Source organism: Microtus oregoni, unplaced genomic scaffold, assembly GCF_018167655.1.
Source record: "Microtus oregoni isolate MIOR12 unplaced genomic scaffold, Mior012 000014F_ref0000157, whole genome shotgun sequence".
Classification (NCBI taxonomy): Eukaryota; Metazoa; Chordata; class Mammalia; order Rodentia; family Cricetidae; genus Microtus; species Microtus oregoni.
The window spans coordinates 37,554,254-37,820,154 of NW_024543073.1; the positions used below are offsets into that span (position 1 = coordinate 37,554,254).

A 265,901-nucleotide genomic window follows, 5' to 3' on the forward strand; every position below is an offset into this window, starting at 1 on the left:
CCTGGGGTCTCCAAGGCAATCCAGGCCTCAACTTCACAGTTTCACACAATAGCCTCTCTAGGCCTCCATTCAGAGTCACCCCTAACACATGTCTAGCCTCAGTGACTTCCCTTAGTTGCAGAGGGAGAAACCTTAATTTTTTTCCCTTTAGAGAACCATGGTCCAATCAAATGTGCACCTCACCATATAACCTCACTCAATCCTAATTCTCTCATGAAGACTATCTCCAAATGTCATCAACTTGGGGATTAGAGCTTCAACATGAGAATTTGGAGCAGAGAAAAGTATAATTCAAGCCATAGCAAAGAGTAGATTCCAAACAGCAGAAGAAAAGAACTCAAAGAACTATTAGCAACAGTTTCAGGGTTTTCCTGAGAAAGAAGAAATTGAGTGGTAGCTGGAAAGTGACAGAATCGAGAGAAGGTTATTTGCTTCAAAATGAGCAGGAAGCATTAAAGATGTATTTATTTCCATGCAAATAATATAGTAAAGAGAGTGGAGATGTCCCTGGCGAGATGTTCTCTAATGTATGAAATGGTATGGCCAGTACAGACAGCTGATTGTCTTTGCTGTGATCACAGATGTCTTAGCTACAGAAGCAGCAGGGAAGGCAGACAGGCACAGACAAAGGTCACTCATGTAGTAGAGGTAGTGGGGAGGGGAGCCTGACAAAATTTCTTTCTAATTGCTTCTGTTTTCCTGATGAGACAAACAGCGAACCTATCATTTCAGAGAGAAAGAGATGGCAGTTAGAGGCCAAAGAAAAGGGGACAGAAACCCTCCAGCAGATCAGGAGTCTTTCCTACAAAGAAAAGAGGACAGAAACCCTCCAGCAGATCAGGAGTCTTTCCTACAAAGAAAAGAGGACAGAAACCCTCCAGCAGATCAGGAGTCTTTCCTACAAAGAAAAGAGGACAGAAACCCTCCAGCAGATCAGGAGTCTTTCCTACAAAGGAACTGAACTTTTTTTTTTTGTCACAGTTGGCTTCTTTTCTTTTCCCATTCCTTTATTTCTAGTGACTGCAGAACAATTATTGCCTTAAATACAAAGTATTCAGAATCCTAAACAGAGGATTCCAAAAGTACAGAAAGCTCTCAGAATGCTGACGTTCTTGGTAGCAGTCTGTGTATAAATGATGGGACAGACCCTCTTATTCTGGAAACGCCTAGGGCATTTATGAGATGAAGCATACAGAAGAGAATTTCTCACATAGCATCTCTCCAATTCTTAATGGCCTAAACACAAATTCTTTCATTCATTCAATCAACATATATTGAGGCCCTGAATAAGAAACTACACCTGGAAAAATGTGTATAATTGGCAAAATTGGACCTAAGATGACATGAACATTTTATTGAGTACTGTGTTCAATGAACTATTTCCTAGAACTTAATATATCTGATTATTATATGAAAATTTCAATACTGTGCTATTATCTGATTTTGTAAGTACAATGGAAAATTACACAATTTACTCAGATTGTCCACTGTGGACATACTGCAGGACAATAAATGCAGTAAATATCCTACCTCCAGCATTTTGCTAAGCAGAAAAAACTCAAAGCATTTCCCCTAATGACAGAAGCAAAACAAGGTTTTCCACCTTCCCTGTTCCTGTTCAATGTAGCCCTTGAAGTCTTAGCTACAACAATAAGACAAATGAGAGAGATAAGGATATATGAAGAGGAAATGAAGTATCCATATTTGATGATGATATGTTTGGATACATAAAAGACACTAAAGACTCCTTCAGAAAACTCCTATAGTTTATAAACACATTTAGCAAAATAGCAGTATATAAAATTAACATCAAAAACTAGTAGCATTCATATATACACAGAACAAACATACAAAGAACAAAATCAGGGGACCAATACTCTCATACATGATAGCCTCAAATATATATTCATAGATATGTATGTATATCTATATATACATATATATCTATATGTGTGTTTGTGTAGGTATATATATATATGTATATATATATAATATTGGAGTAAATATAACTAGGGAAGTGAAAGACTGTTGAAGGAGCTGCGGGCCGTGTTACTGCCACCTGGCTCCTGGCCACCAGCTAGCTTATGCCCCGAAATAATTACATGGAAACTGTATTCTTTTAAACACTGCCTGGCCCATTAGTTCCAGCCTTTTATTGGCTAGCTCTTTTTTTATTATTTCTTATTTTTTATTTTTTTTTTATTTTTTAAATTTATTTATTTATTAAGGATTTCTGCCTCGTCCCCACAACCGCTTCCCATTTCCCTCCCCCTCCCCCGATCAAGTCCCCCTCCCTCATCTGCTCGAAGAGCAATCAGGGTTCCCTGACCTGTGGGAAGCCCAAGGACTGCCCACCTCTATCCAGGTCTCCTAAGGTGAGCATTCAAACTGCCTAGGCTCCCACAAAGCCAGTACGTGCAGTAGGATCAAAAACCCACTGCAATTGTTCTTGAATTCTCAGTATTCCTCATTGTCCGCTATGTTCAGCTAGTCCGGATTTATCCCATGCTTTTTCAGCCCGAGGCCAGCTGGCCTTGGTGAGATCCCAATAGAACATCCCCATTGTCTTAGTGTGTGGGTGCACACTGAACCTGATAGAAGAGAAAGTGGGAAGTACTCTACAGCACATGGGCACAGGAAACCACTTCCTATGTATAACCCCAGCAGCACAGACACTAAGGGCATCATTGAATAAATGGGACTTCCTGAGGCTGAGAAGCTTCTGTAAAGCAAAGGACACTGTCACTAAGACAAAAAGACAACCCACTGACTGGGAGAAGATCTTCACCAACCCTGCAACTGACAAAGGTTTGATCTCCAAAATATATAAAGAACTCAAGAAACTAGACCGTAAAAGGCTAATCAACCCAATTATAAAATGGGGCACTGATCTGAACAGAGACTTCTCAACAGAAGAACTTCAAATGGCCAAAAGACACTTAAGGTCATGCTCAACTTCCTTAGCGATCAGGGAAATGCAAATCAAGACAACTTTAAGATACCACCTTACACCTGTCAGAATGGCTAAAATAAAAAACACCAATGATAGCCTTTGCTGGCTAGCTCTTACATATTGATCTAACCCATTTCTAATAATCTGTGTAGCCCATGAGGTGGCTTACCAGGGAAGATCTTAACCTGCGTCTGTGTCGGGTGGGAGAATCATGGCAACTGCCTGACTCCGCTTCTTTCTCTCAGCATTCTGTTCTGTCTACTCCACCCACCTAAAGGTTGACCTAGCAAATGGGCCAAGACAGTTTCTTTATTAATTAACCAATGAAAGCAACAGATTAGAAAGAAATCACTCCCACATCAAAAGACTTGTGTAATAAAAATATTAAGTCATTTAAGAAAGAAACTGGAGCCCAGGGAAGGCAGAAGGCCCCCCAGAGGAGCCAGGGCCCCTCAGGCCCATTGACGGATGAGTGCCACTATGATAAACAAGTCTGTGATTGAGAAAGACAGAAAAAATGAGAGGTAGAACTGGAGACCGGGACAGGATGGCATTGGCAGCTGGAGTCAGGATAGCAGTGGCAGCTGGAGACAGACAGGATAGCAGTGACAGCTGGAGACAGACAGGATAGCACTGGCAGCTGGAGACAGACAGGATAGCACTGGCAGCTGGAGACAGGATAGCAGTGACAGCTGGAGACAGGATGGCAGTGACAGCTAGAGACAGAATGGCATTGGCAGCTGGAGTCAGGATAGCAGTGACAGCTGGAGACAGGATAGCAGGGACAGCTAGAGATAGGATGGCAGTGACAGCTGGAGATAGGATAGCAGTGACAGCTGGAGACAGGATTGCAGTGACAGCTGGAGACAGACAGGTTGGCAGTGACAGCTGGAGACAGGATAGCAGTGACACCTGGAGACAGGATGGCAGTGGCAGGTGAAAAAGAGGGCTGAGGTCGGCATGTTGTCATTGAATAGGAAAACAGTATCTAGAATATGCAAAGAAAAAACTTGCATATCAAGAAAACAGCATAAAAAATGGGGCATGGAACTAAACAGAGAATTCTCCAAAAAGGAGATACAAGATGCAAATTCAAACTGCGTTGAGATTTTATCTTACCCCAAATAGCACAGCAAAGATTTTTTTTTAATTTATTTATTTATTAAAGATTTCTGTCTCATCCCCGCCACCTCCTCCCATTTCCCACCCCCTCCCCCCACTCCTCTCCCCCTACCTCTCCAGCCCAAAGAGCAATCAGGGTTCCCTGCCCTGTGGAAAGTCCAAGGAACCCCCACCTCCATCCAGGTCTAGTAAGGTGAGCATCCAAACTGCCTAGGCTCCCACAAAGCCAGTACGTGCAGTAGGATCAAAACCCATTGCCATTGTTCTTGAGTTCTCAGTAGTCCTCATTGTCTGCTATGTTAAGTGAGTCCGGTTTTATCCCAGGCTTTTTCAGACCCAGGCCAGCTGGCCTTGCTGAGTTCCCGATAGAACATCCCCATTCTCTCACTGTGTGAGTGCACCCCTCGCTGTCCTGAGTTCCTTGCTCCTGCTCTCTCTCCTTCTGCTCCTGATTTGGACCTTGAGATTTCTGTCCTGTGCTCCAGTGTGGGTCTCTGTCTCTGTCTCCTTTCATCGCCTGATGAAGGTTAATATTCAGGAGGATGCCTATATGTTTTCTTTAGGTTTTCCTTATTTAGGTTCTCTAGGATCACTAATTATAGGCTCAATGTCCTTTGTTTATGGGTAGAAACCAAATATGAGTGAGTACATCCCATGCTCCTCTTTTTGGGTTTGGCTTACCTCACTCAGGATAGTGTTTTCTATTTCCATTCATTTGCATGCAAAATTCAAGAAGTCCTTGTTTTTTACTGCTGACTAGTACTCTAATATGTATATATTCCATACTTTCTTCATCCATTCTTCCATTGAAGGGCATCTAGGTTGTTTCCAGGTTCTGGCTATTACAAACAATGCTGCTATGAACATAGTAGAGCATATACTTTTGTTGTATGATAAGGCCTCTCTTGGGTATATTCCCAAGAGTGGTATTGCTGGGTCCAGGGGTAGGTTGATCCCAAATGTCCTGAGAAACCACCATACTGCTTTCCAAAGTGGTTGCACAAGTTTGCATTCCACCAGCAATGAATGAGTGTACCCCTTTCTCCACAACCTCTCCAGCAAAGGCTATCATTGGTGTTTTTTATTTTAGCCATTCTGACAGGTATAAGATGGTATCTTAAAGTTGTCTTGATTTGCATTTCCCTGATCGCTAAGGAAGTTGAGCATGACCTTAAGTGTCTTTTGGCCATTTGAACTTCTTCTGTTGAGAATTCTCTGTTCAGCTCAGTGCCCCATTTTATAATTGGGTTGATTAGCCTTTTACGGTCTAGTTTCTTGAGTTCTTTATATATTTTGGAGATCAGACCTTTGTCAGTTGCGGGGTTGGTGAAGATCTTCTCCCAGTCAGTGGGTTGCCTTTGTGTCTTAGCGACAGTGTCCTTTGCTTTACAGAAGCTTCTCAGTCTCAGGAGGTCGCATTTATTCAATAGGGCTCTTAATGTCTGTGCTGCTGGGGTTATACGTAGGAAGTGGTCTCCTGTGCCCATGTGCTGTAGAGTACTTCCCACTTTCTCTTCTATCAGGTTCAGTGTGTTCGGACTGATATTGTGGTCTTTAATCCATTTGGACTTAGTTTTGTGCATGGTGATAGATATGGATCTATTTTCATTCTTCTACAGATTGACATCCAGTTTTGCCAGCACAATTTGTTGAAGATGCTCTCTTTCTTCCATTGTATACTTTTAGCTCCTTTATCAAAAATCAGGTGTTCATAGGATTGTGGGTTAATGTTAGGGTCTTCTATCCGATTCCATTGGTCGACTTCTCTGTTTTTATGCCAATACCAAGCTGTTTTCAATACTGTAGCTCTGTAGTAGAGTTTGAAGTCAGGGATGGTAATGCCTCCAGACGATCCTTTATTGTATAAGATTGTTTTGGCTATCCTGGGTTTTTTCTTTTTTCATATAAAGTTGATTATTGTCTTCTCCACATCTGTGAAGAATTTTGATGGGATTTTGATGGAAATTGCATATAATCTATAGATTGCTTTTGGTAGAATTGCCATTTTTACTATGTTGATCCTCCCAATCCAAGAGCAAGGGAGATCCTTCCATTTTCTGGTGTCCTCTTCAATTTCTCTCTTCAAAGACTTAAAGTTCTTGTCAAATAGATCTTTCACTTCCTTGGTCAGAGTTACCCCAAGATATTTTATGCTATTTGTGGCTATCGTGAAAGGTGATGCTTCTCTGATTTCCCTCTCTGTTTCCTTATCCTTAGTGTATAGGAAGGCCACTGATTTTTTGGAGTTGATCTTGTATCCTGCCACATTACTAAAGCTGTTTATCAGCTGTAGGAGTTCTTTGGTAGAGTTTTTGGGGTCGCTTATGTATACTATCATATCATCTGCAAATAAAGAGAGCTTAACTTCTTCTTTTCTGATACAAATCCCCTTGATCCCCTTATGTTGTCTTATTGCTATTGCTAGAACTTTAAGCACTATATTGAAGAGGTATGGAGATAGTGGACATCCTTGTCGTGTTCCTGATTATAGTGGGATGGCTTTGAGTTTTTCTCCGTTTAATTTAATGTTAGCTGTCGGCTTGCTGTAAATAGCTTTTATTATATTTAGGTATGACCCTTGTATCCCTAATCTCTCCAAGACCTTTATCATAAAGGGGTGTTGAATTTTGTCGAATGCTTTTTCAGCATCTAATGAAATGATCATATGTTTTTTTTTTCTTTCAGATTATTTATATGGTGGATTACATTGATAGATTTGCGAATGTTGAACCAGCCCTGCATCTCTGGGATGAAGTCTACTTGATCATAATGGATAATTTTTCTAATGTGTTCTTGGATTCGATTTGCCAGTATTTTATTGAGAATTTTTGCGTCGCTATTCATGAGTGAGATAGGCCTGTAATTCTCCTTCTTGGTTGGGTCTTTGTGTGGTTTTGGTATCAGGGTGACTGTAGCTTCATAAAAGGAATTTGGCAATGACTCTTCTGTTTCTATATTGAGAAATACATTAAGGAGTATAGGTATTAGCTCTTCTTGGAGGTTCTGGTAGAATTCTGCATTGAAGCCATCTGGTCCTAGGTTTTTTTTAGAAGGGAGATTTTTGATAACAGTTTCTAGTTCTTTGCAACTAACAGGTCTATTTAGATCATTCACCTGGTCTTGGTTTAGCTTTGGTATATGGTACTTATCTAAAAAAAATGTCCATTTCTTTTGCATTTTCCAGTTTTGTGGCATACAGGCTTTTGTAGTAAGATCTAATGAGTCTCTGAATTTCCTCTGTGTCTGTGGTTATGTCCCCCTTTTCATTTCTGATCTTATTTATTTGCATGTTCTCTCTCTGTCGTTTAATTAGTTTGGATAGGGGTTTGTTGATCTTGTTGATTTTCTCCAAGAACCAACTTTTTGTTTCATTGATTCTTCGGACTGTTTTCTGTATTTCTATTTTGTTGATTTCTGCCCTCAGTTTGATTATTTCCAGTCTTCTACTCCTCCTGGGAGCGTCTGCTTCTTTTTTTTCTAAAGCTTTCAGGTGTGCTGTTAAGTCCCCGATGTATGTTTTCTCCGTTTAAAGATTTTTTTTTTTAAAGGGAGAACAAATAATGACAGATATTGAGAAAAGGAAACACTTATCCACTGCTGGTGGGAGTGAAACCTGAGGCAGATACTACTGAAATCAGCATGGGTGATCAAAATGCTAGAAATGTATCTACTGTATACTACTATTGGACACAGACCCAAGAGGTGATATCCTACTGCAAAGGCACTTGTTCATCCTTGTTCACTGTGCTCTGTTCCCAATAGCCAGGAAAGGAAAGTAGCCTACATGTCCATCAACTGATGGGTGGATAGTGGAAATATGATGCACTTACACAGTAGAATATTAAAGGTAAGTAGTTGGAACTGGAAAACTAATTCATCCTGAATTAGTGTGGTGGTCTGAATGAGATGTCTCCCATAGTCTACATCATTTAAATACTTGGTCCCCAGTTGGTGGCATTGTTTGGGGAGGTATAGGAGGTGTGGTCTTGCTGGAGGTAGTATGCCACTGGGGGCAAGCTTTGAAATTTAAAAGCCTTGTGCAGTTTCCAGTGTGCTTTCTCAGCTTTCTGCTTCTGGTTCAAGATGTAAGCTCGCAGATGCTCCTGCTTGCATTTCTACCTGTAGCCATTCTTCCCACCCCAATGGCGATAGACTCTTGTCCCTCTGGAACTCTGGAAGCCCAAATAAACACTTCCTTCTTGCCATAAGCTATCGTGGTCATTGTGTTTTTCAGCAATAGAAAAGTAGCAAAGTTCAGTAACCCAAATCCAGAAAGACAAACAATTCAAATGTTTGTGACATGTGGATGCTATCTTTGAGTCTTCAAACATGTGTGTTTCATTTCCTTTGAGGTTAGGAAATTAGGAATGGGTCATGAGAGGGGGAGAAAATTTGTAAAGCAGGGGCAATAGAATACAATGACATAAAGAGGAAAGGGGAAATATGGGAACAGGAAATACTAAAAGGGGACAGGAATGAGAGGGCAATGTAGAAAAAGGAATATGGGAAGGGATAGCAAATGCTAAAGACCTTTTTTAAAAGCCATATAGAAACCTACTTCTGTAGAAATTTCCTAAAATATGTACATATACATACACAAAGAGTCTGAGTAGCCCTATAATAGGAGTATAAGACCCCAACTAGACACGACACACTATCCTAATACAAGGAATATGTTGCCTCTGTTGTTGAGTTGCTGGCCAGTGAGATTCAATAAACCCCAAAATATAACAGGGTACTGCTATTTCTCTTAGTTACCCTCTAGAACTTGCCAGTAAGATCCTACTGCTAAAGATACCATATACTTGAGTCATAGACCATGGAGAAATCAAGGTTGTACTGTCCTAGAATGTCCATTGATGTTGATTAGCTTTCCTAGCGCTGGAAGGCGCTACACATAGCACCAGAAAAGTGATGCAACCATTAACCTCACCTAGCTGCAAACTCAACGAGCTATAACAGTAACTCTCCTGGAAAAACGTGTCCACAGGTGCAATAATGACATGAACATCTTGAAAGTAACCAACTACTTTCCAGTTAAATTAAGACCTGCTCCATGAAATGATATCAACACCTGGTACCATTACTGCAGGCAAGAACGTGTGACTAGATAGTCATAGGTCTGAGGAAAGAACTGACTATTCTTATTCTGCTAAAAGGACACAGTATTAAAAATGACTCCTGGTGACTGATTGCTATATACATAGGTCAGTGAATTTCTCAACTCTCATTAGAGAAACTTCTTTTTGTAGTAGATGGCAATTAAAAACAGAGATTCACAAGTAGTAACAAGTAGAGAAAAAGAAACTGTGGAGTACTCATCCCTAATCGGGACATAAAAATCATGTCCTTCCCCACAAGGCTCCTGGGTGTTTGTCGGAGAAGGGGACAAAAAGATCGTAAGAGTCCAGAAATAGTGGATAACCAGAGGAAAAGTGTTTTCTGGACATGCTCTGGCAGTTGAATATGTGAACTCATAAATGATTGTGACAGTATGCACACCTGTGCAAGTTCAAGTTAAATAAAATTCCAACATATGGGGGTGACTGGGCACAAAGTCCTACCCAAGCTAAAGGTCTGTTGGCATTTGGTGGCTTCAGGGAGTAAAGGAGTCAGTTTTCTTTAAGGGTGTGATCCTGGGTAGGGCAACCACAATTTAGGACAGGCCTGACACCCTAGAGTATTTGCACAATAGAAATTGGACTTGGGGGACAGATATCAGAGGAGTTGAAAATTGGAGTGAATATGATCTAAACACATTGTGTGAAATTCTTAAAGGATTAATAAAAATAGTTTTTAAAAAGATTAGCCTGTGATGAGTACCCAAAAAGGGAGCCGAATGTGCTCATTCACCAAAAACTCTGCTAGGTGATCCATATGTTCTGAAACTAGAGAGGTCATTTCATTTCAGACATGTTATGGAATGAAACACAAGACTAAGATTTAGAAACAAGAGTTAGTTGGCTTCATCATGAACTCACATGAGTCATGTAACATCTCTGAACTACTTTGTATTTTTACTTGTAGTGTTTGGATAGTCATAATTTCACTGCCTTCCTTATCAAATGAATCATCAAGTAGGCCATGAGGAATAATTTAGGAATACTAAATGGCCAACGCAGGTAAAATCAGAATAGCATAGAAAAGATGTAAAACCCAGAGAAATACTCTAGATTCAAATGAGTCTCTCCAGGCATGGTGGCCTGGTAGTGCTGAGACAACTGGAGGAGGCAAAAGGGAAAATGTAGGGGGAAAAAAAGGAAGTTGAAGACTTTGCCAAAGAATAGTTGCCTGCTTAGGCCTAGGTTAGAGGCTTGTTCAGCTGAGGGCATAGAACCTGGCAGATAACCCAGATCTGCCACTGACCACATACACTCCTTAAGTGAGTTAAAAATAGTTGTCTCTTTCCCAAGACTCGTTGATTCTACCCATCAGAAGATTTACTTTGTTAAACTATTCCCCGGGATGTACCTGAGAAATCATAATAAATACAAAAGATCTGCAGACTGGCAAATCCTAGGGTGAGACGTACACTATGGTTTTGTCTTGGAATACCCTAAATATTGATTACTCCAACTCAGGAGTATTTATGTGCTTATTGATGAACAGCATACAGTCATTTTAAAACATTTTTATGTTGAGATTGAGCATTTTAGAATTTTGTACTTTAGGTTATATTTTACTAACTCTAAATAAACAAGAATAATAGATCATTGATGTCCAGGAAGGACTTCATATGCATAGGTCAAAGTCAATAGTATGCATGTGTGTTTGTGTGTGTGTGTGTGTGTGTGTGTGTGAGTATACACACTCATTATTCTGTAAAAAAATCAGTTATTCATAGCTAGAGTCCAAAGCAATTAAATTATCCATCTCAGCCAAACACCATGGATTAAACAGTAGGTTTTACTACGCATAGTTGTATTTCCAGCATTATGGAGGCTGAGACAGAAGGATCATGAGTTGAAGGCCAGCCTGAGCTACATAGCAAATAGAGCCTATCTCAGAAAAAAAAAATGAACTTAAGAAGGGAAATTATCCCAAAGGTTTGGTGAGCAAGATCAGATTCAGTTGTTTGTCCAAGACAGACCTTGCTTGAATGCATTTCTTAGGTAATTGTTGCCTTCTGAAATAACTAGTAATGGTTACGTTTTAGTAGCTTGCTACTTGGATGAGAGATGTAAGTATATAACTGAATTTCATATATGTTGCATTTAGTCAGCCATCTGGTAGAATCATTATTAGTTCCTTTTATAGGAGAGAAAGCTAAAGCCTGAAGAAGTGATGCAATTTAACCCACAGTGCTTAAAGAGTTGGTGTTTCCAGCCACTCTCTTGGAATCTGAACCAACTAATTTCACTCAGTAACTGATTTCAGCGTCAGTTGTCCTGGATACGGGGGTAACTGATTGGGCTGGGAGTCATAGTCTGCTTGTAAGCCAGACAAGACTTTAGTCTGAAGCTCTAAAGCTTAGCTTAGCATTGCAGGACACAATATTGGAGCCAAATTCATGGGCCATCTTTATTTCTGGGTTGAAGTTTATCACTTACCACCGTGAACACCTAAGTTTTTGGAGCAGGCAAATCCAGAACCATAATTTGAGTAGTAGTCTAGCCAATAACTTCATTTCTACATATGAAAGCCAAGTGAATAATAACATATGCAAATTCTAATTTTAAAACTGAGAAAAAACATTTTAAAATTAAAATAATTCACTTCATTTTGCAATAATTGAATAAACTTTCTTCTAAGTAAAACCCTAGCATTTCAGTCCTGACCCGCACCCTCTGCCATGGCTACTAATCTCTCCATTGTCCGTGACTGAACGCTCCAGGATCCTCTAAAGGAAAACAGCGAGCTTCCTCAACCAGTATACATGGACAAAGATTAAGGACTAAAATGACTTTTTTCTTTTCTCTGTTTGTAATTTGATGAAAATTGTACTCTCATCAAACTCATGAATTAACTCTAGAGTAGGGTTTGAAGTCCTTCTCCCTCGTTTAGACAAAGTGAATGAGCAATTAGAATCAAGGAAACCACTATAGACTCATAAATCCTAGAGACATAAGGACTGGAGGTGGGAGAGGGACCCCGCTGACATCACAGATCTCTCCTAGGTCACAATGCTCTTGAACTACCCTTGGAAAGATGCTTCAGGAGTGTGAGGAATGCAGTTTGGATGCAGTCAGGATGCCTTAGAATTTTGGCTTTTTAAGAAGGAACGCATATGTCTGTTCCCTTTGAAAGATAAAAAGCAAGTCAACAAAAATCCTAATAATATAGCGGGAAATCAGCTTTATGACTTCAGGTATTTACCATGGACAATGCCTCAAAAATTTACATTTCTCATATTTCCCTTACATTCCTTACTTTATATAAACAAAGTAAAAAAAAATTCAAAGACCCTCAGCTCTTCTCTTTGGGCACAATAGGATGTATCTCCAATATTTTAGGACATTTGACCTCAGTGACATTCCTGGATGCTTTTTAGAAGCACCTGTGGGGATATGTTCTGCTCACCAGCGGCAGATGTGGATCTGGCAGGGGCAGGACTTAGGGGGGAAGGGAAGAGGCACGTGTCAAGCACTTTGGAAGCTTCTCTAGACGTTTTGCCACCTTTACAGAAACTAGTTTCAATTTTTAAAATGCCATCAATGCAAAAATTTACTTGCCGTAGTTCCTGATTGGATTCTACATTCTGGTTGCTTAGATACAGATGTAAACAAAAGTGCCTCCTTGCCTGCAGAAGAACAGCCAGAGCCACCTGATGGCCCCCTTCCTGGCTCCGCCAGAGACCAAGAGAAGAAAGCAAGTACTTTGAAACATTTGTACTAAGAATGGGGTAGTTGGTTCCGCTCCTCTGAAGCTCGGGGTTGTGCACAGTTTGGAGGAATCCCAGAAGCATAGCTTTCCTTTGTGTTTGCTTGATTCTCGTTTGCTCTGTCTTGATAAAGTGGCTGAGCACAGCAAGGCTGCCTTGAAAACAGATGATCTCAGCTTGTAAATATATTAATGGGATTGATTTTAATATGGGGCTAAATTTTTAAATTTAATGATCATTGATTTTGATAAAGATTCTTTAAGAAAAAGAATAGTTATATACAAGGTTCCTTTTTCAGTACTTCTCATATTTTCCATTAATGACAGAGGCCATACAGAGCAAGTTGTGCTTTTGGATTTGGTGGTTCTAAAAACATCTGAGCAGTGTATACAGTCTCTTCTTAGAAAACAGGTACCAGAAAGTCAAAATGACCTCAAGCACTGGCTTTGAGTTTCTCTTTAGTTTGGTGATTGTTTAACCTCAATTTCCTCTTATATAACATAAGCCTAGTTCGACCTTCTTTTTGCCATGGGGTTCTGATGAACTACTTAAATAAAGCATTAGCAAGCAAAACAAACTTAGTGTGTAATGCAGTTATTATCACATGACCCATTACTTCTCAATCCTCAAGTTCTTTATATAAAATGAGTCATCTTAAATTAGTCATTTAAAGGAACTTTTGTCATATATGATGAAGAAACAATGATACTAATCTAATAGAGATATTAGAAAAATGAAATTATAATATATATGAATATATATTCTATAGTATAAGAATTATCATATTTTAAAATGTTTGTGTGAGCAGATGAAAACTGACACATGTGAAAAATCCCATAATAATAATTTGTGAAGTAATTTTTACATATAATCCCATCTTAGCTTCTAAGTATATCCCCAAGGTAGAAGGGGTGAGAATACCCTAGTAATTCATTCTCTGTGGACACATTCATTCCACAAATGTTTGCACAGCATGAATAGTTGACAAATGCATAAGGTAAATACCAGCCAGTTGATAAGGAAGTACTAAGCCCAGACGTTCGATGAAGAGGTGAAAAGACACTATCTGGCCTGAAGTATTAAGTTCAGGACCCACAGCTTTTGCAGTAGGAAAGCATAGTGAGAAGCGGTGTTAGGCCAACAACTGTTCAGGTCCTCTGGGGATAGAAGATGGTATCCAGAACACAAACACATGAGTATCCAGTGAGGCTTCTCTCGGGCAGCGGTTCTCAGCCTTCCCAACGCTGCGACCTCTTAACACGGTTCCCCATGTTGTAGGGATCCCCAGTCATAAAATTATTTCATTACTACTTCATAACTGTAATTTTGCTACTGTTATGAATTGTAATACAAATACCTAACATGCAGGATATCTGATAAGGAACCCGAAGGATTTGAGACCCACAAGTTGAGAACCAATGCTGAAGGGTAAGCCTAGGTATATCCAACCTTTTGCCGACTCTACTCCACAATATGCCCAGGGCCAATGCACTCTCCCAAAAGTTCACTGCCCTCATCCTGACCAGTTGGGAGCCTGTTTTGACAGCCTCTTGCCAGCTAAACTGGGTCAAGCCAGCATGGCCAGTGTCAACTTCCTGGATAATAGAGTTGCTTGGTTTTCAAATTTTGTTCAGAGGAGATGTAGTTGCAGGTGAGTGTCTTGGCCCTTAGAATTTTAATGGAATCAACTATTTCTTGGTTGATTCCATTAAAACTTCTTTAAAAACTAATTTCTGAACAAAAATTTTAGTGTTTAATCCCATTGTTTTAATTGGGGTTTCCACTGCTGTGAAGAGGCATCACAGTCACAGTAACTCTGACAAAGGCAATCATTTGATTGGGTCTAGCTTAGAGTTGCAGAGCTTTAGCCCATTATCAACAAGGTGGGACATGGCGGCAGGCAGACACAGTATTGGAGAAAGAGCTGGTTGCTCTACATCTTAATCCACAGGCAGCAGGAGTCTGTGTCCACACTGGCTGTATCTTGAGCATGAGACCTCAAATCCCTCCCCTACAGTGACACACTTCCTCCAAAAAGGCCACACCTGCTAATAGTGCCTGTCTCTAAGGAAGCCATTTTCTTTCAAACCGCCACACCCATCACTCTACTATGCAGTGATATAACCCCCCGCAAAAAAATCCTACAAATATATCTTGTTCAATGTGTTAACTTGGAATAAAAGTTACATTCCCTCCCTTGAATCCAATTCAGAGATTGGCTATGAAAATTAGAATAAAACTTGCTTTGTTTTTAAGCTTTTAAAAAGACTTTGGTTGTCTTCAGTATATGGAAATAGTGAATGTATTTCGCACCTTTTGTCTCATAGGAATGTTACCAAATTATCAACCTTTATGGAAAAAGCACCTTCTAGAAGTAGCAAAATAGTGAATTTAAGTGTTCATACAGCTAACTTGTTGCATGCTACTAAATTAACATACAGCTGTTCTGTGCTTTTATTTCTCATCTGTAATCTGACATCTAGGGTTTTTTAGAATATAAAAGTACTTGGATTGGCTAGCTTTCTAGTTTGGGGCTGTTTTGAAAATAGCTGGTTCCCCTAGGAAATGACTCTGTCAGGAATTAATCGCTGTCACTGGACTTCATTCAAAACTCAGCCAATAATCATTGGGGTTTCCATTTAGAAGCTTTCATCTTGGACTGATGTATGGCTCTAACTTCTAAAAAGCTTCTCCTGATGTGTTACTAAACCCATGAAACAAGGTCTTTAGGAGTGTCCCAGGGCTTAACTTCAGTCTTAGTCACCAACAACATAAACGGCATACGTACGGTGCTATATATTTTGTTTAAAATAAAAGCATTGATTTAAGTACAAGGTGGATAAAGAGTAGGCCACCTAAGCGTCACATGATGCATTTTGAATCTCTCACTTCTGTTTTAGGTGAGATTATCTCCAGCCAGAATGTCAACCAAGAACTCTACAGATCTAGTGGAATATGTTGACAAGTAAGTATAAAAACTAATGGTTCTAACGTTTTACTGCATTCTACGGCTCAGTAGCGATTAGAGTGGCTGAATGAATAGTTCTCTGTTTCCACCTCAAGCCTCATTTTCTCTAGATAGATGTTACTGCCTTCTCTTTAGGCAACTTCAATAAATTCCTGTAGATTTGTGGTGAAAATAATACAACTGGGGCAAGAGTTAACACATAATACAACATAATATATAGATAACTATAACTTTAAAATTAAACCAAGTAGGTCTGTTGACATTATCATAAAAACCCAGGGAAACTTGAGACACATTAATAATCAGAAAAAAATTTGACTTTGTGAAAAACCAAATTCCTCTACATTTCTACACTTACAGTGCTGTATTTGGAGTCCATTCGGGGTGGTCCACAGGTATGGGATTTTGGTATCACAGCTCTGGTAATTAGAGCACAGTATTGGTAGATTTATATTGCACAAAGATCCCAGAACTCTAGTTTTTAAGGGTGGGTTTGGGATGTGATGCATATGTTTGGAGCTGTCTTCTGCTCAGCACACAAAAGGGATGTTATCTGCACTCCTATTAATAACTTCAAAGCAGTTGGGATTTGGTCTTAGTCCTTCCTGTTGCTGTCAAACCTGCATTTGGGGAATTTAGTTCTTTCTTTTCAATTGCAAAACAAGAAGGTTAGACTAGAAGTTCCTGGTGTCTTCTACAGCTTTAAAAATCATTCTGATTCTATAATACACATCCTAACCACAGAAAATATGCAACCAAACAAATGAGTCAATGTGAAGAAAAACCATAAAGAGTAGGCTCATTTTGAAAGTAATCTTTGACAATGAAAATGATGACATTTTAAATTCTGCCTTTTATTGCAATAGTTATAGCTAAGAATTTCCCTGTCCTCAGCCAAATGAATTTGTTATGTCAGCAATCACTTCTTCTCGTGCTTTCCTTCTACAATTGCTTACATGGGTTTGGATTACAATTTACAGGAGCAGGGGAGGATCAAATCATGAGAAATGATTTTTCATTTAAAACTACCATTTACTGACTGAGCTGTTTAGCCCAGTTGGGCAGCAGTGGCGCACGCCTTTAATCCCAGCACTCAGGAGGCAGAGACAGGTGGATTTCTATGAGTTCTAAGCCAGCCTAGTCTAAAAAGTCAGTTCCAGGACAGGCTCCAAAGATTCAGAGAAACCCTGTCTCAAGAAACTAAATAAATAAATTGAAAATAAAAATGTACTACTTAGAGAAATAATTTTTCCTGAGTTAGGAACAATGAATGTAGACTGCCCAATACTGATGATGAAGGACATATTAATTAACTTTAAGCATCTTAGGAGAAGGGAGAAATGTTTCCACCTGTCTGCACAGGACAAATAGAAATTAGAAATCATTTCTCTGACCTATTAAAAAAATTCCAGTTTGGAGCCAGAATGATCTACATTCCAGAGGACAAAAGAATAAATTCCTAAAGAAAGATAATGAACCTTAAAGTTTAGAACACTACCTTGGATTTCAGCCCAATAAAAAGTGAGCTACATTGTTTATGTATTATTTTATACGCATATGTGTGTGGACATGTGTGCACACCTGAGGACAACCCTTGGGAGCTGGTTCTGCCCTTGCCTGTGTGAGTCAGGCCGTCAGGCTTGACAGCAAGCACTTTGTTTGCTCAGCTATCTCATGCAGTTGGATTTCAGCACAACGAAGTGAAGACAAAGATTGACAGGCTCCAGGATCCATTTCTCCCTCAGTTACACCCAAATTCCATCTCCCAAGGCCTAAGCATAGTGTCATTTTATTCACCGTTCAAGATGCTTAGATATACTGTGCTATTCACTTTGGTTCTCTCAGGTTGCAGCCCCAAAATGCAGGAGCTCTGTGCTAAGTATTTTCTTTCTTGGCCAACAAACCTCTCCGCAGACACAAAAATCCCAATCAAACCAAATCAAAAGATGCCCATGTTTAATAGATGACAATACTTCTGGGTGGACCTAGGAAAACATGGAGAGCAGAAGAGAGAGAAGGAAAGATCATGGGTAACCTGGAGAGCACGTGTTCATTCTCTCTCTGAGGGGCAGTTTAAATACCCTGTAGGAGTGGTCTTGACCTTCCCTGGGGAGGGCTCACCATTTGGCAGGCTTTCTTGAACTCCTGAGGAGGGTCAACATTTGGTGGGCTTTCTTGGAGATGGAGTTTGGACTGAGGCAACTTCCAGGGGAGGGAGCTTATGCCAGGAGCTAGGTGAAGCCCCCAGCTAAATATTCCAGATTTTTTTTTATCAAGGGATGCCAGGGAGCTGAGGTGTTGCTTCCAACCAAACATTCCCAACTTTCTTTGGATAAGGAGCACCATCTCAAGTCTGGCTACTTTCTGCAGGCATGGGGAGAAGTAAGAGAGGGGAGAGCTGGGAGTTGGTTGCTCATGCTCAGTGAGTGGTGTGGCTGGAGCAGCATCTGGTTTACTGTCATCCTGGTGTCCTCTGGCAGCTGTTTCTTAAGAGAGATGAGACGGCAGATGACTAAGAGAAAAAATTATTGTTATTATTGGACCTATGAATGGGGCTAGCCATGGGAAGCCACTAACTGCTAGAAAGAATGGGACAGAGAAGTGCCCTGGTTGTACAGATGAGGCTCGGGTGTATAAGTGGAACACAATAGCAGATACAACTAGATTTTAGTTGGTAGGTGTCCTTCATCCAGGAGAGTTGGTACCAATGGTGAAGTGCCAGGAGCTGGTGCAGGTGTAGGTGTTGTCTGGAGAGAACTTTGTAAGTTGTCCTCCCAGACAGCAGGGGTGCCCTGTAAATTAGGCTTGAAAATGGGTGGAGTTAAATAGGCTCTGGAGACTGTTAGTTTTTACCAGACCTGATTTTTGATACAGCAGCAGAACTTTTTCCCAGGAATCTATAGGTATCTGTAAGACAACTGGAACAGATTTACATCTTGGTGTCATAGCAAAGGGCTATTGCTTTAGGTTAAAAGGTATGAACATTTTAGAAAACAATTAAAGGGAACTGGGAACTCTGGATCTTTTAAGAAACATCTGAAACCTGTTAGTCCTGGACTATGAAGCCTGTTAAAGAGGCACACCCACCTGTATTTTAGCAGAAAACTTAAGTACCTTAAGTCATCAAATGCCATTAGACAGATCTATGGGGGATAAATGAGCAGAAATAAGACAGCTTGTTTAACTACACAGGCAATCCCACGTCTCTCCGTAATCTTTGGTGAACACCAGACTTAGAAAGCAATGCTTGCCATTATCTACTGAGTACAAGAGGCCCAAAGATTTTTCTGTGTGTGTGGAGGGGGGAGATTTAGTCTACTTGTCTTGGCAGGGTGAGAAGATCGATTCCCTAGGTGTAGCATCCAGGAAGCTGAAGAGGTGGAAGGCCGCTTTTTGCTGTGTGGGTGGCTTTGCCATACCCAAAGGCAAGGCTCGAGACAGAAGGTCTTTTGTAACCATGCATCTTCTTGGAGGAGCTATAGGATGCTGCAGGAGCTGGAGTGTCTCAGTGTTAGAAGCTCTTTTGTTAAATGCCATACTCTCAGACCTGTGAAGGCACTTGAGAATTGGGTACCATTAAGTGTTATATTTAAACTAGACATAGAAGTTAAATTTAGACATCTGTTTTATCCAATTAGTTACAGCTTACCAATGCTAGTAAGTGTAAGAAGATTAAAAGACATATTTTAATAAGTCAAGGAATGCAAGCGCAGCACACATGGGTACTCTTGCGCAAAATGGTGGTGAGGTCAAAATGGAGGTTACCCACGTTTGTATTTTTCCAGAGCTGTTGTAATCTGGAGTTATAAGTTTTACAGATCTCAAAACATGCACACATACACACAGACATAAAACAAGCAGACTGTAGCCACATTATTTTAACAGACAGACAAATAAAACCCTTTTAGGGACCTGTGTCAGCTGACCAACTTAAAACTCCTAGTGTAGGCAGGCAGCAGAAGCCAGAGAAGCACAGAGGTGGACCCATCAAGGGCCGGATTAGCAGATGCTGAGAGGGAACAGAAACAAAGGACAGAATAGCTATGCAGTTTTAGAGTGGAGGGACGGGGGGGGGGGGGGGGGGGGGGGGAACGATCCAGATCCATTGTAGAGAATGAACAGCTAGAAAAAGCCGGGAGGGGAGTGGGAAATGGAAGTGGGGGCGGGAGCACACATCTAGAAACCATGGGCTTTTGGAGCCTTGTTTGTTTTTATGTGAGATGTTAGCCCCAATTTAAAAGGATTTTTGTAAAAGGCAGCCAAAGGACATTTGGAGATCTGGCTTTGAATCACAAGAGCCCATTTAGAAGTCTATGCCAAATCTTGGGACTCAAGCCTGTCACAATGTGTCTACTGGGATAGGGCTCTTGAGTCAGAAACGGGGTGTGAGAGATGAATGGAAGATGTCTCTACCCACTCAGTCCCACCTCAACCAGACCTGCCTCACCGCTTGTGTTGGACACCTGGCAAAACCGTAACTCCAACAGGACAGCCAAAGATTGACAAACATAAACAAATACAAATGGGCCCCTGGGCCCTAGCGGCATGTACTAAAGAAAGGAAACTCACAGAGATGAAGCCACTCTTAGCCCTTAGGCAGAGAGCACATGTGAGAAGGACATTTTTCCAACACATGGCCCTGGGACAATGGAATAAGAAGGCCCTCGCCCTGCCATGGGACCTCCAAATGTTAAATATTTTCTTTCTTGGTCAACAAACCTTTCAGCCAATGCAAATAATCCTAATCAAACCAAATTAAAAGACTCCCATGTTTAATAGATGACAACTCCTGGGTGGCCCAGGAAAACATGGGAGACAAGAATAACCTGGAGACCCTGGGTTCATTGTCTGGGGGGGGCAGTTTAAATAGCCTGTGGGAGTGGTCTTGACCTTCCATGGGAAGGGGTTACCACTAGGCAGGCTTTCTTGACCCTCCCTGGGGAGGGGTCACCATTTGGCAGACTTTCCCGGAGGTGGAGTTTGGACTGGGGCAACTCCCAGGGGAGGGAGCTTATGCCAGGAGCTGGGTGAAGGCCCCAGATAAATACTCTGCAGCTGTGCTTTTTAGTAACCCAGCAGTAGTCAAGCATGCTCTATTGAACAACAACTTTTGATGAACTGTAGCTGACAGTTATAATGGAGAATAAGGCAGGTTGACGGGGGACTGACTTGTGTGAGCTGTACTTTCAGAAGGGCTTATGGGGTGCTGACTAGCAGAAAAACAACATGACATCCAGACATTGCCACTATTACTGCAGAAATTTCAGTTGACATATTTAATAAAAAGATGAACATTTTTTTCTTTAAATAACTAAATCACCAATTGGCAACAGTGTACTGGAAGGCAAAGGAGGCACTTAGGCAAGAGAAGTTTGTTAAACACTCGTTAAACCACCTGAGTAGACATTACTCAGCTTCAAGGATTCATCCTCACAAGCATATATCAATATTTCCAAGGGTAATATTCAGAAAAAGTAATACTAAGACCCTAAAGCAAACCTGAGTAACAAAAGAGATCATGCTATCCTACAGATGAGTTTAGCTTAGAGATATGCATACTGAAGAGGTTGGGACTGACTGTGTTCACGGAACCTTTGCTGGCCTTTCGCTTTGGAATAAGACACACACATTATCAATATTTATTAAATGTTAGGTCATAGTAAATGATCCATAAGCAAGGCAGCATAACTATTGCTAGTTTCTATAGAACAATGGAGTCCTGGAATTCCATCGTGAACTCTCGAGTCCACAGCAGGCTGTGACTGAGGAAGAAAGCCCCTCTTCACTTCTCTGGTTAAGTTCTGCCTTCTGTAAGAAGGTGGGGCTTCATATGATCAGCGATGAGTTCCTGAGGCTTCTCAATTCTGCCCATGATTTTTCGTCCACATCTTCTGATGTAATAGAGTGGGTGGTTAAGGTTTTAGAGCACTCACTGTCCTCTCGCAGGATTTAATTGTGAATGGAAAACAAATTGTACTGGTGAATCTCTTATGTTTATTTAACTGGCTTTTCTGAAAGGGGAGAATGTTTTTCTGACCTTGGAATCAAATAGCTTCCCCAGGTCCCTTCTAATCCTTTTGAAGTGGTTATCACTCACTCATGAATTTATGGAGCACCCAGTACGTACGAGCACTGGGCTAGGCACTGCAAAGTCACCAGTGAAAAAATAAGACAAAGATTTTCACCTCAGCTACCTTCCATTCCAGAGAAGGGAGAGGTGCAAAATATCTTAGTAAGCCTGTCAGAATAATTCTCACTACCAGGTTGTAGCATGGACAAAGTTTGTCCATCAGGAATTCAGAGGACATGGACCTGTGCAAAGACAAAGCTTGTCCATCAGGAATTCAGAGGGCATGAGGACAGTTGGAGAAAGAAGAAGTATAAGCAAATTTCTAAGACATCAGATAGATTGAATCTCTAGTCTGTCTTGCCTAAGGGGAAAACTCTAAGTTTCCTGAATTAAAAGGGGGCCTAAGAGGCCAAGTTGTTTCACACCGAGCAATAGCCAGGCCAGCTTGCAGTCACTGCACATCTCAGCATCCTTCGTGGGTACATTTTGGGCAGACAGGTCTCACTGCTAGTCAAATGGAACATAAGACTGAGATAGATAAAACTTTCAGTGTATCAAATGGATGAGACAACAAAGGATTATGAAAGTCTTCTTGTGAAAATGTGGCATTCAGGGTCTGAGAATAGCCATTGCCAGGTCTTAGATCAGTGACAGGCGTTCTTTTATGGCGTGCTTCACTATTGGCTACTGAGTGATGGAGACATATCCCACATCAAGACACATAAGAATGGAAGGTGAGGCTCTGCAGCTAAGCTCTGGATGAGGCAGTTCAGACTGGGCTGTCACCAACCACAAAAGTCTTTGGTTTTTTGTTAATCTGCCCACATTACCTTTGCCCATTGTGGGAAAGCTGCTGGGGATGAGTTGGCACCTTGTGCTACTCACAAAAACCCCAAAATCAACCAGAGCACAGATGCCCAGGAGAAACACAGTCATCTCTACCTCAGAAGGGTCTAAGAAATGACTAATGAAAGACCCGCTGGAACATGGGCACAGTCAGACTCAGTTCTCTGGAGGGAGATAGTGGGGCTTCAGCAAGAAGAGAACCAAGCAGAAAAACTGAGCTAAACTCCACAGTGTAGGAAGCGAGTTACACACTCGTGAGCAAGAGGGTAAACATGCCTGCCTCTCTGAGGTAGGTGTAGCAGCATCAGGAACATTTTTCTCCCTCCCACAGTGAGGGAGGAAAAGGCGGGAAGCAGGCCAAGCTCCTCAGATGAGACACTGGAAACTTCCGAGTCTCTGTCTCCTGAGTTGGGAAAAATTGGTGACAAGTCATTGTGGAGATGAAACAAAATGAAAATTCGGCCCTATAGTGATATGATAGCTCTAAGGACTACATAGAAATAAGAGGACATTAATTAAACTGTGCTAGGACCTCCCCTCCAACAACTTACCACCTATGCTAATTCCCAGGACGGCCGTGATCACCACCCTTCTGTTGTTGCTGAACAGAAGTGTATATCTCACAATCTTGGGAGATACAAGTCCAAACACAGAGACTGCAGATTCAGTGCCTCTACGGGCTTGAGGCAGAGCTGGCCCTTGGGGGTGGGCACTCAGGGCAGAACTGTTGCCTGGCTTTCCATAGGCTTCTGGTAATAGCTGGCTGCCCTTGGCACTTCCTGGCTTACAGATGTTTCACTTCAACCTCTCCTCATTTTGCTTGGGCCCTTCACAAGGCCATCTTTATGTAAGGACACTAGCCATAGTGGCTTAAGGCCACTGATACTCCAATGTGACCCCATCTTAGCGATATTCATGATGAACTAACTTCCAAATAAGGTCACCTTCTGATATGACGGATATTAAGACATCAACATATCTTTGTGTTGGCCGCAATTCAGTTCATTGTACCAGTCAAAAATTTTAAGAATTTGAGTTCAAGTCTTGCAATTCCACATACGATTTTTTTTTAACTGAAGTCACATAGACATATGTTATTTACACATACACACATGGAGAGACAGACAGAGGGGAAGAAGGGGGAAAAGGAGAGGGAGGGGAGGGGGAGAGAGAGCATGTTTTCATGGAAAATGTCTTGATGGGGCCACCAAATATCCTCGACCACTTGCATCTTGGGGCACACATTTATTTGTATGTGCAACCAGATGCCCATCCTGTTCCATCCACACCAGGGTTTTCCTAAGGAGCTTTACCCCTTCTAACATCTCCACAAGGAAGAAGCCAGGCATGGCATTCATTTCGCAATTCTCTTAAAACCTCACTGACCATGAGGCCTTCATGCCTTAGAGTCCACAGCTCTTCCTGAAGACACACAACTGTCTCTCTAGCCTCTTCTTAGATGTGCCACTGTGTGGAGCTGTCACTATTGGAATGGTCCCCATGCAGGCTCCGTGCTAGCAACCCCTCAATCCTGGTCATCTTTCTGGACTCTTTGCCCCAAACATGAATTGCCTCTGTCCCCCTCAGAGAATTCAGACTTACGTCAACCTCAGCAACACAGGCTTGCTTCCACAACCAGCAAAGTCCATCTGCCAGGTCAGTTATAGACAAGCAATGGAGAAACTATTAAATATAGCTCTTTCTAATTCATCATCCCCACACGCTCACAGAATCATTCTTGTGAACCACCAGAATACTTGCTACAGTTTACTTTATATTTCCTTACAGGACTGTGTGCACTCAGAATGTAGCTAGGCCTTAACGTTGATCATGTGAAACCGTAGAGAATCTTCTCGGTATGGCCTCTTATGTTCGGAAGAGGGCTGAAGTTTTCCCGTTTTTGTCTCTGGCTTTTACAGGTTTCCAAAATGGTTATCAGAAGCTCCTAAGTAAATTTAGTGCTGTCTTCACAGGAACAGACTAGGCAGCAAAGCGAGAGGCTCATGTACCAGCGGCTTTGCCAGGCACAGCACAGCTGGTGTAAGTCACACCAGCTGAGAGAGGCAGAACTCAGGCTGGGGAAAATCTGTTGGGATTCAGCTACAGTCAGTCAGCAATGTCAGTCCATGTGCAAAGATGCCTGTGGTGGCCTGGGGGGGAGCTTTCTCCTGGGGCTAGCGACTCCATCCAGATCTGATTATAAAATCAGGGTAGCCACAGCCTGCTAGGGAAAGGTCTTGGGTTACATTCCCTTTGATTTGACTAATAGTACTCAATAATAGAAATAACTCGATGATTTGAAGAATATTACAGTCAGGAATTTACATTACACAGATTCATAGGTTTGTTCTTCCAGTTACTGCTGAAGAGAAACAAGTGAGGAAAGAATCTTCCTTACAGCAATGGGCAATTGGCAGGGGAAGGAAGGCCTTTGTTGTCAGAGAGTCCTGTGAGAACTAACGAAGCATTGGGTGTGGCTTCGGGGAGCATCATTAGCAAGCATGATAATTATGCTCTAGTAACAGAAAGCTGTAGGCAAGGCAAGCTTTGCAGATACCTCTCTGGATGGAAAATGACTTTAAAATAAGCCTTAAAGTCCACAGGATAACACTCTAGGCCAGCACGTGTACAAGTCCTAGGTGTCTCCGCAGTGTAAGCAAATGCATTTGCATGGTGGTATGTGCTGCCTCAGCAGAGGTTTCGCTCATGTGCCGTATGGAATAGAAACACGGGGCTGAAGAGATGGCTCAGCGGGTGGTTAAGAGCACTGGAGGTCCTGAGTTCAACTCCCAGCAACCACATGGTGTCTCACAACCATCTATAGTGGGATCAAATGCCCTCTTCTGGCATAAAGTTACACATGCAAATAGAGCTCTTCAATGTATAAAATAAATTTAAAAAAAAAAAAAGACTAGAAATACAACTGAGCCAGCTATGACACCAGCGCTGCTCCACTAGTCCCTGCTGGGACAGATCTGCTTCTGTATTCCCATTCTAAGAACGGTCTCAACCTTAGCTTAGAGCATCCCAGGGCGGGACACACACACACACACACACACACACACACACACACACAATACAATGGGTCCCTTGGAGCAATGACTGCAGCGTGACTGCATGGTATTGGTTGGTCTACAGACATTCTTCTCGCTCTAACCAAACAGCCAAGCAGGCCTGAAGGCCCTGTTTGAAAAGCCGGCAACTGCAGCCCTTGGTCTCGAAGTGCTGGCTGTTGCTTTCTTACTCGCCGAGATGCTTCTGAGTGTCTGCAGAGCTTGAGAGGTCAAGTTTCACACTTCAGCAATTTACTGTATACCCTGCCTTCCCTCATTCATGGGCCACACTACCAGTCTCAAACAAAACTCTGGTGTTTGGTCTTCAGAGTGTATTTGAATCACGTAAGTGCTTTCCTTACTCTCCTGACCCATTCCAAGATTATGATTTAATAGGTCTACAGTAAAGCCAACAAATCTGAATTTAATTGATGGAGGAAGGTCATTGGTTAATTAATAAAGAAACTGCTTGGCCCTGATGGGTTAGAACATAGGTGGGTGGAGTAAACAGAACAGAATGCTGGGAAGAAGAAGAAGTGAGGTAAGACGCCTCAGACAGATGCCATTTCCTCTCCTTTCTGGATGAAGCTCTGACCCAGGATGGACATAGGCTAGAATCTTCCCGGTAAGCGCACCTTAATACACATAAATAGAAATGGTAATCAAGATGTAAAAATTAGCCAATAAGAAGCTAGAGCTAATGGGCCAGGCAGTGTTTAAATTAATACAATTTGTGTGCTGTTATTTTGGGGCATAAGCTAGCCAGGTAGCCAGGAGCCGGGCTGTGGGAAGAGCTCCTTCAACATTTAATAACTTCCCTGTCCTCCCATATCACTAATTCAAATGCCTTTATGAGAAATACTGAATTACACTTAGTCACAAAGCAGGCAATTTAGAAAATACTGAATAACTGCTATATATTTATTGGTAAATCTTTAAATATAGGGGCTTACAAGGCAGTTTGGCAGGCAAAAGAACCTACCAGCAATCCTGAGCACCTTAACTGGATCCCAGGATCTACTCCTGTGCCGCAGCTGCTATGCACCCACCACCCCCACACACTAAATTAATCATAATGTCATGTCATTTTTCTTTCTTTCTTTTTTTTCTTGGTTTTTCGAGACAGGGTTTCTCTGTAGCTTTGGAGCCTGTCCTGGAACTCCCTTTGTAGACCAGGCTGGCCTCGAACTCACAGAGATCTGCCTGCCTCTGCCTCCCAACTGCTGGGATTACAGGCATGCGCCACCACCGCCCGGCTTCATAATGTCATTTTTAAGCCACTAAATATGACACATTGTTTTTACCTGCACATAATAGAAACCCCCAAGCAAAGGTGACTTAAATATAAAGATACTGATTAGCATAGATAACAACAATAATGAAAAAATCTAGAGTTTGGTTAATTTAGTGGCTTAACAAATTTGTCTTGCAGCCAGAATTTTATGTCCTTTTTTTGCATTCCTTTTGTTTCATGTTCACAAGATCAATTCAACAGTTCCCTGAACCACATAGCATGACAACATCCAGCAGAGAAGGATGCCCTCCTCTTTTTTCAAGGCTGAGATACCTAAGCTAGTCTCCTCTTGCATCTCCTTCTCTGGAGTTGCTTCACATGTTTCTATCTAAAGCACGTACATCTCGGGCTAAAACCATGAGACCAGCATAGAGGATGCAAGGGACAGGAAAGTGAGCCAAATCAGGCAGAAGTTTGCCATGGCCATTAGGAATATATGAATGTAATCAACACTGTCTGCCACAATGAAAACACACAAGAAAACATCTTAAAATGGGGGAGGGATAGTATCTGTCTAAAACCAAAAACTAGAGGTCCCCTTTATTGGCAGTCTAGACTATAGACCACAAAGAAACATTAGCTCAGAGAAACTAATGGGCAAATTTACAAATCTCATCACCATCAGCAGGGCCTGGAAGCCTCTTCTACTCAGCCTCTGAGTCACACACCTAATTGAGATATATATATATATATATATATATATATATATATATATATATATATATTCCACTTGGCAATGTTCCAGGAGAACACTTGGAGTCAAACGAGCAGTAGGCTCTCTGCCTAATCAAAGCCCTGAGCACAGCACCGTTGTCATCATCCTTTTCCTTTTCCTCTTCCTCCTCTTCTTTCTTGCATTACAAAATGCACAGAGGAAGGAGTAGCTCTGACTGGTCTGAGGCTGTTTCATTTTGCCCTGGAAAGCAAACTTAAGTCCTGAGGTTGCAATGACCTGCAACTTTATAGTCATTTTTTACTCAGCCTAAACAGAACAGAGAAATTAGTCAACTATAATCACTTGACCTCCTACTATGTGCTATGCACTCTTCTGGGTGCTAAGGATACTGTGGGAAAGAAAAGGTCTTACTGTAGGGACGGAGGACAGAAAAGGAAATGAAGTGTCTAGAGAGACAACTTGTGCTTGCAGAGGACCTCCGCTCCATTCTGAGCACCTATGACGGCCCTACATACACATGGGGCACAGACACACACGCAGGAAAATAAAAATAAACAATTCTTTGTTTTAAAAGAAAGAAAGTCAGTCCAAAGAAGTAAGTAAGAACAAGTTTATGTACTCAAAAGTCTGTGGAAAAGATGATCTGGGTGTTATGATAGTAACTGAGCCAGAGGGGAAACGTGTTAAGACTGGGTGATGGCCAGGAGGCAGCTGTGAAATAACTGTAGGAAGAACAAATGCAGCAGGAGAATCTGCAAGTGTCAAGGTTCCCAGCAAAAGAGCTGCTTGGTGTCAGAGACGCAGGCAGGAAAATCCAGTGGGAAATGAGCTAGGATCTTTTCTCAGCTCAGATAAGACACAAGAGAGAGGGGGGATGTCGGTAAGTGCTGTCGTTCTAGGGCTTGGGAAGATGGATTGCAAGAACCAGAGTTCAGATTTCCAGCACCCATGCAATGTGAAAGCCAGTGCTGGTGGCTGCAACCCCAGAGTGGGGACACACAGCTCCAGGGCGTTGACTAGAAGAAGTACAGTCGATGGGACTGGATGAGATCCCCAGGCTCTCATGTCTCAGCACACGGACAGGACATCATGATTAGAAATAGAGACAGTTTATTAAGAAAAAGAAAATGACATCCCCAGCTGTAGAAGGTAAAAGACAGAAGTGCCTGGTAAATTCTGATCCTTTGCGGGTTGTTTCTATGCCATCTGCCTTCTCTGTGTGTCACAGACATGCTGTTTGTTACAGAGAGTCCTGGAGGGGAAGTGTTTCCAGATGTTTCATCCAGTTATCTTAAGTCTCTCCCACACCGTGAGCCCAGAGGCGCCAAGATGTGGACAGAGCACCAAGCTCCAGAAAAACACAGGCAGCCTCTGCCAGGCCTACAAACGACCTTCCTTCAGTTCTTTATGCTGCTTGTGGAGAAGTAAAGTTAAAGGGCAGTGGGGCCGGCAGCCGTTTGCAGCGGGAGTCTGTGGAGGACACTGGTCTGAGGCAGTCGCTCCTCCTGTTTCTTGTTTGTGACTCAGCACCTCATAGAAGCCCTCAGCTCCCCCTTCTCAAACTCCCGCGGGAGAGTCTGAAGTCTCCTGTGCCTAGTTTGTTCCAGAACCCCTCAGCTCCTCCTCCTCAAACTCCCGCGGGAAAGTCTGAGTTTGTTCCAGGGCAGTAGGGAAGCCTACTTCCTCCCTGCTCTCCCCCACCTCCAGGCTGGGCTGTCTCTTACCTCAGGCAGAAGTGGTTACCTGACTCAGGTTGCAGTTCTGAAGAAAGGGAGCCTGTGAAAGCTATGCTGACTTGGAGCAAAGCCAAGCCTTCACGCCCGCTCATACACTGCCTGCAAACTGCCCCACTGGATAGGACCTTGACAAGGTGACTCCACCTAAGCAAGTCCCAGAGCCTTGCTGAGCCACCTGCTGAAATTTGCCTGCTGGCAGCCCTTCCTTCCTGAGAGCACAGGTGTCAGGCACATCACATCACAACACACACACTCTCTCACTCTCTCTCTCTCTCTCTCTCTCTCTCTCTCTCTCTCTCTCACACACACACACACACACACACACACACACACACACACACGGCCCCAGAGTTTCTCAGAGGATACATGCTTTCAAGTCTTCCAAGTTCTCATAAGAATTCTCTCAAGTTGGGAAGAGGGTAATTGTACTAATTCAGCATTTTTGTCAAAACTATCAGCAATCAAGAAAGTTACCCAAAAGGTTTGTTCAAAGGAGCAGGACCTTTCACCCTGAGCCTTATCTCAGACGACTCGTGTTTTTTCAAGGTGTACATCAGCTGGTGTGGTTGTTAGTGAGAAGGCAGTAAGGAAACCACCGAAAGGTTCTCTCACAGAGATGGAGCATCTACAAGGGTCCAGAGCAGAGGAGAAAAGCAGCAGACTGGGTGCGGCCAGGAATAGAGAAGTGGGTAGTGGAAAAATCATGTGGAAGGAAGTAGCTCAGGGAAGGGAAGCCTGTGAGCTGGAACCGCCTAGGAGTTTAGGGTAAAAGAGGAGGTGAGGAGGGCCAGGATGCTAGTGAAACAGGTAAGGTACATATGAACAAGGACTGAAGAAGTCTAGAGGCTAGCATGGCCTTTGAAGTGGCCCTTTGTGGCGGGCAGCTACCCAATTCACTAGTTCCTGAGATTTGCTGCTTGTATACTAAAGCTTGAGCTGAGCCTGAGCAAAGACTGTCATGATGGGGTTATCCACTACCTTCAGGGGAATTGGGGCTCTGTTTTAGACCTGACAAAGGTCACACTAGATTGCAAGCTTCAGACTACTTTAAAGTTTCAATTATTTTTCAAGGTGGCTAAAGCTGTATGTGGCTCCGAGTCCCATCTAGAGCTAAGTATAAAATTCTGTGTTCTCAGAGCAGCCTCAGCAGAGATTCTAGAGTCACCAGGACACCTGGGCTGAGCGGAAGGCAATATGTTCCCTTGACCCAAAGACTGCTCGAGGAGTTGGATAGATCTCTTTTACCATATTGCAGGCCCTGGTCCTCCAGTCAGTGGTGAGCAGCACCTAGGATTCGGTAGAGTCAAGCTTGACAAAGGGATAGGATCAAGGCCAAGGTAGACAGTAAGCTAAGGTAGGGCCAAGGTAGTCAACAGGATCGGATAGAGACCCAGGTAGACAGTAACACAGTATAGGGCCAAGGTAGACAATGGGATAGGATTGAGACCCAGGTAGACAGTAATGTAGGGTAGGGCCAAGGTGAACAATTCAGTTCTTTTCTAAGTGAAGCTGGTGAGGATGTAATGTTAGCATCTAACCTCTGCAACAGCTGCATCACCCAATTTCAGACACCTACTGACACACTATACATCTCTAGCTGACAGGCAATCCCAGCAGAGTGGCTATAAGTGCCTGGCATCCATAGGATTGTGGGGAAATGTGGTGTGGTTAACACCTAGCTTAAACTAAACTGCTGAAACTGCCTTCTCCCTGTGACACATATGCATGCCCACATAGATACATAGTGAAAGACCCCCGGTGTAGGGAGACTGTCACTCAAGTCTCAGGATAACACAACCCCCCCAGTAACTCATGAGAGACCGTCCTTGCTGCAATCACACAAGGTTTATTCGACAAGACAAGAACCAGTGCACCGGGGCCAAGATTCATAACCCACGCAGGGGAGGAGTTCGACCGCGAGTAACTGGGAGAAGGGGTTTTTAAGGGAAGAAACCACAGCCCAGTAATCCGAAGTGGGTAGGGAGGGCATCATAGAAAATTCTGAAAATCCAGTGATGATCACAAGGGGGCAACTCCCTGTTTCTCAAGATTATTCTCAAGATTACAATCTAACTTTATCTTCAGCTAATTCCTGAAACAGTCACTAAACTGGCTAATCCTAGATTTCTGATTCTTCTCTTTCTGCTTAGGTTTTTGGCTCTATTTTTTCCTCCTGGGGGGGGGTCTGAATTTATCCAGGTCTTTCAGTATCAAATCATCCAGTCTCATTGTCCTCATCCAAATCGTGAGCTGTCTCTTAATTTCTAGAAAACACCCAAATCTCTCTATATAGATACATTTCAGGCTATCCAATAGGCAACTTTGTATAAACACAAAAAGCTCATTTATTTCCTTCTTGTACATCTAGTGTTTTTAATTGCAATTTTAATAAAATCCAAATCAGAACCGGCAGAATATCTGCCTTTCCCAAGCTCATTTCCAATCTCTCTTAACTTCTGGGTCCTTAATCTCTATCATGCCTGTGCTCCCCTTGTGTCCAGAATCAACATCTTAGTCTCAGGCCATTCCATATTTCAGATAAACCACTGTTTTTGATAAAACACCAAATATTTTCCTACAGTGTCTGTGGATTGGGAGTCCAGAGTGGTTCACTAGGTTATTCGGGCTCAGTTGCCTCACAAGGTTGTAGTGAGTTAGCACCCAGAGGCTGGGGCTGCTCTTGCAATGCCTGAGCTCGCTAGCACATGACCAAGAGACCCCTCAGTTCCAGGCTGTCTGATGCACCAGTCTTTCCATAGCCACACAGACTGTGTATAAGTCGAGAATAGGTCCACATGCCATGGTTTCAATGAAATAGGTAGAAGTGCCAAGATAAGTCCTCCAGAATTTCTCATGTTAAAGAAGGAAGGCTGGACAAGCTCAGTTGGTAAACATCTTATTCTTCACCTTGTTTTTCTGTTTAAAATACAAACATGGCATGACAAGGTGGTATGAGTACCTTCAGGCTGCAAGGAAAGGTGTGCTCTGTGTGGTTATGACCCACTTGAGGTCATTTTAGTCTACCACACCGCTGCTGGGCCAGCTCGCTTAAGGCTTCTGATTACATGACCACAGATCTCTATTTTCTTATGTTATTCTTCTGTAGTACCTATTATACACACCCGTGTAGAACACTAGCCAGCACTTGAAGTCTTCGAAACACCCTTTATAATGAGCACTCTTGCAGAAGCTCAGTGTGTTAAACAAAAGCTCCAACGAGAAAAACCCTTTTACTGGACCACAGTATAATGGAAGTCCCCCAGAAAATTCAATATCATTGCAGACTAGTTTAAAATTAATATAATTCTATCCAAATCTAATGAAATTGTAGCCTTTTAAGAGGTCAAAAATCTGCACTCAAGCATTGGAAGGGATCTGGAATGACCTCAGACCAGTTTTTTACCTATTCTACATAATCTATTTTCCTTTCTTGTGAAATTAATATAATACTGTTAAAGACTGATAGAATGTAATAGAGTGTAAGTCACCAAGAGAAAGATACTGTATACAATGTTTTCCAGCTTTGTACGGCTGTAGAAAGCTTTTGCAGTGGCCAATTTTACTTACTGTTCCAAGACAGAAGCTCATAGAAACTCTCCCAAGTCACTTTGCACATTCACATAGTGTGTGTGTGTGTGTGTGTGTGTGTGTGTGTGTGTGTGTGTGTGTGTGTTGGCTAGAGGTTAACATAAAGTATCTTTCTTAACCATCCTCCACATTATATTTTGAGACAAGAGTCTTGTAGTAGGAGGCCACTCATTCATTCCTGACTGCTCAGTCCCTAAATAACCACTCTTAAAGGAGCCCCAGCATTAAGCTATGGTTAACTCTGTTCTTTTGTATCTAGAATTCCTTTCTAAACTTTCTTAGGTTTTATGTGGATTTAGCTAGAACATGTTGGGTGCCAGTTTGTAGCAGGAGGTTACTCATTCATTCCTGGCTGCTCAGCCCCGAAATAACCAAACAAAAACTTTATTATTTGCAATACTGTTTGACCAATAACTTAAGCATATTTCTGGCTAACTCGTATCTTAAACTCATTTCTATTTATCTGTGTATAGCCACATGGCTGTGGCTTACCAGGTAAAGTTCCAGTGTGTCTGCTCCTGGCAGTGGCTCCATGGCATCTCACTGACTCTGTCTTCTTTCTCCCAGCATTCAGTTTAGTTTTCCTCGCCTACCTCTGTTCTGCCCTACTACAGGCTCAAGCCAGCTTTCTTTACTCATTAATGGTAATCACATCATACTGAGGGGAATCCCACATCAGGGTCTCTCACTGATCATGGAACTCACTGATCTGTCTAAACTGGCTGACCAATAAGTTCCTGGAATCTCCCTCCCTCTGTCCCCCTTGGCAGAAGTCACAGGCATACACCACTGTGCCTGATTTTGTGTGGGGGTTCTGGTAATATGAACTCAGGTCCTCATGCTTACACATCAGCCATTTTACCTATTGATCTCTCCAGGTCCCCCATTTGGCATTTTTAAAGTTATATATAAGAACTTGTATTTTTTTTTCAGATTAAAATAAAATTTGTGTACAAGGGTATATAAATATATAAGTCATTGAAGAAGGCTTCTATCATCTTCCCTTAGGTCTACTATAAATTTCTTCGCAACTATTACCATTTGCGCTTTAAAATTTGTCATCATTGAATATGAAATAACTCTAGCTTGGGAAAAGTGTTTAAATATCTCACAGGAGAGAAAATGAAAAAAGTAGCAGTGAGAAAATGAGTTCAGGCTCCCAGCCCCTTGGTTTGGATGAAAATGACTCCCATGGGCCCATACATACATGCTTATTCCCCGGGTGATGAACTGCTTAGAAAGAATTAGCAGTTTTCAACTTGTGTGCTGTGAACCTTTTGGCATTGCATATCAGATATTTTATATTATAATTCATAAGAGTAGCAAAATTACAGTTATTATGTAGCAACGAAAATAATTTTATGGTTGAGGGTCACTACAACATGAGGAACTATATCAAAGGGTCGTAGCATTACGAAGTTTGTAAACTACTGGATTAGGAGGTGTGGCTTTGAGGTTCCTTCTGTCCACTGCTTGTTAGTTGTTAGTCAGGATATAAAGCTCTCAGCTACTTTGTACTTGAATGCCTCCACACTTCTTAATGTGATGATAATGGACTAAACCTCTGAAACTGTAAGTGAGTCTCTAATTCAATGCTTTCTTTTATAAGAGTTGTCTCTTCATAGCAATAGAACAGAGACTAAGAGAGCCCTCCTACTCATTCTTGTAACCCTGCTGTGTTTCTTTTGACCAGGGGTTCCCCCTTTCTTCCTGTCATTCCAAACAACCAGACATGTCCTCTGGAAGACAGATTGAATAACCAGGAACGCACCATAGCTTTCCTTCTTGAGCAAGCCTTCCGCATCAAAGAGGACATCTCCACTTGCCTCCAGGGGGCCCAGGGCTTTCGAAAAGAAGAATCTCTTGCCAGGAAGTTACTAGAAAGTCACATCCAGACCATCACTAGCATCGTCAAGAAACTCAACCAGAACATTGAGGTAGGTCTGTTTCCACGTGTTGACATCACTGCTGAAAAAGGGTTATCAACCACCAGAGTCATTTTCAATTATGGAAATGTGTTGCTACTGCTCCAGAAAAAGAGTTAAACTTTTTGACTATAAGTTATGATGAAAAATAAAACAAAAACCTTCCCTTAGAAAGTACTAAACAGCTATTTTCTGACAGTAAAGAAAATGCTTTAATATGTCAAACATTGTACTAAAAGACTTTATTAGTCTAAATCCATAAGACTATGATAATTCGAGTAGAGCTTTATATGCATCAACACACTGAACCCAACGACCCTCTTCCCAGTTCTCTCTTCTGCCAGCCTCTCAGTTGTGCACTGCTGTGCTCTAGTTAGACCATTGCTGGGGTCCAGCCCCAACATAAATTATTTCTCGGACCAGTGTAGAGGTGTGGAAATAATTGAGGCACAGTTCATACAGCGATATGGGGGGGGGGGGGTCCCAGGGTTCATTCAAATCCTGAAGATCACCTGAGTTTATTATCCAAACAGCTTTTATATCAAAGGGTAAACTGAAGGGGAAGTTCATTAGCATTCTGTTTCCGGGGTAGCAGGACTTAAGTCATGTCCGCAACTATGGCAGCTCTGTAACAAACCGTAGCATGAATTAACACCTCTTCCCAGGCGATGTCCATAATTATAAAGAAGGAGCAAAGCAACATTAGCATATCCTGACCCTTTGTTAGGGATGGCGATACTTTGGAAAGACTAGGTGACCTCCTCCTGTGAGGCCAAGTGCAAACTACGGCCTGAGAGTGTGACTGCCATACAATGCAGAGACATGGGCCTGTATGATGCATAGCCCTACAGACCATCTTCCTGTAGCTGTCCCTACGAATGCTCCTTATTTTCTTCACATTCCTACTCAAGTGCTACCCTACATGATAGCACTTAGTCCCCTCCGGCCTCAACAGTGTCTGCCTCCCTTCTATTCCCCCTTTATACAAAGTTCTCACCACCCTAGAGCGATCACTGTCATCTGTCTGTCTGTCTGCTTTCCTCTTCCTAAATACAATCTCCAGGAGGCAAAGATTTTGTTTAGTTCACTTCACATACCAGACCACTCAAAAAAGATTTTTAAGATGTTAAAGGAAACAAAGTTGATCAAGCAAGATCCCTCCAGTAAACAATGGGGAGCAAATGCTCAGTACAAGCCTTTGGTTAGACTTCTGTCAGTGTGTGCCCATGGTGAGTCTGGGCAGACAGCTTCCAGAGACAGCTCAAACCCCTGTAGAACCATCAAAATTGACAGTGTCCTGCACTAGACTTGCCCCTGGCTAGTAACAGTGAAACTTCAGGGCTGATTCTTTTTTAGTAGGAAGAAAATGAGACACCATCCATGGAGTTAACTCAGCATAACTGGCTCCTGAACTCATGTAATGACTGAAGGTATTTATAAACTGGATGTTTGTGTGTACGCCTAGTAGAATTCATCGTGTAGCTGAGAGAATAGAGGAAGTTAAAAACTCAGCATAAAGTTACAAAACTGAATGTGATTACGGTGCTTATGCACCCGGGCATGCTGACATGTGCCTGTAATCTCAGGAGTTCGAGGCAAAACAAGGGAATCACAAGTTCTAGGCCAATTTGAACTACACTGTGAAACCTTGTCTTGCAAAATCAAAAGTTGAAGGTAAACTCAGTGGAGACCACTTGCCTGGCTTGTATAAGTCCTGAGACTGATCCCCAGGGCCACAAAAAAAGCACCCAAGATGTTAAGATAATTTAACTAACTATGGCTAACATTAGTAAATAACTCAGCTAATGAACATTATATAGGAAAATGGAAGCTATTCCAATATTTTAAAGAAAACTATACACATCAACTCAGTTCATTTGCACATTGGTCCTAAAAATAGATTCAAATATGAAATAAAACTTAACTCAAGTCCTTGAAAGAAATGGGGAGGGTTATTTTTACCACCATTGCGGCAGTTAAGTGGCTTTCCCGTTTTAAAAGTCAAATGGATTTTTGAGACATGCTGGCCTTGAACATGCCTTTTCATTCCCAATGCTAGGGTACAGGCATGCACTTACAGTTAGAAAAAAATAAATTTAACCAGGAATTTACTGGGAGCTCACCAAAGCCAGCTGGACTGGGACTGAAAGAGCACGAGATCAAACTGGACCCTCTGAATGTGGCTGACAATTGGGGCAGACTGAAGGGCCAATGATAATGGCACTGGGATTTGTCTCTACTGCATGTACTGGCTTTTTGGGATCCTAGTCTATTTGGATGCACACCTTCCTAAGCCTGGATGGAGTGGGGAGGGCCTTGGACTTCCCACAGAGCAGGGTACCCTGCCCTCTCTAAGAACTGGAGGAGGAGGGAGGGAGGGTTAGTGGGGGAGTGGGAAGGAAATGGGAGGAGGGGAGGAAGTGGAAATTTTGAATGGTATTATTTATAAAGCAATGAAAAATAAATAAATAAAAAGAATCAAAAGAAAATCACTGCAGCTTCCAGCTGGGACCCAGAGAGTTCAGGCTTCTGAAATTATGGAATGGGGGCGGACTCTGGCATCCTTTTTATAGAAGGAGTAAGCATTAGGCATGGACAAAGAAATTTTACAGTTTTGAAGAGAAGCATTTTAAGATTTAAGATTTCTGATAATACGGTTTTAGCTAAAGTTTTACCCAAACTTACAGATCATCTTCATAGTTAACAGTTTCTACAAGGATCCTCCAACTCTTTCAAGCACAACCGGTTTCACAAAGAGGGAGGTATACTAAGCAAAAACAGCAGGAAGGCTTTTGGTTAAAGTTTATAGGACGGGATGGTTGTCTACTGAGGACCAGCCTTCCTATGTTCCAGGTTAGGAGCGTGAAGATTAGAATTACTAAGCAAAAGAAATAGGGATATAAGAGAAATGAGAGGCAGGAACACAGAACAGCCCAGGAGGGAAATTCAGTGAATACTGACCCCAGGCATGTTGATTCCCTCCAACAAGAGATGCAATAGACTTCATTAACATGATAGAAGGAATAGCCTTGAATTTTGTGAGCCTCGGTCCAGGTGCTCCAGCTGCACATCCGTACTCAAAACACTAATTAACCGCACCCTAGGTCGGATCTCTTTGTAGCCACACTTGTCGGCTCACATCTGAGGACCCACACACAACATTCCATTAAAAGTAAACTTTGGTTCAAGGCAATTGTCAATTACAAGTGAAAGGCAGGTTGTTGTAAAAACTATCGCTAGCTATAGAGAGCTATAGTAAAAGAAACTAGCCTTTGGTTGCAGCCAGAGCTGCTGGCGAAAGCAAGGAAGACCCCTGGGAGGCTAAGAAAACTCATAGCATGACAGGCTGCTCCTGATTTCCTAGGCTACAACTGAACACACTCACTTTTATTCTTGGATTCTTCAGGATTACCCCACAACATATATTCTTGGAAGTGGACTTACTAGGGTGTAGACATGCTAAAATTATACATGTTGCTAAATTGGCTCCACGAGTAAATTGCACTAATTTACACCTCACTAAGGTTCTGTGCAATGCTTCACACTGGGCTTATGCCAATTTCTAGATTTATTGTTTCAATCCTTGCTATGTACAGAAATTAGGTTTTGGATTTTTTTTTCCTTAAAGATGTTGAGTTCACTTGTTAATCTGACTCTGATAATGTTGTAGTAAGGAGGCTAGCCAGTGGTACACTGTTAAAGACTTAACAGTGAGCAACCACTATTTTCCTGAAGAAAATCCCTACTCTGTCGTCTGACTCCTTTGATGGTATATATTTCCACTATGATTTTAATCAACCCTCTGTGTAGCACACAGAGATAGCAAGAGATTGTACAGTAAAGACTCACATTGAGGCCCTTGCTGGCTGGCTGACATCAGCAAGCCCTTGGTGAGAACATTTGTTTGGGGAGATTTGTCATTGTTGTTACATTGTTTTAGTTTTATTTCACTTTTTTATGGACTCATTGGGAGTTTTATATAATGCATCCCAATTCTGCTCACCTCCCAGTCCCCCCATATCCTCTGCCATACACTTTTCACAAAAAGAAACATATCAAGTATAAGCAAGTGTTGAATCTGGCATCACAAATGATGGGGGGACAGACCACCAAAGTCTATCAGAAGCAAGCTTTATTCCAGAAAAAGAAAAAAAAAAATCACCTTGGGGCACACAAAGCTTATCAGCTATAGCTGTGACCACAGCCAGAGACCAGCTTCTGTAGCTGTAGCAATGGGACTGCTTTTCAGCCTCCTCTTATAGTATGGTATGGGTCAAAAAGCTTTTACAACCTTGGGGTCAGGCTTAAAGTCACAATACATTGTAAGTTTTACAACTTTGGTTATAGGGTGTTAATTTAGGATGTTTGTAAAAGCCTATGGCTGGTCCAGACACTTTTTACTGTCCCTGAAAGAATGCAAGACAAAGTGTAGAGTCACATAGCAGACAGTTAAGAATTAAAGGAATATAAGCAGAGGGTCCCATAGAGGCAATGTCTGCAGTACCTGCCTAGCTGGGAAGCCGGAAGACAGAAGACAAATGTTAAAAGTTTACATATGGGCCGGGCGGTGGTGGCGCACGCCTTTAATTCCCCAGCCCTGGGGAGGCAGAGGCAGACAGATCTCTGTGAGTTCGAGGCCAGCCTGGTCTACAAGAGCTAGTTCCAGGTGAGGCTTCAAAGCTACAAAGAAACCCTGTGGGCGGGGGAGGGGGGTTACCTCTCTACACAGTGGCTGCCAGGATTCTCTTAAGGCAGAAAGTGTTTGTTAAAGGTTAACAGTGGCTGCCAGCTTTCTTTCTTTATTTTTCTCCCAAAATGTGTTTGGGCTTACAACTTTACATTTCAACATTCCTAGACTGGACCTTTTATTTCTATATTATATTCCTGGACTCTTCAGCAAGCAAACAAACAAAAGCAAAAACAACAACAGAAAACCTAAAAACAAAACAAAAAAAAGACAACAAAAAAAATTTCTTTGCTCCTGCATCTTTCCTACCTCTCCAACACCTCGTCATTCATCCTGGTGGCAATGGAGGATTGTATGATAAACAATACAAGGCATATAGTACACCTCTTTTTCCATCAGTTTTACTGGCAGATGTTCACTGCAATGACTCACTGGTCTGGTTTAAGGCGTCTGGATGCTCACTGGACTCCTGGGATATCCTGTGACTGCTATGAGTCTTGGAGATCTGGCGGTTTTCATTCCACCAGACCAGTTCCTTTACTGGCTCCAGTAGTTCCTAGATGGACCAGGAGCTAGGGAGGGTCAACCCAAGGCCTGGATGAGTTGTAGCCAAGCTGGTCAGTCCCAGGCTCCTGCAGCTAACCACCTCGGGCCAGGGGTGGCCTCAGCTCCCCTGTCAGTCCACCCTGGCTTGTGGTGATGGGTGGGGACCATCTCTCCAATGCGCAGGGGCCAGCTGTTGTGCTTTAGTCTCCAGGGAGAGTCAAGGCTTTCCCAGGGCCGGCAAAGGGAGGGGCAGCTCAGCATGGCCCTCTGATTTCATCTTGCATGGTTCCTAAGGCCTCCTGAGGTGACACAGGTCACAGACATCCACACTGACCCCAGCTGTAACTGGACCGTGGACTCAGACATGGCTGTCAGCAGCAGCTTAGGCCTGGACAACATCCTGGCTCTGGGTGGAAGGAATGACCACTCAGGTGAGAATGGTTCTGGTTGATAGACACCATCAACACCTTAGGTTGTGGCCCTAACCCTGAGTCTCTATGTTACCTTTGGTGGCAAAATGCAGGATCTGGACTTCAGCACAGGCCCCAGCCCTGGTAGGACCATGGACCCTGATGTGGTCCTTGGCAGCATCTGGGTCTGGATGTCACCACTGCCCCAGCAGCTATATGGCCCTGAGACACTGACATGGCTCTGGAACTCAGGTGTCTGTACAGCCTTGGGAGGTAACAGGAGTTTCAGACATCAGCAAGGACCCTGACTTGACTTTCAGCTGCAGGTCTGGTCCAGACACTACCATGACCTTGTGTAGCAATATAGGCCACTCAGATCTGGATGTGACCCCGCCCTTGGACACTAACCTGGATTCAGGTGGCTGATCTGACCCTGGGCATCCTAAAGGCACTCAGGGGCAATAGGAGTCACATAGATCAATCTGGACCCTGGCTGCTATAGGGCCACCAATGCAGACATGTCCTCAGGCTGTAACTTGGTCGGTCAATATCCTATCTCCAAGTGTTAGCCCCAGCCACTCAGATCAGATAGCTCTGGTATCAGCATGGCCCCTGGACAAGCAACAAGGAAACAGGCTGCCACTCAGAACCCAGGCTTCCTTTGGCCTTTGGTGGCACCATGGGACTTGAGCATCAACATAGACCTCAGCTACTGTAGGACCATAGACTCAGACATGGTTCTCGGAAGCAGGCTAGGCCTGGTTGTCATCATGGTCCCAGGTGGCTGCAAAGGCCTTCCAGATCAGTAAGTCTCCAGTGGCAGTGTGGATCAGGGACCCAAACACGGACCCAAGAGGTGGCCTAGCTTACTGGAATCAGCGTGGAACTCAACGGCAACAGGAGCCGTGGATATCAACACGGACCCTGGATACTATAGGACCAGGGACCCTGCCATGGCCCTTGGCAGCAGCCCAGCCTGGAAAGACGTCCCCCTGTCCCCTCCTCACTGCCCCTCACCACGGCCCCAGGCGGCAAGCAGCCCACCCACATCTGTCAACTCCTCACTGTCTTCATTTCTTCCTTTCCGAGTCTTTCCGCAAAACAATTCCACTTCTCTCTCTCCATTTCTCCACTACACATTGCCTTACTGTAATAAGGCCCACATGCCTGGGGCCACATGGCACCAGGCAGGGTCCTAGCTAGCAGAGCCTTGAGGATCCCAGCTGGCTAGACCCGGTCTAGGCAATTAAATTTGTAATGGCTTCCTGTGTGGTTTTTTAATTTTTTATTGTTTTTATTGTTATGTATTTTCTCTCCCTCCTCTTCTGCCCTATCCAATGATCCCCATGCTCCCAATTTACCCAGGAGATCTTGTCTTTTTCTACTTTCCATGTAGATCAGATCCTGTGCATTTTTATCTTGTTTTTAAAGTCCATTTAAATGTTTCATATAAAGTTAAACATTCAAATATTCTGCTTTGCAACTACAAGGTAACCAAAATTACTGATACTTTTTGTCATGGTATGTAAGGTCTTTTTCATTCCTATCGTTCAATTTTTAAAAACTCCTTTTGCCTGGTAAAATTTATCAAGTTTAAACACAGTTCAGGCATTTTTTTTCTCACCTTTGTGTGCTATGACACCATAGGGTTGATGGAAATCATAATGGAAATATTAGTACCACAAGTAGAGTTGTAGCAGGCTTTCTCTGACCACCACTCCCCAAATCATGACACGGAGACTTATTATTAATTATGAATGCTCAGGCTAATCTTATGCTTGTCCTGCTAGCTCTTATAAATTATATTAACCTGTTTCTCTTCATCTGTATTTTGCCTCTGGGCTTTTAACCTTTCTTTCATTCTATATGTCCTACTCCGTGTCTGCTTGGCTGGCTCACCCTAGACATCTACCTCTCTTCCTCCCTTGTTCTCTTCCCCTCATCTCTCTCTAGCCTCAATTCCTCCTCCTACTACTACTTATCCTCTCTGCCTACCAGCCCTACCTATCCCTCTCCTGTCTAGCTATTAGCCATTCAGCTTTTTATTAGACCAGTCAGACCGTAGTGGGCAAGGTAAAACAGGTACACATTTACATAATTGAACAAATGCAGAATAAGCAAATGCAACACATCTTTACATTCAGTGAAATTCTGCAATATAAACAAATGTAACACATCTTTACATAGTTAAAGTAATATTCCACAGCAAGGAGTCAAACACCACAGAGCAGGGATTTTCTCTCAGAAAAAATACTGATTATTTATTGCTAAATGTCTTATTAAATTCAACCATTTCCAGAAATCACAAGTTATTTGTTTTCTCCAAAGTACTATGCTCTTTTTCTCAACTAAATGTTTGTCAGTCTACACTGAAGTTGTCAACTAAAATATTATTTTTAATGGACATGTATTTTTTCATTTTTAAGTTAATAGTTACAAATTGTAATAAAATATTTTAAAACTGCTATTCTCAGCACTGCCAACTTGGTACTACAGGAAAAATGCCAGAACACATTTGAGATATGACTAACAGGGATATAATCTGAACACACATAAGAACTCTTTCACAATCTCTAAGGAATGAATGTGCAGTAGACCCTTTTCAAAATGATGTCTAGTTTGGATTTTGTCTCCTCCATTGTCTGGTGACTCCTTTTAAATTTCTTTCATATCTGTTTATAGATAGACAGAGAGATAGATAGATAGATAGATAGATAGATAGATAGATAGATGATACACAGATATTGTAAGAAGCCTCTTCTCTAGTAGGTTTCCAAATGATCAAATGGCCCTTATTGTTAGCTGTTGGCTGGTCCTCCCATGTTACGGGAGGTCCTCCCACTCCTCCAGCCTATCGCTGCTGAGATACCAGCCCATTGGGGCGTGGTCTCTCTCCCTTTAAAAATGCGGCCATTTCCCTCTCCTCTCTCTCTTCACTTCCTGCTCCGCCGGCGACTAGACTCCCTTCCTGGTTGCGCAGAGGGCTGATGGTGATCTTTAAGTTTTTTCCCCCTTAAATAAATACCACCCTATTAATCATAATTCCAAACTGGTGTGGCATTGTTTATGACTTACGCCTTCAGTTGGCACCCAACGTTTGGTTTTAGAACCCCTCCTTTCCCCTCTCGGCTGCCGGCCACGAGTTCGGCCTGGCGTGAGCCCTCCCTTCCTCAGGCACCACCTGGGCCTTGCAGCGGCGGCCTTGGCCTCCCCATGTGGATTTAAACTCCACAAGCCTGCGTAGTCTCTGCCGCGTGGTTTGTTCTTTCCTGAGTCGTTTTTAAATCTCCCTTGCAAGCATAGCTCTTAAGTGGCACGAACCAGAGCACACGGTTGCTGAAAGCTGCAACCCCTCAGGGTGACTCTGTCACGTGGAGGCATGAGCGGCTTCCAGGTTGCTCTTCTCTACCCCTGGATTCTGGGTTTCTGGTTCCGTCTCTGGAATTGATTTAATTACATTTACTTTGTTGAGCAACTTACAATTTCCAGTTTTTAACAAATACTAGGCGGACTCTGAAACAGGACTCTGTTTTCGTCGAGACTTGGCAACAGCGCCACCTGCTGGATAATAGGTACCATGGCAGTTTTCGTTTCCAACGCGAATTTTACTGTTCTGGTTACCAATACAATGGGTTATATCATGCAAGGTTTATATGACTATGGGGATAACTTAATTTACTGGTTACTAGGTTTCAGTATTCTTTTGCATATTCTATCATTTAGGAAGATCATGGCACTCCTAAGAACCATACAATCTTTACTAGAAACTCATGCAGGTCAGGAGATACAGGATTCAAAAGAGACAATAATAAAGACAATAATAAAAAGACTTGAAATGATTGAAGAAATGATTGGAGCTGGTAAAAAAAGAAATAAGGCACAAGGACAGGATACAATGCCAACACCAGCTATTAGAACTGGCTTACCCAAGGTTTTAGCGGCATACCCTATACTTAATTCTGACAAAGCGTCAACTTCTAAAGGCTCAAAGGGAGTCAGAGAAGCTAGATGGACGCCAATAGCAATGAATGATCTAAAAGAAATTAAGCAAGCTATTGTTAATTTTGGCTTGCACTCTGCATATGTAAAGGAAATGATAAGGACTTGGGCTTCTAATGCTAGAGCTACACCCCATGATTTCCATCAGTTAGTGTCTGCAGTTTTAGATAATGGACCTTCCTTGATGTTTGGAATTTATTTCAGAGAAGAATCCAAACATATGGAACAGCAAGGAAGAGCAAAAGGTGTCGAGGTTTCCCAAGATCAAATTCTTGGTGCAGGAGAATATGCTGATCCACAGGTCCAAGCTCTTTATGATGATGTACTGTGTCTATGTCACCAAGCAGCTTTAAATGCTTGGAATAGGATACAAGATCCAGCAAAAAAAAAAAGGTGAATCATATACTAGAATTAGGCAGGGACCGAGAGAATCCTTTATTGACTTTTTGCAAAGATTAATTAAGGCTCTGGACATAGGGGTAACAGACCCAGAAGCTAGACGAATACTTCTTGAATCTCTAGCTTTTGAGAATGCAAACATAGAATGCAAAAAGATAATTGGGCTTTTAAAGTCTAGATCAGCACCTATGGATGAATGGATTCAGCATACGATGAATGTTGAGACGTTTAGCTATAACAACGAACCTTGGGTAGGAGAAGCGATTTCCACAGCAATGAGGAGACATCAAACTGCCCGGTGTTTTAATTGTGGTAAATTAGGACATCTGAAAAGGGATTGCAGGCACAGAATTTCTAGGAATATTATCTCCTCTGGGAATGACAAAAATAGGAGACCTAGGCCTTCAGGTATATGTAGGAGATGCAGTAAAGGCCGACATTGGTCCAATGAATGCAGGTCAACAACAGACAAACAAGGCAACCCGATACCATCGGGAAACTCCTTGAGGGGCCTCTCGCAGGCCCCCAAGCCAACAGTGGCCCAGTCATTCCCAGTCACAGTGGAGAACATGCCTCACCAAGAAAATTAAAAGCTCCAATTTCTGCTGTAAAAAGTAATACTGGTCTAAATGATAACGTACATGTGGAGGATGAGTCAAAAAAACCCAGTAGGACAGAGTAAACGTATATTTTAGCAGACTTCTATTAATGATCAAAGACCAAAGCTAAGAGTCTGTATAAATGGCACTTTTATTGAAGGCTTATTAGACACAGGTGCGGATGTAAGTATCATTACCCCAGAATCTTGGCATCCAAATTGGCCTCTTCAAGAGGAAGATGTTCAGTTCCTGGGAATTGGAACCCTATCTCATGTAAAACAAAGCACAAGATGGGTTGAATGCATAGGGCCCGAAGGGCAAATAGGAAGACCAAGGCCATATATAGCCAATATTGCCATAAATTTATGGGGCCGTGACCTGCTACAGCAATGGAATACCCAGATTAACATTCCTGTAGTTCCAGGAACTCATAATTCTGGGAAGGATATGATGAGGTATTATGGAAAAAGGTCACCAGCCATTCAGGCTGTACAAGAACATACAGCAAATACCAAACCTTTAGAGGTACCAACAGCCCTACCTTTAAAATGGCTAACTGAGAAGCCAATATGGATCAAACAGTGGCCTCTAGCTGAAGATAAACTACAGGCATTTGAACAGCTGGTGCAAGAGCACCTAGATGCTCACCATATTGAAGAATCAACCAGCCCTTGGAATTCTCCTGTGTTTGTTGTAAAAAAGAAATCTGGTAAATGGAGAATGGTGACAGATCTAAGAGCTGTCAACAAAGTAATTGAACCTATGGGCCCACTACAATCTGGAATTCCTTTGCCTTCTCTGTTACCAAAAGGATGGCCTCTTATAGTTATTGATTTGAAAGATTGTTTTTTCACTATACCATTACAAGAAAAGGATAGAGAAAAATTTGCCTTCACAGTGCCTACTTATAATAATTCTCAGCCTAATAGGAGATATCAATGGGCTATCCTCCCACAGGGTATGCTCAATAGTCCTACATTGTGCCAATATTTTGTAAGTAAGCCATTGGAAATAATTCGTAAACAATTCCCCAAGTCCATAATTTATCATTACATGGATGACATCTTATTATCTGATTCAAATAAAGATACTTTAGAAAGGATGTTTGAAGAAGTAAAGAAAATCTTACCTAGGTGGGGATTACAAATTGCCCCTGAAAAGATTCACAGAGGAAATTCTATTAATTACCTAGGTTACAGAATAGGGTTGAGAAAATTAAAACGCAAAAGACACAAATTAGGAGAGACCGGTTAAAGACTCTTAATGACTTCCAAAGATTGTTAGGAGACATTTCCAGTCTATGACCAGCTGTTGGGATAACACCTGATCTAATAGTTCATTTAAACAAAACCTTAGATGGTGATAAAGATTTGAATAGTCCAAGAAAACTGACAGCTGAAGCAGAAAAGGAACTGACAATGATTAAGGAAAAATTACAGGAGGCACATGTGGATAGGGTGAACCCAAATCTTAGCTGCATCCTAGTCATATTGCCTTCCAGAATTTCTTCTACAGGTATTCTAATGCAGAGGGAAGATACTATTTTAGAGTGGATATTTATACCTAATAAACCAAGTAAAAAATTAAAAACTTATGTGGAAAAAGTCTCTGAATTAATTATAAAAGGTAAGCTGAGACTTCGTCAACTAGCAGGTATAGACCCAGCAGAAATTATAGTGCCTTTTACTACTGAAGAAATAAAAAAGTTATGGGAAGACAATGAACTGTGGCAAAGAGCGTGTGCTAATTTTTTGGGAGAAATTAATAGCAACTATCCCAAAAGTGGCAGACTTAACCTCATAAAATGAACTTCTTGGATTCTTCCTAGAATTGTATGTGATGCTCCAATAACTGGAGGCCGTACGTTCTATACTGATGCAAATAAATCAGGGAAAGCAGGTTACAAGTCAGATGAATTGAGTAAGGTGGAACAAAGCCCTTATAATTCTGTCCAGAAGGCAGAATTATATGCCATTCTTATGGTGCTAAGGGATTTTAAAGAACCTCTTAATATAGTTACAGATTTACAATATGCAGAAAGAGTTATCTTGCATATTGAAACCACTGAATTTATACCAGATGGCACAGAGTTGACTTCATTGTTTATCCAGGTACAAGACATAATCAGGAACAGGCTTTGTCCGATGTACATAACACACATCCGGTCCCATACAGGTCTGCCTGGTCCTCTAGCCCAAGGCAACGCTGAGATTGATAAATTATTGATTGGAAGCGTGTTGCAGGCCTCAGAATTTCATAAGAAGCATCATGTCAATAGTAAAGGCCTAAAGAAAGAATTTTCCATTACTTGGCAACAAGCTAAGGACATTATAAAGAGATGTCCTACTTGTTCTTTCTATAATCAAACACCGTTGCCTGCAGGGAGTAACCCAACGGGTACTAAGAGAAATGAAATCTGGCAGATGGATGTGTTCCACTTTATTGAATTTGGTAAATTAAAATATGTACACCACACCATAGACACGTATTCAGGTTTTCAATGGGCTACTGCCCTGAGCTCAGAAAAGGCTGATTCAGTAATCACACATTTATTGGAAGTTATGGCCATCATGGGTATACCTGCACAAATAAAGACAGATAATGGTCCAGCATATGTATCTAAGAAAATGAAACGCTTTTTTGATTATTATAATATAAAACACATTACAGGTATACCAAATAATCCTACAGGACAGGCAGTTATAGGAAGATCAAATCGTACTATAAAGGATATGCTGAACAAACAGAAAGGGACCGAAAATACCCCCAGAAATAGATTACATAATGCTTTATTAACCTTGAATTTTCTTAACACTAATGAGAAAGGAACGACAGCAGCAGAAAGACATTGGATAATAGAAAAGTCTGCTGAACTAAATCAACCGATTTATTTCAAAGATGTGCTGACCTCTCAGTGGAAGCCAGGAGATGTGCTACGTTGGGGAAGGGGTTTTGCTCTTGTTTCCACAGGAGAAGAAAAATTGTGGATACCATCAAAATTAATAAAGTTTTGATTTGAAGAGGAGAAACCTCTTGGAAAGGAGAAATGACAACTCATCCACAATGATGATATTCATACAGGTGGTAAGAAAAACATATAGAATGGGGGCAGGGTTCTGTTCTTATCTCCACAGGAAAACACTCATCTTTGAGAAATTCAAGGGACCCTGGATGTTTGGATACTGACAGATGGAAAAATACCTGCCCAATAGGAAATATCAAGAAAACTGAATGGGTTGTGTAAGTAAAATTAAACCATATTTCTAAATTTATAAAGCTGGTTTTGAAGTTGGACTCTGGCTCAGTCCCTCTCCAATTCCAAGCCTGTTAGTAAGAGAAAAACCCAGAGTTTCTAGAGTTTCTGTCTCATGTCAAGAGCCATGATATGGGACAGAAAGAAATATGAGTTTAGAAAACATCTTTGCTTTTCTTCATATCTATCATACTTTTCACTGAATATATCTATCATGTCTTTCATTGAATATATATATATATATATATGTCTATATGATTAATGTTTAAGTTTTTCATAATGAACAATGAGTTTTTCCTGAAGTGACATTTGAAGTTTCCAGGAAGAAGATGGGGCCCCATAACAACAACTCCACCTGGTTGATATGATGTCATGATACTGATAGCGCTACTACAAGACCTGCTTTGGGTACCAGCTGCATAAGACAGTTCCAAGTTGATTAGCTGAAATGGTGCACATCTTATACAACATTTTGGCCAGACCTGCACAAAATACTCAGAGACTATTGGCAATTTTAAAAGACATTGATCTTGAAATTTAACCATCATTTTACTTTCACAGGATCCCCCAGAAAGAACGTCGCCCCCATGACAGCTGGAAGTAATTCTAGAGGACGACGTCCCCTCTCCCAGTAAAGTTTGCCCTTGGGTTTAGGGACATCATTTAGGGGTTGATTATAATTAGTATACGATTGAGGGTTGGGGGAGGAATTTTATAAGCTCAGGGATCATTTTGAAAAAAAAAAAGAGGGATGATGGGATAATAGATTTGTAATTGTGAGTTACTGTTTTTAGACAAATATATTGGTATAGATTCTTGTATATTGATATAAAGTTAAATTATATTGACTATTGTATGAATGCATGTTTCTACCTCTGTTTAAAACATTTTTATGTATTGACATATATTGTATTGATATATATATATAGCATATATTTACCATATTGCAGTGTACATTTCTACCTCTGATTAAGATACTTATATAATGTTTGTGTATTGATATATATTTACCTACTGCAATGTATATTTGTACATTGTTTATATTTGGAGGTCATTGTCCTCATTTGTTTCACAGTCATTTATTGTCTTAGTCTTTAAGTTAGATAGATATTGAGAATTATATAGACTAATAGTCATCTAAGTTTGTCATTTATAATTAGACTAATCAGGTTCTTTAGATATATAGAGATTATACTCAGTATAGATAGATAATCTTCAACTTCTTCAAAGAGCTGTAGAAAATGACCTTTAATCTAACTCAGAGTTTTGCGGTAGTGAGACACAATTGCTCCTGGCAACACCACTCTATTCCCGAGAGAATGTTGAGCACCAAAAACACTCCACCTGGAGTCTTTCTTTTTGGCAGAACTGGCCTTGGGGCAAAGAATTGCCCATACCTCAACCACTGACAAAGATACAGAGCGTGCATCAATGGATAAAACAGGGCTGTCATATCCTGCCAAGACAGGGTAAGATAGTTTTGAAAAGTTGCTTGCCTTTGAAAATGGTATGTCAGTTATGTTAGGCCTTAGCCAATGTTGGTTGCTTCAACGCTGCTAATGTGACTTTGGGTGATTGCCTAGGTAGCTAGTTGTCTCTGTGATTTGTTGCATGTTTTGGAAGTTGTTTTACTGAACTTCCTAATTACCCAGGTAACACTATTTCCCTTCTCAGATCTTCGATGGGGTTGAAGACTATATAAATGTAGTTACTTTCTCTCATGACTTGGCCAAGTTATTTATTATACAAGACCTAAGCTAGTTAGAATAGGATATTTGTACTTATTGTATATAATTTCATAGTAGGTTTAGAGCTCTCTTATTTAAACAAAAGGGGGAGGTGTTACGGGAGGTCCTCCCACTCCTCCAGCCTATCGCTGCTGAGATACCAGCCCATTGGGGCGTGGTCTCTCTCCCTTTAAAAAAGCGGCCACTTCCCTCTCCTCTCTCTCTTCACTTCCTGCTCCACCGGTGACTAGACTCCCTTCCTGGTTTCGCAGAGGGCTGATGGTGATCTGTAAGTTGTTTCCCCTTTAAATAAATACCACCCTATTAATCATAATTCCAAACTGGTGTGGCATTGTTTATGACTTATGCCTTCACTCCCATGTTCCCTCTCTTTCTCCTTTCCTCCTTATTCCTCCTGCTCTAATCTACACTATGTCTCTTCATAACCATGTATTTTAGTTTCCCTTCCTTGAGAGATCATTCTCTCCCCCCTAGACCCTTACACCATCCCTAACCTCTGTGCTTATATAGATGTAGCATGCCTGTTGAATATTTAAAATAAAATAAAAGCTATCATCCACATATAAGGAATATATACCACATTGGTCTTTGGGGGGGCATTTCCCCATTGAAGATAATTTTTTCTAGCTCCATATATTTACCTGAGAATTTCATGATTTTATTTTTTAACAACTGAATAATATTCTATTGTGTAGAGTTATGGCATCTTCATTACCCATTCATCTGCTGATGAACATCTTGGCTGTCTCCAGTCTCTGGCTATTAAGAAGAGAGCAGCAATGACACGGGGGCAAGTGTCTCTGTCGCAGGATGAGAATCCTTTGTGAATGTGCCCAAGAGTGGTGCAGCTGGATCTTGAAGAGGATCTGTTCCAGCTTCTTAAGGAACAGCCAAACTGATTTTCATAGTAGATGCCAATGTGTTTTGATTGAGAGATTTGACATAAAACCTTGCTTTCTGGCTAGCGTTCAGAAATTATAACGACTTCATTAGCCCCTGGCAGCACTTCATCAGCCTCCCTTAATTAATGCAACTTTCTCTCTCTTTCCCTTTCTCTCTCTCTCCCTCTCTCTCTCTCTCTCTCTCTCTCTCTCTCTCTCTCTCTCTCTCCTTCCTCTCTCCCTCCCTCCCTCCCCCCTCCCCTCTCCCTTTCCCTTTCCCCCATCTGCTTAACCACAATTTACATTTTAGTGATGTTCTCTTACCATGAGTATTGTGAAGCTAATGATGGTCTTAACTAAAAATTACAGATCCTAGAAGACCAAATAAGAATTCGAGACCAGGTGGCCACAGGAACTAACTTTGCCGTGCAGGATCTGAACATCAAACACCTACAAGGAGTCGGAGACCTTCGCGGAAGAGTAGCCAGGTGAGAAGTGTGTTTCCCGTCTAACAGCCCCAGCTGCCCACAGAATTCCTCGCAGCAGAGTTTCCCATTTTAAAAGGTGAGCTAAGTGGATGACCTGTAGTTGAGAAACTGCCTCATACAACTTTGAAAGTCTGATTCTTGCTTTCAGTTCCATGAATGCTTCTAGAGTATATACAGTTTGGGGCTACTGGAAGTAACCAAGGTCTTGTCTTTACAGTCTTCAACTGCCCAGATGTTAACAGTTATACTCGGAACACCAACATAATACAAAATCCCCACATGCATTGTATTAAGAGAAATAATGGATTTAAAGTATGCAATGATTACATACAAATCAGCCAAACAGATGAGTTCTGAGTAACATCTTTTATATGAGACATTTAAATCAAGAGTTGATAATAGTGTATGAAACAGGAAAAAAACAGTCTAGATAATGCCAATGGTAGAAAAACTGACAGACATACCAGAACTTAGGTGTTGACAATGTCTGGACTGGCCTGACAGACACATGAGAAATTATTTGAGAGGCCATTAGCATGGGTATCTTCCACCTTTACATATTCTGTCAGATCTATTTCTTCGTTCTTTGAATTTTCCAACTTCATCTTATTCTTTCCAAAATGTAAATTACCATGAGACTCAGATGAGTGACACTCAAGTCAAACTTCCCTTAGTCTGCTTATGCAGCTCTCACGGGATACCTGAAACTAGGTATTTATAAGAACAAAAACTCAAGGTCTCACAATTGCAGAGGCTGGGATGGGACAGCAAGTGCCATTGCCTTGTGAGGGCTGCATCTTCCAGGGAGAATAAACAGTGTTCTTGTGTGGCAGAAACCTGAAGATGCCCTTGAGGGCCTTCATTTGGTTCACCATGGGAAGCACTCCAGTGATCTAACACCTGTCAGTTGCCTCAGCTGATGCTATCGCACTGAAAACACTTAGATTTGGGAGGATACAGAGTTAAATCAGAGAATCCTAGGGTATCTAGTCTGTCAATTAAATAAAAATCCATTCATACTGAGAACTCTGGAGGGAGAAGCAGGAGGAGCTGTGAGCTCAAGGACAGCCTATTCGTACTGAGAACTCTGGAGGGAGAAGCAGGTGGAGCTGTGAGCTCAAGGACAGCCTTGTCTACACAGGGAGCATCATGGCTTCCAGAGTACCAGTCTCAACACAACCAAAGACAAAATCCACAACACATCCAACTCCTTCATCAGTTACCATACGCCAAGCTAAGACCAGCAGCACAGCCCCTCAGTAGCTCTTTCCTGTGCACCTGGCAGAACCACCTCTGTCAACAGCTTGCCCCCAATGAGGATAACACCATCCTGAATGCCTGGTATGCCACAGCCATGTTGAAACCACACTGGGCAGAAGAGGCTGCTCCAAGGATCCAATACTAAGGATGAGTTTTGGAAGACCTGCAATAATGAACTAAGAAAGATGGGAAAGACATTTCACACAGGAAGGAAAATGTGTGGAAAAGAAGAAAGGGAGGCCTGCTGAGGCATATTCCTGCCTGCCCAGGAGGAGAGTATTCTGGTTATGAGACTCTGGAGTATGCATCTAAGAAAAGATGGGAGATAATGCTAACGAAACAACCAAAGTTGATAAACAAGGGACTCCATGTGGAAGGTTGTAAACAAAAATCGAGGATTTTTGGAACGGGGATGGTATATGTTGTGGCGTTCTAATAATACCTGAATTGGTGGAGCATACAGCAAGAGGGTGCAGGATCTGTTCAGCAATGCAGGGTAGAGGTGGTAGGGCCTGAACTCAGTCACTAGCCTTGAATATCCCGCGCAGAGGACAGACACAGGAAAACAAACTCTGTGGGATGACTACATGAATCAACATTAATAAGGACAGAGAAATACATGTGAAAATTTTTAGGAAAATAACCAATTTTTATGTCTGAGGTTTGATTGAATACCTGTTCCCCGTTATTCAGCAGAGGCAGTTGGGACAAAGAAGCAGAAGGTCTCAAACATTATCACAGCTGGGAAGTCTGTGGGATCTTAACCAGGACGCACAGGCACTCCAAAGGGCAGTGGAAGGGTAGGGATAGGTGCGGAGCCCCGGACATTTGCTGTCCTCCAGCACAGATAAGTGTGTGGCACTAGCAGAGACTCTGCAGTTCGGAAGTGTCACTGAAAATTCTGTAATGTCCTGGAAATAAGACTCTGGTTAGAAAGTCATCAAAGAAAAATTAACTGACAACCCAGGGATGCAGATATTGTATACTATATATAAGTAAAGGAATACACTATTTACATTTCCTTCTATATTAGACAACATCTGATATGAAAGAACTTTTAGATTTGGATGAGTTATACATGGAATTAATAAGATAATCACCAGTGAACTTAAGGCCCTACTTAAATATTTTTTTTGAAAAACATAATTCAAATTTTTCCCTTTGAATAAAATATGACTTGGTTCAGTTTTGTGTTGAAATGATAACACCAGATAAAAGTCTGTTATTTTGTTCTTATAAATTCTGGTTTGCATATAAGTCAAAGAACAAATGGATTCAAAGCAACCAAGGGCTAAGAGATGATTCAATGGGTACAGGTGTCTGCAGTGAAAGCCTAGAGACCTGAGTTCAAGTGCTAAAACCCGGAGTGCAAAGGGAGAACTGACTTCTAAATCTCCACATGCGCACACACACGCATGCACATACATGAACACACGCACGCACACGCATGCACACACATGCATGCACACACGTGAATACACGTACACACACGCACACACACATGCACACAAGCACACACACGCACGCATGCACACACACACACACACACACACGGAATTGTTAAAAAGTAACAGAGCCCAGTGGAATAACATCAGGAATATATGACATTCTTTTTCCTTTGTTCCAAATTAATTTTAAATTTATTTATTTATTTATTTATTTATTTATTTATTTATTTATTTTGGTCCAGGGGATCAAACCCCAGGGATTTCCCACAGGCTCAACACATGCTCTCCTACCGACCTGCTTCCTTTCTTTCTGCCCCCACACTTCTCTCTCCCTAGACAGAGTCTTGCGTGTGTCCCATGCTGGCTGAAACCACTGATCCCTTACCTCCCCCTCTCAAGGACCTGCATATACAGGTATTACCAACCAAACCTATTGTTGCCAACATTTTCTGAAACTTCCATCCTCAATCTTTAGTAACTTCAGGGCAAGGTCGTATTTTTTCTTGAATGTCTAATTTCTATGGAAAATTTCTGAAATCTATTTGGTTATCTGAGAAAAACTCTGGCTAGAAGCCATCAGACATAAATTTACTCTCCCTCTCCTGCTTTCTGTGTTTTTGCCAGAAGCATGACTAATGATGAGCTAGATCATCTTGATTATTGTCTTTCCATAAGCACTGATTTTAATTCCAATTAGTATTTTGGCATAGGCAAAGTTGTTAATTATTTTAACATAATTCTTAGCAAACACTTTACTATTTCATAAATCAGCCTTAATATTTAATTTTAATATTTGATACTTAATTACCATTCCAATCCCTTAAATTTTCCCTTCTCCACCACAGTGTATTTGTAGTTTAAAAGTTCAATGCTTCTGTTTCTGTTGTATAGCCTCCTCTGATGTTCTCTTCCCTGATAAATTAATCTTGAGAGCAAAACAGAGAAGGGTGAGTGTGCACAGGGCTCACAGAGAAGGGTGAGTGTGCACAGGGCTCACAGAGAAGGGTGAGTGTGCACAGGGCTCACAGAGAAGGGTGAGTGTGCACAGGGCTCACGGAGAAGGGTGAGTGTGCACAGGGCTCACGGAGAATGGTGAGTGTGCACAGGGCTCACGGAGAAGGGTGAGTGTGCACAGGGCTCACAGAGAAGGGTGAGTGTGCACAGGGCTCACGGAGAAGGGTGAGTGTGCACAGAGCTCACAGAGAAGGGTGAGTGTGCACAGGGCTCACGGAGAAGGGTGAGTGTGCACAGGGCTCACAGAGAAGAGTGAGTGTGCACAGGGCTCACAGAGAAGGGTGAGTGTTCACAGGGCTCACAGAGAAGGGTGAGTGTGCACAGGGCTCACAGAGAAGGGTGAGTGTGCACAGAGCTCATAGAGAAGGGTGAGTGTGCACAGGGCTCACGGAGAAGGGTGAGTGTGCACAGGGCTCACGGAGAAGGGTGAGTGTGCACAGGGCTCACGGAGAAGGGTGAGTGTGCACAGGGCTCACGGAGAAGGGTGAGTGTGCACAGGGCTCACGGAGAAGGGTGAGTGTGCACAGGGCTCACGGAGAAGGGTGAGTGTGCACAGGGCTCAGAGCAGGGTGAGTGTGCACAGGACTTACGACCTGTAGCAGCACCTGTGGGTAGTCATGTTCGGCTCTTTAGAACTACAGGGGAACTTGGATTTTAAAAAATGATAAATCATATTGATTGGTGATTAAAAGCAATAATCACATATTTTGAGAATGAAAGTTGAGAGAAGACAGATTAAGGAAATTTTGCTCATGTCTCCATTAATATCTCAGTGCTAATGGAAAATTTAAAAGGAAAACAACATTTCCACTGAAGAAGGACTCTTAAAAGAAATCCCACACTAGCTCAGAATTGAGAATAATAGATGGTTATCTATTTAGGGGTAGACTCACAAATCAATATCCTCTGCTAGAACGAAGAAGAGCAACCAAATCACACAGCCAGAAAAGAGGTTGGACACATGTTTTACATCAGCATAAATAGTATAAGATGCCACGCCCCAGTGGGTAGGTAACTTAAGGGCAACTAAGGGTTTCCTACAGCACCTCCCCTTTTTGTTTAAATAAGAAAGTTCTAAGCTTAATACAAAATTATATACAATAAGAATAAATATATTCAATAATTATCCTACCCTAATGAGTTTAAGTCTTATATAATAAATAACTTGACCAAGTCATGAAAGGAAAGTAACTACAACTCTCTAGTCTTCAACCCCATCGAAGATCTAAGAAGGGAAATAATATTACTTGAGTAAGCAGGAAGTGCAACCAAGCAACTTCTAAAACTCTAGAATTGACAGAGACATCTCACTTCCTGCATAGTCACACAGAGTTCTTTTGTATCATTGGGGCATTCATCTTTAGCCTACAGGCCCATAATATCCAGCAGACTTTTCCATGAAGCAGGAAATTTCAAAGACAGTTCTGCCTATATTAACAGTTTGTCAGTCACTTTCTTCTGAATCCTGCAGAATGTCTCGCAGACTCTTTCATGAAGCTGGAACCCCTAAGGATCATCTCACGTTTAGTCAAGTTCAGCAGTCATTTCTCTGCAGGTCCTGCATGTCCAGTTAAGCAGTCCAGGCAGGAGCAGTTTCTTGCCCAAATAACTAACCAACTCCATAAGGAGCCTCTTCAATGCCCATCTTCCTCTTGAAGTAGCTTTGTGCTGCAGATGTGTCTCACTGTCAGGAAAAGTACTAAGTTCTTAAACATTTTAAATACCATATTCTGAAGGTCTCTGAAAAATTTGAAGAATAGCCTATCTAACTGAAATATATCTCTAAACATCTAGAAAATCTAACTAACATGACTACAAGCTTGACTATTATAGATGATTATCTATTAACCTATATTTTAATTTACATTACATTTTTAAATGAACTACACAATCATAATACCTTAATCAAGAGCAGAAATATGCATACAACAAAATTGACCTTAAATTTGTAAGCAAGATCCATATAAAACAAATTATTCATTTCTATTGCATATCCCCCTTTAAATGTAAAACATTTGTAGACAATATTTGGGAATATGGGTGTAGTTTTTTTCTCTCCAAACTTCTTCCTTCTGTTTATTGGGTGAAATAATTTTTTAAGGATATTTTTGGGGTATTCACAGATTCACAGCGATCTTTCAGGGGTCATATTGGTCTGGAAGCAATCTACAGATTCTCATATTCTGTAGAAACAAAAGAACCTCTTTTCCAAAGCAACATATTCTTAGACTCAAATTTGGAAGTCATAATGCTTTTAGAACATATATGCTGGTTTAGTTTAATGGCTAAATGAAATGTCTCTCTGTACTTAGCTCCTTCACAGTCAAAAATTTAAAGAAAACACAATAATATACATAATCCATACTCTCTGTGAATTTTCCATTTTTACTGGCTGATTTTTTTACTCCTTTTAATCTATGACTATCTGTAATCTGTCTCTTTACCCTTTCTTAAAACCATTTACTTCTTTTGATAACTCTTTATACTCTTTTTCTTCTCTGTCCCAAGCTTACATACATTTATCCAACACTGTGAACCATTTTGAGTTCTTTTATGTCTGAATCTGTCCTTGCTGTGTTATCTGTAATTCTCTACTGTCTTGAAGAACTTTTAAAATGGTAAGCAGCTTGGCTACAGCTGCTCTGGATGCTGGATCCACCTCTCTCCACTTTTTAATATGGTGAAAGCACCACTACTGCTATCTTTGGGTAATAGCTAAATCTGCCATGCAGCACACTGTGCGGCCTGGAAATACCTCTGTGCATGGCGGCAGGAATCTGCCATGCTTTCCTGCTTGTGCACACCTAGTAAATCTGATCCCACTGCCTGCCCAGGCAGGGAGAACTGAGCTGTGGGCATGGTCTCAGCTACTTTTCTCCTGACCCCAAGTGGGCACACAAACACCTGAGCCCACAAATGCCATTCAAATTCTCCAGAGCCAGAGTTCACATTGGCAACATGCCCAGGAAGCCACATTTTAAAACCATGTGGCTTTTTTTAATGGCTGAATCAGGAAAATTTTTCTTAATGGAGCTATGACAAGCCACCAGCTGAAAAGAAATTGGCTAAACTTTGATTTTTGTGTCTAGAATTCCTTTTTAAGCTCTCTCAGGTTTTACATGGATTTAGTCTACCATGTTGGTGCCAATCTGTAGGAGGGAGGCTGCTTGTTCATCCCAGTTGCTCAGAATCAAAATAAATACACAGAAACTGTAATAATTAAATCATTGCTTGGCCCATTAGCTCTACCTTCTTACTGGGTAACTCTTATATATTAGTTTAACCCATATATAAAAATATGAACAAAGAAAAACACTCAGTTTTAGTCAGGCATTTTGGTGCATGTCTTTAATTCCAGCACTGGGAAGAGAAAACAGCTGTATCTCTCTGATCAGGACCAGCTTGGTCTACAAAGCAAGTTCCAAGCCATCCAGAGGTACACAGTGAGACCTTGTCTTAAAAAAAAAAAAGAAAGAAAGAAAGAAAGAAAAAGAAAAGCCCCTACAGTTAAAATGTAACATGTCCTCCACTCACTGGAGCGCTCCCCCAGCACCTCAATGTGTGATCACACTAGCTTCTCAGTCTCCGCATGCTCCACATCTGCCAGCATGGGGAAATGTGGGTGACATGTGAGTGCACAGACCCTGCTTACAGTTTACGATCACGTGAGCTTGCTGATCTCACACAGATATCCATCTTGGCACTAGATGTGATTCAAGCATTGTGAAGCTTTCCGGAGACATCCAGTTGATCAGGCACGAGTGCCGACAAGTTGAGAAATCATTCCAAGACCTCTTTTCTGCCCTAGAAACGCTTTCCAAGAACTTGGATGTGAAGGTAATGGAAAGAGGTGGGCTTTGTAGGTGACTACTTTATAAGGTGACTACTTTGTAACTACTGTTTCTACTAGCAATAAGTTGACAGAGAGGTCATCAAAGGGTCTGGTCAGAAAAGATAACCCTTTACTTCCAGTGAATTTAATCTGAAGCTCATTCATATACATTATGAGTTCAACCAGTCAAACCAACAAATAAGTGCCCCTGTGTCTCAGGAAAGGCTACCACTGTGAGGATGAGCTGTTTCCATCATGACTGCATTTCCTCACTTCCTGGCTGCCTTCAACTCCTGCCTGCAAAGGAGTTCCCATGAAAACTATTCTTTTTTAAAATTGTTTTTATTGAACCATATATTTTTCTCTGCTCCATTCCCTTTCTTCTCACTCCCCATCTACCCTCTCCAATGATCTCCATGCTCCAAATTTACTCAGGAGATTTTTTTTTCTTTTTCTTTTTCTTTCTTTCTTTATTTATTAAAGATTTCTGTCTCTTCCCCACCACCACCTCCCATTTCCCTCCCCCTCCCCCAATCAAGTCCCCCTCCCTCGTCAGCCCAAAGAGCAATCAGGGTTCCCTGCCCTGTGGGAAGTCCAAGGACCACCCACCTCCATCCAGGTCTAGTAAGGTGAGCATCCAAACTGCCTAGGCTCCCACAAAGCCAGTATGTGCAGTAGGATCAAACACCCATTGCCATTGTTCTTGAGTTCTCAGTAGTCCTCATTGTCCACTATGTTCAGCAAGTCGGGTTTTATCCCAGTCTTTTTCAGACCCAGGCCAGCTGGCCTTGGGAACTCACTACTTCACATGTAGATTAGATCCATGTGTATCTCTCTTAGAGTCTTCTTTGTTGTTTAGGTTCTCTGGGATTGTGAATTGTAGGCTGGCTTTTCTTTGCTTTATGTCTAAAAGTCACTTATAAATGACTACATATTATATTTGTCTTTCCGAGCCTGGGTTACCTCATTCAATAGGATATTTTATAGGTTCATCTATTTGCCCACAAATTTCAAGATGTCATTATTTTTTTCTGCTGTGTAGTACTCCATTGTGTAAATGTACACATTTTCCTTATCCATTTGTCAGTCGAGGGGCATTCGGGTTGTTTTCAGGTTCTGGCTATGACAAATAATGCTGCTATGAACATAGTTGAGCATATGTCCTTGTGGTATGATTGAGCATCCTTTGGGTATATTCCCAAAAGTGATATTTCTGGGTCTTGAAATAGGTTGTTTTCTAATTTTCTGAGAAATTCTGCTCTCTCCAAGACCTTTATCATGAAGGGATGTTGTATTTTGTTGAGAATGTTTTCAGTGTCTAATGAGATGATTATGTGAGGTGTTTTTTTTTTCAGTTTGTTTATATGTTGGGTTACATTGACAGATTTTCATATGTTGAAACATCCCAGTAACTCTGGGATGAAATCTACTTGGTCATGGTGGATGATTTTTCTGATGTATTCTTGAATTTGGTTTGCCAGTATTTTATTGAGTGCTTTTCCATCAATGTACATGAGAGAGATTGGTCAGTAGTCCTCTTTCTTAGTAATATCTTTGCATGGTTTGGGTATCAGGGAAATTGTAGTCTCGTAAAAAGAGTTTCCTTCTTTTTCTATTGTGTAGAACAATTCGAGGGGTATTGGTATTAATTTTTTTTTTTTAAATCTTGTGTGCTTTAAATTTCTGTGCTGAAATCATCTGGTCCTGGGATTTTTTTGTTTGGAAAACTTTTGATGACCGTTTCTTTTTCTTTAGCAGCTATAGGTCTGTTTAATTTGCTTATCTGGTCTTGATTTAATTTTGGTAAGTGATATTTATCCAGAAAATTGTCCATTTCCTTTAAGTTTTCCATTTTTGTAGAGTACAGGTCTTTAAAGTGTGACCTGATGGTTCTCTGGATTTCCTCCGTATCTGTTGTTATGTCCCTATTTTCATTTATGATTTTGTCAATTTGGAAATTCTCTCTCTGCATTTTGATTAGTTTGGATAAAGGTTTGTTTATTTTGTTGCTTTTTCTCAAAGAACTAACTCTTTGTCTCACTGATTCTTTGTATTGTTTTCTTTGTTTCTATTTTGTTGATTTTAGATCTCTAATCCTCCTGGGTGAGTTTGATTTTTTTGTTGTTGTTGTTCTAGAGTTTTAAAATGTTCTGTTAACTCACTAGTGTGGGTTTTTTTTTTCAGTTTCTTTATGTAAGCATTTAGTGCTATGAACTCTCCTCTCAACGGTGCTTTCATTTTGTTCTATAAATTTGGGTATGTTGTATGGTCATTTTCATTAAATTTTAGGACATTTTAATTTCTTCTTTTATATCTTTCTTGGTTCATTGATGCTTCAGTTGAGCATTGTTTAATTTCCATGTGTTTGTGGGCTTTCTGGAATTAGTGTTGCTGTTAAATTCTAATTTTAAGACATAGCAATCTGATAAGATACATGGAGTTATTCCCTTTTTTTGGTATGTGTTGAGGTTTGTTTTGTTACCTAGTATGTGGTCAATTTTTGAGAAGGTTCCATGAGGTGCTGAGAAGAAGGTATATTCTTTTATGTTTGAATGGAATGTTCTACATATGTCTGTTAAGTCCATTTGAATCATAACATCTGATAGTTTCCTTATTTCTCTGTTAAATTTCTGTCTGGCAGACATGTCCAGTGGTGAGAGAGGGTCATTGAGGTCTCCCACTGTTAGTGTGTGGGGTTTAAAGAGTGATTTAAACTTTAGCAGTATTTTCTTTTACATATGAAGGTGCCCTTGTATTTGGGGCATAGATGTTCAGTATTGAGATTTCCTCTTGATGTGTTGATAGAAGTTTCTCTCCTGCCTGGTCCCATAGCTATTCAGTCCCAAAGAAACATACAGAGGTCTACATTAATTATAAAATGGTTGGCCTATTATCTTAGCCTTCTTATTAACTCTTGCATCTTAAATTAATCCATAATTCTTGTCTGTGAGTCATGTGGCTTAATACCTTTTATCGGTGGGGCATTCTCATCTTGCATCATCTGCATCTGTGTGACGATTGCAGACTGAGCCTTTCCTCTTTCCAGAATTCTCCTGTTCTGGTCACCACACATACTTCCTGCCTGGCTGCTGGCCAATCAGCATTTTATTGAACTAATACAGTGACAAAGCTTTACAGGGTACAAGACCATTGTCCTACAGTACTTTTTTTTTTTTTTTCAAAACAAGAACTCTGAATCTTATCTCTTTTGTTTAGCTTTTTTCCCTGGCCATTATCCTTAACAACTTGCAACTAACACTCTAAACAAAGACAAACATCCACAATCCATTTTTTTGGGAATGTGGGCACAGTTTTCTAGGATACTTAATACTGATTGGAGGCAACAGCAATCTTAGGAGAACCTAAAGAAAATTTAGAATTATGGTCAAGTCCTGACTAGAATATTCTGTGAGCCTTGATCATCTCAGCCAGCAGTCTTGAGATTGTTCTTGATGTAGAAACTCCAACTGAGGTCCTCTGAAATATTGGATCATGTGGGCCATCTACTCCTATCAGAGATTTTTCAGTGGGTCTTCCTTCATCAAACCTGATCTTTCTTAACCCAGAATGAATCCACAGCCTTTCATTTCCTGTAGAAACAAAAAGCAAAACCTCTTCTTCAATGCAACGTATCTTTTGGCTTAAATTTTGAAGTCAAGGCATTTTCAAAATACATATGTTGGATTAATCCAGAAGCATATAGGTATAGTAGTCTGTGCTGGCATCTGTGGTCTCTTGATTTCTGCATAACACTTGACCAGGACCTTCTGACTTTCATTGTTTCCACTGAGAAGTCAAATGTAATTCTGATAGTCTGCCTTTATATGTTTGTTACTTGGCCTTTTTCCTTTACAGCTCTTAATATTCTTTCTTTATTCTATATGTTTAGTGTTTTAATTATTATGTGGCAGGGGGACTTTTTTTCACTTACACTTCATTTTATTTTTTTAATTTATTAGATTTTTTTTAAAAAAAATACCAATCCAGCAGGGCGATAGTGGCACATGACTTTAATCCCAGCACTCAGGAGGCAGAGGCAGGTGGATCTTTGTGAGTTCAAGGCCAGCCTGGTCTACAAGAGCTAGTTCCAGGACAGGCTCCAAAGCTACAGAGAAACCCTGTCTTGAAAAAAAAAATCCAAGTTCCCATTCCCTCCCCTCCTCCCATCCCCCTCCACACACCCTCACACCCCACCTGCAGCTAATCCTCAGAATAAGGCACATTGCTTTGTGGAAGGTCAAGGTCCTCCTCACTATATCTAGGCTGAGCAAAGTATACATCCAAAAAGACAGGATACTAAAAAGCCAGTACAAGCAGTAGGGATAAATCCTGGTGCCATTCCAGTGCCAGCATGTAAGGGCATAAATGACTGTAGACAGATTGTAAAAATATATACAGCTTTAATGGGGAAATAGACTTACAGAAACACCATTCTGTGGAGACCAGGAAAGCAGAAGCAAGCGCTGGGAGCAAGCTGGCCAGATTTATAGGTAAACATTAGCCTGAGGCGAGCACGCCCCCTAAGGGGTGGGAGTTATTCCTACACCAGCAGCTTCTCAGCCTGCCCCAGTCATGTAACTGTCAACCACATTCAGAGGAAATAGTTTGGCACTATGCTTGTTTCTTCCCAGTCCGGCTGGAGTTGGTGAGCTCATGACTACTCAGCTAACAATTCGACCAAATGTAACTTAGTCCACCACTGGAAGCCTTGTCTGATTACAAAAGATGGCCAGTTCACACTCCACATCTTCTATTACTAGGAGTCCTCTCTAGGGTCACGTTTATAGATTCCAGGAAGTTTACATTGTAATAGGTAATGTCCCCTAATTCTAGCTGTCTCTCCCTACACTCTAACCCTCCGTCCCTCCCTACCTGATCCCTCCTTCTCCCATTCCCAGCTGCCCCCAGTTGAACCAAGAATCTTCCCAGAGAGATCCATACCCCCCATACCTCTCCTCTTTTTCTAACCTCTCTGGGTTTGATTGTAGTTTGACTATTAGTTCCTTAACAGATAAAATGCACATAGAAGTGAATACATACGATAATTGTCTTACTAAGTCTGGGTTACCTCACCCAGAATGCCTGCAAATTTCTTGATGTCATTTTTAACATCTGAGTAGTACTCCATTGTGTAAATGTACCATATTTTTAAATGACACCTAGGTAGTTTCCAGTTTCTGGTTATTATTAATAGCGTAGTGGTGAACATGGTTGAGCAAGTGTACTTGTGGTAGGATGGAGTGTCACAAGAGTCGCATAGCTGGGTCTTGACATAGATCAGTTGCCAATTTTCTAAGAACTACCACATTGATTTTCATAGTGGCTGTACAAGTTTGCACCAAGAATGGAGGATGTTTCCTGTTGTTCCACACCTTTGCCAGCATGAGCTGTCATTTGTGTTTTTAATCTTAGCCATTTTGACAAGTGTAAGATGGAATCTCAAATAAATTTTGCTTTGAATTTCCCTAATAACTAAGTGTTGGGTGGAGGTTGCGCATTTGTTTCCAGCTACATTTGTTGGTGGAGGCTGCTTGTTCATTCCCAGCTGCCCAGACCTGAAATAATTACTCAGAAACCATATTATTTGCAATATTGTTTGGGCAGTAACTTAAGTGTATTTCTGGCTTACTCTTATATCTTAAATTAACCCAATTCTATTATTTTATATTTTATCATGAGGTTCATGGCCTACCATCAAGTTCCAGTGGCTGGCATCTTCCTTCGCTGGAGGCTCCATGGCTTCTACCTAATTCTGCCTCCTTTCTCTCTCTATATATATCTCTTTCAGCTTGGCTTTACTCTTTTAAGCCATTGTCCAAAAGCAGTTTCTTTATTAACCAATGGCAATAAAACATATTCACAGGATACAGCACCTCCCATACCAACTAAGGATGTTGAACATGCCATTAAGTGTTTCTCAGCATTTGAGCTTCTTCTACTGAGAATTCTGTATTTATATCTCTACTACACTTTAATTGGATTATTTGATTTTTTTTCATATCTAGCTTCTAGAGCTCTTTATATATTTTGAATATTTGCTCTCTATCAGATGTAGAGTTGGTTAAAAAAAAAGAAATCTTTTCCCATTCTGTAGGTTGTTGTTTTGTCTGTTTGACAGTGTTCTTTGTTTTACAGAAGATTTTCAGTTTCATGAGGTCCCATTTATTAATTTTTGATCTTAGCACTTGTGCTAACAGTGATTCTATTCAGAAAATCTTCTCCTGTGCCTATGAGTTCAAGTTTATTCCCCACTTTCTCCTCTATCCAGTGCAGTGTATCTGGTTTTATGTTGAGGTCTTTGATCCATCTTGGCTCTAGTCACATTCTTCTACACACAGACATCCAGTTTAATCAGCACCATTTATTGAAGATGCTGTCTTTTTCCAGTGTATATTTCTGGCTTCTTTATATATATTTAAAAAATCAGGTACCCATAGATGTGTAAATTTATGGCAGGGTCTTCAACTGGGTTGCATTGATCAACATATCTGTTTTTATGATGTGGTTTTTAGTACTATAGCTCTGTAGTAGAGCTTGAAATAAGGGATGGTAATATCTCTGAAAGTTCTTTTATTATTTAAGATTGTCTTAACTATCCTGGGTTTTTTGTGTTTCCATATGAAGTTGAGAATTGTGTTTTCAAGGTCTATAAAGAACTGTGTTGGAATTTTGATGGGGACTGCATTGAATCTGTAGATATTGCTTTTGGTCAGATGGGCCCTATGTTAATTCTTATTAACATTGGAGATCTTTCTTTCTTCAAAGACTTGAAGTTTTTGTCATACAAGTCTTTAATTTCTTTGGCTGGCGTTACCCCAAGATATACTATTTGAGGCTATTGTGAAGGGTGTTGTTATTCTGATTTCTTTTTGAGTCCCATGGGCTACTGATTTTACAAGTTAATCTTGTATCCCGCCACTTCACTGAAGGTGTTTATCAGCTGTAGACATTCCCTGGTATAATTTTTGGGTATACTTATGTATATGTATGTATATATACTATCATGTCATCTGGAAATAACGATACTTTGACTTCTTTCCAATTTGTATCCCTTTGAACATCAGTTGTCTCATTGCTCTAGCTAAAACTTCAAGTACAATATTGAAAAGATATGGAGAGAATGGGCAACCTTGTCTTAAAAACCATCTAGCCCTAAGCCTTTTTGGATTGGAAGATTTTTAATGACTGCTTCTGTTTCACTAGGGATTGTAGGTCTATTTAAATTGTTTATGTGATCTGGATTTACCTTTGGTAAGTGATGCCTAATGAGAAAATTATTCATTTCTTTTGAATTTCCAATTTGTTGAAATGCAGGTTTTTAAAGTATGTCCTTATGATTCCCTAGATTTCCTTGGGGTCTGTTGCTATAACCCTCTTTTCATTTCTGATTTTATTAATTTGAATATTATCTTTGTGTCTTCCAGTTAATTTTGATAAGCGTTGTCTATGTTGTTGATTTTCCCAAAGAACCAACTCTTTGTTTCATTGATTCTTTGTACTGTTATCTCTGTTTCTATTTTATTGACTTCAGTTCTCAATTTGATAATTGTATTCCATTCAGTACTCTTGGGTGTGTTATTTCTTTTTATTTTAGAGTTTTCAGGTCTGCTGTTGAGTTGCTAGACTGAGCTCTTCAATTTTCTTATGTAGGCACTTAGTGCTAAGAACTTCTCTCTTAGCAAGGCTTTCATTATACCCCATAAGTTTGGGTATGTTTTCTATTCATTTTCATTGAATTCTGAAAAATCTTTAATTTCTTTATTTCTGTCTTGACCCATTTATCATTCAGTAGTGAGTTGTCCAGTTTCTATGAATTTGCAAGTTTTCTGTTCTTGATGATATCCAGCTTTAATCCATGTAGTCTGAAGGCTGCAGGGTGTTATTTCAGCTTTCTTGTGTTTATTGAGACTTTCTTTGAATGTGGTCGATTTGGGAGGTAAGTTCTGTGCTAAGAAGAATGTATGTTCTTTTGTATTTGAATGAAATATTCTGTAAATATCTGTTAGGTTCATTTGGTTCACAACATGTGTTAGATCCTACATTTCTCTGGTTAGTTTTTGTCTGGAAAACCTGTTCATTGGTGAGAGTAGGGGAATTAAAGTCCGCCACTGCCAGTGTGTTTCCTTTACAAACATGGCTTTGTATTTGGGCATAGATGTTGAGAGTTAAAATGGATGTTTTATTTGATAAATATGTATTGTCATTCCCCATATATTATGATTAATTTTGGTTTGAAGTCTATTTTGTTTTGTATACCAACTTCCTTCTCAGGTCCATTTGCCTGGAATATATCCTTTCCAATCCTTTAACCTAAGTTAATAATGTTTATTTTTGATATTGAGGTGTGTTTCTTGAATGCAGCAAATGGATGGGTCCTGTTTTCAAATCCATTTTGTTAATCTTTGTAGTGAGGGGAAATGAGGCCATTGATATTGTGTGATATCGATGAACAATGATTGATGATTCCTGTTATTTTGCTGTTGTTGTCAGTGATGGTGGTGGTGGTTGTGTTTGTGTGTGTGTTCCTTCTTTTAGTTTTGTTGATGTGAAATTACCTATTGCTTGTGTTTTTGTGTCTGTAGTTATTCTCCTTGGTCTGGATTTTTCCTTATAGCATATTCTGTAGGACTGGACTTATAAATAGATATTGTTTAAATTTGACTTTATTATGGAATATCTTATTTTCTCCATTTATAGTGATTGAAAGTTTTGTTGGGTATCGTAGTCTAGGTGGCCATATGTGGTCTCTCGAGTCTACAGCGTAAGGACCCAAGCCCTTCTGGATTTTAGAGTCTACATTGAAAAGCCAGATGTAATTCTAATAGATCTGCCTTTATATATACTTAGTCTTTTTCCTTTGAAGCTTTTAATATTCTTTCTTTGTTCTGTCTGTTTAGTGTTTTGATTATTATGTAGCAACAAGACTTTCTTTTCTACTCCTATTTGGTATTGTGTAGGATGGCCCACTTGTTCTTCTGACAGGAGGCTCATTTTCTAATGCGATGCGCTCTGGCTTCTTTAGAAAAAAACAGTGTGTATGTGTGTCAATGTCTTTGTTCTCACACATAAATATCCTGTACTTCCCTTAGGTAATGCAGCTCTTAGGAAAGATAGAGGCATCCTCTTCTGAGCACACCTCAAACTTAAAGATCGTCCAGGGAGATTATCGGCATGAAATGAACCTCTTGGAATTCAAGTAAGTAAATGGATGGTTTTTAATTCTGTTCAGTGAATTTCAAAGGGTTTTGCATAATGAAAGAACTGGCAATAAATAAAGCCTTTTCCAGGAATTTGAGTCTAGACAAAAAACAAAGTAGCAAATCAACTCAGTAGACACTCCATACTAAGGTAATTTATACAATGTTCATAAGAGAATAAATGTGAATTTTAACATAATTTAAATTATTTAAAGTTTATACCATTGCATTTATTTATTTATTTATTTATTTATTTATAGAGGTGTGCATGGCTGTAATACTGATTCTCTCCTTCCATCATGTGGGACTTGGGGTCAGCTCAGGTCAGCCGACTTTGTGCGAGCTCCTTTCCCACTGCGGCATCTCAGCAGCCCAGGGTTGTGGATTGGATGTTTGCTTTGCACACTGGCTGTTCTGTAAAACTCACTCTAACACTTCCTATAGCACAATTTTAATTTTTTAACCAATTTTGTATTATAATATATCAATGTAAAGTTCTACTGAACACAAATTGATTACCAAAGAGTATCTGATGCCTTAGGACAATCTTGGCTTGTTTACACTTGGTCTGTGGCTGTGAAACTGCTGCTTTATATTGCCCTTTCAGAAACTGAATTTCCCTTACTTGAAAAAGAAAGTAATAAAGAGGATTAAACAAATGTTTCGATGACTGTCGTCCTGTTTAAATGACCATTGTGTCCCAAGAATACAACATAAAGAAAAATTGTTACTTGGTTACTGGGTACTATGATCTTACCATTCTTTGTACCTTGTTCTTTTCTCTCTCAAAAGCACCTGGAAAATACCATGCTTTCTCTATTCTCCACATCTCTTCTGTATCCTCACTGACCATATGCAACACCATAGTATTTTGTACTTCAGAATCACGAAGCCAACAAACTATAGTATGCCATAATGTGAACACACTTTACATGATAGTATGCCATCATGTTAAAATGGAAAATGTATGTACCCTAAAAATTATGATAGATAAGTTATTGCCAACACCTGGAGACAGATTTCTCAAGTAAAGGGAAAATATCAATTTCTTCATATTTATAACATTTTCAGATTCAGAAGCTCCCATCCATTGAGACTAATCAGTAAGCAGCTATGTGGTTGATCTAATAACCTTACTTTCAGATTAAGGAAAATAAAAATATTTAAAGGGAAAGTGAAAGTGCAAACCCTTTTAGGTATACAATTTAAACAGTAAACTTTCACAGTTACTGCGATGTCAGCATGGAGGCCCCAAAAACGCTAAGGATAGAGCTACCATGCAAACCTGCCATACCACCTGAGGGAATTCAGTCAAGGTATCACAGAAATATTTGCACATCCGTGGTTATCACTGCTTTCTTCACAACAGCTAAAAAATGTAATGAGACTAGATGCCCATCAATACATGAAGGATAAGAAAACTATACTATATGCACAGTGAAAATTCTTTCAGTCATAAAGAAAAAGTGAAATCATGAAATTTATGGGGAAGTGGAATGGAAGATGGTTGTGTTAAGTGAGATAAACCACACTCAAGAAGACAAATATTGCATATTTTCTGTCATATGCAGAATCTAAGAGTATGTGTGTGCACTTGCATGTGTACATGTGTGCGTATGTGTGCGCATGCTCATGAATGTTGTTCAGGTCAGAAAGTAAGAAGGGAACAATGCAAAATGTGGAAAAGATGTTCGGGTGGAGAGAGAGAAGATAATGGAATCCGGATAATGCAAAAGCAGAAGGAAGACTGTTGGGACTGAGGAAAGAAACTACAAAGAGGAGAGAGAAAAAGTGTGAAGGGCAGACTTGCTTAAGAACAGCACACATTTAATCCCTGCTGGTCAGCTAAATAATATCCTAAGGAAGCAAACAGTGTCAAATGACTTAGATAGAAATAAAAAACATAGCACTTGTTTACAGAAAACTACCAGTCCCTAAGATCTGAAGACTCACAGTGCACCCCACCCTGCATGGCAACTCTCAACACTACTCAAAAGACAGGTCATTTTGAATTACTATGAAGTGATCTGCCCAGATCACACAAGCAGTGTCTAACTTCAAAGCTCAGGTGGTTACTTTTAGTACATGATGCCTCTAAGACATTCATTTAGTTTTTTGTTTATTTGGTTCAGCACTGGAGATCCAAGCCAGGGCCTTCCACACACTAGACAGACAATGCATCCCTGTCCCTTAACATAAATGGGTTTACAAAAACTATCCTTATGGGAGTTACTTAGGAGGAAAAACATATTTGTTAGAATTAATTTCTCACTTCTGACATGAAGCTCAAAACTGACTCAATTTCCAAAGAAATAGCACATAGTCTACCACACACACACAAAAATATAATTACAAAAAGTAAAAATACCTTCTTTGTTTATAGGTTCATTACAATCCATTGCTTTTTTTTCTTCTCTTTTCTTGCTTTTTATTTTTATAATTTTACATTCACTTTGTCAAATTCACAGTCTGATTTTTTTTTTTTTTAGAAAATCTTTAGATCTTCTAAAAACTGTTAATTTGGTGAATTGTTTAGGGCAAGACATTGCATTGGGGGCATCAGATGCCCTGGTAACAGTGGCTCAGAACAGAGCTGTCTGGTTTAAATATGCCAACTGTAACCAAGGCATTTGCACCATTGGTCTCCGCACAGCTCTGACTGGCCTCTGCTGTAACTTCAGGTTCCAATTAAGCCTTCCTAGAATTGCCCTGAGGATGAGAGTTAGCCTTTGTTTCATCTACATAAAAATTAAACAAGAACAAAATGAGTCACCTACGTTGTCCTACTGAGGGCTCTTACTATATTTTTTTTTTAATTTTTTTTTTATTGCGAAAAGAAGAAAAAAAACATAAACAAAGAACAAGTTTCCACCTCCTCCCAGCCTCCCATTTCCCTTCCCCTCCTCCCACCCTTCTCCCCCTCCCCCCACTCCTCTCCCCCCCCCCCCCTCCAGTCCACAGAGCAGTCCGGGTTCCCTGCCCTGTGGCAAGTCCTAGGTCCTCCCCCCTCCGTCCATATCTAGGAAGGTGAACATCCAAACTGGCTAGGCTCCCACAAAGCCAGCACATTAAGTAGGATCAAAACCCCCTGCCATTGTCCTTGGTGTCTCATCAGCCCTCATTGTTCGCCATGTTCAGAGAGTCCGGTTTTATCCCATGCTTTTTCGGTCACAGTCCAGCTGGCCTTGGTGAGCTCCCCGTAGATCAGCTCCACTGTCTCAGTGGGTGGATGCACGCCTCGTGGTCCCGAATTCTTTGCTCATGTTCTCCCTCCTTCTGCTCCTCCTTGGGACCTTGGGAGCTCAGTCCAGTGCTCCTGTGTGGGTCTCTGTCTCTATCTCTATCCATCACCAGATGAAGATTCTATGATGATATGCAAGATATTCGTCAGTATTGCTCTAGGATAGGGTCATTTCAGGTTCCCAATCCTCAGCTGCCCAAGGAACTAACTGGGAACCTCATCTTGGGCACTAGGGAGCCCCTCTAGGGTCAAGTCTCTTGCCCACCCTAAACTGGCTCCCTTAACTAAGAATTGTGGTTCCGTGCTCCCCTATCCACCTTTCCTTTATCCCAATTCTCCTGTTTCCCAGGTCCCCCCTCCTTCCCTTCTACCTTTTCTCTCCCCATCTCCCTTTACCCCCATCCCACCCCATCCCCAAGATCCCATTTTCTCCCCGGAAATTTGGTCTACTTCCCTTAGCCAAGAGGACAACTATATGTTTTTCCTTGGGTTCACCTTCTTACTTAGCTTCTTTAGGTTCACCTCTTGTAGACTCCGTGGTCCTTATTTATGGCTAGAAACCAATTATGAGTGAGTACATCCCATATTCATCTTTTTGGGTCTGGGACACCTCACTCAGGATAGTGTTTTCTATTTCCATCCATTTGCATGCAAAATTCGAGAAGTCATTGTTTTTTACCGCAGCGTAGTACTCTAGCGTGTATATATTCCATACTTTCTTCATCCATTCTTCCATTGAAGGGCATCTAGGTTGTTTCCAGGTTCTGGCTATTACAAATAATACTGCTATGAACATAGTTGAACAAATGCTTTTGTCATTTGATAAAGCATCTCTTGGGTATATTCCCAAGAGTGGTATTGCTGGGTCCAGGGGTAAGTTGATCCCGAATTTCCTGAGAAACCGAAACACTGACTTCCACAGTGGTTGCACAAGATTGCATTCCCACCAGCAATGGATGAGGGTACCCGTTCCTCCACAGCCTCTCCAGCAAAGGTTATCCTTGGTGTTTTTGACTTTAGCCATTCTGACAGGTGTAAGATGATATTTGCCTTATAAGAAAAATTTAAAAAGCGCTATCTACCTATCAACCTATCTATCATCTGCCTACCTATATGCCTGTCTGTCTATCTATCTATATATGTCTATCTGTCTGTCTTACTGTCTGTCTGTCTACTATGGCTGAACTACTGCCACACCAGGTACTGAAGATGGTTTGGTAACTAAATTGTAAATGTCACACACATAAATTAATGATACTGCAATTTTTAACTATTAGTTCTGTAATGAGTTAGGGCAAATCACGCCCCTGATGTTAGAGATTTACACAAACTTATTTTACTCTATCTTCAAAGGAAAATGCTTTTAAAAATGTTTTTCTGTTTTAATATATTAACAGCAGATGCAGTCTGATTTCTAGTGTTAACAGGAAAGTTATTCTTCAGTTGAAAGCTGGCCTTGTAAGAAGAGGTCATGATAGTAATTGTGTTTTGGATTTTATTTCAGTTAGCAACGCACCCTTTCAGAAGATGCTTCTTGGGCATAGTGTGTTCTTGTTCAGAAAGACATTCCTACTGTGTATGTGATAAAGGAACAACGACTAATACTCATTACAAGCAAAAGTGAGCCGAGAATCTCATTCTCAGTTGTAAGACTATTAATTACCTGGGACTTACTGTCCCTGTAAACTATAACAACTTATTACTTCCCCCAGACAGAGAAAAGAAGATGAAAATCAAAGCATGGTAGATCTCTAAATAGCTTAACAAGCTTTTTGTCAATTTGTATTTTTTTTATTTTATAAATTTTATTATTGAAAAAAGCTTGGAAATAAATAAAAATATCACACACCCAAATTAACCAGACCCAAAGTCTATCCATTTCAGTGGACTTTTATACAGTTAAAATAGACAGATGCTGTAACTTCACATTAAATTTCTCACTCACTTTCAGTATTGAATATATCTTATGCATTTATCTACTACCAAATCCAAAAATTCCATGACAGAGTTAGAACTAGGAAAACAATGAGCTTCATTCACTCTTTCATAATGTGCCTGCATTTTGTCCTCGTTCATCCCCTTATGTTTACATTCTTATTCTTCTTCCTTTATATTATGCTCTAGCCAAGCACATTTGTTTACAAACATGTGTTTATTACTGCTTAAATTCTGCATATGAGAGAGAATATGTAGTTTCTTTCTGAGATCATATGACCTTGCTAAATAATAAACATTCTAAGTCTTTTAATCTTCCTGAAAAATTTTTAACTTCATTTGTTTAGAGCTCAGTAGCATTCTATTTTATATAAATACAAAATTTTGAAAATACATTTATCTGTTGAAGACAACTCGACTGATTCTAATACTATGCTCTAGAGAATAAAGCAGCCGTAAACAAGAGGGTGCAAAGTCTTACAATGGAGTATGGCATGTGCTGTGTACGGCCAGGAGTAAGTAAATACCTCTATTCTATCCTGTCACAGGCTAAAGCAGCTTTTTTCATTAACCAATAAAAGCAGCACATATACAGAAGGACTTCCCATACCACAGCTAATTTGCTAAAAGTGTTTATCAGCTGTAGGCATTTCCCAGTGGAATTTTGGGGATCACTTATATATACTATCATATCATCTGCAAATAGAGTAAGTTTGACCTTTCCAATTGTATCCCCTTGATCTCTTTTTGTTGTCTTATTGCTCTAGCTAGAACTTTAAGTACTGTATGAGTAGATAAGGAGAAAGTGGACAATCTTGTCTTGTTCCTGATTTCAGTAGAATTGCTTTTAGTTTCTCTCTAATTAATTTGATGTTGGCAATTGGCTTGCTGTAAACTGCTTTTTATTGTGCTCAGGTAGGTCCCCTGTATCCTCAATGTCTTCACTACTTTTATCATGTAAGGCTGTTGGAGTTTATCAAAGGCCTTTTCTGCATCTAATGAAATTATTATATGGGTTTTTTCTTTCGCTTTGTTTATATATGATGGATTGCATTTATTGAGTATCATATATTGAAGCATGCCTGCATCTCTGGGATGAAGCCTAATTGATAATGGTGGATGATCTTTTTGATGCGTTCTTTAATATTTTTTTTGACCAATATATTCATTTCTTCTGTCATACCTTCAATGCCTGATACTCTTTCCTTCACCTCTTGTAGTCTGTTGGTGAAGCTTGCTTCTATGTTTCCTATTCAAATTCCTAAATTTTTACTTTCAGAAATCCCTCAGTTTGTTTTCTTTATCAATTCTATTTACATGTTCAGGTCTTGAACAGTTTTATTCATTTCTTCCCAATGTTTTTTGTTCGTGTTTTCTTGGCGTTAGTTCCTTAAGGATTTTCTCATTTAATTTTTCTTGTATTTTTTAAAGGGATATATTGATATCCTCTTTAAGGACCTCTACCATATTCATATAGTTGGCTTTAAGGTCTTTTTATTGTGCTTCAGCTATGTTTGATTTTTCAGGATAGCTGGACTCTAGTGGAGACAAGTTGCCATGGCTGTTTTTGATTGTGTTTTTATGCTGGCATTTAGGCATCTGGGTTTGAGATGATTTAAGGTCGAGCTGCTGATTTCTGGATTTGTCTTTGTTGTATGGGTGTTTTGTTCCTTGGTTTCTGTTTCCTCCCTTTGATGCCTGTTGACTGTTTTCCTGGCCTGCTCAGCTGATGTTCAGAGGTGTTTGAGGCTAGGAGAGTGGGATGAGTAGGGAGAAGAAAGGTTGGAGGGAAAGGTCTTTGTGATACATTGGAGATTGGGTCAAAGCAGAAAGGGAGACACAGCAGGTTTTCTGCTGCAGAGTTAAGGATGAGACCTGGGGAGATTAGACCCAGAGGAGAAGAAGGAGAGGTGCATCCACCATCACCTTACATGTTCCCTGGGAGGAGAAGTCCTTGAGATAGTAGGAGGTCTAGAATTAGGGTTTGGGACAAAGAAATGAGTGGGGGGAGGGATATTAGAAGGGGAAGATTTGTGGATCCACAGAAGATAAAATAGAGGTGCAGGGAAGTCTGCCACATGTGTTCTGCTCCAGTGCTGGGAATGATACTAAGGTATTGGATCTGGAGGACAGAGGGAGAAGAGAAGATCTGCAGGCAGTCTACTTGGTTTTCTGGCAGGTTTGGTACCTGCTGGAGTTAGAGAAAGGAGGTTAGGAGGGGATGATCTGTGGGATCCATAGGAAATGGGGGATGTGGACAAGGAAGGTGCACCTAGTGCACTGTTGCAGAGCAAGGAATAAGTCTGGAGGATTGGATTTGGAGGGGAGGAGGGCATGGTGAAGATCCTCAGCTGGCTTACACAGGCCTGCTTACCTGGTGAATGTCCGCTGGTGAAGGAGACTGGGGTAATGGGATGAGTTTGGGAGAAAGGAGGTTAAGGAGAAGATCTTTGTGATCTGTGGGGCATGGGGTCAGAGAAGAAAGAGAGAGACCACATCAGGTTTTTAGCTAAAGAGCTCGAGATGAGACTGGGGGACATACCTGGAAGAGCAGAAGGAGAGGTATGTACCCACCATCAGCCTATTTGTTTCCCTGGCAGGAATGGCCCTTGGGTTTGCCAGGCACCCACACCAATTTTTTTGATGACTACAGATGCAGAAATTCTTTTTTTTTTAATTGAGAAAAGAAAAAAAAAACCCAAATTTCCTCCTCCTCCCAGCCTCCCATTTCCCTCCCCCTCCTCCCACCCTTCTCCCCCTCCTCCCACCCTTCTCCCCCTCCCCCCACTCCTCTCCCCCTCCCTCTCCAGCCCAAAGAGCAGTCAGATTTCCCTGCCCTGTGGTAAGTCCTAGGTCCTCCCCCCTCCGTCCATTTCTAGGAAGGTGAACATCCAAACTGCCTAGGCTCCCACAAAGCCAGCACATTACGTAGGTTCAAAACCCCGTGCCATTGTCCTTGGGTTCTCATCAGCCCTCATTGTTCGCCATGCTCAGAGAGTCCAGTTTTATCCCATGCTTTTTCAGTCACAGTCCAGCTGGCCTTGGTGAGCTCCCAATAGATCAGCTCCACTGTCTCAGTGGGTGGGTGCTCCCCTCGTGGTCCCGACTTCTTTGCTCATGTTCTCCCTCCTTCTGCTCCTCATCTTAACAGAATATTTGTTAATAGAATTCAGGAACATGTTGAGAAGGGTATACCTTGTGACCAAGTGGGGTTCATCCTAGAAAGACAAGGTTTGTTCAACACGTGTAAGTCAATATAAAACACCAATCCCAGGGACAGAAGCCACAGAATTATCTCAGTTGATGCTAAAAGGGCATTTGACTCAATTCAACATGCCTCTGTGATAAAAGTTCTGTATAAGGTAGGAATAGATGGAATGTACCTCGAAATAATAAAGGTTATATGAAACAAACCTGCAGCCAACATTTTATCAAAAAAAATGAATTGAGAATATTTTCTCTAAAATCAGAAATGATACAAGAATGTTCATCCACTCTCCCCTGTCATATTTGAAATAGTGCTCAGAGTCTTAGCTATACCAACCAGTTAAAAGCAATATATAAAAAGATAATAATAGAGAGGGAAGGAATCAAACCATCCCTACCTACAGAGAACATGATTCCTTACTTTAAAAACCCTCTTGAATCTATTAGAAAACTTTTTGAGCTTATAGTAAACATTTCCAGTAAGGTTATTGCAAGATACAGAATAAGTATGTACTTAAAAAACAAAACAATATTACCCTTCATTTATACTAATAGGCTACTCTCTGAGAAAATTAGGGAAAATATTCCATTCAAAATAGGACTCCCCACCACCAACCAAGTACTGCTGTTCTGCTAAAGGAACATAGCAATAAAATGTCTCTGAAAGGCATTTTGCTACCCATAGATCAATGCCTCATTCAGCCATCATCAGAGAAGTTTGCTCCTGCAGTAAGATGAGAACTAACACAGAGACACAACTGGGACCTTGGAAGATTAAGGCCTAAATGGTATGTCTTCATCAAGCCTTTGGGAGTCAGGGAATTATGTGGGAGAGGAGGTAGAAAGCTTCTGAGCACCAGAGGGAATGGAAGACTCCAAGTGCCTTCCAGACATAACGGAAATGACACGCATATAAACTCACAGACACTAGAGCAACAGGCACAGTACCTGCACAGGTTCAAGTCAGACTGAGTACCAGCACTGAGAGAGTAAGTAGACATAGCTCCCATGCCTAACCAAGAAGCTATCTCCAATTGACAACCACTTATGAAGGAAGAAGTAGTTTTCTCCATTGAAGAGAACTTACCAGGTATATTAACCACATACAAGTATAGACCCTTCGCCCAGTCATAGAGGCCAACACACACACACACCAAAACTCAGTGGCACTGTTTTAGTTTTGGCTCATGCTGCTATACATGGGCATTTTGTTTTGTCATCATAGCCTTCTGCTTGTACAATATGATTTCCAATTTTGTGTTTTTATGGAATTTGTTGTTGTTGTGTGTATGTGTGTTTGTATGTGTTTCGTGTGTGTGTGTGTATGTGCTTTATGTTTTGTTTAGGATATTTTTTAAGATACCTGTTTTCTAGAGAGAGAAAGAAGGGGTGTGGAATTGGGTGGGTGGAGAAGAGGAAAGGATCTGGGAGGAATTGGGAGAGGGAAACCATGATCAGGATATATTGTATGGAAACTTCTTTCAGTTAAAAAATATTTTCCTCCAAAATTAAGTATTTAGGAAAATATCCAATTTAAGAAGTGAAAGACTTTTACAACAGAGATTTCAAGATGTTGAAAAAAAATCACAGAAGATAGTAAATAATGAAAACCTATTTTATGCTCCTGGGTAGGTAGAATTAATATTGTGAAATGTCTATATTATTCAAATCAATATTAAAAAGAATTAATAAAAAACATATCAGAATCCCATGTCATGTTTCAAAGGTATAGGAAAATCAATACAGAATTCATAACAGAACCACAAAAGAATACAAATTGCCAAAGCAATCCTTTTTGGAGGTAATACCTGACCACAAATAGTACTTCATAGAGTTATAGTGATAAAGATAGTTTGGTTTTTGGCATAAAAATAGACAGATAGACCATTGGAATACAAAAAGAGAACCTACAAATAAAATGACAAACCTATTTCTACTTAATTTTTAATAAGGAAGTTCTGGTGGTTTAAATATGAATGGTCCTAAAAGCTCAGATGTTTGAATGCTTGGCTTCCAGTTAGTGGAACTGCTTGAGAAGGATTAGTAGGTGTGGCCTTGTTGGAAGAGGTGTGTCACTAGGGGTGGGCTGTGAGCTTTCAAATGCATACACTAGGCCCAGGATATCTCTCTCTCTCTCTCTCTCTCTCTCTCTCTCTCTCTCCCTCCCTCCCTCCCTCCCTCTCTCTCTCTCCCTCCCTCCCTCTCTCTCTCTCTCCCTCTCCCTCCCTCTCTCTCTGCCTATGGATCAGGATGTGGCTCTCAGCTACTGCTCCAATGGCATGTATGCCACCATGCTCCCTACCATGATGATAATGGACTAACCTGTAACACTGTAAGCAAGTCCCCAGTTAAATGTTTTCTTATACAACAGTCATGATGTCTTTTCACAGCAATAGAACAGTTAAGACATGGGTAAGGGAATGTCACATGAGGTAAAGGGTCCTCTTTGTCAGGGTGGTCAGAAAAGAGACCTCTATTAAAATGGTATTTACCAACAGATAAATGTGAATGAATGAGAGCAGGAGGGACGGATGAAACTTTCCACAAGTTGGGAAAAAAGTTGGCCCAAACGGTGTTGTCCACCAACACTTACTGGTTTTATTTCCCTGAGATCTGACAGCAATTAGCCAGTTGTGTGGGTGATTGGAAATCATGACACTGTGTAGAAGGGAAACTGATTTCATCTTCTTCAGTGTTGAGGGACTCAGCTTAATCAAGCTATATTTTCCAGTATGTCAGAAATTAAAGTGAGAAAATGTAGAGATGATAAGTTCTGAATGTAATAAACTTACTCTCCCCCTCCGTTGTTTGGGCTCCAAGTCACGGATTCCAGCCTTTAGCATTGCTTGATTGTGTGATTCTTTCCTTGGTAACATCCCTAGTTTCCTCCCACTAAACGACAACAGCGCCTCCCAGTGCTGACAATGAAAATTGTTGTCAGACAATGCTCCCACCCTGCAGTTGGCAGCCACTGCAGTCTAAATAGAAACTATCTTGTAACACCTGTTTTTGGTTGATGTTTTTCTTTCTTCCTTTCCATTCATTCCCTTCTCTCCTGCGTTTGGAGACAGTGTCTCTTTACATAGCCCTGTCTTTTATCCAGTTTAATATGTAGACCAGCCTTGCCTTGAACTTGAGAACCACCCTCCAGGCTCTGTTCCCGAATTGCTAACACTTTCAGCTGATGCTTCTATTTTTTAATTATGAGTCCAAATACTTTTTTGGTAGACGGAAAGATATAAACATGTCATATGTCCCTCACATCATTTGATTTCTAATGATTAACACCATAAACTAAGGTGTACCTTAATTTTATCAGAAAAATATCAGATCAATAATTACTTTGTCAATACTACACACTATGGAGTAGTTTATCATCAGTGACAAACAGCATAATATTTGGCCTGTCCCAAAAGGGACAGGAGAGGATCAGGAGATGGAATGGATACTGTGACCCAGGTAGGTGGCTTGTCCTAAGGGTAGTGTAGAAGGGCTGGAAGGAATCAGTGGGAGACACAGGTCCATGCTGTGCTGTGGGAATGGAGTCAACACTTGCTGTGTAGGTGCCACCCAGTCAGTTCTGGTTCTTGTCCATGATGCTCTCTGGGGACTAAGGACTAAGAGTTTGCAGGTTAGGGAGGGCATCAAACAGCCACCAAACATCCTTGGGATGGCCTCGAAGCTGGCCTGTGGGACTTGTTCTGAATTCTCTCCTGAGGACTTTGGTGGGTTTGGTGTCCTGGACAGGCTTGGGGTAGCCTGGTTTCTCTTGGTAGCCATTGTCAGGGATGCTGTGTCCTGGAGCACAGGTAGAAGGTCCTGAAGCTGTGGCAGGAATTGTGGGTGGCTCCAAGGGTGTTAGGGAGCAGAGTGGAGTCCCAGGAGGCAGGTAGCTCTTAGTCACTCGCTCAGGCAGCCCAGGCCACTCACAGATCCTCAGTGCCCGGATGAAGAACTCTACCCAGCCAAGCCGACGCTGGCGCGTAATGAAGAGTTCCCAGAATATACCATGGTCCCCTAGTTGCTTGTAGGAAGCCCGCAGTCAATCCTGGTACCTGGCTGGGAGGCAGAGCAGGTAAAACGGGATTTCTAAAACGTCAAGACAACAAAACTTGCTGTGGTTTGTTATGCCCAGATTATGACCCCCAGAGAGAGACCACCAGAGAGGCCCAGACTATAATAATCAAGGTTTAATCAGCATAATACAAACATGTTTGGAATCCATCTCTGACCCAGCTGCAGTGAGGTAGAGAGGAGTTGTATCTCCTCTGTGGGGTAAGCTTTTAAAGGTGTAACTACAAAGAGGCTTTTTGAAGCTGCTTTTGGCACGGGTGCAAGGTCCTTTGCTCTCTCCATCCTTCTTTGTTAGCGAGCAAGGCCACACCGTCCCCGAGTCAGGCCTTCCTTATCCTCTGTGCTTTCTATTCTCCTGAGTCGGGAGGGGCCACTGTCCTTCCTGGGAGCATGAAGCTAGCTTGGGGTTTCTAATTTTAAAACATTTTGCTAGGAATTTTTTTCTCGCTCCTTTGAGAATAAGGGGTGAGGGTCCCACATGGTTGTCACAGATATACTTGTAAGTCTTGACCTCAACAGATGTCATGGCTGCTCAGCTTCTGGAGTGGACTCCGGCCCTGGGAAGGATAGGACAGACAGAGAGAGATGGATGAAAGGAAAGCAGATTAGCTAACCGACAAGTCTTTAGAGTACAAAGGCGTTATCCCACAACTCACAAGCCTCCATGCTTCCTCTCCTTTCTTCTCAGATCTGCATGTCCCCTGTGTGCCACTCAGCCACTCTACAGTGACTTTTTATATTAAATTCTACCTGCTTACAATGCTTTTAAGCTCTGAAACAACATTCACTTCCAGTTTTTAAAATCTTCTGTTGTTTGTTAATGTTCTTACAGTTCACAGCGTCAGCAGCCCTTTCTGTAAGTCTGCTGCTTCAGGCTTGTTGGTTTGTTTGTTCTTTGTTTTGTTACATGACTAACTCACACAAATGACGCCTCCAGCAGCCTCAAATCCATCCACACAGATCCACTGGGCAGAGAACATAATGATTTGCCAGCGAACACGCTCCCTAAGCCAAACCTTAGACGCTTCTTTCCAAGCTACTCTTGGGGCTCCTGCCCCTTCCTCTACTGAACATTGTGGGTTCTTTTCCATCAGCTACTCTTGGGGCTCCTGCCCCTTCCTCTACTGAACATTGTGGGTTCTTTTCCATCAGAGTGGAGCTCACAAAGCAATTGTCAGCAAACTCGGGCAGCTGAACTGCCCAGAGGTGATGCATTTCACATTTCTGAATAATGTTTATAAGAATTATACAGCATGACCTGAAAATATTCTGTGGGATTTGACTCTGGGTATACACAAACACAGCTTGATCAGAGCACAGCTCTGTGCTTTGTTTGTGTTCCTTCTGGCTACTCTGATACCACAGTAGCGACATTGTTTGACACAAAACAAAGACTACAGGCCTGAAACACTTACTTTCTGGCTCTTTACAGAAAAGATCTGTCACCTCCACCATGAAGTGACCTGAGTATTTCTTTCCCTCACACAGTAAACTCAAGCCTTGAGTGGATATCTGCATGGATGATACTAACGTGCCTTTTTATTTGAGAATGTTATTAGTGAGCTTACAATATACCTATCACCATGTAATTTATATTATGGGGTATATGAAGAACAGAGTATCCCAAGTTATCCTATAATTACTTACCCAGGCACATGGGACCATTATCTTACTGTATCATTTTAATGCTAAATTTTTCAATCCACTCATCAAAATTGTTTTCCTTAGATTTAGCTCACTTTCTACAAATGTATATGAAGAAATTGAAAACAATCAAAAATGGACAGAAAATCAGTTTATCAAGTACAGAAAAGACCACCTGGGTCATATAAATGAATGTCTGAAGGTTGTGCAGGAAAAGCTGGTAAGGGGCTCCGCCATTTCATGGTTGCTGTCCTCGTGGTGGTTTGGGTGGCTGCCCCCAACCTTGACGTTAATCTCTGCTGCATGGGAGCATATTTGAATTTTAACACCTCTGTAGGAGCCCGGTGCCTGCCTGTGGTCAAGGAAGCACCTCTGCAGATGTAGGAGCCTAGGTTTCCCAAAGTATGCTCTCCCTGGTATAGCAACAACAAACAATATGAAAACCTTCCTCAACCCAAACCTAAGAATCCCTGTCCTGGGGTCCTCCATCAGGAATCAGTGGCTCTGGACAAGTTCCCTAGGTGAAATTTGGCCTCATGACAGTTTGAGAGCTTCTGACAGACAAGAAGTTTATGCTGCCTTGAGCAGATGCAAAGTTTTGGGGGTTTTTTGTTTTGTTTTTGTTGTTGTTGTTCTTGAGATAGGATCTTACTACGTAGCTCTGGTTGGCATGGAGCTCATCATGTAGACCAGGCTGACCCAGAGTTCACAGGGACCTGCTTATCTCTACCTCTTGGCTGCTGGGATCATGCCTGGAATAGATTCAAAGTTTTGAGAAGAAACTCCCAGTCTAGAGTGAGTAACAAGGCATTTGAGTGACATACCTATGTCCAGGCTTCTTTCTCCCACTCAGGCTGGCAATCTACGTCTGCAGAGAAGGGCAGCACAAGGTCTATGCGGTCCGTGGCTGCCTGCCTACTGACTGTATAAATCCAGTTCTGAGAAGTTCATCAGCAGGGCGCCAGCAGTGCAGTAAACAATGTCCTTAGCCCACACCTGAATCTGCACATAGTCGAGTGAGGTAGGGGCCAGGAACTGCACGAAATCTACAGCTTATGGCTGCTGTGACTATCAAAGCCTATGTAGCAGATTCAGGGCTGCCAAGCGAGCCTGCTCGTTCAACTCCAAAAGCACCCGGATTCCTCTAGATGTCTCTAGGTCATCCTATGAAGAAGAGAAAGACTGAGCCCACCATTCCTGGAGCACACAGCAGGAAACAGATTCAGAGGAGCCTTGCCATTTGTGCTCAGTCCCTCCTCCCTTACTCTCTATGGCTGCTGCGTTGCCCCCACTCACACGGGCTAAGCTTCCCTATTGTACTAGCTCCTGAGCTCCACCATAGATCAATTAAGTCAGAACTTCTTGGGGGAGGGTATGACCTACGGGTTGTAGAAAAATGAACAGCTGGAGTGGAAAGTCAGCCCTTCCCGCTGATTGGGGTCCACATGGGATGCAGACTCCAATGGAGTAGGGGTTAGTTCTAACACTTAGGAGCATTTCCAAGGAGCTCAGAGAAGGCAGTATCTACTATCTTCCTTGTGATACTACTTTAAATACCAGACTACAGTTCCAAACCTTCCAGGCACTTCAGCAACTCCAAGCGTTCAACATGTATAGCACAAGAGCCCAGAAACAACCAAGCCAAACATAGGAATTAACTCACGCTCATGACCACAGTTTGAGACAAAGTGTTGGTGTTTTCCATGGGAAACCAGCACTGTCTATAAGCCGAAGCTGTTCCTCTTTTCCCAAGAAGTATATCATATGATCTCTCTTTTAGGAAAAGTCTGAGATGAAAACAGAAGAAAAAGTGTTGCAGCTTTCAAGCAACTTGGAGAATTACATTAACTCCCAGAAACAGCAAGCAGAAGTAAACAAAATAAAACTCATAGAAAATAAACTATCCAAGAGAATGAACCAGATGGAAAAACGGATTTGGGGTGAACTAGAGAGGATGCAAAGTGACTATCAATCAGGTGAGCAGGGAAGAGCGGGCCTTCCTTTCCCGCCTCAGTTTCCCCCAAGTTCCTACTTCCAGCCCGTCTTGTCAGTAGCGACATTGTCACACATTTAATCCGGCTTCCCTAACCTTCTCACGGAAGGCCGGCAGAGTACTGAAAGGTACGGAAATGAGCAGATTGTCTTCATTTCCCCTTGGCGCTGTCACATGCCTACCATTGCTCTGAGAACATTTACTTTCTAAGATCTCTGCACCATAGAACTTGTGAGAGCAAGTTCTGAAGCTCACAAAGACCTGACTTGTGGCTCCATTGTGAACTTAGAAGAAAATATTTTAAATATCTCCCGCAAGATAAAATTATTTCACTAGCCAGTAAGTTTACAGAGAGGGGTGCTCCATGAACACCCCTTAAAGGGTCTCAAGGGACTTATTTAGGTATAAAATGGGGATACAGAACAAACAGATTACATGCCTCTGCAGTCCAGTTGCTGTGTCCTGTTGTGCTGTCCAGGGGAGCAGGGGCCCAACCACCTGAGCAAGAAAGCAAGAGCATGTGACTCCTCTCCCTCAGCTTGTAAGTGGCACATATGCAGACAAGACCACTGTTACCATTCATGGGTGACCCGAGGCTGCAGCCGCTGGGAGATACACCATGCAGAGAGAAAGCCTGGGTATAGAAATTATTTAGTGAGTATTTGGAAGGGCATAGAATAAAGACTTATGGGGTGAGAGAAAGTGGGGAGGCAGAGAGAGTGGAAAGAGAGAGTGGGGAGAGGCAGAGACTGACTCTTCAGAAGGATGGACAGAGAGAAAGAGATGGAGAGGAGGCAGGAGATTCCCCTTGCCTAGGAGGGAAAGGGAAGGTTGGGAGTGGGCAGGGCTTGTCTCTTAAGGGGACAGGGTACACAGGTGACAGGGCAGGCCAGCAGATTTACTACAACAACCATGCCCTAGGGCTTGCTGCCCAAAAGGTATTGACTAAACTTTTTGAGGAAGACCCTCTGACAAATCTCCAATAGAACTGGATGACCCACATGATCCAACGTTTTAGAGGACCTCTGTTGCAGCTTCCTCTGAGTTCTACATCAGAACAGCTTCAAGATGATCCAGCCTCGCCGAATACTCCAGTCAGGACTTGATCTTAATCTTAAATTTTCTTCAGGTCCCCATAAGATTATCAGCACTCCCAGTCAGCATGAAGTAGCCTAGAAAACTATACCCACATTCCCCCCAAAAATGGATTATGGATGTTTGTCTTTGTTTAGTATATTGGTTACAAGTTGTTATGGATAATGGTCAGGGAAAAAGCTAAACAAAGGAAATTAGATTTCAAGTTCTTGTTTTGAAATGAAAAAAGGGGGGAGATTAGATATGATAGGATTAAAGGGTAGATTGTTGAATCTACTCTGAAAAGAAAAAGGGTAGATCTAGATTTAATAGAAAATGGTAGATTGTTGAATCTACTCTGAAAAGAAAAAGGGTAGATCTAGATTTAATAGAAAATGGTAGATTGTTGAATCTACTCTGAAAAGAAAAAGGGTAGATCTAGATTTAATAGAAAATGGTAGATTATTGAATCTACTCTGAAAAGAAAAGGGTAGATATAGATTTAATAGAAAATGGTAGATTATTGAATCTACTTTTAAAAAGCAACTATTAGTTTTAAATATCTTACATTGGATTGGACTTTTGTAAATTGTATACAAATTTTTTATATTGATACAAATTTGAGATTAATTTTTGTTAGAACATACTATACATACATTTCTACTCTTGTTTCTAGTATTGTACCTATAGAACTCATTTAACAATGTAACAAATTTCTAGTAGTTGAAAATTATTATTATTATTATTATTATTTAGGATATTAAGAAAATATAGATTAGTAGTTAATCACCTAAGATAATCGAATTGTAGTCACATTAGGTATTTTTCAAGGTCAAACAAAAATACATTTTAGATAGCCGTATATTTTCAAACACTTCAGAGTTCTACAGAATATGGCATTTAAGATTCTTTAATAACCTAGGTTCTAGTTTTTTTATGACAATGAGACATGTCTGCTCCTGGCAGCCCCAATCTACTTCAGAGAAGATGATGGGCATCGAAGAAACTCCACATGGAGTTTACTTTCTTTGTGGCAAAAGTAAGCCACCGGGCAAGAAAATGACCCTGCTTCAACTTCTGACAGTATGCTGTCCTAATTAGACAAGCAGGGCACAAAATATCCTGCTTCACAGAAAAGTCTGTCAAATATGGTAGGCCTGTAGGATGAAGATGGATGATGCCCCAATGTTGCAGAGTAACTTTGGGTGACTGTCCAGGCAGCCAGCTGTTTCTGTGATTACTCACATTTTTTGGAAGTCACTTGATTGCACTTCCTGCTTACTCAGTTAATATTATTTCCTTCTTGGGTCTCTGAGGTAGTTAAAGACTAGATAGTTATAGTTTCCCTTGTTTATGAGACACACAAAAGAAATTCACTAAAGAAATGTAAAGTATGTAAGGTTGAAAGATATCAAAAGATAGGTTTGGATGGTAATGTGAGTTATGATAGAAAGTAAATTAGGTACAAAACTTTGGACTCACCACGATAGGACAGATATAGAGTATTTTCTCTGAATTTGTCAAATGCAAATGGACTAGACATTGTTGCTATATTCATTGCCTGTATAGATTATATAGTTATTGTGCTTATTGTATATAGTTTTTCTTGTATTAGTTATAGCCTTCCTTTTTGTTTTAGACAAAAAGGGGAAATGTAGCAGTATTTCATTTGTATTTTAATAAATAAAGCTTGCCTGAAGATTAGGGAGTACAACAGCCCCACTGATCAGTCTTACAGCAGGCAGTGGTAACACACACCTTTAATCACAGTAGCCACATTAGTTGCCATAGAAACTGGATGATCCATGGTTTCTATTTCAGTGGTGCACGCCTTTAATCCTAGAGAGGATTAAAAAACAAAAGGAGACAGTCTCTCAGGCACAGTCTCATTCTGAGACTCCTGGAGGCAGGATTGCCATTCCAGACTAAGGTTGAGGTAAGAGCCAGTGGCTGGCTATTTTGCTTTTTAGATCTTCAGGTGGAACCCAAATTTTTCTCTCTGAGTATTTAACTAATCATGTTTCAGGATCAAAATCCTATAAAACTTCCTCCTTTTATCTAAATAAGAAGGTTTTTATCCTAACATAAAACAATCTACAATAACAGCAACTACCAAGCATTGTGTAAAAGAAAGGTAATAATATAAGCAAAGATGAAACCAAAACTAAGAACAACATAAGCAAGAAACACATTCTAAATATCCAGGCCTTAATAATTAGCAAAAACCAGATGCCCTATCCTGGAGAGTCTAAGTCTTATGCCCTAGCTAAAATATGAGAGGATTGTGACTGTAACTATCTAATCTTCAACCCCATCAAAAACCTGAGAAGGAAAATAATATTACTTGAGCAAGCAAGAATTGCAAGCAAGCAACTTCCAAAAGATGCAAGAACAGACAAAAACCAGCTAGATGTCTGGTCAGTCAACCAATGTCTTTCTGCAATGTTATGGCAAGGACTTAGACTATCTAACAGGCCATTTTCAGAAGCAGGAAAATTAGAAAGACTGACCTACCCTGACTTGGCAAGGTTCAGCAGTCAGGTCTCCTTGTGTCCTGCTTGACTGGTTTGAAAAGCATGCTTACTGTCAGCAGTCAAGGCAAGGGCATTTCTTTGCCCAATAGGCCAGTTTTGCCAGGAAGTAAACAAGCTCCACATGGAGTGTCTTTGGTGCCCAGCATACTCTTGGGAATAGATTGGTGCTTCCAAAAGCAGTAGTGTCTCACATCAACAGAATTTTAAGTTATTAAAACATTTAAATGTCATATTTTGTAGGTCTTTGAAATGATTGAAGATTACCTATCTATTTGGAATATACCCTTGTACATCTAGAAAACCTAATATAACTATAAGTACGACAAACATGAGTGACCACTAACCTGTAATTCTTAATACCCTACATAGCTTAAAGACATAAGCTTTACATTGTAAAAATAAACAGTCTGTAAACAGATGAATATCATAAGGATAATGATCTCAAATTTGTGACAATATATAGAAATATCTATATCAGAAGTAGAAATGTATAGTACAATATGACAAAATCCCTTAATTTGCATCAATATGCAAAATATCTTAAAAAGAAGGAGAAACATGCATACAATATGACAGAAACAATTTTACATTTGTATCAAAATACAAAAATATGGTAAACAGAAGTAAGAACATATACAATATTACAAATATAATTATAAATTTGTATCAATATATAAATTATCTTAGTCATGCAAATGTAATTTTACAGAAGGGAAAGAAATCAGTTTTCACAATAAATCCAGATTCCAGCTAAGCTGTTATGAACTAATTCATCTTTGTATATTTTTAGATTTGTCCTAATAGAATTTCCTGGGCTTTGAGTTAAATGATGAACAATTGTGGAAGGACTGCTGAGGGCAAATTTGGGGGTTAGAGAGATCCAATGGATTGTTTTAGTATATCTATTCTCTTTTCTTCTAGGATTCAAATCAATTCATGACTCCATCAGCTCTCTCCAACAAATACAGAAAACAAAAATGGATTTAGAGAAATATAAAGTACAGAAAGACCTGAAGAAATTACAGCGTAAAATTGTGGAACTCCAGGAAGTATAACTTTGAAGTTACTTTCTTTTCCACTAGCTAGTTGCGAAGAAGAAAATTAAGATCTTTAGGATGTTGACTTCTTCTAGTGTTTCTTATCACCTCCTAAAGAAACTGATATACCAGGAAAAAGGCACAATAAATCAAAAAGCTTCATGATGTCTTTAATTTATTAATGAAATATTGAGTAATGTCTTTACATGCACATTGTTAAATTTTTATTTGCCCACAAATAAGGGAGGAGCTATCTATCCCTAAGTTCAGCTTCGTGGCAGAGCAGTGATGAACTAGACTACTGACTGCCAGAAAACTGCAGCCAAGGCGTGGTTACAGTCTGTTGTGCATTCCAGCAAACTATATCTCCTTTTCAAAAGAAACATTTCTATTTTTTAGCACTAGCATTCGAAATCCAAATACTTTACACATTTACAATCAAATTACCTCAGAAACTATAAGGGAAACATCTGTGGAATGTATACATCAGAAGGCTAATTTACAACTTCTGACCCAGAAAATGCTCTTTTCTAAGAAAAATAATGTCTATAGGAAGTCTAATTTATACATATTTAAAATATATTGTTATTGTTCGCAGTATGTGTCAGAATTGTAAGTACTAGCCCCTAAAAAACAAAATAATATACTAGCTTCCACTAAAAATATTCCACAACATTAGGCTATGTGGTAAATTCAGAAGTACCTCAAAAGCATCAACTCAAAACACAGTTTAGGTGCAGAGCTGATATGGTTTCATATCTGTTCCTGTGATAAAACATCCTAACAAAAAGGCAGCTTTAGGGGAGAGAATGGTTTCTTTGGCTTACACCTCAGTGCAGAGAAACTGAGCAGCAAGAGCTTGAAGCAGTCATCCCAGCACACAGTTAGGGATGGAGAGAAATGAACACACAAACCTTTCACATGCTTTCTTGTGTTCAGCTGTCTTCTTCACTCCTCCACAGTCTAGGACCCCGCCTAGGGTACCACTCGCTAGGCATAGTCTTCCTACACCAATTAACTTAAAACAGTTCCCTACAGATATGTCCACGGGCCAACTGAACTATAGATCTCTCACTGGGGTGCCCTTTCTGGGCGAGTCTAGGTTGTGTCAAGTTAATATTAAAGTTAATCATTACAAGAACCATTGGTATAAAGCATTTGTATTTATGAAAAATAAAAGCAAAATATTTGTGGCATACACTATTTGTGCTGAAATAAGAACTAATTTCTATTCACAGAGAATTTTGTAAACCTGACAAGGGACCTCATTAGCAGATTTAGGAACTTTCTTGGGTTTCCAGAACAACAACAGTTTTTCCCATAATAAAGAACAAGTTTACCTCACAAATATTTTACCTACACCCACTTCTCTAATTTTTTTAGCCATGTAAAACATCTCCATTTATTGTTTTTTTTTAACAGACTTAATTCACTTTTATTTTCCTTGTATAAAAACCCTTATGTGGTGGCCACAGCTGGAGCCTGGGTCCTCTGAACAGAGACTCTGGTGTGGGTTTTCACAAGATGGTCAGTGAATTCCTGATAAGGAGACTTGGTGAACAGTCTCTTTCCAGAGGTCGGGGGTCAGGTAGCTGTAGGTCTTAGAGATGGCATCAAAGGTGGCCTTGGCAAAGTTGACCAGGGTGGCAGTACAGTCCCTGGCTGATGTGTAGCAGTCATCAATGCCAGCCATCATCAGTAGCTTCTTGGGCACAGGAGCGGAGACTATGCCAGTGCCTCTGGGGGTAGGAATGAGATGCACCAGCACAGAGCCACAGCGGCCTGTCACTTTGCAAGGAACAGTGTGGGGTTTGCCAATCTTGTTCCCCCAGTAGCCTCTCCGCACAGGGACAATGGAAAGCTTGGCCAAGATGATGGCCCCTTGGATGGCAGTGGCTACCTCCTTGGAGCACTTGACACCGAGACCTACGTGACCATTGTAGTCCCCAATAGCGACGAAAGCCTTGAACCTGGTCCGCTGGCCTGCCCTAGTCTGCTTCTGCACGGGCATGATCTTCAGAACCTCATTCTTTAGGGAAGCTCCCAGGAAGAAGTCAATAATCTCAGATTCCTTAATGGGCAGGGAGAACAGGTAGATCTCCTCTAGAGACTTGATCTTCATGTCCTTAACCAGGTGGCCCAACTTGGTGACTGGAATCCACTCCTTGTCTTCAGCTTTACCTCTGTGAGCCCCGCGGCCGAGCCTCAACCAAGGCCGAATCCTCTGCGGAAGCTGCCACGGCCTCCTAATCCTGGACCCCTGGGTCCTCTGGGCCCTCCTGCTGCACCGGCGTCATCCGCCGTATGGTGTTTTCCAGAAGAAGAAGGAAGAAGGAAGAAGAAGGAGGAGGAGGAGGAGGAGGAGGAGGAGGAGGAGGAGGAGGAGGAGGAGGAAGAAGAAGAAGAAGAAGAAGAAGAAGGAAGAAGGAGGAGGAGGAGGAGGAGGAGGAGGAGGAGGAGGAGGAGGAAGGAGGAGGAGGAGGAGGAGGAGGAGGAGGAGGAGGAAGAAGAAGAAGAAGAAGAAGAAGAAGGAGAGAGAAGAAGAAGAAGAAGAAAGAAGAAGGAAGAAGAAGAAGGAGGAGGAGGAGGAGGAGGAGGAGGAGGAAGGAGGAGGAGGAGGAGGAGGAGGAAGAAGAAGAAGAAGAAGAAGAAGAAGAAGAAGAAGAAGAAGAAGGAGAAGAAGAAGAAGAAGAAGAAAGAAGGAAGAAGAAGAAGGAGGAGGAGGAGGAGGAGGAGGAGGAGGAAGAAGAAGAAGGAGAAGGAGAAGGAGAAGAAGAAGAAGAAGAAGAAGAAGAAGAAGAAGAAGAAGAAGGAAGAAGGAGGAGGAGGAGGAGGAGGAGGAGGAGGAAGAGGAAGAAGAAGAAGAAGAAGAAGAAGAAGAAGAAGAAGAAGAAGAAGAAGGAAGAAGGAGGAGGAGGAGGAGGAGGAGGAGGAGGAGGAGGAAGGAGGAGGAGGAGGAGGAGGAGGAGGAGGAGGAGGAGGAGGAGGAGGAGGAGGAGGAAGAAGAAGAAGAAAAAGAAGAAGAAGAAGGAGAAGAAGAAGAAGAAGAAAGAAGAAGGAAGAAGAAGAAGGAGGAGGAGGAGGAGGAGGAAGGAGGAGGAGGAGGAGGAGGAAGAAGAAGAAGAAGAAGAAGAAGAAGAAGAAGGAGAAGAAGAAGAAGAAGAAAGAAGAAGGAAGAAGAAGAAGGAGGAGGAGGAGGAGGAGGAGGAGGAGGAGGAGGAAGAAGAAGAAGAAGAAGAAGGAGAAGGAGAAGAAGAAGAAGCAGCTCCATTTATTATTATCAGTATATACACAGTATATATACAGTATATACTGTAATTGGAGGGAATTTCATAGTAGATTTAAGAGTTCAAAACATGAAAGTCTCCTTTGTAATCAAATGTCATGCTAGTATCAAGATCTGATACAAATGTTACAAATGTTTGTAAATCATCAAAAAAATACATTCAAAATTTTATTTTCAAAATGGTCACAAGATATGAACAGGTAGCAGAATATAATAACTAGTGGAAGTATAAAAATGTTTAACTTCAATATTAAAGAAAAAAATCAAAGGAGCTATTTATATTTAATAATATTGCATGGACAAGAGAGACAAAGCAAAAGTTCTCAGTAAGTACTAGTGACTTAGAGGGCAATTGGGAAGCATCTATTAAATGTTCTCTTCCTTTCCTCTCCTCTCTTCAAGTCCCGACTCTATCATGCACATACTCTTCAGACCTACAATTCCTAACCATAAGTTCACATTATAGACAAAACGCTCCCAAAGACCTTCTAAACACACATCCAGGACTCGCGCCCAGGGCTTCTGAAGCTGAAGAACCTGTGAAGGGTACACAACATTTAAACTCTGTTCAGGGGACAGCAGAGCACTGAACCTCTCTCCCCTTGCCATTCTTCCACTTAAGTTCACCCAGGAATCTTACCCGCTTTAATAAGCGCTTTTTATGAGAGGTCAAGACAGAGGCATGGCATGTACTCCATGTTGAATGTGTTTGCTTAATCATTTAGGAAATGTTGGACTCCTCTCCCCCAAATGCAGGCTAATGTTGGAGCACTGTAACTCTGCAATCATACACAGAAAATATGATAAAGTGGCTCGTATGCTTTTATATACACAGTCTTGGATAGTGTAAGGGTACTAGTGTCTTCCACAATTTACTCTCCTTTATTAGAACCGCTCCTGGAAAAATCTCTCAACATTAGTAGTAGCAGTGACTAAAGCGGGGGTGGGGACTACATCAAATGAAAAGGTTTGCACACACCAAAACATGAGAGGACAGTGAGGGGGCACAGAGATGACTCAGTGGATGAAAACATTTGCTGCGTTGTGATCCCAGCACCCACATAAAAAGTTGGCATGTCCACATCTGCCCTTGCAGTGGGTTGAGACAGGAGGATCTCTGGAGTTTATTGACATGGGTATAACCTCAGGTTCCAGGAAAGACCCTGTCTCAAGGGAATGAGGAGAAGAGCAACAGAAAGAATACTTAGATGTGTATATAAGCACATGCACGCGTGTACACACACACACACACACACACACACACACACACAGCACTTCAGAATATGGAAACATGGTTGTCCTTTGACATCAGCAGGTATGATGATCCATGCATATTGAACTCTCATGTAAAATCATGCAGCATTTGCTGAAACCTGTATATTTTATTTGTTCCAGTGTTATAGTGACTCAAAGGTTTCATGTATACTATACAGATACTCTAAAATACAGCCACATGCCTTGCCATACATGTTCTTTAAAACCTCGCTAGATTACTTATATCTAATGCAATGTCAGTCTTACATAGTTTTGCTAAACTGGTTTTGTTGTTGTTGTTCAATACAGGTTCAACTTTTAAAATGCTTTTTACCTATGGTGGAATCCACAGATGAGTAACCTGCAGATACGGAGGACAGAATTCATGTTTAAACCATATATTTGATAGGAGGCTAATATCTGATCTTATGACAGTAACAGTCTATGGAAAAGGCCAATAATTATATTTGCAAATACACGGGCAAAGCTATGATGAATATTAAGGCGAGGGGAGTAGAGGGGGAGATAGGTCTGGAGGGCAAGAAATTCAATATAGTCAGAGCCTAACATGTATCCTGGAAGACAGGGAAAGGAGGAAAATGCAAGAAATGGGGGGGGAGAGACTACAAGTTGGACAATGTAGGGCTATGGGGGGACCAACCACAAAAGCCTTGTAATTCATGTTGAGAAAACAGGCTTTATACTAAGGACTCCAGATAGGCCACAAGCAATTTAAATAGAAGAGTAACTAACATTACTAGATTCGTACCTGATATTGCTTTGCCTGGTGTATGTGGAGTAGACAGGGTGGAAGAAGCACAATTGAGCTGAGAAAAAGGGAACTCATGCAGCAGGGCAGGGACTGTGCACCCAGGTTATTTGGGAAAGTCAAATTATGTGTCCAGTGGTTAATGAGAAAAGTGGCACCTGGATAAAATCTAGACGGAAATTAGCTTTTTGGAAGTCATCAGCAAAGAAAAGGCTACTGGAGTTATGAGTGGAGAAGACTTGCCTGGGAAAGGGTACCACAGGGTGTGAATACTGTGAGGGGAAGAACCAGGTGCTGAAGGAACAGCATGCCCAGAGAAGATAATCAATGATATAGCAGAAGAGGTGGCGTTCATTAGAGGCAGTGTCGTCTTCGAGGGTTGTGGTGACTCATTAGCATTCTACTAGCACTGTTTCAAGAATTGTTAGATTCCGCCTACCAAAGATGGCTGGTCCTCCAGTGTAAACAAGTACAGAAAGACGTAAACGCTTTCTTTATTGCTCCTCTATTTCATACATAAATACATTGCCCTTTCAAACACAGAGGGTGATGAGTTCCCCTTTCTTTGGAGGACCCTGCTTTTCTCTTCAGGTTCCTTTCTAGAACACAGACTGTGCCAAATTGTTATGGTATGTTCTTAATACAGCTTGTTAGAACAACTAATGTGTGCACATGTGTGCACATGCACGCACACACACACACCACTCTTCCACATTTCTTTGAATTACAGCAATGAAGAGAAACAGACACCATCAGCAATGATCATTTAGGTACATTCTACATGCCTAAAAGTACAAATTCAGGAATGAGCTTTTCCAATCCTTGTAATTTTCCCCTAAAGTGGGAAAACTTACTTTACAAAGTTGTGAGATTGAATGAATACATTGGCACACAGTAGGTATTCAGTCTGTCTCTCTGTGTAAGTTCTTGGGTATCGAAGGCCTGGTGGGAAATGGCTATTACGGAAAGTGTACATCAGCATGAACATCATGGCTGATGCAAATGTTGGCTGCTGTCATGTCAAGATACTGGATGTTAATTTGGGTTTCCCTACAAGCTACTTGACTGGAACAAAAGCTTACTACTATTTCTTAATATTTACACCATTTCTAGTTCTTGTTGTGAACTAGTGTCCAGAAAGCTTGCTCTAGAAGAGCCTTACAATCACAAGCTCAGCACAGGAGCCTCACGAGATTCAGAAGTGTGTTTACCTCCATCTTACAGAAGCTTCTTATTGTTAAGTCCAAAGCAGTCCCCTGAAAGGGACCACAAAAATGGCAGCCCATGTTGGACTTAGCTCAAGCTGGGTTCTGACCCAATAAACAGATGGATGGCTAGCCAGTTAAAAAAAAAGAAATAATGTAACTCAGCATTCCTCAGAACCTTCTGAAGCAGGTTTTATGTCATAAAAAAGCCATGAGTTCCTTATCCAGATGCCCATACAGCCAACTGCCTCCAGCAAGGGCCTCTGGTTTCCAATGAACTCAAAGAAGCCTGTAATGGATCAAAGCCCTGGTGCTAGTTCCTAGGTTATTCTGGTTTGCACCCCACTTCTGATACTCCCAGGTTGTTCTGGCTCACAGGCCTCCCCCACCACTACCTGTCCACTTAAAGCTGGCCAGGCTCTCCCCTCATTTGCTGTCCTCTGATGATGAGAGATAATCTGGCAGTTTGGATCTACAACAAGCCTTTCTTTCTACCTCAGAGTGATCCAGTTTGGTGGCTTCGTTGCACCTTGCATATATACATCAGTGTAAATTTCTCTCTCAACCACTATTTTTATTTCTCTGTAACTTCCTCTTCTTTCTCCATGAAAACCCATCTGTTCCATATGGCTTCTTCCTTGTGTCCAGACATATTTGTGTCACAAACATAAGAGAAATCAGCACTTTCAGAGATGTCCACACTCAGGAAAACATATCTTTTACTCTGTACCCACCTGCCATCTTCCTAATTTCCCAACCTCTGAGCTATGTGTTTACAAAAGCTGTCTCTACTTTTACTTTCTAAGAGCATTAAACAGTGCAGATCAATCTTTTACACTAGCTTATTGAGGTTTTTCCAAAAAAGTTACAACTACCTAAAAAATTATAAGCATTTTTTCTATATAGAGATTAAACAGTGAGCATACTTTGTATGAACAAAGGGAGGGAATGACATTAAAAAGGCAGGGGCAAAGCCGGGCGGTGGTGGCGCACGCCTTTAATCCCAGCACTCGGGAGGCAGAGGCAGGAGGATCTCTGTGAGTTCGAGGCCAGCCTGGTCTACAAGAGCTAGTTCCAGGACAGGCTCCAAAACCACAGAGAAACCCTGTCTCGAAAAACAAAAACAAAAACAAAACAAAACAACAACAAAAAAAAGGCAGGGGCATAGAGATTTGTGTTATTTAAGATTACAAAACAATGCGAATTTAATGTGTGTAGCCTTGTAAGAAGCACAGCCTGTTTGGCGCATTGCAGGAGCAAGCAATTACATTCAATGACTCAAGGATGGTGGCTTCCCATGCGCATCCTCTGTAAGCACTGCTTTCCTCCCTCTTCTCAGATCTAAGACCATTCCCTACCTCTCTTTACCATGTGAGCCTATTGCAAAGGCTTCTTCTATCCTAAGGTACAGGGGTTGCAGCAACAGTTCGTTCTAGTACTTTGTTTCATTCATTTCTGGTTTGGAAAACTTTGGTGACCTCACTAGAGCATCAGAACATCACTATTAGCTATCTAGCTAAGACTCTGAATTTATCAATTTATAGACAATTCAAAGACCAAAAGGCAATATTTAAAGTCACAAATCTAGTTCATACTTAAAACACTCTTTAAAATATTTCATACATGCAGTGTGTTTTAATCATATTCTCCTCCCAGCTTCCCCTAATTCCTCCCAGTTACATGCTCCCCTCCCCTCCTCAGAAACCATCAGCTGTCAATAGCACCTGAGCTAGGGGTGGAGGTTTGGGAGCCCCTTCCTGCTCCTGGCTGGACTGCTGACTGACGAGGCTGCTGTGAGCTTCTGGGTGCAGGCATGCTGTCATTTCCAGCACAAGCTGTTGCTCGGGTCATCTCCAACCTCCAGTTTACAATCTTTCGGCTTTCTTCTAAAATAGTCCCTGATCCTCGGGGAAGGAGTGTGATGTGGCTGAGCACTCCAGACACGTGTGCTCTCTATTTAGACCAGTTGTGAGTTCCTGCATTAATCCTGTCCACTGAAATTTCTCTTGTAAGGTCTGAGATCTGCACTGATTTATAGGTACAGAAATAAGAATTTAGAGGACAGTTGGCATTTTTCATTTAGCAAAATACTAGCAGTAGGTTCATTCTATTGGTTTCAATCTACGGGCTAACTCTTGGACAAATTTACAACACCTCCTGGTATTAAATCCAATCACAAAGTAATTGGTTACCATCATATTTGTGGTAGTACTGCAGCCACGGCTGTATCTTACCATACCTGCCATTGGATGTCACAGGGTCACAGCGGGGCAGGACCACTGACGGTTTCCCCTCAGCAGCCTACCTAGAACCTTCTAGTTAGAGGCCATTCTGGTCCACAAATTGAGTTCCAGGACAGCCAGAGCTGTTATACAGAGAAATCCTGTCTTGAAAAACCATATATATGTACAATTATAAGGTTAGAGAGATGGCTCAGTGGTAAGAGCACTGACTGTTCTTCCAAAGGTGCCTAGTTCAATTCCCAGCAACCACACGATGGCTCACAACCATCTATAATGAGATCTGGTGCCCTCTTCTGGCCTGCAAGCATATATACAGGCAGAACACTGTATACATAACAAATAAATGTTAAAAAAGAAAAGCAGCTAGGAAGCCTTCTTGAATTTTCCACATCCTTCATCAATAGTATCTTGCCATCTACTTCCAGTGAGCAGCCAAGAACCATGGCAATAGCTTGCATTGTCTAGAGAGTATCCAGGACCCTTTGACTAACAGTGACAATAGCTTGCATTGTCTAGGGAGTATCCAGGGACCTTTGACTAACAGTGATGAACAACTTGGGGGATTTTCACACTGGTAGCAGCTGGGATCAGTATCACATGCCTAGCGTAACTCCATTCAAATTTCTTTATATGAATGTGTGTGTGTCTGAGAAGCTTTATGAAAATACTGTGTGTGCATAGTGATGTGTGTATGTGCTGTAGGAATTCCTATGCCCGTAGCCTTTAAGTTACCCGCTCACTTGGGCGTGGCCTCATACTATTTTTGATGCTGTAAAGCACACGTCCAGCCTCTTTTCCTGTTGCTGGATTTGGTTGTTGTTCTCTGTTCCAGCAGAGGATTGTAATCTGTGAGTCTACCCCTAAATAAATAACCCTTTATTATACCCAACTCTGAGCTAGTGTGGGATTTCTTTTAAGCATCCTTCCTCATGGATGTAGGTATACATGCTGCAGTGTGCCTGTGGAGGCCAGAGGACAACTCTGAGGAGTTGGTTTTTCCAGTCAACACAAGTTTTACAAATGGAACTCAGGATGACCTTGACCTGCTAAGTCATCCCACCAGTCTGGAACACGTATCTTTGGTATGTGAGTATAATTTAATGAATTTAACAAGAGAATTAGATAGAAATACTTATTGATGAGATTTTATGAAAAAGGTATTTTATTTTCATAACAACTATTTTTGAAACTATAATTACATTGTTTCCCCCTTTAGCTTTCTCCAATTCTTCCCACGCAACTCCTTGCTCTGTCTCAAAAACCATTGTTGGTGTCTTGCTTTGTTATTACATAAGTGTGTGTGTGTGTGTGTGTGTGTGTGTGTGTGTTCTCATATAAATAAATACAATCTGTTTGGTTCATATATTGTTACTTGTAGGATGTCAGGGCTGAACATCCGAGAGGCCTGTCTTAAGCAATGATAACATTGATGAACATGGTAACACAAAAGACGGAAAACTCTTGGATCTCAACTCTGTATGGGCGCCTGTGGAGGCCAGAAGAGGATTTGGGAGCTGAAGTCACAACAGCTGTAAGCTGCACAACAGAAGATCTGAGAACTGAACAACTTAAAGTCTTCTGGAAAAGCATCAGATGCTTTTAACCCCTAAGCAACCCTGTTCATTGCCTGTTTCTTAGTTTCATTGCTTGTTTCTTAGTTGGCCATACAAAGTAACCAATTTTATTACGGGTATTAAAAAATGTTTATTTATTCTTTGAGAATTTCATCCACAAACCCAAGGTATTTTGATCATAACCACTCACATGTCCGCTCCAACTTCCTCAGTACATCCCCTTATCCAACTTCATGTCTTTATTCCTTTTATAACTCACCCAAGTCCAGTTAGTGGTGACCATATGCACATCAGTGTTTCCTCAAGAAAATGACGCTCACCCAGCGGCGTCTGTTACTTTATGGCATGTTTCATATACTCTGCTTCGGTTGACCCTCCTCTTCCCAGGCCCTGCTTCCTGCTACCTGTACCCTCCCATACTGGTAGTCCCCTTTTTGGTTTCATGTCACATATATCCTGTTAGTCTTCCCTGCCTCCTTAAAACTTCCTCCCATCATGGCCGGCCACCTTCCTACCTTTATGACCTATCCCTTCACTTAGGACAATATACGTATATATGCATACGACTTAACATTAGGATCCACACAGGGGAGAGAACAGGTTTTGTCTTTCCATGTCTGGGCTACTTCAATTAATATACTAATTTCCTGACCTATTTGTTATCCTGAAAATTTTCTTTTTCTTTACAGTCAAATAAAATGCCTGTATCTACACTACACATCCTGTCCTTTTACCGGCTCATGGATATCTATACAGACTCTGCTTCCTGGTGGTTATGAACAGAGGAACAATGGCTATTTCTTAACAAAATTTTCTACTTCAAATATTTTAAAGTAAAAAGTAGCATTTATGAAGTATATAGCTGTAGAGGGTATTTGGATAAACTAGAATTTGAAATATTGCTATGAAAAATTCCCTAATCAGCAATAGGAAGTTAAAAAATTACCACACAGAAACTATAGCCATGCCAGCAAGAGAGCAAGAGTGGTCTCTGGGGCACGGCAGGTCTCTTGTGCCAGTTTTCTCAACTAAAAATGTAAAATGTAAGAATATATTGTACAAGATGGAATGTTCTGACTTACTTCTCTCATATAAAGTCTATGATACATAAATACATATTTTTAAGTATGTAAGCAAAACCAGAACATCCTTGCCTATAAAGTGAGGTTCATTATGAAACCTGGTGTTACCTTTTAGAATCAATGCCATGGGAGGAACTCAAGGAGGAGGAAGGAAGGGCTGCAAAAAAGCAAGAATAAAGTTGACAAAAACAAAACTTCCTAATTTTTCATTGTGCAAAAATCATATCTGTAATCTACATTGACTCATATCTTAAAACCTGCCTCATGTTTATGTTATTACAGTCATGTCAAAGGAGAAACCGAGCTGTGCTACGGCTAGCCACAGACAGGTCATCTCAGTCTGTATATTACCAGCAGGTAAACAAACAAACAACTAACACATTTTTAATGCTCCCAAGTTTTCCTATCCAGTCCTACTTTGTGCTGAATCCCAAATTTAAGAAAACTTGTCAATTGCTCATATAGTTGCTAATATACAAAAAGAAAATAACACTTTACTTTTTTTCTGACCAAAAATAGAGGAGACACTGTAAAAACCATGACAAGTGATTCCAAGCAAATAATAGTGGTCCAGAACATACTTAGAAGTTAAAGTATGTTTCCTCCAAAAGATGACCACTGGGAGCTGAGCAGCACTGTCAATATCTAGTCCATTAATAGTTAAGGGAAAAACCAAAGAGAAAACACATTGTGATTCTAAAACCAAATGTACAATGAGATACCGAGTATCAGTTCTTGGAGAAATTAATTTTAATTTAACTAAATTTTCCACAGTTTTATAATGTTGACTTGTTTCAAATTGACTTTGAGAAGGCTGTTGAACGAAGGAGAAGTTAAAGAAAGAGGATTCTAAGTTTGGCACAGGATACCCCGCATGTGTACATTCTAAATAAAAAAAGAGACCTGCAGTAAAGACATTCTTACCACCCCGATTTCCAGGAAACTCAAGTTTCAGGTCAGAATTGGCAAAAGAATTCAAAGCAAGAACTGGCAAAAGAATCCGAAGGTTATCATTTGAATGTGGGTTGGAGCAAAGGCTAAACACACCGTAAATGACCTTCAGGGCACAAATCCTAAGTAAGGCCATCTTCTTCCAGTTTTTCGAGAGAGGGTTTCACTGTAGCTTTGCAGCCTGTCCTGGAACTAGCTCTTGTAGACCAGGTTGCCTGGAACTCAGAGAGATCCGCCTGCCTCTGCCTCCTGTGCTGAGGGAAAGTATTTCCTACACCAGAAACTGGTCCCATAATCTAAATGGGGAAGGAGGTCACCTTGGGAAGCTCATGATACCCACAGAGCAGGCGGATGGCAGGGACTACGTCTACCACAGGCAGATGGCACGAGTCCACTCCTGCAGTGCATCTCCAGGCTGTAGGCACTGATCCGCTTAGGAGGACTGTGTGTGTTCGCTGTACCAGTGCTAGACTGCTACGGCTCCATCTGGACCTGAGCTCTGATCCTCCCATCTGAAGGGCTCTGCTTCAGTAGCTGTCAGTGACTCTAGTGTTCCACCGCAGTGGGGAAATACCAGGTTACAATTCTGTCTAAGAGAAGAACCTCGAAGTACAACTTAATTAAAAGGTATAACCAATTCATATGATTTCACAAAATAATACAATGAGCCTGGTGACTTAGAAAAAACACATACTAAATTATTCTGACACATACCTCTGTACAGTCATCTGAAAAATTGTTGAGACAAGATCTCATTCTGCAATTTGGGCTGGTTTGGAACTCCTATGTAGACCAGACTAATCTCAAATTCAGAGATCTGCCTGCCTCTGCCTCCCAAGTGCAGAATTAAAGGAATGCACCACCATGCCCACTGAAATACTGAAAACCACAATCCAAAGTAAGTGACACATAGGTTATTTAAATATATAAATTACTTTGAAAAAAATGGGTAATTCTGCTTTTAAATTTTTTTTAATTTATTTATTTATTAAGGATTTCTGCCTCCTCCCCACAACCGCTTCCCATTTCCCTCCCCCTCCCCCGATCAAGTCCCCCTCCCTCATCTGCTCGAAGAGCAATCAGGGTTCCCTGACCTGTGGGAAGTCCAAGGACCGCCCACCTCCATCCAGGTCTAGTAAGGTGAGCATCCAAACTGCCTAGGCTCCCACAAAGCCAGTACGTGCAGTAGGATCAAAAACCCATTGCCATTGTTCTTGAGTTCTCAGTAGTCCTCATTGTCCGCTATGTTCAGCTAGTCCAATTTATCCCATGCTTTTAAACACAAAACTTAAAAACTATGTCTCATATTGATAATATAAAAAATGATTTTTGTTTTATTTCAGGTAATTCATGTCTTTTCATCATGAATGAAGAGACTGCACAAATAATTAAATAGTATCATCATTTTCAACAAATTTTTCATTAATATTTGTTCTTAAATGCAAGCAGCTAACTGTGCGTTCTACACTTTACAGACATCCATTAGCGGTGCACATTGTACAGGCACTCGCGTGACGCTCCTCTCTCGGGCTGAGGGGAGCCGCTCCTCTCTGGGTCTGAGGGGAGCCAGCTGACTGACTACTAGAGCACGCACACTTCAGGACTTGCTCTCAAGAACTCTGGAGTATAAAAAAGATTACAAATTTACTTTTTCATATTATTTGTAAAATGGCTACAAAAGCTTTATTGTGAGAAGCAACCCTATTCTACCCATGCAAATGTAAAACAATGGTCTGTGCTGGGTGGCAGCGGCATATGCCTTTAATCTCAGCACCTGGAGGCGGAGGCAGGTGGCAGGGCAGCCTGGTCTTCAGAGCAAGTTCCAGGGCAGCCAAGGCTACACAGAGAAACTCTGTCTAGGAAAGAAAAAATAAGCAAACAAACATACAAAAAACAACTAAGGAATGAGGACCAAGTCAGAGATGTCATGTCTTTCAGGTTAAAAGCAGATCAAGGAGTACTGGAAAGTTACACCCCTAACTTAAGAACTTCAATTTCTCTAAATAAATGGAAAAAAAGGAAAAGCAAAGGATGATTAAAACTATAGGTTTTAATTTACTTGTTTTTATTTTGTCAAGATGGAATCTTACTGCTGGGTGGTCTGTAACTCACCACCCACCCACCTCCGCCTCCTGAGTGCTGGGAGTAAAGGCGTGCGCACCACACCCAGCAGATACAGTACAGTTTGAGAAAATGCTGTTCTCGCTGCCTCCTCCTATTGTCTTCAGTTCTGACTGTATTCCACACCACGATTACTGTGATGACAGCTTCTCATTCAGTTCCAGTGTCCTTTTATCACTGTGGGTTTCAGCATTCTTCACCAACACCTGCGAGGTCACAGACAGAGAGGGTGACACCAACCATAGCGGTGCAGTTACTAAAGCTAACGAGTAAGCATTGTTTATTAGAAAAAATGGCGACCTTGACTGTTATAATTACCGACTGTGCACAAAGTTAAGGCTTACACTCCTGTCTCCTGTAAACCCTGACCCCACCTGAGCCTGCTCTATACCGGACTGTCCTGATGGCATCACCCTGTTTAGAGCCATGCACACTATCTAAGCTCTAGGCTGGAAGGGGCAATTCCACCAAATGTTCAGTTGTTTCTGCTTGCCTGGTGTCAAGTACTGGGAAGCAGTGGACTGCTCTTCTCGCAAACTAACGAGAGAGTGTATGGCAATTGAAGGTTCTCCTGATGACACAGGACTCCTGGTCGGAGCCTCACTGACTGCACTGCTACTGGTACAGCCGTGGCCCGGAGACTGACACACTGATTCCATGCCCTGTGTCCTCTCAGCCTCTCAGGGCAGTGATGTGGATGGGTACAGACAGCTTCCACCTGCACAGCGAGATGCACTATGAAAGGCGCTTAATCTAGCTGGAGACACTACCTCACTACCTGTTCCCCATACACCAGAAGAAAGACTACCTGAAAGAAAGAGCAGTCGGGACCCTATTCACGAGAGGTTCAGAAATGCAAAGGACACTTGATAAACCTGCAAATTTTGCTACGTAAGGATTTTGAATTAGCCCCTCTCAATGATAAACCTCTGTATATCTGGTAAATGACTTTTATATTTATCGTGATCACAGGTCACAGAAAAATACTACCTTTTTGACACTTTCCTTAACATTTTACCCTTCTCTTCCACTTAAGAAAGCTCATAAAACTACACTGATTAATAGATATGTATGTGAGAATAACTTTTAATCTAAACTTGTCATCCATGGTTAATATGCAGTCATAATATTTAAATGGCTATGAGAAGGTTTATTCTAGAGCCAAATATGAGTGACGATGCCCAGTTACTCAGATTTAGGTTACCTTAAATTCCATGTCCCAACATGGCTAACAATTTCATGCTATTTTTACAGTAACAGACCAAAGAAAGTCATAAATAAAGACACTTTTAAAATCCATTGATGGAAGTATAAATACAGAGTGGGTGAATTTGTATATAGATGTATAAATTCTATTTACTATTATACATATCGGGTGGGTGAATATGGACACGTATGTGGATATATAAATTCTATTTACTGTTATACATATGGGGTGGGGGAATATGGATACGTATGTAGATGTATAAATTCTATTTACTATTATACATATGGGGTGGGGGAATATGGATACGTATGTAGATGTATAAATTCTATTTACTGTTATACATATGGGGTGGGGGAATATGGATACATATGTAGATGTATAAATTCTATTTACTATTATATATACAGGATGGGGGAATGTGGACACGTATGTAGATGTATAAATTCTATTTACTGTTATACATACAGGATGGGGGAATGTGCATAGGTATGTGGATGTCCTCCCGCAGTGGGCTGCAGGATCTAAGCCAGGCCTTCACAACAGGAGTGATTACTTGATATGAAATTCTTTAGAAAATAGCTCACAACTGGTCTTGATAGAGGAGTTTTAAACCAATGTTCTCCACTCTCAGTGGCAATGCTGAAGCAGGCATGGGCAGCCTGTTTATACTGGGTTTCATGGTCTGAGTTGATGAGGATGACTGACCAGGTCTCTTCCCTAAGGAACAGGTTCCACTGAGATACAAACTCGAATCACTGGATTCAGAGTCCAGAGCATTAACCATTACACCACGGAAGCTGGTAGACAGTAATTTGGACTTTGGATTCTAAATGGTTACTCAAAGAAAACTTAGTATGGCTTCCTGTTGAATCTACACTTAACTATTTTTAAGTAAAGCATTAATACCATGGCTTTTCATGCCAAAGAATCTTAGTTTTTCACTATTATAATGTCAAGGTAAGAATTCTATAACAAATGTATGTAAAACACTAACCACACATTAAACCTTCAAACCAAGTAAATAACTATTTCTCTACTCTCCGCAATGCAACATTAATCGTAGTATTTTGGCCAAAGAAATTTATATTCATCTGTTAAAATTTCACTAATAATAGGGTAAGTTTGAAAAGATAACTCTAGTATTTTAATGAAGTTAACAGCTTACATCAATGAGCTCCTGGTCATTTTTCGCATAGAGGTGTCTTAAGAGGTACCAACGTGCCGTTGATACAATTGAGTTGGGATAGCCAGACTGGTACACTACTCTCTCCAAGAGTCGCCGCGTCTCTCTAGAAGAAAGACATTTACAATTATTTCAAAGTCTTTAAGTTATTATGATGGATTTTATATACTAATCTCATACATACATTACCTTTCTCATTCATTTGAAAATCTTATCTGATTACTTTATTATTTTATTCTGATAAGAAAAGTAATAGTTATTATTTATTAAATGTTTACTATGCACAAAGCACTAATAGACTTAGTCATACTTAATATTCATAAACTTATTGCTGTTATTCTTACTGCAGACATGCAAACTGAAGCTAACTTGACATACAATGGAGAGAAGATTCTAAATTACATGAGCATTTCTGGGTGTTTACCCTGTAATCGTTTTTGACAGTTACAGAAAAATCAGCCAGGCATGATGGTGAAGGCGGAATGCTCACAAGATCCAAGGTAGCTTGGGCTATGCAGTAAGACCCTATCTCAAAATTCCAGAAAATTCATGGGAGAAAAATAATTCTTACAGAAGTAACCAACTAACTAACCAACCAAACAACTAAACAACTAGTAACACAGCCATGCTACGTTGGAACAACAAATATTTATTATCTGATAACAGGCCACAAGTGTAAAATCAAGTTTTTAGCATCTTCAAGGAGATGTACAATATGTGAATTCAACTCATAATTAAAATGATTTACAGTTATGTTCTGACTTCTTTCTCTCCTAACTTACTAACATTTATGACCCTCAAAACTCCTTAGTGGTAGAAATAACATAAAACAACTCATTTTAGAAGTGCTAAATAGAAGGATCATATAAATAGCAATTAGTTTGAGTGGGACTAAGGAAGTCCCACACTTGGTTACATCACAATCACAGCTTCCTCCGAGACTGTATACTCAGGGGCGAATAGTGAAAATGACAACAATGATAAGAAGTCTAGACAAATGAGAACAGCAGTGCACCAGCTCATTAGGTGAAACTGTACGCATGCAAATACACAAAGAGCCCAGCTCCCTGCCAGGGGAAAATTACAAATAATGCCAGAATTCCTGAATAGCGGCAGGATCTTAATCCATCCTTCCGTCTTATTTTGTGAGGGTTGGCTTTTTGAGGGGGGCATATTTATATATATATATATATATTGAGCTCTATTTCTATAATACCTAATCTGTATCCAGTGTCAGTAGTTTATCCCTAAATCATTATTTCATTTAGAATTGACTTATTAGAACCATGTTACTTTTAAAATTTTTAAATACTTTCCACCCGCACATATGACTTGTAAGTAATGTTCTTCATGTTTGTGACCCCAACCTCTAATAATATTATCAAAACTTTTGTTTTTAATTTGAATAGCCTTTGACTTTTCCAGACACAAAAACATTGTTCATAAATAGCCTTGGTTTTCAACATTTGCTAATTTTTCCAGTTTGTTAAATTAGCAAAACTTCTATTAATATAACCTTCAGCCAGGGTCACTCTGATTTTTGTCTGCCTCTAGAACCGATACTACACTGCTGGCTCACCCTAAAATAGAAGAGAATAAAAAACCCCAAGGGCATCTTCACATGACATGCTGCCATGCCAAACTTCTCATATTTATATCTATGCATCATTTTTTGTTAAACAAACATGAAATGTTTTCTTCCTCACTGCAATACAAAATGAAATCTTCCTGGAGTAATGAGACATGAATATTCCAAAGCTTACTTTACTAGTTTATCTCATTATAAATCCTCCCTTGATCATTTCCTAGGAGGTTTACAGTGAAGTAGGGGTTCCAAGCTAATAAAAAATAGATTTCTTATACCTTGCTCCCATCTTACGGTTGAACTGTAACAAAGCTTGCAAGAAGACAGCCAGCGGAGAGAAGCAAACTTTCAAGGCCTCACTTGTGGCTTCTTGAAGCAAGGACGACCAGTGATCACCAGAAACATTAGCCTAGAAAGTGCAGAATAAACATTAACTCTCACTAAGGATTCCTGTCTTGTCTATCATCATACAAATACTAAGGAACAAAATTGTAATTACTAAAAATGATCTGGGATCAAAAATGATCTGGGATCTGTCCCTGCCCTTAAGAAGTGACAAAACAGTGTACACTAAGATAAGGGAAGAGCTCAAAAAGAAAACATTATTTAATAACACGAAAGCATTGTTAAAAGAAAAATATACATTATGGATGACAACTCTATTCGCAAGTAATCTTTTCTTTAGTCTATCGAATTCAACATGACCAAACTTTTAACAACGGTGTGGTGGTTTGAACAGAAATGCCCGCTATAGGCTCCTAGCTTTGAATGCTTGGTCACTGGGGGGTGGTACCATTAGGAGGTATAACCCTGTTGGAGGAAGTGTGTCACTGAGGTAGGCTTTGAGATTTTAAATGCCCAAGTAGCTTCAGTGTCTCTTGCTCTGCCTGCTCCCTGCAGATCAAGATGTAGAACTCTCAGCTACCTCTCCAGGACCACATCTGCCTGCACACTGCCATGCTTCCCACCATGATGACAATGGATGAAACCTTTGAAACTGTAAGCCAGCTCCAATTAAACACTTTCCTTTATAAGAGTTGCCATGGTCATAGTGTCTCTTTGCAGCAGCAGAACAATGACTAAGACAGAGGTAAATGTAATATGTTGCTTTTTAAAAATCATCTGAGAAGAAAATATGAAATTTAATAAAGTCATAATATAAACACACAAAGTAGATGAGGGAAGAATTAAACCAAAGTTATTAATACTGAAAACAAAGTAGTGCCATTGCATGGGAGGAAAATGCATGTATATTCCTTCAGTTATGAACAGGTTTTAGAAAAATACTGATTCAATAGTAGCATAAACTTGCTAAGAAACAGTAAGGGAAATTAAGCAGTAACAAAACTAGATAAGAAGAAAAATTACTGTTTTCCCTGGGGCTGGGGCTGTAACTCCATGGTAGTGTGTTTGACTATGAGACATGAAGCTCTGGGGTTCATGCCCAGCACTGCATAAATGAGACAAGCATGCCTGTTATCTAGCAGGTGGATTTTATGCAGGGAGCTTAAAGGTAGAAAGTAATTCTCATAAGACTCCACCTCAAAAACAGTCTCAGCAAAATCCCTGCTCCCCTGGCTCTTAGAATTTTTCTGCCTGACCTTCTAAAATAATCCCGATCCTTAGATGTGGATTTTAGATGAAGCAACACTACAGGGGTGGAAGGTGGGGCACACAAAAGATTAAAAGGAAGAGAAGGGAGGAATTATACAATCATAACTTCCAAAAATAAAAGTACTAAAAAGGAAAACAAAACACAAAATCTTTACATTGTCCTAAGATTTCCTAATTACTAGTATCCATAATATGCATTTTAAAAGTCAAAATAGTTTATTTCACATTTTCATATAACCATATAAAAACAAATACATATAGTAAGTATAACAATCTACAGATTCAATGCAATCCCCATCAAAACCCCAACACAATTCTTCACAGGCCTCAAAAGAACAATACTCAACTTCATATAGAAAAACAAAAAAACCCAGGATAGACAAAACAATCCTATACAATAAAGGAATTTGTGGAGGCATCACCATCCCTGACATCAAGCTCTATTATAGAGCTACAGTAATGAAAACAGCCTGGTATTGGCATAAAAACCAATGGAATTGAATCAAAGATCCAGATATTAATCCATACACCTATGAACACCTGATTTTTTGACAAAGAAGCTAAAATTATACAATGAAAACAAGAAAGCATCTTCAACAAATGGTGCTGGCATAACTAGATGTCAACATATAAAAGAATATAAATAGATCCCCACGCGCAAAACTCAAGTCCAAATGGATCAAAGACCTCAAAATAATTCCACCCACACTGAACCTGATAGAAGAGAAAATGGGAAGTAGCCTTGAATGCATGGGCACAGGAGACCACTTTCTAAATATAACACCAGTAGCAAGGGCACTTAGAGAAACAATTAATAATGAAACCTCCTGAAACTGAAAAGCTTCTGCAAAGCAAAGGACACAGTCAGTAAGACAAAACAGCAGCCTACTGAATGGGAGAAAATATTCACCAACCCTACATCAGTCAGAGGACTGGGCTCCAAAATATATAAAGAATTCAAGAAACTAGATACTAAAATACCAAATGATCCAATTAAAAACTGGGGTACAAATCGAAACAGAATTCTCAAGAGAAGAATCTCAAATGACCGAAAGACACTTAAGGAATTGCTCAACATCCTTAACAATCAGGGAAATGCAAATCAAATGACTCTGAGATACCGTCTTACTGAAAAGTTTCTCAACCAAAGCAATAATATGAATCAGATCAAATCAAACAAAACTAGAAAAGCCCAGGTTTAATGGATACAATCGCACATGGATGGCTTTCCAGCCCTCCAGAGAGGAGACAGGAGAGGAAGACCAGAAAACCAAGTGTTTGTTCTCTGAAGGGCAGTTTAAATACCCTGTGGGAGTGGTCTTGGGCATCTCTGGGGAGGGGTCATCGTTTGGAAGGCTTTCTTGGGGGTGGAGTCTGGACTGAGGCCACTCTTGGGGAGGGAGTATGGAGTGGAGCCTCCATCCGAACATTCCAGAGTCTTTGGGTATGTAGATGCCAGGAGCTGGAGTCATGCTTCCACCCAAACACTCACACCAGTCAGAATGGCTAAGACCAAAACCACCAATGGTAGCTTATGCTGGTGGGAGTGCAAACTTATACAGCCACTTTGGAAATAAGTATGGCTCTTTCTCAGAAAATTGGGAATAAGTCTTCGTCAAGACTCAGCAATACCACTCTTTGGCATATACTCAAAAGGTGTTCAATCATATTACAAAGACATTTGTTCAACTATGTTCATAGCAGCATTATTTTTAATAGCCAGAATCTGGAAACAATCTAGATGCCCCTCAATGGAAGAATGGATAAAGAAAGTGTGGCGCATCTACACATTAGAATACTACTCAGAGTTAAAAATCAATGGCATCTTGAAATTTGCATGCACATGGATGGAACTAGAAAAAACAATCCTCAGTAAGGTAACCCGACCCGGAAAAAAGAAGGCTGTATGTACTGACTCATAAGTGGATATTAAATGTAAAGCAAAGGATAACTAGCTTATAGTTCATGAACCCAGAGAAGCTAGGTAACACAGAGAACCTTAACATAATCATACATGGATCTCCCTGGGAAGGGGAAATAGACAAGATCTCCTCAGAATATTGGTAATATGGGGATGGAATGAAAAGGGAGGGTGGAAAGGGGGGAGGAGAAAGAGGAAGAAGGAGAAGAACATGAGGGAACAGGATGATCTAGATGGGGGAAGGACAAAGAGGGAGAACCAGGAAAGAGATATCTTAGTTGATGGAGTCATTATGGGGCTACCAAGAAACCTGGCACTAAGGAAATTCCTAGGAATCCACAAGGATGACCCCACCTAAGACCCTAAGCAATAGTGGAGAGGGTGTCTGAAGTGGCCTTCCCTTGCAATCAGTTTGATGACTACCTTAATTGTCATCACAGAATCTTCATCTAGCAACTGATGGAAGCAGGTGCAGAGATCTACAACAGAGCACTGGGCTGAGCTCCCAAAGTCCAGTTGAAGAGAGGGAGAAATGATCATATGAGAAAAGGGGTCAAGACCTTGATGGGGATACCCACTGAAACAGATGACCTGAGCTAATGGGAGCTCAATGACTCTAGACTGACAGTGGGGGAACCAGCATAGGACCAAACTAGGCTCTCTGAATGTGGGTGACAGTTGTATGCTTGGGGGGGCCAACGGCAGTGCAGCCATGATTTACCCCTGATGTTTGAACTGTCCTTTGGAGCCCATTCTCTTTGGAGGCACACTTTGCTCAGTCTAAATATAATAGGGAGGGCCTTGGGCCTGCGTAATGGGTGGGGGATGGGGAGGGAGGAGAAACTAGGATTAATATTTAAAATTTCAATTAAGTAATGAAAAAAAGAAAATAGGATATCAAGTGATAGAAGTCTCTAGAAATACCTTGAGGAATATCAAATTGAATTAAGAAAAGAAAAAGTTAAATGTTGGCATCTTTGTCACAATAAGTAACAGACTTTGAATTATTAAGTTACCAAGAATACACCTGTTATAACTCAATTTGTAAAATTACATTCTTAGATTGTCTCTAAACAATTAAGAAATTCTCTTGTAGTCTGTGGGAGGCTATTGCTCTACATTCCTCTGGAGGTCAAGGTACAAAGTCCACAAGAGACCACCACAAAAGATAATGACGCACTGGAAAAATGGCACAGAGTATCGCTATGTGAAAGGTTCCGTATTCACGAAGGAAAAGAGTTTTGAAGAAATCAAGTTTTCATGATCACAACAGTAACACACTCACCATGCACACATCCAATGCAAGCAGTGCCAGCTTCAACAGACTCGAGAGCTTCCCACTCCAGCTGCCCTGTTGGGATGCCACTTGTAGACTCTTTCTGTAGCACATCTCTGCAGCACCCATCATTCCTTGGGACTGATACACCTGTGCCAGCCACTAAGGGACAGAAAGCAAGAAAGATGCAAACATTTGAGTTCTGTACAGAGTCTGGTTCCTCACTTCCAACAAATTCACTCAACTCTAATGAATTTAATTTTTAATTCAATTATTGGTATGTTCTGTGTCCCCCAAAAGAAAGAGGGTAATCACATTGTTTATTCTGCCAGCAACAGTTTCCTGGCCATATCATGCTGAAGTCTAAAGCGTCTCCCACGATGCCAAATCAAGAATATTAAATTACAATGCAAAAATTGAATAAACTATATAATCAAAAGCAAGTTTGTGCAGCTATTCAACAATGTAGCCTTTAAGCCAGAAAAGGCAAAATATGAAGTTGATACTGTAACAGCATTCCTTCCACATAAGCAAGTCTACATGTGCAAATCCAAAACAACACAGAATTCACGGGGAAAGGCTGACAGAGACCAATAGTAGACAAGTTCAGAGTGACATGTGATTTTAACATGCCCTATTTCAACAAGCATATTAAGAAACAGAAGACATAAAAATTCAGTAAGGAGACAAAAGTTACAAACAATTACAAGTGTTGTTTACATTACCTTCTTAAAAAAATACTGTCAACAACTGCAGAACACATTTTACAACTCTACATGAAAATTTTACCATATTTGACTTTATTCTGGATTAAAAAACAAATCTGAAACCAGACATATTGGCTTGTGATATAATCCAAACACTCTGAGAGTCAAGGCAGGTGGATCACAAGTTCCAGGACTCCCAGACTACTAACTATTGAGTCCTTGTCCCAAAAATTATCACAGAAAGTACATTTCAAAAGCATAGTCAGTGACTTGACACTATAAAATTATGTTCTAAATAAATAGAATAATGCTTGAAATCATTAATAGAAAAGTACCTAGAATCATCTCATATTATAAATTTTTCAAGATACTTCATATAAAAAGCAAGATAAAGAAATCCCGATGACAATTAAAGAGCATTTCGAAACAAACGACAATAGAAACGCTACACTAGAATGCAAATTAGATGGTGCTGCCGGAGCAGCAGGCAAAGCACTCCTGATGCAAGTAAAGACCAGAGTTCAGATCCTGAGAGTCCACAGAAGGAGTCAGGTGGGAACCGTAGCTACTTGTAATCCCAAGGTCCAAGAAATGAGACAAAAATACTCAGGCGTGCCAGAGGAGCCAAGATGGTGAGCTCTGGATTCAATGAGAGACACTGAGTCTCTGAGAAAGACACCCAATACTAATCTCAGGCTCTACATTCATGCACACACACATGTGCATCTACACACACATATAAAACTACTACACATACAAACACACCTGAAAAAAATGAAAGAAAAATACATATTACAATAATAAAATCTGCCTCAAGAAGCTATGGCAGAAAATAGAAACTAAAATGAAACAAGCAGCAAAGAAATAGCAAAAAGAAGAAATTAGTTTTTAGAAAATAAAGAACAAAGAAATAAGAACATAGATAAAATATTTAGCAAAGACCTCACAGGAATAATTACAGGCTAATTTCTCTTATGACTCCAAAGTCAAAAGTTCTACACCTGAGAACTGGAGATGGCTCAGCAGTTAAGAGCACTTGCTGCTCTTGCAGAGGACCTGGTTTCAATTCCTAGCACTCACACAGCAGCCTCTGGACTGGGGCTCCAATGCCCTCTTCTGGCCTTAGCAGTGCCAGGTACACATAAACCAAGTAAAACACCCATATATAGAAACAGTTCTTAAAAATCCTAAACATGATATTTGCAAAATGGCATCATCATTACATTACATTAATATATCACGGTCAAGTGGGACTTAAAAGATTTCTTATTTTTCCTTTCCTGTGTGTATGTGTATTACATGCATGTGTTAATGGGGTGTGTACACACAGAAACCCGAAATTGATGCTGTATGCATGCATGTGGTCATGGGGTGGGTATACACATAGGAACCTGAGATTGATGTCAAGTGTCCCCTTTCATCACCCTCTACCTTCTCTGCTGAGCCAGGGCCTTTCACTGAACGTGGAGTGCAATGAATGTGTGTGCTGAGGATCCTAGCTGAGTTCTCATGCTCGCACAGAAGCACTGCACCTACTGATCCATCTCCCCAGATCAAGGTTCATTCACAGTAAGGAAAATAACAAACGAAAACCAAAACAAAACTCCCACCAAATTCAAAATCTGCTAAATTCAACCATCAATATTAAAAGCTGGCATAAAAATAGCATCAAGAGAATGCTAATAGGAGCCACAGCTGTAATTGTTATATACAATGCAGTCACATTCATAAAATTTGATGAATTACAGTGATTCATTATAAATGCTTTATATATCTCATTAATCTCATTTAAAAACCAATTTAAAATGTACAAAATGGTGCTTCAAATAACTGAAAGGTCAACAGCATTTGAGGAGCTGTTCAGCATCATCAGTCATCAGGTAAATGAAAGTTAAACCACGAAAAGATAGTATTACATGTCTAAGATAGAGAAGTACAATCAGCAACACCATTTCATATGAGATGCTCATTTGGGTGCAAACTGGTACACACATATGTAAGACACCTAGGACACTAATAGTTCCACTATACACAATAATACAAAATAGCAACAAATGAGATGAATAAACATTCTAGCCACATGAAGCAAAATGAATCTCCCATATATAATATTTAGTGAATATAGACAGATACAAATGAGGATTCCATTTATATGAAGTTCAAAACCAGGCAAAGTTACACAGAAATATGGGAGTCAGAATTACAGCTTCTCTTTTCTGGGAATTTGGGAGAGGAAATGAACTTAAAAGGCACCAGGGAGATGGGGACTTATATAGATGGTGGTCACACAGGCATACACACATGTGACTGGGACCTACTATTCCATGTGAACAGATGAGAAAATACATGTGCACACATGTGCACACTTTTTTAAGACTTTGTTACACCATTTCACCTTCGATTTCCCATTTTAATTCAACAAGGTTCCCTAACTTACCTTAGGACTTAAGTGTCTAGATCTCAAATAAAAACTTCTATAAGAGGGGGGAAGAAACATCTTTATTCAAGAATTAGAGACTTAGCCTGCATACTCCAAAATATTTTATGACATTATTAATTTTCTTATTTATAGCTTATAAAAAGCTTGATATAAAGAAAGATAAGAATGAAGACTGTGCCATAGTGAAATGAATGTTTAGGCAAGCTATATTCAAATTTTATCTTTTTAACACCTTCCTGGACAATGGAAGAACAATCTGAATTCAAACAACATGTGCTTCTCTGTATTTTATTAAGAAAAATTAAAGGTACAGTGACTACTATGTACTTTTTATAAAGGTCATCAATATGAATGAAAAGAGCAGATAAGCTGCTAATGAAAATTTCTAGCTCTAAAATAGCCATTTTAATTTTAGATTATCACAGAATTGTCATTAAAATTTTAGATATTCATAAAGTAGCTGGAGAAAACACACTCCTTTTAAAGGCTGAATTAACACACATGCATACACATAACACTCAAAATTGTGATACATGTTGTGGTAGTTTGTATATAATTGCCCCCATAAACTCTATCAGGAGATATAACTTTGCAGCTATTGATAAGGTCCTGTTAGAGAAAGTGTGTCAATGTGGGTAGCCTTTAAGGTCTCATATATGCTCAAATCACGCCCAGTGTCCGAGTTCACCTCCTGTTGCCTGCCAATAAAGATGTAGGACTCCCAGCTCCACAACCACAGCTCCCTGCACACCAACATGCTCTCTTCCATGACAATGGCGGAAACCTCTGAAGCTGTAAGCCACCCAATTAAATGCTTTCTTTATAAGAGTTGCTATGGTCATGGTTTCTCTTCCAAGCAACAGACACCTTAACTAAAGCATGTAATGGTTAATCTTAACTGCCAATTTGCAATTTCAAATTACTATATAAATAAACCTCGGGTATTTCTGCCAGGGAGTATCTAGACTGGGTTAATTGATATGGGTATACCCAATCTAGAGTCTTAGTCAGGGTTTCTACTACTGTGATGGAACATCATAACCAAAAAGCAAGCTGGGGAGAAAAGGGTTTATTTGGTTTACACTTCCACACCACTGTTCATCACCCAAGGAAGTCAGGATAGGAATTCAAATAGGGCAGGAATGTGGAGGTAGGGGTTGATGCAGAGGCTCTCAACCAAACAACCACATCCCATTTCCTGGCCCCTTAAAGGCTCCTGACCATTATAATGAGAAATGCATTTACTCCACCTCTAAATGTTCCCCACAGCCTTTCAGTCTCAACTGAGACTCAAGACAATCTCTTAATTGTAAGGCACTGTAAAATCACAAAGCAGATTACAGTCTTCCAATATATAATCCACAGCATGTACATTCCTATTCTGAAAAGAAGGATGGGTATAGAGGGAAAATACTGGACCAAAGCAAGCCTGAAACCCAGCAGGGAAAACATGTCTGGTATCTGGGACTTTAACGGGCGTAGACGGCTCTGCCCCTCTAGCTTTGCTGCCAGCACCACTGTCTCCCTATGTGCAGCTCTCCTGGACAGATGTCGCATAGTTCTGGCATCTTTTACTATTGCAGGATCTCCACTGCAACTTGAGCTTCCTGTTTACACTTCACAGCAATGGCCTCCACGGTGTCTTTCCCTCTAGGGGCTTTCAGGCAAGGACAGCCCTCCCACATGCTGCCTGTGCTCAGCAGCTCTCTGAAACTACACAAGGAAAACAGAGAACCCCTCCACTCCTGAATCCTTCATGCCTCTAATCCCAGTACAACTTGGATGGCTTTGCCAAGCTTGGCTGCCAGTTTGGAATAGACACTGGCCCCTTCAAATCACATTAGCAAGAACACTTTCCTTCCACTGTTTTCTAGGATCAGAAAAACACCTTAGGCTCTTTCTGCAAGATGAAAGCCCAGCTGGGAGGGGTCTGGGCCTGGCATGCTTTCCTCTGTTCCAGTGTGGAGCAGGCGTCTCCTTAATGGCACTATCTCCTTCACAAGTAGAGCCTCTCATCTAGCATACGCCTTGGCTAGAACACTAAGTTTCCTGGAGCTCATTTTCTCTCCAAGCTGTTCATTTCACATTTCCTTCTGCCCACTCACTCACCGTTTTCTTTGTAGACCTGCAAAGGAGTAAGCAATAACAAGCACTCGGCTGACTCAACACTGTATAGTATAACTGCTCTCCATTAAAGAAATCACCCCACTACATTTCCATCTGCCTCAGGAAAGTTCTCAGGACATGGGCAAAGCAGCTAGATACTTTGCAAAATTATAACACAAGTGTTCTCTAGTCAAGGGGCTGAGACCATTCCCATCAGAAACCTCTGGAGCGGGCTCCAGAGTCTGCACCATCTCAGCACCGCTGCCTTCCAAGCTCTTATTAGAATAGCCTTTTATGCTCTTCTTACAGCGTTCAATTTCTTCTCTAGTGTAAGTCCCAGTCTCTGGCCTCCATCTTTGGGGGACCCCCGACCCTGTGCCGGCCAAACCCTTGGTCCCTCCCCCAAGGAAGGATGAGGCAGTCTGCCAAACCTTGACCCCTCCCTAGGAGGGGCAAGTATGGTGCAAAACCTTGACCACTCCCTGGGAAGTCCTTTAGTGGTCTCTTCTCTTCCCAGTTCCCCTCGGGGTCACCTGAGAATGCAGGAATCTCATTAAACCTGGATATCCTTTAATTTGGCTTGTTGTGATTTGGTTTGATTGGGATTTTGTGTCGGCAGAGAGCTCGCGTTAGGAATGTTCTTAACATCTAGTCCAAAGTTTCAGTCTTCCATATTCCTTTGAAAACATTGTCAGGTTCTTTTATACAAGTGCTCATATGCTGGAAACAATTTCTCTAGTAGTTATTTTTCCGTTGCTGTGATAAACATCATGACCAAAAGAAACTTGTGGAATAAAGTTTATTTTGCATACAGCTCCAGAGTGGTAAAACTCCAGCAAGGGAGGGACGATTGTAATAGTGGTAGGCATGGCAACAGAAGAGGAAGCTGGAAGACCACTTCAGGAAGCAGAGAGCGCAATTCAGAAATAAACTAAGGCTACATACTCTCAAAGCCCAACCCCTGAGACATACTTCTTCCAGCAAGACCACACTTTTTAAACATCTCCAAAAAGTACCATCAACAAGGGACCAAATGCCTGAACCTATAGAAGATATTTTCACTCAAACCATCCTGGAACTATGAACCTCTTTCCTTTCATTGCTTGTATCAGGTATATTGACACAAAAGCAAGAAAAGTAACTAAGATAGCATCCTCATTGTTATCATCCAGGCAAACCTGTCCCTGTCTCTTGGGGACCTGACAGAAGCAGAGTGGCCACCCCTGTACACATGGAAGACAGTACCCTTGTAATGGATTAAGTAAAAATGCTGCAGGATCCCGAGTAGCTGCAGTGGGCAGAAGGCCAGGAGACCATGCAGCAGGTCCCCGAGCGGGGGGCAGGCAGCAGGCAGGGGATCCCGAGAGTAGCCAGTCCCAGGCAGGGACAGCACACAAGAACATGCCACAGGTCTCTGGAGGCAGCTGGTCTTGGGCAGTGAGCCACATGGTGGGCAAGAGACAGATAGATAGGCATGCCATGCAGAGTGAGGTTGGATATTTATTTAGTGGGTTATAGAGGGGAAAGGGAGAAGGGGAGAAGAGTAGATAGATAGATGGATAGATAGATAGATAGATAGATAGATAGATGGAGGAAGGGGGGAAGTGGGGAGAGAATAGAGCAAGTCAGAAACTGCCTCTCTGGGGGACAGACGGAAAAGGAAAGGACTCAGGCAAGAAGCTGAAGATCAGCTTGCATCGATAGAGGGGGAGGGAGTAGGTGTGGCTTGTCTCTTAAAGGGACAGGACAGATCATTACAACCCTGACTCCATATGCAGGTGCAAAGGTCCCTTTAAGAGACAAGCTCTGCCCACATCTGTTCTTTTTCTGTCATTTCTCTGAGGAGGCAGGTCTCTGTCTCTATCTCTCTCTGTCTTTCTCTCTCTCATTCTCTCTTTTCTCTCCTCTCAGTCCCCTGCCCCAAAACTTCCTGGCCATGTAAGTGCTGTCTGTGTTTGTCTCCACCAAGGGGTCCCAGTCCCACCTCACACCAACAGCATATCATCACACTCATTATAAAGCGTCTTCAGCAATGTTATGTTTCCACAACTCCCTTCACATTTGGAAACTGACAAACCATAATGAGCCTAAAGACAAGACTTAATAGAGATGGCGTGCATTCATTCCTAAACTAGCACCACAGCACATTTCAAGTTAGGACTCACATAAGAAAGCAGAGAACTCACCTGCCAGGCCGGAACAGAGGTGGAGTTGGACATGACTGTTTTTTGCAGTTCTTCCAGTACAGCATCTGGGAGGGGCTTCTGAGACTCCAGGAGTGATTTACACTGCACTTGTCTCAACAGCAAGATAACAGCTGGCTGATCAGGGTTGCCTTTTAAATTCTAAAAATTAAACCCCAAACAGAAACATAACAAAATGGCTCTAAACTGAAATAAGTAAAAGACAATTAAAGTGTGCTCCATGCTAAGAGATGTTTTTTCTTTAATTTAAACCTTTTCTGGCTATAGTGAAAAGAGGTATAAAGTTAAACAAGCAAAAGGCTACACAGCCTGGGAATACCAAAGTTGACACTGAGATAATCTTTCATGTAAGTAATACTGCTGTAGTGTTTGATTCTATTAGTTTACCTTTAATGTGCCCTGTTGAGTTGGCCTATTCTCAGCGGTTATACTAAAAACTGAATATAAAACTGACCCCAAAACATAAAAAATAAAGGTTATCACTATTTCAGTGGATCATACCATACTCTATGATTAATATAAGATTTGTACTTATTTACGGAGTATAGCACTATAACGCAGTGCATATATCATGATCAAATCAGAATCATTAGAATTGCCTTCAACAATGTCATCTCTGTAGGCCAGCAAATGTCTAACTCTTCTGGAGTCAGAACACTTATGCACTGCTTCTCTCTTAAGAGAATGTTTATCTATGTTTGTCTTATTATATCACATCCAACATATATTTAAAGTGTATTTGAAGGCTTTCTTCTAAGAGAGACTGAAACAATAAAATAAAAAAAGGCTGATGAAGCATTCCTCATTTTAGCAAAAATGATAATACAACTGCTAATTTATGCTTAGCCCACACTCACAATATAATCAATACACTGTCCCGGTCTTAGAGCAGACAGAATTCTATACATGAAAGAGAAAATGTATTATTCTGCTTTTCAAGGAATTCAAGGACCAAAGGGATCATGAAAGATCATTTTTATCTCTCTTTAAAATCTGTTTCTCTCCCAAAGACCATTTATTTAAAACTCTCTCCTTTTTAGTGGGTCCATGAAACTGATTTATTGACTGAATAAATATTTACTGAGTTCTAACCATGTGGCAGGAAAGATGCTAAGAATGTATCCATAGAACTTGCAAGCAAAGAGCCCCACAATTGCAGTGCACGGTGATAAACAAATAGTTCCAGTCAATAATCTCCAGTTATTCTATTGCTTTAGAATGTAGAAAAGTGAACAGATCCTTGAAATGCTGTATTCTAAAGGGAATAACCAGAAACCAAAGGAATGACACCCTAAACAAAAATAGAAGTTCTATTCAGAGTCCAGGAAGGGATCCGGGAAGACGGCCCAAGGATTAGAGAGCATATTGATCTTGCAAAGGACCAGAGTTCGATTCCCAGAACCCATATAATGCAGATCACAACTGGCTATACTTCCAGCACCAGGAGATATGATACCCTACTACCCTATACATAGATACACATGCATACACATAAAGAAATAATACCATTGCTTTTCAAAAGAGAGACCATGAGGGTTGTAGCACTGGTACAGTACTAGCAATTCTTCTAGCTGCTGTGAGCTTGTTAGCAAATATGAACTTCAAATACTAATTTTCTCACTTAAAAAAAGGTTGACAATCGTAAACATGTACATCACAGACAGCTGTAAGGCCCAGAAATAATAATGTTAAACAGAATGGCTGACTTGAAGTAAGTAACCAATAAATGTTGCTTGCCATCACCACCACCTGTCTCCCCACTTTTAGGTAGGACCAAAACACAAATTTCAATGTATAATTCCACATAGTACCTTTGTGCACAGAGATTCAGCTTCAGATATTCTTCCTGTGTCAATTAGACCAGTGACAGCTTGGGAGAGACACCACTTTTCAAGTGACTGGTTGTAATTCTGCAAAATGTCTTTGTCCTTAACTGTAAACAACAAAAAAGGAGATGACTGCTACTGTCTTCTGTTGTGTATGATGTGCTCTCGAGGGAACTGGGCCACTGCTAACAATGATCACAACCACATTTCACACACTATTTTTTTTTTTTTTTGAGACAGAGTCTATATAGCCCAGCCTTGCTTTGAACTCACATCTCTGGAATTTCACAATTACAGGCACATACCATCAAACCCAGTATCTGAATCTGCGTATGTTAAAGCACACACATGTACCACCAGAACACTACAGACTTATCATGAATACTTCTGACTGATATTTTAAATATATATCCTGTATAGAACTAATGAAAATTCACTAAAAAACAATGAGCAATTTCTGCAGTGGCTGAAGTAAGATAAGCCTCATCTGCTCTGCAGCTCCAACCACACACACACTGCTGGACGGGCACTACAGCTGAGGGAGAACCACGCACCCACTGCTGGACAGACACCACAGCTGAGGTAAAACCACGCACAAACTGCTGGATGGACACCACAGCTGAGGGAGAACCATGCACAACTCGGCGTTAGCAAAAGCTGCCTCCCGCCCTGTGTAATCAGTCACTCCTGTTTCCAACTCACCCCAACCCTGCTCTTCTGTTCCTGGGAAACCTATAATCAGACTTTACTGTCTGTAACTTCACAGGAATGGCATCTTTCACAAATACTAATGTAAACTGCGTGCATCTCCGAATTTCTGGGACAAACCCCACCTGAGTGTGATGCGTGATGTACCCTTTTTTATGAGTTTCCGGATACAGATGCCAAGGTTCTGCTGTGAGTTTTATCATGCATGCTAGGGCTCACCCTGCTCAGTCCTTTTCTGCTCTGGAAATGTCTTTTGGTTTTGTTACTGGGAAAAAGCTGGTTTCTTAGAAGATACTTCCATATCTTTGATTTTCTAGAAAATTATTTTTTCCTGAAATGACTGGCAGTGATGTCATCTGGTCTTACAGTGTACTTTGTGAGGTTTCAATCTGGATACTCTTAATAGATATGTAGCTACTGAATTTGTTTCTGTTTAAGTCATCTTTGTGTTTTACAGAATTGCAATATTTTCTCTGAGTTGTCCAATTTCAAGGCAAGAAGTTTCTGCTGAAATTTTATTAGCATATCAATAAAAGTAGTGATACTTTCATTCAAATGCTGGTATCCATCTTCTTTTTCTTGAATCATATAGCTACATATTTATTAACTATATTGCTCTTCTCAAAAAAAAATCACATCTTTTTATTTTATTGATTTTTTTTATCTAAAAGATTTTTTAAAACTTTATTTATTGATCTATTATGTATACAATGTTCTGTCTGCATGTATGCCTGCAGTCCAAAAGAGGACACCAGAGTTCATTACAGATGGTTGTGAGCCACCACGTGGTTACTGGGAATTGAATTCAGGACCTCTGGAAGAGCAGCCAGTGTTCTTAACCTCTGAGCCATCTTTCCAGCCCTTATCTAACAGATTTCTATTTTATCTTTATTATTTCTTTCTTAGACTTACCTTGGGCTAAATTTATTCTTCCTTTTTTAGATTCTTAAGACAGAGCTGACATCATTAATTTGAGGGGAGCCTTTTCCTTTTCTAACATAATATTTAATATAAATGCCCACTAAGCTGTTCTTTACTCGTGTTATATATACAGTTTTGACCCACTGTGTAAAGACTAACTCAGTTCAAAATATTCCCAAATTTTCTTTTAGGCTTATTATTTGGTCTTGGTTATTTGGAAATACACTATTTAGTTTCTAAATATTTAAGAATTTCTGACTTTCTGTTGTTTACTGGTAAAGACAGGAAATGTAATTAACCTTCCACTAACAGCTTCCTAAGTGGAAAAAAGCAAGAGCTGGTTCAAGCCCCCTGTCGGGCCTGTTCTGCCCACATGAGTACAGAGGGATAGACTGAGAAGCATGGTGGTATTCACAGAGTAGAGCCACGGGCACTGAGACTGAGACAACCTATTCAAGGGACCTCGCCGTGCACAGCGCACCCTCCCTCAGCACCACACTACCAAAGGCTTACAGCAGCTACTTTATCCATGGCAAAGTTATAAAGGAAAAACAATGCCTCAAGTGCAAAAGATGTATTCTTATGACAGAGTAAGCATCTGGACTGCAGTCAGTGTTTCAGAGATGCTGGAACATGGCAGGGATGCTACAATTATTAGAATTTAACAACAACGATTACAGAAAAGGTTTTCATTGATTAAGCAGACATCATGCAACAGAGATGAGCAATGTAAATTCTGAAAAACTCAGAAACCACAAAAGATAGAAACCAAAAACACTACAGAACAGAGTTTAATCAGTTTATTGACAGACAGAAGAGTGCTGAGAAAAGAATTTCTAAACTACAGAAAAGCAAAGGCAAAAAAAAAAAAAATACTGAATGTAACAGAGTATAATTTCCAAGAACTATGAGACAATTACAAAAGATCTAAGCAAACCTAATAGGAATGCCAGGAGAAGTAAGGAAGAGAAAGAACACATTTAAAGCCATGGATGAGAACGTTCCCAAATTAATGTCAGGCACAACCACCAGTTAGCAAGCTCAGAGAACACTGAGAAGATGAACACCAAACAAACACAAAACCTTAAAACTTTATCCAGCCACATTATCTTCTAGCCATAGAAAAAACAAAGATAAGGCAAAACTATAGCAAGAAGCCAGAGGGGAAAAGAAAGCTAAGATCATATCTGGCTTCTCTTCAGAAAATATAGAAAAACAGAATAAAATAAAATATTTAAAGTTAAAAGGAGGAGCGGTTAAAATTCTGTACTCTGCAAAAATTATTCTTTAAAAAGTAAAAAAGAAATAAAGACTTTTTCAAACAAAAATTGAATGACCATGTTGCCAGTGGACCTACCCTGCAAAATGTGAAATAAAAAATCTTTTAGAAAAAGGAAGTGATAAAAGTCATTTATTAAAACTCAGAATTACATAAAGAGTATCAGAGGATTTGTATTCTTGATTTACTAACATGTAACAGTTAACTCAAAATTGATAACAATGTCATTCACTCATGTTTAGAAGAATGACATTTGTCGGTAAATGAGCACATTTTTTATAACCATAAATACTGAAGCTCTATGTGTTCTTGATTGGAATCTGAATTAAACCATGTAGAAAAATACTTTCTACAAGCTACTTGAAAAGGGATTTTGTAGGACCTCTGGACTAAGCACTCTCACACCACTGACAGTAAAAGAGAGGAGAGGTCACTAGTGGACCAAAGCCAAGACAGCTTCTGAAAGGCCTCAATCCTGCATCCAGTTTAGCCTCAGCTTATCCTCTAAACCACAGGTGAGGGGGCGATGAAGCAAGATTCTGCAGAAGCCTAGGGCCAGCAGGTTATCAAGGGCAATAACCCACTGCTTCAGCCGCTTCCCCAGGTCATTAGGCTCAAGTTAGCAATTTAAGTCATGCTTGGCAAACAGGCAATGCAATCAGTAAATCACTGAGTCAGCACCTATTTTCTACCTATTCTACTTCAGAAAGGAGTATGGGAAGGCAGGGTAAGGAGGGAGTGGGGCAGGGCGGGGAATAACTAACACTAAAGGTCTTTTGATGAGCCATATGGAAACCTGCTATTCTAGAAGATTCCTAGTGTAGAAGGAACTTAAATGGGGTTATCATATAATGGGGAAAAGAATGCCCCAATGAGACATCAAGTGCTACCAAATAAAACCCCCAGTGCCAGGAAGGGATCCCACACAAGCCCTCCACCATTCCAGAGTGCCAGCGCTGTCGGTCACCCCCACAACACAGCAGCAAAGCCCTGTTGCTGAACACACCACTCCCTGCGTTATCACACAGGGGAAATAGACTGTTTCCAGCCGGAAGCTTTGCCTCTTCTGGCTAGCATTCACAGTGCTGGAATCTGTGAATCTCACCCAGCTACAGACCCTGGGACCTACAACAGCAGCCTGCCTACAGGATACACTGGTGCAACAGTGGCATAAATGTTATGGGGTAACTAAACATCTTTTAATAAATAGATTTAAGGTCCACTCCATGAAGTGGAACTCACACCTGTGCCTGTTAATGAAGCCAAGAACCTAAGACTAAGTTCTAATGAGTCCTAGGGAAAACCTACTTACTTTATTTACTGCTAAATGCACAATTCAATAAAGCAATTCCCAAAGACTTATCACTATCCCCATAAATCAGTGCATCCTTCAACCTCATCAGAGGTTTTTTTCTTGCAGTGGATAGTTCTTAACACAGCGATCTACAACTGGACAGTGTGCAGACAGTAAGAGAATTTGGAACACTCAGCTTTTAAAGAGATGTCCTTACCAAACCCCTACCCTCAAAGCTCAGTGATCATTGTAGAGGGGACATAAAAGACATAAGACATAAAAGACATAAGAGCCAGAGGTAGTAGATGGTACCAAGGAAAAGTGTCTTCAGATACAACAGGACTGGCGGAAATATGAACCCACAGAGACTGTGACAGCATTTATAGGACCTACACAAACTCAAGTCAGACAAACTCACAGCAGAGATAAGGGAAAGGGGGCACAAAGTTCCACCCCAACCAACAAGCTAACTGCAGTTGACACCTGCCGGGAGAGCAGTTTCTCTAGGGCAGTGAGATTGGGTATATCAACCACACTCCAGGACTGGTCTCATGCTCAGCAGTGGCTGACCAAGAGAAAATGGACTCCATGTTTTTTAATTTGTTTTTCCTTTTTGTTGTTCTTATGCCTTGGTGTTTCTGTCATTTTGGTTTTTTTGTTTTCTTTTCCTATTTTTTTTTTTTTTTTGAGAGAGAAAGAACGTAAAGTTGGGTGGGTAGGTAGAGAAGATCTGGGAGGACTTGGCAAAGGAAAAAGAATATGATCAAAATATTTTACATACAATTTAAAACAATAATTTAAAAATGTAAATTAGTAAAAATAAAACTTACGTGCGATAGAAACAGCAGACAGCTGTGCCAAGTGCAAATTGGCCCTCTTTGGCTGAGTGTTGCTGACCAAGGCCAGTTTGTCATCAGCATGGCAGGATGCCATCAGTCCAGCCCAGACAGCAGGGTCATCTAAACAAGAAATATAGCTTTAAGGCTTGTTCATACCAACATGATGCTGTAAAACTATCAGAAATAAAAGTATGTCTCTCCCAATAAAAATTAATAATATCTTAAGAATAAAACCACACTTCCTTAAAGGAACGCTAACTTGCTTCCCCCAAATAAACTGGTATATTTAACCTTCAAGACTTGCAAAATTTCTGAACATCACATAGAAGGATAATCTATTAAGTTCCTGTCCCACGGCTGTCCCTGTGTGGCTCAGCTCCTGTCCCACGACTGTCCCTGTGTGGTTCAGTTCCTGTCCCACGGCTGTCCTTGTGTGGCTCAGTTCCTGTTCCACGGCTGTCCCCGTGTGGCTCAGTTCCTGTCCCATGGCTGTCCCCGTGTGGTTCAGTTCCTGCCCCATAGCTGTCCCCGTGTGGCTCAGCTCCTGTTTCACGACTATCCCCGTGTGGCTCAGTTCCTGTTTCACAACTGTCCCCGTGCGGCTCAGTTCCTGTCCCACGCTGTCCCTGTGTGGCTCAGTTCCTGTTCCACGGCTGTCCCTGTGTGGCTCAGTTCCTGTTCCACGGCTGTCCCTGTGTGGCTCAGTTCCTAAAGTGCTGTGTAATTTCAGTCCCTTTCACTAGACATGAAGGACAAGTCTCCAGCACACCCATATTTTTCTATTACTCTATTCCTATGTGAAAGGCTTAGTTTGAGGAGAAACAAGTGAACTTTGTTTTTGGTGTTTGGTTCTTAAGAAAAGTAAGAATTGAAGGAAACACTCAACAAATGAATTTATGTTCTAACAAGGAAGCATGAAAGACATCCTACGACGCCGTGTGGATGCTGCATCTATGATTATGTCCTCTTGGGAATGAAAACTGTTTGATACTATCGCTCATATTTAAGACAGAACTGCCAGACTTTGCATGACCTTCTCGCCCTCTAACACTTCCAGTAGTGACGTTGGAAACACACTGGGGTGGTGATGTGCAACCCCTCACCACCTACAAAGTCAACAGCATCAATATGACACAGCCTGCTAGAATTAACAACCACTACCTGAGGCGAGGCTATACATTTCTAGCAGATACCATACCTGTGAGTCAATCTCATTAACTTGGTAAAATTTAGAGTCATCATGGAAATGGGTGTGTCTATGAGGGTGTTTCCAGGCAAGTCGACCGTGAAATGTGGCAGTGCCCATCCAACCGAAGCGAGAGTGCAGGCTGAGCAGGAACTTGCATCTCCCTCTACTTCCTGACTTAAATGAAGAGTGCTGACCTGCCTGTCCCACCACCCTGTCAGACTGTCTGAACTCTCAAATCACCACCCAAAATAAACCTCCTTCTTAAGTTCTTCTGTCATAGAAAAGAGGAAAGTGACACCCCTGTCTTCCAGAGCTAACCACACATGAAAATAATTTACTATGTAATTTAATAGGGTTAGATAGACACACAAAACCAGACTGATGGGAACTGAAATCAGCCTAAAAGTAGTTAAGTCATTTCAGATTTTTGGTAACAGAAAAAGAAGTATCTCTAAGAAAATATTCTCATCGATCTATTCAAACAACTGAAGTATTTTAATTATCAATAATCAAATTTAGATAACCAAGTAATATGCAAAACTTTAAAATACATTCTTAGAATTTCTTATATCATGAAAATACAAACCTTGTTCTTTTAACCCACAAATGCGAAACTGATGACAGCTAGATTAATGAAATGAAATGGATTCACCTGGAGAAAGGAAAGCTGCCTTCTGAATGGTCTTTAGAGAAACATTTTTTCCGTCTTCTGCTGAACTGCTTCCCATGGCCAACTGGTTTAACGCAGTATACAATAACGCCTTCTACAGAGGAAGACAAGGAGGTGTGTCATCAACTCTCTTCACAGTTCCCGCTTTTCAAGACTGACCTAAGGGCCTGTATTTAATAGGACTTAAACTACAAAATAACGAGGCTACTATTCTGACTCATTAATACTGTTTAACAAGTTAAATATGTCTTTTTTATGAGAGCAAGAACTAACCTTTCCATGATTTGAATCCAGAATATGAGCCACGAGTCCAGCTACAGCACCTCCCTACAACAAAAGACGATAGTCAGACAAACACAAAGCTTTCCACCAAACAGCAACACTAATAGAATCTTTCCTGCAAACCATTTGCATTCCGTTTTCAGCAAATTTGCATCTTCTAAACCATAAATATTTATTTATTATTACAACTTTAAGAAAGAAAATCTCTCTACTTTGGTCATTTCATATTTGCTATTAAAATACTAAAAGTTCAAAAGTAAGATGATTTTGTAGTGGCACCAAGTAAATATATGTATTGTCTAACAATATGAAAATGCTGGGAAAAGGCTGGAGAGATGGCTCAGTGGTTAAGAGCAAGGATTGCTCTTTCAAAGGACCCGGGATCAACTCCCAGCACCCACAAGGCAGCATTAAAGTTGTAATAATAAATAAATATTGTTTATAACTCCACTTTCTGAGGATCCGACACCCTCATATAGACATACACACAGGCAATACACCAATGCACATAAATAAATCTTTTTAAAAAAATTTTTTAAATGCTGAAAGAACAGCAGAAAGAGTGAAGGACATCAAAAAACTAACAAACATAGCTTATTCTTGGAAAACATCTAGCTATCTACAAATAGTGAACTGAAAATAAAAACCTGAAAGACAGATAATGAGTGGGTAGGTAGGTAGGTAGGTAGATAGATGATAGATAGATAGATAGATAGATAGATAGATAGATAGATAGATAGGCAGGCAGATGGTAGATATAATGGAATCCTATTTAGCTCTAAAGAAAAATGGAATAACAAATTTTACAAGAAAATGGATGGACTTAGAACATCATCCTGTCTCAGAAAGAAAAACTCCTCATGTTCTCCCTTATATGTGGATCCTAACTTGTAATATCCATGTAGGTGCAGCATAGCAGATATAAAGGAGAAGAAAGGACACAACATAGGACAATGACAGACACAAGAGTTATGAAGAAGGGTATAAAGCTAATTGTTTTTATAGTTTTAATTGTCCTGGAATTTTCATGTTTTTTGTAGTAGATGAGTGCACAAAAATGTAACTGATACTGAAAGTGTATTTAGTGGCTGGCTATCAACTTGACACAAGCTAGAGTCTGAGAAAAGGGAACTTCAATTGAGAAAATGTCACAATAAGATGGAGCTGCAGGCAAGTCTGTGGATCATTTTATTTATTTATTTATTTACTTATTTATTAATTTACTTACTTACTTGTTTATTTGTTTGCTTGCTTACTTATTTGACACAGGTTTTTGCTATGTCACAGTCCTAGCTGTCCTGGAACTCACTGTGTAGACCACGGAGATTTGCCTGCCTCTGCTGCCCAAGTGCTGAGATTAAAGGTGTGTGCCATCACCACTAGGTCGGTGGAGCATCGTAATTAGTGATTGATGTCAGAGAACCCAGTCCAATTGTGGGTGGTCCCATCCTTGGGCTAGTGGTCCTGGGTTCTATAAGAATGCAAGGTGAGCAAGTGACAAGGAGCTAGCCAGTAAACAGCACCCCTCCATGGCCTCTGTATCAGCTCCTGCCTCCAGGTTCCTTTCCTACTTGAGTTCCTGTCCTGACTTCCGTCAGTGATTAAAAACAAACGAAAAAGGCTTCTTAACACACACACACACCCATAGTCCCTAACACTAATGCCTGTATGCCATGAGGCTTCTGCTCCAATACTGAAAATAAGAAAATATGCAGCATCCAAGTTTTGAGAAGGTCAATTCGAAATCTAAAAATTTAAAATTAAACATTTTACCTAAGAAAAAAAGTGAATTATTTTTTTCCAGGCATGAAGGTTCATGCCTATAATCTCAGCACTCAGAATGCTGAGGCAGAAAGATTGCCAGGAGTTCAAGGCCACATTGGGCTATATTGTGAATTCCTGGGCAGCTTAGGCTGTGAGGCTGTCTCACAGACAACAGCAGCAATTGCAGAAAGAAGATTTTCAGCACAGGTACTTTACACCTTGAATTTCACTTCAAGTGTGTTGTCAGCAATGTTTTCAATACTGTTCTTCGAATACAGAATGCTAAATTAAAGCTTTAGAAGTATTTAATATAAAACAAAGGTGGATTAAAAAGAAAGGTAACATAGCAGAGAGGGATGATTCCAGAGTGTGGCTGGAACTCAATACCATCACCACCAACAACTGTGATCTGCATAAATTAATCTCAATGTTTCAAGCTTCCTGAACCCTAACTACAGAAACTTCATACCACTGTTAATTCAAATGCAAACCCACGCGTAGCAGAGTAACTCATGCATGAGAGCTTCACTCTGTGTCCACGAGTTACCAGCCTCAGCCAATTCATCTCCTGGAAAGAGCTGGAACTCTATTACTCAGATAGCCTCTGAAGCAGGGGCTAGACATGCCCTGGGAGACTCTCGCCCTGCTGTAGCAACTGCATTTAGTGACGTCAACAAACAGCGTGTTAAAATTTCAACAACACTGGGATAAAATATTTTAGAAACATATTCCTAAAAGTAAGGTATAACGAGAAGCTATGAAGGATTTATCAGGCCCAAACTGAATAAAAAATGCAGAATGAGCTGAGAGATCATTCATGTCACTTATAGATCCCGATATGGGACTCACACTCTTGACCTGTAAGCAGGACAAGCCCAGGCCTCACACAAGGAGGGTGTATATAGGAAACCTCAGAATATGTTGAACCTCTCAAAGATAGCATGCTCAGGTCATTCACAAGTGACTTGAGACCCAGGGAAGGAATAGTCCTGCTAATACAGAATCCTAACCCTAACCCTAACCCTAACCCTAACCCTGGCTAACAAAAAGATACAGAAATTCATTCATATAAAACTATTTTAATCCTAAGGTTCAAATTATGTCTACAAATAATGTTCTAAAAGATACAGTCAGGAAAAGAAAGAAATAAAGCCATCTAGAGTGAAATCAGTAAGCACAAGGAACAATAAAAACACATTAACAAGCTGGGCTTTGGTGGCACGTGTCTTTAATCCCAGCACTCAGAATGGAGAGGCAGGTGGATCTCTGTGAGTTCGAGGCCAGCCTGGCCTACAGCAGGAGTTACAAAGACAGGCTCCAAGAAACCATCTTGAAAAGACAAAAGCAAACAAACAAACAGACCAAATAAACACATCTACTTTAGATATCAGAATTATTACTAAATAAGTGTTTAAAACAAATTAGCTGCTGCCACTGTTTGCCAACCACTTAAGTGAACAAAAAAAGAAAATATTAATAGAAACTAATAAGATATATACCTGAAAACATCTTCTTCTCATGACTAAAATACAGTATATAATTCTTTACCAAATGTCAATAAATTCATGCTTATAATGAGATTGTTAGACATTAGAAGTGCTTGAATTATCTTACCTCTAAATAATTTTTAAATAAAATTATCTTTTGGAAATAAAAGCCACAATCACTAATGCTTATTTATAATGCACGTTACTTATTCCTATAAAATGTGACCCAGAATGGGACCCCTACTTTGCAGTGTCCATAGCACTCACAACGGTTTCATACGCTCAAGAAGGGTACTCAGTCCGGTACTTGTGTAAACAAGGATTTGATTTAATGATGAGGTTCTCTTCATCGTACTAATTTATTTTTTAGAAAAATGCTATATTTTAAATATATACTTGAGGTGGGTGTGATTTCTGATGTCTTTAATCCCAGAACTCAAAAGGCAAAGTACAAAGATTCTGTAAATCTTGTGAGTCTAGCCTGGTCTACATAGAAAACTACAGGCCAACCAGAGTCACATAGTGAATCAGCTCTCTCAGTCGTGTGTGTGTGTGTGTGTGTGTGTGTGTGTGTGTATGTATAAAGGTAAATATATCCACTTGCATAAATACACACATGCATATATGTATTTAACACACAGGGTAATTTACTTGGCAGAATTTTAGACATTACTCACCTTTGCATTCCGTTGAGTGTACTGAGCAACAACTCGAGACAGCAAAGACCAAAGAGCCGGGTCAGCTGGGTTACTAGAGAAAACAAAGAAAAGGTTAGACTTAAAGACAGGAGTTACTGCTGACCCGGATGACCGGCACATGGGCGAGTCATCCCAGGAACACAAGCATGAGAGATCCGAGAGACCTGGCCTTGCCCCCATCTGCCTCTGGTGGTGTGGGCAACACAGTAGGTGTAGGTGTAGGTGTGGCTGAGCTCGCCTCAAGAGCATGAGAGCAAGAGAATCGGCCAGCCCTTTGCTGCTTATGTCATTGGATGAGCTGGCTGGGGCAGTGCTGGAGAGGATGGTGATAATGAGGGAGAGCTAGTGGGCTGACCAATCCAGAAACCACCCAGGCCCAGAACCAGGGCTGTGGGTTGACTATGATCTGCTGGAGCACGTGAAGGGGTCTGATCCACACATTCAAAGATGCAGGATCTCCATGATACAGGGAAACAACAGAGTATCCAGGAGGAGCCCATTGAAGGCCCAAGTACCAAGGATATAGCACAAGTCAGAGGCCTAGAATCAGACCGATCACTCATTGCAATCAACACTTGCAAGTAAAAAATGTATGAACTAAAGAGATAGTGTGTGACTCACTGTGTTACACTCAGCTTCCACAGTGAGATTTTTCTTTTCTTTTTTAAATTTTATTTTGTTTTATCTTGGGGGCTGAGAAAGGTTACAAGGGCAGAGGGTAGATACAAAGGGACAAGGAGATAAGTGGGATGGAGATGCAGGAGAAATCCAGAAAGAATCGATAAAAAGTTAAATTAGAAAAATAAAAAAGAGAAATAAATGGGACTACAATGTTCTTTTTCTCTCCTATGACGAGAAAGAACACTACACTGATTTGAATGTCTACTAGTCCTGACTCAATATGCTTAAAGAACGTTGGGTACAGCCATATGGTCCATAATTAGTTTTGATTAATAAAATACAAGGTGCCAGATACTGCATTAAAAAAAGATGGTGGTTACTTTAACCATGACAAGTACAGCAAATATTTTAATTTAAAATCCTTTAGACACCTACGCAAGTTCATATTAATTGCCCACATTTAACTGAACATATCTTAAACTTTAGGAAACATACTATACTATCTTCTACAAATGCTACAAGTTCTTATGTTTTTAAAACATGCAGAAAAAACAATATCATGGTCACAAAATTATGAGACAAGAACAGTTTAAAAAAATTAGTACGTGTGCTTAAAGGACTACAAAGAAATGCAAAGGCGTATCATACAGCAGGAGGCTGTAACCCTACGGGAAATACTGCATATGGGGTAAACTTTATATTAAAATGTTTTCATTTCACAAGAGAGATGGCTCAAAGGGATAAGGCACCTAACTCTGACCTGAGTTTGTGCCCTCAACTTTCCTAATACTGCAACCATTTAATATAATTCCTCACGTCATAGAGATCCCAAATCATACAATTATTTTCATTGCTACTTCATAACTGTAATTGGTTACTGTTATGAATGATAATGTAAACATTTTGGAGCTAGTAGTTAGCTAAAGGGGACACAACCCACAAGTTGAGAACCACTGATCTTTCAGAACCCATAACCCTACAGAAAACATATGGTTAGGACAGAAATGACTCCCACAAATTGCCCTCCTATCTCACAAGTGCACACTACAGCATGTGTGTACTCACCCACACAAGAATAAATAAAACAAAAATTTAATGTACCAAAACAACAAAGGTTATTAACAAGAATAAATAAATGAAGACAGAAGTCAAAGCCACAACAAATGAAAACAGAGCTGCTGTTATATGATAACTTTCTCTCTGAGACAGTACTTCTGTATGTAGGGCTAGCTGTCTGCCTCTGTTAAATAATAACTTAATTTCCAAATCTTTTTTGGTTTGTTTTTGTTTTTTTTATTGATTTTATTGATCTCTATATTCTTCTCTGCTCCCCCTCCCAGATTTTCCCCTCCCCTTCAACACTTTCCCATGGTCCCCATAATCCCAATTTACTCAGGAGATCTTGTCTTTTTCTACTTCCCATGTAGATTATATCTATGTATGTCTCTATTAGGGTCCTCTTTGTTGTCTAGGTTCTTTGGGATTGTGATGTGTAGGCTGGTTTTCTTTGCTTTATATCTAAAAACTACTTATGAGTGAGTACTTATGATAATTGTCTTTCTGGGTCATGGTTACCTCACTCAAAATGATGTTTTCTAGATCCATCCACCTGCCTGCAAAAATTCAAGATGTCATTATTTTTTTCTGCTGTGTAGTACTCCATTATGTAAATGTACCACATTTTACTTATCCATTCTTCAGTTGAGAGGTATTTAGGTTGTTTCCAGGTTCTGGCTATGACAAACAATGCAGCTATGAACATAGTTGAGCACATGTCCTTGTGGCATGATTAAGCATCTTTGGATATACACCCATAAGTGGTATTACTGGGTCTTGAGGAGGGTTGTTTCCTAATTTTCTAAGAAATCACCATACTGATATCCAAAGGGGCTGTATCAGCTTGCACTCCCACCAGCAATGCAAAAGTGTTCCCTTTACCCCACAACCTCTCCAGTATAAGTTGTCATCAGTGTTTTTGATCTTGGCCATTCTTACAGGTGTAAGATGGAATCTCAGGGTTGTTTTGATTTGCATTTCTCTAATAACTAAGGATGTTGAACATTTCCTTAAGTATCTTTCAGCCATTTTAGATTCCTCTGTTGAGAGTTCTCTTTTTAGGTCTGTACTCCATTTTTTTTATTGGATTATTTGTTCTTTTGATGACCAATTTCTTGAGTTCTTTGTATATTTTGGAGATCAGACCTCTGTCTGACATGGGGTTGGTGAAGATCTTTTCCCATTCTGTAGGCCTTCATTTTGTCTTGTTGACTATAAACTTTGCTTTACAGAAGCTTCTCAGTTTCAGGAGGTCCCATTTATTGTTTCTCTCAGTGTCTGTGCTACTGGGATTATATTTAGGAAGTGTTCTCCTGTGCCAATGTGTTCAAGTGTACTTTCCACATTCTCTTCTATGAGGTTCAGTGTGGCTGGCTTTATGTTGAGTCTTTGATTCATTTGGACCTGAGTTTCGTGCATGGTGATAGGTATGGATGTATTTTCATTCTTCAACATGCTGATATCCAGTTATGCCAGCACCATTTGTTGAATATGCTTTCTTTTTTTCCATTTTTTTTTTTGCTTCTTTGTCAAAAATCAGGTGTTCAAAGGTGTATGGATTAATATCCGGGTCTTCAGTTCGGTTCCATTGGTCCTCCTGTCTGTTTTTATGCCAATACCAGGCTGTTCAGTACTGTAGCTCTGTAGTAGAGTTTGAAGTCAGGGATTGTGATGCCTCCAGTTCTTTTATTATACAGGACTGTTTTGGCTATCCTAGGTTTTTTCTTTTCCATATGAAGTTGAGTACTGTTCTTTTGAGAGACCATGGATGCCAGTCCAGACTGCTATACCCAGCAAAACTTTCAATCACCATAGAATTTTCAAATCTTAAAGTGACTAAGAATTCCTAAATCCATCCACATGGTCTGTATTGATACATATCAGATAATGAGCTGACCATATTACAAATGAAGGAATTACAGACCTTTGTGTCAAAATAAGTGGAGCTTCACCAAAATAAAGGAAAAATTTATCAACTCACCAAAATAAATGACATACGATTTCCAAATAGAGACGCGTATTTCATTTTATATCCACAATAAAGCACAAAAGCTGAACATAATCACATCAGATATAATCCGTCCTCCAACTCAGGGCTCACCTGTGGACAGCCTTAGCGGCCTGTCTTTGCACAGCCACGCTGCGGCCCTGCAGTGCACACACTGCCGCCGTGAGAAGGCACCTGTGGTAATCCTGCTTGTGTCTGACGTGCTTCAGTAACTCATTAAGAGCTGCTTTCGACAGTGTGGCATCCTGCATTGCCAACCCTAGGGCACACAGGGCTTGCAGGCTTTCGATGGTTGGTTCCTTTAAAATAGAGCTATAAATATATATTTAGAAGTCTGCTAGCCATTAGTACAGTGGTCTACTATCTAGTAAGAGTTTTTATTTAATACAAAAAGCTATTTACTTAAAGATTTATCAAAATAAGCCAACTTTGTGCTTAATATATATTTTTTTTACATTCAAAGATAATAACTACCTGACTGGAGCAAAATAGTATCAGCCTTTCACAGCACAAATTGACTAATCTCATTCCATGTCATCATGTCTAAATCTTAGAAACAAACAGAAACTGGTCCCTTTGGGTCTCAGTTTTCAGTAACCAATGAGAACAATTTTAGTGAAATGTTTAGTTGAAGTCAAATTCTACTTTGTTAATGGGAAGTAGAAGACGGCAGATGAGAAGCACCAGCACCTGAACCAAGGCAGAGGCAGCTGCTTCATGGTGGGACAGCGTTGCCAGGGAGCACTGCAGCACCAGCCATGGCAGAGCCAAGCAAAGGCTAGAAGTACCAGGTAGAGTGCCCCGAAGGCTGGCTGGCTGGGGAGTGAGTAAGTCCCTGGTCTCCTCAACACAGAAGCTGACCTAGCATGCTTTAGTCCAGGAAGAAAGGAGAGCTAGGGCCAGGAGGACTGGCCACAGCAAAGGTTCTCTGGCCTTTCCAGCAATGTCAGAGGGCTGTGGTGGCTGCATTTTCAGAAGGGTCCTATCATTTTCCTGCACTGCTTACAGGGTCAGAACTACTCCACTTAGTGTCTGTGGGAGCCAAGAGTCTCTTCTCATCACGGCTCATCAAACCACTAAGCACAGAGCACGCCAGGGAAGAGATTTCCACTGCAACACAAGTTCATGACTCTGAAGCTGAGGAGGAAAATATCAAGGCAATGTTTTGCTTGTCACAGTAAATGAGTGATTCTGCTATTAATAAGCAATGATGGGAGAATAAGCTTCCCATGGGAAGGGGCTGTCTGTCCTATGAGGATCTACACCATTCAAAACACCAATAAACCTCACTGGCAATAGCCTGGATTAATCTACTGTTCCTGGAGGAATTACAGCCAACTTTTAAAACAAAACAAACAGGCCTTAAGAAGTTACCAAGTACTACACATGATCACAGGCTCTCATTTTAACTTGTTCTGAAACTAGAAGTATATAAGTTCTACAGGTATCTTTAAAGATGGGCTTTAAATAAACTTATTCTCAGGTTAACTTGAGCAGGAAGGAAGGGAGGAGGAAGAGCTCTCTGAGAATGCGAACAACCAAACACCAAGTCAGTTTACAATTCCTTTCATTGTTTGTGGTCCACATGGCCACTTATTCTCGAAAACAAATGAGCAGTATTAGACAGACACAAAGCTATGAGCTAAGCAATGGTACTCAACTCCACCCATGACTGTCAATTTCAAACAAAGTCGCTCCAATTCCTTCCGTTCACTTAAAAGTCCCTTGTTCAAATCTCTTCTCACACATAAGGACCTGCTGTCCAGGTGGTAAAGCAGCTGGACATACCATTTGAAAAGCAATGACTTGGCTGCATCCATTTGTCCTTGTTTGTATTCTGTTATTGCCATGGCTGTCAAGACATGAGCTTTGTCTTGCTCTGATTTCACAACGGTCAAGGCTCTCTCATAGGCTAGTATATAGAGGAAGGGAACATCAAGCAAAATACAAAAGAAATTCGAATTAACAAAATGGGCCACTTTCCCCTTCCTAATCCCACTTTTCAAAGAAGATCTAAACAAAATTCTACTGTCCTTGTTCTCTTCTTTTCAAGCAGACAGAATAAACCCGACCATGGCTTTGCTATTTCAAGATGACCCTGAGGGTGCTTTTATGATGGAGAGGGACAACCCCATCTTCTGCCTACAGAATACACCGTGAGGTCCGAGTCACCTTAAGTAGGAAAGGAGACTTGGAAACACCGATGTAGAATCACATTCCCAGTGCAGACCATCCCCTTCACCAAGCAGATAACGTTTAAGTGCACTGCACACACAGTAGTGGAGGTCACACATATCAGAATGTCCCCAGTTAAAACTTTTGGAGAAATAAAAATCTACTACTAACAAAAGTCGTAGAAGTCATTTATCAAAAGTTTTCATTTGAGCATATAGAATAGTAATTAACTGCTTTCAAATGTTAAGCTACATACCCACCACTAAGCCTGTGCCTTAGCCTCCTCAAATGGACAATGGATGTTCAGTTCAAATTGTTCATAAGGAGTACTCATCATCACAGCACACTAAAGAGATGACACATAAATAATACCTATTACAGCTCCCGACTCCCACTCATATTTTAGTAAATTCTGCAATCCCAAGGCTGGAAAGTGGCTGTCCTTCCAGAGGATCCAGGTTCAATCCCCAGCACTCACTCAGCAGCTCACAACTGTGTAACTCAAGCTCCAGGGGATCCAGTGCCCTCTTCTGGCCTCCAAGGACATCAGCCACACAATTTTGAACTGGCATACATGCATTTGGACATATCACATTTTTAAATTTTCAACTAATTAGTAAAGTATTGCAATCCCGTCACAATCCCAATACTATATTTTTCTGCAAAGTCTCAAGCAGTGGTACTTACCTTTGTTGCTCTCCTTATACCGTCCCTTCATAAACAAGGCCAATGCAAACCCTATGATGTCCTCTAGTTCCTCAAGGGGCGTCGACTCAAAGGCTTGCACAGCTCTGTCATATTCACCAATGGAGCTAAAAAGTGAGCACAACTTACTTTTAAGAGAAAAATATTAATCTTGATTTTGTGAACGTATACAGACATATTCACTCAACTACTTTTAATGACTTACCTAATGTCCCTTTTATAGTAATTTAGCAAATAAAATATATTAGTTCTCAAGTTGTTGAAAAGATTTGAAACAGAAGGCACACCATAAGTAGAGTACACCAGAATGATTTAGCTTCACGCTTTTTGGTTATTTTTTTTTCTCTTAAATTATATGTGAAAATGACTAGCTCTGCTAAACTCAATATATCCTTAAATTTATTGTTTTTTTTAACAAAATTTACTTAATCCCAAGTTATCAGAATAATTTTAGGCTGGCTTTTATGAAAAAATTCTAATTTTTTAAGCTTACTATGTTAGTTAAATTAAATATTATCCTAAGAATATGGCTCTATAATTTCCATTAAGTGATAAAATATTTAGCCAAGAGCGAAAACTTTCTGTAAACTATTTACAATTGCAGAAGTTCTTTGGATGGCACATAGGCACAATAAAAGTCCACAGAGAAAATTTTACTATTCTATGCTTCCATATATAGTAAGAAAAGCAACATGAGGGTCCTAATAGCAAAACAGCTGCTTATCTTACAATGAAGTCATATGATCTCAGCTGCCATCACCTAAAGACGTCTTTAATTTATGCATATGCGTGTCTGGCTGAGTCTATGTCACATGTATGTGGGTGCCAGTGGAGGTCAGAAAGAAGATCAGATTCTTGAGAGCTAGAATTACACTGGTTGAGAGCTGCCTACCACAGGTGCTGAGAACCAAACCCAGGACTTCTGGTAAAGCAGCAAGCACTCACAGATGCTGGGCCATCTATCTAGCCCCAATTGTTATCTAAATAAATATTTCTGAGATTCTTGTTTGTGGTATTTATCACTGTAATTCAAAAAGTTTTTATAAATGTTAATGAAATATGTTTTTAAAAAGAATTTTAATCTCTGAAGCTATAAGTTAAAAACACAAACAACTTTTGCCTCTAATACTAGTTTTATAAAGATGAAAAATACGAAATTAAGCTTTAATTTTGAAAGACTAGCCTTTGATGCAAACAGATTGTAAATATGCGCATATTTATTTCTTTAAATGGAGACTCTTTTCAGTAATGTGTAGAAGAAAAACGCAGAGAAAGGAGTAGGGGGCTTCAGTGTTATGGATGTCTCCTTGACATGCAGACATGAAGGAATGTGAAAGGACTGTAATGTGTTATTTGTGAGTTGTGACTTCACAACTATACTACACACTATAGTTTATTATTTACCATATACCTCTGTGTTCAAGATACTGCCTAATAAAAACAGAAAAGGGGCTGGGGGTGGGGGGCTCAGTGGTTAAAGTATATACTGCTCTTACAGAGGACACAAGCCTGTGCCTACTATATTAGGTGACTCGGTACTATGCACTGAGTCAGGTGCAGGAGCGCAATACCCTTTCTGGCAACTGTGGACATCAGGCACACACATATTGCACATACAGACAGACAGATATGCTCACATACACTTGAAATAAAAATAAATAAATCTCTTTTTTTAAAAGAAAACAGATGGCCAATTTTCTATAAAAAGTAAAATTTTCTTCAAAAGTATTTACTCTTTATGAAATGTCAAACCAAAGAAGACATGCTGCAGTACCTTTTACTCTAGGTATTTTCTGCTTCAACAGACACAACTACAAGTGTAAGTTTAAAAGAGTTAACAGGCGATCAGAGTAGAAATATTTCCCCATCAATGGACTTGATTGAATTACAGCAATAACAGGGAAGAAGAACTGGCTACCTGATGCCTCATGTGTAGGTCCCTAAAGATGTAGAGACCGACCGTATAATACCAAGCTGCAGTTAAATGTTTAAACTAACCATTCAATTTTAGGGCAACCTAAGGAATCACTGTGTGAGTCAAAACCGTTCGTCGTATGTATCTGTACTCTGGCTTTGCTTCCACCCTCCACAACAACTAGTCTGCCTATCTTTCTGGTCAGAAGACATAGAGACTAGAAGAGAAGTTCGTTCTTCACTGTACTAAAGTTTTTCATATGTTTCAAAGAAGCTCCTAGACCACAACATTCCATCACTAATCAGAATAAATCCAACTCCCCAGCTAGTTAATTAGGATTCTAATAGAGAAAACTACAACCTCTCTCCCAAACCTCTATATCTAGCCCGTAAACCAGCGGTTCTAATTTCACTCTTCACCAAGCACACTCAGGCTAGATTTTAAGGGTATAGAAATGTTAACACATTCTGGCCCTTGGGTCTACCCCAGGGCTCTAGACACCAGTCTACAGAGTCACAGAATTAATGAGAAGACAACAGCCTTACCATAGCAATCTGCCCCAGTTTCTCACTGTAACAGTGTAAGTGTCTTGGTCTTCTGTGGGATGTAACAGAGCAGCCGCCCTTTAAAAAAACAGGACAAGGTTTTGAAATGTTCTATGTGCAATATTTTGTTTTACTCAGTCCTCCTAGGGCAAATCCAGGGATTTATAGTCTTTTTTTTCAGTTCTACTAATCAGCCAATGCTGGTCATGCAACTTATTCATGTTCCAGTAACTTGATAGCACAAAGGCACTTAGATATATTTAATTTTTAAGTTGTCAATAAAAACAATCTTATTTTTTCACTAGTAAAACCATTTATTATTGTATCTAGATTGTAAATATTCTAAAATTTATAATCTGAACATAGGCAATGGCCAAATCAATGTTGTATTTTGACACTCTTGAAAATATTTATGCAGGAAGACAGAAAATTCAATGCTTTTGTGTGCTCTGCGCTGTCTACTCGGGAATACTAAAAGACGATGTGTTCAGGGAGAAGATGAGCAGTCCCTCTAGACTCAGAATACATCTACCAAGAGCTAAGTCAACATTTTCTTCTCCCACTGTGTTCTCTATAGGCAGGGAGGGAAACGTCCTAAAAGCTAAGAGCTCTTTTTAATGGTTTCTTTCTTTTCTCTTTAAAGATATCTGCCAGGTGAAATATCTAGGAAAGACTTTTTATCTACTAGATGTTGGACAAAAAATAATTAGCTCAGGAAGCATAAATGTACTACCGAGGTGTCCTGACGGGCGTGAGAGCAAAACCGGCTCTGCCTCTTGTTGACTGGGGCATTGGGTGAGCTAACCTGGGCAGTGCTGGAGAGCTCGTCCAGTGCTGAGGAAGAGGGAGAGCTGGCAGGCTGACCAACCCAGGTATTACTTGGGCCCAGAACCAGGGCTATGAGCTGCCCCACCCCAACATCCACCCATCTAAAACTGTTGGAACACTGAAGGGACCGGTCCTGCAGACCCAATGCTGCAGGAAGGCACCAACATGCTATCTACGAGGAGTGAGGCCCAGAGAGGTTCCGGCAGTGATAGCGCAGCAGAAGCCAGAGCCTTGAAGAACATTTGCAAGAAAAGACTATCTGCTTGACACGCTGGGACACACTACAGCTTCCACAGTGAAATTTTTTGTTTTGTTTGTTGTCCTTATTTATTTATTTATTTATTTATTTATTTATTTTTGTAGAAACTGTTACAAGGGCAGAGGGCAGATGCGAAGGGACTGGGAGTTGAGTGTGATTGGGGTGTATGATGTGAAATCCACAAAAAAATCAATAAAAAGGTAAAAATTTTACAGAAATTAAAAACAATACTTCTGCTTAAATTTATGTACTATTTATGTTTCAAGAAGCAAATCAGAACATACAGGGCAGCTGCTGTGGTCAGGACATATCTTTTTGTGGTTGTGGCTGGTCACTTTAAGCCTGAGGTAGCGAACACCTTAGGTTATCTTGGTTAACTATTATATTCTACATTTTATTTATCTAAGTTTATTGACAATCTAAGAAGAAAACTGGTTTTTTAATAACCCCTCCTCCATCACCTGGAAAAATAACTCCACTATGTAAGCTCTAGTACCATCTAGTGGTTACTCCTTTGAAGTACATGGCAATCCACAATTAAGTATTTGGGACCCTTCTTTACACCTGACCAGACATCTTCTAAATAGTCACATTTGAAGGAGTGATGTGCCTTAAAGTTAGATATCAGCTCTTAAAACCATTCTTTTAGTAGTTACTCAGGAGATCAACAGTTGTTCTCCTACTCACCTAGCATTAGGGTATAGAGAAAAAGCTAGCTGCTTTCATTTCCTACCAGTCCCCAGGATATGACTCCACTCCAGTGCACTGGGATTTTGTTTGTTAAATATGGCAAACTACTTCTGTGTGAGTACTTGCTCTCACTCTGTCTGAAATGCATCTTCTACTCTCACTCTTTCTTAGCAACAGTTATTGAGTATCTTGCATTGAGGAGTTCCATGAGAACAGGGCCTCAGTCTATTGTAATTCCCTGATAAACTTCTCATGCCAAGGACATTGCTTGGCACATAGCATCCAACAAACATTTACTGACAGGAATAAGTATATAGTAGATAATAAGGTAAGTCAAGCAAATATTCATGTTGTTTCTTGTCTGATTATAGGGGATGGATTTTTCTAAAATAGAATCTATGAGGTTTTATTTTCTGCCCTGTTCTGTTCCCTACCCACTATCAATGGAACTCAAATTATGGCTGAAAATGTGGAAGTCATCTTTTCACCTTTCACCATGAGGACAGGTGATGGAGTGAAAATCACATAGTTCTTCTGTCCCAAGAGCAGACTTTGTAGTATCCTGGCCCCGCCATGGGGGAGGTCCACCAAGCACAACCCACCTTTGGTACGCCTCTGCGGCTTCTCTTCTCAGCTGCAGATGTTCGTTTAAATAACCCAACATCGTGAAAGCTGGAGCATAATTCTGAATCCTTTCTGGAAATTCACAAATATCTCTAGTTTGTATGTGTATGCTGACTAGGTAAACAAAATAATAATTAAATTCTTTTTGTTTCAGTAACTCAAAGCAGGGGGTTACCTCCTGAGATTAATGGTACTATTAAGAATGGCCTAATTTATCTTGAATATACCAGTGATAATTTGATAATTCTTCTAAATCACTGAATAATATTAAAGAAGTAGATGTGGCTTCTAGCTATAGCTTACAGTTTAAACATGTTTTCTTTAAGTCTTTGGAACATGCATTTCTAAATGGAATGACTCTATCAAATCCCTCCTCTCAGAGCTCAGGGACCCCGCAGAAGCAGAAAGAGTGTAAAAGCCACATGGGGTGGAGGACACCAGGAGAACAAGGCCCTCTGAATCAGCTAAGCAAGGTTCATATGAACCACAGAGACTGAAGCAGCAAGCACAGGGCCTACAGGTCTGCACCAGGTCTTCTGGGTATATAGCAGAGCTGTTAGCTCAGTATTTTCTCATGGAACTCCCAAGTGTATGAATGACTGGGTTTCTGATTCTTGTGCCTGCTCTTGGGGCTCTTTTCCTTCGGTTGAGTTGCCTTGTCCAATACTGATGTGATGGTTTTTGCTTTATCTTAATATATTTTATTTTTTTCAAGTTTGGTTTAAAATAAAGAAACGAAAAACTGTTTTAAGTAAAACTATTTGAAATTGTAACTAGGTAAAAACTAGTTCTAATATTTATAAAAAAAATTCAGGTTGTTGCAACTTTTTATTAGTTCTAAAAGAATTTCATACAATTTTCTGGCTAATTGATTAAACCTCTTGTGATTTAATTTAGCAACAATTTTCTATTGGTGGTTCTATGCAAAACTCTATGTTCTAAAAAAAATAATTCAGGACTTCACACCAGGAGCAAAGAAATGGATCTGGGCACTTTCAATATAGAATTTTCCAATTTTTATGTTGAAAGTGCGTTATATATCTACACTAGACAAAGAAAAATATACCTTACCTACTTAAAGCTAGTATTAAAGAGCAGGCTTTTAAATTTCCTATGTTGTTTAAGAAATACACCACAATTATGAATCTTGTGTGATGGCTGGGATCCTAAGCTCAGAGTGTAACATGGCTAAGTATAAGGTATATGACTAACTGAGTCACAGTCATTCTCTAGAGCCATCAAAAATGTTGGCTCCAGTCACTGCTGCGGTAGAGCAATGAACGCTCTGCAGGAGTCTGCATCCTCGTATCTGTGCTCTCTTGTTCTGCTGTGTTAGCACTTCTGGCCAAGTACACAGCATTTAAAGAAGTCTAAGAAAAAGGTTCCACCATTAAAAAAAAAAAAAGTTATGACATTTGTTAAAAAAAATAAGAAAACAATGTGTTCATCATTTTAGATATCTGCATTTTATTAAAACATTTACTGCTTATGTAAATTCTCCAAGTTACTTATAAAGCAAGGAAACTCATGAGTAGCGTTTCTGAGCAGACACTTCCTCATCTAGGATTTTAGTGTCCTTCCGTCAGCATATGGCCATAGACGACAATGCCCACAAAGCTGATGCCAATAAACTCATCACCTTCACAAGCAGCTCAGACTAAATGTACATGAGAACTGACAAATACTGACTTGGGCTGAACCATTTCTACTTCACGTTAATCAGCTGCTGATTTCTTTAGTGACTACCCCAGCCAAGAACTCGGCCTCGGACTCTGTCCCTCTCATACCAGCGAACCCCACAGGTAAGAAACCTAAAATTCACAAGCGTGCAGGATACCAAGGATTCAATACTGACTACTATGTAGTGAGGCAGAGATAAAGACTCAGTGGTGGTTTTATTTTAAAAGACAGGAAATTATTACCAGGGAAAGCTAATAAACTTTACTATTCTGTCAGTTTTCTAAATGTAAATGTATTTTGGGGATATCTTCCAAGATAATCAAGAGTAAATAGGAGAGGTTGAAGTCACCTGGGATGGGTCTGGCATCTCATATACGTTATCTTATCTAATTCTCCTGACTATACAACCTTGGAATTGTGATTTCTCTTCCCAGAAATAAAACACAACTTAAGGGAAATAAAATACCTGGACCACAAACTGAAATGAAACTATACAGAGGAATCGTTGCAGCAACAACTCAAACCCATTAGCCTTTAACACACTCCCATTATTACAAAGAAAACTTGACTCAGAAAGTAATAAAGTGAGTTTAATCACTCTTGCAGAGCCATTACGTTGATTTAAACATTGCACTCCTCCCAAGTAGCAACAGAAAGGTAAATTAGCATCTGAAAGAACACTGATACCTAAATGAGATGGGTGAATTAAGCAAAATCACATCGTTTGAGGAGTCTGACATTGCACCATATATGACAGGTATTTACAATGTATTTACACATTTCAATAGTCTGATATTTTGCCACATGCAATAGGTATCTTACCCACGTATTTACACAGAACACCCTGTGCTGCAGGGACAGCGTTCATCTGGAGGATGTTATACCTGTAGAGCTCCGTTTCTCTGTTGCTTTTGTCTTGTAATGTTGTACAAACCCAATATGCATAACCTATGGCTCCTTCAGTCTTGAAAAAACAAAGTAAACTTAAAATAGTAAGTATTTCATTAAAACAAAAAAATAAAATATTCCAATAACAATAGTGTCACAACCTAGTCTTCTTTAAGTGCCTTTAACGAAAACAATAAAACCTGTTGAGATCAATTTAAAATCACTTCTCTAATCCTTGAGTAGAATTAAACACAACAAAGAGTAGAAAACAAAAGGCTTGCCAGATGGGCTTGTTCCCCCTCTCAGACCATTCCCACAGGTAAAACCAAATGAACTCAAGTCTTTTCAGAGTCCAGATTATCAACTAAAACTATTCTTCACCTCATGTCTATTTTTTTCTTGTGGTCTCAATCTCTCTTCCACAAGACTCTTATTACATGTACTAAATCTCAATGGGGAAGACTGGAGAGACAGACAGCTCAATAGTTAAAAGCACTGCCTGCTCTTCCAAAAGACCCAGACCCAATTCCCATCACCCATATAATAGCTCACATCTGTCTGACTGTGACTTCAGTCCCAAGAGCTCCAATGCCCCCTTCTGGCACCATGGACACCAGGCACATACTTGGTGCACAGACATACATGCAGACAAAACACCCATACGCATAAAAATACATAAATAAAATGTGTAATCTCATTGTCATTTTTCATCAGTTTGAACACTGAAGATGAAAACAAGTTCTATATAAAGAGAATTTATCTGCTTCTAAGATAACAGTAAAAGCAAGAGCTTTTTAGCTGACTTAAACTCCTGATCCTCCTGCCTCTATCTCCCAAGCGTCACTACTCCCAGTCTCTACAAATTTTCTTAGCAAGGATAATATTTTCCCATTGAATTCTCAAGAACATTAAGATTCTTACATGCATACTGAGCTCTGTAGTGTGTCTGAAGAGATCCATGGTGTCATAACTTCCAACTGTCTCTGCAATAAGAGCCTATTAAAAGGATTTTTAAAGGCTTTAATTAATTTAAAAGAAATAAAAATGTTAATAAACAGTTCTGGAAGAAGGGAAGATTTACGAGCCATGCTTCAAAGCAAAGTTAAGTTTCACTTCCAGTGATTCCAGTTTAAACTATGTCTGTGAGTTGTGTCCTGAGATAATTACTTTTAAGAACAAAATACTTTCAAAACAGAAAACATTTTACATAGAGGTAACTATGACAGTTTTCCCTAACCTAAAGCAACACAAAGTATGCTGAACAGTCTCGTCATAAGAGTCACAGGGTTTTGAACCTACTTAATGTGCTGGCTTTGTGGAAGCCTAGCCAGTTTGGATGTTCACCTTCCTAGAAATGGACAGAGGGGGGAGGACCTAGGACATACCACAGGGCAGGGAACTCTGACTGCTCTTTGGACTGGAGAGGGAGGGGGAGAGGAGTGGGGGGAGGGGGAGAAGGGTGGGAGGAGGGGGAGAAAGGTGGGAGGAGGGGGAGGGAAATGGGAGGCTGGGAGGAGGTGGAAACTTGTTTTTTTTTTTCTCCTTTTCTCAATAAAAAAATGGAAAAAAAAAAAGATTCTGACATCCGGCAGAAATGCAGGCTGGTACTCTCTGTCTAAAAACTGACACAGAGGACAGTGGATGCCCTGCTTCCATGCACCCCTGTACCTAGAGGACAGGAAGTTGCTGGGCTATCTCTGCTTGCACCACCAGAAAACTTGAATTACACTGAGACACAAAGCACAGTGAGACATAATCTGTGACTGATGCTTTTCTGACACATGCTCCTTTTGCTGCTGAACACTTAGCAATTCACTGATACTCTCAACTAGCCAAGGCATTCAGTTTTCAGGTGATATGACTAGTAAAATAATCAGTATTAGACACAGACTAGTAACAATTAACCCGATGCTATCTGGCAGTACAAAATCTAAACATGTTTACAGAGAAACACTCAAAAGTGTACAACCCAATATAAAGACTTTATAGAAAATTACAAAACAATAATAGCCAAAATGATCTTTGTAAATACATACTGTCTTTGCAAATGGAAGTTTAATAAGAGTTCTAGGTTTATGTTCTAGGCAAAGTAATAATCAGATTCATAGAATTCAAAGTTTAACCACTACCAGCGGTGACAAAATATTTAGGATGTCTTAACTTAAATTTCTACATCTCTAAAAAGAGTATAACAATAGTCACACCTCAAAGGATTGATAACAAATTAACTAAGATATTTCTTGCAAAGACCTAAGCACAATGACCAGCATGCAGTAAGTTTTCAAATGATACATGAAATGTTATCATTATTATCATTAATATAAGGCTACTTTATATTGATGTTTATTAATAACTGTTATCTTACTTGTCCAATCCAGCACAGTAGATAAGACGGATCAAGGGACTGAGCCATTTTGAAAGCTTCATGAGCTTGCTAGGCAAAAAAAAAAGCAAGAAGATACCACATCAAGCAATCTCATAGACTTCAACTGTTTAAAAAGCGTAAAAGAAGGGAAGTCAAACATATCATAAATATATATAAATTAAAAATTTCATTGTTCGGCCACAATTAATAATACCTGGATACAATCTTTTAGCTACAGTCTTAGAATAATGCTGTGTGCAACAGATTTCCCTACAGATTAAGACCTCTGGCACCCGGCAAATTATTCTATAGGTTTCTATCACCGAGGCTGCAGCAGAACTTTTAAATAATGCTAACTACGTGTGAAAGTAATGATTAAATAAGTCTGAATCTATTCCCCTTTTTAGAAGGAATAAGAACTCACAACCAATGCAGCTGGAACTATGGACCTGCTGCTGGAGAAAGAGAAGTTAAAAACACAATTCTATAAGAATCATTCACAAACTATTAAAGACACCTCTCTTGAATCACAAGCTCATATGCTCCCTGCTTTAAAAGAACAACAGCAAAAGCACCTTACTCCATGCTGCTTTCCACTGTTTCAGGATAATCCGTGTGGTGTAAGGAAAGACTTTAGGAAGAAGAAAGCTCTTGAGCAACTGTTGGACCCAGCAGTCCTGATGCTCAGTCTAAGTGTGTACATGTTATGATGTGGGAGTCCTTCTGCATATGTTTTGCTTTTATTGGTTGATGAATAAAAGTGCTTTGGCCTATGGCAAGGCAGAGTAAAGCCAGGCAGGAAATCCAAACAGAGATATAAAGAAAGTAGGCAGAGTCATGTAGCTGCCAAAGGAGTAACATGCCAGCACTGGTAAGCCACAGCCTAGTGACAATACACAGATTAATAGAAATGGTTTAATTTAAGATACAGGAACTAACTAGAAGTATGTTTGAGCCATTGGCCAAACAGTGTTGTAATTCATATAGTTTCTGTGTGATTATTTGGGTCTGGGCAGCGGGAAAGCAAGCCAGTCTCCATCTACACCTTTAGCCTGGGCCTTGCACACTAAGTGTGTACACTTTAGCCTGGGCCTTGCACACTAAGTGTGTACACTTTAGCCTGGGCCTTACACACTAAACGTGTATACTATCCTGAGCTGCAGCTACAATACCTCACAGACCTTCAGATCTAATCTAAGAATTTCTTTCAGTCTACTCACAATCATCCAAAGCTGAACATTTTTGCAGTGAGCAATTAATGTACTCTCAAAAACAGAGAAGTTTTTGGTCAAACAATAAGATCCAGCACACTGACTAAACCAAGAAACAGTGAAGATGTGGCTCCTCTGTCTAGACTTGTGGAGACTTCCCAAATGTGGCCCAGCAACAGGATCCCAGGTGCTAGGTTCAGGCTGCTCAGTTGAAAGGAATTCCACTGGGATGTTTAAAGGCAATAATATTTGTTAAAGCCATTATCTAAATCACAAAAGCAAAAGTTCAATTTAAGATGTTAAAAATATACTAATTATCTCTCTTACCTTCACTCATCAAGACTAAACAATGCACTCAAAGAACTTCTCTTATATTTATAATTTTGCCAAGTAAGAGAACTGTTTTCATCTATAAAAACTACCTAAGGAACCTGAAGTAAGAAGATGGCTATTTCAGAGTGAGCTCAAGCCTAGTGTGGGCTACACAGAAGTCTTCGCTATCTCAAAGAAGAAGAAAGTATACACAGATATAAAACCAGTAGTTGCATGGAAGAAAAAATAAATTTTAGGTGTTCAATACTCAACATAATAAAACAAATGCCATCAATCAACTGGCATATTTGACATACTGGATAGATAATACATAAAACAGTTCTCCACAAAATTGAACATTTTCTATTTTTTATACTTTTTAATATACTGAAACTGATAACAATACCTCAATGTTTTCAGTTGCGAGGTAGAGCACGCCTAAGTTGGTCCAGGCAGCAGCATTCTAAAAGATATATTGAAAATGGGCCTCATTGGGAAAAGCTTCTCTCTGCAGTATGCAGCACTTAATGAACAGTGGACATCTGTATCATACCCCCCGAGCTGAGAGGACATCTGTATCATACCCCCCGAGCTGAGAGGACATCTGTATCATACCCCCCGAGCTGAGAGGACATCTGTATCATATCCCCCGAGCTCAGTGGACATCTGTATCATATCCCCCGAGCTGAGAGGACATCTGTATCATACCCCCCGAGCTGAGAGGACATCTGTATCATACCCCCCGAGCTCAGTGGACATCTGTATCATACCCCCCGAGCTCAGTGGACATCTGTATCATACCCCCCGAGGTCAGTGGACATCTGTATCATACCCCCCGAGCTGAGAGGACATCTGTATCATACCCCCCGAGCTCAGTGGACATCTGTATCATATCCCCCGAGCTCAGTGGACATCTGTATCATACCCCCCGAGCTCAGAGAACATCTGTATCATATCCCCCAAGCTCAGAGAACATCTGTATCATATCCCCCGAGCTCAGAGAACATCTGTATCATATCCCCCGAGCTCAGTGGACATCTGTATCATACCCCCGAGCTCAGTGGACATCTGTATCATACCCCCGAGCTCAGTGGACATCCGTATCATACCCCCCGAGCTGAGAGGACATCTGTATCATATCCCCCGAGCTCAGAGAACATCTGTATCATACCCCCGAGCTCAGTGGACATCTGTATCATACCCCCCAAGCTGAGAGGACATCTGTATCATACCCCCCGAGCTCAGTGGACATCTGTATCATACCCCCGAGCTCAGTGGACATCTGTATCATACCCCCCGAGCTCAGTGGACATCTGTATCATATCCCCCGAGCTCAGTGGACATCTGTATCATATCCCCCGAGCTCAGTGGACATCTGTATCATACCCCCGAGCTCAGGAGACCTCAGAAGACACAACAGAAAGAACGTAAGAGCTGTGGGATGGGAGGAGGGCTCGGCCTTCTCAACAACACCGTCCACTGCTGCATTCATCAACTCGAGCAGGCATGGTACCCGCCACAGGAGCTGTGAGGCTCAGGGAGGAGCTCACCAGGCTCCACACCTAGCTAAGAGGCTAATGGAGAATGGGGAGTTCCTTTTCTTCAATGGTGTGGCTACTGGTAACCCCATAGCTATTCTCAGGCAGGCAATCCAAATTAAACTCAGTAGTTCAATTAAAAAAAAAAATCACAACATAATGGGAGGGGACTGCTGGGGAGATGAAGGGATCAGAGCGAGGGGGAAGAGGACCAGACACATTATGTACGTGTATGAAATTGGCAAAGAATAAACTAAACTCCTCAAAGTAATCCTGACAACCATATACATGTATGCACATTCACATGTGCGCACACACACACATACAATAAATAAATATGGTCATTCTAAAGTGAGAGAGAGTCTGCCTCAACACGGTGGAAGTGAGACCACAAGGCACTCTATAGCACATGCACACCGCACTCACTCATGCTTCCACACACACAAATTAGATGAACTAATTTTAAAAGAAAATTAATACACTGAATTTTGCAGTTCTTTTTGTAGACACAGGGAACACTTACAATTTGTTCTGCCTGGATTGATTTGATAAAACAGTGCTGAGCAAGGGCATAATTTCCAATACCTGAAACATACAGAACTTAAAGTAACTAAACTTTGCTGCCTGAAAACAAGTATCTTGTAAAATAAAGTAAGTGTTGGTCAGTTCTTACCACGGTGACATGCAATCACACCAAGAGCATTCCAGTATAAGTGATTATTGCTGTCCAGTCTCACAGCCTTTTTCAGACACTGAAAAGAAGTTAAAGTAGATTAAATTTTTATTTCTTCCGTATCAGCATAAATAAATAAAATGTGGTTTAATGTTAAAACAAAATGTTTATCAATAGCATCTTTCATAAAATCACTGTGTTTTTAATTTCATAGGAAATTTCTTGTACATGCACAGATTTCTCCAGTAGCTCTGTAAGACCATCCGTGCTGTTGCCTGTCTCTGCTAGATGCTGTGCTTGGCGGTAATAATTAATTCCAAGATCACACCATGTATTAGATGTAGACATCAACTTTAATGCACGACCATAACACCTGCAGAACAATAAAAACGAATGGTAAGGATGCTTTTAGAATATACTGTTCTAATTCAACTCTAAGGCAATGACTGGTTTCTCCGTAAATCACCTTCCTCCAAGATGCAGGAGCTCATCTTTCTGTAGTACTTCTCTTCCTCCCTGCTGACCGAGGAGGACTCCTAGGACATGAACATGCACTTTAGATGGTGAAACAGCATGCAGGCTGGTGCAGGCATCCCCAGCGAGCTTCCAGAGGCAGGACACATCAGCTCGATGTTGCAGTGCCCTGCAAGGAAACACAAAGGCTTTCAAAATTATGTCCCAAAGCTCAGTTGCGTGCCTCTTAGGACTGCATATTCTTAGAACAGAAGAACTTTCTATGCAGTCCTGGATGACAGCAATGACTTTAGTCCAGTTCTGTGCATGTGCCACTAACCACTTAACAGAGCTCTATCCTATCACCTCCTTACTAGGAGAAGAAAAAGATCTGGAAAAAGGAGAAGCAGGAAAAACTGATTATTTGATGTGGCAGAAAATTTTTCGGTTTTTTTCAGATATCTTCACCATGATTATGAAAAAGGGCGGGAACTAAATGGAAAACACTTGAGGACTCGTTTAGGGCAGGTCTGTTACCGGTGTTTCAGTTTGTTTTAATACCAGGGTTCTAGGTGTGCCGTTGGTTTAGTTAATCAATAATCAAGGCAGTGACTTTTTGTTATGAAAGTTTATATCCATGGACTTCCCCTCAAAAGACTAAACAATGTAACAACTATGTGTATACCAATTATATTTGATAGAGTACAGGATTTTCACTGAGGGCAAAAATAAATAAATAAAAATTCCAAACAAGAAACTCCACAAGCCGGGCGGTGGTGGTGCACGCCTTTAATCCCAGCACTTGGGAGGCAGAGGCAGGCGGATCTCTGTGAGTCCAAGACCAGCCTGGTCTACAAGAGCTAGTTCCAGAACAGGCTCCAAAACCACAGAGAAACCCTGTCTCGAAAAACCAAAACAGAAAAAAGAAAAAAGAAACTCCACAGATATACCTGGAAAAGCAAGTAAGAGCCGCCTGGAGAAACGACTCGGAAGGTAAACAGGGTCTAAGGACATGGGAAGGGCTAGTTCCTCTTAGGATGAGAAGAATCAGAGGGCACGTCTCCGCCTTTCTCAGAGCAGCAGCTCACTTTAGGCCAAGACTACACACTGCCATGTCACAGGCAAGCAGACAAGCAGTAAGGACGTCTTCATAGCCTTTCCTACTGCACGGCAGAAACACTAATTATTGCAGGCCCCACTGAAAACCCAACCACTGTGAAAATCAGAAGGAAGGACATTATTCCTAAGATATTTTAATATTGGCACATGTAAGGAAAAAAAAGAAAACAGTAGCAAAGCAATCTTAACTGTCCAAACTCATGTCTTTTCAATTTTTCTTCTTTTTATCAGGGCTGGGAATTCAGCTCAGTGTTATAGCTGCTGCCGAGATGTTACTGAGATTCTCTGAAGTTTGCAATCCTCTTGCCTTGGCTTCCCACGTGGCTGGCTGCATTACAGGCATGCACCACAGACAATCTCTAAACTTGCTGTTGCCTTTGCCACTGGGGTGTGTGCGGGGAGGGGGTGTGAGCATATGAGGACAGAGGCCATCAACCGTCCTGCTCTATCCCTCTCCATATTTCTTTGAAACATGGCAGATGTCTCTCTGAACCTAAAGGTAGGATGGCAGCCAGTAAGACTGAGATTTTTCTGGTCCTGTCCTCCCAAACGCTAAGAGTTACAGGCACATGAGCAGTCACACAACACAAATACTGGGCATCTAAATTCCGGTCCTCAAGCTTGCCCACCAACTGCTCTTCCCTGCAGAGCCATCTCCCGGCCCCTACTCCATGGACTTCTTAGGGCATCTAACACGAGTAACACTTTGCCCTTCTATAACACACTAGATTGAAATCTCCCCGGTTCTCTTCTTACTAGATACATCACATTTTCTTAAGCTTCTCTCCAGGAATAATCTGAAGACTCGTTTCCCTTCACTTCAGCCCATCAGCCTGAAGCAAGCCTGCTGATGAATGAAAAGCGACCTGTGTGTCTGAAGTTCCCTTCTCAACCAAAGAGGCTCTTCTGCTCCATTAGTGACCACTGTTAACCATGTCGCCACAAGGCAGCCATAACAAAGAGCACAACCACATGTCTTTCTCATAAGGGGTAAAATTACTAATGTGTTCGCTACAGAATTAATCGGCACATCTGCTATTCTTCATGTTTGACAGTCTGAATAACTGCTGTATCTAACAGCAGAGACATAAAATTATACTCTAAATTAGCTTTATTATACCACCAAGAACATAAGAGTGCTAAGCAAGGGTGATACAAACCCAGTAAAATATTCCAGCGCTTTTTCCACATAGTCTACCGCCTTTCCGTCCAGAAAATCCGCTAAGGCTGCTTTCGCCATCATCAGATAGCACTCACCCAAACCTGCAGCGATGACAGTTGTGCACATCATTACAATATACAAACGAACGCTTCAAGCCAACTTGAGATAAATCTGTTGATCTTCTACAAAAGCTTCACAGAAAATAGTGTTATAACCTTATTTCTAAATACAGTCTTGACACATTTAAAAAAGATCTCCAAAGTCAAGGTTCTGTGGCAATCAACCTACACTAAGACTCATAGGAAATCATGTGCACAGCACTCTCTTGACATTAATTTGTCTTTGATGTATCCTAAACTAGGGGCAATACTACTCTCTATCAAATGGATTTAGCTATAATACAAATAGTATTAAATCTTCTATGTTAAAATCTATGTAGCAAACTCTACAGTAAAAATTAAATGAAGAAGTAAACTCCTCAAGTGCCTAGAAATATTTAATAGAAGTGAGCTCTTTTCTCTTGAGGAAAGTTTTATAAACAAAGAAAAGGGGAGAGGAAGGTAGAGAAAAGAAAGGGATCCCAAGCTCAAAGTTATATGCTACCAAAACCTACAATACCAACAACTGAAACCTTCATGGTACCTTTTAAGAAGCAAATAGAGGAGCACACACAGTAGCATATATATTAGTGTAGGCTATCTCAGTTGGTAGAACATTAGACTCTTACTCTCAAGGTTGTGGGTTCGAGCCCCACGTTAGGCGCCATTTGTAGAAGGAGCTGTGGGCCACTACCCTGCTGCCCGGCCGCCTGGCTAGCTTATGCCAGAAAATAACACACAAATTGTATTCTTTAAACACTGTTTGGCCCATTAGCTCTAGCCTCTTACTAGCTAACTCTCACATCTTGTTTAACCCATTTCTAATAATCTATGTAGCACCACGAGGTGGTGTCTTACTGGGAAAGATTCAGCATGTCTAACCTGGCGGCTGGCTCCATCACATCTGACCAGAGAGGAGAGGCATGGCAATTGCCTCACTTCCTCCCACCATTCTGTTCTATTTACTCCGCCTACCTAATTTTCTGTCCAATAAAGGGCCAAGGCAGTTTCTTTATTAATCAATGAAATCAACACAAAACAGAAGACCCTCCCACATCATAGTACGAAAGGGTAGGATACAGTCTCAAGAACTTAAGTCGTAGGTGGTGCTCTTCCTTCTATAGCTTAAAACAGGGTTAGGAAGGGCTACTGAAGGGGGAGCTGAAATCAGCTTAACTCCACAACATAGAAAATTGCATTTAAAATAATTTAAGTAAGCTTCTACAACATAATAAAATTATTAAATAAAAAATTATTAGGCTATTCTGGGAATAAAATGTAAAATTATTAAAACATAGCACCATAGAAATTTGCTTGGAAGATCTATTTGGGGCCTATAGCTTTTGCTCTATTTGTCTAAAGGTGAAATCTCTACCATATTACTATTTATGAACTATTAGAAAACAAAACTTGATCTGTCACATTGTATATATGTATGTTTTAACCTCAGTTTAAGACATTTTGTGTAGTGAAACAATTTTAGGGTATATTTTCATATTATTAAAGGTCAATAGTTGTTCAAGTTTGTTGTACATAGATAGATTAGGTTCTTTAGATACATAGAGAGTGTATTCTGCCTAGACAGGTATTCTTCAACCACTTCAAGGATCTGTAAAACATGGCATTTAAATAACTTAGGGTTCTGTTGACATGAGACATAAGTGCTTCTGACAGCACTAATCTATTCCCAAGAAAATGTTGAGCACTGAAGACACTCTACTTAGAGCTTTGGTGTAGGGGGGTCTTCTTTCCATGTGTTGCTTTCATTGGTCAAATAAAGAAACTGCCTAGGCCTTTTGATAAGGCAGCCCTTAGATGGGTATGGTAGACAGAACAGAATTCTGGGAGGAAGAAGACAGTGTGGCAGACGCCATGACTCTCCTCTCCGAGATGGACACTGGTTAGACTCATGCGGGTAAGACACAGTCAAGTGGCAATACACATTAATGGAGATGGTTAAACTAATATGTGAGAGTTAGCTAAGAAGGGGCTGGAGATAATGGGACAGGCAGTGTTTAAATGAATACAATTTGTGTGCGGTTATTTGGGGGTTAAGTTAGCCAGGTCGGGAACACCACTGCTCCTTTGACAACAGAGTTTGTTTTCTTCTTGGCAAAACTGGCCTTTGTGCAAGAAACTGACAATGCCTCAACCATTGACAAGTCACATAGTATTCGAAAATGGATAAGCAAGACTGTCAAATCTTGCCAAGATAGGGTAAAATGGATTTAAAAAATTTCCTGCCTCTAAAAATGATCTGTCCGTTACACTAGGCCTTAGCCAAAGTTGGTTGCTTCAATGTTGCAAAATGAGAATTTGGGTGATTGCTCAGGTAGCTAATTGTCTTCATCATATATTGCTTGCTTTGGAAACTTGCTTTGGATTGTACTACCTGCCTGCTCAAATAATATTATCTCCTTTCTCAGGCCTTTAATGGGGTTTAAGATTACATAGTCATAGGTACTGTACTCTTGTGATCTAGCCAAGCCATTTCCTATACAAGACTTAGACTCCATAGGATAAAATGTTTATTAAAACATTTAGCATACGTTCCTTAATATTGTTTATGTTGATTGTAATTCTAATCTTATATTTGATATCTGTTCTTTTTTTTTTTTTTGATTTTTCGAGACAGGGTTTCTCCGTAGCTTTTGGTTCCTGTCCTGGAACTAGCTCTTGTAGACCAGGCTGGCCTCGAACTCACAGAGATCCACCTGCCTCTGCCTCCCGAGTGCTGGGATTAAAGGCCTGCACCACCACCGCCCGGCTGTTCTTATGTATATTGTTTTGTATCGGGGAGGTAAAAATGGGGGGAGGTGCTGCGTGAGCTCCTTCCATTCCTTCTGCCAATAGCCATTAAGATACCAGCCCACTGGGGTGTGTTCTCTTATACTTTAAAAAAGCAGCAGGAACTGAGCATGCTCTCCCTTGCTTCTGGCTCCCATCTCATCTGCTAGACTCTCTGTTTCCTGTTTGCTATGAGAGGGCTGTTGTTTGGGACGGTGATCTGTATGTTTTTTCCCCTCAAATAAATAACCCTTTTTTATTATCCACAATTCTTAACTAGTGAGGGATTGTTTTGCGGCTTCACAACTCTATATCAAGTTATACAATAAGAAATTCTCATCAGATACTTGCTATTGACTGCATACTTTTCAAGCTATTTAATATAGGTAGGTAGAAAATTTACTTGGGTTTTACAGTTCAGCATTATTAAAATTAAAAAAGAAACTCTTAAAATTACCTTTCAAGGCTGGCACATAATCCTCTTTCTTTTCAATGATCAGCTGATACTGAGCAACGGCCTCTGCATACCTGCCTAGGATCTGCTGTATGGCTGCCACTTTAAACACACTGTAGGTGGAGTCTGGGTTCAGCTCACTGGCTCTGGTGAAAGACTTCAAGGCTGTCGTATAGCCTCCCCTGCTCAAGTACGCTTCTCCCAAGGATTCCCAACAATTGCAGTCCTTTGGGTCTGCCCTTAGTGCCGCCTGCAAACTTAACAATTAAGAAACAGTGAAAAAATTAAAAGGAATAATTACTACACCAACATCTAAAATCATCCACAAGTCCTCTGATTTGTAAAAGTGATACTTAAAGCAGTCTTCCCCGCTTTCTTTTACAATTTGAGTATTTTTAATGGTAAGAAGATTTTGTGAAGTGGTTTTTAAAATAGAGCAAAATGCTCTTTGGGGGAAAACCATAGTTTCTTTTTCTTTATTGTTTGACAGAACTCCAGTTTTCTATGCCACCAGGACAGGTAGCCATCAGTCTATCAACCTGTCAATCCTTTTCAAACATCTGAAATACAGGAGTGAGAGGGATACTGATATTTCTGATCAAATGGCATTTCTATGAAAAAGAACAAAATATTTACATCCTAGAAATTAACACATATCAGACACGACTCTATCTTGACTCAATTATATTTTTACTCTGAAATACAGTTCAAGCAAAATGACTAAAATTAATCACACATGGGCCTTTCCAAAACACCCTTCAGGCTGACATGATCTCCCCTGCTACCTAAGCCAACCAATGGTAGTGTAGCAGCAGCATAAAGCTCAGCTTTTTATTACTGGCATGTCTCTCAAGGGGCCTATGCACTATGATGTCAACAAGACTTCAGACTAGCTCCTCAACAACAGTACATGATTTGGTACCCTTTAAATTCTAGTACCTTGCAGGCAATAAGCACCCAAACAATAAATTTTGTTATAGTTCTCTCAAAGTGCATCTTGCTTAGAGGCCACGTCTAAAAGTCACGTGGCTATCAAGGAACTGTAAGGAAGCACACACGGTTTGAATGTAAATGGGATGAGTTGTCTTACTCGGCCACGGCTTGAGAATGTTGACCAGCTCTCAGATGGTACAGGCCTCGCCTCAGCCAGGCCCACTTCGCTGCTCCGGCACTTGCCTTTTGAGTTACTGCTGTTAAGATAGCCAAAGCAGTTTCCTAAGAGAAAATATCAATGTCAGGAACATCAAATATAAAAATACACAATTATGAAAAAAGCATACTTTCACTTCCCACTTCTGATTTTTTTTAAATTTATAATGAAACACAAAAAACTACTGTTAATAATAAAGGAAACGCTGGAACTAGGGACACAAGCACTAGGACTTGAGGTCTGGCCCCCACATCTCCAGAACTTGTGTAAAAAGATAAAAAGATGGGGTGGGGAATGTTCCTGAAACCCCAGCACTGTGGCCTGTGGCGGGGCAGAGGGAGAGAAGGGTGGACGGAGACAGACAAATTCCTGAAGTGCACTGATCTAGCTGAGTCGGTGAGCTTCAGCCTCAGTGAATAAGCTCTCTCAGAAAGTCAAAGTGGAAAGTTCTTAAGAAAAGACACCTGGTACTGCCCTCTCTCAGGGTGATATAGATATGATTAATTTGCATTGGTATAGATCTTGGTTTATTGATGCAAATTTAAGGTCAATCTTGTTATATGTATAATTTTGCTCTTGATTAAGGTGTCGTGATTATGTAGTTCATTTAAAAATGTAATGTATAATTAAGAAATATAGGTTAATAATCATCTATAATAGTCAAGCTTATAGTTGTGTTAGATTTTTTAGATGTATAGAGATATATTTCAGTTAGATAGGTATTCTTCAAATCTTTCAGAGACCTTCAGAATATGGCATTTAAAATGTTTAAGAACTTAAGACTTTTCATGACAGTGAGACATGTCTGTTCCTGGCAGCACCAGTGACTTCAAGAGGAAGAGGGACATCAAAGAGGCTCCTTATGGAGTTTGCTAGCCATTTGGGCAAGAAACTGCTCTTGCCTGGACTGCTGAACTGGACATGCAGGACCCATAGAGAAATGACAGCTGAACTTGCCTAAAGGTGAGATCATCCTTCAGGGTTCCTGCTACACAAAAGAGTCTGCTAAACATTCTGCAAGACACAGAAGAAAGTTACTGACAAACTGCCAATATAGGTGTAACTATCTTTGAAGTTTCCTGTTTCATGGAAAAGTCTGCCAGATACTATGGGCCAGTAGGCTAAAGATGTATGCTCCAATGATACAGAAGAACTTTGGGTGACTGTCCAGGCAGTGAGATGTCTCTGTCAATTCTAGAGTTTTGGAAGTTGCTTACAATGTACTTCCTGTTTACTTAGGTAATATTATATACTTCTGGAGTCTTTGATGGAGTTGAAGAACATAGTCTTCCTTAGTTATGAAAGAAGATAAAATAGATATAACTGTAATTCTTGCATGATAACTGTTTTGTTGTATGTAATTTTACTATGTTAAAGATAAAGCCTTCTTTTTTATTTAAACAGAAAAGGGGAGGTGATATAGGTTTTCCCTCTGTATGCTGTGATTACCATTAATGAATAAAGAAAACTGGCTTGGCCTGTTGATAGGGCAGAACTTAGGTAGGCTGGGAGGAGGAAAGGCTGAGTCAGAGAGGTGCCGTGGATCTGTCACCAGAGATAGACGTGCTGAGACTTTGCTGGTAGGACACGACCTCATGGTGATATACAGATTAATAGAAATGGGTTAACTTAATATGTAAAGGTTAGCCAATAAGAAGCTAGAGCTAATGGGCCAAGAGGTGATTTTTTAATACAGTTTCTGTGTGATTATTTCAGGGCCAAGCTGCCAAGAACCAACGAATAGTGCCCTTCTCCAACACTATAGAGGACATATATGAATACCATGTGGACAGGTACACAGCCATGTAAAAGTACACACAGAAGAGTGACAAGGAATTTAGTATCTGCCAATGAGAAGAAAAAGTAGCTTATAAATAAGTGCAAAGATATTTCTATTTTACCTACAAAGAATAATGAAAAAAAAACTTTCAAGAAAATATATTATAAAAACATCCCAATTTATATACTGCCATAAAAGACTAAGAGGCAGAGTGGCCATAAGACAGACCGTGTCTTCAAGTTCCACACTCAGGTCGACGGCTGCTGCTCCGGACTCAGCATCGCTGCCATCTAATTCAAAGGCTTTCCTGTAGCATCCGCGAGCTCTGCTTCTGTCTCCAGCGACAAGGCGGTAATAATGACCTAAATAGCAGAAAACTTTACCCATGTATGTGTCCAGTCTTGCAGCCTTGGAAATAAACGTTGACAATGGAATAGTAAAAGGTTATATTAATACATATTAAGAATGTAGTACACTGATTTAAAAAAGAAACTATTTTATTGAAAATAATATGCCAAAAGAATCTTTTAGTGTGATATTTAAAACAAACACAAAAGCTGCTCCACACTGCCTATGGAAAACAAACACAAGGTAAAGCTAGCATTTCTTTGGTAATCAAATGAGGGATTACAGCCATTGTTAAGTTAATATGCTCCCTGAGACTCTATATCCATAAGACTACAGAGGCCTCAGCTGAAATAGCACTGCTTCCACAGCCAACATGTCTCAACTTCTGTAACAGAGACTTCTGAAGCTGACACTTTTATACTTTCATAATTTTCATATAGAAAAAAAATATTCTCACAAAACCTCTTCTATGAGAAAAGAAATGCAAAATGATTCTTTAGTAAATAGTAATTTTAAATAACTATTCTGTTGGCTATTTGACTGTACAACAAATCAACTTTAACAAAGAATTTGGTAGTAGCACTGGCTTACCTTCAGAAAATGGGCAAGAGCCTTTGCTTTATCTTTTCTTGTTTCTTCACCCATGAACCAGTATGTCAACCCAAGCTGATAATGATATTCAGCAATTTCGGAGTCTTTCTCAAGTGCTCTCTGGAAACTAAATAACCAAGGGGGAGCGGAAAGAAGTATTAAGTGTGCGTGTGAATCTCTCTCTCTGTGTGTGTGTGTGTGTGTGTGTGTGTGTGTGTATCCCTCTCTCACTCTATCTCTGTGTATCCCCCCTCTGTGTGTGTGTCTGTGTGTATCCCTCCCCCCTCTCTCTGTGTATCTCTCTCTCTCTCTCTCTCTCTCTCTCTCTCTCTCTCTCTCTGTGTGTGTGTGTGTGTGTGTGTGTGTGTGTGTGTGTGTGTAAAACATAAGGGACTCCAAGGCAGAACAATCAAGTTAGGTGATTCAAGAATCCCATATCTAGCAGATGAGGAGATGTCCCAGGGTTAAGCACCTGCTGTTTTTCCAGAGGACCTGGGTTCCCAGTACTAACAGGAAAGCCCCAAATTGGAACTCCAGTTCCAGAGGTTGTGACACCAAATTCTGAACTCCTCAGGTATTAGGTACACATATGGTACACACACATACATGAAGGCAAATCACTCATACACATAAAATAAGTCTGAAAAAATTCCCAAATCTAAAACATTTCACTACTTCAGGATCTAGACTTTAATAAACAAAAAATGATATTACTGAAAGAAGAGCTTTAAGAAGCATAGTGACCATTTAACACTACACATATTCAGAACATATACCAAATATTACACTCTCTAACTAAACATTATGATCAGCTAATTAGACTAGGAATCTATCACAAAAAAATGTATAGCTCCTATGCTACAAATGAAATGAAACACACACACACACACAGTGGAACTTCATTATAGCCACGTCAAATTTTTAAGAAACAGCTGAGATATGAATGGAGCCCCAGGCAATCTATATACCCTCACCATGCTTCTGCTTGCAGATAGTCCTTCTTAGAAAAATGAATCAAGCCCTCAAGTGCGTGGACTTCGGCCAGGCCAGGGTAAGAAGCTTTAAGGTCTTCCATGATCTGTCAAGAAGATACCTGTCAATTCCATATCTCATTAGAAACAAACGGGGGGCTGGAGAGACAGCTCAGCGGTTAAGAGCACTGCCTGCTGTTCCAGAGGATCCAGGTTTGGTTCCCAGCACCCACGTGACAGCTGACAACCATCTACGACTCCAGCTCCATGGGATCCAACACCCTTCCCTGATCTCTGAGGACCCCAGGCATGCACATGGTACACAGACACATGCAGGAAAACCACTCATTCACATACAATAAAAAATTAGTTATTTTTAAATGGGTTTTGACTTTTATTTCTCAGTTTTTTTGTTTAGTTTTCATTTTATATTTTGTTTTACTTGATTTTGGGTTTTGGGGACCAAATCCAGGGTCTTACACTTTGTAGGCAAGCACTGTAACAGTGAACTAAACTCCTAGAACTTTCTTTTAGCCTTTAAATAATGTTCCATTTGAAATCAAAGCACCAACCTTCGCAGACTTGTCTACAGCGCCTGTGTTCAGATGAGCCTGGCCTTGAAGAACCAGCAGTCGTGGGGTATTATCTGCATCTGAAACCTAGAAAATGATTGACAGCTGCTACAAGTCTCTCCAGAAAGCTGCAGGGGTGTCTGTTCTGCTTAAAGAACAGACACGAATGAGCTGGTTATGACAGGTGTAATCCGAGTTCCATTGCTATCCAGATTTTTATTCTTTAATCATTTAATTGGAGAAACTTCAAATACACAAGAAAATTAAAGACCAGTGTAACAACCTTATAACATACTCATTATCCAGGTACAGAATTATAAACTCATGTTTATAATGTCTGTCCAAGTATATATCCAAACCTTTGCCATACCTTTCAGATGAAATTATAACAAATATCTGGCATTGTAATTCTCACCTGTGATATTTCAGCATGCATATTTAAGATAGTCATTTATAAATGGCAAAAACATTATAATTCTCAGACCCAAAGACAACCATGCAGCTTTCATATGATCAGATTTCCTAGTTGCCGCAGGAAGAATTTGAGCAACTTATTTTAGCCAAAATTCAACTAAGGTACATATATCTCAATAAGAAGACAGTTCTCTTAACTATCTTTTATCTCCAGGGTCCCCTTCTGTCTCTCTGCTTTCTTTTTTGTAACTTAACTGTGAAAACACAGACCATTTGTCACAGTTTCACAAAGTCAAGACAACTGAATGTGTTCTCATGGTGTTTGATACTCTCCTGGTCCCTGTATCAACAGGTAGGGCTGGACCTGGTCCAGCAACAGTATGCTATGTGTGTTTGTCATGGTTGTGTTGGGCTACCATCTTCTCTGTGGAAGTCACTGATTCTCAAGGCCTACATCCATCCATTCATTTATTAAATTATAAAATGACTTCTGGTTGATCACTGCTCTTTCCACTCTCACCTGAAATAGTTAAACCTAGAGGAGCTTGTCCTCCCTCGTCACCTGTTCGGCTATCTCAAAGAGCAGTTAGTAAGAGAGGAATAAATGTTCCCTAATATCAGCCCGCAAGTCGCTTTCGCAAGCTTGCTGGGATCTTTTTCTTCGTGGTAGCATCATGCACACCTAAATTCAGACATATTTAATCAGTGTTTCTCTTCGGCATATGTGCTGCTGCCCTCAGGGGTCAGCTCCTGTGTGTGTAGTGTGGCCCTTTTACGGGGTCTGTTTTCTAGCATAACATGATATTTATGATCTACTTACAAATTTTCTGTCTCAGATATGAACTCTTACATTTAAAAAAAAAACTTTTCATTATGCTTTTTGTATATGTCAAAAAAAAAGGTACTGGAAAGGTATCTATAAAACATCTAAACAAGACAAATACTAAAGACAGACAAGTAAAAAGTACAGTATTGAGTTTTGGGGGGTTTTTGTTTTTGGAGACAGGGTCTCACAGTGTAGCTCATAGCTCAGGCTGGCCCAGAATTCATAATGTGTCACAGGTTGGCCTTGGACTCATGGTCACCTTTCTGCCTGAGCCTCTGTGCTGGGATTACAGGCATGAACTAGCACATCTGTGAACCACAACATCCTGCTACATAGGAGTTCTTAAAGGAGGCCAGCAGCTGCTGTTACTTTAAAGAAAACAAAAATGCAAAATCCTTTGAAATATACAAAGCAATGATGAAAAAAACTGCAATAACTAATATATTTGACAAAACTCTTTAAGAGACAATGTGGCTAAAATTCTTGATCTGCCGGTTATGTTTTCAAATTAAATCAAAAGTCTTAAGAAAACAGTTTGCCAATTAAAAACAAAATCAACATTTGTGGAAAAACCGAGCCTTACGTTCTTGAACATGAAGCTATGAAGTCATCACTCGATCAGTAATCTGTAAAACATTTCCTGAAGGAAAAAGTTAAAGCCCTAAATTGTTAATAATCAAGTGTGCTACTGCCATAAGACATAAACAAGATGAGAGAACAGGCACTAAAATCAAACAGAAAATCTTCACCTAAGATACCGCCTGAAGATCCAGATGTAGAACTCTCAGCTCCTTCTTCTCTAGCACCATGTCTGCCTGTGTGCTGCCATGCTTCCTGCCATGATGGACTAAACCTCTCAACTGTAAGGCAGCCAATCAAATATTTCCCTTTATAAGTCTTGCCATGGCCATGGTGTCTCTCCGCTGCCATGGGAACCCTGACTAAGGCGAGCAGGTTCAAGAGTGTGGAAGAGTTAACCAGAGTATAGACACAACTCGGAATTTATGATGTAAGCATTTGGCAGGGAGAGATGGCTGAAGAGGAAAACTCAGACCACCTACCTGATCGAGAATGCGAATTGCTTCCTCTGAAGATTCACAATCGGAGAGTTTAAGCAAAGCCTCTGCTTTCAGAAGAAGACAAAAATTCTTCTGATGATGACGGCCACCTGCTGCACCGTGATCATCTATGTTCTTAAGTGCTGATAAGATTGAGGACATGGAAATCAATCTCCATTTCAGTTTGCTTGCTATTTATGAATGACAAACAGTCAAAGAGGCAGCTTAGAAAATAATGGTGTTTGCGCAGCCTGACAACCTGACTTCAGTGAGTGCCAGAACTAAAAGATAGAAGAGAACCAAATTCTGGCAACTGTCTTCTGACTTCTACACTCATGTAATGGCACGTGCACAGGTGTGCATGCACACATACACAAATCATTAAATAAATAAATGTGCACAAAAAAACTTTTAAAGAATGACATATGGGAATAGAGAGATGGCTACTCTTCCAAAAAGCCTAGGTTTGACTTTCCAGCACCCACAGGGCAGGTTACAACCACCTACACCTCCAGCTCCAGGAGATCCCTTCTTCTGACCTCCACAGCACCCATGAACACGATGCACAGACATACATGTGGGCATTCCCATGCACATAACATGAAGTCAGTCTTAAAAAGTTAAGATTTTCTTTCAAAAACAATAACATAATACATTGCAGATACAGTAAGCAAAATTTCTAATATATATAATATATATTATATAGAGAGATAGAGAAAGAAAGAGATGAATAATCCAATCACAAATAAACTTTCTCTTATATTCTTCTAGAAAGAGCTGAATTTAAAACCAAACACATGAATTTAAGACTTCTATTTTCACACGGTAGGAATAAAATTGATGGTGCTTAAGAATATCGCTGGCTAGTCCAGATTTATCCCATGCTTTTTCAGACCTAGGCCAGCTGGCCTTGGTGAGTTCGCAATAGAACATCCCCATTGTCTTAGTGTGTGGGTGCACCCCTCGCGGTCCTGAGTTCCTTGCTCGTGCTCCTGCTGAACATAGCGGACAATGAGGAATACCAACTAGGTCAAAAACAAAGAATCATCTCTCATCTTTATTCATGGCATTAAGAAATCATGAATTTTGCATACAAATGGATGGAAATAGAAAACACTATCCTGAGTGAGGTAAGCCAGACACAAAAAGAGGAACATGGGATGTACTCACTCATATTTGGTTTCTAGCCATAAACCAAGGACATTGAGCCTATAATTAGTGATCCTAGAGAAGCTAAATAAGGAGAACCCAAAGACAAACACATAGGCATCCTCCTGAATATTAACCTTCAGCAAGCGATGAAAGGAGACAGAGACAGAGACCCACATTGGAGCACAGGACTGAATTCTCAAGGTCCAAATCAGGAGCAGAGGGAGAGAGAGCACGAGCAAGGAACTCAGGACCATGAGGGGTGCACCCACACACTGAGACAATGGGGATGTTCTACTGGGAACTCACCAAGACCAGCTGGCCTTGGTCTGGAAAAGCCTGGGATAAAACCGGACTCTCTGAACATAACGGACAATGAGGACTACTGAGAACTCAAGAACAATGGCACTGGGTTTCTGATCCTACTGCACGTACTGGCTTTGTGGGAGCCTAGGCAGTTTGGATGCTCAACTTACTAGACCTGGATGGAGGTGGGGGGTTCCTTGGACTTCCCACAGGACAGGGAACCCTGATTGCTTTTCGGGCTGAGGGGGGGGGGGGGACTTAATTAGGGGAGGGGGAGGGAAATGGGAGGCGGTGGCTGGGAAGAGACAGAAATCTTTAATAAATAAATAAATTAAAAAAAAAAAAAAGAAAGAAATCATGAAGGCCCTAAACATACCAGAAGGTTCCTTGTTGGAAAAGCAGAACACTGCATCTATGCCCGCACCTTAAAGATGCATTTATCAGCAGACATGCACACAGATCAGGCATTTATTTTCCTCAGTGCCATTTAAATCAACCACAAATTTGAAACAAAATCAAAAGGCTATTTTTTAAAAATAGTCTCTTTCTTAAGTTAGATGAAAGCAAACAGCATTTGTCCTCCTACATACAAACACAAAGTACATAAGAATACCTTGGTTGCAAGAAAGAATAGCTTCCTTAGGTCTGTGCACTTTGGCTTGGGCTTCTGCTAGATGATACCAGCCGGTTATGCAAAGAGGGCTTTCTGTCAAGCCTAGGATGGAATAATCATAAATACCATGGGTTCTAAGAGTCGACCCCAGGTCTTCATGTTCACAAGACAAGCACTTGATTGACACATCTACCTTCCCAGCCCCATGCTGCCACAGAAAATCTAAACACAAGATGACAGTTTCTATGCTTAGAGCCTCTCATGGGCTCCTGCTGTCGTCAGAACACATTGTAAGCTTGTTAACAATGTTTGCAAGGCTGTGTTCAGCCTCACTTCCTATCCTTTCCCGTACCTACACACCATCCTCAAATCTTACTGCACTACCCGAAACAACAGGTTTCCTCTCAGCTCTGCTGCTCCACAAATGCATTCCTTGACCAGTGTCCTCCCACTCGCTCCAGCTGCCTTCTTCACTCTGTCAGTCATATCTCAAATAGAATGTAAGTCTCCCAAAAAACCGCCACACCTGAGTCGACTAAGCCAAGCCTCTCTGTATCTAAGCTTCCTCAAAGTATCCCTACCGTACAAAGAAAATCACCAGGACACATATGGCTGAACTTTTCCCTGCTCTTGAGAAACTCAAATTTAATGAGCAGACTCCAGAATATGTGTGTTCATCTTCCGTTTCACTTTGGTTTATTTCCTTACAGGAAGGCTGAAATTGTAGTCATACATTACCTTCCGTTAGGTGATTAACAGCATCTTCATACTTCTTGTCTTGTAAAGCTTTAACGCCTAAGCCAATGAGGCCTGGACCACTTTTTGAATTCATTTCCACTAGTTTACAACAATACTGCTGTCCCTCATCTGTCAGACTCCCTGAAATTAAAAGAAAACATTATTAACATTCATATATATATATATATATATATATATATATACTAAGTATACTGAATTCTCAACTACCATACCCATATACATAAATTTCAAAAGCTTCTTCATACATACTTTACTAAGTCCTGATTTAAGGAAATAAAAACTTAAATAAAGCAGCAAATATAGAAGATAACATTACTTCATCAACACGCTTAAACACTGGAAGTTAAATCACTTTATATACACACGTACTCTGAAACTGAATTCATGCTCAAAGGTTCTGAAGAAGAACTATGGCCCATGGCTTGCCTCAGCTTTTCCTTTCAACTCTCAGCAGTAGCACCTATTCAGCCGTATCACTTTGGCACACGCATGAAAGAAACGGAGTATCTTATTGTTCCCTCAGGGCGATACTGCACAGCTAGAGGCATGGCAGCCAACTCTGACGGGCTTTCCCAGCATCCTGGTATCAGAGGACACCAAATGAAGACTTTGTCGCAGTTTTTGTAGGTTTACAGGGCTAGCAATACACTCCACATATTTTTACCAAACTATTCTTGTGTATATAATTATTAGGCTTATGTATTAATTACAATGCTGCAATAACCTTAATTTATTTTTGTAAAATAATTTCGGTTAGAAAATATACATTTTGTTATAATTCCATTTTCTCCAACATAGAAGTTCATATGCACCCCAAGTGAAAAATGTTATTTGTTTATAATTAAAGAGGAACATTCAACACTTTAATAAATCACACAGGAAAATTCTGAAAAAGTTACTAAGACAGACAACTTGTTAAAACAATAAGCAAGGGGAATAAATATAATTAATATTTTAACAGACTTGCTTTTTAACATCTATTGTGAAATAGATATATGAGCAAACCACATATGGGATCTCTGATTCAATCACAGATATTAAAAGTAAATTATCTATATAATGCCATTATATTTCGATGTATGCATTATATTAGATGTATATCAATGAATAATCTGTAAGTAATGTTACATACATTTCTGTCCCTGACCAACTAAACTAACCAATCCCTAAACAGAAAAACTCCCTGGGAAAACTCCGTCCCTAAGAAGCCCTAAGCCCCTCTGCCTGTTGAGTTCCAGGCTGTCCTTTCCCACCCTGGCAGAGGCAGTCACTCTCCTGGACTCCTCCTTCCCAGAGAAATCTCTTTCTTAAGAGTCTTGGTGAAGACTTTAATTCACCTGTGCAGATAGAAGAACCTTGCTGAAGGCCAGCTGGATTGGGACTGATGGAGCATGTGATCAAACCGGACTCTCTGAATGTGGCTGACAATGAGGGCTGACTGAGAAACAAGGACAATGGCACTGGGTTTTGATCCTACTGCATGGACTGGCTTTATGGGAGCCTAGTCTGTTGGATGCTCACCTTCCTATACCTGGATGGAGGGGAGAGGACCTTGGACTTCCCAGAGGACAGGGAACCCTGACTGCTCTTAGGACTGAAGAGCAAGGGGGAGGAGTAGGGGGTAGGGAAAAGGGAGGAGATGGAAATTTTTAATAAATAAATTAAAAAAATAAAAAACCAAGAATCATAAAGTAAAAAAGAAGAAGAAGAAGAAGAAGAACCTTGCTGAGACAGCCTTTAGAGAACTGAGCAGAAGAGAAGACCCTTGCTGTGATGTTCCCTTAGGTGGGCTGAGCAAGGCTGGGCAGAAAAAATAACAACTTTCTGCCAGACCCTAAGGAGATTGCTACATTTCTGCAGGGGCTTCCCCTTTAGGAGAGTGTGGCAGAAGTTAACATCTGAAGAAGCAGACAGATCTCTTAGGACAGTCTTTAAGCAGAACAGAGCAGAGCTCAGCTGTAGAGTCTCTCTAGGAGAGGAGCAGGATTGCTATATCCTGCCAGGAGCCCATCCCCCACCACATCCCAGCTTCAGGTAGCCAGGCTTCCCACTGACAAGTCAGGACACCTCTCCAAGGCTGAGCTGCCCTCTTGTGGTGTCAGCCTCCAGATATCCTATTGCGGTTCTAGGTAGCCTGGCTTCTGGATAAGTCAGGACACCTTTCTGGAACTCCAGGGCTGAGCTGTCCTGTTTCAGCTCCAGCCTCCAGAGCTGTCCTGCTGTGGCTCTGAGTATAGCCTGGTTTCCTGATGGGCTTTAATCCATTTATGTTCCTGTAGCTTTGCAGCTCCAGAGCTGTGCTGCTCACGCACGCTTACATAAACAATTATAAAAAAGCTTAACAAAACAATTTTTTACTTTTCAAAAAGGCAGTCAAGTCCTAAGGCTGCTAAAAACCAAAACTTCACGTATAAATTGATAGATACAAAATAGCTCTATGGAACTCAATTTCCTAAATTATACAACAGCAAAAGGTTTTATTTTGTTTTGAAAATCATTTCTGACATACCAAAGAAACCAACTAATGAACACTAAAATTTTCACTTTTTAATAAACCTAAGTTTTGGAGGAAGAAAAAGTAGAATTTGATGGCACTCATCTATTTTCACCTGCATTTTCAAATATTTCTAAGACATAAAACCTCGTTGTTAGGAACATTTCCTAACCAAGCCTCTCCGCTGGCACAAAAAAACTCCAATCAAACCAGATTAGACCGAATCAAAAGTGTCCACGTTTAACGAGTGCCACGCTATTGGGTGCCTGGGAGCATGGGAGAGGGAGGGGTACATGGGGGGAGAGGGAGACAGAGGGAGAGCAGACACAAAACCGCAAAACCAGAAACCACATGTCATGTCCGTCCCAGTGTTGTGTTCCCCCACTCCCTGCACGCAAGCCTGAATACTCTTTTAGTGGTTCTGACCCTCCCAGGGGAGGGGGTCAGCGCTTGGCAGGCTGGGAGTTGGAGTCTAGACCAGGGCAATTCCCAGGCCAGGGGCTGGGGTGACACTTCCAATTCAATATTACATTCCAGACTCATTGGATATAAGGGTGTTAGAGGGCTGGGGTCTCACTTTTGACCACTCCTTATTTTTCATTGTCGGTGGTCACACCCAAAGCTTCAGTCGCTAATGCTAGCAAGTGTCTCCCTGGGCCTAAACACAAAACCATAACTCTTAATGAAGTTGTTTTCTGCTTGAATTTAAAGAGCCAAGCCTCTTTGTCCTCTTGTGTTTCAGCTACAATGCAAAATAAATCAAAATAGTTATTTAGAACATACACACACAAAAAAAAAAACACCTTTCAACAATGACAACTCAGAAATTATTCAAACTTCATTCCATGCAGCTCAACAAATGAGTCATGCTGAAAATGGGTCTTGAGCCTCAGCACACAGAGAAAGACCCAGAAGTATGGAATACATTTGTCCTTGCGGGAGAGACACCGTGATTAATTGCTGTAAAGTTCCTGAGGAAGGGTATGCCTCAAGGTTTGGAGAAGCTCTTCATCTCCAGAGGATGACGAAAAGCCAAGTCATGTGCAGCGCTCACTGTCCCAGAACAAGAACTCTGAGTCTCAGCACACATCTGCATGCCTACCCATCCGCCCCTGTTCACCATGCTACAGACCTCCCTCCCAATAGTTCTACAACCCAGGCTGGCCTCAAACTTGGCATGCAGCCAAAGCTGGCTGAACCCTGGATCCTACCACCTCTCCCTTCTAAGTGTTGAGATGACAGGCATGAACCACCACACTCGGCTTTTAAACCAGGTTTTCTTACCAGTCAGTATAATTAATTCTTTCAGGATGCCTTTATTAACTGTCACATACACACATATATGCACACACACACACACCGTGCCCCTTAAGATAAACCAGGGTGTCTTCTACACTAGACAAGTACTCTACCACTTACCAATCTGCTACATCCCAATCCAACTTTTATTTACTATCTCTAAATGTCCACAGGCTGATACTGGGTTTTGTTTAACAGTCAATGTTTTGCACCATTTCATTTATGTTTCTGTTCTCTCCAGCTTACTCTAGAGCAGGATCTAGGTAAACTCTCAGATCCATTTTATTGCAAACCTCAAGGAATGATAGATAGGTACACACTTTGATAAATGTTATGTTGGAAAGCATCTCATGTTTTCATACCCTAATAATTCACATTGGTTGAGGAAGGAATACTAGGGCCATGTTTACCCCCAAACAAGCAAACAAAAAACATACTAAAGATAAATTCACTTACTGAGAAAGCATTCAGCCAGTTTTCCAAAAGAAAATATCCACAAACTCACCTACAGCCTTTACTGTCTGAGCAGACCAAGGAGGGAATGGGGCAAACCGCTAGACAGCTCAGCAGAACTGAAGAGAGAGCAGCCACCAGTCACCAGTCTCAACTGCAACGCTAACAATCACAGAGACTATAGCAATCTTTATATCATACACTGGGTCTTAGGATAAAATTGGAAGAAACCAGATGATTTTGATAAACAAAAACACGTATCTCCTTTTGTGACAGCCTGTGTCCCTGTCTTCCATGTCTCCTTGTGTGATGGGCCCCTTCTGTACTGTATCTTCCAAGGGCTTCCCACAGTATCTGTCCAGTGCAGCCGACCATTCTTGAAGTGGTTCAGAGAGACTACGACTACACAGTCTCTTGCTGCCCCCAGCACACACTTCCCTTCCTCTGCTTCTCCCATGAATTCAGATTGGATCCCTTTTCCTTTTAAACTTCTTGCTACTTCCTCAATTTTCTCCATTATTGTTTCAGTTCAATTACTTTATTTTAAAATAGCTTCACTATTAGTTTTCTTAATCATAAAAATAGTTACTCAGTCTATCATGAGAATCCTTTCTTTCCTGTCTTTGCATCAGGGACCCCCATTGCTCTCTTACCGAACATTTTCTTGGTCCTCCTCCTTTTCTTCCTCTTCTCAAGTCAGCACCGTACAAGCAGCCATCCTCAGCCTTCTAACCCTGGGTCTTCTCTGATGGCAGTCACTCCACCTCACTTGCAAACAAATGATTTCCAAGCTACATGCTTAGCGCTGGTTTGCAGATTCCCATCTACATCTCTGGCTACTTTTACAGCTCCTTTCAAATGTACTTCTCACATAAACCATCATGGTTCTTTCTATATCGGGCTAACTTTTCTGAAGAACTAAAACTTGCAAATAATTTTGCCCTTCCCTTTAAGAAGCTGCTACATTTCCATTCACCTACTCCTTTCTACCACCACCATCATGTTCCCAGTTCATTTATGCATTCTTAGACTGCTCACTGTGGTCAACGTCAGCCCTTCCTAAACATTATTAGCTCGAGCCCTTGTACTTCACATAAAGTAATTCACTTTGTACTTTATGATAGTGGAAAATATTCTCTTTGAGACTAAGAAAACGATCTTACTTGTTAGTGGAACTCTCGACTAAAAGTAAGAGCACTGACCTCCCTCAGACCAGGAAATGATATCAAGGAGTTATCGATAGAGGAGAGGGGGATGGGCAGAATGCAAAGGCCACAGCCTACCCACGATAATGTGGTCATGACAGGCTACTGCAGGTGCTGTCTCCCATTCAGTTCCATCACTGACTGCTGTGACCGTGCTTATGTCAGGAGAATAGAAGCATGTGTGTGAGTGTATCCCAGTCATCATAAAGCACTGTATTCAAACACTGACAAGGACAGAGGATGCCATGAAAAACCATGGTGGTCAATGCACACAAGTACCTGCCTACGTCACAGACATACACACTTCAGATGACCCAGCTCCTCGTAACCCAGCTGTTAACAACCACCTCTTTGCTACCTAAGTACACAGAGAAGCAAGAGTATGTCACACACAACAAGAGACACTCTCCAACATGAATTTACTCTAATTCACTTAGAGACTAACAGCTCACAATACCACAAAAATTTTAAAAAACAGACCATCACTATGGCATTAATATCAACACTGTGAAGCTCAATGTTTCCTTTTCATGGCAGTAAAGATTTGTGTGATATAACCCAACCCAATCAGCTATTCCTTCTACTGCATCAAACTAACCAGGAGGGGAGAATTTCACACACCACAGGTGCACACTTGCCACCTACACCCCGAGACTTGCTAACATCAGACATCTAACATCAGAGAAAGTTCAAGACATCCTTCAAGTCCCACCACAAAAAGACTTCACAACATTGTAAAATATAAAACTAAATAATAACAGAATTTCATTGATGAATCAATAGCTGTATAACCCATAAGTCCTGCATCACTCTACTCTCCTGTATTTCTCAGACTTTCTGTAAATAGCCAACACTACATATTTCTTTTAATGTCCAGAAACACTGATATTTCATACATAGCGAGCACTAAAGCAGTGCTTAATTGATTGCAATATCACTTTCATACAATCACACAGCTCTGGGAAGCAATATAAAAAAATTACCTGACTCAATCAAGTATAAACAAATCACTTCTAGTGGATATTGTTCAGTAGGATAGATATTTATCATTCCTTCACAGGCCTTCTTCAACCTAGTTGTCTCATGAGGGAACTTGAAAATATAAAAGCATAACAAAGTAAATTCCAACAGCAATCAAACATACTGATGAACATTTTCATAATTAGAAACACACAAACATCACTTACTTTAGATAAGCACTGAAGGAAACGCTGATAAAGCCCTTGGTGCTCTTCACTGGGAATGCTGTCCGCTAAGTCCAGTGCGTTCTCAAATGCCATCCACAGCTGAAACACACCACACAGCTGTGATGCAGCATGCTAAGTGAAAACTGCGGCAAGTACTATACTGTATGGAGAGTCCTTTAAAAGCTGGGCAATGGTGGTGCATGCCTTTAATCCCAGCAATCAGGACACAGAGGCAAATGGACCTCTGTGAGTTCCAGGACAGCCAGGGCTAAAGACTCCTTTATAAAAACTAAACTTTCAACTTATGCCTGGCCCTCGTGAATCTTCTGCTTGTTTGGTCACATTTGCTTATTTATTTATTATTTATTATACATACAGTGTTCTGTTTGTTTATTATGTATAAGTGTCCTGCCTGCATGTGTGCCAGTACGACAGAAGACGGCACTGGATCTCATTACAGATGGTTGTGAGCCACCATGTGAATGCAGGGAATTGAACTCAGGACCTCAGCCATTTCTACAACTTGTTTGGTCAGATTTATAAGGTAAGGTGTCTCTCACTAGTAGCCCAAGGTAGCCTTGATGTTGTGGAAATCCTCTTCCTCAGCCTCCCAACTACAGGAATTACAGCTTGAGCCACCACAATCTGCTTAGTCCTGACAATTTAAATGAGGGGGGAAATGTCTATGTAAGCTTTAAAATACATCCTAACTCCAACTGGCCAACGGAGTATACTAAACTAGTAAGGGACAACTTCAAATTTAAAACATCGGCTTAATAAAGCATCTTCCCCTTCACTGCTGGTTGCTACAAAGCAGCCCACTAGAACATTATCCTGTATAGTAATATAACACCACAAGCACACTCTTTGGAAATTCACCCAGAGAAGGAAATCTTTCAAGTGTAGCACCTGACCCCTCACTGAAGAAGATTCTCTTCACAACAGAGACCATTACAGAAAACCACAATTCAAAATGCAGGGAACAACTGATCATGGGATGCCCACCTTGAACAGATGACTCTTTTAACACAACTCCTGCACCCAAGGCTCAAAGAACATTCCAGAAGAAGGAACAAAAAGATTTGAAGAGCCAGGGCACTAGGAAATCTGCTGCTACAAGGCAGCAGCACATCCTTGCTATCTCAATAACATGGCTGCTGAAAACAGACCTGAACGAGCACAACACCAAGGGCCATGCTAACATGGAAGTGGATCTCATGGCCCCACCTAGGCAAACAACTACAGGCAGCTAAGGAATATTGAGAGCATGAGTGGTCTCCCCAGGGAGCTGTCCCCTAATTGGTACCAATTCAGTACCAAGTGGTCAGCCCCGAAGTCAGATATATGCAAGCAACACTGGATGGACTTTATTCATATGAACTAATATATTTGTGCATATATAAAGTATGTATAATGAAACAAAGAAAAGAAGGCCAGGAATTTCAGAGAAAGTGGGAGGTTATAGCATGCAGGAGTTGGGAGAAAGGAAAAGGAGGAAAATGTAATTATATTTTAATTTTTTAAAAAAAGGACTAAGAAAAGTACAGGAGGTAAGGAGAAAGGGTAGAGAGATGGGTGAATATGACCAATGAATGTTCTTTGTATGAATGCCATAAATAAGCATGGTTAATACATGCTTATAAAAAATTGTTAGGTACAGTTAATCCTTAGTATGCAGGAGAACGAGGCAGGAGGATCAAGAACTGATGTCCAGGTTGGCCTGCCCCTTTCTGAGTGAATACAGAGGAGGGATAGATTGGGGGGCAGGGAAAGGGGGAGGCAAGAGAGGAGGAAAGGGAGGATGCAGTTGTGATGTAAAATAAACAAATAAATAAGAAAAAAAGAATTCCAAGCCAGTATGGGCTACATAATAAGATCCTGTCTCAAAATCAAAAACAAAACAAAACGAACAAAAAGTGTGCAGGTGTGTGTGTGAGTACGTGTGTGTGTGAGTATGTGTGTGTGTGTGTGTGTGTGTGTGTGTGTGTGTGTGAACTGGGGACTGGGAATAGGTCAATGTTCAGTATGGTCCTACAACATGCAAGCACTAGATTCAATTGTCAACACAGAAAATAAGGAAGGGTAGCAGAGAGGGGGAGAAGAAAGATGAAATGAAAAAGCAAGAATGAAGGGAAAGAGGAAAGGAGAGAGAGATGGGGAAAGGGAAGGAGAATGAGAAAGGTGGAAAAGGGAAGAAAACGAAGACAAGAGGAAGCTTGCTTACTACGGAACACAGAAACACAGGAGTTTGGGCCAGCCTGGGAAACTTAGTAATACATTATTCTTTTTCCTTTCCTTTCTTTTCTTTTTCTTTTTTTTCTTTTTATTTTTTTTTTTGTTTTTTTTTTTTTTTTTTTGTTTTTCGAGACAGGGTTTTTCTGTAGCTTTGGAGCCTGTCCTGGAACTAGCTCTGTAGATCTGTAGATGAGGCCAGCCTCAAACTCAGAGATCTGCCTGCCTCTGTCCCCGAGTGCTGGGATTAAAGACATGTACCACCTATTATTTTTTTTTATTTATGAATTTTCTTCCATAAGTAGAAGTAAATAAAAACTATATTTTACTAATTTTGGTATATGTTTGATACTGTGTTAACCAAGAAAAATAGTAAGGCTATATTATATAGATATTGCTTAACAGAAATTGATGAGCTACCCAATTTTGTCACTACTAAATTTCTCCTACAACTTCTTGTACAAGACAGTCATTACTACTGCATGTTATAATTGGATCTAAAAATATCCTTGAAAGGTCATGTGTTGAGGGTTTGGTCACCAGCCTGTAGTGAACTTGGTGGTGGCAGAAGCTTGAGGGAGTGAGGCCCAGTGTAAGGAAGATAGGTACCTGCAGCGGATCCTGGATCCCTTGGCTCTTTTCATCCTAGGCACCACAGGTGAACAGCTCTGATCTACACGGGCTCCCGACCCTGATGTCCTGCCTGCTCTACACACAGAGCAGGAGGGAGATACTCAGTGCCCACTGACACCTTTGAAGCTGTGCACCACTGTAAACCTTCCCTACTGACACCTTTGAAGCTGTGCCCCAGTGTAAACCTTCCCTACTGATACCTTTGAAGCTGTGCACCAGCATAAACCTTCCCTATTGATACCTTTGAAGCTGTGCACCAGCATAAACCTTCCCTATTGATACCTTTGAAGCTGTGCACCAGCATAAACCTTCCTTACTGATACCTTTGAAGCTGTGCACCAGTGTAAACCTTCCCAGTGACAGGGCTGAGTGGCACACTGACAACCGACAAATAGCTTCTTCTAACAGTTTTAATCCTCAACCCTTTGGGGACTGCCTGGCATACAGTATATTCTCAACAACATTTTCTAAACACGAGAACAAACTGATGACTGAACAGGTAAACATACACAAAGTTGTGTTCAGTCTGTAACTGCTAAGATGTTAAATCACACTCAAGTTAGTAAGAGGACAGTGTTACATCACTGTGCCTCCATCTTCTAACTGAATTAGGTATTGATTTTCATGATGGCAACCACGAGGAATAAACAAGTTGATACCATCTGCTGGGTTTCATTATCCTGATCCTCTATCTCCTCAGCGAGCATCTGAGTCAGTTTTCTCCACAGCTCGTAAAGCTCTTGCTTGTCTGCTCCGTCATCTTGCCGTGTCTTTATCAGTTTACTCCATGTCCGAGCCACCTATTGAAAAGGAGATTTCAATAGTTAAGTTACTTTAAACTTAAAATGTTTAACCTAAAGACCAAAATCATTTCATCCATTAACATGTAAAAAATAGCAAAAGTACAATATCCCATGCCATATGAACTCCAACAAAAAAAAAAAAAAAAGTGGGTTAGGCAAATTTCCAGGGTTCTTCTATGAGAAATGTCACTTAGACAAGAGACAGATGAGCACACCCCAGCCCCACAGTTTGTAATACATGGCTGCTAAAACCCACAGGCACACACTTAGTAAACGTAAACCAGAATCAAAGGTTAGAACTAGGATATCACAAATTGGAGTTCAATTTCCAAAACACTGTAATTTATTTCTCAAAATTTTTGATATCACACTATCTTAATTTTAACTTGTATTAAGCTAGATGAAGCCTTTTTCTAACCCTTTCACACACAGCCTTTAGAAGCCACCGACCAACCTCTAGGTATCTCTTTTCCTGGTGATGTAGATCCACGAGTTTCCTACAGACATCACACCACTTCTGCTTGTCAACACTTAGGTTAAAGAGAAGAAGAAAAGGAATTTTAATCTGATAGCGGAAACAAGCAAATACATTTGAAACAAGCCTTAGACATTTGAGACAACAGTGTTATTGTATACAACAAGTCTTTTGTAAAGGGTGAGGAAAGATCATCATTCATTATCTTGATCATAAATTTTAAAATTCCAAACTGAGTCAGTCATTGTAATAGTCTTTTCAGACTAATTCAATCACAGGAAATTCTGCGACAAATTTCTGGAAGAAAATAGCTCCTAAATTCTTAATTGATGTTAACAATCCTTCCACTTAGCTATTTTTGGGTGTCAAGAATCTGGAATTAACTTAAAACCCAAGCTGTTGGGCACAGGTTGAAGGGATTTTCTTGACTGAATCATTTGAGCTGGAAGACCCACCTTAAAATCTGTGCCACACCTTCTTGTGGCAGCCTATATAAAGGACATGAATGACATATCTGCTTGCCCTCACTCTGGCAAATCCATTCCTTTACTGGCACTAGACCCTACTTCTTTGAAATTCCTGAGTTTACCTCAGATCATCTGGGACACCCAACCTCATGGACAGAATTATTACTGGATTCATGGGCTTTCTCTGTTGCAATAGTCTCCTAAGTGCTTGGATTAAAGGTGTGACCGCCACTGCCCAGCTCTATATAATCTCTAATCACTCTTTCCTAAGTCAGGCTTGTAAAGACTCTGCCCTTTCCCCACCTGCTCCTCACCTTTCATAGAGATCCAACAGCTTTTGGTAAACCCCAGGTAAATCACCCTTAGCATTTTCATGATCACACTTCTCATACAAACTTGCTAGCCCCTAAAAAAGGAAGCAGCGGTTAGGACTCTTAGTAAAATCTCTCATGTCCCCACATTTATTTATTGTGTGAAATAATGCACTAACACCTAAAAATTACCAACGTTTACAGGTGAATTATGTGTGGATTTCCTTCCAAGTAAAGTGAAGTTTAAAAATCATCCATTTGGGTAGGAAGGTAAATAGTGATAAACAGTATCTTTGGCACCTAAAATTAACTTTTACATTTAGAAAATTTAATTTTTTTCATGAGACAGGCTTAAGTCCCTATTTTAACACAGGAGTCTACACTTGCTTTCCCATACTATAGGAAATGAAACACGTCCCCAGACCTGCTTTCCCATACTATACTATAGGAAATGAAACACGTTCCCATACCTGCTTCCCCATACTATACTATAGGAAATGAAACACGTCCCCAGACCTGCTTTCCCATACTATAGGAAATGAAACACGTTCCCATACCTGCTTCCCCATACTATACTATAGGAAATGAAACACGTCCCCATACCTGCCAAGCAAGCAGCTGCTCTGGCTCTAGTTCGGTAGCCTTTTTATAGGCACCCTGAGCCTGGTCGGGCTGTTCTAGTTCAGCCGCAGCAACACCAATGAAGACCCAGGCATTATAGTTGTTTTTTTCTTGTTTTAGCACTGTCTGATTAAGAAAAAAAAAAAGATGAGAGTAAGTTATTAACTTTTGAAAACTAATGAACAAGCAACAAAGCAATAGCCAGGACACTGGATCTGGCACCAACAGCGCACAGAACAGTCCTCTGTAGCCAGGTACAGTGAAGGAAAGATCGTAAGGATTTGGAACATGAGGTACCTTTTAGTAAAATGCCCAAGGGGTCTTGATACCTACATAAAATGACCTCACCCTTACCCCATGAGAATGTTGAGTAGAGAAGAGCAGCAATTCCTAGTCGCATCCCTGCCTCCAAATCACTGCAACCAACTCCAATATTGCCTTTTCCATAATAATACACTCCAAAATTAAAGATGAATTCTCTGTGGCAGTGATAGATAAATTCATCCTAATATAACTATACCAAGCAAATCAACAAAGGCAATAAATGTTTAAATAATACCTGTCATCAAGAACAAAATTATACACAGAGATATTTCTTTGAGAAATATGAGTATTTACTAAAGTAAAGTAAATAGCTTAAAACAAGATTAATATATTCTAGGGAAAGGAAAAAACTAGGAGCTAAATTAAATCTGGCTCTCAAGGTTTTGCATATTCTAAGGAAAGTCACACTTCTATGAGTTGAACCTATGATGTGGGATTCCCCTCTGTATGCTGTGAAACCACTGTTTAACAAAGAAACTGTCTTAGGACTGGGCAGGGCAGAATAGAGAGGTAGGTGGAGAAAACTAAACTGAATGCTGGGAGAAAGAAGTCAGAGTCAGAAAGAAGCCATGTAGCCCCACCGGACACAGAGGCTGAAACGTTACCCGGTTAAGCCACAGCCTCGTGGCAATACACAGATTAACGGAGATGGGTTAATTTAAGATATGAGTTAGCCAGAAATACGCTTAAGGTATTGGCCAAACAGTATTGCAAATAATATGTTTTCTGTGTGATGATTTCACTGCTGAGCAGCCAGGAACAAGTGGCCTCCTACAACAGATTGCTGCTCCAATGTGTGCTAGCTAAATCCACATAAAACCTGAGAGAGCTTGGAAAGGAATTCTAGATACCAGCAAGCAAAGTTTAGTCACATTTTTTTTTTTTTTTGGATGGGCTCTGGTTCCTGGCGACATGCTGCAGCTCCTTTAAGAGAGGTCTTCCTGACTCAGTGGTAGCAGAAAAAAAAGCCATGCTGTTTTGAAACAGCTTCCTGGGCCATGCTGCCAATGCGAACTCTGATGCGTTCTGGCTATGGAGCATTTAAATGGGGTTTGTGAGCAGAGTGCTACAACTTGCTTAAGGGCAACATAGACCTCTGTGTACCTGAAAACAGGGCAATGTACATGGCTCTCAGAGGCAGTGAACATGTCTCTGCTATGCTGGACTACACAGAGTAAGCAGGCAGGACTGCAGAGTTGGTCTCAGCCATGCCCACTTAGCATTTAAAAAAAGTGCTCCTGGTCAAAAACTAATTACAGATACACAATAAAAACAGATTCAGAAGAAAAAGACCTCTAAATGGGTCAGTGTGTTTTAAAAATGTACATAGGCTTGGGAGGGAAAAGAAAAGGAGTAAAGAGATAGTAAATGTAATATAAAAGAGTACAGACAGTCATAGATTAAAGAAGTAAAGATTAATAAAATAAATATTAAACTACTAGAAAAAGTAATAGGAGGAAAGAAAAATAAGTCATGTAAAGATGGAATATACACAGAGAGTCTGGATTATGTGTATTATTGTGTTTTCTTTAAATTAACTGACTGTAAAAGAGATAAGAGAGATATTTCATTGTATGGGCTGCTAAGCTAAACCAGCAAATATACTTTAAAGGTATCTTGATTTCAGAATTTGGGTCTAAGGATATGTTACTTTGGAAAAGAGGTTCTTCTTTTGTTTCCACAGAAGATGAAAACCTATGGATTTCTTCCACACTAATGTGATTTGATGGACCAAAAGGTCTCCCTGAAAACCCTCCCGAAAATACTTTGCTCAAAAAAAAAGTAGGAAACAATTTGGAGAGAACTACACCCAAACTCCCAAATATTGTTTATAATGTTTGTCTACATTTAAAGAGGTATATGCTATAGAGATTGGTATGAATTTTGGTTTATTGATACAAATTTTAGGTCAATTTTGTTATATATATATATATATTCTCTTGATTAAGGTATTGTGTTTGTGCAGCTCATTTAAAAAAACGTAATATATAATCACCTATAATAGTCAAGCTTGTAGTCATGTTAGTTAGGCTTTGTAGATGTACAGAGATGTATTTCAGATGGAGAGGCACTCAACAAACCTTTCAAAGACTACAGAATATGTCATTTAAAATGTTTAAGAACTCAGAACTTTTCATGACAATAAGATACATCTGCTCCTGGCAGCACCAATTACTTCAAAAGGAAAATGGGCATCAAAGAGACTTCTTATGGAGTTTACTAGCCATTTGGACAAGAAACTGCTCCTGCCTGGACTGCTTGATGCTATGCTGTCTGAACTGGACGTGCAGTACCCACAGAGAAATGACTGCTGAACTTGACTAAAGGCGAGATGATCCTTCAGGGTTCTTGCTTCATGAAAGAGTCTGCAAGACATTCTGCAGGACACAGAAAAAAGTGACTGACAAACTGCCAATATAGGTGGAACTGTCTTCAAAATTTCCTGCTTCATGCCAGATACTATGGGCCTGTAGGCTGAAGATAGATGCTTCAATGATACAGAAGAACTTTGGGTGACTGTGCAGGAAGCAAGATGTCTCTGTCAATTCTAGAATTTTGGAAGTTGCTTACAAATGCACTTCCTGTTTACTTAGGTAATATTATATCCTTCTGGAGTCTTTGATGGAGTTGAAAAACAATTATAGTTTTTGTTAGTTATGATAAAAGATAAAGTAGACATAACTATTGTAACTGTAATTCTTGCTTGATACCTGTTTGGTTATATGTAATTTTACTATGCTAAAGTTAAAACCTTTACCAAGTAAGCCACAGCCTCGTGGCAATACACAGATTAACGGAGATGGGTTAATTTAAGATATGAGTTAGCCAGAAATACGCTTAAGCTATTGGCCAAACAGTATTGCAAATAGTATGTTTTCTGTGTGATGATTTTGCTGCTGAGCAGCCAGGAACAAACAAGCGGCCTCCATTAATTAGGCTTATGTGCACCCACACTCTCCCAGCAATCTGTCACCATGTACTATACAAGCGGCACTTTATTCAATACTGATGCCTCCTACAAAACTCAGCAAAAGTTAAACTCCAGTACTAGAGGCTTGTTCTGCTTCTGTTCCGAACACCAAGAATGATGGTGGCACATAACTGCTTATCAAATGACACAAGCTACATGTCAACCGCCAATCAGTAATTACTGTCTGACTAATGATCAAGGTTTCAGAATGTGAAGTACATTTTTAAAGAAACAATCACACATAAAAGAAATGTGGTAAAAATAGACAGAAGATTCTGGGAGAACACAAAGAAGAAAATACCTAACTATATGAACATAAACTGGAGCCATCTTCCCCAAAGGAAGGCTTATCCCCTGCTGTAGAGCTCCACCAGACAGAACCACAACAAATCTATTCTCGGGTAGCTTTTCTTTAGTCTCAACCCATTTTGGGTTACTACAAATAAGAGACATCTCCCATTGCTTAGTTCTCCACTTATAGTCTAAGTCAGGATTTTTGCCATTATAAATTATGAGAAATTTGGTGAAATTCACATCAAACTTTTGCAAAATCCCCACAGAAAGATATCCATGCTGAGTAATGTAATAAAAATATAGGCCAGTAAAATGGCTCAGTGCGCCACCCAGGCTTAAGGAACTAAGTTCAGGCCCTAGGACTCATATAAAGGTAGAAAAAGAGAACTGGTTGCATAATGTCCTCTGATCTCCACATGTGTGTGCCACATGGCATGCACACGTACATTACACCCATGCACACGTACATTACACCCATGCACATACACACACACTAATAATAGTAATAACAACAACAGTCTAGCCGCGTAATCATATACACATGGTGACTTAGGTAAGCCCAGTGCTGGAAGAAGCAGGCTCTCCATCTGACCACATCTGCTCCACCCTCTATGCGAGCAAACTCTCAGTTCCGCATCTCATCAGTACCATAGTGCCTTCATTCCTACAGGTCTCGGGCATCACTGTACTGGTATGAACAAATGTGTCACATTCAGAAAGGCTGACACTTTTTCTGGACCTCACAGCCAAGTAAATAATAAACCTTGAGGCCATGCAGGACTTAGGCTTGATAGCCTGCTGTATACTCAGCCTACTTGTTCAGCCTGCCTTTAAGAGTACAACGTTAACAGACAACTTTACTTGTTTTGGACTTCCCACAGGTCTGAATGGATGCTACAATAATCATTTGCTGAAAACATCAAGTTAAGAAGTGTCTGTATAAACAAATATTCACCATAAACATTGGGAGCAATGTGGACATAACTTGATAACTCTGATTAGGTTTTCTTAGGTTTGCTTTTCTGAGTACTTCTGGATCAGTAAGTTCAATCTTGTAAAACTGTTAAAGGGTTCTGTAAAGTAGCCCTTATTCCTTCCCTTTGTGATGTTCTCTATGCTGACCAATAGAAGTTAGCAAAGCCCCTTGTATGGACAGAGTCAGAGACAGCATTCAAGCAGAACAGATTCAGACTCATGATCACATAGAGGCCTGGAGCCATGAACTACAGGCAGATGGAAGACAGGGGAGAGAAGTAGGGAATTCAGAACTGGGCTTGCTCTTGGCCAAACGACTCCAGGAGCAAATGCTTTGATTGCTTTCCTCACTGTAGCACCAGTGTGCTCCGGTGTCTCTGAGGCAGCCTCCAATGTGTTAGCCAACGCGCCTACCCCCAATTCAATTACTATGATAGTGGACAGATGCTGTGGATTCTGACTTCTGAAGCCTCCTCTCCCCGACTCCTGTTTACCCTCATGATCCATCACTGTCACACAAGCGCAGCCATCACACCTTGCCTCTCTTCCTTCCTTCATCGTTCTCAACTCCATCACTCACCGAGTTCACTTTAATAACACAAAACTTCCAGTGGACACTTATTAGGGTCAAGCAATTCTTCAAACTCTTACTCATAAGCTTGCAATCCTTTGGCCTCTTACGCATAAGTTTTCGCAGCATAAATAACAACTGCTTCAAACCTGCTTTAGTCTCAAACTAAAGCAGCAATGTAAGCACCTCATCTCCTACCATCAACGTGAGCACCTCATCTCCTACCATCAACGTGAGCACCTCATCTCCTACCATCAACGTGAGCACCTCATCTCCTACCATCAACGTGAGCACCTCATCGCCTACCAACCATCAACGTAAGCACCTCATCTCCTACCAACCATCAACGTGAGCACCTCATCTCCTACCATCAACGTAAGCACCTCATCTCCTACCATCAACGTGAGCACCTCATCTCCTACCAACCATCAACGTGAGCACCTCATCTCCTACCATCAACGTGAGCACCTCATCTCCTACCAACCATCAACGTGAGCACCTCATCTCCTACCAACCATCAACGTGAGCACCTCATCTCCTACCATCAACGTGAGCACGTCATCTCCTACCGTCAACCACACCACCAAAAGTAGACGCCATCAGAGAAAAATGTTCTTAGTTTTCCACTGCCAAATCACAAATGGAGCCCTGCATGGATCTGTCCCTATCTTTTCTCCTGCCACAACAGAAGAGGAGTTAAAGGCTTCCTGTCACACTCTGCGTCGTCGCAGAGGGTGATCTCCCTAAGGACTTCACTTCTACCTCTACTATCTGTTTCTCCACCACATTCAACTTCTCTGTTTAACAGGAACATTCCCATCAGGACGTGAGGAAGCTTTAGAATCTTTTTTCTTCCACCCACTGGTCAGATAGAAACTGGAATGTCAACATTCCTCAAAATAATAAAATGCTAGGTAGGCAAGGTGGCCCAGAGGTTAAGGTGCATGCTATCAAATCCAATGATTTGAGTCAAGTCCCAGGACTGACACAGCAGAAGGAGAAATGACTCCTACAATTTGTCCTCTGACCTCCACAGCACAACACACATAACAGATACATTTTGTAATGTGATACAATAATAATAGTGCTAAAGTATAGTTGCTTTCCATAATGCATGGTGCTTATGATACGTCTGGTTTTAAGAACATGTCCTTGGTAATTTAGCAATAAAGAAAATCAAGTGCAGCAATAATAGCCTACCCCATTAATAAGGAGATATGCTCTATAGGTTCTACCATTGTCTGAATGTGGACAGTAAATGACTTATACCTTAAAATAACTCATAAGTTGGTACTATATTTGGCTGCCAAGGAAACAAATATCCTTTACCTTGCAATGTTTCAAAGCTTCTTTGTACTCTTTGTTTCTGATTGCGTCTCGTGCACTCTTCAGGGCAGTCTTCACTTCTTTGCTCGACATTCTATCAAGACAAGAAGTCACAGTGAACATACAATAATATCTCCCCAATGAAAAGAGTCCCAAAAACTGAACCGTGTGAAAACGAGACATCTACTTCCTGCTCTCTGGGACAGTCTGCCCCCTACTCTACACATAGTTCCTCAGATTTCTACTCCAATGTCTGTTCCACATTGGAACCTCCCTGAATGAGTTACTTAAAATTTTGCTCCTTCCACATCCTACTCAAAACCGTGTATTTTCCCTTCTACCCTTCCCTTGCTTTACTTTACTTCAAATGCTCAACACATCTCCTGTACGTATGTTCTATGGCTCTAGCCTACTGTGTGTAGAGTCTAGTTCTGTATAAATAGGGTTTTGTCTGCTATTGCTTTTTCGGCTCCAGGATTAGTATCTGACAAATGGTAGGTGACCGGTAGGTGCATGTTGAAACTGAGCTGTGTTAGAATTCCACTCACTCTCTACACATTTAGCTAAAGTACAGATGATCTTATGAACAAGAACCTACAATACATAGTAATTCCAATCCAATTTAATAAGCAAGATCCAGTAGAATAAGCTAAAGACAGAGAAAAACATAAATAGCTTTGGTAACTAAGATGAGAGAATTTTTTAAAGGCCAACATAGTTATTTTAATACTAGATTCTGTGCCATGTAAACCAGAATACTGTCCTCATATTGAAGATTACTGTAATATTACTTTCTCTAATGAGAAATAATGTAAATGTTTACACAGGGATAGAAGACCGTGCAAAACTGCACACTAATACCAGCCATGAAGAGACACTACATGTGCCCAAGTGTGATATCAATTTCTGTAATCCCATCATCAGGGAGGCAGAGGCAGGAGAATCATGAGTTCAAGGCCATCTTCTGCTACACAGCAAGTTCAAGGCCAACCTTTGCTACATGAAACTTTAACACTCTGTATATTGATTTTTTAAAAATAAGATTTTAAAAATTTCAAAGATATATTACTTCATCAGCAAAGCACTTTATTTAATATTACAATATAGTAATTTAATCATAAAGTAGTCCATGTTAATATTTTACAAATTACCAACTTACCCAAAACAAATAAAATCACAATACAATGTTTAAAAGAGAAACATTTGTATTTTCTGCTTACTTGACCTATTTCTAATCTTATCATAAAGATAAAGCAAATAAAGTTGATTATTGTTCTCTCAAAGTCTGTGAAGAATTGTGTTGGGATTTTGAAGGGAATTGCATTGAATCTATAGATTGTTTTTGGCAGGATTGCCATTTTTTCTAGGTTGATCCTTCCTATCCAAGAGCATGGGAGATCTTTCCATTTTCTGGTATCTTCTTCAATTTCTTTCTTCAAAGACTTAAAGTTCTTGTCAAATAGGTCTTTCACTTCCTTGGTTAGTGTTACCCCAAGATACTTTATGCTATTTTTGGCTATTGTGAAATGTGATGTTTCTCTGATTTCCCTCTCCACTTCTTTATCCTTTGTGTATAGGAGGGCTACTGATTTTTTTTTTTTTTTGAGTTGCTCTTGTATCCTGCCACATCACTGAAGGTATTTATCAGCTGTAGGAGTTCTTTGGTAGAGTTTTTGGGGTCACTTATGTACACTATCACATTATTTGCAAATAATGAATGTTTGACTTCTTCCTTTCCAATTTGAATCCCCTTGATCTCCTTATGTTGTCTTATTGCTATTGCTAGAACTTCAAGAACTATGTTGAATAGATATGGAGGGAGTGGACAGCCTTGTCTTGTTCCTGATTTTAGTGGAATTGCTTTGAGTTTCTCTCCATTTAATTTGATGTTAGCTGTCGGCTTGCTGTATATTGCTTTTATTATATTTACATATGATCCTTGTATCCCTAATCTCTCCAATACCTTTATCATGAAGGGGTGCTGAATTTTGTCAAATTCTTTTTCTGGAACTGGAAGCAGACAAGATCGCCTGACAAAATTGGGGAGCATGGTGGCGGAGAATGGGGGGTAGAGGAAAGGGAGAAGGGGAGAAGGGGAGGGTTGGGGAGATCTTGAGGGAATGGGATAGTTGAGATGGAGGAAGGACAGATATGAGAGCAAGGAAAGGGATATCTTGATTGAGGGAGCCATTCTGGGGTTAGCAAAAAATCCAACTCTAGAAAAATTCCCAGGAAGGATAACCCCAGCTAAGACCCTAAGCAATAGAGGAGAGGGTGCCTGAACTGGCCTTACCCTGTAGTCAGACTGATGATTATCTTAAATATCATCATAGAACTTTCGTCCAACAACAGATGGAAACAGAAGCAGAGACCCACATGGGAGCACTGGACTGAACTCCCAAGGTCCAGCTGAAGAGCAAGAGGGAGAGTATGAGCAAGGAGGCAAAGACCATGAGGGGTTCACCCACGAGACAATTTGCCTGAGCTAATGGGAACTCACCAACTCCAACTGGACTGGGAATGAACGAGCATGGGAGCAAACTAGTCCCTCTGAATGTGATTGACAGTTGAGGCTGACTGAGGGGCCAATGACAATGACACTGGGTTTTGTCTCTAATGTATGTACTGGCTTTTTGGGATCCTATTCTCTTTAGATGTATACCTTGCTCAACCTAGATGTAGTGGGGAGAACCTTGGACTTTCCACAGGGCAGAGTGTTGATGGAGGAAGGTCATTGGCTAATAAAGGAACTGCCTTGGCCCATTTTCTTGGTTAGAGGATAGGTGGGAGGAGTAAACAGAACAGAACGCTGGGAGGAAGAGGAAGTGAGCTCAGTCTCGACAGCTCTCCTCTCGGGAGCAGACGCCTGAGAGAGACGCCATGCCCTGCTCCCGGGATGAAGCTCCGACCCAGGATGGACATAGGCTAGAATCTTCCTGGTAAGCGCATCTTGGGGTGCCATACACAGATGATTAGAAATGGGCTAAATTAATATATGAGAATTAGCCTAGAAGAGAATGGGCCAAGCAGTGTTTAAATGAATACAGTTTGTGTGTTGTTATTTCAGGCATAAGCTAGCCGTGCGGGCGGCTGGGGTGCTGGGGATGCAGCCCCGCCGCCCCTATTACTACAGATTGGCACCCAACGTGATGGACTAAACCCACTTAAAAAACCTGAGAAGGCTTAAAAATAAGGGAGAGAGAGTTTAACACAGATTTTTGCTGTTTGTTGGTGGCGTGCTGTAGAGAGATTTCCTGATTCGGCAACAGTAGCAGAAAAACCGCTGTGTCATTTTAAAGCACGACTTCCTGGGGCTGTGTCGCCATTGAGATCTCTGTCTGGCTCCTGCGGGAGACAGAGCTTTTGAATAGAGCATTTGGAGTAAAGTGCTACGATTTGTTTGATGGCAACTAGACTTGCTGTGTTCTCGGGTCTGCTCTGCTTGTTAGAGGCAAACATGCGCTTTCATCTAAGAGAGGCTTCCTGACTCAGCTTTAGCTGCAAAGCCTGCAGCTCATTAAGAGGTCCTGCCACGAAACACTTAAACGGTGTTGACGAAAAGCTGAACGCATGCTTTTCGGTTTTCAGCCGTAGCAGGAAAAAAGCTGCGCCGTTTAAAAATGCCGGCTTTCTGGGCTGTCCTGCCAGGACAAACTCTGACTCTTTTACGCAGGTGGTTTGTGCGGTTTGCAAGCACAGGCTGCTGAAGCTCGCTTGCTGGCTAGAGCCAGTACCTCAGCCATGAGGCTGGAAAGCTAAGAAATGGGCTGGATCCAGCTGGCAAAGCCACGCCTTTAATCCTACTGATATTGCTTGGTAAATTAAAGACTCGTGTGGTCAGAAAAAGAGAGATATACAGTAAAGAGAGATTCAAAGACAAAGAAAATTTCTAAATGGTTTGAAGTGTGTTAAAAATATATGCAGACTAAAATTTAAAGTTCTTAAAGTAACAAAAAAAAAAAAAGGAAGAGAGTTGTTGTGTGTGGTACACACCTTTAATCCCAACACTTGGTAGGCAAAGGGAGATAGACCTCTGTGACTTCAAGGTGTGGTAGCACACGCCTTTAATCCCAATGCCTGGGAGGCAGAGACAGGCGGATCTTTGAGAGTTCAAAGACACCTGGTCTACAGAGTTACTTCAGGTCAAAGATACGGAGAACCTGTCTCAAAAAGCAAAAAATAAAAGTAAAAATAAACGAAATAGAGGTTAAAACAAAGCTGTACAAAGATGGAAAATACACAGAGAATCTTGATACTGTATGCTATTATGCTCCCTTTGAATTATTTGCTGAGGAAGGAGCAACAGCTGCTAAAAGATATTTATTTATAAATACTGCTGAACTAATCCAACACAGATATTTTGAATTTGGATCTAAGGATATGATACTTTGGAAAGGAGTTTCTTATTTTGTTTTCACAGAGGATGAGACCCTGTTCATTTCTTCTATTCCGATTTGGTATGATGGACCACGTCCTCCTGAATGGTTCCTGTGCACGCCTTCAAAAAATTGCTTCGCTCAACTGCCAACTGAGATGAAACTAGCACACAGGTTATACGATGAAAGACCTAATTAATGACGCCCCCATTCAGCAGGAAGCAGTTTGGAGAGAAAAAACTGCACCCATATTCCCAAATATGGTTTATAAACGTTCTTTTACATTTAAAGGGGGATATGATATAGATATGAATAATTTACATTAGTATAGATTTTGCTTTATTGATAGAGATTTAAGGTCAATTTTGTTATATGTATAAGTGTTTCTGATTTTGATTAAGGTATTGTGATTGTGTAGTTCATTTAAATATGTACTGTATAATTAAGAAATATAGGTTGTTAATGGATAATCATCGATAATAGTAAAGCTTGTAGTCATGTTAGTTAGATTTTCTAGATATATAGAGATATATTTTAGATAGACATTCTTCATGTCTTTCAAAGATTACAGAATAGGACATTTAATGTTTTAATAACTGAGGACTTTTCATGACAATGAGACACTCTGCTCCTGGCAGCACCAATGTACTTCAAGAGGAAGATGGGCATCGAAGAGGCACCTTATGGAGTTTGATAGCCATTTGGGCAAGAAACTGCTCTTGCCTGGACTATTGCATAAACTGGACACAGAGAACCCGCAGAGAGAGGACTACTGAACTTGCCTAAGGTGAGATGATCTTTCGGGGTTCCTGATTCATGAAAGAGTCTGCGAGACATTCTGCAGGACACAACAGATAGTGACTGAACTGACTTTGAATTTTCCTGCTTTATGGAAATGTCTGCTGGATACTATGGGCCTGAAGGCTGAAGATGGATGCCCCAACGGTACAGAGGAACTTTGGGTGACTGTCCAGGCAGCAAGATGTCTCTGTCATTTCTAGAATTTTAAAAGTTACTTTTTTCTTGTTTGCTTAGGTAGGTTTGTATCTTTCTGGAGTCTTTGATGGAGTTAAGAATAGTTAGTTATAGTTTTCCTTAGTTATGATAAAGATTATTGTAACTTTTACTTGATAACTGTTTTGTTATGTGTAATTTTGCTAATTTAAGGTTAAAGCCTTTTTTTTTTTAAACCGAAAAAGGGGAAATGATGGAGGAAGGTCATTGGCTAATAAAGGAACTGCCTTGGCCCATTTTATTGGTTAGAGGATAGGTGGGAGGAGTAAACAGAACAGAACGCTGGGAGGAAGAGGAAGTGAGCTCAGTCTCGACAGCTCTCCTCTCGGGAGCAGATGCCTGAGAGAGACGCCATGCCCCGCTCCCGGGATGAAGCTCCGACCCAGGATGGACATAGGCTAGAATCTTCCTGGTAAGCGCATCTTGGGGTGCCATACACAGATGATTAGAAATGGGCTAAATTAATATGTGAGAATTAGCCTAGAAGAGAATGGGCCAAGCAGTGTTTAAATGAATACAGTTTGTGTGTTGTTATTTCAGGCATAAGCTAGCCGTGCGGGCGGCTGGGGTGCTGGGGATGCAGCCCCGCCGCCTTTAATTACTACAGAGTGCCTTGTCCTCTCTTAAGATTGGAGGGGGTGGGGAAGGATGTGTGGAGGGAGTGGGAAGGGAGTGGGAGGAGAGGAGGAAGTGGAAATTTGGATTGGTATTTTTTTAAGTAATAAAATAATAATAATAATAATAAAAGATAAAGCGAAGACGGATGGAAGATAGATAGATAGATAGATAGATAGATAGATAGATAGATACTATATAGCTACAGACTCTAGATATTCAGAGTAACAAACTAGGTGACCACCACAGCACACTGCCATAGTATTCAAATGTAGTATGGGGACACAATAAATATTCTACCACCATAAGCACACTAACACATTATAAAAGCACCATACATGAACACAATCTATTATGAACACAGTACATGAACACTTTATACAAACACGTACACTAACATAGTACACTAGCATTGTACACACAGTACACTAACACTTTAAACAAAGTAACTAATATAACAATGCAGTACACTGAACTGACACTGTACACTAACAGTTTACACTGACACAATTCACTCATGTAGCACATGTAGGTCCATATTTCTATGAGGTATGGCGACCAGAATCCCTGGCCATAGTTTGCACCTGCCACACAGGAGGTCGTCGGTCACCTAGCCTGTCACCATCCCTAACAATGGGTCAGGATGTTGTTCTGCTCCTTCTTTGTAATTTGGAGGAAACCTGGGATAGAGATGATAATTCAGCCTATGTGACAGAGCTGGCATACAGAGCAGGAAGATAGGAAGACATGACAGAGCAGGCATAGATGGGTGTGGACGTGACCACAACCATTCACCTGGTTACCTAGGAAGCAGAATGCTAATGAATTTCACCCTCAGTTTATGTTTTGGGATATAAGGCTGTTCGGAGAATAAACACAGAGAAATTTTCAGGATGTGAACTGAGGATTTCCTGAGGGATCACTGAGAATCTCCCTCCTGATAAAGCCATGTGAGTTGTGTCTTTAATCCCACGACTCCCCTCTGGTACTGGAGAAATAATTTAGGGTCCAGGCTGGTACCAGACCCCGACAAGTACACTAACTCAACACAGTAACCCAGTACACTAATTTAATACACTAACACAGCACACAAACATGCTACACTAATGTAATAAATACACTAACACTCTCCTAGCAGTGCACTACCATGGTACACTAACAGATTATACTAACACAGTATACTAACACAGTGCACTAACATGGTACACTAACAGATTATACTAACACAGTATCCTAACAGAACATTACCAGTACATTCCAGCCAAAGTGAAATGTACAAATATAAAACAAATCTATGATGTTGGAGATGTCAAGATAAGAGTATTTTAACTTAAAGCAAGCTGGTATTCAGAATAATACAAAAATTAATACATTATAAAATCACTTTAGCTGTGAGACATTCAGATTTCCCAAATACTTGTTGCAATAATTACTTAATTTAAAACAGCACATCACATTCTAGCACCTTTGATACTACTGTCTTACGTGAAAGTATCTCAATATTAATTCAGAGGTGAATTGGAGAAAAAAATCTTTTCAGTCTACAAATCTTAATGGCAGCAACTAATAAAGTTCAGTGCTGATTTCACGTTAACTTTCTCAAGTCACATTCCTTCTATTAAAAAAACCTGTAGACTAAAAGAAAGACATAAATGAGGATGACTGACCTGGACAAATAAAGAGAGATACCCAAGTCGAAAGAAAGAGAGGGGGAGGGGAGGGGAGGGAAGGGGAGGGAAGGGAAGGGAAGGGAAAAGAGGACTTTATGTGGGAGCATGCACAAATTAGAAACAACATGTGGACCCACGCTCAGCTCACCCATGCATGACGAAACACAAAAAGACCCTGCTGCTCTGAAGAATACAATCTAAAGCTGGAGAGACATCTAAGACATCATGTGAACCATGAGAGAACCAAATGTTAAAGATTAAGAAGAAAAGTCCTGTAGGAATTTAGAGAAGGTGTGTTGGGTAAGCACACAATGACTACTAGGAGAAGACAGGACATAACAGTGGAGAGGAAAAGAATTCCAGTCAGAGAAAGGGGAGACAGGAGGAGGGGAGAAGGAAGAGGAGTGAGAGAAAGCACAGCCGCCTAAGATGTTAGATCTTAAGAGTCAGGTGGATGAACGTAGAATAAGGACAGCAGCAGGGAAACATTATGACGGTGTAAGTTATTTTGAAGCACACTAGAGACAGGCACACTTTCTCTTGATAACAGCTGCCGTATTCAATACCTTCCATAGCTCTGTGTTTCCACATGGAATTCTTTACACTACAATATAACCATCCCTTCTCTTCTCACTCCTTCCTCCTTTATATACAGGCTCTCAGGTATTCCCTTCATCAAACACATATGCATGTATGAGTGCACAATGTGTATGCATGTTAATTCCAAACACTCCTAAGAGTGCCACTCCCTATGATGTTATCGGGGCCAAATGCATTCAAACTACCACATATTTGTTTTAACCTGTAGTATAATTTAAAAAAAAAAAATCTATTGAAGGAATGGTAAAGAACTATTAAGTAAAGACAGACTGCCTGCTTGTTACTTAGCAACCCACTCAGTTCCTACCTGTTATCACACCTGCATCTTCTTTTTGACCTGGATGTCAATCTGCTCCTTACCCACTTTTTTCATCTAAATTAAGTAAAACAACCATGAAATGGTGATATAAAACACCCAAACCCTTTGAAAGTTTTTAAAAATCAGATTCACCATGATCATAATGTGGGAGCTGATGTATGCTGTGAATATGCTTTATTGCCATTAGTTAATAAAGAAACTGCTTTTGACCAATGGCTTAACAGAGTAAAGTCAGGCTAAAAGAGATAGAGAGGGAGAGCAGGCAGAGTCAGGGAGAAACCACGTAGCTGCCGCTGGGGTAGCTGCCGCTGGGGACACGACTTTGTGGTGATGCATAAACTAGAGAAGATGGGTTAGTTTGAGATATAAGAGCTACCTAGAAATATGCTTAAGCTATCAGCCAAACAGTATTGTACATAACGTGGTTTCTGTGTGATTATTTCAGGGCTGAGCAGCCGGGAATGACTAACAGCCTTCCGCCCACATGATCACAATCTTAAACGTGAGAAAATCTGAACAGACATGTAGAGAGTAGGTGGAGTCGAGGAGACACCATGTAGTTACCAAAAAAGAAAGATGCAAACCGCCATCCAGAACCCTACTGGTAGGCCATAACCTCGTGGTGATTCACAGATTAATAGAAATGGGTTAATTTAAGATATAAGAGTTAGCTAAAATATGCATACGCTATTGGCTGAACAGTGTTATAATGAATATAGTTTCTGTGTTATTATTTGGGTCTGGGTGGGTGGCCAGGAAATGAATGCGCAGTCTTAGAATATAGGAGGTGATCACAGGAAGACACAAAAGGCAGGGAAGTGCTGAGATGATGTAACTACAGCACACATACATTTTTTTTTAAGTTTAAAAACATTACTCAGCCCATCTGCAACTTCATCCCTTGCTCTCTGAAGAGGTAAGTTTCTTGCCTGCTTAACTGCCAACAAACACTGAGTATGTCCTCTTCAAATAAGCCAGGACATAAGTACTAGCAAAAAAGCCTGCGCTATCCTGATCTACTCAACTCGAATGCAGTAGAATTTTTTAACTGTTCCACCGAGATGTGTGTTCTTCTCCAATTCAGTAAGTGTCCAAAAGCAAGGTTCATATTGCTTGGAGCCCCTTAAATAATCAATCTCTGCTGGCTAGTTTTATGTCAGTTTGACACAAGTTAAAGTCATTGGGGGAGAGAACCTCAAATGGGGGGAGAGAACCATTAGACTGGGTTGCAGGCAAGCATGTTGAGAGCATTTTCTTAATTAGTGACTGCTGGGAGCGGGCCCAATCTATTGTGGGTGGGACCACACCTCAGCTGGTAGTTCTGGTTTCTATAAAAAAGCAGGCTGAGCAAACCAGTAAGCCTCACCCTTTCATAGTCTTTGCATCAGCTCCTGCCTGCCCTGTTGGAGTTCCTGTCCTGACTTTCCTCCCCAAGTTGCTTTGGCCATGGTGTTTCACCATAACAGCAGTAACTCTAACTAGGGCACAATCTTCTTGAGTAGTACATATAAGACACACCACAATCTAGCAACAAAATCTAGATCAGCAAAAGGAATGTCTCAGCACTCACACATCACTCTTGGATAGCCCTCCAGTTCTCTGTGTATCAGTGCTTCTCCCAACCATTCATTCTACTTACTTCTGCCTATTCTCATGTTACTCAAAATTAAAGGCCAAGGTGAAGTGTCAAGCATACAATCTGACCCATACCAAATTGACACTAGTCTGATCCTGTAACATTTATGACCTATGCCAGCATTTCCAAAAGTATATTTCAAAGAACATGCTTGAAGGTATTACTCCATGGTGCAGGAAATTTGTGTTCACCACAAAGATCTCACTCTTCAGTCTCAATATATACTGCTACCTTAAAGCCTCTGGGAAACCCTAACACCCCAACAAGCTGAGGCAGCAACCACCTGACATTTTAAAGACACCAGCATGCTCCAGAACATAACTTGAAATTACTGTTTTTGTGGTTTTTTAATTCAACCATTACTCATACTTTTTAATACCTTTCTAGATGTATATCTGTATGTTTCCCAAAACTGACTGGAAGTTCTTTAAGAAATTCTGTTGTTACTTTGGATATTAAAAGACCTGCAGAAGACCACAAGCTAGACCCAGAATGTTCAACTGAAGACCTAACATCTAAAGAGTAAAGTACTTTTACTAAAGCAACCTGAACCTAACATAGAAATCATTAGCTAATGATCATAGACAATACAGACCTGAGCCTGTTGTGGGGATAATTGTATCCCTGTGTTATATAGTAATTTTTTTTTCCAAATTAAAGCATTCCATCCTGGAGGGAGGCTTAAGACTCAGAAAGTAAATAAAGCTTATGATGCTCAAGAAAAAATTCACAAGTCTCAGAAATCACCCGAAACATACATGATTACCAAGGCTCTTCCCACAAGGTAAAATAAGCAGTAACAAATGCGGGGCAGGATACTCTCAAGTAGCTGAGCTATTAACAGGGAGCTTCAAGAACACTCTTCTGGAATTATCACCCATGTTGGAATGGGCTTTTCAGTGATGCAGCAACCTTTGACTCATCCATCTTCCTCTAAGTAAGTCCTCACCCATGCTCCTAAGTAAGCCCAAAAATTCATTAGTTAAGCAAACTGAACAATGAACAATGGTAGAGTTATTTTGATCTATTGCTGGTGCCCTATCTGGAGTGAACAGATGTTTGTTCATGTTTCCACAGGAAGACATACAACACCCCCAAAATTCACACATCAAAGTACCAGTCCCCGCATTTCAGAATACAACAGTATTTACAAAGTACAAAGGTAATGAAAGCTAAATGAGGTTCTGTAGGAAGACCCTGATCCAATCTGTCCCTCTCAAAAGAAATTTAGACACACCAGGAAGCACATGCACAGAAGACAGATCAGGTGAAGACACACTGAGGTACAAGACAGAAACAATGGCCTTAAAAGAAATCAAATGTTACAACTCTTTGATGCTGGACTTCTAAACTCCAGAATTATGAGAAAATAAATTTCTGTTATGGTATTTTGTTTTATCAGTCATAAACCAGAGCTCCAAACCTGAATGTTATCTAGCTACATAAACCCATGCACACATAAAAGTTCCTTTGCTCACAGAATAACTCAGTGATTAACTTTTGTTGAACATTCTATGTTCAGATGACAGTCATTAAACAATGAAGGAATCTGAAGAACTGGGTAAAGTCTGAAAAGGCTACTAATGGAGAGGAAGTGGGAAGACAAGCTTCTGGCCATGTAAAATCGAAGAGCAATAAATGAGTGGTTACATGCAGCTGTCCCGCTCAAAATCAAAACTTGTAATACTTAAGCCTACACAAATGTGGGATGAGGTGCTCAAAGAAATGTTTACCGTCAGGAAAGATGAAGTAAAGGCTGGAACATTTAAGGCTCACTGACTGTCAGATGGAAAGTAGGACCTCTTAGATTCTAGCAACACTTTGTCTCTGGGTCCCTAAAATATCTATGTTTCATCCACTGCAGCACCTGCTCTCACTCCCACAGCAAGGGCAGAAACAAGGAGAAAAAGATGTGCTCCTGTCATCAAAAGAAGGGCCTGAAGAAACAAAGCCCTCGGGAAATATTAATAGTCAAAGAACCACTACTATGCCAAAAAAGAAAGCTAAATATAATTTTTCTAAATCTAAATGCCAGTTGATATTGATTCTGAAAAATATGTTCTACATTCCAAATTAACTCAACATAATGTTGGGGAGTGTGCCCTGCTTAGGAGGCAATCTACCTGGATAACTGTTCTTACTGTACTGTTACTTTGTTTGTTAGGTTCTTCTCCCCAAGACTGTAAACTCCTCAGAGACAGAGTGTGTTTTTGCACACCCACGCACATCTGCAGAGTGACACTATACTCACAATTTTGTTCAGTAATAGAGATGAAATTCAGTAGACTCATAAAAATTTGCAACTGGAGACAAAGTATCTCTGAGTTAGGGCACTGACTCTTCAAACAGTTTCCTTGCACAAACCCTGGCAAAGTCATTTAACCTCCCGGTCTGACCGTCTACAAAGTAGTCAGAGTGAAGGCTACAAAATAGATTCTACAAAAAAATAAGTTACACAGTAAATACATAGTAAGGCTTAAGACCACACAGCACATACCGCTATGCATTAAATATGTATTTCCTCATTACAATTATTCTGTACAAAACGCTGCCAGATATTATAGTTAAGTTTTTAAATAAATAGAACTCCTCCTTCTTGTCAAAAAAAATCAAAACAATTGGTTTAATGTACAAGTGTATGCACCTGGAGCTATAATAAGTGAAGAATTTGAGTTTGAGATAGAAATTTGCTGTTCCGGAACTCTCCAAAGGAATCTAACAACCAAAAGAGAGGTAGCATTATCCTGCGCCCAACTATTGTGCTCCGAACCTACGTCAATTAGCAGCACACATCACACAGCCCACATTTTCTTTTCGAACCTGTTCCTTTCTTTCTCACTGTCCCCGCCCCCTTGCGACTTGGCAAAGAGCAGCCAAGCTTTCCCGTATCTAGAAACTGAAACTTAACAAAGCCCCGCTCCTCGCCGCACACCACCAGCATAGTCCTTAGTGTCCCGGCCAAAAGAGGCAATCCGATGAGGCAGGCTGCGTGACCAGGGCTCTGCAGCCGCATGGGATCCAAACCACTACCCGGCCCACACCTGAGGCGGCCCGGCCTTGGCCACAGGGGCACAGCCCATCCAACTTAAGTGACAAAAGCACTGCCACCTCATCACCGCCAAGTTCACTATGCCAGGGAACATTGGGTCACGCTGTCCCGTGCAACGGAGGACGACCCCTAGCAGCACCTCCAGGCACAATCCCTTCTCCCCCAATGCCATTTCAACTGCCTTTAAAATGTAACTTCTGCTCAAAGCGAAAGCAACCAGAACCCACCTGGCACATGCTGGACTGCCGCAAAGTAGAAGCGCATGCGCATTTCCGCAGGCATCGCTTTCGTGATGGGAAGTTGCTGAGCGATCATTAGCTCGAGATTTGATTAAAATGGTCTTTACGCGGGTTAAGAGTGAGAGCGGGACTCCATGCTTGCGCATGCGCATGCTCTGAGCCTGATGGGAGTTGTAGTTTCGCGGTGCCCCCCACATTACTTCAGTATACAGAATCCAAATCGTCGCTGGGCGGCAATCCAGAGGAGACCTGCTCAGTGGCCACGTCTGCACACGCCTGCAGGCGATGCTGCCGCTGTGGGTGTGTGTGGTCGCGGCGTCTGCGCTCGCGGCGCCCACCCCCGGAACCCAAGAGCCGAAGCTGCAAGTGGCCCAGAGGCCCAATGTGGTGCTCGTTGCCAGTGACTCCTTCGTAAGTAGAGGGAGGACTGCGAAAGGACGCCACAGCCTGCTGAGAGCCCTCAGGGAGAGCGAACCGTGGGGTTGAGAGGTCCCGCACGTGCATACCTGCAAAGTAATAGTTAAAAGGCTCTGGCGACCCTTCTGCCTCAGCCTCTCTAGAGACACTACACCCGCGCGCCACGGGCGGAGATTTTCACGAATTTTTAATACCAGACTTGGTCCACCAAAGCATTTTTGCCATTATTATTTAATGTATCCTGGTTTAAGTAAGTTATGAAGAGAAATGCATTGTGCATTTCCATTAAAACTTATTTGTTTTCCAAAATGACGTGTTAGTGACCCACACTTGCAAAAATTAATGTTTGGGTAAGAAATGAAGGAAATTTAATTTTCTAAACCAGCGGTTCTCAATCTATGGGCCGCAATCCTCTGGGATTCGAACCACTTTTTCACAGAAGTTGCCTAAGACCATCGGAAATATCAAATTAGGTTGCATTTCGTAACAGTAGCAAAATTACGGTTATGAGGTAACAACAAAACAATCTTATTCTTTGGTGTCACCACAAAATGAGGAACTGCATTAAAGAGTTTCAGTGTTAGGAAGATTGAGAACCACTGATCTTGACATTTAATAATTGTGTTACCAGTGATTTAAATATTAGTTGTTATAGTTTAATCTACTTTTGCCAGGAAGTGGAGCTGCACGCCTTTAATCCCAGTACTTGAGAGGCAAAGGCAGGCGGATCTCTGTGAGTTCCAAGGAGAGCCTGGTCTACAGAGTAAGTTTCAGGACAGCCAGGACTGTTGTCTCAAAAAGACAAAAAAAAAAAAAAAAAAAAAAAAAGTACTTTCTTGAAAAAGAAGGATGATAAAACATAATTCTTTTCGCTTTCAAAGCTTATGACAAAGCTACAATAATCACAATAATATGTTACAGGCAGAAAGATAAATATTCAGAGCAATAGAATCGATTTAAGAGTCTAGAAATAAATTCGGATAAACAAGTAATGCTGAAATTAAATATCCATATATTTAATTTCAAATTAAATTAAAAGAACAAAATTGAGCCCTGTCTTCCACCATATGTAAAAATTAACTTAAAATAAGTTTATGAATTAAAGACTTCGTCATGAAAATGGAAGTATAAATTTTCATAATGTTGGATTAGGCAACTTAAAAGGAGCCAAAGATTTGAAAAACATTTCCCCATAGAATATACACAGGTGGCCAATAAGCACATAAGACGTTTACAAGCATTGATAATCATTAGGGAACTGTAGGTCAAACCATAGTGAGACTCTATGTAGATCAAACCATCTCATTCCCATAAGGATAGTTAGAATCAAGAAGGCATGAAAGTATTAGGGGATTATTTGAGAAGATACAGGGAGTCCCAGGAGGGGGAGGAGGTAAATATGTTCAAAGTATGAAACCGTTGTGTTATTTTGAACAGTTAACATATAAGAAGTTCTTCCGTATTCTAATTACAGATGCCCGCACACACACGATAGACAATGACCACAGTTTGTGAGACTATGGAGGAATTGGAGACCTCGTACACTGCTGTGGAGAATGCTTTGTAAAGTGGTAAAGCCACCTTGGAAAGCATTTTAACTAGAGTTACTATGCAATCCAGCAATTCTATTCCTATGAGTTTGTGTCTAAGAGAAATGAAAACAGAGTTCACACAAAAACTTCTATATGACTATTCATAGCAATATTATGCTAGAAGCCTTGAGTCGTGGTTGTGTTTGTCCTAGCAATAGGATACACTAGAACAATGCGTGACATTTAAACTTCTCCTTTGGTTCTCCTTGGTCCGGAATGATGCCATGGCTCAGAAGCAGCAATTGGAAAGTGTTAGAACCAGAGCCACAGTTGCAATGTAGCTCATTTGGTACAGTCCTCACCTAGCATGAGATCAACCAGCAGCACCACAGAAGGAGGGCATGGTAATGTCTGCCTCTGACCCCAACACCCAGGAGGCAGAGACTGGGCATAATCGAAGTTAATTTACTAGTGTTCTTTTACCTCTCCCAGTGGGCTGTGGGTGTCCTGGGAATGGGCCTCTATTCTGTCTCACCATTGTATCCTCAGATGTTACAAGGTGCCTGACACATAAACACACAGGTATTTAAAGTTTATTAAAATAATTTTTAAATTATTTTTTCATTCTTCAAAAGAACTTTCCAAGAAGCACTTTAACTTAATATATGCAAATGGATTTGAGCATAAAACTCTCTCCAGTCTTATTTAGGTACTAGATTCTTAAAACATAGCTCAGTGCTTGCTTTTTATTCTTCTTGAGATTTCATACAAACATATTCTCCTACTTCTTTCCTCTTCTCCTTCTCTTCTCCTTCTTTTTCTTCTCCTTCTCTTCTCCTTCTTCTCCTTCTCCTCTTCTCCTCCTCCTCCTTCTTCTTGGATTTTAGCATTTCATGGTCTTTTCTTAATTTAACAACCCGAATTTTCTAGCTTCCTGTCTTTGGCTTTTGTATCCCAATATTGGTTTAAGTATGAGTAACAGCTCTATGAAGCAGCATCATAAAGTAGCACATTTTCGTGTGCAAGCGCAGATAGAAATGAAAAGAACATTGCTGCCACCACCTCTCCTGTTCAAGGAGAGAGTGACTGTAGAAAGATGAGAGACTAGGTTGGGAATGGGGTGCCTCCGAGAGCAAAATGGAGTGATACACTATACTGATGGTCTGAGTTTGCTGTCTGCACAATAAATGTTAAAGTGGAAGGGGAAGAATGGTCATCTAAAATTGTCCTCTGCTTTCTCTGTGTACATGATGACCAACAGTGGTTGGATTTCTTTATTTCAGGATGGAAGACTAACATTTCAACCCAGAAGTCGGGTAGTAAAACTTCCCTCTATTGACTTGATGAAAGCTCATGGCACTACCTTCCTGAATGCCTACACTAACTCTCCCATCTGCTGTCCATCTCGTGCAGGTATGACAATGCTAATGGAACGGGCGGATCCCTAAAACGACATCTACGTGTGAAATATCATACGCAAACCTATTTTAAAACCTATTGTAAAGTCGCTTCTGGTACCTAATAAAAAATACCTCGGGGTAACTGTTGTGTGTTCTATGGTGTCAATGTTCGGGTCATTCGAATTTTTAATTTTTCTGAAGAATTTCTTTGATTTAGAATTGAATTTGAATTTCTTGTTTCTCGGAAGAAAAGCTTTTTCTTGCGTGGGATGCTGTCTAGTTCCTGTGTTGCTGTTTCATTTCTTCCTTTGGCTGTCAAGCAGATGTCAAGAGAGTTCTGTGTCTAGGATGTCTTTCCACGAGGCTTTGGGAAGAGTCCGCAGCTCTCTGGACGCTCTTCCCAAGCAGAACTCTTTTTCCTTTCTTTTTCTTAGAAAAACCTAGTGAAAAGATAATGAATAGGAAAGTCCTTGAAAGGTAAGGGAAATTATGTCTATAATTGTCAGTACTCTAACTTATGGTTTAAAAAAACTAGAAGAAAATACATACAGAAAGCTTTTCTGACTGAAAAACACTAATGATGTGCAAGCTTTATATTTAATTCCAGCCATAAATACAACAAATACCTTAATCAACTTAACCTCCAGCCTTGGTGAATAGAAATCCTTGTAGGGCTTGCCCTCCGATAAAATGGGTACCAGTGAGAAATGCCCGGGATCTGCTGAAGCTGATGGCGTTTCTTATTCCAGATCACAGACTGAAACAGCCAGTAAAGATTAAGTTTTAACCTTCATCCATTCCTTTCATTTTCACCTCAGCGATGTGGAGTGGCCTCTTCACTCACTTAACAGAATCTTGGAATAATTTTAAGGGTCTTGATCCAAATTATACAACATGGATGGATGTCATGGAGAAGCATGGCTATCAGACTCAGAAGTTTGGAAAACTAGACTATACTTCAGGACATCATTCCGTTAGGTAAGATGAAAGCAAATGCTGCCCCCTGCTGCACACTCATGGACTCTGCATGCTTACTTTACCACAGGGCTTACTTTACCCTTACTCCCTTGAGTATGCCAATTTGGCTAAAGCTTAACTTCGTTTAATCTTCTTAAAATATTAAACTGTTAACATTCTGATGGGTTTTTGTCTAAAACATTAATATCTATGGTTAATGGATTTAGATATTTGTGAAATAGCTTAGCCTCTGAATTATTTTGTGAGTTTCCGTTATATATCTTTTTCATTTTACAGTCTTTGTAACAGTAGCCTATTTACCTTTGAGGGTTCTCTAGAACTTGAAACTATTGTAACTTTCCTCTCATTTTAGTAAACCTTCAAATGGCAGGCAGCTAGCTTAGCTAGGGCTTTGGCTCCAGGGTAGACAAGGCGCTCAGCATGCACAGGGCCCTGGGTTCTACCCACACCACCACAAAAACAAACAAGCAGCTGCACACTGTGGTAAAGAGTAATGGCCTAGTTTTGAATTCTAGTTTTTCTACTGTAGTTTGAATTCTAGTAATTTTGAACATGCCTACTCTTTCTGAACTCCGCTAATGTGATGATTAAACTGGACAAGAAGGGCAGGGAAGTGCTAACGTGCAGGCCTGAAATTTACCTTAACAATATTTGCCCACCCATATGGTTGGCCCTGGCTGGTGTCTGGAAACTCAGGTTTCAAGGGTGTTTTCCACCTTTCTGTAACTGTAGGCGTGTGCTGGGGTGCTTGTGTTAATCAGCTTTCTTCGGAGACAGGTTTTTGGTATGGTGTGTCTGAGTCACCAGGGTCTGCACATGCATGGACTAGAGGCAGCGCTTCCCCCGCCGTCACAGTTCCACACTGGGAGATTCGGGGGTGCCCTGAGCTCTCTGCACAGAAGCTTGTGCCTATGCTTCTTCACCCCTGCTTCTCTTTGTGTTGTTTACTTTGTGCACTTTAATGTAAAAACATATCCCGAGTCCTAAAGTTCCGCCTACAAACCTGGGTGTGGTCTTCAGTTCCCTAACACTGGGGACTCACAACAAAAACAGAAGACTAGGTAGCACCTTGTGCCTAGAAAGTGATCGTTGAGAGTGACAATATTAATAGTGGCGAGCCATGGCAAGTGAGAGAATTGAAAACTAAGTGTCATAAGGTGACAAATTAAATAGTGTTCCACCCAAACTTCATGGGACTTCAGAATGTTATCTTATCTGGAAATAGATCCTAACTGCAGTTATAACTAGTTAAAGGTCTCAAGATGACACTCTATACTTAGGATCAACTCTTATTGGAAGAAGAGAAAGGCAGGGATGCACAGAGAGGACAGCTGAGGGCAGAAGCAAAGACTGGAGTGATAGCAACAAGTCAGACGTGACAGAATCACAGGAAGACACAGCACAGTCTGGCAGAGAGCCTTCAGCAGGAGTGTGGCTCTGATGGCTGACTTCAGACTTCCCGTCTCTAAAGGTGGGAAGCACACACTCTGCTTTAAGTGATTCATTCTGTGGTAATTTACTAAGCAAGCCCTAAGGAGGCAGTGCAGTGAGTTTGTGGTTAAACCAATGCTAGAATACTCTGAGTATTATTTTGCCGTTATTTCTGATATTAAATTTCTCCCCTTTTCTGTTTAAACTCTAAAATATAGCCACACTCCTCCCTTCTGTCTCCGATCACGGTGCTGTCCCTTCAGCTGGAGAGCATCCCCAGCCTGCTCACCGCCTGCCCCTTCTGTCTCCCATCACGGAGCTGTCCCTTCTGCTGGAGAGCATCCCCAGCTTGCTCACCGTCTGCCCCCCCTCAGGCTCCTGTCATTCCTCCCTGAGTTATCAGTGGCCTCCAACTGGACTCAACAGTGATCCATAAATGTACACCTGATCTATCACATGACTGACCTGCTTTGAACCCATGAGTTATTCTTCCTTGATTTCATTAGAATGCCACACCCAGCATGGTTTATATGACCCCGCCTGCCGACATTCTGGATTCATGCCATGCGCTAATGCATGTCCTTAATGTGCTTTCACCAGGGACTGTTGTCCAAGGTGCCGGGATTTCTGGGTAAAATCTCACCCTGTATTCTGCTTTGCCTTAAGAATTTAGCAGAGGGGGCTGGAAAGATGGCTCAGAGGTTAAGAGCACTGATTGTTCTTCCAGAGATCCTGAGTTCAATTCTCAGCAATGACATGGTGGCTCACAACCATCTGTAATGAAATCTGGTGCCCTCTTCTGGCCTGCACGCATACATGCAAACAGAATACTGTATATGTAATAAATAAATTTTAAAAAAAAAGAATTTAGCAGAAAGGAGGGCAGACAACATGCAGTGTGAGAAGTGATGTTATCCTGCTTACCATCCTTCTCACCTTGGGAAGATTCCTTAATTTCCCTTAAGTTTGGGGACTCCTATTTGTAAATTGGAATCTGTTCACTTATTGAACAGCTGAGTCTTATCTGGTTAACATTGAAGATACTGTAACAGGAATAAATGAAACTGTCTGTGGCAGTTCCTGGTGCAGAATGAACATCTGTTCTGTGGGAAAGATTGGAGTGATGTGGATCCAGTCAACAAGCCTTACAACTCCTGCCTTTCTGAAGTGATTTACATTTCCCATTATTTCATGGAATTTCACAGATTTCTCCTGAAAATATTTCCCTTTACTTTTATAGAGAAAATGTACTTGTGGTGGTTTGAGTGAGAGCTGCCCCCATAGGATCATATATTTAAATACTTTACCCCAGTTGGTAGAACGACTAGGAAAGGGTGGGAGGTGTGACCTGATTAGAGGAGGTCTGTCACTGGGGGTGAGCTTTGAGCTTTCAGAAGCTCACACAATTCCCAGTCAGTTCTCTCTGCCTCGTGCCTGTGGGTTGACACGGCACCATGCCTGCTGTTGTAATGCTCCCTGCAATGACTATCATAAACCCCAAAACTGTAAGTCCAAATAAATGCCTTTTGATAAGTTGCCTTGGTCGTAGTTTCTTATCACAGCAGTCAAAAAGTAAGTAGGACAGAAACTGGAATCAGGGAGTGTTCTGCTGCAGAGACAGGTCTGATCATGCTGCCCGTGCAGGGAATGTGGAAGACCTAAGGGCTTTGGATTAGGAAAGCCATTGAATGCTATAAATGGGGATTAATGAGACATCCTCATAGGAGCCTGGAAGACAGTGTTACAGAGAGCAGTGTGGACTTATGGAGGCCCAGCTCAAGGTTTCAGAGGGGAACAATATTAGACACTGCCATTCTTGTGATATTTTAGCAAAAATATGGCAACTTCCTGACATTGTCTCCAAATTTGCCTGAGTCTAAACTGAAAAACATTGAATGATGTTCTTGGTCCAGGACATTTTAAGACCACCTGATGTTGACTCTGTGGTGTCATTGCTTGTTATGCAGGTCTGTGTAAAAAGAGAATGAGCGGGGCAAAGGGAACCCGAAATGCGCAGCTAGAGGACTGACCGAGCAGGAGATTCCATGTTAGAGATGCACAGCTAGGGGAGATTCCATGTTAGAGATGCACAGCTAGAGGACTGAGATTCCATGTTAGAGATGCACAGCTAGGGGAGATTCCATGTTAGAGATGCACAGCTAGGGGAGATTCCATGTTAGAGATGCACAGCTAGAGGACTGAGATTCCATTTTAGAGATGCACAGCTAGAGGACTGAGATTCCATGTTAGAGATGCACAGCTAGAGGACTGAGATTCCATGTTAGAGATGCACAGCTAGAGGACTGAGATTCCATGTTAGAGATGCACAGCTAGGGGAGATTCCATGTTAGAGATGCACAGCTAGGGGAGATTCCATGTTAGAGATGCACAGCTAGAGGACTGAGATTCCATGTTAGAGATGCACAGCTAGAGGACTGAGATTCCATGTTAGAGATGCACAGCTAGAGGACTGAGATTCCATGTTAGAGATGCACAGCTAGAGGACTGAGATTCCATGTTAGAGATGCACAGCTAGGGGAGATTCCATGTTAGAGATGCACAGCTAGGGGAGATTCCATGTTAGAGATGCACAGCTAGAGGACTGAGATTCCATGTTAGAGATGCACAGCTAGGGGAGATTCCATGTTAGAGATGCACAGCTAGGGGAGATTCCATGTTAGAGATGCACAGCTAGAGGACTGAGATTCCATGTTAGAGATGCACAGCTAGAGGACTGAGATTCCATGTTAGAGATGCACAGCTAGAGGACTGAGATTCCATGTTAGAGATGCACAGCTAGAGGACTGAGATTCCATGTTAGAGATGCACAGCTAGGGGAGATTCCATGTTAGAGATGCACAGCTAGGGGAGATTCCATGTTAGAGATGCACAGCTAGAGGACTGAGATTCCATGTTAGAGATGCACAGCTAGGGGAGATTCCATGTTAGAGATGCACAGCTAGGGGAGATTCCATGTTAGAGATGCACAGCTAGAGGACTGAGATTCCATGTTAGAGATGCACAGCTAGGGGAGATTCCATGTTACAGATGCACAGCTAGGGGAGATTCCATGTTAGAGATGCACAGCTAGGGGAGATTCCATGTTAGAGATGCACAGCTAGGGGAGATTCCATGTTAGAGATGCACAGCTAGGGGAGATTCCATGTTAGAGATGCACAGCTAGGGGAGATTCCATGTTAGAGATGCACAGCTAGAGGAGATTCCATGTTAGAGCCGAAGCCGATGGAGTCAAAGTTGCATGATAGCAGCTGCTCAGGCGAGGTCCTACCCAGCTAACCCTGCAATTTGTGGAAGATTTTTATTCCTCCTAAAAAGCAGCTACCAAGGAAAACTTAGGCAAATATAATTCCGGGAGGGGCCGAGTTCCATCCCAAGCGGGCACACAGACCTGGCAGCATGGGGCCACATGCTTCCTGTATTAAGAGTCCTGAAGGGTACAGGAGTGAAGGATCATGGGATCTTCCTTGGCCTGTGATTAAGGAAACTCAGGGGAGTCCCTGTGTGGAGGCCCTGAGAGGCAGGCCTTTGGGCGAACCTGTAATAGTGAAGCCTGGATGGTGTTGGAGACACCAGAACCATGGGGTGTCTGCAGCGACCTGCATAAGGGAGTGGACCAGACTAACAGAGAGAAGTGTGTTGTAGTCAGCAAAGCTGCGCATTTTAAGCCATCGAAGCCATTTGACTTCAGTCAAGGATCTAGAGTTTGCCCTGATAAGTTCTGGTCTTGCTTGGGTCTAATATTCTCTCAGTATGCCTCCACTGCACTCTTTTGGAATGCTAATATATATTCTGTGCTGTTATATATGACAGGTATGTTAACTGGTTGTGATTTACTGTTAACATTGCCATGAGTCTCAGAAGAGACTCTGGACTTTGACTTTTTAAACAGTGTTGAGAATGTGACAGATTATAAGGACCTTTTAGAGTTGGACTAAATGAATTTTGCGCTATGATATGACCACAAGTCTTTGGGAGTCAGGGAGTAGAATGTAGTAATTTGAATGAGAAGAGCCCCCATAGGCTCATATGTTGGTCCCTTTTGGTGGAACTGTTTGGAAAAGATTAAGAGGAATGGCCTTGGAGAAGGTGTGTCACTGAAGGTGGACTTTGAGTTAGCTCTCTCTGCCTCCTGCTTATGAAATAAGAAGTAATATCTCAGTTACTACTCCAGCATGATGCCTGTCTGCCTGCTCCCGTGATCCCTGCCATGATGGTCCTTGCCCCCTCAAATTATAAACCCTAAATAAATGCTTTCTTTTATAAGTTACCATGGTCATGGTATTTTATCACAGCAATGGAAAAGTAACTAGGAAATTTTCTTATGTATGGCGTGCCATGAAATGTTTCTATAAAATGTGTACATTGTATAATACACAAATCATAGTTTGTCTCTATATTAGTTACTTGTCTCATTGTTGCCATAAAATACCTGACAAAAGCAACATCGTGAAGAAAGGGTGGGATTTGGCTCACAGTTCAAAGGGACCATTCATGCTATCAGGGATGTCAGGACAAGAAGAGCGTGACGTGCTCATAACCCTGAAACTTGAGTCAGCCGGCAGAGAGGGCTGGAAGCTGCTGCTTGCTCACTTCCTTCTCTTATTCATTACAAGACCTCAGCCAAGGAAGGTGCTGCCTATCGGGAGAGGGAGGAGTTGCAGGATCTGCCCATTTCTGATTGGCCAACTCTAGCCTGCCAAGACCTTGCAGGCTTGAGGGCTCAGGAGCTGACCAGGATGGAGGTAACAGTCCAGCCTCACCAGGGAATGGACAAGTGGTAAACCGGAAGTGCAGAGCTGGGGGAAGGGAAGATTGGCTGTGACAAGGCCAGTCGAGGTAAGTGGGAGCAGCCATGCAGGTCGGGCCCCCAGCTCCAAGCCCACACTCACCTGGGGTACCCTGCCTCACCAAGGCTTGGTGCCTTCTCACTGCCCACATTAAGTGATTCTTCACACCTCAGTTAACCTAATCTAGACGTTTTCGCTCAGAGGTACCCTGAGGTTAGTCTCTTTGGTGATTCTAGATCCTGTCAACTTAGCTATCAGAGCTGACCATCACCGTATCCTCATACATCCCTTCTCGGGGCAAAAACTCTCAGAGTCCTTAATATTCTGAAGTGCTTAATAAATATCTGCCTACCTCACCACGTAATAGGAAAGCAGGATGGCTTTCTGCTTAGGACGTTGTTATAATGTTGATCCCGCAGTGTGTGTTTCTCCACTTATGCCATGCCACACTCCCCTCAGCCTGTGAGAACCACAAGTCTAGTCCCAGCTTCCAGATCTACTTTTTCAGGGAGTGAGCCCATGCCCTACTTGTCTTCTGTGCCTGCCTGATTCCACTTGACACAGCACACATGGCAGAGCGTCATTTTCTGGGCTGAGCACTCCTCTAGTGTATACAGCACATTTTCTCTATACTCTCTCTGGTGGATGACGGCTTTAGATTGTTTTAGGGGGGTTATATTGTTTTTTGATTGTCTTGCTTTTGCTTTTTTTTTTTTTTTTTTTTTTTGCTTGTTTTTCAAGATAGGGTTTCTCTGGATAGCCCTGGCTGTCCTGGAACTCTCTGTAGAATAGGCTGGCCTCAAACATAGAGACCTACCTACCTACCTCTTGGCTTCCAAGTCCTGGGATTAAAGGTATGCACCACTGTGCCTGGCAGTCTGGTGAAATTTTTGAGAGTCCGTTTAATTTCTTCTTTTAAAAGTTCTGTGTGTATGTGGTGGGGGAAGAGAAAGAGGGGACGCTTGCATGCTTACATGCCGTGGTGCGTGTTGAGGTCAGAGGACCACTTTCTAGAATCCGTTCTCTTCTTCCGTCATGTAGGTTCTGGAGAATGAACGTGGGTCTTCAAGTTTGGGTGGCAAGTGCTTTTATCTACTGAGCCACCTCCCCCAAATTGTTCCTTGGTTGACCTGATTTGCCCCCACCTTAAGGACACCCTGATTACTCTGCGTCTTTCCAGTTGTTGCCTGTCTGTTGGCTCTTTCTCACTGCAGTTGCTGTGAATAATACTGCCTTTCTTTTACCACCTCTTTCTTGATAGGAAGCTAGAAATGTTAAAAATTAGGCATATAAAAAATATGAGAATTTTCAGACTTTTTATAATTTCCTAGTAAGGTTAAAATAAATAGTTGAAGATGTATGGGTAAACCAGCATTCCTACCAGCAACTGGAGTAGCATAGGCATTCTTAGCAGAGAAAGCAATGGAAAAGAAAATTACTAGGAATATGAAATACTTTAACTAATGTCTTACTTAGGGTTATTATTGCTGTGCTAAATCACCATGACCAAAGCAGCTTGGGGAGGACAGGGTTATTTGACTTACACTTCCACATCAAGTTCATCACTGGAGGAAGTCAGGACAGGAACTCACGCAGGGCAGGGACCTGGAGGCAGGCGCTGACACAGAAGCCATGGAGGGGTGCTGCTTACAGGCTTGCTCCCCATGGCTTTCTCAGGACTATGTGCCAGGGCTGGCACCACCCACAAGGGGCTTGCCCCCACCCATCAATCACTAATTTAAAAAATGCCTTACAGCTGGATCTTATGGCAGCAGTTTCTCAATTGAGGTTCCCTCCTTTCAGATAACGCTAGTTTATGTCAAATTGACATAAGACCAGCCAGCACAACTAAATATCTTTCTGTAAGAAAAATTACTAGTCTATGCAATCTGTCATAACCTTAGCACGAATCAATATTTAATTATATTCCATGGTTTTTAAAGATGTGATATTTAACTTTTTAACTGAGATGTGTTGTGATACAGTTATCTAAACACTTAAGGAAATCTTAACATTGTTTCCCTGTTTCTTTCCAGCATTTGTAGAGCCAGTTTCTAAGGCAGCGTGAATGCTTTCTGAACTGCTTATGTTCTTATACCCTCAGTAACCGTGTGGAAGCGTGGACAAGGGACGTTGCATTCTTGCTCAGACAAGAAGGCAGGCCTGTGGTTAATCTTATCCCAGACAAGAACAGGAGAGTGATGGCAGGGGACTGGCAGAATACAGACAGAGCCGTGGACTGGCTGAGGCAGGAAGCCATTAACTCCACCAAGCCATTTGCGCTTTACCTGGGACTGAATCTGCCCCACCCTTACCCTTCACCTTCTTCAGGGGAAAACTTCGGCTCTTCTACTTTTCAAACGTCTCTGTATTGGCTTGAAAAGGTAAGTATTCTGTGTGTGCCAAAAGTAGACATTCATGTCACACGCAGAGCCCCTGGTGCCAACTCAGGTTTACTTTTATTATTTTTATGGAAAAATTGGAAACTTACACTTTTTCCTTTTTTGTTTTGTTTTTTGTTTGTTTGTTTTGAGACAGGGTTTCGCTGTGTAACAGCCCTGGCTGTCCCGGAACTAGCTCTGTAGAACAGACTGGCCTTGAATTTACAGAGATCCCCCTGCCTGCCTCTACCTCCCAAGTGCTGGGGTTAAAGGTCTCTGCCACCACTGCCCGGTGGGAATTTATACTTTTAAACTAAAACAGTAATGAGTTTGTTAAAAGGATAGTATTTTGAAAATAAAATATTAGTGCTTGTTACCTGTATAGAGTTGCATATGGTATGTTTATAAGAAGGAAATGGAAGACATTATCTCTGCAGTGTGGGCTGGCCTTATATTCCTAGTTCAGACTGCTAAAAATAATCACCCAAAAGGAAACTGAAAAACCATCTTAATTGTCAAAGGAAGAGTTTATCATTTTTTCTAAAAATTTTAAAAACATCTGTCAAAATAGTTAAAATTTTGCCATGATTTGTCAATAGAGAAAGAAAATGTATTATTTAGTACATTGTGCTGAATACACAGAGATGTCTGGTATCAGTGTTGTAGAGAGCATACTAGGTACATTGTGAGCCTTGCCCGCCTCCCCTGTGCAGCTCCTGACCTGCAGTATGGCCACCGCCTCCCCTGTGCAGCTCCTGACCTGCAGTATGGCCACCGCCTCCCCTGTGCAGCTCCTGACCTGCAGTGTGGGCCACCGCCTCCCCTGTGCAGCTCCTGACCTGCAGTGTGAGCCATGCCCGCCTCCCCTGTGCAGCTCCTGACCTGCAGTGTGAGCCTTGCCCACCTCCCCTGTGCAGCTCCTGACCTGCAGTGTGAGCCATGCCCGCCTCCCCTGTGCAGCTCCTGACCTGTAGTGTGAGCCATGCCCGCCTCCCCTGTGCAGCTCCTGACCTGCAGTGTGAGCCATGCCCGCCTCCCCTGTGCAGCTCCTGACCTGCAGTGTGAGCCTTGCCCACCTCCCCTGTGCAGCTCCTGACCTGCAGTATGGCCACCGCCTCCCCTGTGCAGCTCCTGACCTACAGTGTGGGCCACCGCCTCCCCTGTGCAGCTCCTGACCTGCAGTATGGCCACCGCCTCCCCTGTGCAGCTTCTGACCTACAGTGTGAGCCATGCCCGCCTCCCCTGTGCAGCTCCTGACCTGCAGTGTGAGCCATGCCCGCCTCCCCTGTGCAGCTCCTGACCTGCAGTGTGGGCCACTGCCTCCCCTGCGCAGCTTCTGACTTGCAGTGTGAGCCACTGCCTCCCCTGTGCATCTCCTGACCTGCAGTGTGGGCCACCGCCTCCCCTGTGCAGCTCTCTATAACAATCATATTCCCTTGGCTTTGCAAATTGTCATATTTCTTTCTCTATTTAGGTCAACTTCCTAACTTTAACTTTTTGGCTTCCAATATAGAGTTCCTTTGGTGTGAATATTTTTACCAGTTTCTCAATGTAAATCTCAATCCTTTTCTTCAGACTGGTCATCCTGATTGTGAATCTGAATCCTTCAAGATGGCACACATTAGCATTCCAAGAGCATCCTTTTCTTCTGTTATCTCATATATGTGTGGTTTGAATCCACTTCAGCACTGGCATGCTTTGTTTCTTTACTGAATGTTCATCTTTCTGAGTTTCCTTTCATTTTCCCCTTTTGTGAAGTGTCTCATGGATTTATCATTGGAAGACAAATTCACTCTATGACTTTTCAAAAAAAGTTCATCAAATCTGAAAGACTCCTGCTCCTGATCATAGAAATAGGTTTACTCAGCCCATTCTTGCTTGGAGAATTGAGTGCTTAATTTCCATTCTCTTCCATCCTTCTGTGTATGAAACATTGTGAAGTTGGCCTGTGGGAAGAAACGGTATTATACCTTTGCTGGTATAAAGAATTTTCTTCTCTTTTTCAGGTAGCTTATGATGCCATCAAAATCCCAAAGTGGTCAGTTTTGTCGGAAATGCACCCTGTGGACTATTACTCTTCCTATACCAAAAACTGCACGGGGAAGTTTACCAGGAAGGAAATTAAGAACATTAGAGCATTTTATTATGCTATGTGTGCAGAGACAGATGCCATGCTAGGTGGGTGGCATCATTAATAAGCAACTGCAGGAAGAACAGGGCACTGTTTTTCCAACACGCTGTGAATGTCGGTCGGGACTTGCAGGAGCATCCTCAGAGATCTCTTAAAGCGGTTGCATAAATCCCTCAGATGTAGAACCTTGGAGATACTGACTCATAAAAATACACTAACAACAGAGGAAAAGAGCCCTTCCTGTTTTAATTATTCATAAGTTCTCAGATTTGTTCATACATAAAAAGTCATAGAAATCTGTTTTCTGCTTAAAACAAAACACTGTTGGTCTTGTCTGTACTTGGCTGAACGTGACAGGCGTGTGAGAGGCAGCTTAGCTTCCAGGAGATAAAAAGTTCCGCTTTCCAAACACTGATGTAGAAGAATCAGTTTGGTTTTTGCAAACACCTTTGGACTCTTGGGAGAGTGGACGTCGGGAGTTAAATTGACAGAGACACAGAGGAATTAAGAGTAGAAAAATCTCTTTAACTTTTCTCCCAACAGATTTAATTTGTCACATATGCTCATGACATATCACTAGTTATCAAGAAACATTTTTATGTAAAGATAGAAAAAGTCACTTTCTGATAAAAAAATTGTAGGTGAAATTATTTCTGTGCAATCACTCATATCTAAATTAAAATGAGAAAAGTCCAATATGAATCTTGTGAATACTGGGAATGTCAGTCTTAGGGGAGGGGCAGATGGTAGGTTAAGGTATTGTGAAGACAACATAGCACTCATGGTTGCTTCACAGTATCATTTGAGACATCTTCAAATGTGTTCTGTGGGAGAAACGAGAGGGGGGGAACTGCAGCCAGGATTTAATATATGAGAGAAGAATAAAATAAAATAAAATAAAAATGTCTTCCAGAGTGCTTCAGAGTACTTGCTGCTCTTCAGAGGGCATGGTCAATCTATTGTCCAAAAATGTTCTGCTTCTTAGCATCAAGTCATGGTAAACAGAGGTCCACGTGCCTTCCCTGTACTCTGATTGGACCTTCAAATGCACGCATTTAATATAGACCTTCACTCCCCAAATTCAAGACCTAGGAAAATAAAGATATTTTCTCCTTTCTCTGCACTGTGCTTTATTGTGATTCCCATAATTCCAATGAGGAGCAACTTTCGAGTCAAAGAGTCAAGGTCTCTTGGAACATCTCTGCTCAGTTTTTCCCAAGTCCCACTATATGCTCATGGCTCCTCCTCCTTTAAGGTGGGATATCCACAACTATGCCAGCTTTAAGAGCATACCATGGCAGTTGTGCAAGGGGCTAGGAGAAGGGATAGCTGGGAATTTAGGGTTGCCCCACACCCCTCTTCTTGTGCAGAAAGCTTGAGTCAGTAGTGGTAGCAGTCTCATTAACATCAGAGTCATGTCCAGAGTGACATCCAGACTGGTCTGTCTGTCCCCATTTGAGGCACTGAGAGGAAGAAGCCACTCTGGTCTCAGTGTTCCCTGACAGAAGCTAAAGAGGTGGTCTGGCAGATACTGAGTGTCAGCTGAGGAGAAAGCATGTGAGGCCATGAGGTTCTACCTAGGTGGTAAGAAGTATTGCAACAAGCTCTGAGTGCGCTCGTTTGAACTTGGTGTGGCAAAAAAAGCGCGAACTAAAGCTAATCCAAAGAACTTTCTTGATTTCTATGGTAGGTGAAATTATTTTGGCTCTCCGCAAGTTAGATCTTCTTCAGAAAACCATTGTTATATACACTTCAGACCATGGCGAGATGGCCATGGAACACCGCCAGTTCTATAAAATGAGTATGTATGAAGCGAGTACCCATGTTCCACTTCTGATCATGGGACCAGGAATTAAGACCAACATACAAGTACCAAATGTGGTTTCTCTTGTGGATATTTACCCTACCATGCTTGGTAAGTACTGTGTTTATGGAAATACTTGTTTGTAAAGCTGGAGAGAAACAAGTGAAGTACTCAGAATCCCACTAACTTGACCAACTCTCTCATTCTGAGTCAGATTCGTACTCTGAGAAACAAGGACAATGTTCCCAGTTCTAATGGCCCTCACTCTCTTTAGTCATTTTCTCTTCAAAAAATTCACAGTCTGGATATGACTATAAAATAAGACACATCAGATTTTGGGATGCATACCTTTATCTTTTTACTTATATACAACTTTCTGCCACCACCTCCCTAGAATATAAGTATTTCTACTACTGAATCTTCTCTCCACTTTTTACAGGGCCCATCAGTCACTTTTCTATTGCTGAGACAAAGCACCATGGCAAAGGCTACTATTAAAAGAATTTAATTGACTTATGTTTTCAGAGATTAAGAGTCTATGATGGGGAACAAAAGCATAGCATGGTGGCAGGAACAGCTCAGACCTTGCATCATGATCCATACGTTGAGGCAGAGAAAGAGCACCAGGAATCACATGAGTCTTTTGAAACCTCAAAGCCTGCCTCAAGTGACACACCTCCGCCAACAAGGCCACACTTCCTAATCCTTCCCAAACAGTTCCACCAACTGGGAAGGCTCCACCATGTATTCAAATATGTGAGCCTGTACGGGCCATTCTTTCTCTGTCTAATAGTGTGAACATATGTCCCCTCAAACACATTTCCTAGCTGTACACTGTTTACTTTATATCCTGCTTCTTAATGTCTGTAGAGATACCCAAAGGTCTGGAGTAGTAACATTTGGACTGCTGTTTCTATTGAAGGTCATAGACTATAGAAAATTGTCTAAAACTGTTGCGTTTTAATTTAGCAGAGTAAATTTATTTCATCTTGCAGCTTGTACATGATCCAGTGAAGTCAGGGCAGGAACTCATCATGGGAACCTGTAAACAAGAAGTTTACTGGATGGCACCTCATGTTTTATTCGATTTGCTTTTTGATTTTATTTATTTATTTGTATTTTATGTGTGAGTGCTCTGCATGTAGACCTTCATGCCAGTAGAGGGTATCAGATCCTATTACAGATGGTTGTGAGCCACCATGTGGTTTCTAGGAACTGAACTCAAACCCTCTGAAAGAGCAGTCAGTGCTCTTAACTGCTGAGCCATCTCTCCAGTCCCCAGAAGTGTCATTTAAGTTCATCACTGTTTAAATACTACAGTTCTGTTCTGTGGCATTACATTTTACAAAAATCACCATTGACTTGTACGTGTTGGTGAAAGATAACTTATTTCTCTACTTTGGAGATGGTAAAATGTGAAATACCTACCTTAAAAAAATCAAAGCAGTACAGGTTCTTATTTTCTTCCTTTATTTGCCTGGATGTTAATTTAAATCAGAGTTGTCTCCTTTGTCATTGTGTGCTTGAACATCTTTCTAGCTTTGGAATTCTGTCTCTGGTTGCTCATTCGTCACTTGGTTTCCCTTTGTTGCAGAGCAATGACCACATGTAGCCAGGCCTTGGCCACTTTCCCACTGGATGCCTTTGTCTTAAAGTAGAATAAGGTAGAAAAGAGTAGTTATTAGATACTGATTTATTGTTTCTTTAGTGGTTCACTTAAAGCACTGCTAGTACAGCCTCTTTGCCCAGCATGACTCTGCTCACTACCAGGAAGAGAACGACCTGGAGAAAGAGCTACTACATGGAGATAACATGGGGTACATGCCAGTTCACAGCCGGTCGTTTCTGTAAAATCTCTGTTGCTTGTCTGCCCCACCTTGTGGTTTTACAGTATAAAGTGAGAATACAAGCTCGGTTGGGCACGGGATTGAGGCCTTTCAGGAGCTGTCCTGGCTCTGGTCCACCAGTGACTCCTCCTTTCTTGCAGCACGTCGGTGTCGAGCACTCTCGTTCAGGTTGGCTTGAAATGCTCCCTCTTGTGTCTCCTCCTCTCATGCGTTAGTCCCAGCTACAGTCTCCCCCTCTCCCTCTCCTTTCCCCAGATCCTTTCCTCCTCCTTTCTCTTCATAGAAGGACAGGCCTCCCAGCTATATCCAAACATAGCATGTAAAGTTACCACAAAACTAGGCCTATCCCATCATATTAAGGCTGGATGGGGCAACCCCATAGGAAGAAAAGAGTCCCAAAAGTAGACAAAAGAGTCAGAGAAAGATCCCACTCACACTGTTAGTAAGTACCACAGGAACCCCAAGCATCACAACCGTAACATATAGTAGAGGACCTAGGTCAGACCCATACAGGCTCCCTGATTGGAAGTTCAGTGTTTGTGAGCCCCTATGAACCCTGATTAGCTGATTCTTTGAGCCATTTTCTCATGGTATCTTGACCCCTCTGCATCCTACAATCCTTTCTGGCCCTGCTCTGCAAGATTCCCAAAGCTCTGCCTGGGTCTGTTGTGGGTCTCTGCATCTGCTCCCATCAACTGCTGAAAGAATCCTCTCTGAAGACGATTGTGCCAGACACCCGGTTGGTTACATAAGACAACTAGTTCAGGTTCGGTATCCCCCATTCCTAGGAGCCTTTGTCAGGCTCACCCTTGAAGCATCATTCATAAAAACTCAGAGAGAGTTATTGGGTTCAACCTGAAGGTTGAAAAGCAAAACAGCCAACCACTGGCTCTTACCTCTACCTCAGTCTGAAATGGTGATCCTGCCTCCAGGAATCTCAGAATGAGACTGTGAGCTGTCTCCTCCTGTTTTATAATCCTCTCTCGTTCTGGAATTAAAGATGTGCACCATCACCCGGTTTCTATTGCAAACTAGTATAGCTACTGGGATTAAAGGTGTTTGTTAACATTACCTGGTCTGTAAAACCGACTAGTGGGGCTGTTTTAATCTCTGATGTTCAGGCAAGCATTATTTATTAAAATACAAATGAAATGCCACTACACAGCCCCGTGGATTCCTAGGAGTTTTCATTGCTTTAGGTTTCTACCTTACCCCAGAAATGCCCCCAATTCCACTTGTCTCTCCCAGTACTTTCCCCTCCTCTACCCCTCACTTCTAATCCTTCTTGTTCCCATTCGTACTCATCCCCAGTACACCTAAGAAATTTATTCTCTTTCCCCGTCCCAGGGGTCTATGGATTGTAACATGGTAATCCTGTACTTTATAGCTAATATCCATTTATTATTGAGTACATATTATGTTTGTCTTCCTAGGTCTGGTGATTTTTTATAGTCCCATCCATTTGCCTGCAAATTTATGATGTCATTTTTTTTTAACAGCTGAGCAGTACTCCATTGTGTAACTGTACCACATTTTCTTTAAGTATTCTTCAGTTAAGGGACATCTCGGATGTTTACAGTTTCTGGCTATTAAGAATAAAGTTGCAGCCGGGCGGTGGTGGCGCACGCCTTTAATCCCAGCACTCGGGAGGCAGAGGCAGGCGGATCTCTGTGAGTTCGAGACCAGCCTGGTCTACAAGAGCTAAGAGCTAGTTCCAGGACAGGCTCCAAAACCACAGAGAAACCCTGTCTCGAAAAACCAAAAAAAAAAAAAAGAATAAAGTTGCTATGAACATAACTGAGCAACTATCCATGTGGTATGGTGACTCGTCCTTTGGTTGTATGCCCAGGACTGGTATAGCTGGGTCTTGAGGGGATCAATTCCTAATTTTCTGAGAAACTGCCATATTGATTTCCAAAGTGACTGAACAAGTTTGCAGTCCCACCAGGAATGGCAGAGTGTTCCCCTTGCTCCACATCATTGAGCAGATTGAGCTGTTGCTTGTGTTTTTGATCTTAGCCATTCTCATGGGTGGAATCTCAGAGTCATTTTGATTTGTATTTCCCTGATGAGTAAGGATGATGAATATTTCTTTAATAACATTCCTTTGCCATTTGAGATTCTTCTGTTGAGAATTCTCTGTTCAGATCTGCACCCCATTTTTAATTGAATTACCTGGTTTTTTGATGTCTAGTTTCTTGAGTTCATTATGTATTTTGGAGACCAGTCATTTGTTAGATGTGGGGTTGGTGAAGATCTTTTCCCAATATGTAGGCTGCTGTTTTGTCTTATTTACGCTGTCCTTTGCCTTACAGAAGTTTCTCAGTTTCATGTTAATTGTCAATCTTAGTGCCTATGCTACTAGAATTCTGTTCAGAAAGTTGTCTCCTATGCCAATGCATTCAAGGCTAGTCCCAACTTTTTCTTCTGTCAGATTCAGTTTATCTGGCTTTTTGTTGAGGTCTTTGATCCACTTGGACTTGAGTTTTGTGCAGGGAGACAGCTATGGGTCTATTTGCATTCTTCTACATATCAACATCCAGTATGACCAGTTACCATTTGCTGAAGATGCTTTCTTTCTTTTTTCTCTATTGTGTATTTCCAACTTCCTTATCAGAAATCAGTTGTCCACAGGTATGTGGATTTATATCTGGGCCCTCAATTCAGTTCCACTGTTGAATACCTCTGTTTTATGCCAATACCGCCCAGTGTTTTACCAACACTGTCCTTAAGATCAGTGTTTGACATGCATCCCTTTTGTGAGTGATTGATTTCATGTGCTCTTATTCTGAGTATTTGACAGGTGAAACAATCATTAAGTCACTCCGGAGCACAGGCTGGACCGTGCCAGAGCACAGGCTGGACCGTGCCCGAGCACAGGATGGACTGTGCACTACTTTTGAGTTCATAAGGCACAGCAACAATAAATTTTATCTACAATACATTACCTGCTTTTGTTTAATTCTGTAATCACTTTTAACTACTAGCCCCTCTTTGCGTAGGCCTTATTACTGTCCCATGAGCTAAGTGTGTCAGGCACTGTTCTCAAATTTAAGTGAGTTAGCTAGTTTTCACCAAAAATGAACATTTGAGATAAAAGTACTCTTATTATACCTCTCTTAGAAATGAGGAAACATGGGGCTGGAGAGATGGCTCAGCGGTTAAGAGCGCTGGCTGCTTTTCCAGAGGATCCAAGTTCAATTCCCAACACCCACATGACAGCTCGCAACTGTCTATTACTCCAATTCCAGTGATCCAACATTCCAAAAAGAGAAATATACAGGGGAAACACCAATGCACATAGAAATAAAAATAAATAAATAAAATATTTTTAAAAGACAGATGAGGAACAGTCAGAGAACTTACTAAATCACTCAAGGTAACATGGTCTATGTGTGAGCTCTTCAGTCTAGGCAGTTAGGTTACAAAATCTGAATATGCTCTCTAGTCTGCAACCTTTAGTGATGGGAAAATAGGAATGATGTTTCAAGGTAATTCCAATGAATTAGTAAAAAGGCATTTTACTTTTGTTCCGAAGATATTGCTGGGATTGCTGTGCCTCAGACCCTCAGTGGGTACTCTTTGTTGACACTGTCATCAGAGGCATCTGCAAATGAGCAGACATTCAAAATGCACCATCCGCCCTGGATCCTAAGTGAATTCCATGGATGCAATGCAAATGCCTCCACCTACATGCTGCGAACCGGCCAGTGGAAGTATATAGCCTACTCTGACGGTGCCTCCGTGCAGCCGCAGCTCTTCGGTAAGCTTCTTGATCCAGTCTAAGTAGAATGAGGTGTTCTACACCACATGCTCAAGGGAATGGATAATTGTTGTTAAAACAAATGAATACCTATTGCTTCTCATACTGGGACAGGCTACAATAGGTCATCTCAGTCTCATGGTTTGGAGTGAGTGTTTAGATCTAGTCTCTGTTATCTGTGACTGCTGATGGTGAAGAACATTTGTGATATGAGTTACCAGTGTTCACTAATGGAAGAGGGGCCACTGCTTCCCACATCAGCACCTGAAGCTTGGTCTCCAGATCTCATGTAGCCATGTGTTTCTTGGTAATGTCTTCCCATGTTTGTTCTGTTTCTCCATTCCCAGTCAACACCTTGTCATTACACCTAAGTTTCATCGATTCTAGGAGATCAATGCCTAGCTGCTGGAGAGTCTGTACATTCTTGATACTTTATTTAATGTTAATCATGGTCCTGTGAGATCATATTGTTCTCTTCGCCTTACTGGGAAGGAAACTGGGGGTCACAGGAAGTTTGCTAGCTGTGCAGGGCCTCAGATCTAGGAAGTCATAAAAGTAGAAGTTCAGCACGGGTCTAAGCACAAACCCACAGCTCCTTCCACCTGCGAAATGCCTTTCAGCATCATTCTCTGGGAACTCATTCTTAAACTGAATTTTTTATTTAGAGTTCTTCTCCTATTTTATCTTTATTTATTATTATTCTTATTATCATTCTCATTATTATTTGTTTTTTGATACAGGGTTTCTCTGTAACAACCCAGGCTGGCCTCGCACTCAGAGATCCGCCTGCCTCTGCCTCTTGAATGCTGAGATTAAAGGCATACGCCACCACCACCCAGCTAGAGTCTTTCTTATCTTTTATCCCCACGTAGAATAGGTATGAAGGCCACTATTAATACTTATTACTTCCAAAATTTCCCTCCTAATTACAAATATTAGAATTCTTGACAGAAATAATTCTTTTGGGGCCAGAGGACTAACTTCCTTAAGTTTATGAACATGTATTTGTGGATTCCAACAGAGAAACTCAGGTACCTTCATAGACACTGAAATGAAATCTGCAGAACTCCTACATCAGGCCCAGCAAACCTAACCAAGTCAGAGCAGAGTTCCTCAAGCCCAGTGCCATGCAGTCCAGCAGTTCTTCACAGCAGCTAATCAGAAGGGCACACCTTAGCAGCTCCCTATGATGAAGCACCCCTGCTCTGCTGTGGGACAATGGTCTGTACCCCACCAGCTGTATTTTAAATAAATGCTGATTGGCCAGTAGCCAGGCAGGAAGTAGAGGCAGGGCAACGAGAATTCTGGGAAGAGGAAAAATTCAGCCTGCAGTAGTGTCCCAGACATAGAACAAGCAAAATGTGACTGGCACACTGAAAAAGGTACCAAGCCAAGTGGCTAACACAGACAAGAATTATGGGCTAATATAAGTTATAAGAGTTGATAAGAAGCCTGAGCTACTAGGCCAATCAGTGTATAATTAATGTAGATTGCTGTGTGCTTATTTGGAACTAAACGGCTGTGGGACTGGGTGGGACAGAAACATCAGCCAATAGCGCTCTGACCATGATGGAAAGTGATGACAATCTGCTGTCTGTTCCTGGTTTCCGATTCCATCGTCCTTTCTCAGCTCACAAAGCCCTCCTTCCTCTCCTCTCCCTCCTCCCCCTCAGCTCATCAGAGCACTTTGTCTATTTAAGTGGATAAGTCCACTTAATGAATTACTAAAGAAAATTCATTTACATCTTTACAGTTGTTGAAATTTTTGGCTTTCAACATATTCTGCAACAGGTGAATGTGCCTGAAGGATCAGTAGGTACACTGACCATGACAGAACTCTCTAGCGTTTATTCATGGACTGTTCTTTCCTCTAGAGATGCCATCTTTAGTCAGCTGGCAGACTTACATGTGCCTTTCGACATCTCCTGGCTAGTGTACCCAAACGGACCCACAGAAACATTCCCGGCACACAGTTTTCCTTACTCTCAGAAGTCCATGCCCATAAGTCATTGCCTTGCTTGTTTTCTGGTAGAATTGGTACCCTGAGCCGTCACATCCTCTGTCTTCCCATCCCCTGTAAAAGGAATGTGTGTGGGTCTGAAGCCCTTGTCAGTATTCCTCACTGGTCCTCACTGAGAAGAGTTCTTATTTTCATGGCTGCTTGCTCAATTGAACTGGTTAGTGAAATTTTCAGAAACCCTAGTGATAATATGCTTGAAGAGAAAAAGGATGTAGTGAGAAGTGAATGTGGTTATTTGTACGAGGGATTGTTCTGGCTGTGAAGTGTGAGATGGCTGTAAGTGGGCACTTGTGAACCGCCTATGTGTCAAGTCAAGTCATTCTAAGCCAGCTTGCTAATTATGAGGATTTGGCTGTTTGTGACATCAAAGAACACATAAGAAAAAATGGGATGGTAGGATGGTGACAGGAAGATCTCTGTTCACTCATTACACAAGGGCTTCTCTGTTGGTGTATATCTGTAGCCATTCCTTGCTTCATGGTCATGGGTGTGAATGACTGAGTCATTATGGGTTGTAATGTCAGCAGAGCGTGTTGAATATGAGGTCACTGTGTGATCTGTGAACGCGCACTGCCCATCTTCGCAGAGAACGGAAAATAGATGAATCCTAATGCCGTATCTGTCACAGTGATAGTCTCCAAAACAATTCAGCACATAACTTTCACTTCTTGTCTTTCAGATCTTTCCTCAGACCCAGATGAGCTAACGAATATTGCTACAGAATTTTTAGAAATTACTTATTCTTTGGACCAGAAGCTTCGTTCTATTATAAACTACCCTAAAGTGTCTGCTTCTGTCCATCAGTACAATAAGGAGCAGTTTCTCATGTGGAAACAAAGCACAGGACAGAATTACTCAGCTGTCATAGCACACCTTAGGTGGCATCAGGATTGGCAGAAAGAACCAGGGAAGTATGAAGACGCAATCAACCAGTGGCTCACAGCCCACTCCTCTCAGGGAGCTGCAGGCTATAAGAAAACTTTCCCAGGATATATATGAACTGAAACAGACTAGTAATTGCTAATTTTGCTTTCTGTTAAAATGTGTACTATATCTTAAGTGCCAGTGGATACAGAACTACGTATTTTCAGAACTGGCTACTGCTAAGACCTCATTGTTGCAGGCCTATGATGGTCCAACAGCAGAAGAATTTAAAGGAGAGGAGCACACATTCTTGTGTGGATAATATAGAATATGAAATATTAACAATTGTTGGTTATTACTTATGAATCATGATGTTTCATGACTTGCTTGTTTTTGATGCAACTCTTTGAATGTATTTGATGTGTTAGAACTATTAAATGGGATACAGACTCTGAACATAGCTGATTTTATTTTTGTGTTTAAAAAAGAATATGTACAAAAGGTAAAGCTTCAAAAGGCTTCCCAGTCAACTCCCCCCAGAAGGCAACTACAACCAACTTGTTTGCACCCTTTTGTAGACAAACTATACATTTGTCACCAAAGAAATGAACATACTCTTTACACACAACATGCAGACACATACACAATTGATAATATGCCCGATAGATAGCAAATATTTTATCTTTATTTATTGTGAACATTGATATATTTCCATAGATCTAATAACCATTAGAATTTGCATCAGAATGATCTCATCTATGTCTGTTATTGACATGAAGCCTGCTGCAGTTTCTTTATCAGTGGACCTTCCTTCCCATCATTCCTTTTGTCTGTGCACACTGTGTTTGTTGTGTATTGAACACCTGTGCAATAGCTTTTCCTTTTTTAATTAAGATTTTATTGTTATTTACTATTATTTTTGCTTGTGTGTATAAGATGTGTGAACACGTGTGGAGGCCATAGAACAACACTGTATGGTAGGCTCTGTCCCCCACTTTCACATGGGATCTAGGCATGAATTCCATTTTAAGACTTTCACAGAAAACACTGCTCGATCCCCTGAGCACTCTCTGCAACCTTACAGATCTTTTTCAGTTGGTACCTTATGTTTTCCAAGTAAAGGCCTTATCTGCAAACATTATTTTACATAGCAAATCTATTTGCAAACTGTATATGAAAGCTTTCTTCAGAGCCTTCCCCTTTATTTTACTTGTTCACTGGATTCGGATTAGCTTATATTTGTAGTCATTTATAAATTTCTGAGATATTCCATTTAATACATGTCTATCTTAAAGTCACAAACTCACGTGAAAATATACCTTAATATGATCTCAAAGTATCTTAATATGACATTAAGGTTCAGTAAAAATACAGAATCTACCTCCCAGTGTCTCCTGACTGAGACTAATGATCATCAACTCGCTCACGTGTAAGTGTGCATACTAATAGCACGAGCAAAGCCTATAGAACAACGGCTTAGAGAGAGGTCCTGTATGAAGTACTTCACCTCATTCTCCTCAGACCCTCCAAGACAAGGCATTAAAAACTTACCAAGAAGCCATGTGTGGTGGCACACACTTTTGGTCCCAGCATTTGGTAGGCTTAACTCAGGCAGATCTCCAACTTCAAGGCCATCCTGGTCTACAGAGCTAGTTCCAGGACAGTCAGCACTCTACAGGGAAATCCTATCTCAAAAAAGAAAAAAAAAAGAAAAGAAAGAAAAAGAAAGGCATAATTGTATGTATGTGTGTTGCCTGCTTATCCCTGGTGCTCTTGGATAGAAGGCAGCTTTAGATCACCTGGAACTGGAATTACAGACAGTTGTGAGCTGCCATTTTAATGCTAGAAACTGAACTTGGGTCCTCTGGAAGAGTACATAGTTCTCTTAACAACTGCGTCATTTCATTTCTCTAGCCCCTGCCATTGAAAGGCTAATTTTAATAGTTTTATTTTTTATGAATGTGTGTGCATGTGCACGCATGCACATGCAGAAATCTGTGCAGGTCAGAGGACAATCTTTGGAGTCAGTTCTCTGCCTTCACCACAAAGGTCCCCAAAGATGAAACCCAGGTCATTGAGCTTAATAACAAACACCTTTACCCACGGAGATATCTTGCTCTTCTGGAACTGTTGGGAGCTGTTGGGGGTTGTGGACACCAGACCCTGAATTCCCTACAAACAACTTGTTTTCCTCTGCTCTGAGCAGGCTGCAGCCACTCTGAGCGTGAGACCCTGAGGGCAGGCTGGTGGGCCTGCAGCTGAAGACCCGAGAGCTGGGGCGAGGCCAGAGCCCTATAGAAGTTGCCCCTAAGCACAATAAACTTGGCACTCTTGTATCAAGGATGACCCGTGGCCTAGTGTCTCTGTCTGTCTGTGTGTGCGTGTGATTTTAAGTCTCCAGGCCAGTTCCTGGCTCACGTAATTTGTCCTGTGGTGCAGGGGCTACAGGACTGTCAGTTTATACATGGCACTATTGAATTTTCAGGACAATTTAATTCAAAATGGAATCAAAGCACAAAAAAAAAAAAACCTTTAGCCGGGCGGTGGTGGCGCACGCCTTTAATCCCAGCACTTGGGAGGCAGAGGCAGGCAGATCTCTGTGAGTTCGAGGCCAGCCTGCTCTACAAGAGCTAGTTCCAGGACAGGAACCAAAAGCTACAGAGAAACCCTGTCTCAAAAAAAAAAAAAAAAAAAAAAAAAAAAAAAAAAAAAAAAACAACAACAACAACAACAACAACAAAAAACCCTTTAGCATCAAGACAATTACTAGTGTCAGAATCTGAGAGGAATTGACAATAATTCAAAGCTAAACTAGAATAACGTTGGGTTTTTTTATTTTCTTTTTCTCTCTATCGAGACAGTACCTCACTGTAAAGCTCCTGCTGCCTGGAACTCACTATGTAGACCATGCTGACCCCAAATTCACAAGTCCTAGCACCACCTGGGGCTCTGGCAGGCTCGGAAGCTGACCACTTCAGCTTCTGAACCTGGTGATTTTGTATCCTCAAAGGGACAAGAGTCATAGCATAATCCTTTGTTACCTTGATGGTGTGAAGAAACATGAGATTATGCTTGGTCTGCTGAAATGTCAAGATATTGACCCCAGCAAGGTTTCCTTAGAAGAGAAGGACATCTCCAGTCATTCATCGTAGCATGAATTCAAACTGGTCTTCATAAATAAACCCCAGAGTTCATCTAGGGGTTTATTTAGAAGTTAATACTGAAAGATCAGAGAAGAACAGCAACCAACCACTAGAGGGTCCTTACCTCTACCAATGCTCAGACCAAATGGGCGATCCTGTCTCTACAAATCCTCAGACTGCACTGAGCTCCTGTCTCTTCCTACCTTATATTCCTCTCTCCACCCAGCCATTTTACTCCTGTCTCCACCTCCCTAGTGCTGGGATCCCAAGTGCTACATCACCTTTGAGTGATCTCTGTTTCTCTTTGAAACAGATTCAATCTCACGTAGCCCAGGATAGCCTTGAACTCACAGAGATCCTTCTGCCTCTGTTTACTGAGTGCTGGGATTAAAGGTGTGCGCCACCACTGCCTGGCCTCCATGGCTAACTAGTGGGTCACTGCACTCTGATCTTCAGGCAAGCTTCATTTGTTAAAGCACAAACAAACTATCCCTACAATTCATCACTGTCTAGGTTCCACTCTCCTTTTTGAAACTGTCCATAGGTTGGGACGACAGCACCACCTGCACCTCTGGGCCCATCCAAAAGCTTTTCTAAATATCCAGCAACTTCTGTGATAGCTATTAGCATGTGTGATTCCACCTACCTTTTCCAGGTTCTAATCATTTCTCTGATTCTACAGCCAAGAGCCAAATAAATAGGTAGAAATGAACATCCCTGGGAAACTAGGTCACACGGGGAAAAACTACACTATACCAGATTAAAGATGCCAGTGAAATATTAGTTTGGTTAAGAAACCTCAATGGAGGCTCTGTACAAGTTAAAATTCCTTCACCAAACAGTGGAGCATAGCACTCATGCAGTTGATCAGGGAATTATCCCATGCCACTGCTACCCTGTTCACACACGAGACACGGTTCTTTCTAGCACTTCCTGCCCCCCACAAGGGCTGAGTGCATACAATGCATGTCCTAATACCCTGTTCGCTGTTTCATTACCACCAGGTATTAGGTGATATCAAAAATCTCCATTCAGGGAGAAGGTCAGGGTCAACTTGTACTGTGGGTACTCTTTGACCACAACCAACTCTGGCAGCCTGAGCAGCTCGAGAACAACTCTTTCTTTGTTTTTGGTTTTTTTTTTTATCAATATTTTATCAAGTCTTTCTAAAGTTCTGTGGAATGCAGTTTCAGTGCTAGAATTTTGCTTTGTAATTTGTGAGAACATTCCCACAAACAGAATTTGAGAAATACTGAACTGGATTTGTAGGAGAGTCATTGGCTGTCCTACACTGTTCAGAAGGAAAGATTGGACTGCGTGGTGCACAGGAAAACGCCTTGGACAAACTCTGTGAGGAAAGAGTATGAAAATCAAATTAGGACTGAAAGTCTCCTCCATTTTTACTCTGCCGCTTTCTTCAAAGCCCCAGCAAAGACATTACCATCCTCACACCCTCTGGTCTTCCTGGGGCTCCTCTGGATGATACTGGCACAAATAGAAAAGGCACCTACATGATACATTTATAGTCAAGACTAGAACTTTGCTCAAAGTTACCTGACATGCATTATATAGTTACTAATTCATCAGCTAAACACATATTTACTGATATCTATCATATGTCCAGTCCAGCATGAGGCACTAGGTGTATAATGACTATGGCAAATGTCTCCAGTCAAAGTGATAGACCTTAGGCATCGAGATCCCCACAGCAATGGGCAGGATGGTCTGTACCCTACCGAGCCCTCCTAACTCATGCCTCTGCAGATTGCAAACGTTGCTGCAGCCTAGGAAGCAGCAGACACCCACACCTCCCTGGCCCAAGACCAAGAAGTACAAGAAATTCGGCTTTCACGGTGATTAATGTGATGGGTGCACAAAAGACCAAATGATGCTTCCAGTGGGAAAACTGAAATTTGTTTGTGAAGCAGGGCTAAAAGCGGTAGCATTAAATCTAAACCATTTCCTGTGCGTTGGATTTCTTTTTTAAAAATTGGCTGCCCGTAGCATTTTCTTAGTCACCTTTTCTCTAGGCTTTATTGGAGGCGTAGTCCCTCCTAGCAACCTCCCATCTGCTAGAAAACAGAATCAAGAGAAAGAGGAGCCTTGGCGACACATCCCTCGCTGATGGAGATACTAGGGGGACTCAATACGCGAACCATCATTTGTATAAAAGCTTATTAGAGCCCTCTTCAGACTAACAAAATGAGGCGTACATCCCTGGAGGAGAGCCGCCGTCATCTGTGCTTCTAGTGAGTTTTGGAAAGCTGCAAACCTCTGCTGTTCCTAATTGCCAGGCAACAGTAAGGCCCTTGGTTCTTTCCAATTAAACCGTTCTCATTGCAGGCAAAGGAAGGTATGCCCCTACCAAAGATTCACCTAGTCAAAAAGATTCACTCTGCTCAAAAAGTCATTACTGCTGTTAGCAGCTGGGTGTAGTTCTGTAGTAGATTGCTTTTGCCTAGCATATGCTCTGCGCTGGTGCCCAGCAGGATTGGGAGTGGGGGGAAATGAGGAACCCTGCTGGGTTGCTTGCGTCCTTGCATTTCTCTAGCAAGTGCGGACCTGTGTCTTTACAAAATGTTTCTGGTTTTTCTTTTCAAAAAAATCAAAAGTAGTATTTATAATTTTTTTTTTCTGCTAGAAATCACTTTCTTAGGGGGAAGGACACTCTCAGTCAGGAGCTTCCTATCTCTTGTATTGCTTCAGGGATAACTTGAACTAGTCTCGGCAGAAGCCACACACGGAACTTTCTGTCTGGCTGTACGTTGCAGGGCAAGGTTTCCAGAGCCCAGCGGTGGCATCATGGATGAGCAGAAGCTTTGCTGGGATTGGAGGAGGGGGCGACATGTTGAGAAGGTGGAGAATAGTGATCATGTGTGTTCCTCGAATGTACAACCCACATTTGAGTGACAAATGACGAGGACAACTATAAAAACAACTAAGCACAATTCCACCCGAATCTATTTTTCCCCGGATGCGTGTGTGTGTGTGTGTGTGTGTGTGTGTGTGTGTGTGTGTTTCCAACTAACTTTGGGAAGTCGCAGAGACCCAGCGGTGCGGCCTGTGAAACCTCTCAGCGCCTCCACTTTGGCATTTTAAGCTAAAACCGCCTTCAGCGGTTCCTCTCCTTCCTCCGGACTAAGGATGGAGGATTCCTTCAGCCCCTCAGCTCAGCCTCTGGCGCCTAACCTCTCCGTAGCCATCCTGCAGAGCTGGGATCTTAACCTGACTTCGGGGCAGGGGGCCTCTGTCCCAGGACCGCAGCCGCCGCCACACGGGCCACCCAACCACTCGGTCCACCTGGTCTTCATGGGAATCATCCTGGTGGCCGCGGTGGCGGGCAACACCACCGTGCTGTGTCGCCTGTGCGGCGGCAGCAGCCAGCTTTGGCCGGGTCCCAAGCGTCGCAAGATGGACTTCCTGCTGGTGCAGCTGGCAGCGGCCGACCTGTACGCGTGCGGGGGCACTGCGCTGTCGCAGCTGGCTTGGGAACTGTTGGGCGACCCGCGTCCCGCTCTGGGCGACCTGGCGTGCCGCTTCTCGCAGCTGCTTCAGGCATCCGGGCGGGGCGCCTCCGCCCACCTGGTGGCGCTCATCGCCCTCGAGCGCCAGCTAGCCGTGCGCCGTCCGCAGGGCCCGCAGCTGCCCGCGCGCGCCCTGGCTGCCCTGGGCTGGCTGCTGGCGCTGCTGCTGGCCCTGCCACCAACTTTTGTGGTGCGCTGGGACGCTCCCCCAACTCGGGCCGCCAGCGCCTGGCCGGGGGAGCATCGCTGCTGGGGCATCTTCGCGCCTCTGCCGCGCTGGCATCTGCAGGTCTATGCTCTCTACGAAGCTGTCGTGGGCTTCGCGGCGCCGGTTGCTATCATGGGTATCTCTTGCGGCCACCTGCTGTGTGTATGGTGGCAGCGCGGGTCTCAGGCTCCGGTGGCTGGGGCACGCTGGTCCGCCAGTCCGGCCCGAGCCCCCTTGCCCAGTGCACTGCCCCGCGCCAAGGTGCAGAGCCTGAAAATGAGTCTGTCGTTGGCGCTGCTCTTCGTGGGCTGCGAGCTGCCCTACTTCGCCTCCCGCTTGGCCGCCGCCTGGTCGTCGGGGCCCGCGGGTGACTGGGAGGTAGAGGGCCTAGCTGTGGCGATGCGCGTCGTGGAGGTGGCCAATAGCGCCCTCAACCCTTTCGTCTACCTCTTCTTCCAGGCGGGCGACTGCGGGCTCTGGCGGCGGCTACAGAGGCGCCTGGGAGTTGTGTGCTGTGTGCGGGAGGGAGAAGCCGAGATCAACGAGGGGGCTGGGGACCACCAGGCACTCCACCGCCACCGCTGGCCCCATCCCCACTATCACCACGCCCGGAGGGAGGAGCGGGACAAGGGCTGCCAGCGTCCACCCCCGCCGCGCCCCAGACCGCCGGCCTGCTCCTGTGAAAGTGCCTTCTAGGAACTCTTGTTGCCACAGCCTCCAGGCAACACCGGGAAGGTCTTAGGAGTCTGCCTAAATCACAGAGTGGAACCTCTGAAGCGACTGCTCTCTCCATGCCGTTGTATTTTCTTCTAAGGAGGACAAGTCTTTCACTTCCCTTTTGTTTTCTTCTCTCCAGTTCCTTTCATATTTGCCCATTTGGAGGAGACCAAACTTGAAAAGTTGTAAAAATCTATCCGAGTTCCAGAGTTATTATTTTTGCAATTCTCTTTTATACTCCCATTGTGTTCTAGATAAGACCCTTTATTTTAACTAAATTGTCAAATTTTCATTCGTCGCCGTGTTATGTTTTTAGTTATTTGGAACTGTGCTTAAATGAAGTGCACCCTTGGGGAGCAGCAAATTTGCCGCTCCTTCCAAGGGAAAAATCCCCATAACGCTCTTCCTGGGGAGTTTAGGAGGCCTACTAGCAATGCTGTAGAAAAGCTAATCGCGCTGCTCTTTCAGAAACAGAGCATTTGAAAAATAACATTTCCCACGGAGCCGTTAGACCATTTTTTAAACACGGTAATATGTTTTCTGGGAAGAAAAATCGGTGTGGCTTTTGCTTCCAGTCTAACTTCCACATCAATAAAAACTGAATAAAGGAAAACAACATAAAGCTTCCCTGCGTCCTTTCCCAGCATGCTTGTAGAACGGGGCTGCTGTGCCCAGACCAGCGTCTATGTCTGTCCACACTGAGCTTCTAAGAGCAAAGTCTTGAGCAAATTAGAGAAGAAAAAAATATCAAGGCGATGAAAGATGTGAGAGGGTGGAGCTCGCTGTTCAAGTGTTAAGGAGACCGGCAGCAGAAAGCTCCAAGAGCTGCCTGTATGGATAGAACTATTTAAAACAAACCCAGCGGGCTGGAGAGATGGCTCAGTGGTTAAGAGCATTGCCTGCTCTTCCAAAGGTCCTGAGTTCAATTCCCGGCAACCACATATTGGCTCACAACCATCTGTAATGAGGTCTGGTGCCCTCTTCTGGCCTGCAGGCATACACACAGGCAGAATATTGTATACATAATAAATAAATAAGTATTTAAAAAAAAAAAAACAAACCCAGCTAGGGGTGGAGGCTCTGCCTGCAATCCCTGCCCTTTGCAGCAGGAGCACGGCTCAAATCTGAGGTCAATATCCATTACATAAGGAGTTCTAGAGAAGTCTAGGCTACACTGTTACACTCTGTCTCAAACAAAACAAAACAAAGCTTAACTTATTTAGGTGGGTTGGTAAGAACTAAACCAAGGAACAGAGTTGATCTGTGATCACATCTCTTAGCTGTTCTTGCTTCTGGGGGGAGTGGCAGCATTTATGAGCATGGTACCCATGTGCTCAGCATTTCACACAGCTTGGTTTCTTGAGAACAGCGAACATGCCACTAAGAAGCAGAGGAGATGTGATGGATTAAAGCTTATTTATACAAGTAATGATCTCTGAGGATTCGGTTTTAACATGTGCACTCAGTGAGGATTTGTTGCGTAGCTTAGCATGAGTCAGGCATAGGTAGGTTACATAAAAGAGCAGCCGAAGGAAATCGACACTTAGTGTGACTTGCATTCCTCCAGAATTCTTTTTCTTAGTGAATATACCAGCTCGGTCTACAGTAGGCCCTGTATGGGCTGGGGTCTGTCCTCCTTGGACATTTGGATCCTGGGGTTTAGCATCGTCTTCCCAGCTGAGAGCTGCCAAGGTGTTTCTCTGTGAGAACCCAGTAATGACTTCACCCAGCAAGAGTGTGTCCTTGCATCAGCACTCCATCATCTCCTCTACCAGCTTGCCCCCAGAGAGTCCTTTCTATAGCCCAAAGAAGTCTGTCCAAGGAAGATCTGGGCTCACTAATCCCAAAAGCATCTTCACCTTCTTAGTGACCTGGGAAGGCACTGCTAATGGAAGCCAGACCACCATTGTCGTACATGAGAACACGGATTTTTCTACCAAATCTTGGGGCAAATTTGACTCTGAATGTTTGATTTTTAATCTTCAAGTCTTTTCCGCTGGAGGTCAGCTATGAAAACCATGTCATAGTTTGGCCAAATTGACTCTCCAGTACATTTCTCAAGGCCCCTCTGGGTCTTAGTGCTCTACCCAGAATGCTGGAAGTGAGAATGTTAGTATAATCTTTCTCTGTCCTCCATCAGTTTCCTAGTCATTGGGATCCATGTAAAGGAGTTCAAGTGAGACACACAGTGTAGGGTAGAAGACAGATGGAGTTAATTACAAGATAAAGTGGGATGTTTCTCAAGACGTGAAAGTGGACAGAGAGACCACTGTGGAAGAAAACAGTCAAAGGATGAGACTGAACATCTCGGTGGCCTGGAAGACGACAGAGAAGGGAAAAGCTCTCAGGGGGTGAGAGTGGACAGTGGACAGAGATAATTGTGGAGGGAAACATTCTCAAGGGGTGAGAGTGGACAGTAGACATGAAGACCCGTGTTCCAACCTACATTTTCAGGCCTGCTTTATACAATGTCTTAAAGTTTCTGAAACAGACTACTTCTTGAAGGATATCGTCTCATCCAGATGGTTGACAGGCCTTTTAGACTAACTCTTGAGGTGGGGGAGGGAGTGCAATGATTAACTCTCAGGGGACAATGCAATATCAGTTGCATGTTTTTGTTTTTACCAGAAGTCCTTCCACTACATAATAACCTTATAATCTCCTGGCAGTTTAGAATGCCATTTCTCCACCAGACACCAGAGATAAAACCTCTTGCTTTTACAAGGTGTTGACATAAAAGGAAGGATCAACCCTCAAGAACTTTCAAGTCTGCTAATATTTGGCCAGCAATGTGACAGCAGTCATGATTACAGCCCCTTCCTTCCAGCCCCTGGCCTACAGGGACTACCCTCCCCTGTTGAGTACCGGGAGAGGGAAAACTCAGAAGATTATGCCCTGGCTAAGGCCAGAGGACCTCTGGACACCCTTTCCTTCAGGTTTTCCTTCCTCTCTTTTCATCCTCCCCACCCTGCTGAGGATGTTATGGTCTGAAAAACACCAGGAATAGATCAGCCAAAGAGCAAATACAAGCTTCTGCACAAATCCAAGCATTACTTTTATGTTTATTAATAGATATTTATTAACTAATTATCTTATGCTAGGAGATATGCTAAGCATTGGAAAAACTAAAATGAACACCACACTTTTGGCTCAAAGAGACAATATGGGCAGACGCAGGAGACAATCTAATATCACTGCAATAGCATATGTTTAGTAGGGGTCTGTTAGGAGCTGGGAGCACTGTAGGGGACTGTCTACAACCCTGGGAGAGTGGGTGTGTCCATTCTCTTCTCACCACTGGTTTGTGGTTTAGGGGATTTCAGTACACAAAGCAGGAAAGGTGTTTGGCCTTGGCAACAGGAGATTGCAGCAGGAGTGTGACTTATTCTTAGCAAGAGGCAAACAGCTCCATGTGGAGCCATGACTATTGTCTTGTCCTCTGTCTCAAGAGCTACACAACCTTCGTAAAACAGCATCACCTTGACAGTGGCTTAGGAGAGCCTCGATGGTCAAAAACTAACCCTAACCTGGAAGTGGGGATGGCTCATCAGGAGGGAGGGGAATGTTGGGTGATTTGAATGGGAAATGTCCCTCACTGGCTCAGGTGTTGGAATATTTGCCCCACCCACCGACAACTGGTGTTGGGGAAGTTATAGAAACTTTGGAAAGTAGGGTCTAGGAGGAGGTAGGACACTGGGGGAGTGTATGGGTTATAATTGTGTGCCTTTCCTGTTCTCCAACCACCACTTCATGCTTCCTCTATCCAACTTCAGCCACACCCATGCCTATGGTTCTCCACCATGCCTTCCCTTTCATAATGGACTATAGCCCAATCATGAGCCACAATGAATATTCGCTTCCTAGTTTTTGACTTGTATTGTGACACAAAAATGAGAAAAGTAACTAACACAGCAAAGTGTTCCAGACCAGGGGAGTAGCCCCGTTGGAGCATGGAGAAGACAGAGTTGAACAGAGAAGACAGCAGTTGCACTGCATGGTGTTAGGATGCCAGTGGGGCCTGACCTGCTGAACTATGTGGCAAAAGCAGACCTGGCCTTAGCTGAATAAAAAGATTTGTGCATAAGGCCAAGAAAACTAAAAGTAGACTTCAGAGAATTTAATCAGAGCTATAAAGGATCAAACACGAGCTGTGAAAGGTTCTTCTGGTAACATCCTTAAGGGTAACTGAAAGGTCAGCACTTTATTGAAGCAGAGATCCATAGAAACTCAGAGAATCCTCAAAACAAGATTTGAAGTCTGGGATAATAAATTTCAGCTGGTTCAGTCAACATTTCTGCCCTCTTCAGTTTTTTAGGGAAAAAGTTCAACGGACTCATCTTGCTTCAATCTTTCATCTCCCATGACAAGTCGTCCAGCGGTGGGCTGATGAACTCAGCTTTATAGTCACAGACTGTGATGGTAACTTTATGTGTCAACTTTAATCAGTTAAACGGTGCCCAGATGGCTCGAAAATAACATCCCAAGTGTGTTGGTGTGAGTCTCTCCAGGAGAGGCTAACCTTCCAAACAGTAGACTGTGTAAAAATGATCTCCCTCACAACTGTTAGCAGATATTATCCAGTCTATTAAGAACCTGTTTGAGTAAAGCCAAAAAAAAATTATAGGAAAAGGGCAAATCAAACTACTGTCTCTTCTTGAATTGGGATAACATCTTTCTCTATTTTGGGATGGAAGCATTCCTGTCTTAGAGCACCCAGATCCTAGGATTGGCTCTCACAGCCCTCCCCAAAGCACATCTGATTCTCAGGCTTTGGCACTTAGAAGTGACACATAGCACAAGCTTTCTCACTCCTCTGGTTTCTACACACATACTATGGGATTGTCAACCTCCATAACTACAGATCAAATCTCAGAACAAAGTCTCTCTATATCATTGGGTTTTATTTCTCTGAAGAAACCTAATACCACAATTCCTCCTTTCCATCTTTCTATTCAGCAATCCTATACAGTAGACAAGACACTCAGGCCAGGTCCTCTTGAGGTTGTTAAATATTTGCTTGATGCATTTTCAGGCATGGCGTTCAAATATAAGCATACCCTCTGGCTGTTCTTAGGGACATTTCTTAGAAGCCACCTAGCAGACTGTCCTATATAGTTCATTAGGACTGTATCATACATGTTGGGTATTCTAAGAATCGCCAAAAGTCCTTTTCCCACATTCCAGACCCCACCCCACCTTCAGTGACTCAGTACCGGTGTTTCTGCTGTATTTGCCTTCTGCGCATGCTCCATACCACCTATAAAGCCCACCATCACGAACTGTTCAGTCCCCAGCCTTGCTCAAAGGCAGTCATTTTGTGACCCACCCATCAATAAATTCCTTGTGTGAGGTCTGTTGTGTGGTGTGATTTTTGTGGCATTCCCTGGCCCCTGATTACTGAGTTACTCTTTCTCCAAAACCATTTCAATGTGCCAATGCCTAGACCTGTAATTGCAAGAGAAATAAAGCCACCATTATTCGGTTGAGATAAAGAACAGTGGAGAGGAACTTCATGGGACAATGGATCAAAACAGTTTCTACATCAGAGAAGAGGAAATGATTATTAGGAAGACAAGCCTAAACTCTTTACGTAAACCATAAAGGTGTTTTAAAAAAGATTGAGTCTCACTGTTCTAAGAGGGACTTTCAGGTGATTGCCAGCTACAGATTTTGAGAATTCCTCCACTAGGGTAGAAATATAGAATACCAACTACAAATAAACTGTTCCCTAAATTTTGTAGATTTAGTTAAGACCAGTTCATACAGAGATGTTTTTAATGAGGAGTTTCCTCTAATTTTAACTAAATCTGAAATTGTAATGTAGATCTAAGCAACTCAGTGACTACTCCTGGAACCATTGATAGGTTAACAGAACTGAGGCACCCTGTTAGCATGGCCAGCTGTCAGTGTTGGACCCAGGAATTCAAGTTCTTTTTGAAAACCTAGAGATTTGGTTCTGCAATAGTGTGGTGGTCTGAATAAGAACGGCCTTCATAGGTTCAGCGAGCTGAATCCTTGGTCACCAGGGAGTGGCACTATTTGAAAGGATTAGGAGGTGTGGCCTTCTTGAAGGAAGTTTGACGCTGGGATTAGGATTTGGGATTCAAAAACCCAAGCCAGTCGCAGTGTGTCCTTGTCTTTCTGCTTGTGCAGATCTAGATGTAGGACTCTTGGCTTTTTCTCCGGCACCACATCTGCTTGCATGCCACCTTGCTCTCTGCCATGATGACCATGAACTAACCTTCTGAAACTGTAAGCCAGACCCAATTAAATGCTTTCGTTTACAAAAGTTGCCATGAGAGCACTGACTGAGACACATAGTCAGGGGGACTTTGCTCTTCGTGTTTCAACACTTGCTAAAATAAGACATTACTTACATCATATAGCAAAGCTAAACTAAGTGAAGTGACCTTGAAATTGTTCTCTTCTTAAGGTCACGCAAGAAGAATCACTAGAAGCAAAACTAGACTCACATATTTGGAGTCCAGAACAACCAAGTTGACCCCCTGAAATAAAGTAAAACCATCCTTTCTAGCCACTGATAGACTTTCACCAAACCGCTGCATATGGGCCAGAGCTGCAGGACACCACAAGATTTTGTGCACATAGAAGGTTCCATGTCACCTCCAGAGTCCAGCAATGTGACAGCCTTGGCTTTATTAGAGGGATGTGAAGAATTCTATTCCTGTGGGGGAAAAGGAAGAAATTCACCACACAGCCGCATAGAACTAAGCAAAAATAAACCTACAATGTCACTTAAAACAAGATGTAAGCCGAGAGGTGGTGGTGCATGCCTTTAATCCCAGCACTTGGGAGGCAGAGGCAGGCAGATCTCTGTGAGTTCGAGACCAGCCTGGTCTACAAGAGCTAGTTCCAGGACAGGCTCCAAAACCACAGAGAAACCCTGTCTCAAAAAACCAAAAAAAAAAAAACAACAACAACAAGATGTAAAAAACAAACTGGTGTGCCAGTTAGCACATAGCCAGTGATTAGCCATAAATCGTATGTAAAAATAGAAGAGCTTGGCTTATTTATGAAGAAAAACAGTGCTCAATGGTGTTTTCTTCTTAAGTTATTTCTTACAAAGCGGAAGAAGTTAGAAAATGTGTTTTTCTGTTCTGTTCTTAAAAATGTTCTCACTGGATCACAGGAAACTTTCACATTAAAAGTGAGAGCTCTGATAAAAGTCAGCAAACTGGGAGCAGGTGGTTTAGTGAGGGGGCCCAGAACTCACATCCACATAGTAACAAAGAGAATTCAGGGACTTTGCTTTGCTTTTTCTTTACTAAGTGCTATGGAATAGAACCCCAGGCCTCAGTCACCATCATTTCAGCTCCTGACAATTTTTTAATTTATGGTTTCCCAATAAAACAGTAGTTATATGATTTTCTTCTTAGGATCTGTTTGTAAAGTGCTGACCTAAGTAGGACTTGAGGAATCTGGGCTTCTCTCTTCGGATTCTTGTTGTTTTCTTACACTGACTGAGGGATAAAAGTCCAGTTTACTAATATTGTGTGAGAGAAGCAATGATGTTGGGGAGCCATGATGGAAGGAGGACGTCTTTCCTACTGCATAGTTAGAAGTTATGGCTATGGTGGGTTGCATTCCCAACATTTTCCAGATTCATTTTAGGATGGATATACCCACCCCTAGGAGTAGTCAGGTATTCTGAGAGAACCCCAAAATTGACATATCTCTCATTCCAGAGTGGGCTAGATTAACTAAACCCATCAATATAATTGCACTGCCTCAATCACCATATCTTACTCAGCATGGAAATAATCCAATTAAGGTGAATGAGAATACAGGGAGATCATAGGGAATGAGGGTATAAACAGGAAGGAAGTTCTCTCTCACACAATTCCTGAAGATAAATGAGTTAGTTGGTGGCCCTCAGAGCTGGTTGAAGACACTATTGCTATGATGATAAAGCAAGAGGGAGAGCTGGATAAAGTTTCTGTGCACTGATAAGCCTCTCCGCAGATGCAATAATCCAAACCAGACCAGATAAAACTGAATTAGAAAAAGCCCATGTTTAATGGATACCAATGCTCCCAGGTGGCCTTTCAGCCCCCCAAAGAGGAGTTGGAGAAGGAAGACCAGAAAACCACATTTGTTCTCTGGGTTGTTTAAATACCCGATGGGAGTGGTCTTGAGCATCTCTGAGGAGGGGGTCATCATTTAGCAAGCTTTCTTAGGGGTGCAGTCTGGACTGAAGCAGGGAGGGGGCCTGGGATGCAACTTCCACCCAAACATTCCAGACTCTTTGGATAGATGGACTTTTTGGGTATAGGGGCACCAGGTCAAGTCTGCCTACTTCCTGTGTGTATGAGATGACATAGAGGAGGAGAGAGTTGGGAGTTGGTGGGCTCATGATGTGGGATTCCCTTCTGTATTCTGTGAATAGCATTGGTTAATAAAGAAACTGGCTTGGTCTGATAGGGTAGAATAGAGGGGGGGGGAACTAAACTGAATGCTGGGAGAAAGAAGGCAGAGTCAGGGAGAAGCCATGGAGCTGCCACTGGAGATAGATGTGCTAAAACTTTGCTGGTAGGCCACAATCTCATGGTGATGCACAGATTAATGGAGATTGGTTAAATTAAGACGTAAGAATTAGTCAATAAAAGGTTAGAGCTAATGGGCCAAGCAGTGATTTAATTAATGCAATTTCTATGTGGTTATTTCAGGGCTGAGCAGCCGGGAACAGGCAAGCGGCCTCCCTACAACAAATTGGCACAGGCTCATACAACAAATTGGTATACAAATGTGGCTAAGTAAAATTCACTTAAAACTCTGAGAGCGTTTGGGAAGGAATTTTAGGCACACACACACAAAAAACAAACAAAGAAACCAAAACAAAAACCAACCAAACAAACAAACAAAAACAGAGTTAAGCAGAGTTTAATGCCATGGCTCCTTTAAGAGAGATTTTCCTGATTCACCAGTAGTAGAAAAAAAAGCCACGTACTTTTGAAACATCTGCTTCCTGGGCTGTGCTGCCAGTGCAAACTCTGGCTCTTTCAAGAGGTCCAGCTACAGAGCACTTAAATGGGGTTTGTGAGCAGAGTGCTACAACTTGCTTAATGACAACACATACATGGTCTGTGCCTGAAAACTTGGGCTGTGAGCACGGCTCATGGTAATCAGCCCACCACAACACCATGTTGAACTGTGCAGAACCAAAAGGAAAAGCAGTCTTAGTCTTAGTAAGAATGCATACCATTTTAAGAAGAGCTTCTGCTCAGAAAATAATTACAGATATTCATTAAAGACAAATCCAGATGGAAAAGACCTCTAAATGGGTCACAGTGTTGGATAGATATACATAAAAAGAAAAAGAAAATAAAGAGTTATAAAAAGCTATAAAAAGAAGTAAATGATTTTTAAAAATATAACAGTCTTTAAAGAGAAAGTAAACTTGTAGAAAAAGAAATAATAGAGTAAGAAAAATGAGCCACGTGAAGATGGAATATACACAGAAAGTCTAGATTATGTATATTATTTTGTGTTTTGAATTTTTGACTGTTAAAGAGCTAAGTATAGAGAGACATTTCATTGTATGAATGAAGATAAACCAACATAAAGGTACGTGATCTTTAAAATTTGGCTCTACGAATATGTTGCTTTGAAAAAGAGGTTCTTCTTTTGTTTCCACAGAGGATGAGAACCTGTGGAATCCTTCTAGACTAACGTGGTTTGGTGGAACAAGAACCCCCGAAAGGTCTCTGTGAACACCCCCAAACAATTACTTTACCTAATAAATAACAGGAAGTAGTTTGGAGAAAACTATGCCCAAATTCCCTAAATATTGTTTATAAATGTTTGCTTAACATTTAAAGAGGGATATGATATAGAGATTTTCATTGATATGAATATTAAGGTCATTTTTGTTATACTGTGTATATGTATTTCTGCTCTTGATTAAGGTATTGTGTTTGGGCATCTCATTTAAAGATGTAATGTGTAATTAAGAAATATAGGTTAATAGATAATCATCTATAATAGTCAACCTTGTAGTCATGTTAGTTAGGTTATATATATATATACATATATAGAGAGAGATAATATATAGAGATATATTTCATTTAGATAAGTATTCTTCAAATCTTTCAGAGACCTTCAAAATATGACTTTTAAATGTTTTATGAGTTTAAGACTTTTCATGACAGTGAGACACATCTACTCTTGGCAGCACCAATCTACTTCAAGAGGATGATGGGCACTGAAGAGTCTCCTTACGGAGTTGGTTAACCATTTAAGCAAGAAACTGCTCTTGCCTGGACTGCTTGATGCTATGCTGTCTGAACTGGACATGGAGTACCCACAGAGAAATGACTGCTGAACTTGACTAAAGGCGAGATGATCCTTCAGGGTTCCTGCTTCATGAAAGAGTTTGCCAGACACTCTGCAGGACACAGAAGAAAGTGACTGACAAATTGCCAACATAGGTAGAACTGTCTTTAAAATTTCGTACTTCGTGGAAAAGTCTGCTGGATACTATGGGCCTCTGGACTGAAGGCTGTATGCCCCAATGATACAGAAAACTTTGGGTGACCATCCAGGCAGTGAGATGTCTCTGTCAATTCTAGAGTTTTGGAAGTTGCTTACAATGTATTTCCTGTTAACTCAGATAATATTATATCCTTCTGGGGGTCTTTGATGGAGTTGAAGAATAGATCATTATAGTTTTCCTTAGTTATAATTAAAGATAAAGTAGATATGAATGTTGTAACTGTAATTCTTGCTTGATACCTGTTTTATTATATGTAATTTTTATGTGTTAAAGTTAAAACCTTCCTTTTTATTTAAACAGAAAAAGAGAGGTGATGTGGGATTCCCCTCTGTATGCTGTGAATACCATTGGTTAATAAAGGAATTAGCCTGGCCTGATAGGGCAGAACAGAGCTGGGTGGGGAAAACTAAACTGAAAACTGGGAGAAAGAAGGCAGAGTAGGGAGAAGCCATGGAGCCACCACTGGAGACAGAGGTGCTGAAACTTTGCTGGTGGGCCACGACCTCATGGTGATGCACAGATTAATGGAGATGGGTTAAATTAAGATGTAAGAGTTAACCACTAAGAAGCTATAAATAATTGGTCAAGAAGTGATTTAAATAATATAGTTTCTGTGAGATTATTTCAGGCATCTGGGAAATGAACAAGGGGCTCTTACAACAGGAATAAGCTCAGCAGGAGGTGCGGCTGAAGAGGCACCCAATTTAGTGCCATCCTGGAGACCTCAGGTAACTGTTTCTTGAGGGAGATGAGAAGGCAGGTGGCTAGGAGAAAAAACAGATTATTATTATTGACCCCAAGAGTGGAGCTAAACATGGGAAAGTCATTAACTGCAGGAAATAATGGGGCAGAGAAGTGTCCTGGTTGTACAGGAGTGGCAAGGGTGAATAAGTGAGACAAGAAAGCAGATATGCCTTGTAAAAACCAGTTTTTAGTTGTGTGGTGGTGTCCATTTGAGCCGGGAGAGGTGGTACCAGTGGTGAGTTCCAGGAGCTAGTGCAGATGTTGGCGTTATCTAGCAGGCCCTCTGTAAGTTGGTCTTGGCCCAGACAGCAGAAGTGACCTGTAAAATAGGCTTGAAAATGGTCGGGGTAAAAATAGGCTCTGGAGACTGCTAGTTTTTACCAGACCAAATAAAGGAAATTGGAAACATTGAACCTCTGTAGATATACCTGAAACCTGTTCATCTTGGACTTTGAAGTCTGTGAAAGAGGCACACCTATCTGTATTTTAGCAGGAAACTTAACAAATAAAGTAATGATTTACCAGTACCTTAAGTCATCAAATGCCATTAGACAGATCTGAGAGGAATAAATGAGCAGAAATGAGACAGCTTTTGTAGCTATGCAGGCAATCCCAACACTTTCTTTAGTATTTGGCGAATACCAGCCTTAGAAGAAGAAGTACTTGCCTTTAGTTGCTGAGTCCAGGAGGCCTGGAGATTTTCCTGTGGGGATAGGGTTCAGTCTACCTGTCTTGGCAGGATGAGATGATCCATCCCCCAGTGTAGTGTCCAGGAAGCTGATAAAGTGGAAGGCAGCTTTTTGCTTTGTGGGTGGCTTTGCCATATTCAAAGGCAAGCCTCCAGGCAGAAGGTCTTCTTTAGCCATGCATCTTCTTGGAGGAACTAAAAAATGCTGCAGGAGCTGGCATGTCTCTCTGTCGTAAGAACATCTTTTGTAAAGGCACTTGAGAATCAGGGTACCATTACCTGTCAGGTATATCCAAATTAGACATAAGTTAAATTTACACATATAGTTTATCTTACCAACACTAACAGAGGCAGGAATATTAGAAGGAATATTTGAGTAAGCAAAAGTGTATTGGAGCATAATGTCTCCTTGATAGGGCCAGCACATGTGGGTACTTTTACCAAAGATAGCACTGAGATTTTTACCTCAACCAAAATGGCGGCTATCCACATGTTTGTATTTTTCCAGAGCTGTTGTAATCTGAAGTTACAAGTTTTACAAATTTTAAAATAAGCACACATACATACATAGATATAAAATAAGCATACTGTGGCCATATTATTTATACATATATAAATTAACAGAGAAACAAAATTTTTTCTAGAAAACTGTGTCAACTGGCCAACTTAAAATCCTCTAAGGCAATGACTTGAAACTCAGAACTTACCCAGACTAAACTGGCCTTAGCCTGACAGAGAGCAGGTGCGGGGGAGAAGGGTATTTTCCAACATGTGTCCCTGAGGTGGTGGGAAAATCAGCCTCATCTTAGTGGGACCTCCAAATAAAGGTTTTTGTGCCCTGATAAACCTCCTTGCTGACACAATAATCTAAATCAAACCAGATGAAACCGAATTAGAAAAAGCCCAGGCTTAATAGATACCAATGTTTCTGGGTGGCCTGCCAGCCCTGCAGAGAGAAAATGGGGAAGTAAGACTCCCCCCCCCCCCAAAAACCACCTGTTTGTTCTCTGGGTTGCTGTTTAAATACTCTGTGGGAGTTGTCTTGAGTATCTCTGAGAGGGGTCATAGTTTGGTGGGCTTTCTTGGGGGTGGAGTTGGACTGAGGCAACTCCCAGGGGACGGGGCCTGGGATGCAACTTCCACCCAAACATTCCAGACTCTTTGGATATAAGGATGCCAGGAGCTGGGGTGAGTCCTTAACCCAAACACTCAGAAGAGTGAAAGTCCTTAAAGACCTCAGTGAACACCTGGGCCAAATGGCATAGAAACCAGGCTCTTCGAACTGGTAACTAAGCCAATACACTTTAATATGGCTTACACTGAGTTGAATTTTCTATTATTTATAATAGAAAGTAGTCTCAAACTGAAGTAAAAGCTTGGCAGGAAAAGGGAAGTCCTGTTTTAGCATGTTGCATAATGGTTGATGCACTTTATCAGAGAAATAGAATTCTTCTTGGTGCACTTTGATGTAGTCTATCAGTCAACATGTACAAAAGAGCTGTATGGGACACTGTGTCTGACAGTAGAGCCAATCTACCAACATCAAAATTGTGACTCTCACATTTAAAAATAGAAACTAAATGAAGAACCATAATTTTCACTGTAAACCTGGCTAAGAAACAGCAGCCTCTGGTTACTAAAGTTAGAAGATGTTTTAGTTAGTTTTCTGCAGCTTAGATGGAATATACTGACAAAATAGTCTAAAGGAAAGATCAGCTTATATTGATTGGCTCATGTCTATCACGATAGGAAGGCATGTCCTCTGAGGCAGGAGGTCAACCAGTTAGGAAGCAGGGTGATCCCATTTCATCCACACATGGGAAACAGGAAGAAAGAAAAGGAAGTGGAGCCAGGTTCTAACACCTCAAAGCCTGGCCCCAGTGACAGACTCCCTCCCAAAGGTTCCATAGCCTTCCCATAAAACACCACCAACTGTTGTGGGAGGTCCTTCCGTAGGATATTTGTACTTATTGTATATAATTTTGTAGTAGGTTTAGAACTCTCTTACTTAAACAAAAGGGGGAGGTGTTGCGGGAGGTCCTTCTGCTCCTCCAGCCAATAGTCGCTGAGATACCAGCCCATTGGGGCGTGGTCTCTCTCTTTAAAAAAGGGGCCACTTCCCTCCTCACGCTCTCTTTGCTTCCTGCTCCGTTTCCGGCGACTAGACTCCCTTCCTGGTTGTGCAGAGGGCTGTTGTCTGGGACAGTGATCTGTAAGTTATCTCCCCTTTAAATAAATACCACCCTATTAATCATAATTCCAAACTGGTGTGGGATTGTTTATGACTTACGCCTTCAACCAACTCTGGGAATATCTGTTTACATGAGCCTATAAGAGACATTTCTTAGTGGAACTAAATCAGAGAACATTATTTGCAAGTACTTTCCATTGGGAATTGTCTTTGTTAGGATTTCTATTGCTGTGAAGAGACACCACGACTGCCAACTCTTATAAGAAAAACATTTAATTGAGAAGACCCACTTACCGTTTCAGAGGTTCAGTCCAGTATCATCTTGGCAGAAAACATGGTGGTGCACAGGCAGACATGGTGCTGGCTACATTTTGGTTTCAGTCAACAAGAAATATCCTGAGCATAGGGAACCTCAAAGCCCACCCCACAGTGACACACTTCCTCCAACAAGGCCCTATCCACTACAAAAGTCACACCTCCTAATAGTGACATACTCTATTATGAGAGCTAATTACATTCAAACTACTACAGAATTTTATTAATTTACTAGCTAGCTTTTTGCTATTATTTAAGATGCATCATGTAAAAAGAAATCCTCGCACATAATCTGGCAAACCACTGGAACTGCAGGTTTCTCTTCCAACCTGCCAGTTCCCAATGGGCCCACTCTGATGATTAATATTAATTATAAATGTTTAGCTGATGGCTAAGGTTTATTATCAACTAGCTCTTACAACTTATATTAACCCATTTCTATTTTTTTATATTTTACCATGAGGCTCATGATTTGTTACCTCACATCCTGCTTCTCCAGAAGCGACTGGCATCTACCTAACTTCACCTTCTTTTTTTCCTGTCTCTCTATTTGGAATTCCTGCCTAGCCATATTCTGTCCTGCCATAGGTCAAAGTAGCTTTATAATTAACCAGTGGTAATAAAACATTCACAACATATAGAGGTACATCCCACATTAAACTACTAATTATAACAGACATCTGTTCCACTTAAAATTAACCTTTTGGGTATAAACTTTTTATGCTATCCTTTTCCATAGTCAGGTCAAAGATGACAACGATAAACTTTCTGGAATAGATTGTTAATTTAAAGGCCCATAACGGGTCACTCCAGCACCCATCTCCACTCCGTATAATCTTAACTCACACTGAGGCCAGGCTTGGTCATGTGATCTTTTTTAGTTAAAGAGGTACAAGGAGATGTCTCACAAGCCAGATGATTGATAATATTTCTACATGGCTACTTGCTCTTTCAGAACAGTTGTCCTGACATCACCCAGAGGCAAATGCTGCACTGGGGCAAAGGCTCAGGCACTCGGTGACTCCAGCAGGGGGCAGCCTCCAGCTGACCCTCCATTTGTGCGTATCCACACATGTGAGCCTTGGAGAAAGCAGTAGAACTGCTGCTTTAGGCTCAGAACTGTAAGAAATCTTAAGCTGTGGTATTTTAAGCCTTAAATATCTGAGTGATTTTTTTTTAACTGAACAAATAACCAAATAGCAGTTCAAAGCCAGCTTGAAGGAGGGAGTCAAAACCCCAGGCTTGGATTCTAGTCTCTAGCAGATTGCTGAGTTGGAATATTTAGCTGATTATCACACAGCTTGATAAGACATCACACCAATGTGAGAGAACCCAACAAAGAAACTAAAATGCAGAAGCTAGACATACTCAGGTCTTAAGTGAGATCACATTTCCATGTGGTGAAATTCCAGTTGACCAACTGGGGAAGTTCTGGATAAAAGCTTGATTCTATTGTATTATGATGTACCATAATCAAACTGTTAAATTAGAACCGAGAGTCTCTAATCAGAAGAGATTGATGTGTCTCTCATGTTCCTACTTAAGCAAACTGAAACCTGATGGAGAATCAGATAGAAAATAGGTCTTACATTCAACCAATTACAGGAGAGCAACTAGGCATCTGGTGTTCTGTTAGTCATTTTTCATCACCGTGACAAAATGCCTGTGAAAACAACTTAAGAAAGATTTATTTTGTATAGTTTTACGGGTTTCAGTCCACAGTCACTTGTTACTGTTGTTCCAAGGCTTCTGGTAAGACAGATTTATCAATGCAGCAGTGAATTGTGGGACAGAGCTACTTCCTCATGACAGAACACAGACAGGTGGTGGTCATGGACAAGAAAATCCCTTCAAGACACAGCCCCTGTACTCTTCCTCCTCCAACCAAACCTACATCCTGTTTGTTCAGTTTGACCTCACCAGTGGATTAGGTAATTGATGGACTTAGGGACCCAGTCACTTCTTTGTAGTGGGACCAAGCCCTTACTGCATGGGTAGGGGGAAGGATGCTGCTAGCTCTGGGGTGGAGAGAAGAGAGGTTTGAGAGGAAGGCATTGAGTTAGGATATATATACATACATGGTACAATACATATTATATGGTGCTACACACACACACATATGGTATAAACTTTATTAAGAGACTTATTAACACCACAGATAGTAAAACAGGAAGAAAGAGGTTTCATTCAGTCCTACCATAAAAAATAATTGTTTACTTTAAAAGATTTCCAAGGGAGGGAAAGATCCTTAGATGGGGAAGAAGTGAACCCAGTTAATATGTAACTTACAATACAATGATGGGGTAACAGAAACACTAGCTAGGAGAAAGGGGCTTAATTAATATATGACGACAATCAAACTACTTTGGGCCAGCATGGTGGCACATGCCTTTAAACCAAGCACTCAAGAGGCAAAGACAGACAAAACTCTGTGAGTGTGAGGACAGCCTGGGCTACATAGTGAGTTCCAGGCCAGTAAGACTACAATATACCAAGATGGCTGAGACTGTCGTAATAAAACCAAAACAACAACAGCAACGAAACCTGACCTACGTTGGACCCCATGTGACAGGGTCTGGCTGCTGCTGCCTGCCCCTGCTTACACAGGCAGAGGATTGAAGCTGCTCAGTCAGACTAGAACATAAAGGTGCTGGGAGTTCTAGCAGAGACTTCATGTATCAACAATCACAAGTGTGCTGTCATGAGAAATATTCCATCAGTTACAAATTTCTCCCAGATAAAGAATTTTCTTTTCTGCTTCAGCATTCACCCTATAAAAACTTTTTCTCTGGGCACCTTTAATGGATCCCTGCATTGCTTTCCCTTTGAATCACCCCGTTCATGTCTGCTCAAAAAAACTTGAATTTAAAAAAATTCCATATATGTGTACTATATTTGCATTATTTCCTTCTCCCTCAGAATTATGTACACCCCCTTAAAATTATGACCTCCTTTTCTTTAATTATGTTACATAAATATGTGTGTGTATATATATGCAAATTAATGTATAAATACAATCTGAATCCATTAGTGTTGCCTGTAAATACGTTTTCAGGCTGACCACTTGGATAATCAATCAGGGTCTCGTTTATGGAAAGACTGATTCTCCCTCGCTAAGCAGTCATTTATTGTCTGTAGCTCTTTATCTAGGGTTGGTACCTTGTAAAAGCTCCCCATTTGCATGTCAATTGGTGTTGTCAAGGCTCATTCTTGTTTAGGCAACAGTAGTGTTGAATATTGAGTGTAGCCTCCCTGTAACATATAGACAACACCATGGCCTGGTCCTTTGGCTCTTACAATCTTTCTACCCCACCCTCCACCCCCTTCTGTTATGTTCCCTGGGCTTTAGGTGCAGGATTGTGCTGTAGATGCATCCCTTGGTCTGGGCATCCCACCAAGGTCAGCTATTCTCTGTATTTTCTCAGTTACAACTTTTTGTAACAGTCTTTGTATGCGACAAAGAGAAATTTCTATAGGTATCATCATACAACAAGAAATGTGCTAGTTTAGAGAAGTGGCTAAACTTGAAAATGTTAATCTATCCAAACTTGGGTTCTTAATTTTATTGTAATAGCTACAATTTATTAAATGGTTTCGATGAAGCAGGCATTGTGCTTGGCATTTCATAAGCACTAACTCACGTGAACCTCTCAACAATCCTCTGCCTGTGTAAGCAGGGGCAGGCAGCAGCAGCCAGACCCTGTCACATGGGTCCAACGTAGGTCAGGTTTCGTTGCTGTTGTTGTTTTGGTTTTATTACGACAGTCCCAGCCATCTTGATATATTGTAGTCTTACTGGCCTGGAACTCACTATGTAGCCCAGGCTGTCCTCACACTCACAGAGTTTTGTCTGTCTTTGCCTCTTGAGTGCTTGGGCATATTCCAAGTCGCTTATGGAACTGGAGAGGAAGATAAATTGCCCAAGTCCAAACATCTTTAAATAGCAAGGCTTGTCTTTTTGCTGTTCTTCTCCTCTGAGAATATAAGACTAGAAGTTTGTGGGATTTTGTTTGTTTCTTTGTTTTAAGATACAAACCTTACTTTGCAAGCATAAATTCCAGTAGGAAGAAGCTGGGAGTGAGGGTATTAGGTAAACAAAAACAAAACAACAATAACAGCAAAAAAATCTGACTTACTATCTAAAGAGCAAAAACATAGTTTGGACAAACAACATATAACCGCCAGTATTTTTCATCATTTCAGCCTCTTCAAGTAAAGAACTCATTTGCTGGAGATGAAGGAGGGCGCCACTTAGTCTAGCAAATCCACGCTTCTCATCAGCGACTACTCAGTCATGATGCACTTCACAGTCCTCTTTGCTCCGAGATATAGCAAGTGACTCATTTCTCAGCTGTGGAGTGTGTGATGGTAGTGACGTGTGCCTTCCAGATGTGGGCTCTGACAGGTTCTTTCTTCTTCCTATGGGCCACAATTCAATCCATGACAGCTACAAGAACAAGGACTCAAGTGTAGCCATGCAGATGGGGAAACTGAAGAAGCAGCCTGCCTCCTTGTTAGGCTTAAAAGCCATTGAATAGTAAAGAAGAATTGTTTATGATTAAACCTCTGTTTCTCAAGGATTGGGCCCTGCCCCACCTGTAACCTTTACAAATGGTACTGTACTTCCTGTTCTAGAAATAGCAATCATGTCTTTGTTTCAGGAGGCCATTATGACTAACTCCTATGCTTCTGTTCTGATCCTGTAATCACACCTATTTTTCCTGACAGATTTGGAAACCCCTTTACCCTGAGGAACAAAAACATTGTCCTTTAAAATCCTGACTTAGGGTGAGATAGTCGGCTTGCCAGTCCCAGGGCACCTCTAACATAAACCTTGTTTTAATTAGACAATCATGGATTTTTATCTCCCTCCTCACAAATTCAAGTTTAAAATAAACATGCTGGGGGTTGGCAGAGCACCAACTGGAATGCAGTCTGGATGGATCTTTTGGAGTCTTGTGATACAGCGGCAGTCCGACCTAGGCAGAAGATCTTGTGAGATCTCATGTCTGTCTTCCTTTAAACACTGCCTTTGGTGGGTTTTTTTTTTTTTACAACTAATGGACTTTTCCTTTACATAATATCCCAAGGTTGTATTAAATTAGACAAAGATATGGTTCATTCCTCAGTTTCTAGGACATGCTGGTGTAATTAGATGGACACAAAGTTAGAATATGACACTCCTTAGGGGATTAAAGGATGACCTAGAGCTTGAGCTGTGGCTCTATCCAAATTGTATCGATGAATACGTGTTCTGTTTGCCCTAAAGGATGTCCTATCATGTCAGAAGCAACCCTTCATCCATCTAAAAGCTAAGATTGTTAGAGAAACTCATTAACAGTACAGAGCAGATGTTAGATGGAGCAGGCAGTGGTACCCACATTAACCTCCACGTTCTCCTCCTTTGATAGCAGAACCCAGGTCTTATTCAGGATCAACATGTTTATAAGCTGTTGCCAAGTAACCTTGTGGTGCAAAAGAAGCACTATTTGATTTGTGTTCATGGATGCTGTAGAGCTAACGTTCAGGCCAAGTACACAGAACATCCCACCTGTGCACCATGATACTGGAGCTTCATCCTGGAAGACAGAAATTGAAAGGGCTTCTATGAATAGAACCTAGGATTCTCAAAAGCTGGGCTCATCAGGATTTATTGACCAGGGTATGGACATACCCTCCTTATGCCCTCAAGAGAGCCAGACTCCTTTCTTAGCAGACAAAGTTAGCATCCTAGTAGCAAGGCAGAGCAATATGGTTTTGTATCACTTTGCCTAAGAAATCGTTTCTCCGTCCTACTGATTAAAGCTGCCATATAGCTGACACACGAAAAGAGAACATAGATCCCTCCTTCTGATAAAAGGAGTGTCAAAAAGACTGCCTTACTGTCTTTAAACTGCCACACCAACCCTACAGAAACTGCGTGCCAATCAAGGAAATACTGACATAATTGCTGTGCTCTAGATATGACTGAGTGTGTCCTTCAAAACTTCATGTATCCTGTTTTTGTTTGACTATGTTATCACCCTTCCTTAATTAAGGGTTTCTTTGCTGTGACGGGACACCATGAGAACAGCAACTCTTATAAAGGAAAAATATTTACTTGGGTGGGCTTATGTTTTCAGAGGTTTAGTTCATTATTGTCGTGGTATGACATGTGATGTGCAAGCCAAGCAAATATGGTGCTGGAGCAGGCAACATGAACTCATCTCTCACTGGGTGTTGCTTGAGTGTATATGAGACTCAAAGCCTGACGCCATAGTGATAAGCTTACTACAACAAGGCCACATCTCCTAATAGTCCCCTCTCTTTAGAGGCCATTTTCTTCCAAACCACATACACCCTCAGAAAAAATTACACACAAAAGTTATACTTTGGGAAAAATATAGAACGCATTCCTATTATCTCCTTTATAATCATCCGGGAGTTGTTTAATTATAAATAACAAAAGCTTTTTCAAGTTGGATTAGGTTAAAAGTCCTTGAAATTAGGAAATCCAAGAATACAAAACAGTTGTGGGAAGAGCTGGATCCTGTGGCAAAAAAATATGTCACAAGAAACAGCTCTTCCATCTCTCAGCTCTCCCTTTCTCTTGGTTGCTCATTCTGAGATTATGTCAGCATGATGACTAATGTCGTCCATCAAGATATGAACAGTCTAATGCCACCAATGGAAAGGCCAGCAAACATCACATGCCCAACCTTACTCACTTGAAAACATGACAAAATTTGTGCACACTCCTTTTAAAGGATGGATGACAGCAATTGACCTTCCCAAACCTTCTAGGAGGAGCGCTGGTCTGCATCACTGCTCCTAAGGTAATATTAGAGTATAGGATCATAGGAGCGCTGGTCTGTGTCACTGCTCCTGAGGTAATACTAGAGTATAGGATCTGAGAGCGCTGGTCTGCATCACTGCTCCTGAGGTAATACTAGAGTATAGGATCTGAGAGCGCTGGTCTGTGTCACTGCTCCTGAGGTAATACTAGAGTATAGGATCTGAGAGCGCTGGTCTGCGTCACTGCTCCTGAGGTAATACTAGAGTATAGGATCTGAGAAGTGCTGGTCTGCATCACTGCTCCTGAGGTAATACTAGAGTATAGGATCTGAGAGCGCTGGTCTGTGTCACTGCTCCTGAGGTAATACTAGAGTATAGGATCTGAGAGCGCTGGTCTGCGTCACTGCTCCTGAGGTAATACTAGAGTATAGGATCTGAGAAGTGCTGGTCTGCATCACTGCTCCTGAGGTAATACTAGAGTATAGGATCTGAGAGCGCTGGTCTGTGTCACTGCTCCTGAGGTAATACTAGAGTATAGGATCTGAGAGCGCTGGTCTGTGTCACTGCTCCTGAGGTAATACTAGAGTATAGGATCTGAGAGCGCTGGTCTGCATCACTGCTCCTGAGGTAATACTAGAGTATAGGATCTGAGAAGTGCTGGTCTGCATCACTGCTCCTGAGGTAATACTAGAGTATAGGATCTGAGAGCGCTGGTCTGTGTCACTGCTCCTGAGGTAATACTAGAGTATAGGATCTGAGAGCGCTGGTCTGCATCACTGCTCCTGAGGTAATACTAGAGTATAGGATCTGAGAAGTGCTGGTCTGCATCACTGCTCCTGAGGTAATACTAGAGTATAGGATCATAGGAGCTCTGGTCTGTGTCACTGCTCCTGAGGTAATACTAGAGTATAGGATCATAGGAGCGCTGGTCTGCCTCACTGCTCCTAAGGTAATATTAGAGTATAGGATCTGAGGAGCGCTGGTCTGTGTCACTGCTCCTGAGGTAATACTAGAGTATAGGATCTGAGAGCGCTGGTCTGCATCACTGCTCCTGAGGTAATACTAGAGTATAGGATCTGAGAGCGCTGGTCTGTGTCACTGCTCCTGAGGTAATACTAGAGTATAGGATCTGAGAGCGCTGGTCTGCGTCACTGCTCCTGAGGTAATACTAGAGTATAGGATCTGAGAAGTGCTGGTCTGCATCACTGCTCCTGAGGTAATACTAGAGTATAGGATCTGAGAGCGCTGGTCTGTGTCACTGCTCCTGAGGTAATACTAGAGTATAGGATCTGAGAGCGCTGGTCTGTGTCACTGCTCCTGAGGTAATACTAGAGTATAGGATCTGAGGAGCGCTGGTCTGCATCACTGCTCCTGAGGTAATACTAGAGTATAGGATCTGAGAGCGCTGGTCTGCATCACTGCTCCTGAGGTAATACTAGAGTATAGGATCTGAGAAGTGCTGGTCTGCATCACTGCTCCTGAGGTAATACTAGAGTATAGGATCTGAGAGCGCTGGTCTGTGTCACTGCTCCTGAGGTAATACTAGAGTATAGGATCTGAGAGCGCTGGTCTGCGTCACTGCTCTTGAGGTAATACTAGAGTATAGGATCTGAGAGCGCTGGTCTGCATCACTGCTCCTGAGGTAATACTAGAGTATAGGATCTGAGAGCGCTGGTCTGCATCACTGCTCCTGAGGTAATACTAGAGTATAGGATCTGAGAAGTGCTGGTCTGCATCACTGCTCCTGAGGTAATACTAGAGTATAGGATCTGAGAGCGCTGGTCTGTGTCACTGCTCCTGAGGTAATACTAGAGTATAGGATCTGAGAGCGCTGGTCTGTGTCACTGCTCCTGAGGTAATACTAGAGTATAGGATCTGAGAGCGCTGGTCTGCGTCACTGCTCCTGAGGTAATACTAGAGTATAGGATCTGAGAAGTGCTGGTCTGCATCACTGCTCCTGAGGTAATACTAGAGTATAGGATCTGAGAGCGCTGGTCTGTGTCACTGCTCCTGAGGTAATACTAGAGTATAGGATCTGAGAGCGCTGGTCTGTGTCACTGCTCCTGAGGTAATACTAGAGTATAGGATCTGAGGAGCGCTGGTCTGCATCACTGCTCCTGAGGTAATACTAGAGTATAGGATCTGAGAGCGCTGGTCTGCATCACTGCTCCTGAGGTAATACTAGAGTATAGGATCTGAGAGCGCTGGTCTGCATCACTGCTCCTGAGGTAATACTACAGTACAGGAGCTGAGGCGCACAGGTCTGCATCTCTGCTCCTGAGGTAATACTAGATTACAGGATCTGGGTGTGAATACCAGTCATGGTGCAAGCTTCTAATTTTATTTTTTTGACTACTGTGTTAACTGCATTCAACTGGCTCTTCTTCCATGGGCTTAAAAGTGCATATTTAATATTTAAAACAAATTTTTTATTTTATTTTTTCTCAGCATTTTCTTATTGTGTACCTACCATTATTATATATTTAAATTATAGATACCCAAACCATACCCTATGTAGGTACATTCTAGAGTACTCTCTATTGCAGTGATGGTGTTGTTATTATCAAGAGAATGAAAGTGTTTCATAATCACATATTTGGAACATTAGGTTAAAGAGACTCTGCTGCTTTCTAAATTTTCATTATAAAATATAAAAGAAAACACTCCAAGGATAATACAAAAGAACACCCACATATTCACCACTGAACTTCAACAGCTGTTAGCATTTGCTGTTTGCTTTTGTGTGCATGTCAGTGGCAGGGATAAACTGAAGATCGCTTGCAGGCATCGTGATCTCCTCTCAGTACACTTTGGCTGTGCCTCTGAGCACAGAGCTGCTCAGGCGTTCTTACATAACTGTAAAAGCATGATCTCACATAAGGAAATGACTTTTATACTCAGTCCAGAGCCAAATGTTCTCTGTTGTTCTCAATATGACTGCAAGATATTTTTTCCTTTGAACACAAATCTAATTGCAATTCATACACTTTATTTTATTGTTTTCTTCAAAAACAATCTTTTGACTTCTGAAAACTGATACTGACTGTGTTTTTAAAGAAACAAGATATCTTGAAACTTTTGTTTTTTTTTTTATCTTGCTCTCTTTTGGCCTATTGGGGGAAGTGTGTGTGTGTGTGTGTGTGTGTGTGTGTGTGTGTGTGTGCGCATGTGCATACACACCTAGGCACCATGGACCATCAATGTTCAGCGGTGAAGGTCACAGATGCACGGCAGAAGTGAGAAAGAGATTCAGACACAGTGAGAAAGCCCAGAGTGTCAGGAAAGCATGCTTGAGCTCTTGACCAGTATCTGAAAAAGAGATAGGAAGAAGGGGGGGGGGGGACTACTGTTTTTTGAGTTACGACTTGGAAAGGAGCAAGCTTAATACTGTTATATGGCAGAAGCTATCTGAGTAGGTTCGTGGGGAAAGGGCTTCAGGGAAGTAGAAGTACATTTTCTCATTAAGAATATAATATTCTTCCCACTGCTTTAGCATGTCCTCAGGTCAGTCAGGTTTGCTGTAGGGTAGTCTTCTGGACAGGAGGTGGATAAACCACCTCGGCTGGAGTCACTCTCAAGTAATGGTCTCATCTTCAGAGCAGAGCAGAATCTAATGCCTCCACCCAGGGCTGGAGGCAGAACTCAGAATCCATCTTTTTGACCATGAAGAAACGCTTTCCCTTGATGGGCCTCAGTAAAGTCCTAACTTCTCCCCCTTTTCATATAGCAATTTAAATGTGGAGGTGCAGTTGGGACATTTCCCTTCCTAGCATTAGCAGGGAAATGGAAGAGTTGAAAACTGTCTTTGCGATATGGGTTCATCCTCAGTGGCTTCCAGACTGTTAACCCCTAGAACACTCTGACCTCAAGAGTTAGACTGAAATGATTTAAGAAATTGGATATAGACGGGTTTAGGGTTGATGGTAGGCCTAGGAGGGGGACCGTGGGAACTCAGACAGCTGGAACTAGACTGCAGCAGGACAGTCTGAGTGTGGCCTGACAATGAACAAAAGGGGACAAAGTTAAGATGGCAGTTCGTGGTTTGTTACCTCTCTCTTCTTGGGCAGCTACATGGTGTCTGCCTCCTTTGGCAGCTACATGGCAGCTCCCTGACTCTGCCTACTCTCTGTATATCTCTTCTACCCTGCATTAGGACAAAACAGCTTTATGCATTAGCCAATAAAAGCAACACATATACAGAAAGACATCCCACATCAACTCTACTCACTGCTGTTTAAATGTCCAGTGGGCCGAAAGACAGTCCTTCTAAAACCTGAGTCTTGTTTTAGCTGCCTGGTCTCTACGGTCTGCCTTTGTGCTCTCTCTTCCTTTGCTGAGACTCCAGATGGTGGGCATTCTGGGTACTGTTCAAGATAAAGAAGCAACAGCCTATATCTAAATCCCTTTATTCGGACCACTGAATTCTGTGTGTATTTGCTAAGTCAAGCTTGGTACAGATCAAGTGCAGCACCCTTCATGAGCCCAATCCTTCACCATCTCCTATTAGAAGTAGTGTATTAATTGCTGAAGGGTAGGTCATAAATTTTACCTGAGCGACAAATAAGGGAAAAATGAGAAACATTTCCCCTCCTTGGAGCACAAGTGTTGCTCACTTTCGATGTGCATGACTCAGTGGCTGCTCTCCTGCAGGCAGAAGTTACAGTAGAACTTGTTCTTCCAAAAGGACTGAAGTAAGGACAGTGTCCATTTGCATAAATAAATAAATTAAACAAATAAATAAAATAAATTCCAGAGGCTATTAGCGAGACTTGTGAGCTACATCCTAACTGAAATGATTATGATTAAATAAAGCTTACATTGTTCTCTTTCCTTCTAGTCTCAGCTGTTCTTTCAGGCAGGAAAGAAAGTTGTTCTGGTCTAAAGCACAACACAAAAAGACAATGATATCTACAAGATACTCTCAGTAGCTAAAAGATGAAGGATAGTTAACCTGAAGTATATTTTCAGAAATAGAATTAAACAGACTTCATGCTGGTTTAGCTGTAAGGATAATGTCTGGGACCAAAGGAGCCTTCTCATGAGTGGTCAGACAGTACTTCTTCCAGCAATGAAAGTGCAGAAATATATGCAGTGTTCATGCTAAAGGAAGCCTGTTAGAGTCTTAGCACTCAGCATTTTTTTTTTGGAATCCATAAATTTGTTCTTCTCTGTCTCTTCTATCTAACAATATTGACCTTCTCTAGGCCTATGGTAGAGACTTAGGTGTTCTTCTTAGCATATCCCTTCTTCACATAGGACATAGCTCTCCCTAAAAAGCTCAGCTTGCTAGCTTGATCCTTGTTTGATGTTTTGGAAGTGGTCTAGCAAACCTTTGCCAATGGTGAAAATTAATATTTTAATTTTGAACATAATGGAATTGGATATAATTATGGCAAATCAAATTAGGCTATGCCAAATTACAATGAAAAACAATTCCAAATTTTTAGTGCCTGCAGTGGTTACTAGATTGAGGAACATCTACAGATTAATAAAGTATATTTACAGGAATATCTCTGATAGTGGGTCCACAGATCATGGGATCATGATGAATAGGTCCTTCTCTGTCTCTTTGTTCTCTCTCTCTCTCTTTCTCTCTCTTTCTCTCTCTCTCTCCCTTTGCCCCACTTCTCCCTCCCCCCTTCATAACCCCCTAAATAAATATTCAACCTCACTCTGCAAGTCGTGTCTATCCATGTCTCTGTCTTCTGCCCGCCCACCATGTTGTCTCCCTGCCTGGGACCAGCCACTGCTTGGGGACCGGCAATTCCCAGGGCCCGCTGTCTGTCGCCACATGGCCCGCTACCACCATTTGGGACCTACAGCATTTCTGCTGCCTACTGCCACCGGGGATCTTGCAGCATTAAAAAAATATGTATAAAAAAGGTAATACAGTAAATTATCTAGTGTACGTGAAGACCTGGGTTTGAACCCTAGCACAATAAACCAATAAACATATAATAAAATCAAGAGAGAGAGAGAGAGAAATGTAAAATAAAGGTACTGTGGTGGTTTGAAGGAGAATGGCCACCATAGACTCATATATTTAAATTCTTGGTTGCCAGTTATTGTTTAGAAGGTATGGCCTTGTTGTGTCACTGGGGAGGGAGAGCTTAGAAATTTCAAGAGATTCTCAGATCAAGATGGGAACTCTCATCCTTCTGCCACCATACCTTTACTCTGTCATCATGGACTCTAACCCTCTGAAACTGTAAGTGAAAGACCTGGATAAATCCAGACCCCCCCCCCCCCCAGCAGGAAGAAAATAGCCAAAAATTTAAGCAGGAAGAGAAGAATCAGGAATCTAGGATTAGCCGGTTCACTGACTGTGTTTAAGGAACTATTTGAAGATAAAGTTAGATTGTAATCTTGAGAAACAGGGAGTTTCCCCCTTGTGATCATCATTGGTATTTTTAGAATACTGTGTTGCAGGAACTAGCTGATTATGACCTTGAGTGGTCTTGAGAGGCAGGGAGTTGTCCCCTTGTGATTTTCTGTGACACCCTCCCTGCCCCTTTCAGATTATTGGGCTGTGGTTTCTTCCTATAAAAACCCCTTCTCCAGGTCACTCGTGGTTGAACTCTTCCCCGGCGTAGGTTATGAGTCTCGGCCCCAGTGCACTGGTTCCCGCCTCATCTCATCGATTAAAGCCTTGTGTGATTGCAGCAAGGACAGTCTCTCGTGAGTTACTGGGGGGGTCATGTTATCCCCAGACTTGAGTGAGAGTCTCCCCAGCACTGGGGGTCTTTCATAAGCAAATTAAATTATTTTCTTTAGAAACTACCTTGGTCATGGTATTTTTCACAGAATAGAACATTAAGATTGATGTATACCTTGTTTGGTTTTGTGGTTTTCATCACAGTGGCCTAACAAGATTACTAGTATCAATATTTTCTGTTTTTGAGGATTAGTGAATATACTTCAGACCTCCCTGTAGTGAAAACTAGTGGTTTTCTAAGAGAAAGTGTATGTATCTGGAAAATCTGTTTAAAAACAGCCTACTACTCAGTACAGAGGCCCTGGACTCCCCAAAGATCAGAAGAGATGATTGAAATTTGTCCCTGAGAGTCCAGACTATGGAAGAAAAGTTAGTGTGTGTTCTGATTTCACAAGAACCACTGGGTGTCACTAGTAGACTAAAGTTAGAAACATTGGCAAGGAGCAACAACAACAAAACCCAGACATGGAGAAAATAAAGCATTTCAAAGGAGAAAAGTAGAAGTGTCCCAAGTTGGTCACAGGCAGCACTTAGAGGAACAGTGAGCATGCGTTCTGCTCAGCTGCAAAGACTTGTACATAGACTTAAGTACTCTGTAACCTAAGGGATACATAATTTTGTGTGTTCATGTGTGTGCACCTGGGAAGTAGAGGGAAGTAATTTATTCACTATCCATTATAGCTTTCCAAATATTTAACATTATGAAATGACTAACTACATATTACTTTGAGAAAGATAAAAAAATTTCTCTTTCATACTGGCTTGTTGAGTTGGAAACAGATGGAAAGCCAATGGATCTGAAATATTTATTCCTTTAAAAAGTGTCAGATTATAGGCTGAAACAATGACTCATTGGGTAGGAGCATTCAGTGCTCTTCTAGAGGACCTGGGTTCAAATCCCACCACACATAGCAGCTTACAACAGTCTGTCTCTACAGTCCCAAGTGATTAAATATCTTCCTCTGACTTCTCAGGTAGTGAACATATTTTTGGTTACACAGACATGCATGTAGGCAAATATGCATAAAGTAAACAAAAATTTAAATGTCTGGTTATGCTAAGCAAAAGGAAACTTTATTTCTAGTTGAAACCCTTATTCAATCATTTGGAGATACAAGCTGGACACCGTTAATGTGCTCCATGTGCCAAAACCATAATTTGGCTAGAGAGATGGGAGAGATGGTGTGCCTGTTAGGAGCACTTACTGCTCTGGCAGAAGATGCAGGTTCAGTTCCATCTACACACATGATGGCTTGTGACCATTTTTAATTCCAATTTCAGGGGCTTAATGGCTTTTTCTGACCTCTGAGGGCTCCTACATGCCTGCAGTACATGTACATACACTCATGCACACACACATACACATACAATAAATATTTTTTAAATCAAGATAACCAATAGATAATGCAAATATCAAGTTCAATCTTTATTATGACTTTATAAGTGATATATCAAAACTAGATAATTACCATGTGTTTGGTCAATGGCCCAAACGGTCAGAAGGAACATTGTTCCATAAAATATTACTAGTCATCCTAAAACTGTGTAGTGAACAGAATAATATCAGGGACATTAACACTGCACTAGGCTCCTGAGCTTCTCTGTGTTTCACGTATTGGGGTCTATTTCTAAAATATTTATAAGCCAAACATGGTGGTCCACTTGTAGGTGCTGTGATTTGAGAGGATCACTTGAGCTCACAATTTTGAGAGCAACCTCGACAACACAGCAAAACATTGTCTTAAAAGACAAAAAGAATGTATGCAGTACACTGGGATAAATGAGCAAGACTCTAAAGTTTCAGGTTCCCCAGTCCTTTGGGACACTGGAGGTTTGTAATCACTGTTAGTATGCTATATACATGTTATAATGTTCAACAGTGGGCTTTCCGCAGAGTCATTTTGGAAGTGAAATTATATTGAATCCCTTTCCTAAGATTTTACTTCATAGATCTAGAGTGCAGACTGGAAACAAGATTTTTTTTTTTAAAAATTCCTAGGCAAATGTAAAGTCTAGACAAGGTTATAGGCTACGGCAGTAAGGGATTCTGTGTGAGCAGGCACACACACTCAACAGCATGCCTGTGTGGAGGTCAGAGTCAAACACTGTGGACTCGGTTCTTTGATCCTTACCTGGGATCCGGTGCTAGAACTCTGGAAGGCTCACAAGCTTCTGAAGTTTCTGCACCCAGATAAGCCTCTCTGCCAACACAATAATCTGAATCAGACCAAATCAAATCATTAGAAAAAGCCCAGGTTTGATGAAAACCAACACTCAGGGATGGTTTTCCATGCCCCCAGAGAGGAGCTGGTAAAGGAAGACCAGAAAACCAAGTGTTTGGTCTCTGGGTTGCTGTTTAAAAACGCTGTGGGAGTTGTCTTTAGCATCTCTGAGAGGGGTCATAGTTTGGTGGGCTTTCTAGTGGGTGGAGACTGAACTGAGGCCTTGGGATGGAACTTCCACCGCACCCAAACATTCCAGACTCTTTGGATATATGGATGCCAGGGGCCTTGGTGTGGCCTTAACCCAAACATTCCAGACTGTTTGGGTATATGGATGGCAGGAACTGGGTGGCGCTTCCACCCGAACAGTCTCTGTGTCGCCCAACAACACTTGGGTTCAAGTGATCCACCTCAGTCCCACAGCAGCAGGCTCTACAAGTGCCTGCTTGCTACAGGCAAGTTTACAGAGAACTTTTGGAAACCTGTCACTCATTTAGTTCCTCTCTAAAAAAATAAATATGAGGAACTCTCTCACCCCACACACACTTCCCTTCCATTGCAGGGTTTCTCTGTAGCTTTGGAGACTGTCCTAGAACTAGCTCTTGTAGACCAGGCTGGCCTTGAACTCAAAAAGAACCGCCTGCCTCTCTCTGCCTCCCGAGTGCTGGGATT

The 265,901-nt window shown here is 41.2% G+C and overlaps 5 protein-coding genes across 6 annotated transcripts; 3 read left to right on the forward strand and 2 right to left on the reverse strand.

Annotated features, from left to right (window-relative positions):
* Window positions 1-12,373: 12,373 nt before the first annotated feature.
* On the forward strand, window positions 12,374-89,690 carry Fam81b (family with sequence similarity 81 member B). The gene is made up of 10 exons (XM_041663183.1): window positions 12,374-12,383; window positions 12,786-12,883; window positions 15,797-15,861; window positions 34,821-35,064; window positions 51,944-52,062; window positions 59,492-59,621; window positions 68,706-68,812; window positions 82,999-83,134; window positions 84,695-84,890; window positions 89,437-89,690. Exons 1-10 carry the CDS (start codon window positions 12,374-12,376, stop codon window positions 89,568-89,570), a joined length of 1,239 nt encoding a protein of 412 aa, XP_041519117.1. The 3' UTR covers window positions 89,571-89,690.
* Window positions 89,691-90,960: 1,270 nt separating this feature from the next.
* LOC121455854 (40S ribosomal protein S2-like) lies at window positions 90,961-91,849 on the reverse strand. Its single transcript, XM_041663590.1, has 2 exons — window positions 91,804-91,849; window positions 90,961-91,736 (listed from the first exon to the last, which is right to left on the reverse strand). Exons 1-2 carry the CDS (start codon window positions 91,847-91,849, stop codon window positions 91,081-91,083), a joined length of 702 nt encoding a protein of 233 aa, XP_041519524.1. The 3' UTR covers window positions 90,961-91,080.
* An 11,751-nt stretch (window positions 91,850-103,600) lies between these two features.
* Ttc37 (tetratricopeptide repeat domain 37) lies at window positions 103,601-202,107 on the reverse strand. Of its 2 annotated transcripts, XM_041663388.1 has the most exons (42): window positions 201,456-201,522; window positions 196,072-196,221; window positions 188,585-188,675; window positions 182,103-182,246; window positions 181,503-181,594; window positions 180,701-180,776; window positions 180,103-180,243; window positions 176,579-176,677; window positions 176,375-176,483; window positions 169,920-170,060; window positions 169,182-169,283; window positions 167,117-167,256; window positions 164,816-164,902; window positions 164,247-164,350; window positions 163,273-163,399; window positions 162,562-162,741; window positions 160,494-160,618; window positions 159,407-159,660; window positions 156,063-156,165; window positions 153,797-153,973; window positions 153,559-153,703; window positions 153,331-153,409; window positions 153,181-153,242; window positions 151,526-151,582; window positions 149,597-149,665; window positions 148,153-148,227; window positions 147,166-147,307; window positions 144,642-144,735; window positions 142,263-142,340; window positions 139,785-139,909; window positions 138,711-138,834; window positions 137,016-137,234; window positions 133,217-133,289; window positions 129,280-129,333; window positions 128,989-129,100; window positions 127,139-127,267; window positions 122,092-122,213; window positions 120,263-120,421; window positions 112,833-112,985; window positions 108,291-108,421; window positions 106,410-106,533; window positions 103,601-104,243 (listed from the first exon to the last, which is right to left on the reverse strand). In XM_041663388.1, exons 3-42 carry the CDS (start codon window positions 188,672-188,674, stop codon window positions 104,169-104,171), a joined length of 4,692 nt encoding a protein of 1,563 aa, XP_041519322.1. In that variant the 5' UTR covers window position 188,675; window positions 196,072-196,221; window positions 201,456-201,522; the 3' UTR covers window positions 103,601-104,168. The 2 variants fall into 2 exon arrangements, with proteins under 2 accessions (XP_041519322.1, XP_041519323.1); XM_041663389.1 differs by lacking the exons at window positions 196,072-196,221; window positions 201,456-201,522 and adding an exon at window positions 202,088-202,107.
* A 171-nt stretch (window positions 202,108-202,278) lies between these two features.
* Window positions 202,279-227,923, forward strand: Arsk (arylsulfatase family member K). The gene is made up of 8 exons (XM_041663491.1): window positions 202,279-202,510; window positions 205,332-205,461; window positions 206,267-206,426; window positions 214,770-215,049; window positions 217,053-217,224; window positions 218,868-219,092; window positions 224,367-224,591; window positions 227,291-227,923. The coding sequence occupies exons 1-8, from the start codon at window positions 202,385-202,387 to the stop codon at window positions 227,608-227,610; spliced, it is 1,638 nt and encodes a 545-aa protein (XP_041519425.1). The 5' UTR covers window positions 202,279-202,384; the 3' UTR covers window positions 227,611-227,923.
* A 5,776-nt stretch (window positions 227,924-233,699) lies between these two features.
* On the forward strand, window positions 233,700-235,640 carry Gpr150 (G protein-coupled receptor 150). Its single transcript, XM_041663722.1, has one exon. The coding sequence runs from the start codon at window positions 233,763-233,765 to the stop codon at window positions 235,044-235,046; it is 1,284 nt and encodes a 427-aa protein (XP_041519656.1). The 5' UTR covers window positions 233,700-233,762; the 3' UTR covers window positions 235,047-235,640.
* The last annotated feature ends 30,261 nt before the right edge of the window (window positions 235,641-265,901 follow it).

Bases quoted from the DNA above. Each gene is read 5' to 3' on its own strand.
- Fam81b (XM_041663183.1), top strand. The intron at 35,065-51,943 runs GTAGGTCTGTTT...TAAAAATTACAG, and splicing joins AACTCAACCAGAACATTGAG to ATCCTAGAAGACCAAATAAG. The intron at 59,622-68,705 runs GTAATGGAAAGA...TACTTCCCTTAG, and splicing joins CCAAGAACTTGGATGTGAAG to GTAATGCAGCTCTTAGGAAA.
- LOC121455854 (XM_041663590.1), bottom strand. From the start codon at position 91,849: ATGACGCCGGTGCAGCAGGAGGGCCCAGAGGACCCAGGGGTCCAGG. The intron at 91,737-91,803 runs ATTAGGAGGCCG...GCGGGGCTCACA, and splicing joins AGAGGACCCAGGGGTCCAGG to GAGGTAAAGCTGAAGACAAG.
- Ttc37 (XM_041663389.1), bottom strand. From the start codon at position 188,674: ATGTCGAGCAAAGAAGTGAAGACTGCCCTGAAGAGTGCACGAGACGCA. The intron at 153,704-153,796 runs GTGATTTACGGA...ATTGTTCTGCAG, and splicing joins CTCCTGCATCTTGGAGGAAG to GTGTTATGGTCGTGCATTAA. The intron at 133,290-137,015 runs GTGAGCCCTGAG...TGTTTTCTCTAG, and splicing joins GCCGCTAAGGCTGTCCACAG to TAACCCAGCTGACCCGGCTC.
- Arsk (XM_041663491.1), top strand. From the start codon at position 202,385: ATGCTGCCGCTGTGGGTGTGTGTGGTCGCGGCGTCTGCGCTCGCGGCG. The intron at 202,511-205,331 runs GTAAGTAGAGGG...TCTTTATTTCAG, and splicing joins TCGTTGCCAGTGACTCCTTC to GATGGAAGACTAACATTTCA. The intron at 217,225-218,867 runs GTGGGTGGCATC...TTTCTATGGTAG, and splicing joins AGAGACAGATGCCATGCTAG to GTGAAATTATTTTGGCTCTC.
- Gpr150 (XM_041663722.1), top strand. From the start codon at position 233,763: ATGGAGGATTCCTTCAGCCCCTCAGCTCAGCCTCTGGCGCCTAACCTC.